The following is a 288,358-nucleotide window of genomic DNA, read 5'->3' on the forward strand; positions in this document are numbered from 1 at the left end:
TGGATGTTTTGGCAGTTCTTTTTAATGTTTTTGGTATCTATTTTAAACTTTTTTTCTTTGTTGTCTTGTGTTTCTGTGTCGTTGTTTTATATTTCAACGAAACATTGATTGTTAATGAGCGACTGTTGTGCACTGATACACATGCTGCATTAATTCCCCTGGTATCTCTTCTTATTGTTCGTAGGCCAGCGGATGGTAAGCAACACGATCACTGTACTGGTTTCTCAGGTGTCTTGGAAACTCAGGTCAAACCAACAGCAGTAACATAATCACCCTTCTATTCTACTTGCAGCTTGGACGTCAATCTTTCTCTCACAGCGATCATCTGTACAGCATCGTGTTACCCACTACGTTCCAGATTGAGAATCTGATGTCTCTCAAACGTAATGGAGTCAACCGTGCAGATAGGTTTGAAGATGCAAAAAATGGTATTATCAGAAGTAGGACTTACGTATTTCTTTTCATTTTGTTTTCAATATCCGTTAGAACCAGCTCGCATACCCCCACATTCACATGCTATGTTCAAGCCATATGTCCAATGAATAATGGAATATTTATTTAGGGGGGTGGAGGTTAGACATCATTCAGTCTGCATTATTCCCCTTTTCAGCTGCTCCCTCACACGCAGCCTGCACCATCTCCCAGTCGAAGCTTGCCACATGGCTCTGCCAGTCTCCAGCTGGGACCAGATGGAACGGGCCACTTGTGCCATCCACTGACACGAGAAATGGATGTTGTGTTAACTTAAGATCACAGACGGGTGTCATCACATAAGGTCCAATCGTTAAACCATGGTGAGCGAAAACGCAGTTATTAGCAGATATTTCTAAAATACATGTGCCAGTCTGTCTGAGTTTTATAATCTAAGTGAATGTTAAAGATAACATAACCGGAGTTATAATAGTAGTATTAGTGGCAACCCTAGTAGCAGTTCTAACAGTGCTAACAGTTCTAACAATACTAACAGTGCTAACAGTGTTTAAAGTGGTAACAGTACTAAAAGTGCTAACAGTGCTAACAATACTAACAGTGCTAACAGTACTAACAATACTAACAGTGCTAACAGTACTAACAATACTAACAGTACTAACAGTGCTAACAGAACTAACAGTGCTAACAGTGCTAACAGTGCTAACAGTGCTAACAGTACTAACAGTGCTAACAGTGCTAACAGTACTAACAGTGCTAACAGAACTAACAGTGCTAACAGTACTAACAGTGCTAACAGAACTAACAGTGCTAACAGTACTAACAGTGCTAACAGTACTAACAGTGCTAACAGTACTAACAGTACTAACAGTGCTAACAGTGCTAACAGTACTAACAGTGCTAACAGTGCTAACAGTACTAACAGTACTAACAGTGCTAACAGAACTAACAGTGCTAACAGTACTAACAGTGCTAACAGTACTAACAGTACTAACAGAACTAACAGTGCTAACAGTACTAACAGTGCTAACAATACTAACAGTACTAACAGTGCTAACAGTGCTAACAGAACTAACAATACTAACAGTGCTAACAGTGCTAACAGTACTAACAGTACTAACAGTACTAACAGTGCTAACAGTACTAACAGTGCTAACAGTACTAACAGTACTAACAGTGCTAACAGTACTAACAGTACTAACAGTGCTAACAGTACTAACAGAACTAACAGTGATAACAACACTAACGGTGCTAACAGTGCTAACAATGCTAACAGAACTAACAGTGCTAACAGTACTAACAGTGCTAACAGTGCTAACAGAACTAACAGTACTAACAGTGCTAACAATACTAACAGTACTAACAGTGATAACAATACTAACAGTACTAACAGTACTAACAGAACTAACAGTGCTAACAGTGCTAACAGTGCTAACAGTACTAACAGTACTAACAGTGCTAACAGAGCTAACAGTACTAACAGTGCTAACAGTACTAACAGAACTAACAGTGCTAACAGTGCTAACAGTACTAACAGTACTAACAGTGCTAACAGTACTAACAGTGCTAACAATACTAACAGTGCTAACAGTTAGAACAGTGCTAACAGTACTAACAGTACTAACAGTGCTAACAGTACTAACAGTGCTAACAATACTAACAGTGCTAACAGTTAGAACAGTGCTAACAGTGCTAACAATACTAACAGTGCTAACAGTACTAACAGTACTAACAGTGCTAACAATACTAACAGTGCTAACAGTTAGAACAGTGCTAACAGTACTAACAGAACTAACAGTACTAACAGTGCTAACAATACTAACAGTACTAACAGTACTAACAGTGCTAACAATACTAACAGTACTAACAGTGCTAACAGTACTAACAGAACTAACAGTGCTAACAGTGCTAACAGTACTAAAAGTACTAACAGTGCTAACAGTACTAACAGTGCTAACAATACTAACAGTGCTAACAGTACTAACATAACTAACAATACTAACAGTGCTAACAATACTAACAGAACTAACAGTACTAACAGTGCTAACAATACTAACAGTGCTAACAATACTAACAGTACTAACAGTGCTAACAGTACTAACAGTGCTAACAATACTAACAGTGCTAACAATACTAACAATACTAACAGTACTAACAGTGCTAACAATACTAACAGTACTAACAGTGCTAACAGTACTAACAGTGCTAACAATACTAACAGAACTAACAGTGCTAACAGTACTAACAGTACTAACAGTACTAACAGTACTAACAGTGCTAACAGTGCTAACAGAACTAACAGTGCTAACAGTGCTAACAGTACTAACAGTACTAACAGTGCTAACAATACTAACAGTACTAACAGTACTAACAGTGCTAACAGTGCTAACAGAACTAACAGTACTAACAGTGCTAACAATACTAACAGTACTAACAGTACTAACAGCGCTAACAGTGCTAACAGTACTAACAGTACTAACAGTGCTAACAATACTAACAGTACTAACAGTGCTAACAGTACTAACAGTACTAACAGTGCTAACAGTACTAACAGTACTAACAGTGCTAACAGTACTAACAGTGCTAACAGTACTAACAGAACTAACAGTGCTAACAGTACTAACAGTGCTAACAGTGCTAACAGAACTAACAGTACTAACAGTGCTAACAGTACTAACAGTACTAACAGTGCTAACAATACTAACAGTACTAACAGTGCTAACAGTACTAACAGAACTAACAGTGCTAACAGTGCTAACAGTGCTAACAGTACTAACAGTACTAACAGTGCTAACAGAGCTAACAGTACTAACAGTGCTAACAGTACTAACAGTACTAACAGTACTAACAGTGCTAACAGTACTAACAGAACTAACAGTGCTAACAGTGCTAACAGTACTAACAGTACTAACAGTGCTAACAGTACTAACAGTGCTAACAATACTAACAGTGCTAACAGTTAGAACAGTGCTAACAGTACTAACAGTACTAACAGTGCTAACAGTACTAACAGTGCTAACAATACTAACAGTGCTAACAGTTAGAACAGTGCTAACAGTACTAACAGAACTAACAGTACTAACAGTGCTAACAATACTAACAGTGCTAACAGTTAGAACAGTGCTAACAGTACTAACAGTACTAACAGTGCTAACAATACTAACAGAACTAACAGTGCTAACAGAGCTAACAATACTAACAGAACTAACAGTACTAACAGTGCTAACAGTACTAACAGTGCTAACAATACTAACAGTGCTAACAGTGCTAACAATACTAACAGTGCTAACAATACTAACAGTACTAACAGTGCTAACAATACTAACAGAACTAACAGTGCTAACAGAGCTAACAATACTAACAGTACTAACAGTACTAACAGTACTAACAGTGCTAACAGAACTAACAATACTAACAGTACTAACAGAGCTAACAATACTAACAGTACTAACAGAGCTAACAATACTAACAGTGCTAACAGAGCTAACAATACTAACAGTACTAACAGTACTAACAGTGCTAACAGAACTAACAGTACTAACAGTACTAACAGAACTAACAGTACTAACAGTACTAACAATACTAACAGTACTAACAGTACTAACAGTACTAACAGAACTAACAATACTAACAGTACTAACAGAGCTAACAATACTAACAGTACTAACAGAGCTAACAATACTAACAGTGCTAACAGAGCTAACAATACTAACAGTACTAACAGTACTAACAGTGCTAACAGAACTAACAATACTAACAGTACTAACAGTACTAACAGTGCTAACAGAACTAACAATACTAACAGTACTAACAGTGCTAACAGAGCTAACAGTACTAACAGTACTAACAGTGCTAACAGTACTAACAGTACTAACAGTACTAACAGTGCTAACAGTACTAACAGAACTAACAGTACTAACAGTGCTAACAGTACTAACAGTGCTAACAGTACTAACAGAACTAACAGTGCTAACAGAGCTAACAGTACTAACAGTGCTAACAGTACTAACAATACTAACAATACTAACAGTACTAACAGTACTAACAATACTAACAGTACTAACAGTGCTAACAGAGCTAACAGTACTAACAGTGCTAACAGTGCTAACAGAACTAACAATACTAACAGTGCTAACAGTACTAACAGTACTAACAGAACTAACAGTGCTAACAGTACTAACAGAACTAACAGTACTAACAGTGCTAACAGTACTAACAGTGCTAACAGTACTAACAGTACTAACAGTGCTAACAGAGCTAACAGTACTAACAGTGCTAACATAACTAACAATACTAACAGTACTAACAGTGCTAACAGTACTAACAGAACTAACAGTACTAACAGTGCTAACAGTACTAACAGTGCTAACAGTACTAACAGTACTAACAGTGCTAACAGAGCTAACAGTACTAACAGTGCTAACAGAACTAACAATACTAACAGTACTAACAGTGCTAACAGTACTAACAGAACTAACAGTACTAACAGTGCTAACAGTACTAACAGTACTAACAGTGCTAACAGTGCTAACAATACTAACAGTACTAACAGTGCTAACAGAGCTAACAGTACTAACAGTGCTAACAGTAATAACAGAACTAACAATACTAACAGTGCTAACAGAGCTAACAGTACTAACAGTGCTAACAGTACTAACAGAACTAACAATACTAACAGTGCTAACAATACTAACAGTACTAACAGTGCTAACAGAGCTAACAGTACTAACAGTGCTAACAGTACTAACAATACTAACAGTGCTAACAATACTAACAGTACTAACAGTGCTAACAGAACTAACAGAACTAACTGTACTAACAGTGCTAACAGTGCTAACAGTACTAACAGTGCTAACAATACTAACAGAGCTAACAGTACTAACAGTACTAACAGTGCTAACAATACTAACAGTGCTAACAGTACTAACAGTGCTAACAGTACTAACAATACTAACAGTGCTAACAATACTAACAGTACTAACAGTGCTAACAGTGCTAACAGAACTAACAGTACTAACAGTGCTAACAATACTAACAGTACTAACAGTGCTAACAGAACTAACAGAACTAACTGTACTAACAGTGCTAACAGTGCTAACAGTACTAACAGTGCTAACAGTGCTAACAATACTAACAGAGCTAACAGTACTAACAGTACTAACAGTGCTAACAATACTAACAGTGCTAACAGTACTAACAGTGCTAACAATACTAACAGAACTAACAGTGCTAACAGTACTAACAGTGCTAACAGAACTAACAGTGCTAACAGAACTAACAGTGCTAACAGTGCTAACAATACTAACAGAACTAACAGTGCTAACAGTACTAACAGAACTAACAGTGCTAACAGAACTAACAGTACTAACAGAACTAACAGTGCTAACAGTGCTAACAGTACTAACAGTGCTAACAGTGCTTCTACATCTAAAGCGCCGGTCAGGAAGGCGTCATCAGCTGTTGGGATCGAGCCAGCGGGCCACGCTCATGCACACTAACATGCACTAAAAGCATGCATGTACAGCCTGGATGAGTCAATAAAGCACAGAGATGTTTGAATGACATCTCTGCGCCTGTTCAACATTATAAATTATATACAGGCATTATATCTTTTTGCGTGAAGCACATCTTTGTTTGCTGCTATAAATGTCGCATTAGGCGTCTTTAAAACTGGATACATATGTGGTGCCTGATCTAGTCTGGTTAAAAAGGCATCTGGGGAACATGTGTCGCTGCCATATGCCAAGTGTCCATAAACCAACTGTGTTGAAACCGAAGCAGTTACGACGCAATGAAGCCATTATAAACTTGTCCGTTGTTCAGCTTTTAATTCATGCAACATCCTCTTGTTACTGTTTCTGAGACTAATGTCCTCCCAGGAGGTGAAGGCTGAAGCAACTAGGATAAATGGCTCCGGTCAGCAAACAATTTATGATGTGAAAGAAATTAAACCTGACCAAGTGTAACCCTGCAAAGCTGAGTACAGAGTATGTTTACACATGTGTGTGTGAGTGCTAGGATTAATTCCTAATGTGTGAAATCAGCGTGCAATAAACACAGCTCCTCTCCTCCGCCAACTCCGTTTTCCCAAAAAATGTAATCCTCCGTGGGATATTTCTGCTTCTTTTGAGTATTAAATTAATTAAACCAGCAAATGAAATGTAATGCAGCGATTTGATAGGTCCCCAGACCTGCTTGGCAACAACAGTCATGCTGTGAGAACTCCACTGTACCTGCCAGCTAGCAGCCCTAAGGCGGCGTGAATGATGGCCGGATGAGAGGATGCAGCCCTCTGGACCCCAGAGGAGCAATAGGCCCCTGGAAGAGCCGGCATCCCACAATGCACTTCTATGTGCACTGAAGTGAGAGTTGCAGCATGATGAGATTAGTCTGATTGGTCTTCTTGCACCATCAAGTGGTGAAACGCTGACATGAGAGAGAAGACACCCAGCTGATGAATTTTTATTTTTTTCACTGTCAATGAGACCGTTCACTTTGGATGTTGTCGTTTTTGATTCGCCTGACAGAAAATAATGTATTATTATTATTCATTTTGATTAATGGAATTTTATTATTCATATATATAATCATTTAAAAGAAAAAACATAGGCTACTTGAGAGGCTTGTGTGTCTCCAGGAAATTATGACGAATTAATGAATAAAGTTATTTTATCGTGGCTACAAGACAACACAACTTCATATGAGCCCCATTGAGACAGTTGTGTAAACATTTTTAACAATCCTACGACACAAAAAATGAAAATTAAAGGCCTCGCTGAAACTCTTTTATTTACCCCCCAACAGATTCGTCCTGCCGGTCCGGAGAATGAACCGACCACTTTACCGTCACGGTCCTGCTTTAAAAAAAATTTATTATTCCCGTGATTCCCGGCCTGGGGCACTTGTTTACTCCTGCAGCTCTGAGAGGTGGCTAGGCGCCGCAGCGAAGAATCAATGAAACCACTTCACGTTAAAAGTGTTGCAATCGAGGCGCGTAGAAAAACCAAATGGATTGCTAGAAGAGAGCGATTAAACGGATGAAACTTCTCAACACCAAGGGTACATCGCATGAATGCCAACTCCTCCACTGGATCAGCACACGTGAAGACTGTGGACTTGCTCCATGAAGGCCGAAGAAGTTTTACTACCACCGCCATGGGCCGCTAAGGTTTGATATGAGTTAGACATCATTCAATAAGAAGGAATAGGAGGAAATGACATCCTGGTCCTGAGGTTGTCACGATGAGAGGCAGGATGGATGGTCAGTCATGTGAACCGTCCCCCGAGAGCAGGATATGACATAAAACACGGCGATGTATGGCTTCTAAACTCCCCACATCAGCGATCAATTTGGCCTCACTTCCAAATAATCACTGCGGCAACCTCGTCGATCACCGGGGCATTTTTTCAATTTTTTTTAACAAATTCCCGGTGCCCCTTAAAAAAGGAGCTGAGCTTAAAGAAAAATGACGAATCTCCTCCTTCGCTCACATAAGGCGACGCCGGAGGGCGCGGGGGGCGTAATGAACTGACACATTGCTCCAGTGAACACGGCAGGAAGGATGAGCCGGACTGCCAAGCCAAATACCCCCTCCTCCTCCATCAGTTTAAAGGTGTAATGGATCCAGCAGGACCCTTAGATGTGCCACGCGCACAGGAGACAGTCAGTGAGAGACGAAGTGAGGGTCTCTATTTTATATTTTCTGGACACACTCATTGTTTTCTACGTTTTTATATCCACTGGGAAATTGATCTGCTGATGATGGTCACATGTCAGACGTTTCTTTAATGAATGAGGAACCTGTGTGCCGATTTCATCCGTGACAGTGAAGAGTTTAGGAGCTTTGCCTCGAGTGATGTGGCTGAAACCTCCGGAAAAATCTAAAAAGTGACAAAAAGTCTTGTGATGTGTGATTTTTTCTTTGCCAAACCTTTTTGTTTACATCTATATTTTGTTTATAGGATAGTTCCATTACTTTAAAAAAAACAAGACAGGTTCCAATATGAAGATTGCCCCTGCACATAATGAGCATTCCTTATTCATTTTGGAAAATACCACCCAAATTTGGTCGTTTCTTAATTTGAGGTTTCAGCCGAGATAAAATAAAATCAAGTAGGGAAACTTCCAAAGTTAGTCTTTAGTTTTTGTGAAGATGCAACGGGCCCCAATCAAAAAATACTGGCATGCGCCTCCCAAAAAGCAAATAAAAGGGCAGTAAATACAGAATTGAAGCAAGATACTGACACAAATAGACTCAAATAAATCTCTAATGTTTCTTCAGTTCAAAAAGTTTTCATCAGACGGCGTGACGAGTGGGCCGAGCGCACAGAGCCGAGGTCGGGACCATTAAAGATGGATGAGGGAAGAGGAGTAAGAAGGCGGAGGCAGTTGGGGGGGGGGGGGGCAAAGGTGTCGTCTGCTCAGGTGTCGCTGGCTGGCCGTGTGAAGCAAGAGCAGAGAACAGGAGATCAGATCCTCTGGTGGAAAGAGAGACATCAGCTCCGCAACCTGGACGAGACGACAGGTAAGATCTCTGTCCTGTGAGGCTCTGAGGGGGAATGGGGGGGAGGGGGGGCTCATTATAAAGAAATAAAATACTGTTATTTTTTTAACATGGTATAAAAAGCAACGTGAGACAATATGAGGTACTGCAGGTTCATGTCATTTTTTGTATAAAGTGCGATGCATTGTTAAATATGAAACTACCCATAAGCAATGAGCTCCACCTGGTCCAGCGACATCATTACAATGCTTATTTTAATGCTTATTGTAATGCTTTTTTTTATGCTTATTTTAATACTTATTGTATTACTTATTTTAATGCTTATTTTAATTCTTATTTTCCATGATAATAAATAACAGTATTTTTTTTAATGCTTATTTTAATGCTGTTTATTTTATTGATCGTACATTTTTATTTTTTCTGTCAGTGGAGTTCAGGTTATTTTTTCAGTGACTTGAACTTAAGTCGAGAATCCTGAAGCTGAACCACTGGCAATGGAAAAAAAGAGGAATAAATTCACCATGCATTTTTAAGATGATTAAAAAGCCTCAAACTGAAGGAAAACCTGATTACAGATCGATGTCTAACACATGCCGCTCTACGTAGTGGCAGGAACACTTCTCTTTACAGCCACTGAAGGGTGCAACACAGCTGTGTATGGCAACTGCAGTAAAAAGTACTGACCACACAAGCCTCGTTTTTCCTTTTGCTATTTACCATCTGAGGCTGAGGTGCACTCATGCGTGCACACACAGGCCGCTAATCTAAGGACATGGCTGCCTGCCTGCTGCCTCCTGTCCCAGAAGCGCTGAGCCCAGCAGATGACATGGCGGCGGATGAAGTGATTAGGTTACAGAAACTCTAAGTCACTGACAGGCTGTGAAGGGAACAAAGGAGGCTTGTTAGTTTACAATGTGTGTGTGTGGGGGGGGGGGGAGAGATCAATGTCATCTTAATTCAGTTTCCCAAAGGTGGATTTCAACACGAATCCCCGGTGGGAGTCGAACCATGCACATGAGACATAATCCCATTTCACCTGCCCCCTTCAGTCTAAATCCTCTATGATGCTCACCAGACTGAAGAATGAGCTCACACCGATGTGGCATGGTCACTGGTTGTATTACAAGAAGTAATAACACATTGGTAATAATATGAACCTGGTTTGCTCCACATTTTCCACAGGTATCGTCTCTTCGAAATGTAAAAGCTGTTGTTTAGCCGATAGCTTAGCATATAGACAAGCGGCTAGCCTGGCCTAAATAGTTACAACATGTAACTGACTTTTTTCACTCTTAAACCACAAGTTGTCGTTTTTTAACTCCTCATTGCGTAACAACTGGATTTTAGGTCTTGATAGGCATGTTTTTAAACTTTGGTCAAAGCCAAGCCTACAGTTTGTGCTATCACGCTTTATGCTAAGCTAAGCTAACCCTGACTCGTCATAAACCCAGAGATATAAAAGTGGTGTAAATCTTCCAATGGTATTTTTCGACGAGCGAGCGAATATGTGCTTTAAATAGTTATTTATCCACTTAAAACAACATTGTAGAAGCACACAGCGATAACACATGTATTTAGGCTAAATATGGTTATTCTCTCAGTCATTAGCACACAAGATAATGCAGATATGTACCCATTATTACCTTGTTATTACAAATTGTAATGTAAAGTGGTGCACATTTGGTTTTTTACTTTGGGATTCATTCATTCAGGTAACTCTGTATTAAACTAAACTCTACATTTCATGTAAAATATCCATATATTTTAAGGGATGCATGTTAAAATCAATGTTTTTGTTTCTGTATCATGAGGACTCAATGAGAAGAATCCGGAAAAACAGCCAGCCTCTCTTCTACCGGGGCGACCATGGAGGAGACAGGGATGCTCCTGTAAGTGTCGAGCATGTTCATGACGTCCGGCTGTCGGCTCCACAGCGTACATGATGTGACGTGTTCGTATTACAGATCCCAGGTCAGCCCGGTAGAGATGCTAAAATTATCCAATCCATCGCCAGCCTGATCCGAGCCAAGAGCCAACTGCTCCTCCTGGAGAACCCTGGGGAGACGTACAAGGTCAGCATCCAGCTTTTACATACTGTCTAATAATAAGAATAAGGTCAATATTTATAGAAGTGGTTATATATTATTGTTGTTAGATAACAGGGAATGGTATTTTAACTTTAATACAGGTTGAGAGCTCAAATTTAATTGAAAACATTTAATACTTTCTTTCTACATGTGACACTATATATTGCATTGTGACGAATAATACTCTCCAAGACTTAATATAATTTTAAGATAATGACTTTTTACGACTTTTATTTTGTATATACAGTTGGAACGGAAAGTATTCAGACCCCTTTAAATTGTTCACTCTTTGTTTCATTGCAGCCATTTGCTAAAATAAAAAAAAGTCATTTTATTTCTCGTTAATGTTCACTCAGCACCCCATCTTGACATAAAAAAACAGAAATGTAGACATTTTTGCAAATTTATTAAAAAAGAAAAACTGAAAAATCACATGGTCATAAGTATTCAGACCCTTTGTATGGAGTAGAAGCCTGTGGAGCTCGTACAGCCATGAGTCTTCTTGAGAATGATGCAACAAGTTTTTCACACCTGGATCTGGGGATCCTCTCCACTTCCGTCAGTTTGGATGGTGAACGTTGGTGGACGGACATTTTCAGGTCTCTCCAGAGATGCTCAATTGGGTTTAGGTCATGTCTCTGGCTGGTCTGGTCACATTTCACATTTCACATTTTAATTTTTTAATGTCAAAAATGAACTTTTTTGATTTTAGCAAATGAATGCTGCAATGAAACAAAGAGTGAACATTTGAAAGGGGTCTGAATACTTTCCGTACCCACTGTACATATTTAGAACTAATTTCCCCTTGGGGATTAATAAAAGTGTATATTCTATTCTATTAAGGAACAGAACAGGAATTATATTTTTCCTTCCAATCCAATCCCAGGCACCTGGCTGACTTATAACCAGATATAAAGAGGGTTATTCAGGTTTACATTCGTGTTGAATATGATGTCAGATTGATTCTCCCCTTTTTTATTATTGCATGCACACAACAAGCAGCTGGATGACACAACAGCCTGTCCTGCCAGAAGTGGAAGAGACAGTGTTTACCTCCCAGCCATCGCAACAAAGGCATCAAGTCTAAACTCAATGCGAGGCTCCCTGAGTCAGTCCTGTCCTTACCTGTACGACAAACGAAGAGGATCTTTCTCCTCTGTTGCCTCTCAGAGAACTGGAGGTCACCCTAAAAAACAGGTAATTTCACTTCCTGTCAAACTTCCTGCGCAAATACGTCGAAACTTCCTTCATCCACCGTCCCCTCTCTTCTTATCAGAGTAACCTAAAAGCACAAAAACAGGCGACGAAATCCAACGTCACCGTGACGATGACCTACCTTGGACAAGGTCGCCGGGGGTCGGGGTTGGGGTCAACTCGGGATGAGCTGAAAGTGCTCCAGCAAGTCAACGGAGGAGAGAATATCTGCGTCTTCAAAGGTGTGATGACTCCAGGAGGTGAGGCGCTACACGTAAAGCTGTTTTAACACACAAAGAGTATTTAACCTATAAAACGTAACTTTAGATCATCATGCCAGGGTGTAAAGTGGGAAAGGGCCAATGGCTCCTTCCCAACTCTACTTCTGGGCCCCTTGGTTGTAAAACTTCAGTTTTTGATCTCCACCGAAATCTCTAAAAAATTTAATCTTGCATGTTTTTTTTTCGACGCTACCGCGGAGATCTCTTCGATGGTGGCTCCTGCTACGTATCGTACACGGCACATGGCGTCACGACGACTCACCCAGGGTCTCACAAAGTGAAAAGCGTAAGTCAGGTTTCAACGGAACGATCACACAATGCTTCAAATGTGTCGTCTGACACCCGTTGCTTCGTGAACAAGTGAAAAATTAACAAAAATCCAATGTGAGCGCTCCAATGAAAACCAACGAGATACTGCCACCTAGCGTCTGTGTCGGGAGTGATGTATCTAACTAGGATTGTAACCTATTTAATGGATTGTAACCAATTAAATGAATTGTAACCAATTAAATGAATTGTAACCAATTAAATGGATTGTAACCAATTAAATCGGTCACTGGCTCCGCCCCCACTTGAGAAACAACAGGCGAAAGCGTTGCTAGCCTAAGAGCAGTGACAGCAGTCGTGTCCCAGGGGGCGCTCCTCGCCCTCAAAGCTGAGATATTCGTAGTGATGTGAAAGCGCTCGCTTATAGTAATTTGTTTGCAGTTATATTTAATTTGTGCATGTGCGGATATCGATAATGATTCGTCCCCATGTTGGAGTCATTATAGCTAAATGTGTCGGAAACCGCCAGGTGTTTTCACACATTGAATGAGTCCAGAATAATTAGGCCGCGTTTGAGTTAAAAAAGGAGAACGGAGAGCTCATTCGTGACCTGAGGGACAACCGTCACGTAATAAAGAAGAAGTCAACAGACGAGCCAAAACCTTTTCATCTTCTGCAGCCGGGACATAATACACACTGTGTAACCTCCAGGGGAGGAACTCACTGTGTCAGGCAGAAAGAAAGAAAGAGGTGATGGATTTCTGCTTGTAGCTGAGAGTGTGTGATCTGTTTAGTCATCTGGAGCCGTGCGAGTTAACAGAAACAAATACAAAGGACACCAGCCTGTGATTGAGCAAAGTTATTGTCTGTGTATTGACTTTATATTTATTGCATTGATTTTGTGTATTTTCTAAGAATTTATTACATTGATTTTGTGTATTTTCTAAGAATTTGTTGCATTGATTTTATGTATTTACCTATAATTTATTGCTTTGACTTCGTTTATTTACTTTTTATTTATTGCATTGATTTTTACCCTTCACACTGTCCTGTTCACTGCGTACTCACACCACAAACACAAGTGCATTGACCTTCATTGTATTGCGATGGAAAGGAAAAAGCTTTGAGATACATATCAAATCAATAAAACCAACATGACCACGAACATAAAGTGGGCAAAATGCAAGTTTTTTGTGATCTGGGTGAAGCGCCATAAAAAAACCTCTGTTTTATTTCCTCCTTTGATGTACCTTCCCTGGGCATTAATGAGTGTCTAAACATAGCGTACACATGACTAAACAGGATGGCAGAGCTACAAAACAGTCTTCCTCCTCAATTGGACTCAGATCTCAAGATTTTACAGCCTGTGACACATTTCTTCTGTTCCCCCCCCCCCTTGTGAGATACAGAAGACTTTCGACAACATCGGAGAGCTTTTTTAACTCAAAGACAAAACTCAACAGCTGAACAGTGGAACACAGATTGTTGATGCATGTCAAACGCTTACTTAAAGGCTGTGAAACATCACGGGAACAATGTGATGACTCTTTGGCAAATAGGTCCTTGCCGAACCTTTTAAACGAGTGTGTGCGTGTGAACCAGCGACACACTTGAACTCACTGGTCTCCACAGCGATTCCCAAGGGGTTTTGCGAGAGACTTTGAGGGTCGCAAGCCTCATTTTCACCGTGGGCCACATCAGCATCATGGCTGCCCTCTTAAAGGGCCAGTGTATCTGAAACGCTCTATAAACTACTCCCGAACATATTGTTAAATAACTCTCTTTGCATTTGATTCTTGTTTATTTGAGTGTAGAAATATTGTACATAAGAAAATGTCTCGATTATTATAACATGCATCCATTTAATTTGAAACCTTCGAAATAAAAGCACAGGATATTTCTTTTGAAATTTCTTTAAGAAAAGGTGATCATATGTCTTTCAAGCCGTCAGGGGCCACATAAAATGACGTGGCGGGCCGTATTCGGCCCGCGGGCCTTGTGTTTGACACCTGTGGCGTAGAGGGATTGAACCTTTCAACAGCCAGATCAAAGAGTGTGTTTGAGAGATAGACTGTGGCACACAACATGTCTGTAAATGAATGACGGCTTATTCAGAACCCCGCTTTGTTGATTTCTGTCCTATATCTGGTGAGATTGGCCCAAATCCATCAGACCTCGGGGGCCGATTTACGTTAATCTGTTGATCAGATTAAGGGCCCCTTTTGTTCAATGAAGAATTCACAACTTAACGGGTGCCACAAACGATACACACTTGTGTCAGAAAAGAAACTATGCAATGCCATGAGTTATTAAAAATGTTCTTTGGTGGTTTTGTCATATTTGCAATGATGATGCTGTTTGGGTATTACATCCAATGTAAATTCTCAGTCTACGGTCATTCATAAGTAATCGTCCTCCTTGTATCTCTCAGAGCAGTTCCAGTTCGTCTCTCAGAGACACCGAGGTTTTCCCTTCAGCGCCGCCTTGTACGTTAACGGCATCATGGCGGCCAGAATCAGTTCCTGCTGCGAGTACCGCTACGCTCCCGGCTTCCAGCAGGGCCGGAAGAGCTGCTTCCGATTGGCTTGGCTGGCCGGCGGGATCCCCTGTTACAGGTCAGAGGTCAAACAGGGGAACGAGTAGGGATGGGTATCGTTAGGGTTTTTTCCGAAACCGGTGCTAAACCGGTACTTTTAAAACGATACCGGTGCCTAAACCGATACTTAAAAAAAAAGAAAAAGCACAAAACGACGATTGACAATGACGACATTAAAAACTTCTTTGGCCATATTCCCTGTAAAAGCCGGTCTCATGGAGCACTGACAGAAAAGCGGTCTTTAGACTGTCGCGCTCAAAAGCTTAAAGATGGTTAGAATGGCTAATTTACTATTTGTTGGCCGACGTTTATGAATGAAAGACTTGCAATCAACGTCACGGTACTAATCTGAGTTAAGGCTGCTCTCCCTTATCATCGGTCTCCACGTTTTCAGGGGGACCGGTCTCCCCCATCGGGTTTTCGGTACCCAACCATAGGAATGAGTACCTGGCAAAAAAACGACGGGGTAAACCTTTGGCTCGGTGGATATGATGTGTGGTAGAGGGGGAAGTTGTTGCGTACTGCATGACATGAGTGACTGGTGTTGGTGTTGGGACATTTGAGTCACAACAAAAGGAAATGTTTTCATCTTTTTCCAGATGTACAAGCCTCAGAAACAAATACGGCTCCTGCCAGCAGCTGAACAACGGCACAACGGAAAACCTCCTCGTCCCTCTGGAGCGGAGGCCTGGCGACGGTACAAAGCCTGCGGATGAGTGTTTCTCGATTACATAAAGCTTATTCATCGACATTTTTTTGACTCGAGGCCCAGTCCTTGATTTCAATTGACTGCTTTAAATACCCAAAATACCCACAACAGCCTTTCATTTTGTGTCTTATGTCTCCCAACGCAGGCACCGTGGAGTCACGTCCATCATCCCCTCTGTTTGTCCCGGCCAAACCAGAGAAGAAGAAGAAGAAGTCGGTGAGGAGGACGAGAAGACGTATCAAGGAAGGCGGTGACGGATCTACGGACAGCGATGACCTCGTCGCAGAGGGTGGGATCGAAGAGGCGACCAAGAAGAAGCGACGCAGGGGTCCAGCGGATCGGAAAGGGAGCGGAGGCAAAGCGGCTGGAAATCAGAGGGACGGCGAGGGCTCGGAGGTCACGGGGAGGTCATCGGGGAGGGCAGAACGCGATGACAGTCCGTTGTCTGCCGGTCGAGAACATGGGAAAACCGGCGATGTCGAGGAGCGGCCACGGTCAAACAAGACGAGCAACGCTCCAGGTGAGCATTGTTCTTCTTGTTGTTTTGTTTTTAAAAACGTGTTCATAGAGGAGGATAAAAACCTTCCCCTCCTTCGCGTGAAGCTACCTCCAACCCATCTGCATGTGGTGTTTCCATTTAATATTCCCTTTTTGGAAGATTCATCGCAGGAAGAGAAAGCGCCGACTCGGCAGACCGGAGAGAAACAGAAGGCGCTCGCATCAAATGGGAAAAACCGAGACGGGGAAAGACTGAAGGACTTCTACGAAGAATGCGTCAGAGTGAGCGCGGCGTTGGAGCGCGGCCCGAACACACACAACTGGCTCAAGGCAAACAGTGAGTGAGGAGAGAATCCCCCCGGAGTGCATGGACATTTACATAACACACACACTTTGGCAAGAAGAAACCAAATTAAAAAGAAAAAGCGATGTCTGGGTGAAGGCAGATAGATGACGTGTGACAGGTTATGCAGACACACACACGCGTACACACTCACACACACACACACACACACACACACACACACACACACACACACACACCGTTTAAAGGCGCCTGAGTTGTTCTTGTGGCCCTTTCCACACCGAGTCCTGGAGAGGCGGCGGCTCCAGAGGAGACTGTCATCGTGCTCCAAAGCTCCGGGCTCAGATGTGGAGCCCAGTGCAGAGAGTGATGCGCTGCCGCGGCCCGACAAAGAGCCAGAGGAGGAGGAGGAAGAGGAGATCAACACGGCCAGCCAGAGGGCTGGCAACGAAGAGCCCGTTAGGGAACAAGACCTGCAAGCGCAGGTGTGTTGGTACAGAGCAGCAGCTCCTAGCATCCAACCAGTGGCACCTAAGGTGCCAGTAAAGTGTAAATATCTAAACAACTAGTCCTTCAAAGTGATACATTTCCGAGTCGTCGTGCAGTATGCTTTCCTTTTTGTGTGATAATGAATATTTAGCTTTCAGCCTTAATAACAATACGATAAGATCGGAGAAAGGGTGTTATCTCATTGTGATGCCACCTGCATTGGACTTGATTCACAAAGAGTCTGTTCTGATGTTGGAGGCCAGTAGCTGGGAGGACGAGGTCCAGGCGACTGTAACAAACGGTCACTGAGCTTCTCAGGGACATGGAGGCGCTGTGAAGAAAGCTTCCATTCCTCAAGGTCCAGCAAAGTGTCTCCCTGGACTCTCGGCTCATGTGTTTAGAAAAACCTCCAGCACCTGTCCTCATTTTTGTCTGACTGTGTAGAGAATATTAAAACTCCCGACATAATTTTTTTTTCATAGCCCCACAACCTTTGGCCATGAAAGGACCATCTGCAGCCCATGTGGGGATCCACTTTAAAATGCGAGGCCATTATTTATTTATTTGTGTGTAAAGATAACCTTTTGGAGATATGTCTTCACTCTTGGAAAAGCCAAGTTTCTCCCAGACAAATATATTGTATATATTATATACTGTATGTGCGTCCTTCCTCTTGGTTTCTGACTGTAGCTGGAGGCCATGGTGACGGTGCTGAGCGCGTCCGCCGAGGTGGAGCAGCTGGTTCTGAGGAACACGGACCTGACGGACGACCTGTTGCTGAGCCTGGCGTGCGCCCTGAAGAGCAGCCGGTCCGAGGTCACGCTGCTCAACCTCAACCTCAACCTCATTGGTCCATACGGCGCTCACATCCTGCTGGACGTCCTGAGGGCCAAGCCTCAGGTCAGAAGCCTACAGTAAGTCCACACAGGGGCTGCGCTGATCCACTACCCGGCACACGGAATAACAAGCAGATGCAGGAACATTCTTTTGCACACAAAAAAATGAAAAAAAATCTTCCAAAGTAACTTGTATGAAAAGAACATAATGAAACTGGAGAGACAGTGAGACAGACGCAGCTGATACGAGGCCAGCCTCGTCGTAGCAGAATAAAATCTTCGCCTTTCACTGTTGAATTACGCAATCTGTCTATTTTATGTGAACACGAAATGCCTCCAGTACCTTACCTCTCTGGGTTATTTTCTTTTCCCCTAAGACACACAGAGAATAAGCAATAACTTGTCTTTCTGAGGCATTTTAGAGACGTAGAGACTTGCAGTCAGACATGTGTGAGAGGAAGCGATCAACACTTTGGGAAATACGCTGCAGGAGAGGGGCGTAAGAAAATGAATACTAATGTTATATGTCCATTAAATATATAACTACTGGCTACTGACACATGGCACAAACTGTTTATACAGTTTTTGTGTGGATTAAACAAAGATTCCTTTTACAACAGATCAAACGTGTCGCCATGAGGAACGAGAGCGTTAGCTGAATAATGATGAATTTGCATGTATGAATTTCAACAATAATCCTGGAGGCATCATTTCAAAACACGTCAGCAGTTCAAATCCCGAGACCTTCACATTTCCGAGCCAATAACAGGGAAATATGTATGTAGATCGTCCATAAGACATCGTCTTTGTTCTCGTGAGACGCAACGATCTTGAAGCTGCAGAACACACGGATACAAATATTTTATTTGATTCTGTGGGAAAAAGGAAAGGATTTCGTAAAATGTTGATCTCGGCAGCAGTTCATGGAGGAATCAAAATAAATCTCCATGGTTAGCACTTTTTTTCTCCCTCCCCTCCCCCACTTCTCTTTCTTCAGCTTGTTTGGAAACAGACTGCATGACCATGGAGCGCTGACCCTGTTGAATGGGATCGCGGAGCTGCAGGAGCAGTCGGCGAGAGCTGCAGCTGCCATCCAGAGCGCCCTTCTGCACCCCCCCACCGGGGGGAGCTCTTTCAGGCCGTTTGCACTTTTAGAACTGGACATCGGGGGAAACGGCTTGAGCGGCAGCGGGGTCAAAGCGCTGGCGTCCTACATGAGGCACCACTCGTACCTTCGCTACTTGGGGCTGGCGCAGACCTCCGGCGCCGACCTGGCGGCGTGGAAGGAGCTTTTCGACAGCCTCAGAGGGAGCGGCTCGCTGACTCGGATCATCCTTGACGAGAGCAACCTGGGCGATCCGGGGGTCAGGCTGCTGGCCGACGCGCTGAGGGAGAACGCCAGTCTGCGGCAGGTGGACCTGGACGGGAACGGCGTCAGCGACGTGGGAGGGAACGACATCATGGGGGCGTTGCTCTGCCGGACGCGGTTCCCGCTGACGCACCTGAGCCTCCGGGAGAACGACATCAGCGCGGGACTCATGAGAAGGATACAGGAGGAGGTCCGACACAAATGAGTGGGAGGAGAATCGCAATGTAACAAACAAAGCGCTCACATGAGGGCTCATGAAATTCTTTGTTTACATTTTTGAGGTTTGAGAGGACAAAAAAAACAGGCAAACCCTGACTGATCTGACCTTCACACAAAATATGTCTTCCTTCCTTCCTTAGCGTGGGTAGCCCCGTTAACAAATGCTGCATCCTTGTTTAGCCCAGGCAGGTAGTGTCGGAGGCATGGGGTTTTTTTTCTTTCGTGGTGAGAGTTTTTCATCTTCACCGTGAGTTCTCTTCTTCTTCCCACCAGCATTACCGCTGCTGACTCCACACCTCCTACTTTGCTAAAAACTGACTCCAGCACCCTGATCTGTCATTTTATTGAAATGTTCGCTGCCTCCTGACAAAAAAAGAAGATGAAAGGAAAGAACCACCACGGTGATTCATTCCTCCCACGGCATTTACAGGTCTTTGCATTTCTCACCCACGACGTCCCCCCATCCACCGTCCTCCCAGAACATTTCAGTATCCATCACCCGCCGATCCCCCATTTTTCTCCACTCTTTCAAAATCTAAAAAGTTATGGACAGCTAAAGCCGTGCTCCGTCAACTACCCTCATTTTGTCATTATTGTTTCTTCATGTGCTAGACAGAGCTTCTATTCAGAACCAAAGCAATAGGGGAAAAACTAGGGCAAATTCATATTAATTCCGAGGCCGTCATCTCATTGTTCCATCAGCGCAGCCATTCTTAGAATAGCTGTACCTTCGTGATCAAAGCTTGTCAAAGTGGTAACTATCGTCTCCTCTTAGCGCTGCCGGTCGGTACCGAGCTGAAAACCAATCCCTCCGCGCGGATTCCTTCCCCAGTGGAACCCAGCGATAAAGACGCCATCCTGGGGGAAAAAGCCCCGGGAGGGGGGATGACAGGTAAATGAGACTCTGCCGCACCTCAAGATTACATCTGCGCCGACCGCATCGGTCTCAATGAGCTGTTGTTGTAGTGCCGTTCAAAAAAGATGTCAACACTACCAGTCAAAAGTTTTAGAACACCTCAATTCCTCTAAAGGAAAAACTGGATAAATGGGGTAATTTGTGGTTTAGGGCTGTCTTGTTTTCTAGAGGGTCATTTATTTGTGTCTGCATTCCCGCAGATGAGTCCAAAGTTTCCTTTCTTTTTTTGACTGATGAAGCTCTAAAATCTCAGCAGCCACTGAGCACGGCGCTAAAGCGGTACATCGTCACGCCCGGCTGAGCAGAGGCTCGGCGAACAAGAGGCGCACTGTAGCTCACCGACTCCTCCGATAAGGCCTCTCCGTTACCAGGAAAAAAAAACCTGATCAGTGACCCCATTGTCCGTCCGCTAACGTTATCTGTGTTTGGCCTGGAACAAAATCCTGCTGTGTTACCAGCCTCTTTCAACTGCTTCAAAAACACGGGGAGCTCAATCTGTTTGGAATTTACAGGTTTGGGTTGAGGGACAGTTTCCCCTTTTCGGGCTTGTGTAGGTCACTGTATCGCTGCGCACTGACTGCAGAAATAACCTTACTCAGCAGTTTTAAACTGATAAGAACTGTAGCGCCGTTAGCTGAACTGCACCGCCGTTAGCTTAACTGTTAGCTCTACCAATCTTTGTAAAACAAGGTATTTCTCCTTTTTTCTTTTCTTTTTTTAAACAGCTGTAAACACATACTCTGGTACACAGGGGTTTTGAGTTTCAGACAAAGGATGCTGTGGGAAACATGGAGAGAGAAAAGTCTCTCTTGACTGACTGGGGCAAAAATAACTAAATAAAAATGGGGTGAGCGATGGTTACTCACTCTCACGGGAAGTTGAGCAATTAAAACTTTAAAAAAAAAAAAATTCCTCACAGGGTCATGCAATTTATTTCAGTATATGAAGGGCCAGTGTCTGTTTGCAGGGCCACAAAGTGTCGATGTCTTTGTAATCGTCGAGCTGTGGATGAACTCAGGTTTAGGTCTGTCGGTTGGGCCGCCATTTAGCTTCCAATCATAATATCTCAACAACTGTCATAACTGTAATTTGTCAATATGAACATACACTTCGTTAGATAGTCAAGAAGTCAATTTTATGGAAACCATGAGCACCAAAGTTCAGTGCAAATCATTCACGTCATGATATGTGAATTGAAAAATAAATATCACCCAAAATGTCTTATTCATAGCTCCGCCTTTTTTCGTGTCACTTCTGGTTGCAAAAACAAGATGGCCGCAGGCAAAATGCCAAACAAATGGGCGAGTTGACAGTGATGACATCCAATCCTTAAATACAAGTTCATGCTCGCTACCTTTCAAGTGGTCATAACGTCCACACACGTTTCCAGACCTCCATTCATTATATTGCTTCAGTCCGTAAAATGTTTTTTTTATTCCTAAAAGTTGTGAATCGTAACATCAAGTCCATCGCTCCCAGTCTATGTACATCAAACTAAATATTTTACTATAGGATGGATTTGACCATCCGACAAGCCTCATTTAGATCATCTGTATATGTGCATACATGTATAATAAAAGCCTCGAAAATGAATTTCTGGGGACAAAGCAGCCTTTATTGAAAGAGTGTATAGATATGCTTGTATTTGAATGCATCCTACATGTACGTCGAGGCCTCCACACTGCACGACCTGCACCACCATCAACACCACCACCCAAGTGTGCTGGGCCTGACTGAGTCAGTGGGAGGGAACGGATGGGCACATGTGTGTGTGTATGTATGTGTGTGTGAGTCTGTGTGCGCTTTCCGCCAGGTGGTGTTTATATGTTTACAAAAGCCCCGGGGGTGCGGCGGACCTCTGTCGGAACAGCATACCCTCTGTTGGGACCATTTCCGTCTGCTCCGTATTAACTCACCGGCACATTCCCTCATTTGTTTTGTCTTGTCCGTCCAGAATCAGAGGTCTTTGAGGCCACTTGTTGTTAATTCAAGACTTATTTAGTTTCTTCTCACATGGAGACTTGAAACATTGCCTGGATAATCACCACCGCTCTGCCAGTTTATGGAAAGCTCGTCAGGTAAACAACGCTCAAAAAGGAGACCGTGTTGCGGTCTTGATTAGCAGCGGCCATTACGATCTTCTACCGTCTCCACGGAAACGGCGCCAAGGGAGCAGGAAGTTGACGTTGGCTCACAGTTTGGTGTCTCTGAGGAGGATGTGAGTGCGGAGAGGCCCGGGCCGAGGATGGGAGCGAAGGTTTTTTCTAGATTTGGGGGATGAGATCTCTTTGTGGAGTTTCACCAGAACAGATCCCCTTGTTTTTTTCCATGGGAGAGCAATTTATAGACTGTGAAGCTACAGTTACCTTATTAGCACAGTCACGGTTGGATTTTATTCTCTTAAGCCAACAGCAACACAGGATGCCAACCGCAAAAATGGGTCACAACATAAAATATGAAGGGACGATTAATGGTACGAAGAACAAGAACGTTTGGTTTCTATAAACATTGCTGTGTTATAGTTCTATCCATTTTGGCCCTGAAGATGATTAAAGTGGAACAATCTGAGAAGGGGACACCACTCATAGATTTACACGTATTAATTGTAAAACAATGAGTTAAAAGTTGTTTCATTTTAGGTCAAAAGGTTTAGGAGCCACGAATTTCGACTAGAACACATCCAATCAAACCCAATGCGGCAATATTAGAGGGAAACTGAATGAAATGGAGATAATGGCATTCAAGGCAAAAGGCATCGTCAGCGAGGAAGGTCCATGATGAAGAAACTATGAGATGGTCAAGAAGTCAACTGTATGGAAACCATGGGCACCAAAGTGGCACATGTCATGATAATATGTAGATTGGAAATTAAAGTCTCAACCAAAATGTCTTATTCATAGTTCCGCCTTTTCGTGTCACTTCTGGTATCAGGGGGAAACTGGATGAAATGGAAATAAAGGCAAAGGGCATCGTCAGCGAGGAAGGTCCATCATGAAGAAATTACGAGACTCACAGTTTGTGAGTAATTAAACCCGTCAAATCATAAACAACTGGATATGCCACGACCACTAACTACAGTGTGTGTGACACAGCGCTGCCATGACAATGAGTGGAAAGTTGTGGAACCGTTGAGCGTGCTGCCCGTTTGACATTTTGGCTGAAAGAGCAGCTTTTCAATGCGTATTATTCATCGGCGGTTTGATCCTCCGCTCAAACGTCACCGCGAACAATGGCGGCGGCGGCCTTTCTCGCGGGTTGAGGAATTGGCTCATCTGAATGTGACATTCAGGAAGAATAAAAAGATTCAAGCGCTTTTTCAAATGATCGTTATTACCACTTTGTGGAGGATTAGGAACAAATAAACCAGAGTGGTGGTTGACCACGTCGCTGCGATGTCGCGCGAAGACTTTTGATGTGTTGAGAATGACGATGTACAAAAGCACAACGTGTGTGAACTGCTTGCAGCTTTTAACCACAAATGCCTTCAGACAAAGAGAATAACAAAAAAAAAGGTTTGCTCGAGACGTAGCTTGACCCAAAACCCTCACGAAGCCTTGATGTGAACTGTACAGCTCAAGCATTCTTATAAATATATTTTAAAAATGCTGTTTTCTCAAAAAGCTATCCGTCTTCCAACTATAGAGGGAAAATCTGACTTGCTCACAGATATTGAAAATGATGTTTTCTATCTGTCTTTCTAAAAAATAATCTAAAAATTCAGTTGGAAGCTGGTCAGCGCTGTACTCATTGAGCTAAATGATTATGGCTTATATTGCTTACTTTTAATGGTTTTTATTACTAAATTTTAATAGTATGTATTACTTACTCTTAATGTGCTGTACTGTAGCATTGTGGGTATTTAGTGTTCATCTTACCATATATACTGTTGTAGTGTATCTTATCTTGTACTGTTTGTTATTGTTTTATGTTTTTTATGGTCTGTCGCTGGAGCTACAATCTGGTACAGTGCATCAAATGGTGGCATTTATTTTTTAACTTTACATGGTCCCTTTTAAATAATAATAAAAATCGTTCATTGATGGTGAATGTCTACACAACAAGTTGTCTATTCACACAACAGGCAAACACAGGGCAACCTTATCGTATGTTAGCCCAATATTCACCCAGATGTTTTTTCTCTATTCCTCTGGGAAATATCTGGCTTCTAAAATGCTGCGCTATGTTAATAACTAGTTCCTAACAAACCAAAACCATTACCCTAAAGAGGGGAGCATTCTGTGTCTTTCGAGCAACTACTGTGACGCATTACACATTGACATTTGGTTATTATTTATAGTATAAGCATATTTATTGAAGCAGCCTTCAAGAAAACATTTGTTGCAAATGTATTTCTTAATGTTTTTATACATGTTTTTTACCTGTTTTTTTACCTGCACTGACTTAATTTCGTTTTTACAATGATAACAAACGTCCGTAGCTTATTGTATGCATAACAGCAAATGTTTATTATTTATTGTTGGGAATAATAATAATAATAATAATGGATTCCATTTGTACGGCACTCTTCATCCAAGAATCTCAAAGTGCCAGTGAATACATTCTAAGCAGATTCAAATGTCTCTTTATAAAACACTCTAGCAACAAGTAGTCTATATTGTACTCAATTTGGAGCAGCAACTAATTATTTAGATTATTGATTATTTTTCTGAATATTTTCATAAAAGATTTATTAATAAAACAAAGAAATAGTTAGAAATTAGCCAAACTCTTGTCGTAAAGTTGAGATATTCAAGATGCTTGTTTTGTTCAAACTAAATGCCAAATGCATTTAGTTTTTAAATCATAGAAAATAAAGAAAAGATGCACATTTAACGATTTATTTATGTGAAAAGGTGACCCATTCACTTTCCAAAATTGTCACCATTCTTTCCGCTCTAATGTGTTTGTTTATGCGTTTGTCAATAGAAATCAATAACCGTTGTGTAGCAATGAAACCGGTTCAAAACATCTCCCTAATCCGAAGTTATAAAGTTCCACCCCGAGGCGACGCAGAGATCAAAAACAAGGGGGGATGATTTTATATAGCACTCTAATTTGGGCGCAGGATGAATAGCACTCTTCCCCTAACGTCCCGTTGTAATGTATGGAATGGGTAAACACCGGAGCTTATTGCATCCAGCTGTGCCTTCGACAGAGGTTGCTTCAGTCAGCTGGCCCCAATTCCCCGAGACACGGGGAGGAAAACAAAAGACTCAGTGTTTATGGGACGAGACCTCCCATCGCTAGACCACGACATGAAAGAATACGCGGGCAATTTTCCTTATTGGAGGCCTCCGTTATTAAAAATAGAAAAGAGAGGAAGAGAGAACCGATAAGATGATCCTTATCAGGTTGGAGTTTTTTTTACGAGGTGACCGTAAATCACTAAAACTTGGACCGCGCGCAACCGAATGTGTCTTGTAAAACAGTGTGACCGCTCTGTAATCTCAAAAGATGATTCATATGCACGCACGCCATCAGGGACAGTAGTTACAGTGACACCGTCTGTCGATGGGAAATTGGATGAATTTCCTGCAGACCTTCTAATATGCATTGTTATGTCGGGGGTGTACAGGCCCAGCTGACTTCAGTTACCCGCCACTGGGTCTGGAGTGTAAAGAGTCACAGCGCCGACCACACCTGTCACTGGTTAGAGACAGGGTCCGTGCAGGATGGCGGTCGTACATGTGATGAGTGGAAGAAAATGCAACTCGTAAAAAATAAACAATAATAAAAACAAATTTTAAAAACTTGCTCCCGGATGTTTAAAAAAAATAATTATGTTCTCTTTAATCTTTCCATTCACATTTGTACGGTTTCCAGGTTTTTGGCCTCGACGAGAGAGAGAGAAAGTCTCAGAGGAAAAGACGTTTATTTGGACACAAAGAGACTGAACTGTTGTCTGGGAGGATAAACGGTGAGAACAATCAAGGGGCGCGCTCGCTGTCAGCCGCAGCCTCTCAATACATACCGCACTATAATAAACATACTCCAATGGAACCGTAGCTCGAGAAGACTCAACAATGGCGATTCGTCCATTGGAAGTAAATCGAATACAGACACCGTGGACTTTATATACACCAGGGTTCATACAATGGATTTCCATAACTGTCTCCAGAAATACAAGAAACAACTATCGCGACTCTCTATTCTTTGCATTAATATATATTATTATATTTTTTCCATTGAATGGTATATTTGACACTGAACTAGTTCATCTTTATCTCAGTGATAGTTTCCAAATGTGCATAAAATATCACTACGACCCTGATCCATGTGAACTCTCAAAATGTAGTATTTTATACTAACAAAGAGAATTCCAAAGCATACAGCATACAACACATTTCCATGACTTTTCCAAAACTTTGGGGATTTCATTTTTTTTTTCAGGACTTTTCCAGGCCTGGAAATAAATATTTTTTAAATTCCAGGACTTTTCCAGCTTTTCCATGACCGTACGAACCCTGATACACACTCTGGACCTTTACCCTCTGGGAAGTGCCTGCCCTTGTTCCCCCAAACGGTTTCCCAGTGACGGCTTTCTCAGATGCTCCCGAGTATCCGACCATCTGGCCCGTCCGGCTAACCGGAGTAAGTCAAGCTGTGGTTTTTTTACGGGGATCCGGGAGACTCGCCTTAAAGCCCTAACATATCGCTTTTACATTTTGCCTTGTGAACTAATTCAACAAAAATGTGTTAATTCATGAGCTTTTGGGCCCGACTAGCTGTTTCCCCTCGTTCCCAGTGTGTGCTAAGCAGGGGCGTTTGTAGGATACAAAGAAAGGGGGGGCTAAGCCCCAAGGGGAGTTTTTTTGGGCCACGGATATCCATGGTTAGAGACATCATTTCAGGGTCGTAGTGATATTTTATGCACATTTGGAAACTATCACTGAGACAAAGATTAACTAGTTCAGTATCAAATATACCCTTCAATGGAAAAAATAATAATAATATATATTAATGTAAAGAATAGAGTCGGTTTCTAAAAAAATAGCAAACAGCTAGCTTAGGAGGGGCTGAAGCCCCCCTAAATAGGCCTAACGACGCCCCTGGTGCTAAGCTACGCTAACCAGCGTGCAGATGAGAGTGGTACCACTCTTCTCCTTCTTCTACTCATTCCTTTAAACTCATAAAGGGGTCTTTCCTGGTCTGCCTTAAGGAAACACATTTCAGGCCCCCGAGGGCCCACAGTTTGAGAACTGCTTCCTGTAGAAGCTGCCCCAATAATCGTTACCAAACCCCATGAAACTTAACACTCCGGATTGGGAGATCGTCCTCTCCGCACTCATCCACGGGGCTGGAACAAAAAAAAGAAAAAGAAAAAAGAAGGACATTGGCCCCTCTTGTCCTTGAGCTGAAAATCCGCAGTAACAAAAAGCTCACATCCGACGCGGCTCAGACAGGTAGACGGGAAGTGCTCTCTTCAAAAGGTGGCGAGCTCCCTTTCCTTCCTGGCCCCCGAGAGGGCGGACTGAGAGGGGGGGGGGGGTTCCAGTTGCATGCAGGCGGCTGAATCGGCGCTCTGTTGGGTCTCCCCTGGACACTGTCATGGCCTGTTTGCTGAAGGCGGGTCAACGAGGACTTTCTTTGGCAGAGGAATTTCACAGCAAACGACAACACACACACACTCACACACACACAAACACACACTCACACTCATTGGAACCTGGCGCAGCCCTGCAACCCAGATCTCTGGTGAGAACGGAAGTGAAGGCTGAAAAAGAAGCTAAAAAAGTTCAAGTCAATCGCTTTAACTTCTCTCTTGACGAAATGTGTTGGTCAACAGAAAAAAGTTAATCCGATAAAAACTTGGTACAAACACTAAATATTTTTGGCAACGGACCGTGACGTAAAAGTTCTACCACGACTGTCACGAGAAATTAAATTCATTTCAGAAAGAGAGTTGACTGCCGTGGTTGTTATTGTGACTTCCAGCTCACTAGAGGGGCATGAAGCTGTGTTTTGGGCCATCAGACGTATCGGCACACACACGGCAGCAGATGGAGAACAACAGATTGTAAATGTCAAAAACATGTTGCCATGACATAGTTTGTCCACAGGAGAGCACCAACTAATCTGACAATCTGAACTCACGGGCCACTTACTGACTTACTTACTTACTTGTTTACTTAATTGCTTACTTACTTAGTTGCTTGCTTAGTTACTTAGTTGCTTGCTTAGTTGCTTGCTTAGTTACTTAGTTACTTGCTTACTTACTTGCATACTTGCTTGCTTACTTAATTGCTTATTTGCTTACTTACTTTCTTGCTTACTTAATTGCTTACTTACCTGCTTATTAACTTGCTTGTTGTGGAAGCCCCTCCACAGCGTCACAGGGTTTCCCATCAGCAGAGTTGGCTCAGCTGGTGCTGGAGGTTTATTCAGCTTGTGATCACTTTTAGGTCGACTTCAAAGAGTGTGTGACAACTGAGTGAACCCGGAAAAAAACAAAAACTTCCAAATGTTAAAGAAAGAAGAAACAAAGAAAGCTGCTCCTGAAGGACAAGTGCACATTTATCTCCCCCCCCCCCCGCACACAGACACACACACACACACACACACACACCTACACACACACACACACACACACACACACACACACACACACACACACACACACACACACACACACACACACACACACACACACACACACACACACACACACACACACACACACAGAGACTCACCTTGAGCTGGAGGAGCTGCAGCTGCACGGCTCGGCTCCACATCTGTTTCCCTCGATGTCAGCTGAGGGCGACAGAGGGAGGTGTTCCCCTCTCCTCGGTCCTCAAGACTTTCCCTCCGTACACAATAAACTTTCATTTTGGGAAAGTCGACACACACTCACACGCACACACTCGCGCACGCACATCTTGTCCTGCAACGGTTCGCTGCGGAAAAGCTGCGCCAGACTTGACGCGCATTGTACTTCACGAAAACGCGCGAAGGGAAAACGGAACAAACATCGGAAGCGCACAGGTGGAGCGTCCTCTCTTCTTTTCTTTCCTCCCCCTCTTTTTTTTGTTCATGCAAGGAGCTAGGAGACTACACGAGGAGACGAGACAATGACAGAATACAGTCTTTTCACCGCCGCTTGTTCGCGCAGTGTGTGAGTTGTTGCCGTCGCTTCCGGTCGCGTTCACGCGCAGCACCTGGAATGGAACAACTTTATCTGCCTCGCGCGGACTGTTGTACAAACTCCCGGGGAAGCATGAAGTAAAACAACAACCCGCAATGGAGCCGGACAATGCGCCGTACTCCGAACTCAAAGGCACTGGAGTCGGGGGGTGAGTAGTCCCGCTTACATCTCAACACTTCTCATTTGGTTATTTCATGGTTTTAAACACGTTTAACAACGAGGTCGTGTGCTCTTGAACACCCCCCGCGCCCGAAGAACCGTACCGCTGGACAGTCGCGTTAAGATGCTATTTTATAGTTTTTACGGAGCAATAACGTGCAATAAAGTGTTCATATTCACATTCATATTCAGAGTAGGTTTTTTAAACTGTAATTTTAAATAAATGTGTTAGGGTACAGCTTATAGACACACACACACACACACACACACACACACACACACACACGCGCGCACTGTCTGCTGAGTCTGCTGTGCTGCTCTGGAAGCTCGTGTCTTTGTGCATCTTGTACTAGAAATGAGCTGCCAAGCGATCTGGGACTGATTTGAGGGAGATGTATGAGAGGAGGAGACAGTCATATCTCTCTCTCTCTCTCTCCCCCCCTCTCATCCCCTCCCAGCTGTGCATCTCATTCAGCTGGTTGGCCCATGCCTTCCCAATGGGAGGGGGAATAAAAGTCAGAATGTTGCATTATGTAACCGTGCACTGCTGGACATATGGGGAAACTTCCATCACAAAACTGCATCCGCCTTTAAAAAAAAAAGTGTCTGCTGAAGTCTGTGAGAGCATTGGATGGGTTGTAAAGAGAGTGAGAGAGACAGATAGGGGGAGAGAGAGAGGCTCCAGCAGATGGCTAGTGTGTCAGTGGTTGACCAGTGGTTGACCAGTGGCTTCCTGGGAAAACCACAAACGCAATAGATTTCCCCGTAAGTAGTTTGGTTATGAGCCCGTAAACCGTTTCCCGCTGATGATGAAGTTCACAATCGACATCTTTTTTTAGAGCTCTACTTTCTCCTCTCCGAATAAAATGCAATCAACGCTCCTCCTTCCTCGTGCAAACCAAAATGCCGGTGTGACATCCGTGTGTTTCATCGGCTCACACGAGATGATAAAAGTCACAGTCGGCCTAATTCCAGCTGAAAGGTGGCATGGTCTCTTCTACGGTTTGAGAAAGATCTGCAAGTATTTAGAAAGTGCGATACAATAGGAGGTGTCATCGACACGCGGCACTGACACAACTCTGTGACATTACTCTCTTTATCTTCCTCTTGCTCCCCTTGCTCACCTGCGCAGCTCGTCCGGAGGTCGGCCATTGAGATGAGGCGCCGCGTGTTGTCTGGAAACAGATGTTTTGAGATTATGGGGAACGAGTGTCGAGCATTCCAGTTTTTTTCAACTTCATCTTTTTCGTGTTTCTTTATTTGATCGGGACGTTATATGACAAAAAGGAGAGATAATGTATTGAGCAGGTTTTTAAGCAAATTGCTATATTTCGCCTTTAGTCAAAGAGCAGATGGGTGGAATAATAATTCTGCAACTTTTGAATTAATTGCTGCCTCAGATTATGCAGATGGATGAATGAATAAATACATGATAGCATAAAAGCTTCTGATCAGACTCAGTAAGAACATGACGGATAACATTTCAGGGCTTCACGGTGGGATAATCGTTTTTAAAGACCCAAATAATTCAAAACCTTGAAAGATTAATGAATTTGTAAAGAACATCTTGATTATCCGTCATAGTAATAGGCGAATGGAGTGCGGTGGTATGGACATGTGCTGAGGAGGGATGGTGATCATGTCCTGAGAAAAGAGTTGGAGTTTAAAGTAAATGAACCCAAGAAGCGTGGACGACCGAAGAAGACATGGAAGAGACAGGTGGAGGAGGAGATTCGGAAGGTTGGTTTGAGGAGGGATGATGCCCCAAATCGAGCGAGGTGGAGAGACGGGGTGAGAGAGATTGCTGCGAGAGTGAGGTGAAACTGGCCACCCCCATTTTTTTTGGGCAAACCCAGTTTAAAACTGGACGAAGAGAGAGTACATTGCAATCTCTAACCTTTTTTGTCTTCCTCTTTAGGAGAATTCTGATTCTTTGGACTATCCTCTGTTGCACCTGCTCTCTACGGCTAGCGCACGCACAAGGTAAGCGACTTCAGGACAACGACGCGACTCACACAAACACATCGTGGAGCCGGTAGCGTCACACACAAAGGCAAAGAAGGACATTTAAATCGGGATCTTGGTGTGGTTTCTCTTTCCGGTACGTCCCGTGTGGGTCTGTTAGGATAAACAATTATATGAATGAGTATAGTCCACCGATTGGAGAACGGAAGTGAAAACATCCACCGCGAGTCATCACATCTCGGTCATTATCGCAGGGTGACGTTTCCCATGAGCAGCTTGATCATCTGTGGGTGTCTCTGTTGGTGTCTCTGCTTCATCTGTCAAGGCCCCAACAAACACTCTCATTTAATATGTTCGCTCTTCCCCGGAAGACGTTTTTCAAGCGCCTCGTTGGAGACGGGCACTCGGTTTGTAACTGTAGACTGGCTTCCTGTTCGTGGAGATGTACTTCCTGTGGCAAAAAATTAGCTGGAGGGTACATCACATCACGCTCTGCTCCCCGTCGGATCACCGAAGGAGCTTAAAGTCGGGCATTCTTTGTGCATGAACGCAACGTGACATGTATTTCACGATGATGTCATTTCTTAATTGCTTTGGACATTTATTTAGCGAGATGTCATTGGACATTTGCCCGTGAGCTAGAAAACTAGCCTCGCACCTCTTTCTGATGTCTTGACTATACGATGGTGAAGGTTTCCAAGGTGGTCCAGGACCCATTTCTTCCATTTAAAGACCCTTGCGTGCATGTTTGTTTTATCTTGATATAGCTTCCAGTCAGAAATCTGCCAGATCTCATTAAATCAGCTCTCTCTCCAGTTCCTAGACGCCCTTTGATAACGTCAACCGCTGCGCTCCCTTCAAGGAGAAAACGGTTTCTGGCAATCTCCCCTCTACGCCAACGAATGAAATGTGTCGTTTAAACCTGCACCGCTCCTGAGATGAATACCACGCCGTCAACTCATTTCTCTAGAACACAGGTGTAAAACACAAGACCAAGTTCAGATCCGGCCTGCCACAGCATTTTATGTGGCCCCTGACAACTTGAAAGACATATGATCACCTTTTCTTAACCCATGTGTTGCCTTCGGGTCATTTTGACCCGATTCAATATTTAACCCTCCTGTCGCCTTCGGGTCAATTTGACCCGATTCAATGTTTAATGTCGGTGTTCTTTCGGGAGTCAACAAACAAACATAAAGTACCTCACACTTAAACTTGGAAAACAATATTAATTCTAATAATTTTCTGGAGATTTTAATAGCTGGGGTCATATTGACCTCAATGGTAAAATATGTGAGTAAATATAAAGGTAACAGGAGGGTTAAACATTGAATCGGGTCATATTGACCCGAAGGTGACAGGAGGGTGAAACATTGAATCGGGTCAAATTGACCCGAAGGCAACACAAGGGTTAAAGAAAAGTAAGAAAAATATCCTGTGCTTTTATTTTGAAGGTTTCAAATGAAATGGATTCATGTTATAATATGAGAGAACATTTCCTATGTACAATATTTCTACACTCAAATAAACAAAAATATAGTTATTTAACAATATATTGGGTCGTAGTTTATACGTTTATATGTTTCAGTGACAGCCCTTTGAGGGCAGCCATGATGCTGATGTGGCCCACGGTGAAAATGAGTTTGACACCCCTGCTCTAGAAGTATCGTGAGGATAAACACGCATGTGGAAAGTGACTCCGATCACAAGCCACAGATTGGTTTAGTTTGACCGGTGCTGCCCGCACACGCTGCCCTCTGCAGTCTTTTCTATCACACGGGCCGCCGCCGCCTCGGCATCGTGACCTCAGACGGCAGAAAGAAAAAACCTAACTGTCAATATGCACAGGAGTTGCCGTAGCTCCCGACACACGTCAGCCACAGAGAAGCATCCAGACTTCCAGTAACGGCTCACATGTCAGTGCTGAGAATGAAGTCTGAAAAAAAAAAAACACCACCGCCACCACCACCCGACACAATCTTTACCTCCTCAACCCAAACGATATGTCATAAGATAACGGCGTACGCGCCCAGGAATGTACTCAGTGATGTCATGAACTGTGATTTCCCATAGCAGGGGAGAGTGTAACTGAAACCAGCTGAGTTATGAGAAATGTGTAATATCTGCATTTTAGAGGATGCATTATTGCCGAGTCAGAGGTCAGCGATTCATTCCCCGTTCTTTCTCAAGAAAACACAGTATGACCGTAAAAAAAAAAAAAAAAGTCTTTCTACGCAGATATTTTTTGGGGGGGAGGGGGGATTCTATCGAGCTGTGTTAACTGTTCCAAACCGGTTGTGTAACCAGAGCGTAGAGCTTTTTCCTAAATTGTCAAATAAAGTGTTAAAGCTGCGGGAATGTTGAGTATGCGTTGAGGGCCCACCAACAGGGGGAAGCAGCATTAGCCCGTCCACATGCCAGCTTCGGGAGAGAGAAGTCGTGTTCTCCAGCTTTGCTTTGTCTCCGGCATGTGTTGAAATGCTCAGTTCTCCCTTGGTGTTTATTTTTTTCTTTCACCTCTTCGGGAGGTCATTAAAAAAAAGCCAAAAGGGCGGCCCCGGCATCTCCCCGCTACGATCCGGAGTGAGCCCTGAAAGTAGACGACACATCACACAGCCATAGAACAATGTTGGCAGTTTGGGGAATTCATCTAAAAGAGTTTCTCTGAGTCTCTTTGATGTTTCTTTTTCCATGTGTGGGTTTTTCAATCGAGCCCCCTCAAAAAACATGTCGAGGGTCTATATACTCGTTCCTCCTCCGGCGAGCCGTAATACCTCATTTAAGCAGTTTATTTCAGTCTCGCACACATTTGTTTTGTATTAGTCCGGAAGAGGACGGATAGTTGAGATCTATAAGTAACACTTTTATATGCGGATTGGCTGGGGATCTATCCCTCGTTCTTTTCCAGCCGTACTGAACCAAACAGAACGCTGTTGTTTGACATCACTGGCGTCTCGCACCAGTGCTGATAGCAATAGTTTGACAATGGGAATATTTCCTGTTTTATATGTTTGAAAAACCCCAAAATAGATTTGACTGAATGTTTTGCTTCGCATTAACTTAGTGTTATTGTTTTTCTGAGGTTCACTTTTAGGGATTTGGCACCAGGGGTTGCAAAGGTCATACATTTGGGGAGTTGTGAGTTACTTTAAAGCCAATACCAATACTCCTTTATTATCTGCTTCTCATGGCAGATACCAATAAGTCACGTTTTCTTTGCATATATTGTTATGGAGCCCAATCATCGCTCATCTTGACTTTAAATCAATGACAAATGATTTAGCTTCTTATTATCAGCTGATTATTCATTGGCTATAATTTTACTATCGGAATAAAACATAATAATATAAAATCGTTGGCCGATAATGTATCACACCTGACATAAAAATATGAAATTTCTTTGGTTCTCTGATTTTAGCTTCACTTCTTATGAAATACTAAACAGTGTCAAACCAGCATCACAGCCGGTTACCCTTCCCGTTGTGTGCCCTGTAACGGCCGGTCGCCCGTCGACAATGAGACACTTGTAGTTGAAAAGGCTCATAATGACGGCTCCCGGAAAAAAAATGTTTATTCATTGTAAAGAATACTCTTGAAAAACATCGGCTGCGGAAATTTGGATTTAATTAAAGCCTCACACGGAGCTGTGGATTCAATTAGGAGCAACACACAGTACACACAATACAGTAATGTGTGAAAAATCCTGTGAGATGCGAGTAGCAATTAAAACCTGCTGGAGATGCCGCGGCGTGTTTTTACGAGGCCCCTGTCAGAACCATCATCTTTAATCAACAGATCTCACCCGATACAGTGAGGTGGCCTCTCTGTCTCCGCACTAATGCGTGTCACCGTCCTCTCCTCGGGGGATCCGTTCATCCTCCGCTTCCATAAGACCGCTCTAATTAACGCTGATGTAACGATTGCATAATTTGCGGCCATCTCCATGACTGGATGTTGACGTGCGAACCGAAACGTAAATTCTATACTTATACTGCTGCGCTTTTATTAAGTGCACGTATAAAGTTATATGTGTGATGCAGTTAGCCTTTTCTTTGTTGCTTCTAGGTTTTTGACATTTATATGTTGCCATCATTTACTTTCATTAGCTCCTGTAAAGCCCTTTGTGGTCTGGGCCTTTATCAAAGTGGTAAATCACAGTCATTCGGGGGAAGCCGAGAACACGTTGCATGCAAACGACCGATACAAGTTCAGCATCTTCGGCTGCTTAAAGTCTACAATCCAAGAGTCACTGACTTCTCTCTCTCTCTCCTGTTTTTCCTAAAGATGTGGATGTTCTGCAGCAGCTCGGTCTCTCCGAGCGAAGATCGGGCGTGTCGTCATCTCAGGGCGCTCGAGCCATCCCCAACGGCATCATCCCCTTCATGTCAGGTGTCATCCTCACCTCGAGGGCCCGCATCCAGGCGCCTCTGCACACTGTCATCCCCGCGTCCTACAGCGCCACCAACCTCTCCCTGATCCTAAGCCTGTCGGTTCACCGGGTCAACGGCGCCTACCTTTTCTCGGTGCTGACGAAAAAACGCAAAGTGCAGCTCGGAGTGCAGTTCGTGGAGGGTCGGGTCGTGGTGCGCGTGGGCCAGAGGAGCTCCGTGCACTTCGACTACGACGTCCACGATGGCCAGTGGCACAGTCTGGCTTTGGACATCCAAGGCCGCCACGTGTCCTTGTACACTTCTTGTGGAAAGGGGATCGCGCGTGCAGATTTGCGTTTGAAAAAGGAGGAGGCTCTGGATGCGGAGGGCTTGTTCCTGCTGGGCAAAATGAACCACAACTCGGTGGCATTCGAAGGGGCCATCTGTCAGTTTGACATTTATCCCTCTGCTAAGGCAGCTCAAAACTATTGTGATTACATTAAGAAACAATGCAGAGAAGCCGACACGTATCGGCCCGTGTTTCCAGCCCTGCTACCTCTAACTTCCACGGACCCAAACATCACTGTGCCTCATGCAAGTCAACTGCCATTGGCGGAGGTATCCGAAAAGGCTCATCGTTCGTCAACGCCGGTCAAAGCGTCCGCGCCAAAACCCGGTGCCTTGTCCGTTTCTCCGCCGGTTCCCCGAGGGTCGGAAAGTCTTTTGGATTTTCCGAGTAAACATACCGGCGTGATGCCACCGAGCCCCGAACCCACTTCCCGTGGCGGTGACGTAAGGAACGCCAAGCGAGGAGATACCGATGCTCAAAAAACATCCGGCGAAAGGATGGATTTACCTGCTTCCTTCCGACCATCCGAGCTGCCGCCAGACCTCCACGCCACAGCCGCTTTCACGCAGAGGTCTTCCCCAAACCCCAATCTTCACCGGGAAGACCTTTCCACCACAGAAGCTCCAGAGACACCTGAGCCAAAAGCGACCAGTAAAGTCAAACCAACCTCCCTTACTCCAGCCACAGATGGCCTCCAAATATACCTCCTGGAACCGACCCAGTTCTCCCTGCTGGATGAAGAACCTGGATTAAAGGGTGAACCAGGACCGTCGGTGAGTCTGCAAGCACCCCTCAAACACAACACTCAGTTCCCCCTGAAACCCGTGCACCGGTATGTGCACGTCTATCAGACCTTTGGGCCACAATACGTGCTTCTTTGTGCGGGAATCTTTTTCTCCAGACTTTGGCGGTTTTGTGTTTATTTTCTGAATTAATATCTTTCGACCAATGTATTTGGATCACCGTGATGTACGAGTTTCACACAGCTTGTTATTAGAATTTTTTGAACGTGACTTTCTTTGATGTCCAGAACTGCTGCTGACGGGCCTCTTGGTTGAAGAGTTATCGGTGCTCATAGTCACCAACCACAGCATCCCTGAAATGTTTGCTTACTCTACGATAGTTTTCTTTCTTGTTCTTACTTGCATGTGGTGTTAAAGACTTCTCTAGCCCTTTCCCATTGTTGGCGAATAATGTGTGATTTCCTTTTTAGCAGCAGTGGTAGAAATACTCCGGGTCAGATCCGACCTTTAGCAGTTAGTGCTTGTCTGAGCGGAGGAGCTGGCGGCGAGGCGTTAGATTCTTCTGAGAAAAAGTGTGACTGCTCACAGAATGGATACTTTTAAAGTGGAGTCCAAAGTAGAATAAGGATATTAGGCTTACACCATGTAAAAGCAGCGCTTCATCCCCGTTATTTAAAGCTGTAGCATTTCCCCCATATCTACGCACCACACACGTTTTCGGTCGGAGTGACTTCACCATGTCAAATGTGTTATTCATCAGAAATATTTGACTCTAACTGACAGGCTTTTGTGTTCACCCTCATGGAGGATGACATTTTTAAAACACCTTGTCCTGGTGGCAGATCTGAGGCTTTGCAAATCTGTCAAAGAAACACGACACCTACAAGCCATGCGGGGTATAAAAAGCGAGAACTTAAAGAAAACCAAAACACCAATAAGGTTGAACGTCGTTAGCTCGTCTCGAAATTGCAGAGTAAGACGCTCTTTAATTCATAGCAAGTGTTGGTGGGTAATGTAGTCAACAAGTGTCGACTGCAGACTGTATCCATATTGACTGTGTGGTCCTGTCAGACACGGATCCTCTGTTGAACGCAGGATTGTTACCCACATTTTCCATTGTTAAAAGGACTGCTGCGTCTCGTTCTGGGTAATGTTTGGCCAGAAAAGAATGTTTTAAGTAAAGCCTTGCTGCTTTGGCAGCGAGGGAAACCGCAGCTCTGCATATGCCAGAAGTACTGAAACCGATCTGTCCCTGGTGTGCGGTAAAGGTTACCTTCCTGAGGGCTTTCACTAGTCTCGTAGTATAAAGTCTAAATAGTTGCTGAGTCAGCTGCAGATTATACATTATTTTCAGGCACTTCTTATAATATTGTCATCCGAATCCTTTTTTAGTAATGACTGGAAGACATTGTTGAGTATTTGAAGCCCTTCTTTCCGGGATTTGGGTCAACATTAGTGGGCCTCTTTAAGGAGGCATACGTCTCAACTGCTCTCAAGTGCACAAATGTTTTAGTTAAAGACAAAATGACTGCTCTGATGAGCGGAGGATCAAATTGGATTACCTTTAGTCTAATGAGGGGTTCTTTAAAGAAGACCTTATTGGGGTTCCCGTTAACTGTCAGCACACATATCAGGTGTTGCGGGTTTGCACAGATCTGATACAGTGCCCTTTTTTTTCGATGATTCCAGTACCTCAAGCAGTGAGGTACACCAGCTTTTAATTCGGGCTGTAAATCACAAGTTTAATCACAATATGTTTTTTATACTGTTTATCTTTGCAGACGATACGATATTTGCTGATACCACAAAGTCTGCCGTAATACGATTTCGATTTGATTCAATTCAGGAGGCTGGGATCGACTGCATATGCCAATTCATATCAACTCCCCAGAGTGACTGAAATATGATGTGAGACATTTATTATTACTGGGCTCTTAGAGACATTTAAAATGAAAAGCAATAAAAAAAATTAAAGAAAAAATATATAAAATTGTACTCTCATTGCTCATGTTCCAAAATAACGGAATCTTCTAGAGATAATGAAATATAACCATATTTTCACTTTGCTTCAATATATTGGACATACTGATAATCACGCACCTGTATTGGTTCGGCCCTGAGGTGTTGCAGCTGTATTGTGAGTTGTAAAAGTTGTATTGGTCCATCCTTTGCAGAGGTGCGACCCTAAAGGTCGTGCACCACTGGGATTCTTCACCATGTTGCTTTGTTCAGATAGATTTGTATCTTTTAAGCTGGTTTGTGATCGTGTAATTGTTATTTGGGACAAATTAATCTCAAGTTAAGACTCAAATCACACATTGTCATCGGAAAAAGAAAATCGCAATCATTTCTGTAAAGACGTGAGCTCCAGTGGCTCAAGCAGCTTATCATTTGTGTGTGTGTGGACAGCCTGGTGGTCACAGTCTAACAAGTCTAAAGGTTGCTGAAAGCATTTGGGCTTTTCAGAGTGCACGCTGGCTGAAGGAGGATATTTAGAGCTGTCGGTCCTGTCCAAGTCAGACAAAAGTGCTCAATACCGTACATCTGACATTATTAAAGTCGCCCAATTTCCTGCTGGGCCGTGTCCAGGCCCATTTCCTCGTTCTCTTTCTTTAACCATCTGGATCCATGGGAGAATAAGTAACAATCAAACATCTCTGAGCAAACTCCGGTTCCTCGGATCGACCCCTCGTTAGACTCGAACTTTCAGAGCTTTGCTAATACATGTATGAAATTGTTTTAAAGCTATCCGATGCCCCACAAATGGACGCGATTGGCCGATTAGCCGGAGCCAGTGGCGACCTCCCCGCCAGCGCAATGACTCAACAGTCATTATATGACATTGATTGCAAAGGGACGGGACCAATCGAGCTCCTACCAGGACATCTCACTGAGTGTTTTGCAACTCGCCGCTTTATTTACTGATTGAATATCTATTTCTCGACACTTAAAACCTCCCCTCCCCCGCCCCCCTTTGAAATGACACGGCAAAAGGCAGGGACGAGACTGGCTCCTCTCTCTCTCTCTCTCTCTCTCTCTTTCTCTTTGACATCGTTTATATGTTCTCTTTATTTTCTCTGTAGGGCCTTCAAGGACTTCCAGGGTTGCCAGGAAAGCCAGGAAAGAGGGGTCCAAGGGTGAGTTCCTCCAAACCAGCGGCACAACACATTTTTCCCATTTACCTTCCCCTTGTTTTTCCACCGCCGCTTTTCATTTCCCCTCCGCAATCTATCCCGAGCGTATTTCATTGATCTCGAGGACGCTTTTAAATCCCGTCCGATCCGCGCTAACACCGCGATAACACCGTTAGCCGGGCACTGATGGGGAAGCCTATGATCAAGCACTGTGTGACATCTTTGGATTACGGAGCCAGACATGGGTTTGCTTTGGCCGGCGGGTTCCATCAAGCTGCGCTTCTCCGCTGCCAAGGTCCATTTGTAAGACCTGTGGGTTGCCAATGGACAATTAATTGGACACATATGGTCGTCATCAAGGTTGACGCGAAAAAATACGGTAACTTTTGCAAGTAGAGATTTTAGAGTGAGCACTTTTTTTATAAATTAGGCACAGCTCCGACGTTAACATCTGCGAACGCCTCTTGTGTGTTACACTCTGTCCTCCACTGCCATATCGCTCGTTTTTTGGGGGGGAGAGAAAAAATGTCGGCCTACAACCGTGATGGAACCCAAAGGAGTGAGAGCAGATGCTATTTTAAGCCGGTGTTTTCAGAGTAAATATAAGAAGAGCGAACGGACCGGGAGATGATTTGTCCCCAGGGACAGTTTGTTATTTTAATTTCGGAGAGACCTTCAACGGATGGCCGCGTCTGTTATTCTCTGCCTCTTCACAGTACTTGCAGGAAAAATGCACTTTGGACCCCGATTGCAGCGAGACGATGGAGAGCTGCGTTGTTTCGGTTGCTCCTTTTGCAGACTCCTGAGTGCTGAGGAGTGTGCATAGGAGCTATACCTAGGGTCGGGTTCCGAAAACCGGTGCCAATATGGTGTTGTGTATGACTGTGTGAGCCCGTGCCGTGCACATCAGCGGTCAGATTAGTACCGTGACGTTGATTGCAAGTCTTGCATTCATAAAAGTAGGCCAACAACTAATAAATTAGCCATTATAACTATGTTTAGCTACGAGCTAGCGCTAGCTACGAACGCGACTGTCTGATATCCGTTTGTTGTCAGTGTGGCCATGATAACAGCTTTTGGAGGGAATATGGCTGAAGAGGTTTTTAATGTTGTCATTGTATTAAAGTATCGGTTCAGCCACCGGTATCGTTTTAAAAGTACCGGTTTAGCACCGGTATCGGAAAAAACCCAAATGATACCCATCCCCGGCTATACCTGCAGTTCCCCTGTGAGACTGTGCCTGGCAGTCAGGGGGGTGGGCTGCGGGAACACAATCTCTTTTTAAAACAACGAGAAAGAAAGAGGGCTCTGTCCCCAACTTATTAAAGGCATTTTAGACCCAGTCTGGAGCTCCAATGTGATCGTACACCAACCCCCCCCCCCCCCACCGATCAGAGCAAGAAGAGAGAAAAAAGAACAACGTTTTCTTTGATTGTTTTCTTGATCAGAAGTGTTCCTGGTTGGTTCCTGAAGATACAGAAAATACCTCACAGCGACACACGTGGAAGCTCCTGAGTGGACTCTGGTCTGGGCATTACGTGAATAAATGCGACTTACACTACGGTAGAGGATTTTATATTTCACACATACCATACTTCCATATTTAAGCCTCTTTTTGAGTGAATTACCCCATGATTTGCTTTAATTAAGGTGTATTCCTTCATGCAGTGGATGTTTCCTAACAAATGGCTATCGGCCAGTAGCTAGTAGCTCGAGATAAACACAATTCAATGTAGCATAAGCAAATCATTTGTATTGACTGGAGGCTGTTTAAAAACACATTACTGTTGTCTATTGTTAGTTTATTTTGGACGTGAATAAATTTAGGATTGCTCTCAAAATCCAGAGAGTGATGGATTATTTTTAGGGAAGTGAAGCAGAAGCATTGATCACAAATCATATATAGGTTGAATATATATATATATATATATATATATATATATATATATATATCACAAAATGTGTGAGAAGCGTGTCGGGCATTTACCACAAGGTGCTTTACCTCTCTGAGAGTGAGGTGACCCATCACCACCATCACCATCACCACCATTACCATCATTACCACCACCATTACCATCAACACCACCACCATCACCACCACCATCACCACCATTACCACCAACACCAACATCACCACTATTACCATCACCACCATCACCATTACCATCTCCACCAACAACACCATCACCACTATTACCATCACCACCGTCACCATTGCCATCACCACCATTACCACCATCACCATTACCATCACCACCACCACCAACACCATCACCACCATTACAAACACCACCATCACCACCACCATCACCACCAACACCATCACCACCATTACTATCACCATCACCACCATTACAATCACCACCATTACAATCACCACCATCACCATCATCATTACCATCAGCATTACCAGCACCATTACCACCATCACCATCACCACCATTACAATCACCACCATTACAATCACCACCATCACCATCATCATTACCATCACCATTACCATCACCATTACCACCATCACCACCACCACCATCACCACCATTACAATCACCACCATTACAATCACCACCATCACCATCATCATTACCATCACCATTACCATCACCACCATCACCATTACCACCACCACCATCACCACCATTACAATCACCACCATCACCACCATTACAATCACCACCATCATTACCATCACCACCATTACCACCATCACCATTACCATCACCACCATTACCACCATCACCATTACCATCACCACCACCATCACCACCATTACAATCACCAACATCACCACCATTATCACCATCACCAACACCACCATTACCATCACCACCATTACCACCATTACCATCACCACCACCATCACCACCATTACAATCACCAACATCACCACCATCAGCACCACCATCACCACCATTACTATCACTACCACCATCACCACCACCACCACCATCACCACCATTACCACCATCACCACCATTATCATCACCACCACCATCACCACCACCATCACCACCATTACTATCACCACCACCATCACCATCACCACCACCATCACCACCATTACCACCATCACCACCATTATCATCACCACCACCACCATCATCACCACCATCACCACCATTACCACCATCACCACCATCATTACTGTCACTACCACCATCATCACCACCACCTGCACCAACACCACCACCGACAGCAGCTCTCAGGCGTGCGAGCGTCCGCGTCCCGGCCATAAGCCCGGCAGAGCGCCGGAGGCCGCGTGGCCCCAGAAGGAGAGGCCTCGACAGCGGATCAAAGGGGGCTTTGTGCACAGGGACGGTCCCGCCAGCGAGCGGCGGCGCTGGCTGTTGAAAACATTTTCATAATAATGTCGAGAATGGTCGACATGTAATCAGGAGGCTGTGGCGGCTCAAGCAGATGGAAGCGCTGCGTTCGCCAATGGCTGCAGAAAACTCCACTGATTTATCACCCTTGTTGTAAAATGTAGATTATTCTGAAATGAATTGCACGTGTGGTAAAATAAGCACTCTTCTCCGGGGCTTGATTACGTTATTTATGTCTTTATTAGTTACGCTGACGACGGTTCAGCACTGTTTGTTTCTCGTGTGAGTTAAAGTGAAGTGGCACGAGGTTTACAGGAGGCGGCCGCTTCATTACCGCTCAATTGATCCTGAGCGCTGGCAGTAAAACGGTGAGCGTCTGTAAATCTTGTAGTCCTATTATCTGTTTTACCCGTATTACTAGAATGTAACGCACCAGACAAATATTTACTTTGGCTGCAGATGATTCATTTGATATTTACAACTGCAGCTACGGTGGTTAATTTTAAATAAGTGCATAAAATATAAAAGCATCGCCACCTTCAGAAAGGATCCAAGGAAAAAAGCCGATTTCTGCTCGGTATTCACTGATTCTATTTTATTGCCAGAAATACCAGAAACAGGCTGGTTGAAGCTTTTCAAAATACCGGTATTTGGTTAATTTAATCTTTCGGACTCAACAGTTATTGATTAATAAATATACGTGTTGCAGTTGCAAATCCAGACGAATAAGCACCTAGTTAGCACCAAGGGGTCCCGCCAAAATAAAAGAGCTCAGATCCTTTTTCCGCATCCGTTGTGTCGAATAGTCATCGGGCCGGAGGCGCTTCCCTGACCTGCGGTGCCTGGACGGCGTGAGCAGGTCCGCTCGGGGTTAACGGGCCCATAAAAACAGGAGCGCTGCATGTGTCATGTAAAAAGTAATCGGCTCACATCGTAAACCCGGTCACGACTCTGGCATACAGGTGCCCTTCATCTGCAGGCCTCAGGTGTGTGTGTCTGTGTGTGAGTGTGTGTTTGTGTGTGTGCGTGAGTGTGTGTTTGTGTGTGTGAGTGAGTGTGTGTTTGTGTGTGTGTGTGAGTGTGTGTTTGTGTCTGTGTGAGTGTGTTTGTGCGTGTTTGTGTGTGTGTGTGTGTGAGTGTGTGTATGTGAGTGTGTGTGTGTGTGCTGACTGTGTAAATGGTCCCCCGTTAGTAGCTCTTTTCATTAATTAAGCAAAGAGGATCCTCAATCTCCCCCACACACACACACACCAAGATGGACGGACGAAGTGACTCATTCACCTCACGCTGTGCTCGTCTCCGTCCGGAAGGCGCCGCCCACCCCTTCCTCCCTCCCTCCCGCCTCGTCATCGGCGCCGTGCCTCCTCACCTTTATGTACGGCAAAAAAATGCGATGTGCCACATTCTGTCCAGACATCCATCTCTTTTTCTCTTCATCTCCTCCTCCTCCTCCTCCTCCCCTTTTTCTTTTCCTATCTGCGGAGAAGGCTCCTCACTTGGATGCCTCTGGAAGTTGTGCCCCCCCCCCCTCCCCTTGCAGCTATGCTTGAATTTATGGTCCCCTCTTCGTCTCCTCGTTCTCCGCTCCCGTACGTCCTCCCACCCGACTTGCAGGAGACGGGACATTTCGATGAAGCGTTAAGCAACAGACGGGCTCAATGAATTACGCCTGAGCGCGTCGTGCATCACACACACACACACACACACACACGTGTGTGTGGCACAAAGCCGTTTGGGGAATGTGGCATGACGGATGAGACAGCCTTCACTTTTGCGGGACCCCAGAAACCAGTAGAAAAGTGTCGGGAGGAGGAAAAACACAGCCGTGTGTCATAACTTGGGACGGGCGAGGCAGACGGGAGAGGCAGACGGGCGAAGGCAGACGGGAGAGGCAGACGGGCGAAGGCAGACAGGAGAGGCAGACGGGCGAAGGCAGACAGGAGAGGCAGACGGGCGAAGACAGACGGGAGAGGCAGACAGGAGAGGCAGACGGGCGAAGGCAGATGGGAGAGGCAGACGGGAGAGGCGGCCCATCTCACAGAGCACCTATAGACATCGCAGAGGGACCTCGAGGCCCACCGGTCCCAAAACACAGACGGGACCTCACATGCAGGAGGCCTGTTCAGTGAACCCGATGATCATCTTCTCTCGGTGTCTTCCTCATGTGTGTGTGTGTGTGTGTGGGTGTGTTTTGCAGGGTCCCCCGGGCCCACATGGAAACCCTGGTCGTTCCGGACCTCCTGGAGTGAAGGTACAGATCAATTCGTTGATGTCAATGATAACTAACTGTATTTTGGAAGGAAAATATAACTAAGGCTCATCTTGTAATGTGTGTATTTATATTAGGGCTGTCAATCGATTAAAAAAAAGTAACTAATTAATCGCACATTTTGAAATTGCGATTAATTAATCGCGATTAATCGCGCTTAAAAGTGTTTTCCTTCTTTTTAAAGACAAAACTTCACACAGAGCTGTGTTTTCAAAGAGGCTCCTACATATACAGTGCCAGCGAGGTATTTAATATCGTGGATGATAAATTGTTTCTTCAGTGAAACATCAGATTAGTAAAAAATATATATATAGGCCTATTGAGACCCCATTGGTCCTGTCATCTTTAACACTGAACAGCAGAACCAGTGGCCTTGGTAACTGACTGACATTCAAATATGTCACGTTAACCCTCTGGAGGCTGGGCTCATTTTATACATTTTACAAAATAAATTAAATTCACCGTTTAAAGTCTTTTGCATGTGACACACCCCCACGTGTTCTACATCAAACATTCCAGAACAATCTCAGCTCTATTCAATGAGGCTCAGTTGTCCTCGCGCCGTGTTCTCTGGTTCTCTGACTGACAGGCTGCTAAATGAGCCTAACCTGTGAGGTGGGAGGTCCTTTGTGATTTACTGAGTGTTCATTGGTTGTTTTTTTTACCGAAATGTTGACAGACAAACGGATTGACCAATCACGTTGAAGGTTTCGTGTGACGAGTTCTTTCCGCGCCGCGTCACCCGACACGTCGCCCTCCGTTCCTCTGTGTATCAGAGGGGGAGACGGGAGGAAGGAGGAGCAGGAGGAAACCCGACTGATTCATCCACGAGTTAAACTGATTTCTGCTCCTTATTTTCGCGGAGAAATAATTGTTTTAAAAACGGAAACAGTGTCAAACCGTACTGCCGCGGTTTAATAAAAAAAATTTGCGTTAATTGCGTTAAAATATTTTAGTGCGTTAACGCGGCCAAATTAATCGCATAGATTAACGCGTTAACGCTGACAGCCCTAATTTATATATATATATATATGTGTATATATATTTGTATATATATATACACATATATGTATATATTTGTATATATATGTATATATATTCACATATATATGTATATATACATATATATACAAATTATTAATTGTAATATTGTTTTTCTTTAAAAAAAACTCATATACATATATATATATGTTTGTGTATATATATATATACCTATATATATATACACAAACTATACAATTAATATTGTTCTTCTTGAAAAAACACAAGTGTAACAACTCAACATCAGTGTCTCGTGACCCGCTGACTCGAGTCACCGACAGACCTCGTTGTGAACACGTTTCATATCGAAACTATTTTCTTTCCGCCAAACTCCAGCCACCCAGCCTGCATCTCCTCGAGAACACAGAGCGAGATGCAAAACGTTAATGGCGTCCTGCTCGGCTGAGCGGTATCACCGGCTAGCCCGGAGGAGTCAGTTGAGCTAACGGCGTGGAGAACCGCCTGGTGATCCGGTTGGCGGGTGTAGTTCAGAGAACTTGGTTGTCCCGGTGCTTTCTCATGGGGGAATGTTGAGTCTCTCTAAATCACTACATATTTGTGACTGTTTAAAAAAAAAACCTCTTTAGTAGAAACTAATGAGCTTTGAGGCTAAAAGCCACATTGGAATTGTTGAGTAAGGGAAAAAACCCGAATCACAGCATCGTTTTCTGAATGCCGCTCAAGGTTTATTTACATCGAGAAACAGAGCAGAGGAACATTTTCCGTTATTATACGCATGGCAATACCAGAGATTAAGTTATGTGGTCAGATAATTAACAGAATGGACCTTTTTAAGACCGCTGGTATCCATTAAGTCAACACAGTACTGGATCCTTAGAGGGGATCTAGGACCCTCTTGGAGATGCAAGAGATGATCATGTCAATAAATATAGGTAAAACATATATAGCAAAGTGTTTTATGGTCCATACTTACAGTTGTACATACTCTTTGGTCCATGTCTAACCAATGAAACAAGGGCATTTAAACACAAAATCACATTTAAAGAGGAAGTAATTATGTTTTTTTCTCTATTTCTCTCCAATATTTGCTTTTGATTTTTCTTAGTTTGCTTGTCTGGGATCAGATCCTGTTATCTAGCCTCTCAAAAAGCCCTTTGTTTCCCTTCAGGCGAGAACAGCAGCTTCAAGTCTCTCTGACACAGAGAGCTGCTTAGCCCCTAAATGTGTCCGTCTTACATCACAGTCTTTATCTTAAACTATGCTCCGTAAAAATGGAAAATTGCTCGTATTTTGAAGTGCTGTAATCCATTCCAATGCGGTTGAATTTATTTCAGCGTTCACCACGCAGTCTTTACACATTTAAAACCACACAATTGATACCATCTTTTGGCCTGATTTAGCATAGGAGAAACAAAATAATAACTCCTGTGTTGTACTTAAGTTTTAGTCTCACCAAATGTGATGCACGTAAACCATCTGGTTTGGCACAGTTCTCTTTTTTTTGTTGGAGAAAATAATGAACAAGCTGGATGAAAAACACGCCAGCTGAATTTAGTTTTTGAATTTATCATGTTATGTGGAGGTTATGATGAGAAATTGAGATGGGGATGATGATGAATGTGCTACGGCTGCGTGTGCCTATACGACTGCGTTACCTTGAATTATCTTCCAACCGTTGAAGAGTGAATCCTTAATGAATGGGAAGTAAATGGAGGCCAAGTTTATCCCCAGCAGTAGCAATCTGAGGTCAGATATCAGTTTCCAAGCTCTCACACGACTCGTTTATCAAGTTTTTTAGGCTGCGTGCTTCCCAAACGCGTACATTTTTGTCCAAAGAAGTATTCGGCATATTTTTTAATTCAAGTAAACACACGGTGAGTAATTGATATATACGAATGGTCATTCTAAATGAAGGCCTGAATGACGTCGAGTCAATGCAAGGTACAAGTGCTTATGAGGGTCTTCAGCTTTTGGGGAGGAATGACTTATTTTAGCTTCTTTTTTAGTTTAAACTATTTAGATCACAGGTGTCAAACACAAGGCCCGCGATCACCTTTTTTTAAAGAAATTGAAGAAAAATATCCCGTGCTTTTATTTTTGAAGGTTTTAGATTAAATGGATTCAAGTTGTAATATTAGAGACAATTTCTTATGTACAACATTTTTACACTCAAATAAACAAGAATCAAATCCAAAGAGAGTTCTTTAACAATATGTTCGAGGAGTTTATAAAGTGTTTCCGGCCCTTTAAGAGGGTGGCCATGATGCTGATTTGGCCCACGGTGAACATCAGTTTGACACCCCTGATTTAAATGATGGAGTCGAGATGAAAATCTTTCGCCGGTGAAAAGACAGAGTGTTCGGGGAACGCACGCTGCTCTTGGCTGGCGTCGCTCTCCTCCTGGCCCCTCAAAGACTTCTCGATGCCAAGTCGCCGCTGTCAAGAACATGTAGATTGACATGTAGACGGGAATTCCTGTCGTACCCTTTTTTTCCAACAACCCCAGTGAAGTACGGCATACTTCCTTTGAAGCACTGCATGTCTTTCCATTTTGCTTTTTGAAAAAACATTTGATCAGGAAAACATGGCCTCGGTATATTTGAAAAATCCGGCTCGCTTCAAAGTGATTCACGGCACACGGGGAGAAAAAAAAAGAAGAAGAAAGAATCGCCTTGCCGTGCCCAGATAATAATTTGCAAAATTGAGATGTGTCATAACCCCCCCCCCTGCACCGCTTTCCTTCGTATTACTTTCTACGATAAGCCCCTAAAACACGGGGGATGATCTATTTCTTACGTTTCTGGGGCAGCTCTCTCTCTCTCTCTCTCTCTCTCTCTCGCCCTCTCGCCGGTGCGATTGGACGTTTTGAGTGCTGAGCCAGAAAGCGCCGACGAGACTCCCCCTACTGCCCCGAAAAGGAAGAAGAATGTGCCTCGGTGTAAACCGAGTCCCCGCGGGGCATAAATGGACTGCACGTTTCTGTAAATACAAGCGCTCCACTCCCACCCCGATACGCCGAGCCTCCAGAGAACGCCGGCTGGCATGAGCCGAAAATATGCGGCGGACGTCGGTGCAGACTGGGATACGTCACGTTTACAGTTTTTTTCGATTGCTAAACGACAGCGGGCACAACTGGAGTCACATGTGCTAAACTAACTACAGTCTGCACAGCAGCAGTTCATGTGGACCAAACTCTAGTTTGTTTTTCATTGCTTGAACACAGTTTTCAAAACTCTAACACTCATCCCATGACTTTAACCACAACCTGCACAACACTGAGGATCTACAGCACTTTGTTCAAATGCTAACACACTGCTGTCAACACTGTGAACCACACATTCAAAACGGAATAGAGTTCAGCCTGGTGCCTTTCAAACACTGCGGATTGCAATTTCAGCTGAAAGGCTAAGCAGGTGTCTTGTTTTAGACTTGTTAGTGAACACACACACATATATATACATATATATATATATATATGTATATATATATATTACAGTCATGGACGGATTAAGAAACCACGGGCCCCTGGGCCTGGATGTGTCAAGGCCCCCCCCCCCCACAAAAAAACCCCACATCGCTAACAAAACAGTCCGTATGGAACTACGGATCGTATCATATCAATACAAAGTTAATAACAGAGACTTCACGCAAAGGCTCTGGCTTAGGGGCCCCCTGAGCTCAGGGGCCCCTGGTGCCGGTAGGCTCGTTCGGTAATCCATCCCTGAGTAGGACTATTGGGGCCCTGTTACTGACATGAATGACTTAAGCCTAGCATATACCGGCTACGGCGCATCGTGTCATATCATCATATTCATATCAATACAATGTTATTAACAGTGACGTCACGCGCGGAGGCTCAGGCCCGTTTGTTAATCCATCCCTGATTACAGTATATATAGGTAGAGCTCAGAAAGACTCATTTTGGAAATGGAACAAGGAAGACGGGTTCGTGGAGGGAGAAGGGTGGCAGGGAGAGGGGGATGCGTGGAGGAAGACAAAGAGCTGTTATTCCAGATGAAATAAAGGCTACACTTATAGACCATGTAATGTAATGTCGTGAACCAAGTGTTTGGTCACCACCCACATGACCAAATGTCTCTTTTGGAAGCCATGCGTGCCGGATGTGAGGACACGAGTCCAGAGGACTGCCAGGTGGATCAGGCCCTCCAGAAGGTTCTTCCCCAGGTGGCAAGAGAGAACATGAGATGTGATGTTGATGACAACATGTGGCCTGATGCGAGAGAGAGGCAGGATTAGCCCCTCAATTATTTGTTCGAATTACAGTATGTACTTTTAGTTTCTACCTTTTTTTCTCATTACTGTAATTCCGTAAATTACTACAGACTATTGAAGCAAACTGCTAATTTTCATTTACCTTAAAGAATTGTTATGTTCTAAAAAAAATTATAAATCATGTGAACGAATGTCACTCTTTTCTATGAAGAAAATATTACTTTGTTTGAAGTCACTGAAATTGTTCAAACTGTAAAGATGAAAAGTTAGTATTTTCTGTATTGGTGTTTGATGCTCGTGTTTTTACTCTCAGTGTGCTCTGAGTGACAGTGTGTGTTACCTCAGTGTGTTCTGAGTGACAGTGTGTGTTACCTCAGTGTGTTCTGAGTGACAGTGTGTGTTACCTCAGTGTGCTCTGAGTGACAGTGTGTGTTACCTCAGTGTGTTCTGAGTGACAGTGTGTGTTACCTCAGTGTGTTCTGAGTGACAGTGTGTTACCTCAGTGTGTTCTGAGTGACAGTGTGTGTTACCTCAGTGTGTGTTACCTCAGTGTGTGTTACCTCAGTGAGGGCTGTGCATGTTGTTTGGCTGCACTGAGCGTGTTTTGAGCCATGTGTTAAGAGTTGTGTTGCTTGGAATGAGTTTTGCAGGTGATGTGAACTGTTTAGCTCAGGTGACTGTTGGTAGTGCAGACTGTGGTTAGAGTTTTGCACATGTGACTCCAGTTGTGCCCACTGTCGTTTAGCAATCGAAAAAAACTGTAATAATAACGTGTCTTCAAATTACCTTGCCACCATTTTTGATTTGCCTTTTTCTTTAGTTTTTCTCTTTCTCATATTTCAGGACAAACTATTCTATGAAAATGTAAATCACCTTTTCCAACTGATTTCCAAACAATAGGGTTTATTTTGAAAAGTGACCGTACGCTTGTGAGAGTTAACCTACAACGGAAGTTTATTTTGAAAAGTGACCGTACGCTTGTGGGAGTTAACCTACAACGGAAGTTTATTTTGAAAAGTGACCGTTAGCTTGTGAGAGTTAAACTACGATGGAAGTTTATTTTGAAAAGTGACCATTTGCTTGTGAGAGTTAAACTACGATGGAAGTTTATTTTGAAAAGTGACCGTACGCTTGTGAGAGTTAAACTACGATGGAAGTTTATTTTGAAAAGTGACCGTACGCTTGTGAGAGTTAACCTACAACGGAAGTTTATTTTGAAAAGTGACCGTACGCTTGTGAGAGTTAAACTACGATGGAAGTTTATTTTGAAAAGTGACCGTACACTTGAAACAGACACGTCTAAAAAAACTGTGTTGATTCATACATACTTATATATATACTTTTTATTTGTTCCAGGGACGAAAAGGAGATTACGGACAGTCGCCTGGCCACGCCCCAAAAGGACTGGAAGTATGCAGATTGTCATCTTTCCTTTCATAGAAGGAGTTGATTAATGAAGTGACGTCGGTGCATTGAATGTGATCTGGTTCGTCACTTTCTTTAGGGAGAGTCTGGCGCCGCCGGCCCCCCTGGACTGAACGGCCATAACGGACAGAAGGTAAGCCCGTCTGATTGGTTCACAACTTCAAACTCTGTTTTTTTTCCGACAAATATCGAGGATCACTAAATCAAAGCGCCCGACACGCCCTCCCTGTGAAGAGGGATCTGTGAGACTGCAATGTTTAGAGGCTCCGGCCAAACATGGGCATTTGAGCTCTTGTTTGGAACGCCGCCGAACATAACGCAGGCTTCGAGGAGCACACCTGTGTTCGTGTTCGGGTCCCCTCCCCCCTCCCCGTGAGTCTAAAAAATACTGTCGGGGGTTTCAGTGTCCGGCCCGTTGCGTCATCGGCGATATCGCAGGCCTTTCCAAAACGATAAGGGCAGCCGAGGAGAGCTGACATTTTTTTCATCACTCCCTGGAGAACGGTTCTCCAAAAAAGTGGAACACACTTCTGATTGAGGTTTATTATTGGTTTACATTGTTGGACTTCTTCACATGGGTTGTCCTGACAGGGAGTGATGGTTAGCAGCTCTCTCTCTCTCTCTCTCTGTCTCTCTCTCTTCGTGGCCCCGCACATTTTATCCTTGGCCTTTTTCCAAAGCCTGTTATCCCCCTCACAGTAATTACACTTCTCAAGTGGGCCTGGTGGATTTCCGCGACTATGCGGCGTGTGCAGATCCTGTAGAGCTCTGCAACCGCCTGACTGTGTGTTTCCATCTTGTTTTGTTGTTTTTGCATCTGTTATGTTTTTCCATACATGTCGTTTATGGAGCATCGTCAAACATAATACCTGCTTTCATTTGACAATAAAGTTGCTGATATTCTACTTTTTAACAAAACCCACGAAAAGAACATAAGCAGCAAAGCGGTATTATGTCTCAACACTTCCCTACCGCTCTGTGTGGCATTCAGTCCTAAACCCAATGGTCCTAAACCCAATGGTCCCTACTGACAATGGAAACCATTAAAACCACTCTTGGATACTTTTTCTAGTTATTTTTATCAAAAAAATTTCAACCGGGCTACAATTATTTCCTAAAACATGAAGGCGCTGTAGTTTTTCGGAGAACATTTCTCAAACAGGAGTTGGGGACTATTTTCTGCGGCGGATTAACACACATTTGATGCTTCGCTGAGGATTCACAGTATCAGGTCAGTGGGATGAAGTACAGGGTCCTCGCTCGCCCATTATGAACCGATCTTTACTTTAATACAGAGAAATATTGAATATCTCGTCCCGTCGATGTCCTGGTAGAGTTGTGTTTCACACCACGTTGGTAGTTTCTAGTCGAGCAGAATGTTCTCTCGCTGTCTGCAGCGATGAGATGTAAAAAAAAAGAAATGTCAATGTCCTTGCAGGCAAACAGAATGTTTTCATTTTGGATAAAATGAGAGTGAAGATAATCTCTTCTGAGTTATCTCACAGGCAACATCTGTTTTAGAAGAACATGGCTTTCTTCCCTTTCAAAAAAAAGATTTATTATTTTTTTATTCCACTGCTCCTTTTTTTGCGGTTTTCTGTCAGGATTATTATACTCCGGAAAAGATGGAAAGAAACAGAAAAACTGTGCATCAGTACAGTGACAAGTCAAAGTAATGTCAGCAACACAACAAGATGAGAACAAAACTTTTGCGAGCAGCTTTCTCTCTTACACCACCGCACGAGTGAAAGGCTTCGGCGGGAGCACCAACAATCTGTTATGTAATTGAACAGCGCCGGCTGGGAACCGCCATCTGGATCCTCCAGTCAGTGTAGTAATCGGGGAGGACTCCGGCCAGAAGGAGGAAGACCTCTGCTCGCCACGTGTGTCACGAAACGTGGAGTCATGAAAAGAGAGAAAAAAGTCTGATATTTTACTCCTGCTGATTTGTGGTAATTGAGGATCTTTGCTCGCCCTAGTTGGGGTTCAGTGGTTGTAACAGATCCCCCTTTTTCATGTGCGGCCCATCAGTTCAGGTGGGTTCACTTTAAAGGCCCTCGGATGGATCCACCCACGGAAATGCTGACATAAAAGAAGAAGAAAACAACACAGCTAATAAAAGCAATCAGCTCGGTTCCTCTGAAAGCCACCAGACACCTTATTGCTTGCAGCTGTTCCTACCCCCCCCCCCCTTCTTTTTCTATCGTTTGTTCTGTCACTGGAAGCCAACAGAACTCCTTGCAGTGCACTTTCTTTTGTATTCAAATTGCACCGAAATTCTATCATCTGCCACGGATGAAGCTCGGGGGTTCAATCTGCCGCCCGCCGTCGTCCAACTAGCCGGTGGAACCGCGACCCGCCGCTGCTTTTTTAATGGACCCCGAGTTTTCTTTTTTTGAGCCTCGTGCTCTGGCGCGCTGCCACAGAAAGACTCGCTGTGGGAAATGTGTGTGGAGCTGTAATGGGGAGGTTTGTTTAGGAGTCAGTCAGCGGTCTGCACTGTAAAAGTAAGAAGATACTTGTGTGTGTGTTTGTGTGTGTCACAGTAATAAACTGTAGAGTATTACCATCTCTGGACCAGCGTGCTTGTTACACAGCCAGCTCTGATTAAGGAACGCTCGATGTTTATTGGCTGTGCAGCTCTCCAGATTTCTCCTCAACTGTGCATAATACTGTTTTTTCTGTGCCTTTTTTGAAATTGCTGAGTCGTGATTTATCCAAGTAGGCTCGCCAAATGTGAATATATACGTTTTGAGATATAATAAAAAGAAAAGAATCAATGGAAAAAAGAAGAAAAAATGTTTGGTGTCTGCCAGGGAAAGTCTGATAGTTCTAGTGTAAACGGAGGAGATGCCTCTTGGCTGCAGGGTTGAAGCTCATTAAACCCGGTTTGCTCTTCATGGAGAGGGAGAACTAATGGAGAGGAGGATCCCGACTGTGAAAGCTTTCCCCTTTTTTTAGTTGGAGTCCATATTTACAGCACACATATTTAAGCTGCTACACAGAGCTTCGGTTCCTCGCAGGAGACTCATCGACTTCCAAAAAAAAAAATGAAACCCTGTCGGTTAAATCCAACCTTTTAAAAAAAAAAGCACACGGCTGTCTGCCTGCAGATACTGTACGTCGACACGTATTCATCAATGAGGAGTTTGACGGCAGTGAAGCGCCTGATAGAATTACTGTGGCTGATGAAGCGGCATCTGGCTCCACTCTGTGTGACAAGGAAGTTTCACTTCACTTTTTTAATGGTTTGAAAAGTGTTTCTTTCTCTCTTTTCTTTGTCCAAACTTTTTTTTATTTAATATTTTTTTTTTTTTGCAGCTCTGAGCATTTGAAAAAAGATTAACTGGCGAGTGTTATCTCATTCTGTTCCACAGTTTGTCGTGGATACACAAGTGTGTGTGTGTCCTTCTGCCTGTTGGTTTAGGGAACAGTTCCCACATCACGAAGACATCACAGGCTCCGGGCTCAGATTGTGTTGATACATCTCCAGAAATGTCCCATTGGCATGTTTTTAATCTGCTTTTCTTAGTAAAGATGATGCACTGGAAACATATGACCCTTTCACTCAACCTGCCCGCCCCCATAGTTGTGGTGGACAGCCTCATTTTAAAGTCGGAAGTCTTTATGCTAAACTAAGCTAACCAGCTCCCGGCTGTCGCTTCATACGTAATGGACGGATATGAGAGCGGTGTACATCTTCACATCCGACTCTCACAAGAAAGTGGATGAATATATTTTTTCCAAAAGGGGGCATGCTATTCCTTTCAGGGAAAAATATGTTTGAGAGGCTAAGGGCCCAGATGTAAGAGTTTTGGCTCGAGGAAGAACCGCACTGCAGTGGGAATGAGGTTTAAGTGATTTCAGCACCCTGGCAAGTAAAGAACTTTAATATCGGTACAAAAAGATATTGAAATTCGCTGAAATTCTCACTTTGGATGAATATATATTCCAAAAGGGGGGAAAACTATTCCTATCAGGGAAATTTTAAGCGTAAAATGTATGTTTTAGAGGCTATGGCACATATTTTAGAGGCTAGAGGCCGAATCCCTCTGCAGTGGGAATGAGGCTTAGCATCCTGGCAAGTAAAGAACTTAATATCGGTAAAAAATCTATTGAAATTTGCCCGAATTCTCACTTTTAGTTCCATTCCCCTTCATCACCAGTGTCCACCAGGGCTGCATAAACCCTGGACAGGGAAGTCTCCTTCAAAGTGGAGCCCTGCTTTACATCAATACTACCTAATGTCTCACAGGACGTTTGCAGAGGGACATTTTAATCCTTGTGTATACACCCCGGCCGCGGGCTGGAGAGTGCTCGGCAGTGCATCACCCTCAAGAGGACCGTGCCGAGTCGGCACGGTCCTCTTGAGGGTGATTTGTGTGCTTAGATTGAAACTATTTTTACTTTTTATTTTTTACATCCATCAGCCTCTGGGCGCCATGTGGTCTGCCAGTGACGGGCCACCTCCCAGCTGGTGGCTAACGGCTTCACACTCGAGGGGATAGATGTGTTCTTCCCTTAGAGATGACTTCTTGCGGCTCTATCGGGCTCTATTGTCGGCCTGCATTGTGCCGAGATGAATGCATTTTATAGCAAGCTGGCACGCTCATCCCAGACCATGTGAAGGCGACCGCTAATTACCTTGTCGGGTCTCACCTCCCGTCCGATTGGTTCGCCGTTTTAATTAACGCAGGTTCGTTCCCGAATCGTTTTTTTTTCACGGCAAGATCGGCAACTGAAATGGCAACAAAGTGATTTGTTCAGGGTCAACCAGCCTGACGCCGCCCGGTGGTCAATCGGTGTAACAGCGACTAGAGATGTCTTGCGGACCCTTTATCAAGTGGCTCTTTTATAAGTCAAGTCCTCTTTAAGGCATCTTGGAAAATACAACATGATTTCTATTTTCTTTCGGCCCATCGAGTCGTTGACCGTCTTGAAGACGCGGTGACGGAAGGTGAACTTTTTAATCAACGACGTTGGATTCATTTTGATCCGTCTGACCAGACACAATCTATTCCTCCAACGCACACCTCTGTAGAGCGTTGCACTCTGTGGCGATGTGAGCAGATTTTAAACTAGATGAGATGCCACCGTATTTTTTCTCGGACTTATCAAAGTCTTTATTGTCAATTTTCCATTTGGGGAACATACAGAAGATCGAAAGTGTGTTTGTCTCTTGTCCAAAATAAAGTGAGTAATAATAATTGTAATAAAGTGCCAATGGCTATCAACAACAACAATGAACATTTAGACAACATATCATTTATTATCTAAGAACTATTAAAAAAACTATTTTCGGATGTACAAAGACTCTCACTCCTTGTTTCTTGTCAACAGGGACAAACCGGTCATCCTGGTCCTTCTGCTGTCCCGGGGGAACCTGTGAGTATACTGGTTCAGTTCTCTTGGTTCCTCAGACACAATCCCTCCAACCGGCTCTTTAAAGCGTCGCCATGTCGACTAAACCTCACTGCACACAGAAAATAATGGTCCTTAAATGGTTCTTTAAAAGGCTTTGTGGTTCTATGAAGAACCATCATACTGAAGAACCATTTTTCCATTTGAGGCACTTTTATAGGTACTTTGAAGAACTCTTCAAGCACATAGTTCTTTAAAGAACCCTGGTTTGAAAGGTAATTTGTGGAACCAGACATAGTGCCTTAAAGAACAATGTTTTAAGGTTCTTTGAGGCACCTTTATAGGTTATTTGAAGAACTCTTTAAGGAAATGGTTATTTATGGAACCCTGGTTTGAAAGGTTCTTTGAGACACCTTTATATGTTCTTTAAAGAACCATGTCCTTAAAGAGTTATTCAAAGAACCCTGGTTTGAAAGGTCCTTTGTGGAACCAAAATGGTTCTTCTATGGCTTTACCCTGGAGAACCATTTTTGAAGGTTCTTTGAGACACCTTTATAGGTTCTTTTGAGAACTATTTAAGGACATGGTTCTTCAAAGAACCCTGGTTTGAAAGGTCCTTTGTGGAACCAGAAATGGTGCCTTAAATACAGTGGCGTGGCGTGGACCTGGGGCCTGGGCCTTCAGTGAGGTCCTACACAGTCCCATCCGAATTAATCCACCTCTTATTACTATCATTATGATGCCATGGCTCTAGACACTATACAGTTAGACAGAGACGCAGGATAACCAGGCGTTGCGTCACCTTGAAATTGACATTTTTGTTCAGAGAATTGCAGGGGAAGAGTACAATACAGTAAACATAGTCGAGTGCAACAGAGTTATATTAATATTCTTCTTCTATCCATTTCTGGTCTACAAACTTTGAGCTTTAAGTCCAACTTTTTTTTACAGTGTGTTCACTAAACAGCGCATTGTCACCCAAAGCAGTTTCACCGTGATGATGAAGATGAAAGTTCCTGTTTACCCAAACACATGACACAATTAATGAGTCTTTTCAATATTTCCCTATTTTTCTTCACCTTTTCATTGTGCAGCTCCGTTGCCGCTTGTTCGTTGATCTGTAGATCCGCTCCGTGTCCCCAAAAGTTTTCAAAGCACCGATGCTTGTAAGTGCCGAGCCGGACTTTGGTGTCTCGTTGCTGCCTTGGTTAGACAACTCAAGTTTGCAAAGCCAGTGTGGCTCCAAACACCAAATCGATCACTTGCAAATAACAGGCATTCCCAGCAGTCCGGTGTGCAGAGCTTCTCGGAGCCTGTGAGCCATCGGTAGCGCTCGGAGTTGGAACTTTGAAAGTGGCGAACGAACCTCTTCCCTGCCTGTGACGGGCTTTGTAGCGTCGGCGTCGGTCTTAAAGTTTGTCTTGAGAATGCCGTTATAATTATATCCTCGACCAAATCGATATCTTCTCCTCCTTCCGCCATTGTGGGTTGAAAAAACAGCTTAGTAGTACGCGAATTAATTCGTTTATCAAATTCAGTTTCCTAGTTCTGAGGTTCTGCATATACCTGCCCATAGGCCCCGCCTCTCAATATTGGTAATCCAATCAAAAGACGTGCACGCACTACGCCTGCTAGCTGCTCCTGTGCCGGTTCCGGGGTAGAAGGCCTACAGGAGCCAACTCTAAAGCTGATTGGTTGACACTATATTTTCATTTCCATTCACTTTAAGCTACCAGCGCCCGCAATGTTGATTCTGAAGGCCTAAGGGCAGATTTTAGCCCCCTGGCAACACACGATGGCTCAATATGATTGGATAAAAGATCTAACATAAAGACCAGCCCTCCAAATCTCAACCTGGGGCTGGAAGCAGTGAAACCAAGAGGAAAGCTATGAAATGAAGAGTATAACTCTTAGGCTGTGTCTACTACCGCGCACTTGAGCACTTCGAGCACTGACTTTCAGTGTTCGAAGTGCGCCACTGAAAAATCCAGCAGAATTTAGTGCACTGAAAGTACCCGGATGGTGCACTGCAAACGGGCAAAAAATGTAGTGTAAAACGATGGACACTACTCGCACTAAGCGGCCGCCATCTTGGCTACGTACCGGAAGAGGAGGAGCCCTTTCGCCAGCTTTTCATTTTATTTCTAAAACAATGGCGGACAGCACAAGCGGTAGACCACGAAGCTACAGACCGTAAATGTAAGTATCAGCGGTTATTACACATTGTACTGGTATTACAATGTACTACTAACATGCCATTCTCAGATTAGTTAGCATACCTAGGTAGCATTAGATGCCATTGGATCTGCATGGCAGTTATGATAAACTAGCTGGGTAATCCACCACCCGGCCAGTCCGACGAAGGTGCACTTTTATCGGAAACTTTTCGCTTGACGAGCGGGGGCAGGTGGCGGGCTCCAGCGGCAAGTCCGACGACAGATAGCTATGTCAGTCATCGGACAGTGTTAAACAACGGCTGTTCTGTTAACCAATCGAAATAGCAATTTTAATAATGGATTAACAATGGATATGCTCAGTTTAATAACGGGTTAACATGACACCGCGAGCGTTTGCACACACGCCGCCCGATAATTAATACCGTTACGATAGCTATCTAAGCTTGTCCTTCTAGAAATAATTGTAGCTTTCAATCATCGTGTGTTGTTTTTTTAATGTCGTGTATGTATTAATTTAAATGTAATCGTGGTCTGGGACAGAGCACTGAATGGCTATCCTATTTCTGTTTCCTGCCCCAGAGACGTTTCCTGGAGGTGCTGCTGGTCCTCTGCTGCCCTCCCGACATCTGGCTCCAATGACCTCTGGCACCTCACATCCACCTCCAGGGCCTTTAAGAAGATGGACCGCCATTGCGTCTTCAGGATCCCGAAGGACCTCTCCACAACACACCTCGCCTTTGACAGGCAGCAGTTGTAGCTTGGAGGTGGTTGTGGACAGGCTGCCTGAAGGGGGTCATGAGGCAGATGGGTTGGGACAGGCAGGGGGAGCCACCATCCCCAAGGATACAGTATCCTGGTGGAGGGTATGACTGCTCATAGAAGATGGGGCTGTTATTCAGGACCCTGGCATCATGCACTGAGTCTGGGGCCTGTCGAAGGCCCTGGCCACCACCCGATAGGAGGTGGCGCTGGCAAGCCAAAAAATAAAAACTAGACAGGAGATCTCGGGGCCCCAACCGTGGTCAGTCAGTGCCCAGCACAGCCATGAGGGCGTTGAATGACTCTCGGTGAGCCTGAAGTCCACCCTCATGTCACTGTGGCCATCACAACACAACGCCAGCAGTGGCATTGCAACATTGATACGGCAGCGCCGCCTGGGACTGGGTGGCTGCTGTAGAGTGTGTGGGGAGGGGAGGGGAAGGGAAGATTATATTAATATGCGTCATTTTATCAATAAAATGTTGTCATTGAGGTTTTGTAGTCTTTTATTGCGTTTTCTGATTTATATTAGAATTGATGCATGTTTGTAACAATAATTAATATGCCTGTGTGTTCAATTGCTAATTGATTCCTGTATCAGGGTGAACTTCACTACAACAGAGATGTGTATAAAAGTACAGTCAGTCAAAGTAGGCCTATTACTGTGTGAATTCAAGCAGATGATGCCTATCATTTCAGTGGATAATTCTTTAAACTAATTGTAATCTAGGGACAAACATGTACAGATTTGTCATGTTTTATTTCCATATGGTGTGTATGTGGATTGCAAAGAAGAAGGCTACTTCTGACAAAGATAATTGAGAATTTAGCATACCTAGCGAGGAGAATTTAATTGCAACTACTACATGAAGCTATGCTGTGAAGGTAAGGCAAAATCACACAATTAAATTTACATATACCATCTCGACTTCAGCCAGAAGGCGGAGGCTCCTGCCGCGATTGTGGAGGTATCGCAGTTTCCACATGGGGTGGAGAAAGGTAAACAAGGGGCAACAAGAGGGCAAGAAGTGCATTCATTTGGTCACTTTAAGGGTTAGGGTATCGCAAGCAGATTTGCATACGTCACTCCCGGCTTAATTTAGCGGGTGCCGTGAACAGATTTGCGTCCGTCACTTCCGCCAAGTGGTGAACGGTTAAGTGTTCCATTTGAGACAGCACTTCATCAGCGACGCAGTGCACTGCAATGCAGTGCACTGAATTGCAGTGTACTGCATTGCAGTGTACTTCGTTAAGTGCGCGGTAGTAGACACAGCCTCACTCTGGGGAATAATTGAATACATATTTGTGGGAACATTTATTTCAAAAGAAAATTATATTCTGATGATTTTTAGGCCAGCAGAGAAGGCCTTGCTGGCCCTGACGGCCCACCACTGCTTCAATACCAATTGTTTGAATGTTCCTTGAGACACCTTTATAGGTTCTTTGAATAACACTTTAAGCACATGGTTCTTTAAAGAACCCTGGTTTGAATGGTTCTTTTGAGGAACCAGACATAGTGCCTTAAAGAACCATTTTTTGAAGGTTCTTTGAGGCACCTTTATAGGCTATTCAAGGAACTTTTTAAGGAAATGGTTCTTCAAGAGAACCCTTTTTGAAAGGTCCTTTGTGGAACCAGACATTATGCCTTAAAGAACCATTTTTTTAAGGTTCTTTGAGAAACCTTTATAGGTTCTTTGAGGACATGGTTATTTAAAGAACCCTGGTTTGAAAGGTCCTTTGTAGAACCAGAAATGGTTCTTCTATGGCATCTCTCTGAAGAACCCTTTTCGGTGCCAGATGGCTCCTCCATGTTTCCGTGTTGATGCTGTTTGTCCGTCTGCCCTGCGTCAGCTGCATGGTCGATGTCTGTTTACTCATCCGACAGACGAGCCCGGAGTCTTCAGAGACACCGCCATGTTCTTCGATTTATAGTTACAATGTCGGGAGGACGGATTAACACAGACACATCAGGCTGGGGGGGATTACGGCGAGAGAGGAGAGACGTTAGCTGTTGGGGAATCTTGGCGGGGAAAAAAGGGCCGGAGAGATTTTCTGGCAGAGGTACAAGTGGGCTCAATAGTTTGGACACCTCGAGGTCATTCCTCCTCCGCCTACTCCTCCTCCTCCTCCTCCTCCTCTCTCCTCTCCGAGTCTCCAGATCCTGTGTGCTATCTTTGAGAAGTATGTGCCGTGTCACAAGAAAAGAAAAGAAAAAACTTCCACCCGTCTCCTCCGGTGCTCTCTGGAGACGACGCACTCGTTTCCGTGGGAACTCAAACATTACCGGATTAATTAACATGCAGAACCGGCGCTGACGACCTGCGATGTATTCTTGGGGGTTCTGTGTTTTTGTTCGTGAATTTCATTGTGATAAGTTTCGTGCTTTAGTGAAGATAAGTGGCGACACCTTGTGACAGGAGGACATTACTCCTTGGTGACAGAAGACGACCCCAATTGATTCATTCATTTGCTAGAACATGAACTTTAGTTGGGGTTTTTTTGGAGAAAAAATAAAGCACATTTTCTCACCAAAACTCAAGATTCATAAATCATTTGAAAAAAAAACTAAAGTGTGAAAGTTATAAAAGGCCTTCACACACTCCCAGACTTTAACTTGATGGATGCAAACATGACTCCACACATGCCGGTGTCTAAATCTGGGTTTACGTGTCTATAGGTGTTTATAGGGAGAAGTAAGGAGGGAGCGACATTGGAAACAGTCCATGGGAACATCCCTTGTATATATATATACATATATGTATATATATATATGTGTATATACTAGGGCTGTCAGCGTTAACGCGTTAATCTATGCGATTAATTTGGCCACGTTAACGCACAAAAATATTTTAACGCAATTAACGCAACTTTGTTTACTTCCGGTGTTCGTTGAAGTTTTTACACTCAAACCGAGTGTCAAACCGCGGCAGTACGGTTTAACACTGTTTCCTTTTTTAAAACAATTATTTCTCCGCGAAAATAAGGAGCAGAAATCAGTTTAAACTCGTGGATGAATCAGTCGGGTTTCCTCCTGCTCCTCCTTCCTCCCGTCTCCCCCTCCGATACACAGAGGGGCGACGTGTCGGGTGACGCGGCACGGAAAGAACTTGTCACACGAAACCTTCAACGTGATTGGTCAATCCGTTTGTCTGTCAACATTTTGGGGAAAAAACAACCAATGAACACTCAGTAAATCACAAAGGACCTCCCACCACACAGGTAAGGCTCATTAGCAGCCTGTCAGTCAGAGAACCAGAGAACACGGCAATAGCACAACTGAGCCTCATTGAATCGAGCTGAGATTGTTCTGGAATGTTTGATGTAGAACACGTGGGTATGTGTCATATGCAAACGCCTTTAAAAGGTGAATTAACATTTTTTTGTAAAATTGAGAACATGCCCCCAGCCTCCAGAGGGTTAACGTGACACATTTGAATGTCAGTCAGTTACCAAGGCCACTGGTTCTGCTGTTCAGTGTTAAAGATGACAGGACCAATGGGGTCTCAAATATATATATATATTTTTACTAATCTGATGTTTCACCGAAGAAACAATTTATCATCCACAATATTAAATACCTCGCTGGCACTTTATAGGTAGGAGCCTCTTTGGAAACACAGCTCTGTGTGAAGTTTGGTCATTAAAAATAATGAATTTTTAACTTTTAATGGCGATTAATCGCGATTAATGAATTTCAAAATGTGCGATTAATTAGTTAATTTTTTTAAATCGATTGACAGCCATAGTATATACATATACACATATATACATATATATATATACATATATATACATGTACAGTATATACACATATATATATATGTATATCCATATTTACATATACACATTACAAGATGAGCCTTAGTTTTATTTTCCATCCAAAATGCAGTGAGTTAGCATTGGGGCTGGTTCAAAACGTCGACACAAAAGCAGCACAAAGGGGATGAGATTCTGGTTTGGTTTCAAACAAAAGTTTCTTTAATCGAGCAGAACCACCGTCTGCCGACGGGAGGAAACAAACACGATCTGACCACATCACGCAGGAAGACACAGCCTAAATACACCGGGAACGAGACACAGGTGGAAACAATGAGGGCGGGGCTTGATATTCACACAGGAGGAAACAATCAGGGACAAGACAGACAATCACAGCGAAGGAAGTGCAGGGAAACAGGAAACGAGGACTTCAATATAAGACAGGAAAACTCCAGATCTCCAGAAATCTTTATTTAAATGATCCGCCTCACACGATGATGTCATTATCATTGCGTAAGGCGGATCATTTAAATAAAAACTCCCCCCTGAGCTTAATAAATTAATTCCAGCGTTCAAAAGCAAAAATAATAAAATTTTAGGTTGTTTAATAATGACGTCACAATTAAAATAATCCAAACATACAGACGCAAATAATTCATAAATAAGACAAACACATCTCCACTCTGCTGTGTTTTTATTAATATTAGTTGTAGTTTAACACCATTAAATCAACTAAAAACATGATACGATCATTTTGATAGATATTTAAAGTAGATTTTTTATTAGCTAACAACTGTAAACTCCGTCACAAGTCTCTCCAGCTGTGAGAAGCCGACTGACGGCTGTTGACAGACGATCCAGATGTGAGCAGCTGTTCGGCTGTCCTCGCAAACCGACTTCAGAGGGAAGAACGTCTCGTTTCTCTAAATTAAAACACATGTCCTCGTTTCCTCTCTCCTCGCATGGTTTCGCAAGACGCTGGTGAGGCAAGCAAGGGATGCAAATAGGACACTTGGGACGAATCCCCATGTTTCCTTTGAGCCGCCTTTTTTCTTCCCGGACCTTTTTTTTAACTTTACGCACGTTTCTGATTGTATGATTTGTATAGATATACACACAAACATATATATAGTTATACATATATATATATATAGTTTTTACACAAGAAAAACAATATTAATTGTATAATTTGTATATATATATATGTATATACAAATATATATATACAAATATATATATTATACCTAGACTATATGTCTATATATATACACATATATATACATATAAATATATACACATATATGTATAAATACATATATCTACATATATTTATACATATATATATTTATATATATACACACATTACAAGATGAGCCTTAGTTTTATTTTCCTTCCAAAATGCAGTTAGTTATCATTCACATCAACGTATTGATTTTTATCTTCACTCCAGGAGGTCAAGAACGACCAGTTGTGTTTGTATGATACAAAATACATTAAGACCCCATTTTTTATTTTAAATGATGTATTTTCGTCCGCAGCCTTCTAAAGAACCCGACATTATTCGTTTATTCTGTGGCCATTTGAAAAACATTTTCCTATAGAATCATAATTTTTTTACTACCCCATTAATGATCTGGTTTTTCGGGTCGCCGGCGTGTGATGACCGTAACGATAGCCTGTAAATCTTCACTAATCCTGTTTCACTCTCCCCATAACATGCAGCATTAAACACTCCTCTCGGAGGGATGCGTTTGGTTCGATCTCACCTCGGGGGAAGGGACGAATCGTGAGTTATTATAGTGTATTATTATAATAGAAGATAAACACATGAAGGCAGCGCTGTGCTCACAGCAGGTTAACAGCATGGGGCTCGACCCCGTTAAGAAATATAGCTCTTATTGTTGCATTAATTAAGTATTTTTCAGTGGTAATGACCAACGCTGACCAAAAAGGTCTTTATTAAAGAGCGGAGAGAGGAAAATTATTCCTTTTTTTTTTTACTTCACATATAAATTGTTTGTTTTGACTTTCCTACTTTCCATTTTTTCTGTTTATTTATTTTTGCAATCATGAAAACCATGTGTGCGCCGAAGAAAATGATGCTTTTCCTACACAATATCTCTTCCCTCCCTCTATTCTTCACTGCTTTTTCGCTTCCTTCCCCCCCCCCCCCCCCTCTTTTGGTCACCTCTCCATCCTCTGGAGCTGATTTCTCCTCCGTCTCACTCTCCACAGGGTAAACGGGGAGATGATGGAAGCCCCGGGGCCAAAGGCTATCCTGGCAGGCAGGTGCAGTAAATCTAGTGTTGCGGTGCTGGTTGAAGCAGGGCCACACACACACACACACACACACACACAGACACACACACACACTGGGGAGACTGGGATGTCGTCTCTATTGAAAATTTAGCTTTTTGGCCTTTAAATAAATCAAATTTCAGCCTGTACCATTTTGTCACTGTCATAATGATAAATAAATATGGAATTATCGGGTCGGGGTGGACACACACGCACACACACACACACCAAATCCTAGTTTTCTTTTTCCGCTGCTATAAAAATAATGTGATTTAAAGATATTGGATGCCGGCGAAGCTTCTCAGCCATCGGCGATGTCGGTCCACCTCAAAAGAATCTAATCTGGTAAATCCATATAAAAAGTTATTCTTTTGTTTCGTTGAATGAAAGGCAAAGGGCACAAAGATGTTGCGAAGCACCTGTCACATGTTCAGCGACAGAGGCCCCGCCCCCCCGGGGTCTAGCAGGAAAATCATAAATCCAAAGTCATCACTTGGGAATTAAAAAAGTGGGAATAATGCATTATTATTAATATTAATCTGCATCCTCTGTCCTTCCAATGGGGTTTTATGAGGTACTTCAATCAAACTTTTATTTCAGACTCACAGTCCAGATAGTAAAAAACATTGAATATAATAAAACACATATAAAATGAGAAGTAAAATACATAGAACTATGAATGCTTTATAAATAGACAGCTGTACCAACGTCTCCACAGCTGGAACTGGCGTGTAGTACTAAACTTTATGTTGATTGATTTCATATATAAATGTATACGTAAGATTTCTTAATACAGCTTGTAAAACCCACAGTCGGTGTATTGTTAGACTTCATAATGAATCACTTCAGGCCTGATCCTCCTCAAATTGAACATCAATAAACCTCCCATCACTTTATACTTCAGATACACTGTATACACTTTCATTTTTATTTTATGTTTTACATTTTCATTTAAATTTTTATTATTACAATTTTAAATGTAATATGCCCGGCTATTTTATTTGGATTTTTTATTGTATTGTATATTTGTAAACATGTTTGAATATAGCTCACACTTAAATGGATATTGATTTATTTCTCTTCCTTGGAGGTGAGTCGATCTTTTAGGTGCTTAAAATATATTTTGCCAGCAGTACATTAGTCAGGAGTGTGCTTCTCCAAGTTGGGGGGGGGGGGGGGGGGGGCCGACCCTCAACTCCTGGAGGCGTAACACACTCCAGATGGGTCCCCAAATTAAGGGGCCTTAAGCGAAAGAAGATAGAAAAAGGGTAAGGAACAACAAAAAGCAGAACATAAAAAATTTAAAATAATTAGGAAAACTACAGCAAATAACACATTTGCACATCCCCAGTCTGACATGAGTACATCTTGGTGAAATCAAGTCAGCATCAGTACCAGTGTTTTTAATCTGGCAGGGCAAAGTCCAGCCCGGAGGTGTCCACCATTGTCATGGAGGGTGTGGGTCATCTTTTCCAGAGGGAGAACTTCCAAAATCCCCTCGTACCAATCATTCGTAGAAGGGGTATCTTTAGAAATCCAGAGTTTAAGAATAGTCTAAGGGGGAGCACTGTGGGTTTCTCTGCATTACAAATATGTTTTCTCTTAGCTTTAAGCTAAATAAAAACCCCATAAGGACAAGTGAGCAAGACAACTGCTTGCTCACTTGTCCTCTCCAGGAATGTTTATGACAGCGTAGAGGTCGAACGTGTTCGCCTCTCTTCTGCCGACTGTGTCACAGACCTCTGACCTCCTGCAGACGCTCTGTGTGTGATGGATTAGGCTCGAGCACCCCCCACCATGAGCACCCCCTACCATGAGCACCCCCCACCATGAGCACCCCCCACCATGAGCACCCCCTACCATGAGCACCCCCTACCATGAGCACCCCCCACCATGAGCACCCCCTACCATCTGTGGGCTGTGGATCAGCCGTCGAGGTGTTTCGCTGCAAGAAATAATCTTTAAAGTTGTAGGGGCGGAGAGATGTTCTGCACCGGTGGATTTTGCTGACAGTGTCGCTGAGAAATGAATGGATGTAATTAGTGGATGTTGCTGAAAGGCAGAATGAGAAGGAGTAACACCAATGTATAGAACACAGTCCCTCTCAATCATTACTTATGACCCACTAGAAGGTGTATCAGTGTATGACTCAGCCTCCTGTCTGTATTTCCGAGTGTTGATGGGGTATTTATGGGTGTCGACCTCGATAAAAACATAGCGACCAGTCTCCGGATCGTCAGCATGCATCCACGAAGAAGCTATGAAAAGATAAACATGCAAATATACTGAGCGAGCAACTCTCGTTCCAAAATGTATTTCCCCAAAGCAGCCGACAAATCCGACTCTAATTCCGCCTTTTTAAGTATTTCCACCACAAATGACCACAAAGAGGCTCGTTAGAATTTAACTAGCTGAACCATCAAGTAGTACGAGTGTTAGACCTGGTCGGATAGCCGAAATAGTGAAGATGTGTTCCTTTTTGTGCGCTTTTGACAGCGCCACTTGTTTGTAAATTAAGGGGCTTGTTTGTAACCAACACTTGTTTTTGTCATGTACCACATTCAGGGTTCACCCGGGCCTGTGGGCAAAATGGGGCCAAAAGGAGACACGGTAAGTAGTAGAAATTACTACCGTGGCATGTATTTGTGTCATTAAGCTCTGTTAAAGGCACTAAAAGTAAATAGTGTGTACCTCAAACTGTGAGGTGTTCAAAGCTCCCTCGGAGTGACTCTGTTTACTCGCATTTCATCTTCTCGCCATGCGGCCTCGCTCGCCGTCCGTCCAGGGCCACGAGGGAGAGAGAGAGCAGTAAAGCGTGTGAACTTTCGCTCTCTTAAACGAACTGTGAAATGCCTGCTAAAGGAATTACCTTAACCAGTGGGTACATTAAAAAAAGGCCCAGCGTCATAAAACGCCACTCTTCTGGCCTTGTTAACTCCACGATGATAACGACAGATGGTTTTGTTCGTGTGTGTGAAGTACTGTAGGAGCAATTAACTCTGGCTCTCTTGAAGCCCCCCCTTCCCTGTGCTTGCCCTTCTCTCTAATGCTATCCAAATATCATAAAAGTGTGTATATTGCTCCGCTGCTGAGCATAACCCGTAACGCATTCTCCTCCTCGCCACGCGGTGTTGTGATTTGTGGCGCCGCCCCCTTTTTCTTCCCGCTGAGCAGGTTTGGCCCGGGAGTTTCTTCAGAGATCCCTGATGTGAGGGTATGTGCCCTTGGACTACATCGTGGAAGCCGGCACCATGCAGTCCATGGGCATATACACTTGCCTCAAGGCTTGGCTCTTCAAGACCACTCATCCGCAGCAACTACAACAACAAGAGGCCGTACCAGAGCGAAGCACCACAGCCTTTGTCAAAGTTTCTTCTTCTTCTTCTTTTTTGTTGTTGTTGGATACGTGTTTGTGTTGTTGTTCACGGTGTCCCCCATCTCGGCTCAAGTCTCATTGTCCACTTTCTTTTTTTCCTTTTTTCGCCCCTCTTGGGCTTCTCTGGGCCTTCGTTCTCATCTTTTATTCACCTCTCCAGGGTCACATAGGCAATCTCGGGCGTTTCGGCCTTCCTGGTCCTGATGGCGAGAGAGTGAGTACCCGTGGCACCCTTACACTGTATTGGATGAAGACAACCTACATCTCAACCTCTCTGCTCTCTAAAATGTAGAGTGGGATTTAAATGCAGGACTCAAACTCCCATGAACCTCCAGGGCAGTTCTTAGCCACACGAGTCAAATGGCGCTATTAGCTAATACCCATGTTAGCCTTTAGTGCGCTAGTCAGTCTGGTTCTTTGATTCAGCTTCAAGGAAACCATGATCCAACCATGATACATTTAGCCCCAATGTTATCAAGTCAAAATGTCCCTACGGTGACTGAACAGGTTTCATATTGAATGTTAGCACGTTAGCATGCTAATGTAGCATTCGGGTCGAAGCACAGCGTATTGAGGCTGAAAAAGAGTGAAGCAAGAGTAACTTGAACCTGACGAGCTGAGTCTGAATGTTCCTAAATGGTGGCACCCTGCAGAAGATAAACTTATATGATGAAGTTGATAATGAAAACTCACCTCAAGATCCATTCAGGAGCCGGTCTGATCTTTGGATCAAATCAAGTTTGCCTAATTATCATGTAATTGCACATTTACATCTGAGTATGGCTGGGCGGCTCAAAACATCTATCCTGATATAGATAATTAACTTACACAGCACTATTAATCAATAATAAATAGGGTTTATGAAATTACCACATGGGAAAACCTATTTGTATTTACTCCTGTGTGAAATTAAATTGTCGACGCATAAAAAACTAACTCAATATTGTCTCATTTTATTCAGAACTTCCAGTGATGATATTTGCAAAGCAACCCGATTAGAGCAGCGGTATGATTTAACTGCTCTGGGTTTTCTCTCCAACTTCTTATCAATTCACATTGAGTCGTCGTAACCGCGCGACACGATATCTCGATATATGATTTCATTACCATATGATTCCATTGTAAGGCCGTAAATCGTCATGTTGAATTAACGCCCAGCCCTGCTTTTGATCCATTTTATCTTAAAAGTGGATTATTAAACGTTATTAATGGATGAATGAACATTTTAATTAATTCAAAGATTGTGATGTGATGTCAATGACAGCTACAGAACAGCTCCTGCTGTTGCCACGCTCAAGAATAAACAGTTATTTTCCTCACTAGTTGTACGGATCTCAGACTTCATGTTTCCTTTCGTTGAGCAACAAAGCCTCAAAGGGCTGAAGCTAAAGGCTTCTTGTCTTATCTAATGATTTCAATGTTTCTGCTCACTTGCATCTCTCCTTGTAGCTTCTTATCCATTGTCTCTCTCTCTCTCTCTCTCTCTGTCTCAACTGTGTTTTCTCTCCTGTTTTTTCAGGGAATTCCCGGCGTTCATGGGAAGAAGGGCAAGATGGGTAGGCCGGTAAAGTTTTCTCTCAACATACTTCTCACAGAACATTTGTGATGCGGCCTCATGAACCTCGTGAGGGTTGTTGGTCTGTGGTCTCTCACTGTCGTGCAGAGACACTTTAAAAGTCTATTACTCGGAAGAAAAGCTTGTGGCAACTCACACACTTTGCACATTGATGCTCGGGATGTACGGGCACTGCGAAGTGCGTAACTTTGTGTATCGGAAACGACGTCAGCGGATTGCATTGGTATTATCAGTCGGATCCTTTAAAAAAAATATATAGATATATATACCAGCAATTAATCTCTGACTGAAGGTGATTCGGAAACATCGTCTGTTATATAATGTGTTTATTACCGTGCTAGGAACGGACGTAATAATGTGAGTGGGTTGTGGGTTTGGCTCTTCGGAGAGTCTCTACCCCGCAGATCAGAATCAAGTCTCGCGTACATTTCCCATCCTTCCAGGCTTACATGGAAAAAAATACTGACGCTGCACATGCCACACTTGTGTAAATCAGTAGCGGTCAGCGGTTCAAATCATGAGCGAGTCGTTTCCCTTCCCTCTGTGGTGAAAAGTGAGGTTGGGTAATTTTTACGCAAGAGGTTATCGTATGTCCTGAGTCAGCGGTAATGGCGGTAGAACGATAATCTAATTAACGCCATCGTTTGTGCATGATTTCCATCGGACCGATCCCACAGTTAGAAGGGTCTCGCCAGCGTTCGATGGAAGTCGATGTCAAAACGAGAACAAAGACTCGCTCCCATGTGTTTCCGATCAAACCAAGTTTTTCGTTTTGTAGATTTCCGAAAGAGGCACAAATTTTTTCCACATTTCTCGTTCGGCCTCCACGTTGCACCGATTACGACTCGTTACTGCGTCCACGTTTACCTCGACCGTCAGCGCGCCAGACGACCGGTCCCACGGCGGCCGTCGCCCGAAGGTCTTCACACCCTCCGTTTGATCGATGAGCGTTCCCTCTGCTTTTTTCGTGACCCGTTTGTGCAACGCTGACCTCGGCACGTTGACAGACACGCGTTGGGCATCGCGCCTCTCGTTCTGGAATTACGAGCACACAAAAAAAGGGGGCTACAGTCAACAGTTTCTGTGCCAAGCAGCTTTATTCTGGTCGTTTAGGCGAGTCCCGGGGTTTTTTTTTGGTTCCGCGGGCCGGCGTGCACACAGCGCAGACACCCGGTCGCTCGTAAAAAACACTCAGCCGTGGAATTTCCTTCCGGTCTCCCAGGAGGGAAGCGGCCGGGAGCTCGTTTGAGGGGGTTTTGCCTGACTTAAAACCGTCTATACATCTATATCTTTCATCCCTGTTTTTTATATTTTATATTTATTTTTTATTCTCGTGTGTTTAGTTTATTGGTGCTGCTACTGTTACGACAAATTTCCCCTTGGGGATTAATAAAGTATATATCTATCTATCTATCTATCTTGTTTCCCCTTGTAAGTGCTGCGATAACTTCACCCACAAGCCACGTGGTGACGTCGAAATGAATTCAAGTGTCTTTCTTTGTGTTGAAGTCACTCCATTTTCCTCTCCGTGGTTTTTTCGTGACCGTCCTGTTTTCTTTCTGTGTGCTCAGGGGTTTTCCGGTGACTTTGGAGAGAGAGGACCTCCCGGCCCTGATGCGGACCCAGTAAGTCATATCATGTGGATGAATGCACCAATTTTACTCACTCTGCACTGGGGCAAGTCTTCATGGCAAATTACACCTGATGGAGATTCCACCAGAATTCACATGAGTGAACAGTCCCGAAAGGAAGGAAGGGAGGGAGGGAGGGAGGGAGCTTACTTTGCACATCGCCTTTTTTTTTTTTACAACAGGGACATTGCATCCCCTGCCCTCAGGAGCTCACCCATCATAATCCGGCTAGATATCTCTCCACGACAGCAGCGTCAGCGGTTCCTCCTCTTCTTCGCTCGTGATGGAGATGGGCTGACCTCTGGTTAGCCTCCTCCAGTCTCACTTCCTCTGCCTCCAGCGGGGAGCAGGGGACGTTCCATTTGGCTGAATCCCGTCACGCTTTCATTTTATAGAGGCGACAGGAAGGCCACACCGGAGGCCCGCGTGTCATCCGTCTCTCCGCTGGATGCCGGGGCTCAAGGAGGATTTGGGGGGGGGGGGGGGGGGGTAGGGGACAAGCTATTTTGGAAAAGCACCAACGAACAAACAAAATATAGAAAGTTTGATTTCATGTGTGTATCCTCCCACCTCCAGATCTGACATGGGGCCTGCATTGCATCTTTTTTTTATCCCTCTTTCATTTGTCCTCTCTCTTCTCCCCAGGGTGAGCTGGGGTCTCCTGGCCCACGTGGAGTCCCTGGTCTTATTGTAAGTGTTCTTGTGTCTTTTTCACTGTGATAAAAAAAAAAAATTAGGTTCCTCTACGACGTGTTGTGAGCACCGTGTTTTTAAGATGTTTTAAGTGTGTGTATGTGTGTGTTTTGAGCACTGTGTTTTTAAGACATTTTAAGTGTGTGTGTGTGTGTGTGTGTGTTGACGTGTGCAGGGAGACATGGGCTCCGCTGGCTCCATGGGCTCACCAGGAATACCAGGACTCAAGGTAAACGATGCGTTTTGTGGTTGTGTGTCTGTCTGTTTTTTCTTTGATATGGATCCAATATTAATAAGGTACATTTTGATTGGTTACCAGAGCGTCTCCAAGCGGTTGCTGATTCGTTCATTCCACTGAGGAAACGCCAGGACTGCATATTAATCACGCTCAATCAATAACCTTCTTTCATTCTTTCTCTTTAAAAAAAATGTTTTGCTTCCAAGGGAATACCTGGAAACCCGGGGGACCCAGGACTGAAAGGTGATAAGGTGATCTGCATACGTATTTTATCATTACTCCACTACAATATACAATAATGCCAAAAGGGGTCAAATCACACAACTTTATTTAGGAGAATCCTGAGAAAAATAACAGCTGATACTCATGTGGCGCTCGCTGACTGAATAATCACGTTGCTAACATTTTGATTTTTTCTTTTAATTCTTTTGTGTTTCCTCAGGGGGATGTTGGCTTCGCGGGGGAGCCAGGGGAGCGCGGATTCCAAGGGGACAAGGTCAGTGTATGTTTGTGTGTGCTCAGGTTGCCCATAAATAATAAGTTAGTGTCCTTCTCCTATCTAACTTGTGAGAGATCAAAAGTGGTTTAAGCATTGGTTGTCTTGTAAGACGGTCAGAAATGACAGCTGTCCTTCAGTCCAAGTGTTCCGTCCTTTATATGTTTACAGAAGCCCAGTAGAATAATATTTGTGTTTGAGCTACTCAAGCGGAGATGATAGGACAAGGCGCTCTCGAAGTGATCATATTTGGTCCCCTAAGATGAACCCAGGACATGACGCTCTTCATGGGTGTCTTGTCACCTTGAACCGGTCCTAGTTCTTCAGACACACAAAGGTTATATCAAAAGGGTTGCACCAGCTATTATATCATGAGAGTACAATGATTAGGACTTTTCCTCTGACAGCTTTCGGATGTGAACATCGCTGTGTTTGTCTGCTTTTTGTTTTTCTTGTTGACTTGTTTATTCTGAGCTGGTCTTTTTGTTGACCAGGGTTTGCGTGGCTCGCCCGGGCTGCCGGGTCCTTGTGGAAAAACTGGACCGCAGGTATTTTCTAACCCCGCATTAAAAAACTATTTTTGACACTTTTTGACACGGAAGTCACACAGAGATAACAATTATGATTTTTAAGCTATTTCTCTTCACGCTCAACCGCTTCGGTTGCCTGTTTGTTCTCAGTGGGGGATAAATACATTAGGGAGAGCGCTGTCTGTCCAACGGAGCACAAAGATGCTGCTTTTGACAGTGATTTCCTCTCATTTTCAAGGTTATATTAGAGTATTTTGGTTAATATGATACACATTGTTCCCTTCACAAACTATCTAGGGAATAAGGGCCATGCTAACGTTGTTTTCAGGATCTTATCTGGGGAATGACGTTTTAATCATCTGTCACATTTCTTAGGGCAAACCTGGTGAAAAGGGCCCTGATGGTTCACCTGGTCCTCCTGGCCTCGAGGTATATACTGGCTGGATGCTTTATATTTAATCTTATTTGCTTTATCCATTTTGAATTTGGGAGTCTTCTTGTTGCATCTCTTGTTACTACTTGACAACGTCTAAGAGTATATTCTCTATTCTCACTAATAATTGTTTGTGCACCCATTGGAAAGCGTAAATATTGTAAAAACATTGTGTATTTGTAATTGTTTGTTTTTAGGTTTGTTTTATGACGTCTGCCTCTCGGGACTATACAGATGAAAAATAGCATCTTGGCTATAACTCTCTTTTTTTATTAATGTGCACTGTCCCTTATTAACTAAACCAAAGAATAAGAAAAAAGAAGAAAAATATTGATGTTACTGTTGTTCTCTCAGGGTTTCCCGGGTGACATCGGCCCTCCGGGACAAAATGGCGCCGAAGGACCCAAGGTGAGCGGAGTGGCGTCAACGCTTCTCGATATATGTGAAACCGTCCGTGGGAGAAGAAAACAAAGTGAAAGTTCACTCTCAAGTGTTTTTCATCCACAGAGAAAGCAAGGGTTACGGGGCTTCCCGGGTCCAAGAGGAACACTTGGTCTTCAGGTGAGGTTTGAATCGAAGCATTTTGAGACTGAATAAAACATAGAAAGCTTATTTTCTTATTTGTTTTGTGACATTTCTTTCGCCAGGGTGACGAGGGAGCGGTCGGGCCCGCTGGACTCGCCGGACTCGAGGTGAGTGCTGATTGGATCAGCCCTCGCGGCTTGAGACCACTTAGAAAATACAATAACAGTTTATCTTTTAGGATCCACAAACAAAACCGTCTGTCTCTCTCTAAATTTAGCTTTGGATGGAAAACTGTGAGCTGGTTTGGACAGCGAGTCCTTTGGCTGACTGGCGCCGCCATTGTTGTAAAGCGGTTTTCTTTTGGACGCCGTAGACATTTATTATTGGTCGGACAATTGCGATGATCTTTTGTGTCATAACAAAAGAAATAAATAAAACAAGTAAAGCTTTGTCCGTCAGGTGATGGATTCATGTTCAGGTTTGGAGTAATATTTTCCTAAAACATCACAATAATTCTTTTGTTTTTGACGTCCACTCACCAGAGTTCAAATGTGTTATTAAAGTTCTTGAATTAAGAAACTCTATAAACTAATTTAAATACTCCTTTCTAGTTTTAATAGTCCTCTTTAGGCCATCATTCACAGATTCATATTTAATGAATAGCGTCTAAACATAGATGAAGCCAAACCAACCAAATGTAATATTTCATACCACACAAGATTGGCTTTGAGTGGTTCTGTGTGAATAGAATCCACAGTGACTCGTCTTTGTCTCTGGCGTTTGGTTTGGACTCGTCCCAGACTCAAAAACAAGGGAAGGCTTTTCCAATGAAGCTCTCTATTCTTCCAAATGCTCGATTCCAATCGGCCTTCTCCCAAAAGTTGAACCCACGAGTGTTCACGGAAAAACAATCACAAATGACCCGATGACTTCCGTGAGTAGCGAGGAGCCTTCTTAAAGCGACGCGCTCCGTTTTCTGAGTCGTTCAGTCCCTCAGAGCCGGAGGCATTTGTGGATGGTTTGCCTTTATTTAGAATATTTAGATTCTATTCATTGAGAATATAAATCTGCGAATGGTGGACTAGAGAGGACTATTAAAAACTAGAAAGGACTGTTCAAATTATTTAATTTATTACTTAATACTTAATTCAATGATGCATTTGAACTCTGGTGAGCCAATGAAATAAATTATTGTGAGGTTTTAGGAAAAAAAATACTCCTTTTCCTGAACATGAATCCAAACCTTTTCTTTCTTTTTTTTGATAATGGAGAGTTTATTGTCTATGCAGTACACGTCTCTGACATTGTTGTACTTTGTGCTCAGGGCAGGCCTGGGAGGCAGGGATTCCCTGGACTGACGGGCCCAGACGGACTCAAGGTCAGACCCGACATTCACACATCCGACATTCACACATCCACCATGAACGACACGTCATCCTGAGCCAGATGTGAATGTGTATTAATGAGATATTAATGCTCAGTCACAACAGGGGGAACGGACCCCTTTCCGAAATCACATTTCTACTGATTTTTGAAGTGTGAAAAAAAAAGAAGCCATGAATGAGTTTAAATGCTAATTGGTTGCTCTGCTGTAGGGCGAGAGCGGGACGGCCGGCGAGGTGGGAAATGTTGGCGAGAGGGTAAAGGCTTTTCTCTCTTTCTGATGATTTCTGTTTGATGCTTCACGCAGTGTTGCCCCGTTATGATAAATATATAACTTCAGTCGAGCTCAGAGGAATAAGAGACGTGCTTTCTTGCCCTCCAGGGACTGCCCGGCTTCGTCGGGCCCGTCGGAGAGACTGGCGTCCGCGGCGAAAAGGTGGGCACTATCTCGATTGGTCCCACTTGGACCCACATTGTTGACGTACAACTTCGATCGCTAATCTGTTGAATTTGCTCCATTTGGCTGAAGTCAGCTTTACGATTATTTTAGAATAGAATAGATTGTCTTTTTTTCTCTCTCTCTTTTTTTCCCTCTCTCTGTCTGATGTGATTTGTAACATTAAATATTTTTTGTACCGTTGGTCAGAATCTGCAACAGCAACGCCTCACTTAACCTTTTAAAAACGAGCCTATTTTTAAGTTTCTGCTCGAAATAACATACCCAAACTAAAATGATTTGAATAATGTTGGTGTTATAATAAAGGCAACCCATGTGAGCCTTTGTTCAGATGTGTAAATATTAGTATACAGGACTGTCTCAGAAAATTAGAATATTGTGATAAAGTTCTTTATTTTCTGTAATGCAATTAAAAAAAAAAAAAAAAATGCATTTTGGATTCATTCAAAATCAACAAAAATATTGCAAGCCTTTTATTCTTTTAATATTGCTGATTATGGCTTACAGCTTAAGAAAACTCTAAAATCCTATCTCATACAATTTTAATATTTCCTCAGACCAAGTAAAAAAAAGATTTATAACAGCTGAGTGTTTGTCAAGGCTCAGGAAACCCTTGCAGGTGTTTCGAGTTAATTAGACAATTCAAGTGATTTGTTTAATACCCTACTAGTATACTTTTTCATGATATTCTAATATTTAGAGATAGGATATTTGAGTTTTCTTAAGCTGTAAACCATAATCAGCAATAAATCAGAATAAAAGGCTTGCAATATTTCAGTTGATTTGTAATGAATCCAGAATGCATGACATTTTTGTTTTTTTAATTGCATTACAGAAAATAAAGAACTTCATCACAATATTCTAATTTTCTGAGACAGTCCTGTATATGTTACTGGTTACGAGTAAATAAAGATGAAACACAGCAAAAATAGGTCAAATTGTGCATTTTTTAAATGTTTGTAAATATTTTGTAGACTGGACGCTTCATAATTTAAATCTATCGATAGGTAATCAATGTTCACCCTAATTGTGGCTTTTGGCTCTCCAGGGGGATCGAGGCAAAACAGGTGGCCCCGGGCCGCCAGGTGAAACGGGGCCGATGGTAAGGAGTAAGTTTGGACCCCGTCTCTCGTACCAGGGGGAATTAAATTAGTCATAATTTAGGGATGGGGGTGGGGGGGGGGTTAGGAGAGACAGATTAAAGGTATTCCACAATAACCATCTACAGGGCGGATGATATAAGGCCACACAGTGTAGTCAGCTAATTTATGATTCTTTTGTTGATTCTCATCCAGTAGATATCATTTGAGTAATGTTGTTTCCATCAGGGTCACACTGGAAGACCTGGGCAGACGGGCCCACCTGGACTGCAAGGCACCCAAGTAAGTTACTGGTATCATTGCCAGAGCATCCTGCGCACATCTGGATCTTCTCTGATACTTTTGTTATGTAACTTCAAAAGTTTGGGGTCACTTAGAAAAAGAAGAAAACACTTTTAAAATGTCCTTATTTTTTTAAGTAAAGCACTGTTTTCTTCAATGAAGAAACACACTCTACATAGTTAATGTGGTAAATGACTATTCTCTGGTGTTTAATGAAGTCTCTACATAGGTGGCTAGAGGCCCATCTCCAGTGTTCTCATGGTACATTGTGTTATCGCCTTAGAAGACTAACGGAGGGTTATAAAACCCTTTTATGTGAGCGCAGCTGAAAACAGTTATGCTGGTGAGAGAAGCTGTAAAACTGGCCTTCCTTTCAGAGACAAGTTTGAAGAACAAAATTAATATTTCGAATATAAATCATTATTTCTAACCATGTCAATGTATTGACTATATTTTATATTCATTTTGCTTTTCATTTGATAAATAAAAGTGTGAGTTTTCATGGAAAACACAACATTGTCTGGGTGACCCCAAACTTGTGAACGCTTTTGTATGTTTTACACTAACAGGCTGTAAGTTACGTCACCAAAGTACTTATTATGTTTTGGGGAGGTGCAGCTTCGCCCGTCTGAAGCACAGGAGGCGGAGTCCCAGCCACTGATACTGCCCGTTTATGTGGATGATGTTTGTTGCACTGCATGATTTCTAGTTATTGAAGTATCCGTCTACGTCTACTGCAGCAAAGTGACACGTTCAATCACTGGAGTTCAGCAAGAATAAGATATTAAGCTTTTGTCGATTACTATTTTAACACAAATCCGATGTTGCATTCTCTGTAAAGTCACATAAAAAGCAGCCGTATCATTATATTATTATAATATTGTATTCAGAAACTGCTGAGTGCTGTAAGAATATGTTGGTATCTTAGTGTGTATAGTTTGCTCTTGTCTAATTTAAAGGATATTTTAATCATTCAGGGGCCTCCCGGTTCAGAGGGGTCCATCGGCATCAGAGGACCCGAAGGCAGGAGGGTGAGTTACTTGAATCTTATAATCATTTTATAACCATTAGCTGATGCATCCTATTGTCTGTTATGAATCAACGACCTACACCCCGACTCATTGAGACGTGAGCAGCTTCAATCCAGAGACCACGGAAATATTATATTATTACAGAAAAATAAGGAAATGTAATTCCGCCATACACAGAAAATTACATCTCTTTGAAGTGCAGAGGGAGGATTAAAAAATAAGAAGAAGAAGAACAAAATATCTGCTCATAGTCGCAAGGTGAACATGGATGTATGTCAGTAATGCACATACAATCCATCAGTCTAAGAGGCCTCTCCAAACTAAACATCCCAGAGTGTGTGTGTGTGTGTGTGTGTGTGTCTGCCAGCTCAGGATGATTCCAGCGGTTGCTGGCTTTTTCCATAATTGAGTTTTTATACTTTTGAGAAGAAGAAAAAAAGTGCCCATGGTTGCACAGCGGGATCATTGGACTGAATGAATAATTGATGGAACATGAATAAGTGGTATAAAGGCATTTCATCCTGATTAGTTTTACACGGCTCCCCTGATATCACAAGCAGTCACAAGTGTAGTAATATTTAATAACTATAATGGCTGAAAATGACATCGGGGGCTTTGGAAAATAGAATTAACGACAGCACGGATGAACTCCAGCCTCCTCATTGCAACGACTGAGGTCGTTCTCAGTTGACAAGAATGAGAGAAATAAAACAGTTACAACCTTTTCCTGGGCCCAAAAGTTCTGTAATATAAATTGTGATATTGCCTTCAGAAAAAAAATGAAAAAAAGATAATACTCTTTATTGTTATTGTCTCGCTTCGTTTTAAGAATACAGACGGAAGTAGTGACAGCGATTTGAAGGATGCGTCCAATCCTCTTACTTTACTTCTTGTTTTCAGTCAGAAATTGTCGGGTTTCCTCCTAAAATGCCTGCAGGTGCTGAAAAAAACTGATTATGGTGGCAGAAATAAATGGTAAATGTGTGCACTGTGAAACATCATACAGTCATTCTTGTTGACGTGACAGGAAGTTGAAATAAGACAGATTCCTCCCCACAGCTCCGTCTTGATTAGTGCTTATTAAATCTGCCTCGGGTCCGTTAGTTAAAGGCCACATGTTCCCGAGCCATTCGTCAATGACTCATTCAATTCCTCTCCGTAGGGCCCGAGGGGTCCTGACGGCCACGGGGGGGAGAAAGGGTCCGCTGGACTGCAGGTGAGCACGCGGTCAGAAAGACGGCGCTGTCAATGGTTGATTCAACATTTTCAGATTTCTGGCTTTTTATTGCTAAGTTTTTTTGGGAGAAATGTCCGGCCTTTGACTCTCTTCATTGCGCCACATCAAATCTATCCCACAACAAGCTAGCATGAACAAAATGGCCCTAATTATATATATATATATATATATATATAATTTATATAGATATAATTATTTATATATGTACATTTATATTTATATATAAATATATATATTTAATATAATTATTTATATATATATATATATAATATTTATGATTTTTATTCTGGAGAACTTTTACAAGCAGCTTTATTCAGCAGACTGTAATTAATAACTATTTTTAACATCTAAAGAATCTTTAGAGGACTTTGCGAGGAGGGGGGGGGGAGAGAGGGGTTCAGAGAGCTCGCTGTACTGAGCTGGATGTTTTTTTCTTTCTGCAGGGCCCGGATGGTCCGCCAGGAAAATTGGGCCTCCACGGGGACGCGGTAAGAAAAATGGTGCTGGCTTAACTTTCCCGCCCTCGTAACAGTAATAGCATCATCAGCGGTATTAGCACCGTCGTCCTCGTGTCCGACCTTTTGTGAAAGTCCTAGAGGAATTCTCGATATATATCATATATATATATATATGATATATATCAAGAAAAAGTACAAATTATATATATATATATATATATATATATATGTATATATATATTAGGGGTGGGCACGTTAACGCGTTAATCTTGCGTTAACGCATCAATTAATTAACACCGACAATTATTTTATCGCGCGTTAACGCAGGTTTTATTATTTATTTTATTATTGTAAAAGTGTGTTGCTCACAGGCTTTTATTTTGTAAAAGTCTGCTACTGATTGCTGCGGAACATGAAAAGAAACTAGTATTTACCCCTTACAAGTTTTGGAAATGGTATCTCCCTTACGTTCCACCTTCTTGCGTGAGCTGACAGAATAGAGAGCAGTCATTGGTCGACCGATCTCAGGGTTGCCAGATACACGATAATTATCCTCCAAATACAACCATTTTGTATGGAGGACTTAAAATGACTTAAGTATAAATAAATAAATGAATGAATGCATGAATAAATACACGAATAAATAAATAAATGCTTAAATAAATGTATAAATGAATAAATAAATGCTTAAATAAATGTATAAATAAATAAATAAATGTATAAATAAATAAATAAATACAGGAATGAATAAATATAAGTTATAAATCAACAAGACATCATTAAATAAATATATTTCTGCATTTCTGTATTTCTTCATTTATTTATTTATCTATTTATGTGTCCACACGTATTTCTTCATTTATTTATGTGTGACATTTACGTGTCCGTATATTCAAATGAGCTGGGGCGGTCCGAACCTCTGTCTAAAGCATGATTGGTCACAGGAGTGTGATGCACCTGGTGTTGTGCTCTACTACTGCCTGGCACATGACGCTGAAGTTGACTCGCTCAGCTCACCGTTAGCAGAAGTTAGCCTCGACAGCTTTTTGACTTCAGCCGTTTATCAATTCCAAGAACACTGAGTACAGACTCGTGTTCTTTTTGTCTGGTGGTCTTGGGTCTGGTTTTAGGTCCCAGACTCTCGGGGGCTGTCTTTTCTCTTTCTGGTCTTGTGCCACCACATCAACTGTTCTTGCGCATGAATTTACTCAAATTATTCACTGTAAAATAATTTACAGTGGAGTAGAATGTTGTGCGTGTTCACTGTTGTGTGGCGTAGGCTACGAATAAACGATAATAAATATACAACGTCTCGTAGCTTTCCTGACCCAGGGTCGCTACAATATGAAGTTATGAATCTTAACCCTCAGTCAAATTGACGTAACGTTATCTTTTAGTAAATAATAAACTCGTTGTGCTCTTTAGATCCTCAAAAACCTAATTATATCTCATGTTTAGCCGCTACGGAGAAGTCAGAGCCAGCGGAGCATTTCAAAAAGTCCTGCGAGATCAGGCTTCTCGGCGGCCACACAGCGCTGAGCGCCGAGCTCAGAGGTCCCGAGCAGGACCTCAAATCTCTGTCGCATATCCTTATTAGACTGAATCTCGATAAACCGACCACAGATTTGATGCTTAAACAACTAACTTCTCGGCTGAAAACATCCTTAAATTACATTCCGTGACTCAACAGTAGTATTTAGAATGTACAGACAAGAATGCATAATAAACGCTGTTCGTCTACAGATCCAAGTGCTAGGGATCGATTGCTTCTGTCTTGCTCCCTGAATTGACCAATCCTGTTCAACAATGAGGTTCGGACCGCCCAGCTCATTTGAATATACGGACACGTAAATGTCACACATTTGTGTGGACACATAAATAGAGATATAAATAAATGAAGAAATACAGAAATGTAAAAAATATTTTGTTAATGATGTCTGTTGAGTATAACATATATATAATTTGCTGTGTATTTATCTGTGTATATACATTTTTCTTGTATTTATTTATATTTTACACATATTTTTATTTTTTTTTTTTTATTTTTGTATTATTCATCATTTTATATTTATTTTATATATTTATAAGTCATTTTGAGTCCATTTTGAGTTTTTTTTTTGATGAGCCTTTCATACTTCATCTCCAATCCACGAACACCTTGCCGCCTCCACTAGTTCATTGTTGTTTGTTGTTGTTGTTATAAACCTCTACGCTCACGCGCGGGCGCCAGGCTCACACCACGCTGGCACAGCGCTGTGCGTGAGAGGGGGCCGAGAGGGGCTCCTAAAAAAACAAAAAAAAAATCCTCAATATAATTATAATTATAATTTCAGTCTAGAATATTAGGAAATATTAGAGGCATGTATATCACAAAACAGGCAGAACAAGAGAGATGTTTAATCTCAGCAGTTACTGTGCATTATATTGATGAGAAGTGGGCGCTGCATTCACATGCCCTGACTGTGATGAAAACAGAGGAGAGACATTCTGCTGAAACGTGCGCGGGACACTTTACTGAAGTTGCACAGCAGTGGAATGTGTCAAATAAAGTCACCACACTGAGCAGATAGAGCGCGAAATATGATCGCTGCTGCGAGACAACTGCCTTTGGATCACGTCCCCTGCTTCGCGCTCAGTCTCTAGCGCTCTGTCACAGTATCTCTGCATAACAGGCGTTTGACAATGTCCTGACAGATTTTATGGCACTTTAGTTCATATGGCAGTACATTTAAAATAAGTGTCAAGTTCTAGGAATTGACAAACTGCACTGAAAGTGTTTTCTGGTGTCTCACTCTAACAGGGACAACAAATGTTATGGCACTTTCATTCATATGGCAGAACATTTAAAATAGAAGTGCGCTATACACTACTTTTGAATTAATTATTGGATTTTGCGTATACAAATGCGATTAATCGTGATTAATCAGGGAAATCATGCGATTAATCGCGATTAAAAATTGTAATCGTTGCCCAGCCCTAATATAAAAGAAAAAGTACAAATTATATATATAATATAATAATGTAAACTCCTATACCAGCATCTTTTACAGGTGCCAGACCAAATGTGGTGGGGTCTAAAAAGTAGTGGGGTAGAAGTATATCTTAGACTAAATGGAAATACTCAAGTTAAGTATAAGTATTTTTAAGTACATGAATTTCTTAATCAATTAAAGACAATGAGCCAAACAGGCATGACTCGGTTATGATGTAACACCTGAAGGAGGAGAAAGGCAACTAAGCCATACTAGTAGTACTTGCACTCTATTTATTTGTCTTATTTGTCTTATTGTCCAATGTTATGCACAACCCGCCAAGACACATTCCTGATATATCCAACATATTTGTCACCAAATGGTTCTGATTCTGATCCTGATGCGTCCTCAACCCTCCATGAGTTTGACATGTCGCACTCATTTCCTGCAGGGGAGGCTCGGCGAGCCGGGTGACGCCGGGCCGACGGGGTTTCCGGTAAGTGATGTGGGGCTCACGGAGGTCCTCTCTTGGTGTGTTGTGGTAGCGTTGTGTCATGTGTGTGAACACCCATAGTGTCTGATTCTGATTCTGATTCTGATGATAAACCCCGGGACTCTCCTCAGGGCGTTCAAGGACCCTCTGGACCTCCGGGGGCCAAAGGAATTGCAGGAGAGCCTGTGAGTGTGATGGAGATGTGTCGACATACATATTATGAATTATTACTGTTTATGCGATTCATTTTTGAAAACTGTACTATGACTCTTTAATGGCATACAATGCTATGAAAGAAATGCAGAACATCCCCCTCTTTGTGTTTACGTTTAATGTATTTATCTGGTTGATGAACATGTTTTTTGTGGACAATAAGTCATGAATAAGTCATAGTACGGTTTGTTATGAAGACTTTACTTACTGTATTTTGCCATTTTGCTCTGATGTTTTTTTTCATGGTGTGCCGCTCTGACTTTTTTTTTCTTTTCTACGGCATACTAAACTATATATGAAATGCCATTTATTATCAGCCTTCGATTAGATTAGAAGAAGAAGATTAGAAAGGACTCTTAAACCTTTTTTCTCGGTGCCTCTGCAGGGACCAGCGGGGCCACCGGGGACGATGGGGCCACTGGGGGCGATGGGCCCTTGGGTGAGCCGCTGGAAGAAAGACACTGACTTTTATTTTTATTTTTATATCGATTGCACGTGAATAATAAAGGCTGTCCCTTTCTTCTTTTTTTATTTATGACAGGGGCCGCTGGGGAGGGCCGGAGAGAGAGGACTGCCTGGTGAACTGGGAGAGAAGGTGAAGATGAGGGAGGAGCTCCTTGTTTTTATTATATTTATATATTGTTAATGGTTTTGATCCCATGTTTATGTTTCTTATTATGCACCGTTCGCCAAGTTCCTTGTATGTTCAATGTACCTTTGCAATAACCACTTCCTGTTCTATGCAAATATGCATCAGGGCCTCGATCCAGACAGCGAGTGGATGCTCTCTGAGGGAAAAACAAGAAAGCACATGAATTTGATTTGGGGCAGAAATTATTCGCAGGCCTATTAGTTATTAAGGACGCACACAGAGAGGGTTGTGGGTCCTAAAAAAACATAATCAACCATGTTGTGCATTAAGAGATACAAAAACATCACCAATGTCATAACCATCGTGCTTCTCCTGCTCACAGGGGGACATCGGTCTACCCGGCAACAACGGGGAGCAGGGTTTGATTGGCCAGAGAGTAAGGAACACACTTCTTTTAATTTTTTTCCATAAAGGTCTACGGTCTGTGAAGTGGACTATTTTAATTTTAATTTTGTTGTTGCAACAAAGAGCAAAAACAAAGTGGTACATTTGTGCTTTAAAACAACAACAACAACAACACTATTCCAGTGTGTCCCATGTTGGACCATCTGTTCCGGCTCTCTGTGATCACCGTCCTCGTAACACGTAAAGAAATATATTGCAACCATTATATTCTTTTATGATTTTTTGCCTGTCAGGGTGAGCCAGGCATCGATGGGGAGGCGGGGCTAAGTGGACCCGATGGAGCCAAGGCAAGTTCCTACATAAAAGACAAGCTGTGACACATCATTTCATCTATTCATCCCTTGTGTAAAAACAAAAAAGAAGAAGAAAAAAGAGCTTTTTACTGGGAAAAGAAGGGAAAACCGTTGCTTCAAGGCTTCGGCCGGTTATCAAATTTCTGTCAATAACTTTAAACCAATTCCTCCGCCTGTGAACCCCGGGGACTCTCCGGTGTACCGTACGGCAGCTTATTGCAATTAGGGCGGGTCGACTATTGTCGGCGAGATATTGGCTTTTATTTGGGAGATGCATTGTTGTCGACGCCGAGTGAAAACAGATAGCCGGGCTATTTTAGTAACACTAAATGAAAAGATGGAAAGTACCTAAAAAGCCCGTCATCAGAGCCGCTGGAGGAGCAGCTGACAGACGAAGGTGGTGACATGTGAGCACAAAGAGGACTGAGGGTTAGAGGGGGGGTGGGGTGAGGGCTCGGGGGGGGGGGGGGGGACCTCTGAGGGGGCCTTTTGGCCACGGCACAGCTTCTAGGTGGCGGCCCGCGGAGGGATCTGCATGCAGCTCGTGCTGTTGGCTGTTAACTGGGAAATGGAAATCAGTGTCGTTGTCATGCTCCGTTGTTTTATTACTTTCGGGGGATTTAAAACAGAAACTCAGCGAATCGCTGAGAGGATACAGACGTTATGTTTCCTCCAGCCGGCCGCGGCTCACTCAATGCCTGATATTTAAAGAGAGTCTTGTCGTGTTGCATATCGACTGCTTCAGAGACTCATGTGTGTTCCTCAATACACCTTCCTTGGGTTGAGCAGAGAGAGAGACTATAGACTTTCTTTCAGTATAACTATTGATGTCTTCTTCTTCTTCTTCTTCGTCTTCTTCTTCTTCTTATTATTATTATTATTATTATTATTATTATTGAATTGTATATTTTTGCTTGATGCTTTGGCAGTATTTTTGTTGCAACATTCATGCCAATAAAGCCTATTGAATAGAATTGAGGGAGGAAGTAAGAGGGAGAGAGAAAAAGAGAGAGAGACAGAGAGAGAGAGGGGGGGGGGGAGGAGGGAGAGAGAGGGAGAGAGAAGGGGGAGGGAGAGAGAGGGGAAGAGACAGGGAAAGAGAGAGAGGGAGGGGGAGAGAGAGGGAGAGAGAGAAGGGAGAGGGAGGGGGAGAGAGAAGGGGGAGGGAGAGAGAGGGGAAGAGACAGGGAAAGAGAGAGAGGGGGAGAGAGAGAGGGAGAGAGGTAGAGAGGGAGGGAGGGAGAGATGTAGAGAGAGAGAGGGGGGGGGAGAGAGAGAGAGAGAGATTTTTGGATCCAGGACTTGAAACTCAGCCGCAGTTACAGAGAATTTAAAGTCAAAACTAAAAACTGGTCCCAGCAGACGTGGAGCTACAGGTTTGTCATCGGCTCATAAACTTCACGCTGTTCACTTGAATATTCAAGAGCTGGGACCAAAACTCTTTTATGACATATTTCCTCTTGTGCTCTTCCGGCTTCGCTCGATATTTATAGCCGTCTGCAAAAGCCGCCTCTATGATGGGGCCGGCCAACAGCTTCACAGGGCTCACCATCACATGATGTGGATCAAACATACGGCACCGAATACATCATTTTAACCAAATACAAAATGTTAAGTTTTAATAATTTTAGAAAATTCACTTCGGCCTGTTTGATTTTCAAAATACTAAATGGCCTAGCGCCACCCCCCCTTAAAACCTTTATCAAACATCGATCTATTAACTCCACTCTGTCCACCAGAGCTGTCACAAACAGGGACTGTGAGGTCCCATTTAGAAAAACCCTGTTTGGGCAAAATGTGCTGTCCTTCAAAGGATGCATGATGTGGAACAGCCTACCTCCTTCTATAAGGGAAAGCCCCAGCCTGGTCACCTTCAAAGGCCACCTGAAGGCATGGCTCAGACTTCATCAGCCCTGTGACCATTAGAGTTAATCCGCACGGTATCCAAATGTCTTGCATGCACCTTTTTATTAATCTTTTTTTCTTCTTTTGTATTACTGTACTGTCATGTGTGAAGTGATGTGTGCTTTCCATTTCACTCTGCTTGCATTCTTAAATTACATCAACCTGCCAAGGGACTACAGATGGAAACTAGCCTCCCGGCTATAATCTGTCATATTTACATGTACATTGTACTGTCAATCAATATGCACTGTCCCTTATTCTCTGAATAAATAAATAAATAAATAAAAATAAAATGCCCAATCCTTGAAAGTATTCATTAGTTGTGTCTCACTAATACTGTAAATCTGTCATGTTGTCGCTCTGTTTACAAACCAACAGCTGTAGAGCTCAGATAGTTGGTCAGTTGGTAAAGTGGAATAGGAAAAAAGCCTCGAAGCTTTTTCATTTGATCTATTTCATACATTTATTGGATATGAATATATTTGTATCCAGTGTGGCTGCAATCCCGGTGAGGGAGATTCAATTGTGTGTGTGTGTGTGTGTGTGTGTGTGTGTGTGTGTGTGTGTGTGTGTGTGAGTGTGTACCGAACTGTTTCACCTCATTCAATGCGCCGCGTCTCTTCTCAGGGGGACCAGGGGGACGCTGGCCAAGAAGCCACCGAAGGCGACCGGGGTGAAATGGGTCTGCGAGGGAAGGACGGGCCCTCTGGGCCTCCCGGATTGGTCGGTGTCAGGGTGAGGGTCTCTTCGTTTCCCCATGAAGAGGAAGCTCTTTTTGTCCAATTACCAAAAAACACCTGTTTGATTTGTTCTTCTTCTGCCAGGGTCAGGAAGGTAAACCTGGTATTCTTGGTGAAAGAGGAAAACCAGGAGAAAAGGTTTGTCCCTTTCTCTTTGGGTTCTCTGCTGTGTTGCTCAATACTCCATGAGCATGTCAAATAGACTTTTCCATGGACTCTTCTACAGGGGACCATGGGTCAACAAGGTCACCTGGGTGAACCCGGGCTGACCGGTGAGCATGGAGAGGCGGGGTTTATTGGACAGAAGGGAGCGAGAGGAACCATCGGTCCACTGGTGAGGCATCCACAGAGAGCTGCAAGGACCTGCTCGGGTGTTGATGGATGTGGGCAAAATTTATTTATATATATATATATATATATTTATACATATTTATATATATATATATATATATTTATATATATATGTATATTATATGTATAAATATATTTCAAAAAACTGTTATATACATATTAATATATATATATATATTTCTATATATATATAAGTAATTATTTCTATAAATATATACACTATATATATATATTTCTATATAAATATATTTATATTGAAATATATATTTACAAAATATTTATATATATAATTATATTTTAAAAAAAAATATATATATATATAACATACTGTATGTATTTGCACAGGGTGCTCCAGGGAGAATGGGCCAACAAGGAGACCCCGGCATATCAGGTTACGAGGTAAGAAGAGTGATGCAATAATTCGGGATGTTATAGTTTGCTTCTGCAGCTCCGAACCTTTGAAGTCTTGAATCTGCTTCATGAATGTTGAAAAAAAGGTGACAAATAGCATTATGAACCCTTTAAAATGAAGGCGGGTGTGATGTGTTGTATTGAAAGAAAACTGTGGTCTTACTTTATATGAATGTCATGTCTATAATACATTATACTGCCATTCATAAGACATTAGAATGCATCCATGTGACTTTATAAAACTTTTTATAAAACTCTTTATGACATGTTTTATAAAGCTATGCATGAAAGCTTATTACAATGTTTATAATGTATTTTAAGTGTAGGACATCATTTATGATGAGTTCAGCATTCATAATGCTTTACACCTCCATGCCAACGGTGTTAGAAAGAAAAAATATGATTCATGGATCACACAGGACAATTTGAATACCTTTTTTAAAAAACTTTTAATATCATTCCTGCATTTTTCTCAGAGAAATTCGAAGCACTTCTTTTCTCTCGTAACACCGATACTCTGAATACCTGTTTTGGTGGATTACATTTTTTTAAGTCCATCATCTTTCTTCAGCCAATGACCTAACTTTGATTTCTCATGATTCTGCGTAAACTAGGATTTAAAAAAAGAAGACATTGTGGATTTTTATGTCTTAAAGTTGACCAATAGGGGGCAGAAAGGAGACACCAAACCAACATGTGTTGTGTACTATGGGGGCCACACAGATCATACAAGGAAAATAAATTAAATAGCTAAAAAGTTGATTTCTAGCTAAATGTACCTCTCCTCTACCCAACCACACCAGAAAAAGGCATTTATTTTATTTATTTCATTTATTTTATTTATTTTATTTAATCTATTATTGTATTAAGCTTTTCATTAAAGTGGATCTTTTTAACAACAAGTATATTTTTTACTTCTTGTGCAAGAGAGATAAAACCAAATAAAATGGGGGAAGGTGGTGATCATCTGTGTGCGCACGTAATGTTTATTCTGGATGAGATTGGTGATGCGAAATCGATCATGTCAGAGCACAATCAAACCTTTGACACGTATAACCACGCCGGGACTCAGATTGCTATCTCCGTGGCAACAAAGGATGAGAGTGTTGATTGATGACATTGGTGCTCTATCAGTTCACAGAAATGTTTTTCTCTGTGTGTTTTCTCGACCTTACACAGCGTTATATTTCACACAGTAAATTGCGGAGTGATGGAGGTGAAAGGTCACAAAACATTTTTTTTCTTGTTGTCTAGGGTCACATGGGACCCCAGGGCCCCCTCGGACCACCTGGGCCAAAAGGTGAAAAGGTACACAACCACAGATATACTTACCGCCTCTAATAGCCGTCTGCACTTTGATTATGTCTCATGAGCTCTGCATGACTTCACAACATTCGGCTCGTTGTCTTTTAGTGGTCAGCTTTAAATAAAATAAAAAATGTCATTGGTGTGTCCCTAATTAGTGCTTTCCCTGTCTGTCTTTGTCCTTGCATTATTCCTAAAGTCATCCCTAATATGATCAATGATATGAACTTGGACATGCCCAATTAGCTCGGTGCCGTCAAAATGTATATAATTAGCCGAGCACCTGGTCCGCTCATGGTTTTAGGGATATTAGCGCCATAATCTGTGTATATTTGACAGGAGCAGCACAGAATGGAACACACACACCCACACTACAGTCTAGTGAGACGCTAATCAGCATATTTTTATTGTTTTAAGTCCCTGGGCAGGAGCCATCTGGATGCTAGTATTTGTTACTTTCTCTATGCCAATATCCACAAACTAAAGAATGTGCTTTGCTTTCTAATTAAATTATCACCGAGCCGTCACGCCGCAAACTGTACGACTGGCAATCGAGTGAGAGACAAGTGACCCCGGCACAAATAAATACACATCTGCATTGTTCATGCATCTGCATTGTTTATCAAAAGCACTCGCGCCGCTGCACTTTTTAAAATGGTTTCCTCCCTTTAAGTGTCAGCTGTGCTTGCCCCCCCCCCCCTGCGGCCATCACTAATTAATCTCATGCTTCTAGATGCCTGATGGGCCTCCAAGTTTATTTATTTCCCATGACACATATGCAACACACGTGACTATTAAAAAACCACGCGCACATCTGTGGGTTATTGTTTGATGAATCCTGTGTAAAAATATTTTTTTTAAAACCCCGAAACAGATGTTGGTGTCCGTTCCAGTGAGAATGGGATCATTATGAGTGTAATGCTGCATGTAGTGATTTGCCATTCATGTAAAGAGAGCGGGGCGATGTGTTTACTATTGTTGTTCTGTCTTTAAAAAAGAAACGCCTATTGATTTTTGCACAAATCACCAGGTTTTCATTGATCGTGGTTGTGCGTCTGTGCCCATGTATTTATGTATTTGTTGCTCAGGGGGAGCAGGGAGACGACAGCAAGGTGGACGGCCCGTCAGGTCCCCGAGGTGGCACAGTGAGTTTCTTAAATATCTTCCTGTTTTTGTTTTTTACTGCGAGTGGTGGTCTGGATTGTTTCATTAAATTGAGGTCAGCCTACAAAAGAGGACAAGGGCCAAGCTTAAAACAACCGTTTCTTTTGAGGCTCATCCACTACACCGTGTTTTTGATGAGCTCCGAAGTTCATTCACTGAGCAAATTAGGATGTCTCGGTGTTCCACCGAGCGACTGAGAAGGTCTTTAGTGAAACTTAGGATGCCTCGGTGTCAGGGGCGTGTCTAGGGGGTGGCCAGGGGTGGCACGTGCTACCCCTGGAATCTGATTGGCCACCCCAGGTGCCACCCCATATGCTAAACTATGATTGGCTATCTGCCCACGGAGGCGGGAACGTTTGAATTGTGTGACTACCGAACTTTCATTTTCAACCGACAAGAAGACATCAAGAAGACATCAAGAGATTGCGGCTACTCGCTCCTGAAAGATGTGAGTAGCTAGAATTATTGATAACAGTTACACATAATGAGTCAGTGGTTTAAAAAGTTTGAACTGTAATAAGCTAAAACGTTTTTTGATTTTCACGATATGTGGTGCAGGTCTGTCATCATCGCGACTGTCGACAGTGTCGACTGACTCAGCTTGCTGCCTAGCAAACCTGTCCAGGATTCTTAGCTCCTGAAAGATGTGAGTAGACTTATTGATACACATGTGTGAATGGTTTAAAAGCTAAAACGTTTTCCCATCTTATTTTATTATTTCCTGACTCAGCTTACTAGCAAACCTGTCGTCATCATTGTTTGGTTATTGTCAACGATGCTAACGCTAACGCTAATGCTAACGCTAATGCTAACGCTGATGCTAACGCTAGCTAACTTAACGTTACAGTATGTAAATCTGTCTTGTATCTCTTCTAACTTTGTAACATTAGACCTGAGTAAGTTTTGCATGTCACATTCATTCATGCATTCATAATTAGGCTAAATGTATTGTGCAAGATATAGTGACATGCATCATGACATGCGACTATTACAGTATGAAAAGAAATCAGAACATTCAGGGATTCTTCAAAAGAAAGAAATCCAAAACAACAGAGCAGGACAGAGCAGCAGAAGCCAGCAGTGCTAGTCAGTCTGAGGATGAGAGCCAGCTTGACTCTGCTAGGGATGTACAGCAGGAGCCTCCAGCTTCAGCTGTACACATGGGTATGTAAAATCCTGATAGTTCCAGATTTCTCTTTAGTAAGCACTTATTTGATTGCCTTGATAATATCAATGACATTGTGGTTAATTGCCAGACATTGAAACTAAAGTTGACACTAACTTCTCAATTAGTGTAGAAGTGCAATAGTCATTATTTCATTTTAGTCATCTGGGTTGCGTAACATACCACTTAGCCTACTTACAAAAAGGCTGATTTTATTATCATTCTGATGACAACGTATGTGTTTTTGTAGACTCAGACAAGGATACTGGTGATGAAGGCCCTTCATCTTCACTTGCACATCAGGGTATGTAATGTATGCATCTTTATAAAACTATCTGCTATGACTTGAGATGTTTCACTTTTGCTATACTTATAGTGGCTTATACTGAGATTCAGGGCAAAGCCCTATTTTTAACAATACAGGTGTGAAAAAGCTAAATATGACTAATTTGACATACAAATAAATTGATACAACTGTTAAAATCCCTATATTACTTCAGGTGTGTCAAGTCAGCCACTCTCTGACAATGACACTGACACTGAGAACCATCCAGCAGTACCTGCAGGCCATGCAGTGACACGTGGGGATGGTGATGCAGCAGCCCTTGTGGCCCCACCTGGACCTCATGGTATGCCTTAATATTTCATATGAAATATATTGTACTTAATTCAATTCTTTCATCTGTACTAATGCCCCAATGAGCACTTCTGTCCCAACAAGTACATGACACTGATCCAATTCTCATGCTTTTGTCACTTTCAGATATTTCACAGTCAAGAGCAGCAGGTCCCTCTCAGCCTCGTTTAAAGGTTTTTCCAAGAACCCTCCAAGGTGAGAAGAGGAGGGCGTTCAATCCAGTGTGGTTTAACCACAATTCCTGGCTTGAATACTCACAAAGCAAAGATTCAGCCTACTGTTACGCATGCAGACACTTCTCCCTGCCTGGCGCGTCAGAATCTGTTTTCTCCTCAGAATCAGGCTTTTCACACTGGAAAAAAGCAACGTACAAAGATGCTGGCTTTAAGTTGCATGAGAAATCTGAGTCTCACATTAATGCCATGTTTGCTTGGAATGAGCACAAGAGGCTATTGCTTACAGATTCTTCTATCTTAGATATGATTAACAAAGAGTACAAAAAGAAAGTTGAAGAGAATCGCAGTTACATTAAAACAGTTGCAGATGTACTGCTTTTGACAGCAACACAGAATATAGCACAAAGAGGTCACCGTGAATCGGAAGAATATGACAACAAAGGGAATTTCTTAGGAATTCTAGAAATGATCGCTAAACACAATCCTATGGTAGCCCAAAAAATGAAGGGACAACGCAATGCAAAATACACAAGCAATACCATACAGAATGAAATTCTGCAGTGCTTAGCAAGTATGGTGCGTGATGAGATTGTGAAGGAAGTGAAGGAGAGTGTGGTATTCTCTGTCATTGCTGATGAAACCAAAGATCTGAAAAGAAGGAGCAGCTGTCATTAGTAGTTAGGTATTACTACAACGGGGCTGTGCATGAAAGCTTTCTTGATTTCCAACATGCCCAACATCTAGATGCTAAGGGCTCAGCGAAATGATCATCCAGTGTTTAGAAAGATATGGCCTTCAGTACAAAGAAAATCTTGTTGGACAAGGTTATGATGGGGCCTCAGTGATGAGTGGCAAACACACAGGTGTGGCAGCCAGAATTAAGACAGAGGCTAAACATGCTTATGTCCACTGTAATGCGCACTGTCTGAACCTGGTCTTAGTTGACACTGTGAAGTCAGTTCCAGAGGCTGATTGCTTCTTCTCACTGCTTGAGAAGCTCTATGTGTACATGTCAGGATCTTATGTGCACCAGAAATGGCTGGATGTTCAAAAGGAGATGTATGGGGCCAGCCTAGGGAGTTACAACAACTTAGTGACACAAGATGGGCATGTAGAGCATTGGCTTGCAGGAACTTCATGGATAGGTTACCAGCTGTGTTGTGTGTCCTTCAAAATATAAGCGAAGAAAATCATAGAGACAGATCCACTGATGCTCGAGGTTTGCTTGCACAGATTGACCTCACATTCATATCCCTCCTTGCAACCTTCCGAAAACTGTTCGGAAACACAAAGCTGCTTTCTGACCTGCTACAGTCACCCTCAGTTGATTTAGCTATGGCAGTAGACATGGTGGAGTCACTTCACGATACACTTCAGGAGTACAGGACTGAGACATTTTGTGATCAACTGTGGCATGACATAGTAGAGACAGCCAAACAGTGTAATATAGCTGTTGAGAATAGTGAGAAGAAGAGATCACAAAAAGTTAGCTCCAAACTTGGTTGTGTCTTATGTGACATGTACTATAGGCCTGCGGAAGGGTAATGATGACAAAGATACATTCAGACAGAGACTACTCTACCCCATCCTTGACTCCATGATTGGTGAATTGGAAAGAAGGTTCTCAAAACCTAACTGTTTAATAATGAAGGGTTTACAGGCCCTAAACCCTAAAAGCAGTACATTCCTTCAAGACAACCAAGTATTTGGCTTGGGTGAAATGTATGGTTGTGATCAAGAAGATCTTACTCATGAGCTTCACCAGGCTAGGAGAATTTTGAAAAGGAAGGCTGAGAGTGGGGCAAGAGAGTTGGCAAGCATTCTAGACTTGACTGTGTTTTTAGAACCGTACCAAGAGGTGTTTCATGAGCTCTTCAGGCTGTGCAAAATAGCTGTAGCCCTTCCAGTCAGCAGTGCTGCCTGTGAGCGGAGCTTTTCTGCTCTAAAGCTAATTAAAAACCATTTGAGGACAACAATGGTAGATAGCAGGCTAAGCCATTTAGGTGTGCTAAGCATTGAGTCAAGAAGAGCTAAGGCATTGAACATGGATGACTTTATAAAACTGTTTGCAAGCCAACACAAGAACAGGAGAATTCAACTGTTTTAAATGTATCTGGGCTGTTTTTTTTGTTGGCACTTTACTTTATACTGTGACAGTTTTAATTGTATTTATTTTATTGGCACTTTACTTTATACTGTGACCGTTTTCAATATTGTTGGCATTATTACTTTATTTTAAGTTTGTTGGCACTTACTCTGAGAATGTGCATTTTCTTTTGTATATACAGTACTGTACAAGTTGTTAAAGAATAAAGTATGGAAGTTTTATATTACATTTGTATGGTGTCACTCTGTTGAGATTGGTAGGTCTGTTTATCTTTTAAATTAAACTTTAAACACAGGAATGTAAGACACTATAAAGTAATTAAAGTAGATATGGATAGTAGAGACAAAAATGGTAAATTAATGCTATTCCGTGCCCCCCGCCCCGATGTGCACTCGTACTTCATGCCACCCCTACATAAGTCAGTTCCCCACTTGGGCCACCCCAGTCAAAAAGGTCTGGACACGCCACTGCTCGGTGTTCCACCGAGCGACTGAGAAGGTCTTTAGTAAGACTAAAGGTGCATTCCACACCAAAAGCGATGCGATTTTTTCGCGCAACCAAATCCCATGAAACGTACAGACGCGTGTGGCTGCGATAAATGGGACCTTTTCCGGGCGCCGCGTTTCGGACGTAACAGTTATCTTCATCGGTGAAAGTGACCGAGCTGAGTGAGCCTACGGGTGATGTCATGAACCCAAACACGAGGGCGTTAGATGTTCAGATGTTTGTGAGATGTCCTCAACAAGTATAACGCAGAACTAGTGGTTAGTTATTCCGTGGTGGATGAAGGAAATGATAATGGTCTTTACGGAGACGAGACACGGCAAATGGTCGAGCGAGTAAACGCACGCGTTTTGGGCGACGCAACAAATCACGTCGCTTTTGGAGTGAATGCACCTTTAGGATGCCTCGGTGTTCCACCGAGCGACTGAGAAGGTCTTTAGTGAGTGTGGCAGCTGTCTCCAATTTGGCCTCGGCTGCTGGCTGGTTGTTAATGTTGGCAATCAGTCAGCAGCCGACGCCGGCCTGATAAAAGCTCTCAGTTCAGAGTGGAGAGGAAAAGGAAAGTGAGCAGAGGCGCAGCTGCTGTGTGTTGTGTGTTGGCAAATAAAATATGTTATCAAATGGAACCTCTTTGTTCGTGGCTGATCCTTGGAGCTTTTGGGGGAAACCCACGGGTAACGGCCCGGAAGCTGTTACAGTGAGACTTAGGATGCCTCGGTGTTCCGGCGAGCTACTGAGAAGGTCTTTCCTTCCAGCAGCAGTTCGTTTTTTTAATGAGCACCTTTAGGTTTATTTTATTATTATTTAATTTAATAAGAAGTATTTTTTTTGTTGCATCTTTCTGATGGTCACGTTTTAAGGGGCATCTTCTGGTTTTGTTTGTTCCTTGCGGTGTGTTTCCATTTGTTGTGTCTATTTTTTGTCTGTATGCAAATGAGTTTCCCCACTGGGGATTAATAAAGTTTTCTATCTATCTTATACATCTTACACATGATGAACCAAACAGGGTCCTCCTGGAAACAGAGGAGCGAGAGGAGAGCCGGGCGATAACGGACACATTGTGAGCGAAAAAAAGAAGAAAAGAAAACACCAATATAAACGGACAAGTTGTTATTGACGGTACATTGACGTGTTGAACGTGATGTGCTTCAGGGTGAAATAGGCATCGATGGAAAGAGAGGTGAAGCGGGCGCCTCAGGCCTTCCTGTAATTATCTTATTTATACTTCCTTAAAAACATACAACAAGATTTATAGACACTGTACAAACACAATCAGTGTAATACAGCTTCGATCATTTTTTAGGGACACCCCGGGCCAAAAGGACAACTGGGCCTGAGAGGATCCAAAGGTGATCAAGTAAGGACACAACATATAGTGGCATGGTTTTGTTATAAAAAATTTAAAAAACGCTTTATTGCAATATTAGTGGACGATATATACTGCCATGTAAGAACTCTTTATACTCCAGGGTCAGAAAGGAAAATCAGGGGCGAGCGGTGCACCTGGGACCAAAGGACCACCAGTGAGTTGGATTAATAATTATTCATAACTCACAGTGGAGGTAAAAATGTTGTTATTTACACCCGATGCAAAGCTTTGACTTGAGCATTTTTTACATTTGTCCTTCTAAGGGTCTGGAGGGTCCTCTCGGCCCGCGGGGGGTCGTGGGCAGGGAGGGACTCGAGGGCCAGTCCGGCATCGACGGACTGCCTGGTACCGATGGGACTAAAGGAGTCACGGTTAGGACAGTCAATTCAATTCAGTTTATTTGATATAGCCCAATATCACAAATTACGAATTTGCCTCAGAGGGCTTTACAATCTGTACACGTACGACATTTCTGTCCTTTGACCTCACATTGGATCAAGAAGTCAGTGGTTCACCTTTTCAATGAATGAAAAGAAAGAAGAAAACACAGTTCTAGCAATATTTGATCATACCTTAATTTTTCCTTGAATCCTTGACTTTTCTTCTGTGTCAAGGGCGAGCAAGGAGAAGATGGCGAAGTGGGTTTACCTGGGAAACTGGGCCAGCCGGCCACAGCTGGTGAGACGGGACTTCCTGGAAGTCAAGGCTCCTTTGGACCGAAGGTAGGAAGTGATGGGAGGACAGTTTGTACTTTTTTCTTTCCTTCATTTTAGTTGCTTGAGCTTATTGTGCAAAGTCTTGCTCGTATCCACAAGAACTTCATGTCTAAGCTCAAGTTTTTTTGTAGATCACAATGCAGTTAATTTATATTGCCAATATCAAGTGGATATTGCCAACTCTGCTGTAATCTGCCAGAGTTGACTTCTTTGGCGCCACTGTGCTGTTTTTATAACCGCCGACGCCATGAATCTAGACTTTATTTTTACAGCAATAATTGCAGAAAGGTGTCGCAAATATTAATGAGTTGGCACATTCGTAGTTCTCATGGCCAACGTCACATTAAAGTTACATATAATGCAGAACAGTGAGAAACACAAAGAGGCTTTATTTGTTAGCATTTTGTGTTTTTCCCCCCTCGCTTTGCACATGGTTAGGGACTAAAGTTGCATTATGATCTGGTCATACACTACCGTTCAAAAGTTTGGGGTCACCAGACAAATTCATGTTTTCCATGAATACTCAAATCTTTATTCATCAAATGAATTGCAAAATGAATAGAAAATATCGTCAAGACATTGACAAGGTTAGAAATGATGATTTTTATTTGAATATTCATTTTGTTCTTCAAACTTTAAGCTCAAAGGATAGCTTTATAGCTTCTCTCATCAGCATAACTGTTTTCAGCTGTGCTAACATTAAAAAGGGTTTTCTAACCCTCCGTTAGTTTTCTAAGGCGATAACACAATGTACCACTAGAACACTGGAGATGGGTTTCAATACACCTATGTCGAGATTTCATTTAAAACCAGACGTTTCCACCTAGAATAACATTAACAATGTATACAATGTATTTCTGATTAATTTAAAGTTTTCTTCATTGAAAAAAACGGTGTTATTCTTTGAAAAATAAGGACATTTCTTCATTTTTTTTCTTTTCCTAAGTGACCCCAAACTTTTGAACGGTAGTGTATGTTGGTGATCCACGTTGCGGACATGAATTGGATTTTGGTACAGTTGCTTATGAGATAAAAGGTAGTTTGGTTATGCTGCATCTTGTAATAATGAAACTTTCTCCACTTACTTCAAGGGGCAGCGCCCAGTGGTGCGTATTACTTGCATTAATAAGCATGGTGGGAAGCCAGTGAGGGATCATGAGCCGGTCACTGCACTACGGGTTATACTGGGTGGTCCGGTGTCTGTTTAGAGGTCACTTGGGGTCATGTGGGAGGAAGTCAACGTGTTTATGTGTGTTTTTTCTTCTTCTAGGGTGAGCGGGGTCTTCTGGGCCAAACTGGCACTTCGGGGGAAAAAGGCTCCGTTGGCGGGATGGGGTTGCCCGGAAAGCGAGGGCAGCACGGACCTGAAGGGCAACCGGTGCGACACCGGATTTGTGAAAACACCTTTTGGATTTCCTTTTCCTAAAGCAGGATTCATACACATGTTGACCAATGGATTTCCAGGACCTTTCTATGACCTTTCCATGACTTTAAACCAAATTTCAATGGCCAAATGTATACAGTGTATACACAAGTATATTCATGTATAAATGACACAAATTATTTTTTATACTTACATTTTTGTATTCATGTAGATACATAAACATTAAAAAATTAAAAAATGTCAGATATAAACATTACAAAAATTAAATAAAACAAGGCAAAATGATATATATATATATGCATACATACAATGATATATAATGATGATATACATATACATACATACATACACACACACACACACACACACACACACACACACCTACACACACACACATATACATCCAAAGGGGCGGCTGTAGCTTAGTCGGGTAAGGGGGTCATCCTGCAACCCCAAGGTCGTCGGTTCGATCCCCGCTGTCCCCATTAGTTGCAAGTCGAAGTGCCCATGAGCAAGGCACTGAACCCCCAGTTGCTCCCCGGGCGCATCACTGCAGCCCACTGCTCCTTAATGACTAAGGATGGGTTAAATGCAGAGAATACATGTCATTGCCTGTGTACTTGTACTCTGTGCAATGACAATAGATTTAATCCAATCCAAAGACAAAAACAACAAATGTATACATACATACACACACACACACACATACATATACATCCAAAGACAAACACACACAAAAACGCCACCCCTTTAATGATCTTTTACTTGTACATTTGTATACACCACCCTGCATCTATATTTGCATTTCTCTGAAAACACAAATCCGGCCCCCAGTAATGACTCTCTCATTTCTTGTCTACCAGGGGGATATCGGGGATCAAGGATTCCCAGGGCTGTTGGGTCTCTTTGGGCCGAAGGTATGTCACACCCATTGAGCTCCACTCTAAAACCAAAATGATGAACTCGAGGATCAATCAGTCATGTCGAGTTTTAATGTTCCAGATGGGGATCTGACACAAAAAACAATGTTCTGGGTTTATAACTCACATTTACTTTTCTAGTACTTTTTGTGAAGTTTGAGCTTCTTTTCTTAGAAAATTTACTGAAAGCTAGATTACATTACCTTGTCTTCAGTGAAAAATTGATATGAAGGCTGTTATGTATTTCTGTAACATGCCCCGGGATGACATCTGCTCCACCATAAGTCTGCTTTACTTACAGCGCCGGCGCCGCCGCTCTATAGATTATTACTGCCAGCTGAAGATAACAGAGCAGGCTTTTCCTGGAGTCTCGCTCTTTCATTTCAGGCCTCGGGGTGATTTGGGGATATTCTGCTACTGTGGGAGTTGAACGGGAGTGCGAAGCAGATGAGCTTCGCGTTCGTGTTCGCTGGAGTTTATTGTAATCGCTCTAACTCGGGAGCAATGAGTTGTGGCTAATTGGCGCCAAGTCGTCAGACAAAAAATGCAGCGCTCTGAAACAAAGCATCTTTTGGAGCGATGTCGAGAAAAATGGCCGTCGACGCAACAATATCGGTCATATTTTTGAGAAGAGATTAAAGTTGTTGACCCGAGCTTCTTATAAAAACTTTTCCGCGTGGAGTAATTACATTAATGAAAACGTAAGATACGTTTTAATTTTGTTACGGCGCCGTTGTGAGAAAAGCTCTTTCGCTGCAAGCCATTTGATTTTTACAGCTTTAGTGGAGTCGATTAAAAACTGGGGGCACGCGCATCGTTAAGCGGTGAGGAAGCTGTTTGCAGTGGTCTGTGAAAATGTTACATCCTTCAAAATGTACAGCACGAACAGAACAGTGCATTTATAGCATTAATACACCATGTACAACATCACATCATAACAGTTTCTAAAGAATTATGGGTTTGGGTTTAAAGCTAAAAAGTTTGTTAAATGACTTTTTGTCGTTTTTTTAACTGAATTAGCCGATAAATGAGCAAGTTAATCATTGATTAAGTCATTTACTTAATATTCCACTGTATGTCGTGTTGAATGCAGTATGCACACTATTGGTATATACTACTTTGGTATAACAATGTTATAACATTGTTACAACATTGTTACAACAATGTCACAACATTGTTATAACATTTGTATAACATTGTCACAACATCGATAACGTTATAACATTGCGCCTTGAACTTTGACCCTCTTGCTCATTGGGACTTCAGCCATTGAGCCATCATTGTCCTGTGCTCTCATGCAAAGGATTGTGGGTCTGAATAGCCAGAAAGGCATACTGGCTTGTGAGTGGATGCAGTAGAACGTCCTGTTTATTTTTTTGGCATAATGCATTTGACATTCCTTTATTTCAAATGAATAAGGACGTATAAATATCGTGTTAGTGTGTAAAAGTCTGTATGCTAAATCTCGAGCGTGCTTTTAATCAACACTGGAATATGCGGACAAGAAATTGAGAAGCGTTGCAATACATTTTGAAGTTTGTACAGAATAATAACTCCAGTAAAAGCTCAGAAAACAAACTATTAAAAGGAAAGTGAAGTTTATTTGTTAGATTTGGACCAAAGTCCATCAAAGTATTATATTTACTCTTTGTAAAATATTTTAAATAACTTTTAAATTCTGTATGCTAACTGTTAACATAGTACAGTGTAGCAATTGGTATTAGTGTATAATACACACTGCTGTAATTAGTCTGGAAATAGGAGTTCATTGTCTTTGAGACGTTGGAGGAACTCAACCTTTTTTCACTGATGCACCCCGTGGGAAATACAGCGGATTCTTGGTTTAAAAAAATATGTAATACACAGTGCTGGGCCATCAGTGTTTTCTGATTAAGAATAGAATATATCAAATTTAAGTTCATGAACTTACATTTATATTTAATTGAATATTTATTAAATAACTAAAGTCCAATTCATCTTTATTGTCAACATACAGAATATCGAAAGTATGTTTCTCTCTTGTCCAACATGAAGTGATTGTAGTAATAATAATAGTAATAAAGTAATAAAGTGAAAAACAGCCAACAACAACAAACATCTAAACAACCTATAATCTATAAATTTAGAACTATAAAAAAACATTTTTTAATGGATACTAATTTTAAATATACAGTGGGTAGGGAAAGTATTCAGACCCCTTTCAAATGTTCACTCTGTTTCATTGCAGCCATTTGCTAAAATCAAAAAAGTTCATTTTATTTCTCATTCATCTTTACTCAGTACCCCATCTTTACAGAAAAAACAGGAATGTAGAAATGTTTGCAAATGTATTAAAAAGAAAAACTGAAATATCACATTAAAGGGGTCTGAATACTTTCTGTATTTAGACAAATCTCACGTAGCCCCTGGAGTGCCTCCACGTACCCCCAGGGGTCCACGTGCCCCCATTTGAGAACCACTGCGTTAGAGGAGCAGTAGGTGAATGTGTCAATGTTACAAAATCCTGCTTCTTGTCAGTAGAGGTCATGAAAGGTCACTGAATATTCAATACGGATTTAACCTTTAAAACGCATCCATATCTTATCTGCCAGTTAAACACTATAAATACTATATGTGTCTTTCTAGGGGCCCCTGGGAGACGTCGGCCCCGCGGCGATACAGGGACCAAAAGGGCCGCGCGGTCTGCTGGTGAGGTTGAAGATTAATGGCGGTTCGGTATAACTGTGTACCGAACTCTCTCTCTCACAAAAAAGCTGCAAAATAAAACACACACACACACACACAGCGCTCCACCAGCTCCTCCATCATACGTGTCGCCGGTCACGAACCTGCCTCTCTCTTCCCAGGGTATGGAGGGAGCCGTGGGCCCCGCCGGCATCACCGGCCCCAGCGGTCATCCCGTACGTATCTCACACCTCATCCCCGTTTGTGTGACTTCTCTCTTCGTGGCAGTGACGCAGTGATCCTCTGTCTCCTTTCTCTCCATCAGGGACCCGAGGGGGACAAAGGAAGTCGGGGGGAGACGGTGCGTGGTGGATGTTTTTGATGAATCTTTTTTTTGTGGATACTTAGTATGGAGCCGGCACGCCGCTCGGCCTCGGGCACTTGTTTTGTTCTTTACACTCGCGGGGTGACACGCCGCTTCCGTGGAATTTCCTTGTCGGGGGTGATGAATGTTGGCTGGGTGTTCGTCTTAAGCTTTTCTCAGAGGTTTGTTGTTGCGCTCGTACGGAGGCGTGTTTACATTCTCACGTTCGTGTTGGAGCTCGCTGTCTGAAATCCAGATTTGCAGATTGTGGACTTATAGAGGATCAAGAGGGCAATTCATCCAACGGTTTTTACAGTTGGATGAATTGGCACGAAGACGGCGCCACATGTGCACGATAGGATCCTATTTCATGCGCCCTCGAGCTCTTTCTGTTATTGTGGGATTGTCCACTTGTGAATATTGATGACTTTTCCTCTTGTGTGTCTTCCAGGGGTTGCAAGGACCCAAGGTGAGTAATTATCCCCGCCGTGCGGCGACATCATTATTCTTCACACGGGCCGGTGGTCCCGCTCACCGCCAGATGAAATCAATCAACTACTTCATCATCTTCTTCCGCTGAAAGGCAGACTTCTGAATGTTGTCACAGCTGATGTGATGTTGCACTTCTTCTTTTTTTAGGGATTTCTCGGCCCCCGCGGACCTCCTGGACCACCGGTGAGTTTTTTTAGATTTCGCGTAAATGTAAAAATCTCCCGAAGCTCGGCTAACAGTTGGTTCCTCAGTCATTTAACAAATTTAAAAAATGATTTAACAAATAAAAATAAATCAAGATGGAAAGCACATTTAATTGACGTGTAGTCGTTCGAGAGCACAGAGCAGACTATAGTGTTAAATAATAATGCTAATGGTATTTTTTCGTCATAATTCAGATCTTTAAATTTGCATTGGAAAAAAGTTAAGGTACTCAGCTGTGTGTGCAGCATCTCATCTGCTGGAGAACCCCCCCCCCCCACCACCAGTCAAACAGGGAGCTCCTGATATGGGCAAATCTGCATATTCGATGAGAATGGCAGAATCCACCAGTAACAGTGGAGAATGAGATGCAATGAATGCTTCTAGAGAATTGCAAACACAATATATATACAATATATATGCGCTGCATTCACTACAGGTTTCTCTCTTTCCAGGGTCTTCCTACTTCCTCCCTCTTACTTGTAAGTATGTTTCTCTTTAATGTCATTAAAGTTCAAACTGAAAAGTAAAAAAGAACCATTATGTTTAGTAGGTCATACAAAACTAAGAATGTATAGTATTGTATGTCATAATGCATGTCATGAAAATGTATTACCACATGTCATCATATCCATCAATATCAATCATGTATAAAATATCTTAAAAAGTCATCGTACGGTTGGCATATGACATCATATGAATACTTTATTAAATGTCCTCTCATTAATGTCTCTTGTCTAAAAACTATCGACATTTGTCTTTTAAAGATTACAAAACTATTCACAAACCTTTAATGTGATAATTTCCGTCACATAAGCCATAAAAAGTCAAAAGTCTGTCTCGTAAAATGTCTTTTCGAAGTCCAAATAGAATGTCATAAAATGATTGGAAAGCTGTAATTTAGTGTTTCATAAAAAAATGTCACGTAACCTTCCCGGTACGTCATCACCGTTCCTAAAGAGTCTCGGTCACGCCGTTGTTGTCTCCTCCGGCAGAATAACGAGGCTCTTGGCGCCACCTTCCAAGTCCTCATGGACTCCCACGCCACCCTGAGGCCCGAGGTGAGTTCAGGGGTAGTCTAAAAAAATATATATATATAGAAATTACAATTTTACCACGGGCAATCTTTCCGTCCGAAGCACAACTCTCCAGGCATAGACCTGCTCATGCTGGACCAGGGCACGGACATCTTCAAGACCTTGCAGCATCTCAGCGCCCTGATCCAGAGCCTGAAGAACCCGCTGGGGACCCGGGACAACCCGGCTCGGATCTGCCGGGACCTCCAGAGCTGTGAGCAGAGGATGTACGACGGTGAGGACCACGCGTGAACTGATCGGTGTCCAATTATTATTGGTCCCTTAACAAGGAGGGTCCACGTATAAAATGTGTTGTAATTCCTACACCGTTCACCTGATGTGGATGTAAAGACCTTCAAATTAAAGCTGAAAGTCTGAACTTAAAGCACATCGTGATCGTTTCATTCAAAATCCATTGTGGTGGTGTACAGAGCCAAAATGATGAAGATTGTGTCAATGTCCAAATATTTATGGACCTGACTGTACATCCCATCGTGGTCTTGTTAAGTGAGGCCCTCCTCTTCCTCTTCTTCCTCCTCCTCCTCCTCTGACAGGCACTTACTGGATCGATCCAAACCTCGGCTGTGCCGCCGACACCATTGAGGTGATGTGCAACTTCACTGCCGGTGGACAGACGTGCCTGAAACCCATCTCAGTATCCCAGGTTCGGATCTCCTCCATAGTTGGTCATCGAAAGAAACCTCCGTGTAACGTAAACTCACAAACCCCTTAACACGAAGACGAGATGCCTTCAGCGGAGATTGTTACGCTTTTTCTTCCCTTAAACTATAAACCGTAGAAACAAGAAATCTTGGAATGAATCTTAAGGCTTCCCCGTTGGCAGGTAAACATCTAGGATGGGAATGTTTTGGAGTTTCTCTTAAGGTCTTAACATTTATCCAATTAAACATCACATCCTGAAGATCACAGACAGACTCCATGTCTGCGTCGACTGTAACCAAAATAATCAGGACAGACCTGTGATCCATATGTGAGGAACTCTAATTAATTACCACCAAAAATCTACTTTTGTCTCATACTCATAGAGCAAAACTCCAGTTATTGTTTGCATCAGGAACCCTTATAGGAATTGTGTCATTTAAAAAACGGCCTAATTTAAATTTGGGTAATCTGAGTCGCATTAACAACGTCTTGCTTTTTACAGTTGGAGACGGGAGTGGGTCGCATCCAGATGAACTTCATCCACCTGTTGAGCATCGAGGCCGTGCAGCACATCACCGTCCACTGCCTCAACACCCCCGTGTGGGCGGCGGGACCCTCCCTGCAGCCGTCGTCCAGGGCTCTGAGCTTTAAGGCCTGGACGGGGGAGGTGATCCAGGCCGGCGACCTCCTGGAGCCACGCATCCCCCAGGACGACTGCTGGGTAAGCCCACGCTTTAAAGAACAATGTAGTGTTGTTGAATAAGTACCCCGTTGCCACATCCCCCCCGTGACCCAACGCCACCTTCCCTTCCAGATCAAAGATGGCCGCTGGCACCAGACCCACTTCATCTTCCAGACCCAGGACCCCAACTTACTCCCCATCGTGGACGTGTCCAACCTGCCGACCAGAGAACGTGCCGGGCGCTTCCACCTCGAGGTCGGACCCGTGTGCTTCCTGTAGGACCCCCTGCGGAAGGGCCCCGGGACTACTCGGCGTGGAGGGGGACGGGGGGGACGACTGATGCTTCTGTGGTATCCAGAACAACAGACCCCGTGTGTGGGGGGCCGAGGGGGGCGGCACCGGAGAAAGAAGGCCCGTTGAAAAAAATGCAGAGAAAAGACTTCCCGCACTAAACAGCCTATGGAAAACAATAATATGCTTCTTCTTCTTTTTTATTATTATCAGAGACTCCTTTGTGTGACACAAGACCCGAATGCTTCTTTTTAGGAAGGCAGTAATATGAACGTCCCACCCTATGTTGTATCATATTTTCTTCACGGGCTGTGACCCAATTTAGCACAAAAAAAGAAAAGAAAAAGCAATCTGTACAGAAATATGGGACGGTGACATCTGCAAATGCAATAATTCCTATTTTAATGTTCAACTATTTATACATGTATATGTGCTGTATATTGTAATATAAAGTGCAATAGTTATTTTTCCACAGCCTTAAGGCATATATATATATATATATATATATATATTAGAAGCATCACATCACTCATTCAGGTATGCCTCAGACACACAGTCTCCAGGTAAGTGTTTTTTAACCCCCTCCCTCCCCCCCCCCCCCCCTGCGTCTTTATACCAGATAACTTCACACAATCACCTGCTGCGTGCTGCTTTCCGGGTGTCAATGCACGGGAAGCCCCTCCACAGTGTGAGCCGAGAACAGTGTGTCAAGTTGCTACCTCGTACCGCACCGCTCATCAAAAAGACGTGACACGGATGTGACGCAGAGACGTGACACGGAGGTGACGCCTGACACTCGGTTGATAAACTCTCGGCAAAGCTAGGTCTGTGCTTTGCTGGTCGAAAAAAGTAAAGAAAGAAAAAAAGGGGAAGATTGTAAAATATACACGCAGGCCACATTCATTAAATTATATTTTCAAGGTATTATTTGAACATTTTAAATATTCTTTCTTCTGTCTGACACTATATAAGTTAAGTTCTTGTTATCCGTCAAACTGTAAATGTAATTATTCAGCCTTTATTATCTACAGTGGATTCTATTTAAATTTGTATTTAAATTCTGGTTAGCTTTCCAGCTTCAAGTTATTCAGAGCGTTACGGATTCTACGCTCTGTGTTTGTTTTTGCTCCAATTAATCTGTCCGAGACGATCAGCTGTATTCTAGGACATTACCGTCTGTATTATTTGCTGTTCACGCATCCGTCAGAAAGGTGCGTCAGTGGCGATTGGTCCCGCCCACCTATAAACTCAGAGGATTTATTACAACGACGCGGTACAGGAGCTCAGTGTGTTTTACATGTTTAAGCTGCGTGAATGAAGTCTCACGACTCGGAACAGGTCATTCAATAAAAAAAGTCTGAAACCTTTGTTTATAAGCAGCTTTCATTTTATTTGTTTGTCAAAGAAAACTTAATAGCAAAATGAGAACAAATAATGATGCATTCAAACTGTGTTTTAGCCTCATATTCATTTCACACCCTATCAGCGAGCTAAAAACTAAAAAAGTCAAATTGACACAATCACCCTGATTACCTACAGCTGAGGCCAATTATGCCTCTTCCCAGCACCTGTTCCCTGAGCCACTCCCCCACACCCCTCCACAGCTGAGCCTAACTACGCCCCAGCCACCACAGGCCTATATTAGCAGACTGCTGACATCTTAATATGCACGATGTCACATCGGGCACATGACGTCGCGGCCCCCGTCGACGGGCAGGTTGACCCCGGTGATGAAGCTGGCCGCGTCGGACGCCAGGAAGGCGATGCACTGGGCCACTTCGTCCACCTGCCCTGGCCGACCGAGGGCGTGGGTCTGCTTACAGTCGGCAAGAAACTGGGTGGTGGAAAGAAAAGGATCAACAGATATAACGCAAAAGCTTAAACTATATGTCTGCTGTGCTCTGAGACACGAGGACGTGACAGGACCTCTGAGGGAACGCATGTGCTCGTATTGGACGTGAGGTGCTACCTGGGCGTACTGGTCCTCATCCAGTCCGGCTCTCTTGTGGACCTCTGTGACGATCACTCCGGGGCTGTGGAGGTGCAGCAGGAGCGGGGATACAAAACACTTTCATTCCCAACAGGAACGACTGATATCAACGCTTTCTAAATCGGCTAATTGGAGATATCCAAAATATGAAAGAGGTCAATTACTCGACACAACACATGATGTTTGATTTTTTTTTTTCAAACATTACCGGACACAGTTCACTCTGACTTGCTTTGGTGCCAGCTCTGAAAAGAAAAATGGAAACAAATGGAAAAATGTTTATTGATGGAGAACTTTGACAACGCTAAACATAGTAGAAGGAGAGAGAAAAATGTCTCACTCACCAAGTGCTGTACAACGTGTGAAGTGGTCAATGGCGGACTTCGACATGCAGTAGGCCAGCACACCGGGGAACTACAGAGAGGGAGCAGTGTTGGTTTAGTGCTGTGAGCATAGTGACATCATGCCTACTACCAACTATTCATACATTACTGTCATATTCATTCATAACGCTGTTCCTTCTACACATGACATCTATTGCTTCTGTCCATCCGGGAGAGGGATCCTCCTCTGTTGCATGTTGGGTCGGGGATGTCGTACGTGTACATATTGTAAAGCCCTCTGAGGCAAATTTGTAATTCGTGATATTGGGCTATTTCAAATAAACTGAAAATGACTTGACACACAGAGGTGCAGCGGGTGGAGAAGTGAATGTGTGGCCCTCGGATCACCCACCGCTCTCTGTGAATTGATGCTGGATACGTTGACAATGGACCCTTTGGTCTTGATCAGATGGGGCACACACAGGTGAGTCAGGTGGTACACGGTTCTGGGGTAATGAAACACACAAGTTAGGGGACATTCTCACTAAAATGAAGAATTATATACATGAATACTAAATAACCGGAGTTAAAACTATACCTGACGTTCGTGTTCATGATGAGGTCGTACTGAGCCAGGTCCGTGGTCTCGATGCTGCCCATGGCCAGAATACCAGCGTTGTTCACGAGGACATCCAGGCGGCCGAAGTGAGCCACAGTTTGCTCCACAGTCTTCCTCACCGTGTCCTCGTCGGTCAGGTCTCCAGGAACCAGCAAAGGCTAACACACAATTAGTATTTTCTAAACTTTCAGGCATTTTTTTAAAGAGTTTCAAAATCCTAATTACACACTTTGTTAATGGATCAGCTGTAAAATACACAAAAACAATGGTTTATCATCCAATTCGTGTCTCGTCTCTTGGTTACCTTGTTAAGCTCTGGACCTTTTCTTTGTCACTTACCCTCTCGATTTCTATTTTTAAAAATGGTAAATGAAGCTCAAGAGATTCATGTAATAAATAAAAAGGTTGTTAACTACGTCGAGGTCTCTGAAACTCACGCAAGCAAATGATACAAATGTCTTTCCACTCCTCTTTTGTTCCACAAAGGACTTGAGCGTCGGTTACCTCGGCGGCGGCGCCCCCGTCGGTGCACCGCTTCGCGACCTTCTTCAGGTTGTCCACGTCGCGGCCGCTCAGAGCCAACAGGGCGCCGAGGCGGGCGAACAGGACGCTCGTGCCCGCGCCGATGCCCGAGCTGGCCCCCGTGATTAGGGCCACTTTCCCCTTCAGGGAGGACACCTGAAACAGGTGTGAACACGGCCACGACACATTTACGACAAATGTAGTCAAGTCCGTTCAAGTAGTAAACAAAATCAATAATGCCGTAAACCGACACAACGGAACGCCAAACAAAGTACTTACTTTAAAAGCATCGTCTGAAGCCATCGTTATCGGTCGGGCTTTCAGGAAGTTCGTCTGAAGTTGCTTCGCCCAGCGAGCCAGCAGCCGTGTGTCAACGTCTGGTGATCCTTTCTGCACTTGGTGGTTTCTCAAAATGCGTTCTTGTCTGTACTTGTCTTCTCGTGCTCTCAGAAGACCAACCAGCTCAAAGCATTTGATCACGAGCAAGTTTGCCAAGTACAGACCTGTCCACTCGTATCCGTGGCACAGGCTTCAAGGTGTGACGAATCGCTCCTGTGGAAAGGCGCCTGGTGGAGGAGCTTCGCCCTGAGATGCTGAAGGAGCTGGACATTGTTGGGCTGTCTTGGCCGACACGCCTTTTCAATGTCGCATGGGGGTCGGGAACAGTGCCCATGGACCGGCAGACCGGGGTGGTGGTCCCCATTTTCAAAAAGGTAGACTGCCAGTCCAAAAAGTTTGATGTCAGGAGGCTCCGACCGCGGGTCAGACTTCAGATTCAAGACCAGCAGAGTGGATCCGTCCTGCTTGTGGAACCGTGGACCAGCTCTTTACCCTCTTAAGGCTACTGGAGGGGTCCTGGGAGTTCCCCCAACCAGTCTACATGTGCTTTGTGGACTTGGAGAAGGCTTTCCTGAGAAGCTCTGACACCAACACGGTGTGGGAGCTCAGCGGGTTTCATCTGTGCAGACATTCGATGCTGCATGAATGAACTCAAACAGGTAATTCAATAAAAGTCTGAGACCTTTGTTGATGCGCATCTTTCAATTTATTCATTATTTTCCATCAAAGGAAACTTAATCTCAAAGGGAGAAAATAAAAGATCAAAGTCAAACTCATCTTTATTGTAAATTTTCCATTTCTTGAACATACAGAAGATCCAAAGTATGTTTGTCTCGTGTCCGACATAAAGTGAGTAATAATAATAGTCATTTAAACTGCCTATTTGTGACAGTTTAACTGTGTTTTCAGCTTCCTAATATTATTTTTACACCTGGAACTATCGAATCCTGTCATCGACCTCATCTCGGGCACATGGCGTGGCGGCCCCCGTCGACGGGCAGGTTGACCCCGGTGATGAAGCTGGCCGCGTCGGACGCCAGGAAGGCGATGCTCTGGGCCACTTCGTCCACCTGCCCTGGCCGACCGAGGGCGTGGGTCTGCTTACACTTCTCAAGGAACTGGATGGCGAAGAGAATAAAGAAGATCAACAGACATAAACTGTTTCTTTGATATAATTCAAACGAGCTTAAACTATATGTCTGCTGTGCTCTGAGACACGAGGACGTGACGGGACCTCTGAGGGAACGCATGTGCTCGTATTGGACGTGAGGTGCTACCTGGGCGTACTGGTCCTCATCCAGTCCGGCTCTCTTGTGGACCTCTGTGACGATCACTCCGGGGCTGTGGAGGTGCAGCAGGAGCGGGGATACAAAACACTTTCATTCCCAACAGGAACGACTGATATCAACGCTTTCTAAATCGGCTAATTGGAGATATCCAAAATATGAAAGAGGTCAATTACTCAACACAATGTTTTTAATAAAACTTCTCACCAGACAGAGTTCACTCGGACTTGCTTTGGTGCCAGCTCTGAAATGAAAAAAAAATAAAAAGCTCCGATGTTATTTATGGAGAACTTTAACAAGGAGAGAAAAAATATGTCTCCCTCACCAAGTGCTGTACAACAGGTGAACTGATCGATGGCGGACTTTGACATGCAGTAGGCCAGCACACCGGGGAACTACAGCGAGGGAGCAGCGTTGGTTTAGTGCTGTGAGCGACACACAGAGGTGCAGCGGGTGGAGGTGTGAATGCGTGGCCCCCGGATCACCCACCGCTCTCTGTCCGTTGACACTGGATACGTTGACAATGGACCCTTTGGTCCTGATCAGGTGGGGCACACACAGCTGAGTCAGGTGGTACACGGTTCTGGGGAAATAACACAAAAGTGGGCGAATTAAAAACTCTTTAGTGAAATCTGTGGGTAAGCACAACTTTACAATTATACATATTCCATTGATCTTGCTACTCAAAACACTTTGTTTAAAAAAAAAAAAAATGTAATAATAGGGATTTTCTTCACTTTTTATTTAAAAAAAGTAAAGAAATACAATACATTACCAAATCATTTCCATAAACATCCATGAATCACTTCAGCCGACTTGCATTAGAACTGAAGAGCCCTCCGTCATATCCCGGCTACGACACACGCTGTATACTGTGGACTTCACGCCGACACGTCTTTGTGATGTTTAGGACGTCAGCTGTTTGAATCCCACCTGACGTTGACGTTCATGATGAGGTCGTACTGAGCCAGGTCCGTGGTCTCGATGCTGCCCATGGCCAGAATACCAGCGCTGTTCACGAGGACATCCAGGCGGCCGAAGTGAGCCACAGTTTGCGCCACAGTCTTCCTCACCGTGTCCTCGTCGGTCAGGTCTCCAGGAACCAGCAACGGCTAACACACACACACACACACACACACACACACACACACACACACACACACACACACACACACACACACACACACACACACACACACACACACACACACACACACACACACACACACACACACACACACACACACACACACACACACACACAGGAACTTGAAGACATGTCTTTTTAAAGTTTCAGAATCATACTTACGCACTACTAAACACATCACGTTGTAATGTTTGCCGGTGTCATCATTTTATATTGTCTACTTGTATTTGCACTTTTTATTTAAACACAAAATTAAGTTTCATTGATTTGTACCCGAATGTGCAGTAATGCATTGGGCTACACTATTTAAACAGAAGACCTCTCAAACTTAACATGTGAGGTATTGTAAATGTACGTATATATACATAATACATACACATATTAGTATTTACTATTGTTATTGTGTTTTATTTTTATTAATGCTCTCATGTGCTGCTGTGATCCTGAAATGTCCCCACTGTGGGACTAATAAAGGAACATCTAACCTCATCTTATCTGATAACTGAGGCCACGCAGAGGGAAAAGAGGTATTCTTCTTGTTTCTGAAACATTGGAGTGTTTGTAGGTTGTTTTTTTAACCACAAGTGACTTTTTACCTGCAGTGATTGTACCCGTGTCCTCGTATTGTATTTTATATATTGTAATTTGTGTTGCTTTATGGACTTGTGAGTCTGGAATAAAAGAAATATATAACACAAGCGGATCACCACGCAAAACTCCATTTATAAAAACATCAAAGAGTATAATAATAATAACTCCTCTCATATTAAGCCCCGAGTCCTCCAACTGGGGGACTTTTTAGCCATTGTGGTGAAACTGTCTAAAACATTCTAATAAACATGAACAAATATAATGACGTTCTACATCAAATTAAAGAACACAACAATCATTAAAATATTCTAACCAAAATCCCACTGACATCTGAACAAAAGCTCACATGTGTTGCCTTTATTATAACATTTATATTACTTTGGGTATGTTATTTTCAAAAGGTTAATAACTCCACTAGTGTCCGCGTGTTCGACATGACGTCATTAACCGCAGTATCACGGCGGTGCGCCCCACCGCGTGCGCGTCGGTTACCTCGGCGGCGGCGCCCCCGTCGGTGCACCGCTTCGCGACCTCCTTCAGGTTGTCCAGGTCGCGGCCGCTCAGAGCCAACAGGGCGCCGAGGCGGGCGAACAGGACGCTCGTGCCCGCGCCGATGCCCGAGCTGGCCCCCGTGATTAGGGCCACTTTCCCCTTCAGGGAGGACACCTGAAACAGGTGTGAACACGGCCACGACACATTTACATTAGACAATGCCGTAAACGGACACAACGGAGCGTCAAACAAAGTACTCACTTTAAAAGCATCGTCTGAGGCCATTGTTCTGTTGTGTTAATGTAGTTTGTATGAAGTTGCTTGGACCGGCGAGCCCACGAGACACGGTTCGTCCACTAGTGATGACGTCATGAGAGCTCACGGGTTTGACAGCGCTGCTTTTTTTTTTAGAGACCCCCCAAACTGGCCTTAACCCTTGTGTTGCCTTCGGGTCAATTTGACCCGATTCAATGTTTCACCCTCCTGTTACCTTTATATTTACTAACATATTTTACCCTTGAGGTCAATATGACCCCAGCTATTAAAATCACCAGAAAATTATTAGAATTAATATTGTTTTCCAAGTTTAAGTGTGAGGTACTTTATGTTTGTTTGTTGACTCCCGAAAGAACACCGACATTAAACATTGACCCGAAGGCGACAGGAGGGTTAAATATTGAATCGGGTCAAAATGACCCGAAGGCAACACAAGGGTTAAGCATCATGTCTTTTTAGAGTTGTAACATTTAACAATATTCATCATTAAATTGGAATACATTATTTACAAACGTTTTATTTAGTATTGACAATATATTTACATTGCAACATCATGAAACAATATGAAAAAAGACCAGATCGCAGTGCTCTACCGAGTCCGACGTGTGGTGCTTTTGGACAAAATAGAACACATTAAACTTTAATTAAAATGCAAATAATGTCATCAAACAATAAGCATAACAAGTTAGAACTGGGAAAGCGTACACATGAATTTAGCATTAATGTGCAAAGCCGTACTGAAAATGATGGAACAAAAATGTGATCGTTCATTTCAGAGTCCATGTGTTTATTGTCGTCATCTGTGGGTTTTCTATTTAATGTCCATCCTCTGACAAGTCATCTATTTTAACTTTGTAAAGGTACTCTACACTGAATCAAAAGGCTTATTGGAAATGCCAGAGTCCACGTCTGTGTCAAAGGACTGTTTGAAGAGGAGACGGTCTATCCGGCAAAGGGGTTGGCATGAATCGTCACATCCTTTATCCGGATTTCCGTCAGCGGCCGGAACGTCTTCTCATTGACAGGAAGTTTCTCCAGCTCATCCAGCGTCTCCAGGCCATCGATAATCCTATGTGCGGGTGAGAGAACGCCGTCAGCTGCTTCGATAAAATGTTTTCTAAATGCAACTGATCCCCGTATATGAATAGGTGTGAAACTTCTTTCGGTGAATAAACATGAATTAAAACGTGTAAACAATCACCACCTTGTCACCACCGTCAGCCTCATACATTTTCATTAAAACTATTACATTTTAAATAAAATGCGCATCTGTCCAGCCGTAGCCGTACCGTCAGTTTGCATTTTAACAAAATAAAAGTGCACTTCCTTTTAACCTATCAAAATAAAAGTCTGATTTAACGATAAAGAGGAAGTAGATTAAAACGTCTATACATTATTCAAACAATACAATATAAAAAGGCATACATCAAAACCAATGAGGCAGATACAAAAACAGGCAACCAACACAAAACAATAGACCTCTCATGGGGTTATTTACACTAAACATGCTGGAATTTTCCAGCTGTCTGTAAAGTCAACTAGTATTTTCCAACAAATCATAACAAATATGTTTCTGTATAAAAGGTTGCATACTTTCCAAACACTGTGTACTTCATGTCCAGATGAGGCTGTTTGGCATATGTGAAGAAGAACTGGGAGCCGTTTGTGTTGGGGCCATTGTTTGCCATCGAGACCACTCCTCTTACATTATGCTGAAACGAAAGAAAGCAAAAGAAGACAAAAGTTACAATGTTGAAGAGTGATAAACCTTGAGGACATTTGAGGTAAAAACATCTTGCTGACAGGCAAACCAGCGAGAATTAGTCGGTACTCACTTTTAGGTGCTCACTGAACTCGTCTTCATATTTGCGACCCCATATACTTGTTCCTCCTTTGCCGGTGCCTGATAGGTTCAATCAAAATAAAGGGAACAACGAACAGGTGAGGATGTGGATTCGGCCTTTTCAGTGTTGACATGCAGCAGATGCATCAAGCCCAGACCTGTAGGATCTCCGGTTTGAACCATGAAGCCTTTAATATTGCGGTGGAAGACGGAGCCAGCGTAGAACCCACTGGCACACAGAGCAAGGAAGTTCTGTGAAAAGTGAAATATTAATGTTAGGATATTTCATGACATTGTGAAAATAAAATAAAAAGGTGTAAATCCCGGATTAGGCCTTTGTAAATTACAGGAGCATTAGTATCCCAAAGAGTGTCTCTATTACATAATCAATTAAAACCAAACATGTTTAAATCATTCAAAAACAAGGAATAGAAAGAGATAATAATAATAATGAAATAAAATAAATAAAAAGAGACTGCAATGATTAAATGTACATGTATTACGTGCTGGACTAATTGTTGGTACTTTTACTTGAGTGTTTCTATTTTGATGACATGGAAGTAGACGCTAATCCCCATCTGGAACATTAGGGAGGCGAAAGTGTGAGCATCATTAACGACAACACAATAACATAACACACATTCTTCTGATAATATGGATAATTGTGCATAATTAGCACTTTCTGATCCCAAATCTTGGATGCAAGCAGCAGCGGCCGCGCGCAGTCACGTGACCTGAAGTTAGTTCACTTACCTCACATGTTTTAGGAGCCCGCTCACAAAACAATTCGATTTTAATTTCTCCTAGACCTGTATGTAGGGTGACAGCCTGAAACATTAAGGGAAGAAACAGAATCATTAACCCGAAAACGTTAACTGTATAGGAGGGCACAGGGACCGCCATCGTTAGTGTTTGCTAGCTAGCTTAGCCTGTTAGCTGCACAATATAAGCACGTTCTCCTTACAAAAACAAAGTTTTCTCGCGAACTACTAACATAACACGCCTTAAAACACCGTATTAGTTCATATCTACTTAAACGGTTCTATTATTTCTATATTAACAAATATCTGCTGGAAATGTCCGCTATCAAATTCACCATTTCAAACGTTGAGTCTTTGAACTAGTGCGTCGGTGAAACATGTCCGGCTCGGTGCATTGGCCAACGAAGAATGGTTCCGAGTCGAATTTACGGTGTTCTAAAAAACCCCACAGGTGGCGAAATTAAAGTGATATATTATACACCTTCACGCGGAGCTGTTTGAGTCTCTGAAGGGAGTTGACACTCGTGGTGATGCTAAGACGTATTAAGTTAACCCTGGACGAACATGGTGGGACCATATCAGCCGCCCCCCCCCCCTCCACACATTTGCTGTGATATGTTTACCGTTTTTCTTTGGTTTCTCTGCTTAAGTATAATAAAGGCATATAAGCATGTAACTGGGATAATTATGACTCTAGGTTTTGATACAGATACTTGTTAAACACAGGGCCTCAACAGCAGGATGCACCGTGAAGACTCATGCCACTAAATGTTGTGTTTTGGTGCATAATTACTGACACAGGACTGTAAATACAACATTAAAACACTTAGTCCACAAGAGAAATTAGGTCAACCAAGTTTATTTTATCTCTAGTGGATAGTGTGCAGGAAAAGATGGGACACATTTAAAAAAAGAATACTCAGTCATATACTTCATTTAAATACGGACACTCGTGATGTTCTTAAGGAAAACAAGCCGTAGTTGTCCATCATTTACAATTGGGAAACATTGAAATGAAGGATTTTGTACCCAAAACAATTTAAGGAGAAAAGAACAAAGATGGGACGTCACAAGATGAAAGTCTCACGCCAACAGACACACAGATGACACACTCTCCCTCACACACACACACACACACGTTGTACATGGTCATTGAGGAAAACGTATAATCAATGTTAAACCACTATGTTAAAAACACAAAACACATTTTGTTTTAAACCAGCAGTCGATATTAAATACACCAAACTAGAAAAAAAGTTTAGAAATGCATATAAAACTGTAATTTAAAAAAATGACAGGTGTATTCAAAATAAATAAATAGGCAATCAAGAAGTGAGTACTAGATGGTTTCCTGAGAAATGTTATATTGTAATAATACCAAGGGCTGTCAAAATGATACAATTATCATTAAAAAAAAGGAGAACCAAAAGATAAGCGATAACTAAGAGATCAAAAGCTAATCCATTTCATACCACTTTACTAGCAACCTGCACATTGCATTTTGACCGTGCTGACCATTTACTTGACGTGCTCACTGAATACTTAACATGTAAGGTTCTCTGCAGCCAGTCTCATAGCTGATTGTCTTAATCTGTGGTGTATTGCTGAGGTGTTCTGGCCGCCATTTAAAACACTCCACTTGGGACATAAAGGTAAATAATCCATCTTTCTAGGAGCAGTTGCACACAAAAAAACTACTTTAATACTGATTGAAAACCTGATATCGAACTTAATCTCACGGTCGGCAGCTTCCCATACCGAGTGCATACAAAACATGTTGTCGTTTTGATGAAATCTTATTATTTGCATTTAGAGAAATGTAACTTGTGGGACAGGTGTTGTCGTGCAAAAGCATCCTCTCAACTTCCAACGAATGCGACAAAAAAGAACGCCCGTGCACATCAGAAAAAGAAGAAAAAAAACGTCACAAACCACCTTTACGTCGTGGATATAAAGGCAATATTGCACAATGTAGCATAGTTACTGAAAAGAAAAAAAAAGAAGGTATACAGCGTAAAACTATTCCTACGCTTCTCCACCTGGACACTGTCCTGGCTTCTGCTGCCGTCTTACATTTCCTTTGCAGTTAGGTTTATTAAAAACATAAACCGACGACCTTATTTTCTGGGTAAACACGAGAGTCGGCGTTATGCGTTGTGCTGCGTCATAGCGGTGCATCGATCTAGACGTTTCTATTTTTAGCACGGTGTCGCTTACTGTGCCGAAAAGTCACTCAGGCAAGAAGTTTTACACGTTTCTCTGCAAAGTTACACACATTTAGAACCAGAGAACTAAACGGACAAATAGATGACGTGAACAGTACAAAGGCCCATTTACGGCTGCCATTAAAAATAAAAATAATGAATAAACTAAATAGTGATGAATAAAATAAAATTAAAAAACTTGTTGATAAAAAGACATTTCCACTGCCCCGCGCATGAACAGTCCACATCTAGTAAAAACTAAATTATAATGTATGACTTTTGTAATTTTTACGAGAAGAAAAAATAAATTTAAAAAATAAAATAAACGTCAACCGACATATAAAAAAAAAAATCACTTCAGTAATTAAACAAATAATCGAAACCCAACTGAAATTTCTGGATCACTTTGATGAAAAAAAGAGCGGTCTAAAAATTTACTGGATAATTAAATTGGTTATGCTGAAGCCCTTTTGCCCGGTAACCCTAACCCACTCTATGATGGAGGAATACATTTAGCACAGTCAACGTGACACGGAAACAACGTCATTTATAAGTCGAGATACCAGTGTATCTTTAATTGGCCCTAATTGATAATTGGTGTCAGCTGTGCTTGTGTGGAGTCCTCAGGAAGGTATGAATGAAACAAAAAAAGAAAAAACTGTCCAGTTACTCTCGTTATCGATTGGGCGTGAGGCGTCGCGTTTAAAGACAATTATCTGCATCCAGAACCAACTCCTCAGATTCCACAGCGAAAAAGAAATGAGACGCAACACAGGAGTGAATATTTACGTTAAGGCGACGGATCAGACAGCCATGGATCTTTATAATAAAAAATATTTAAAAGAAGCCTCTTAATCTCAATCTCTCTATGGTTATAATTTGCAATCATTACAATGTGTCCGTACATTAAATGTAATGTAGCTCTAGTTTCAGAAATGTTCGGCCGCATTACAACAATTTCGCTCCCGTAGAATTTATTTTTAACTTGGATTAAATGTCAAACGGCCCTCATCTCAATGACGCCAACACAGCATTTAATTAGCTAACGAATTAAGTTGGCAAGCACTGTTGAACATCCGACACTGAACACGGCACATTTGGACCGATGATTTAAAACAAGAAGAGCACTTCGAGCACACTGAGGACCATCGGGGCCCCCGGGGAGCCCAGGGCTCACATCGCAGAAAGGACCACAAACCAATCTCGTGTTTCAGGTTCGTTTATAAAAAACAACCTCGCTAATGAGGCGCCATGTCAATAACTCGGCGTCCTGTGTGGACCTCAACAGCATTTCACCCCCACTGGATTTGTTCAATTTGTTTTGTTCATCACATACACGACGACCGCGACACCGTTTTTCCGCTCAGTTCCCAGTAAAGAGCATCCCGGCTGTCAGGGTCGGGTGTCGGATAAGACGCTCCACTCACTCCGCTGTATGGGGGGAATATTTTGGGAAGAATAGTCCACTGGGTGGCATTCAGCACTCAATCAAACATACACACACATCCTTCCCCCAGAAAGAAGCTCCGCCCCCTCGACTAACTCCTCCGTCTCCACGGCACCACGAACATCCTCCAGTTCCTCGACCACGAGGCTCTCGGAGGACACGACCTTTCTTTGACACGACTCGTCGTTTGTCATCCCCGGTTCATTTGTTCACGGCCTTTTTCCGATAAATTTCAAACACCTGCACAAATGAAGTTAAATTAACTTGATTGTTGGTTCGTGATCATCATCATCATTATTATAAAAAACACATCAATATTTTATTTTGCGATCCGACATGTCAATTATTGTGACTGAGCATCTGCGTTATTTTTTTCTCCGTCATGATTTATGATTAACTACGTCGTGATCTGCTTGCTATCGCATTTGTAAAATAACGCTGGACACATTATTTAAATATATTCGTTATGTATTGATATTATTTTCCTGTCTTGAGCCAAGCTGGCTCACAGTTTTTCATCCTTAAACTTCTCTACTGAACGGAGAAAACAAACGCTGCTGATCACCATGGCGATGCTACATTATCGCAAAAAAGAAAAAAGAGAAAGAAGAAGCATAAAGACTGGGTTGTACTGGGGCGGCCCGAGGAGGTTGTTTTGCAAGAGAAAGGACGATCAATCGCACAGTCGAGGATTAAAAGAACAACCAGAAGCGATCGGTAATGTGGTTCTGCCCGACCGGCGCTGGTTCTGGATACCCGACCTTACTGGCAGTACACTGCAGCGGGGCCGCCGCCGGCTCCAACCAGCCCCGTGGGAGAGTATCGGCGTTCCTCCTCTGCCAGGGGAGGGCGGGGAGGAGGGGGAGGGGAGGGGGGGCTCCCGTTGGTCAGTATCGGTTTTCCACTCCGGGACCACGGAGCTCTTCACGCCTGTTCTTTGTCCGTTTTCCACACCTGTTCCTTGACCTCCGAGGGCAGCGTGTTGAAGAGGTCCTCCTCCACCACGAGGCCGGTCCTCTTCAGCTGCCGGCACTCGCCGAGCTCCACGGGCAGACACTCCAGCCGGTTGCCTCGCAGCTCGAGCTGCGTGAGCCCGGTGAGCTCCCCGAACCGCGACGGCAGAGACTGCAGGCAGTTGTTGCCCAAGTTCAGAGTGCGAAGCTTCTTGCACTGGAACAGCTCGTTGGGCAGGCTCTCGATCTGTGGTTCAAGAGGGGGAGAAACAGAGCGGCAGAGCGGCGTTACAATGGGAAACTTGGACATTAAAGTGTATGAAAAGGATTTTAACCCATAAGAACCCGGACCCATTTCTCCTTCAAGGGAAATTATGGGAAACATAAAACAGAATAAATAAACCACCTTTTCTGACGATTAAAAAAATAAAATAATGTAAAATATCGGAAACGTTACAAATATGTCACATTGGCTTTTTGGTATTAATAATTTAATTTATATAACATGATTCTTTTGTTTGTATTGGTTTTAATTTGCTTTGAATTGAACAATATAAAATATGTTAGCTAAATATATTAGCTGAGCAGATCATAATTTATGTTTTTTAGGTTTTTGTGAACTTAGGTATCCATCACAACGATATTTATCTGAATTGTTTTACATCGGTTTGTTCAATAAATGTGTTCACAGCAGGTTCAAGATAATAAAGGACATGTTATAATTCTTAAATAGGTGAATATTACTGTTAGCCACAAAAAGATCGCTCACAACCGGGAGTAGACATCTTGGAAATATTGTCATGGCAACACAAAATCACAAGTTCAAATCAAGGGTAAAACTTGTATAAGGAACTTTCCTGAATATTTAAAGGACGTTTGACACCGATGTCCCCGTGGGTCCTTATATTTAAGCATAAAAAAACAAAGAACATTGAAATGGTGTAAAACGTAACCCACAAGCTCACCCTGTTGGCTGTGACTGCCAGGTACTGGAGGTTCTGGAGGAAGCCAATGTCTTTGGGGATGTAGGTCAGGTTGTTGTGGCTCAGGTCCAGGAAGCGCAGCTTGCGGCAATAGAACAGCTGGCTGGGGATCTTCTCGATCTTGTTCCTGTTCAGGTAGAGCTTCTCCAGGTTGGTCAGGGTGCCGATCTGGATGGGAATATAGGCGATCTGGTTGTACCAGAGCTTAAGGCAGACCAGCCGGTGCAGGTGCTGGAAGCTGATGATCTCCTCGATGGTCTTCAGGTTGTTGTCCTTCAGGTCGATCTCCTGCAGGTTGTGCAGGCTGAAGATAGAGTGCGGTATGCGCTCCAGGTCGCAGCGGATGAGCTCCAGCTCCGTCAGGTTCACCATCTTCTTCAGGCTGTTGAGCACCATCAGCTTGGTGCCCTCGTTGTTGACGGAGAGCTTCTGGAGGTGCATGCCCACGTCGGTCACCACCTGAGGGAGCTTGGTCAGATTGCTCTTCAGGCGGAGCACTTTGAGCCTCTTGAGCTCCCGGAGGCCGTCGATGACGATGTAGCGGTTGTTCTCGGCGCTGAGGTTGCCCGTGAGGTGGAGCTCGCTCAGGTTCTTCAGGCTGTAGATCCACAGGGGAATCTCTTTGATGTCCGTGAACTTGATGTGCAGCGACTTCAGGTTCTCGCGCAGGAACGCCAGCGCGGGCGCTTCGATCTTGGCCGGCGTGTGGTACAGCCACATCTCCCGCAGGTTGACCAGCTGGGCGATGATGGGCGGGATGGTGATGTCGGGGATGAGCTCCAGCTTCAGGACCTCCAGCTCCATGAGGTCGAACACCGTGTCGGGAATGCCGCTGAGCATGAACAGGTGCAGCTCCAGCTTCTCCTGGGAGTTCTTGGTGATGCGCTGCCGCAGCTTGTCCAGCGTCCACTCGTTGTTGAGGTTGAGCTGCCGCAGCTTGTTCTCGCTCACCTCCGACAGGAACACGGCGAAGCGCTTGGAGTACAGCGGGTCGTACTGGTCGATCATGTGCATCATGAAGGCAAAGTCGTTCTTCACGTCGGGGATGTCGCTGTAGCTGCTCTCCTCCCGGATCGACTCGAAGGAGTACTTCTTCAGGGAGCGCCGCAGCATCCAGCAGAGGGTGTACATGCAGATCAGGCCGTACACCACCACCAGGCTGATGTAGAAGCAGGCCAGGATTTTAAACAGCGTCGCCAGCGGGTGAGCACAGCGGTACACGCTGTAGCCCGTCAGGCTCTCGATGTCCACCGAGCAGTCGACGCTGAATTTAATGTCGTGCACGTAGTAGCCGGTATAGCAGATGATCAGGATGAACTTGATGACTTTGATAATCGTCTGACGGATGTACAGTCTGTAGACGATGTCTCCTTCTTCAACGTGGATACGGAACTTCTTGACCTTTTCAAACAGGGCCTTGGCCTGCTCGCCCTCCTTCTTGTCCAACACCCCCGTCTCCGTCCGATCTACGATGCCCTGCTCGAAGCGGGTCTTCGTCCTCTGGAGCATCGGCACGCTCGCTTCGACGTCCTCGCTGATGACGGACGCCTTGTGGTCCATGGAGCCGTTCATCTTCATGGGTTTCGGGTCGCTCTCTTCCACCACCGTCTCCGACAGCGCCCGGGTCGTCCACGGCGAGTCGAAGCATTTCAGCAGGATGGACACAAAGTGCTCCAGTTTGGAGCTGGTGCGCGGGAACTTGAACCAAAAGTTGCTACACGCCAGGAAAATGAGGGTGTGGAGTAATACTAGGTACGGAAAATACTTGGCGAACCAGTGCAATCTGTTCTCGTAGCACACGGCGTCCACGTAGTTGTACTGGTGGCGGTCCAGGTCGTACTGGATCCCCTTGGGCTCCGCGAACAACGACGCCGACAGGGTGGCGTTGAAGTTCTTCTTGCAGGTGTTGTTGACCACCCACTTGCAAGGCAGGCAGATCATCTTGTCCTGGGTGACCTGCAGCGTGCCCCCGAACACGGAGATCATCAGCATGACGATGGAGATGTAGTCGGTGAACACGTCCCACCATGGCTTCAGGATGCGGTACGCCGGCTGGGTGTCCACAAAGTACCGCAGCTCAGTGATGGGGATCATGGTTTATCTGAGGGGGGGGGGGGTGAGTTTAGATGAGGACATATTCATGACGGAGCACAGTGATGTACTGAATTATAAAGCCTTGTTAAACATCAAAACTAAACAGATTTGGCTTTCTTTAAATAAAAAAAATAAAAACATTGCAGCCTTCCCCTGAACCACAACACAAAGCCCAAAAAACCAATACTATATTGCAAACGGAAAAAGGACGATCACTAGAAAATGTCATCGGACCGTCTGCCCACTTGCTGTGACAAAGAGCTGCCTGATTGACTTCACTGTGTGAGCTATCACGTTATTGATTTAACTTTTGTTAAACAGACTGATGATTAATCTTGTTTTCAAAGGGTGGGGGGAGAGGGGGATTTAGCATTTTAAACGTTGAGGCCAAATTGATCAAATCCAAGTCAATTCGTCTGCATTTTTATTTAATCCCTTTAAGACTTGATAAATGGGTTGTCACTATGAAGAGCAAGAAGAACAAATACCACACTGGCCGTTGCCTTGAATGTGTACGCAAGCTTTACAAACAGTACACGTGTAAATAAACAGAACAATCGTTTCAGATTAGCTTCATCAAGAAAAATCTTTGCGCCTGATTTTCATTGGGAGGGCCATCTAAACTTATCTAAGCTTAGTGATTAGAACTGCATACATTATTCCTGATACAGTCGTAAGCCTGAGGAAGTACACTGTCGCACAAAAACAACATAGATTACTGGCTAATATCCTTTTTGTGTCGGTCCCGGTGCGGATAACGATCCAGCATCTTTACAGCTGATACAGGCTTCTTTCTAAAAGAGACCTAAGATGGCAACATTCCCATAACAAGTTGTTGCCAACTTTTAAAAGAGGTGGAATAGAAAGCCTCCCGTCGGCAAGAAAACATAAAAGAAAAAATAAATGTTTTCTTTCCTATGTAGCCAATTATATGATATAAATGTTGTTGTGCAACGATGTCATACAATGACAAATAAAAACCTTGTAAACGTGTATTCTTGCATATAGATGAACCAATACTAACTAAGAAATAGAGGTTGGCCATGTAAGTATATCTCTGTGGGGTTATTATATCTTTTAACACATTTAAAGTTATGTTTCAGAAAATGTATTACATAATGATATTGATTGAAAAAAAGAAGCATGTACTGACATAAAGGATTTGTTCCGTATTGCGCAGCCCTAACAAGGAGAAAGTCTTTTATGCGTCTATCATAGTCAAAGTTTTTATCAATGTGCACTGTCCCTTATTAATAAACCATTATAAAAAAAAAAATACAACCCAACATCTACACCTGGAAAACAGTAGCAAGACCACCGTTAAATATTATTACTGCAAGTTGTTATGAAATCCAAACAAACACACTTGAAATAGTTCTACTTACAAATCGGAAACGTTAGGCACAATAACTCCACACACACGCAGTCCAGAGCGACCCCAGGACGACTCCTTTGCTGCTGCTGCACATTACTAAGATAAAGCTCTGCAAATCAACCTTTTAGCCTTGCGCAAGTGTGACACACCCAGCGTGCGAGCTGGAGAAGTCTCTCTTCTAAAGATGATGTTCCGTTTTGGCTCGTTTAACCCAAACAACATGACCGCCAGAGGAGCCACCTCGCTCCCTTGCTCTCTATTCTTAGCCATTTCCGTTAATAGGACCCAGAGTATTGTCTGTGGGGGCCTTGAGAAGCACCTCCCTCGACCTTCAGGACGAGATCCTGTTTACCTTGTAGACAACCGCTGTCTCCAACCAGTGTCTCTCTGGAATACTCCACCGTCACCTTTTGCACTCCGTGTCAACCCCAACACACACACACACACTCTGGACTTGGCATCCACCAGAGCTTCTCCTTTGTTAGGAAGCTGTAAAGACAAGGACTGAAGACGCCAAGTCTGATCCTCGATCAAATGAGCATATGTACAGTCCCCTGTTCCCCAGATCAGAGAAACCTCTGCATGAACTATTCAAGGGTTAATCACAGGTTTTTGTGGATTAATCATGATTAATCACATATTACCGATATTCTCGGTATATTTTGTGAGAACATAGAGATTTATGGCAAAAGACGGATATATACATTTATACATTCTTCTATACAATGGTGCTGCAACTCAGCAGTTATTTAGCAGTTTTCTTCCATATGGAACATTAATACATCTTCATCCTAAACAGAATGTTTAACCCTCCTGTTACCTTTCGGGTCAATTTGACCCCATTCAATGTTTAATGTCGGTGTTCTTTGGGGTCAATTTGACCCCAGGCTGTTTTTCACTGTGTCAAACATATAAGAAATATCAACTATTTTATTTATTTAAAGGGCTATTTAGGTAGTCAACAAACAAACATAAAGTACCTCACACTTAAACTTGGGAAGCAATATTAATTCTAATAATTTTCTGGAGGTTTTAATTGCTGGGGTCAAATTGACCCCGAGGGTAAAATATGTTAGTAAATGTAAAGGTAACAGGAGGGTTAAACAGAACATTTTTCTCTTGTTTGTCAACCATTAACTCCACCATGATACAATCTAAAGGCCTCTAGTCTTCCTCTAGCAGCTGCTGAGGCAAACTGACTGTGTGGGTTTTCTTCATGAACTGGGCCGTGATGAAAGGGACGGCGGGGACACCGCTGCAAAGCTGAAACCTCACTCGGTCCCGATGCGCGCGCACGGAGCTCGATAAGTGTTAACGCAACGCGAAGAGACAGAAATGACATGCTGCTGTGGAGATACGATCAACAACAGACGTTTAGTTTAATAAAAGAACAAAGACGTGCTATAGAGAACATGTCAGGGGGCGGGCCAATCTCTTTAATGTCATGCGATCTACCGACACTACGCCGCGATCGACTGGCAGGTCGCGATCGACGTGTTGAGACCCTGATCTACAGGAAGTAAAAGTCGTAACAAGGTTTCCGGAGGTGAACCTGCGGAAGGATCATTACCGATGAACAGACCGTCTGCATGAGAGCGGACAGAGTTCAGGTTGAAGTGGTGGATTGGAAGCTCATTTTGCAAGTCACTTTTTTTTCGTCCCGACGACCAACAACAGACGGATTGGAAGCTCATTCTGCGCATGCGTTAAATGCGTTAAAAAAACAAAACTAGTTAAACCTGTAATTGAATTAACTGAGTTAACGCGTTATTTTTCACAGCACTAAAAAAAAACAAAGCTTTATTTAAAGAACACACCGTGCTCAACACTGTCCAATAACAACTATCAACACACTGTAACTTTGGGCATGAGAGGTTCAGAGCAGCTTTAAGGAACATTGGGTTGGGTTTCAGAGGTTTGCAGGATAAAAGAGTTTCACCCTCACATGAAAGAGGTTCAGAGCAGAATAGAGTCAGAAAGAGAGCACATGTTACATTGGGTGACAGAGCAGACCCACTACTGTAAAGAAAAGTAGCCTCCTCTCTTTAAAGTTGGCAAACTTCTCAATAACTCTCTGGTTAAAGTCAATCATGTCTGTAACCAGCCTGTTTCATTATTCTGGAGGGAATGTGTCTGTTTTTCAGAACTTCTTTGTTGTGTTTTCATTGCCAGTTCGGTCTCCTTCTGCTGCTCTGCTCTGCAAACAGGGTTAGCTTCATGCTGTTAGCTAGTTAGCTTCATGCTCTTAGCTAGATAACTGCGGCAAGATTCGTGCTTTCCACTTGTCTGCAGCTCTTTAGATCCCTCACCCCGTTGTAGTCCAGAGAGTTTCAGTCCCAGGACTTTGGAACAACAGACAGGAGAAACTAAACAGCGCATTACTCACTGAGCTCCAGCTGACCAGCTCCGTTAGCAACCTGCTCGCGTAGCTCCGTGGAGCTCTCTGGCTGAGGGAACGATACGTCTCTGATTGGCCGAATAGTCCAGTCACGTGAAATAAGAAACAATGTTATTGGCCAGGGCGCAAATGTTTGCGCCCCAAGATTCACGTTTCATCCGCCAATGAGAAGCCGTCCTTGCCGAAACGACCGTGAAATATTTGCTCGCTGCCGCACACACGTTGGGCCGGAGCCCCGAAAATGGGGAGGGGCTTCTCTACGTGATGATGAGTGGCGATATATTATTTATGTCACATTTAACTTAAGTGGTTGTTGACAGGCTTACAGTCTCCCACACACATTTAGCACATCAACACGGTATATTTACTATTTAAATGATTTGGTATATAATATTAATTTTTTTTTTTTTTTCATCTCAAAATTTTAAGAGGGGCGGCACCGCCACTGGTATGAAGGGCATATGGTGTTTCAGCACAACAAGTACACTCACCGGTTTGGAGGCGTTATCTGGGTTCCAGTGCTTGATGAAGACCCCGGTGGACAAGCCACTCTGTGTGTAACCAAAACCCTTCATCGACCATCGCCTTCGTCATCGCCATGGGGGGGGGGGGGGAAGAGAGAGAGGATGAACAGGAGACACAAACAAGACAGTGGGAGGTGTTAATGAGGTTCCAGATGTTTTCCTAACACACAGTAGGAGACATTCTTTAACACAAACAAGCATACATGCGTATAAAGGCACAATTAAAGTTAGAATTCAACACACACTATTATAAATGTTAAACAAAACTACGTGGTTTGTAAGTGTCTAATACATCGTGCCAGACACGAGTGTGTAGTCGGATACACGTCAGGCTACCAACCTGCTGGTCACGTTAGCATGGGGCGGCTTTGTCATCTGGGCTCGGTCGGTTAGCTGAGCCAGCACTTCTCAACCCAAAAGTTAAAGCGGAGTATTTATATTTCTATAAATCTCATGAAATGGTTGCGAGAATATTCTATTTGAAGAAGCGCCCCTGATATATGACAAGTCGTTCATCAGCAACGCCCACGACAAGTTAAAAACACATTAGCAAACTGAGCTAGGCTGCTGTTAGCTCGCAAGCTAACCTGGCGACTTACTGCCCAGCGGCTCGCTCTCTCTCTCTCTCTCTCCTTCTCTCTCCCAGTGTCATCGGCAGTTTACGTCCTTTCAAATGTTGTCGTTAACGTGACAGTGACACATTGCTAACATGTTTTAAAGATGCCACGACGTTTATACTCACCACGTGTGGTGTGCTGCGATCAAATCCAACGCTGCGTTTATATAAATAGTTGCTGAAGAACTGCGCCGGCTGTTGCTACTTGCTAGCAGCTCCGCATGCTAGCTAATGTTTTTATTTTTCCCAGCAGCCCTCAGGTGCAGTTCCCTCGCTTCGCCGCCGTGACGTCGGTGGCGCTGTGGGCGAGACGAAGAAGAAGAACGCACTTCCTTGTTTTCTTTTTTTTCTGGACGAGATGTTCACGTTTTGACAGTGAGGGAAATAGGGGGTATTGTGTGTTTTAATTGGCTGCATTAAAGCAACACGTATTCTTATTTGTAATTTATTATTTTTAATAGAAAATGTTGCCGTTGAACACTTTTCGGTTGTTGTGCTCACCCCGGGCTCTACTGCACCGCAGCTGGCTTTCGACGACCCGACAGTGTGTTTATAAAACGGTCACACGTTGTACGTCCACCGGCGTCATCCCCAAGAAGGAGACATGGCACGGCAACAAGGACCCGAAGGCCCTGGGGAAAGAAATAAGGCGTATTTACTCGACTAATCCAACCAGTTCCAACAGGAGTTACTGTGCGGGTCAAGTCCAACAGACCTGCTGGAGTTGCAAACAGCCTCACGATGCAACTCCTGCATTCTTCTGCACGTCATGCAAAATGATCCAGCCCCCGGAAGAAGACGCATCCTACTTCAAAATCATGGATTGGTAAGCATCATGTCCTGTTTATACCCCCCCCACACACACACACACACACACACACACACACACACACACACACACACACACACACACACACACACACACACACACACACACACACCTACACACACACACACACACACACTCCTTCATCTGTCAATTGCTGTTTTATTTTCATCAAGTCAGTCTGTGAGCAAAACATGTCGCGTCACCACATGTTGCCTCTTTTCAGTGACGTCACGTTCACGCTGGACACACACAAGCTGCAGAAAAGATACTTGCACCTCCAGCGGTCTCTGCATCCGGACAACTTCAGCCAGAAATCTGGGGTAGGCAGGGGGGGGGGCGGGGGGGTCATGGTTCATGGGTCAGCTGATGATGCCCTATCTTCTTGTGCACGAGAGACACGGGGCAATGGAGTTTGACCTTTTGCCCCCATTAGGCCACATGACTCGTGCATTGTGTACATTGGTCGGGTTGAAGTTGAAGATGGGATGCTTTTATTAGATGTTGACAAATGTAGGTCATTGTGAGGCAGCTTTCCCTATATACTTAGAAGATGAGAGCATTGTTTTAAGAAACAAGAGGGGGAAAGAAATATCGGAGAAATACCAGGTGGTCCTCTGTGAAAGGTCTGAAATATATAAAACAAATCGAAATTCTATTAAAACAAGTAGAAGAATGGAAAAGTATGTTTGTGGCTAAAACGGCCATCAATTGGCTGAAGTTGGCATTTCCAAAATCTAATAAATAATAAATAATAAATAAAAAAGATATTAATATTATATTAATAGAAGCACCGGGTGACTGATGAAGAGGACTGAATCAAGGTTAAATAGAAAGATAAAAAAGGGCTTTGTGCTGCGGTAGCAAGCTGGCTTCAATAAGTGGCTGTCCTCACTGATTATGAAGATATTTTATGGCAACGGGAAACAAAACAATTTTCTTCCCCTGTGGTTCTTTGCACAGGGGACTCTGTTGGCCTGAGGGCATGGATTTCTCCAGCATCACTTTTTAATAATACAAAAATCAATCCATTTTGTGTCACTGCATCCAACACAGGTTCCTCTTCCTGATGTCATGTTTTATACATATATATATATATATATGTATATATATATATTGTGTATGTGTGTGTATATATATATATATATATATATATATGTGTATGTATGTATGTATATATATGTTTAAAAAAGTCATTGTAAATTAACAGTCTGATCTCCGTTTCAATTACAAAGAATAAAGTGTGATCAACGATATAATAAGCACTACAAAGCACAAGCAGGACACTGAGGATTTAGGACAAATTATATTTGCAAAGAAGTTGAATGCTTCTCAGAAATGTGAAAGTCTTTACAAGTAAAGTCAAAAAAGTTGAATGCTTCTCAGAAATGTGAAAGTCTTTACAAGTAAAGTCAAAGGGAAGTTAGAGAAAGTCAATCAGAAAAAAGCACATTGTGAGACGTGGACGTCTCTCTACTCATTTCATAACTACTGCTTGAGTGGACCTTTGGTATTAATTGCTTAATTCCCTTGAACAGTTTTTAGCATATTTGGTCACACAGAAAGAAATACATGATTATATATGTGGCAGACATAATAACTTTTTTTTTTGTTAAAGATTAATCTCCAAATGATATTCTTAAAGTTGCTACGTTTTGAATGTATAGCATATCTATTGCCTCCATGGCTGCTGCTGATCATTTTGTGTGATAAAAGGCCTGAAAATAATGAGCAAAGCCCTATATATATCACCCGTTTTACATGGTCAACAGTCCAAAACTCAAACGTATCCAATTTACTGTCATGACAAAGAAAAATATCCCACATTGATATATATATATATATATATTTTTAGAAGGCAGCTGTCAGCTGAACTGTAATTTAAAAAAGGGCCACTCCACTGATTTCCACTTAAAAGATCAGTTACAGCTTAAACTTGTCAAATGGGATCAAATTACCGCGACTGTGCCTCAGTGATGTCATCAGGGTTACGTCATCAGGGTTGTGAGACTACAGATTTCTATCAGAAAGCCTGCGTTACGAACTAAGAAGTGTCGTAGTGACAGGTGACGAGGTGTGGTGTGTTATGATGTGACTCGATAATTTGAATGTACTGATGCAAAAGCATGTTGGTTAAAAATCGCACGCGTTTACATTTTTAAAATTCATTTTAAATCATTGAATATGGATTACAAGTAAAAGCAAACCTAACAGACCACTCTCTGTGCAGAAGGAACAGGACTATTCAGAAAGCCACTCGGCTCTGGTGAACAAAGCGTACCGCACGCTGCTGAAGCCTTTGAGTCGTGGTCTTTACATGGTATGTCTTAGAATCTCTTTACTTTTTACTTCCAATGAATACGTTCATCTTCATAACTGCGAGCTCTCGGCGGTCTGATCGGCGTCCGTCGTAGAAACACGATGAACTCCCCCGTCCTTTGTTTTCAGCTGGAGCTGGAAGGGGTGCGTACAGAGGAGGGCACCGACTCCGAGGCCGACTCGGGGTTCCTGATGGAGCTGATGGAAATCAATGAAGCCCTCGATGAAGCGCAGACCCCTGAGGACGCCAATAAGATCGGCCGAGACACAAAAGGTAAATAAATACGCCGGTTCGATTTATCGGGTGAAAGTCTGGCAGATGGACTTGAGCCGAGTGTCGGTCATGAACTAAAACAGGCGTGGGAGAGACCATGTATATATTTATATTAATATACATGTATATATATATATATATTTATATATACTGTATATATATATATGATAATTGACGCTGACACTTCAGATATGTAGCGATTCCATATTTTAGAAGCGGTATCATAAACAACTGGGCTGAGACACTTTATTTTAAGGGGTTTAAAGTTGTAATCTTTAAGATTTCAGCAATTGTTGTTTGGCACTCCAGCGAGCACTCCTCGAACAAAAAACCCCATAACATTGCTGAATTTCGCTTTAACGATGCAATCAATAAACAGATATTGAGGTGCACTGAGTTCTATCTTTTTCTGCTGCCGCCAGTCTGCTGCTAAAATACAGCAAATTAAAAGTAAATGATTTCTATCCACAAAAGGCACCAAGAACAAAAGAAAAATGGCTAAATGTAAAAAAAAAAAAAATACCGCAGACGTTTGCAATGTGTTTATCGAATAAGCTGACATCGCGATGAGGATAAATTAAAAAAAAACAATATCTTGCAAGCGTGGGCAAAATGAATCCAGGCCAGCACTCACGATGCAAAACCATCATATAGGGAAGATGCATAGAGAACCACTGAATGGTGAATGCAAGTATCCACAGTATCAACTCTGGGATATGATAGCCTAACGTTGATATGCAACCACCTTTTGTGTTTTCTATGAAAACTCACACTTGTATTTATCAAATGAATTGCAAAATGAATAGAAAATATAGTCAAGACATTGACAAGGTTAGAAATAATGATTTTTATTTGAAATATTAACGTTGTTCTTTAAACTTGTATCTCAAAGGAAGGCCAGTTTTATAGCTTCTTTTACCAGCATAACTGTTTTCAGCTGCGCTCACATAAAAAGTTTTGTAATGGGTTTTCAACCCCTCTGTTAGTCTTCTAAGGCGATAACACAATGTACCATGAGAACACTGGAGATGGGCCTCTGTACACATATGTAGAGATCTCATTAAAAACCAGAGAATAGTCATTTACCACATAACAATGTATAGAGTGTATTTCTGATTAATTTAATGTTATCTTCATTGAAATAAACACTGCTTTTCTTTAAAAAAAATAACATTTCAAAAATAAAATTATTTTTCTAAGTGAACCCAAACTTTTGAACGGTAGTGTGTGTATATACATATATATATATATTTACACATATATATATATATATATATTTGTATGTTTGTGTAGCTCTCCGAGGCGCGTGTGCTTTGGAGCGTCTATAAAAAGCGCTGTACTGTACGTGCCATGTCTCGTTAACTGAAGCTCGTCTCCTCCCGTTGCAGGAAAACTGGCCGTCCTGGCGGAGGCGATAGACGCCGCCCTTCTTGGAGGTATTACTTTATATTACAACGTTTGTCTAGTTCCTCCCACTCATTGCTTTTTGTTTGTTTTTTTGAAATCTCTGCCGAAGCTTTGCTGTAAATCGCTGAGTGAGTCGGGGATTGAACTACCTTGTGTACTCTTTTCTTTCTTCTTTTTTCATCAGGAGAACTCCAAGCCGCCAAAGCCCTGCTCGGCCAGATGAAATACTATGCCAACATCGAGGAGAAAGTAAAGGAAAAACTTTCAGAGTTCATGTAATCCCCCCCCCCCTCCCCCCGCCCCACACCCTATATATTGTCACATTATTTAATAGTTTTAGTTAAATAAATAAAAAAGTTTTGTACAGAAGCACACATTATGTACATTTGGGATTATGTAAATCTATTGTTCAAGTTGAATAATAAAACTTCTTGTAATGCATCTTACACAACCGAATGAATGCTGATTTGTTCTTAATCTGCCAGTTTCTTTTCTTAAAAAACAAAACTGTACAGATATGAGGGTGTAATTGAATGCATGCAGCATCTCCCTTGAATTCCACCAATTTCACGAGCCTAATCACATCCACTTGTACCTAATGCGTCTTTAAAAATGACAGAGATCTATAATTGCAGCAGATTAAATGCGCTGCTCTGAGTGTTTACATGATTATCCTACCTATCAGTCCGGCACACACACGCAGTTCCTCAGGGTGTCTAGGTGGCGACATAACACCTCGACACTCTGTGCAGTACATGTTGTATAAACTGCATGAGACCAGAAGGAAGTCCTTTTTATTGGAGGAGACAACCTATTGAATTATTCACAGTGGCTTTCGCATCAACGCTATGATCTCGGCAGACCTCGCTGAACGGCGATGACTCGACGAGCCCCGAAAGATCTGCGATCTGCGTAAAGTTCCAGCTCATGAATTGACGTCCATTGACCCCGCACACACCCTAAATAACACCAGAATATAAGGTGCACCAGAATTGAAATGAATCCTGCTTCTCCCTCATCGCATGTGTTACGTTTCAACGGCACTCGATTCATAATCTGTAATTGCTTTGCAAATTGGGAGGCTTCCCGTCACATCGAGGCTTTTTGATCCGAGGAAAACTGCCCCGGCAACGGAAAAACAGTGGGGGTGGTCCCTTTTTGAATGTGATGGCAGAAAGCGAACCATCGGATCACGTATCATATGATGAATGTTACTGGAGACACGCTCGCGTGACAACCTAATGAGTGGTTTTATTCTGCCGCACCCCCCCCCCCCCCCACTGCAGCGTCCCACTGTAGCGCGTCCTGACTGTTGTTTATTAGCTCTGGAACAACAGTGTCATTTGTCGGAGGCGGTTTCTTTCCCTCTTTTAACCATGGCGGAGAGGCAGTTTCCTTAATACACACTGATGGACATTGAATTAAACGGGCCCCGCCGCGAAGGAGACTAATGGGCCCGTTTATTATTCATGTTGTAATCGGGAAGGCATCGACGGCACTTTTTTTTAATTTTTATTAATGAGGAAATGTGATCGCCCGACACCGAGGCCTCTGCTGTCTCCCAGAAGTCTTTCAAATGGAGTTTGAAAGAAACAAAAAGGGGGGAGGGGGGCAACAACCAAACTACAGCTTGGCTGTGAAATTGAATCGGATGGCCAAGATAAACTAGTGGACACATGAAATCACCGCCCGCTGGTCATGGCGCGCTGGACATGGCGCACTGGGTCGAGTCAAACGTGTTAAAGGACGACACGACCCAGTTCATGGAATACTATGATTGCAACAATTTTACATTTTAAAGAAATTAGATATTACATATTTTATCGCGAGTTAAAAAAATAAAATAAACGTGTGTGTGTGGCACCTTTACGTCTACAATTAATATGAAGCTGCTGCTGGTTATATGTTAGCTTAGCCTTCAGATTAGCTCACTAGCATCTTTACATCACTTCTCATTGGTTTAATCCGTATGATAGCCAGAGTTATATAATATATATATATATATATATATATATATATATATGTGCTTTTATATTTTCTTAGCTGCTGTACTGTGCTTTCTTATAACCTTTGCACAGAACCAAGCTAGCTGTGTACCCTTGTTTCCAGTCATAATGCTAAGCTAAGCTAACCAGTGGAGTGGTGTCGATGTTCCTGTACAACCCTTGGCGAGAGAGCAAATAAGTGAGTTTCCCTAAATGTCAAACCGTTCCTTTTTAAAACTGGAAGAAATAATGAGGCTGTCTAACATGTGTTTATACCCAAATATATTTCCTTTCATCAATTTGCAATTGCGTAATAAAGTGAGGATTATTTTTGAAAGAAAGACAAAAGAAATGTAGACTTATTTATCCCTGTGGGGAAACTCTTCTCTGCATTTGACCCATTATTAAGGAGCAGTGTGCTGCAGTAAAGCGCCCGGGGAGCAACTAGAGGTCTCCGTGTCTTGCTCAAGGGCACTTCAACATGCAACTAATGGGGCGAGCGGGTATCGAACCGGCTACCTTGTGGTTACGAGACGACCGCTGAGCAACAGCCGACCCTTAAAAAGATATTTGGATTACTTTGCTTTTCGGTTTTCATAGCGTCGCTGAACCGTCGTATCCGGGGACGCTGTTCCCAAACGGAGTCTCATTTCATGGCTGCGTGCTCCCGGTGACGAGTGATTCCCCGGCACAAGTTGCTGTAACTCGGAAAAAGCGCTGGAGAGGTAATTACACCTGCATGGATTATGGCGCCTAAATAGAAGCCTCCAACAACGTGAGCGGCGGTGCGCGCCCTAATTGCGGTATTAATCATCACCGCGTGGCCTTACCCTATGTGTTGTGGTGACCCGTGTCTTCATCATAATGTTCTCTTAATCGCATTGAGACTGAACTGTTGGTGTAACTCCTGACAGACAACCCTAATGGCGAAGGATTCCTTATTATAGACCGTTTGACTTACGATGATGAATAAAAACACGACTGATCCGTTGGGGTAACCTTCATCGGTGGATACCGACGGCAGCTAGCTGAAAAAACCCAGGGAGGAATGACTCCGTCTTCATGATCCTCGCTCCTCCGCGTGACTCGGAGTGACTCACAGATACCTCGAGCCTGCTGTGTGTGTGCTTGTGTCTCACCGGGTAGTAATGCCATTATAATCTCACACTTTTAGGCTTCCTTCCCGGGCCCTTAATCCATGTTGTTGGTTTAGTTTTTTTATGTTTGTCCACTGAACCGCTTTCTGCGTCCTGAACGGCGGCCTGTACCTTGAAACACGATACTCTACACCAGTGGTTCTCAACCTTTTCTGAGTGATGTTCCCCCTGTGAAATGTTTTTTCAGCCGAGTACCCCCCGACCAGTGCAAAGCATTTGGGGTTGAAAAAAAAGATGTAATATGCAGCATTTTGCATACAATATAAAATTCATACAATTCAGTTTATGAACTAATACTTTCGACCGGCGACGCCCCTCACCCAGAAATTTTTCACACGTCCATTTGGACCTGCTTTACAAAATAGCCTCTCAGAGCCCTTAGCTCCGCCACTTCATAATTAATAATAATAATAACAATTGACGAGTTTGAATTCTAAGTATATAATTCTATGAACTTATATGTACACTACTGTTCAAAATGTCTTTATTTTTCAAAGAAAAGCACTGTTTTTTCAATAAAGATTACATTAATCAGAAATACACTCTCAACATTGTTAATGTGGTAAATGACTATTCTAGGTGGAAACGTCTGGTTTCTAATGAAATATCTCCATAGGTGTATAGAGGCCCATTTCCATCAACTATCACTCCAGTGTTCTAATGGTACATTGTGTTTGCTAATCGCCTTAGAAGACTAATATCTGATTAGAAAACCCTTGTGCAATTATGTTAGCACAGCTGAAAACAGTTATGCTGGTGATATAAGCTATACAACTGGCCTTCCTTTGAGCTTGAAGTTTGAAGAACAAAATGTATACTTCAAATATTAATCATTATTTCTAACCTTGTCAATGTCTTGACTAATTCATTTGATAAATAAAAGTGAGTTTTCATGGAAGACACGAAATTGTCTGGATGACCCCAAACTTTTGAACGGTAGTGTATATATCATGAATATATAAGTAATAATATATAAGTATATGAACTTATACTTATATTTTATTGAATATTTATTAAATAACAATTTTCAATGGCTTTTTTTTAATGGATGCTCATTTTAACAAATCTCACGTACCCCCTTAGAGGGCCTTCACGTACACCCAAGGGTACACATACCCCCATTTGAGAACCACTGCTCTACTCAAACATATGCTCTCTTCATTCCCTTTTTGAGTGTGCATATTTTGTATTTTATTTGTATTTATTTTATAGCCTCGTTGGACCTTTCAGACATCGATTGGTGCAGACGGAGGGATGTGACGGGACTCGCAAAGGATCAAGCGCATGCGTCGCAAAATATGCAATTTACACCGTCTGCTGCCAGGAGACAACCACGCAACACCGCGGCGTCTCTGCTAATGTGATGTTACACACTGGAAAATAAAAAAATAGACGTTGGCATCATAAGATACCACTTTTATTTTCAACATGCAGGTTTATGAGGGGGGGGGGGGTCAATTCATTAAGCGTTGACACGATATTTGCTTTGTTTTATCCTAATTACGAGTCAAATCGGAACACACTCCGAACGTCTTTCTTCTCGGCTGCTGAGCTCGTTGGGAGAGAATTCCCGGAGGTGATCCTCACTGCAGCAGTTGCAGCTGCTCCTCCGAAGCTTTTGATATGGGCTATGCGGAGAGAGATTTCTGGTGGGAATCACGTCTCTTCGCCAGAGTGTGAGGCAAAAAGGCCAGCTCGTTTAAAAAATAAAATATATATATATATATATAAACGTCTGTGTGTTTGCACACAACAGAAATCCGAGAGACGGCGTATCTTCAAATAAGCAGTTGTCAGTTAATCCCCGTGTCAATAGTCTGTTCCTGAACCTCTCGTCACACGTTACCGCTCCAAAGAATGTCGTGAATTTGATCCGCTACGCTGACGCAGTCAAACACATTTATCCTGTTGTGTGGCAGTCACGTCTGGCAGCCCCACGTCATGTTGTTATATATATGTGTGTGTGTGTATATTCCAGGATCAATGGAAAGGTTGCAGGTCTTTATGTTATCTCTTGACAGACTGCAGGTTCCCCCCACCCCGTAAGAGCGTTTATCACATCTGAGGCCCAGTTAGGCCCAGGCTCGGACAGCCATAACCAGTCCGAGCCTGGTTATGGCTGTGCAAAGGTATTGTGTATGTTATTCGGTGGCATACATTGCTCATAATTGTCTCCTATTTACATATTTTTGGGGGGTCCATTTTTGCCCCACTGACTGAAATCTAGGGGCATTTAAAAAGAAATTGGGGGCACTTTTTGAAACTTGTGAAATAACATTTAACCTTTTGTTCAAAAATTCAAATATATACTTATTTATGCTTACAGTATATGAGCAATTGTCATAAAAATGTAAATAATGAGACTATTCGGCAGTAGTCTACAGATTCAAAGTGTTTTCTGAGACAATCAGAAAACATAAATCAGGCAATCATATTCAACGTTATTATAATAATAATAATAATCATTTATTTTATATAGTGCTTCGCTTATTCTTATTGATAATTCTTCTGTACCTACCTAATACAGGAACTACAGATAGGACAGACAAAACAAAATACAATAAAACACTATTAAATTATTGAAATTCTGGGGCATTTTTTCTCGTGATATCAGGGGAAAAATTTAATTTCTTTGGGGCTGTTTTTGCCCTTTGCCCTTGTGTGTTTCTGACGCTGCCTGAACTTGTAAGTGTGGCAGAGTGTTCAAAAGAGATGTAGTATTCCAGTGCTTGCACAGGAAAGACTCGGCGTATGTTTACAGCTGCGGTTCTTTCCCCGAGAGGTGTGGCAATATGCAAAGGTAGGAGACCCAGTGAATGCAAATTCAAATATTATTTTTTTGCATATACAAAGTCAAATAGCACTCAAAAGCATAATATCGTAAATTAAAAAATGTTCACAACAGGTTGTGGGGAGTTCAAGCTCCGTGGAATAAGAAGAAGGGTCCAGTTTAAATTAAACATCTAAGGAGCAGAAGGTTGCGAGTGGATCTGCAAGTTAAGAGGGGTTTCTTTTTCTTCCGGGGGCGCTCGGCTGTCCCCGTGAAACACCGGGAGACGGCGCTTCAAAGGGCTCCTTTGTGCTTCTTGAGTTTGGAAAGCCTTTGAAGGGGAAGAACCAGCGGTTTTTAAACAAGGTGTACGCGTGTGGAAGCAGATCAGTCGCTCACATTCAGCTCCGTTGAGTGTCAACCACTTGGCTCTGGTGCCTCCTCTCCTTATCTCCTTCTCTGAGCTGAGGAGACTCTCACAGCCATTTCATTGTCCCAAGGTTCCCACCGGGCCTGGTTCCACATCTCATCTGAATAACGTTCGCTGCGTTGAATCCCTTTGACAAAAGGCAAAACACAAACTATGAGCACCATTTAATTTTTTTACGATTGCTTTTAAACGTGACAAAGAAAAAGCCCACGACAACATAACTTTAGTGACTGAAAACACAATGAATATAACAGAGTGTATGAATAGTTGGTAGTAGGCATTAGACCACGATCCAGACCTCCGTGATCCATCAGGCAGATGAAGGTAGAGAGGAGGAGTGGGCAGAGCGTCAACAGGGCCACGGTATAGTTGGTAGTAGGCAAATTCCACCATCCAGACCTCCGTGATCCATCAGGCAGATGAAGGTAGAGAGGAGGAGTGGGCGGGGCATCAGCAGGGCCACGGCATCAGACCCAGCCAGGTCCAATGGACCCTGTGAGACGTGAAGTCACAAAGACTCCGGAGAGGAAGCAGAGTTAATAATGTGCAATGGAGAGATGAAAATTCATCCATAAGTAGAGACTAATGGCTCCTACAATAACTACAAAGCCTATTTTATGGTTAGCACACAGCAGCATCACCCCATCACATTATTACCCTAATAGCTAATAAACAGCTGGAGCTAACGTCAGTTAAATCGATGCACGTTGTAAAGATTATACCTTTGTGTGGGGAATAACCGACATCGTGATTCTGCCTTCGCCACCGAGCGCAAACTGTGGTTAAGACAGAAGAATCTGAGAACCTCTTTTTACGTCACGTCGCCCGAACATCGAGGATTATTTCGTGGTTTTTATGTTTTTTTTCCTTAGGAAATATTTCGTGGTTTTTTTCTTCTTCTTCTTTTTTCTCTTTTAGAAATATGTGCTCCATTGTTTTTCATCTTTTTGTTGACATATAGAAACAGATAACAAACCCAGCTCCCACTGGTACACCCACCTAGTGTACAGGAAAATAAATACATACAAAAAATCTATATTAAGTGGTCTGCTCATTTTGGGGGTTTTCGACGCGCAATGTCACCAACTTGCTCGTTTCGGCTGATAGTGGCGACGGCAAGAGGAAATTACAACGCTGGGAAACAAAAACAACGACACAGACACTTTGAAATGTGCACATAGTTGTAAAGTAATCTGTCAATTTACTTTACGCAAACCAGAACTTGAGAGGATTTGGTGTCCGATCCAAAATGGCCTCCCCAACGTGGATGGCCGATAACGTGGTTTCCACGGTGACTCGTCGGATCTCTCTCTCCGTCACATCTTTGTGACATCTGAATTAAAAGCGTGAGAGACGCCGTCTGCAAACGTCCGAACGTCTCAGGGATTGTGAGCGGTATCGCGGGGGAGGGGGCGCTCAGCGAGCTCGCTGCTCGCCACCGCATGCTAATATGCAATCTCAAACGTAGGAGAGATGCATCCCCCGGCCGTGCCCTCGGCTCCACTGCAGGTGGGCCACACAGGGATTCATTTCTGAAGACCCGGACCAGATGATTGCATCGTGGCGGCGAGGACGAACCAATACGGAGCTCTCAAAACTCAATTCTGTGATCGGGATTTATTAGGATGCGGGAATTCAGCCAAATCCACCAACACCTGTGGCAGTCTTTTGACTCCACTCTCAATATTCGGGAAGAGGAGAACTCATTTAGTAAAAGGCCTAAAAGAAGAAAACAAAAAAGAAGAAGCCCCTCCAACCCTCCCCTCCCCCTCCGGTGCTGCTGATATCTCACATAACGATGACTTGTTTCTCTCAGGTTCAACAAACAAGCTAACCTTTTCTCTTCTTCTTTCTACCGCAGCTGTTTCCATGACAACGCCGGCCTCCTGCTGCAACTTTAAAAGCGCGATAAACACAAGAGACGGAAAGAAAAAGAAGGAAAAAGGGGGGGGGGATTTGATTCATCTGGCTCCTCGCCACGGGATTGATATAAAGACTGATACGAGGGGCGGGGGGGGAGCTAACAGGCAAAGATCAAAAAAAGATTATCATGGGGTTTTTCATGCGGCGCTCGCAAACATGCAGCAGTTCCAATAATTAAGACTGGATTTCACAAACTGCCGTCTTGTATTGAGTTTGGATTACAACGTGGCGCTGTGGTCACATCTGTGCTAATACGCGGAGTTGATCTCCTTCTATATAAAAAACCCAAACAGCTGACCTGCCGTTTCATATCATGAGAACACGGCTGCGTTATTGCCGGCAGCTCTGGGCGCTCAGTGTGTGTTTGTATATAAAGCGAACCGGGGGCTTCCTCTTCCTCGCTCTCCTTATTACATCGGACAGGACCAGGGGCCACCAACTCAATCCCCTCTGCAGCTCAAAGAGTGAGGCCTTTGAGAAAGTGCTGTGTCACCGACCCAAGAATACGTTACCCACCTCCAACATACAAAGTAATGGGGATCGGACCCCCCCCCCCCCCTCTGGACCCGTGGCCCCGATTTTAGGATCCACCCTCCTCAGTTTGAGACTCTTTTGCCCCTCCTTCTCGGGGCTGTCGGGTGCCGTCAGCCAGAAGACATTTATCTTTGAAACCCGGGTCAGTAATTTAGCAATAACGGTTCCTTTGATTAATTCACTTGCTTGAGTCTCTGCCAGGGGAGCATGAGGTCAGAGACGGACTGATCCTCGGTGATTAGGCAAGTGTAAAAAAAAAAAAAAGGCAATACATGTCGCGCGGCACACACCACTAAGTGCAATGATATTTTTTGACTCCATCGTTTGAGTGAGGACATGTATTCCAAGGTGCTAGCATCAGTGTGTGTGTGTGTGTGTGTGTGTGTGTGTGTGGCTGGCGCCTGTATCCACAGTGTCGTCTCCTGACTTCAGGCTCGTTACGGAGAAGCACTGAAGACTTGTTTGCCGACGCCGGCTCGCCGCATCCTCGGGAACAGCTTTGTGCTGCTTAAGCAAAACTTTTGACACATCTCGAGCTAACACAGTTCAATTCCAGCAAGCACCCCCCCCCACACACACACACACAAGACGATATCACGATATTTTTTGTCAAACCAAAAACACTTATTCAGCAGGTGTCGGTTGGCACATCGTCACCAGCCTCTTGATTTGTTTTTTTGTGGGACAAACTTGATGTTTACTTCAAGGCCTCTGTAAGGGTGGGGGGGGGGGGGGGGGGGGCTCACCTAAGAGGTAAACAACACCTCCGGGGATTTCCTGTTATTTTTCTTTTCGACGGCTTTCGAAGGCAGTCATACTACCCCGGGGTTTTTTGGGGTTTGCACACCACACCTTTTTCCATCGAGCTAAAGGGAAATTAATGACTTGTTATCTTCCTCCACAGTTGAATCTATTAGCAGGGAAACGCTGGAATCTTAACATTTCTAAAAATCACTGTGTTGTTTTTTAAATTCAGCCGCACGTCAAGATGACAAATTGCCAACACTACTGCTTTTTAATTGGTATTCCGGATTACGTTTTCTTTTTATTTATTTTTCGGACACAATTACTGTCTAAAATAATGCGGCCGATTTAAAAAAAAAGAAACAAATTAATTCTTTTTTCAAACAAACCTCTTGAATAATGTAACACGCTCAATGTCGGAAACTGTCCGATTTAATTGGTCTCAAAGAGCAGCGCGGTGGGCTCGTCCTTCACGGGGGATGAACCAGACCACGCCGGCCTCCGTGCGGGCGATCGGGCTTTGGGTCCAATGTGCGAATCTTAGTAGCGTCTTTTGACAGTGCCGGCCATGGGAAATATGATTTTTTCTTTTTTTTCCACCAACAAATCTCATCTGGCTTATCAGTATGGATCTGTTTCCTCCATCTCTCGCTCTCGCTGCAGTCCTCCCTTCACCGCAGCATCTCGGGGGCGGGAAGAAGAAAAATGCTCGCTCGTTTCTTTTATCTTACCTTTGCATTCGCTTGCCCGCCCGTTTAGACAGATATCACCCTTTCACGTATCCATCAACTCGGGGGGGGGGGGCGCCCCTAGCGTTCCTCCGCCTGACAAATACCTGCCAGCTGACAGGGGGGGGGGGAATATCTACGGAACTCTTGAAGCCGTGTGCGTGGGTGTTCTATTCCACTTGATATTTAATTCATCTGCGGACGTCCCGTGGCACAGTAGCCATGGGAACCAGGCCTCGCCGTGACCCGCCCCCTCCATCCTCCCGTGATAATAATACCGTATTAAAGGGACATTCTGTAATTTAATGTAATGGAATAGCTGTAATTAGATTTGGTTACTATGACAGCCATTATACTTATCTTCACAGCTCGGCCTGAAATCTCTGAAATGTTCCACTTTCTAAAAGCGGTTCGTCCCCTGGCGGAGCAAACGCATGTGCAGATATATCCTTCACACATTGTGTAACCACACTTGATAAATATATAACGGAATGACAGAAAAGGTGTTTTTTTGGGACAATAATTATATATAAATAATATATAAATATATAAATTAGATATAAATATATCTTATATTTATATGTATTTATGCATATATAAATATATATATATACAAATATATATGTATAAATATATATATACTGTATATATATAGATAAATATATATAAAATATATATAAATAGATATATACAAATATATATGTATACATATATAGAAATATTATATATATATACATATATGTATAGATAAATATATATATATAAATATAAGAGAGTTCTGAATTGCTGCCACCTGCTTGTGTTGCTCCATCTCTGGCATGTGTCCCCTTGGCTGATTCCAGCTGCCTGCAGGAGGAATTAAGGAGGAGATTTGCAGAGCCCGGGCAGATGTAACAGCTGAGTTGACATTAGCCTGCTTGGGACAACATGCGGCTCAGATAGAGAGAGAAAAAACACTGTGCACTGGTAACTGGGAGGCGTAAGGATGTTTCCTGCATCATTATGTTCCTGGACAAGCTTTCCGAGTCGCTGGCCAAAATATATTTCCTGCACATTTCCCATGCGTATTAATTTTTTTTAAAAAAGGATGGAAATAGAGAGGTGGTTTGTCCAGGTGTGAAAATGAACTAGACTGGCAAAATGTCGCTTACAGGGTTGACTTCAGGGAATAAAAATGTATAAAAACAAACAAACAGCCACTACTTCACGGCACTTAACAGGGATTTCAATAAATTGAATCTTTGGTTTCTTGGAGGACACAAAGTAAACAAGATATGTTGGGATGCCTCATCAAAAGATGGAGGCACACAATATGTCACCCAGCTAAAAAATAGGCTACAAAATGCACTATTTAATACCCTATATTTGCTCCTCAAGTGGTTCGGTCACTCCGTCTTCATCCAATTCAAGCAACAGGAGACATGTCATAAAATGACCCGATATTCCAGAAGTTATTGCTAATTGCACCTACGAGTCGTCCAATTTTGCAGCATATAATCAGAGCGTCTGAACACGCTAATGAAAATCATCTCCTAACTGTTCCGTTCTCTCTTTTTTTCCAACCTCTGAAAAAAATCGACCTGTTTTTCAAAATGTTTGCAACCACGCAAGCGCAAGTTGTGGCACACCAGTTCCGCCAATATATCTGAATAGAAAAATACAATATTTATCAAGGTTAAGGGGGCCGTGTGCCTCTATGTGAGAATACAAGAGAATTAAATGTGTTCCAGTCTATGGACTGAAAGAATTTGCTCTTTCAGCTCTTCTGGGACTGTCAACACAATGACCCAAGCTCCCACCTACGCTCTATTAAGATTTAAATCATCAAACATATCTTTATTAATTTCCTCCCAATGGACTTTCATACGTATATGGAAAGCACACACACTCTGGATTCTCTCTTTGCAAACGGGCAGAGGCCTTCAGTTTTATTGCACAATTAGACGCGTTCAATTATCACATAATTGCCTTCATTTAGGATGTGCACCGTGTAACAACACAAGAGATGCACACATTCCTAATGGTCTGACTAATCGCCGGCCAGCAGATTTTATAAATCCCCCTCTTCTGGTGGTTATTTTAATTTAAAAAAGGAGTGGAGTCACAGAAGGTTCGGCGGCTCCGTTGCATTTCAACATGTGCCCGCACAGAGAGATTGATGATGTCTCTGCGGCAGCATTGGTGACTCTTGTTCCATCTGTGCAAGCAAAAAGTGTTACCGGCACAGTTGCGTGTTGACGGAGGTTTGATTGGACTTTGTTGTATTTAGGCAGAACTACTATTGGATTGGGTTTATTTAAAAAAAAAAAGTCATGGTAGGATATTAAAACAAATCCAAACACCTTTATTTTTTAGTAATAATTAAGCAATGCAACTACTATGTGGTTATGTTTAGACAACACTAGTTCAATCAGGAGAGACGGGTATTTAGAGTTTAACAATCATTTATTACAATAGCATATTGCAATAGTGCAAAGTCTTTTTGGCGATTGGAATCCATCCTGAAGTAGGATAAACCAGGGGTAGAGATGCTGACATCTGCTCAGGCAGAATCCCCCCATGGAGCCCAGACACTGGTGGTGGTGTCAAAGAAGCGTTGCCGTAATGCCAATAGGAGGAGCCTGGGGCGGAGGAGGGTCGCAATGACGCGACCTGAACTGACAGCAGCAGAGAACACAACTTTAAAGTGTTACTAACAATGCTGTGAAAGGAGTACACAACTGGGCTGCCTCTGAATGGTTGGTTCATTCATCGGGCCCGCCCCCAATCAGCTAATGGAGTAATCGCTGCAAGACTGAGACTGCTTGTGAATGAACCAGCTGTACCCAATGTCTTCCTGTCTGAACTTTCGCTGAGCTACATTACTTCACATGTTTAGACAACACGAGTACTTCACATTGTGACGGGTTTCTGGCCGTCACCCGTGGGTTTCCCCCCCAAGCACCAAGGATAGCCAGACAGCCGCGAGGTTCCGTTGGATAACATCCTTTTATTTAACACAACACCGAGCAGACCGCAACACTGTGCCTCTGCTCACTTCCCTGCTCCACTCTCAACTGGGAGCTTTTACGAGGGCGGCCTCGGCTGCTGACTGATTGCCAATCACCAGCAGCCGAGGCCAAATTAGAGACAGCTGCCACACTCCCCACCACCCGATTTAGGCCGGGGCTCCATCCGGTCTAACCTACTACCCCTACCCCCCATGAGCGCTTGGGTGGAGGAGGGTGCTCTGGGGGACCGGGCTCAGGACGTGGGGGCTCTGGGGGATCGGGCTCTGGAGGAGGGGGCTCTGGGGTCGACCGGGACGGGGGGACAGGGAGCTGAAGCCTGCCGGGACGGGGAACGGGGAGCTGGGACAGGCCGGGATGGAGACGGAGCCGGGGTAGCTGGCGCCGCTGCCGGGGCCCGGGGTCGGCCTTCCACCGACGGGTCCCAGGGAACAGGGGTCGTCGGCAGCGCCGCCGGATCCTGGGGCTCGGAGGTCGGCAGCTCCGACGGCTCCTGGGGCTCTGCAGCTCCGACGGGTCCTGGATGGGCAGACACACCTCCAAATCCCTCACCCTGAACACAGGATCCCCCCAGGGTTGCGTCCTCAGCCCCCTACTGTACTCCCTGTACACACATGACTGTGTGGCCAGGTTCAGCTCCAACACCATCATCAAGTTTGCGGATGACACAGTGGTGGTGGGCCTGATCTCCGACAACGACGAGAAGGCCTACCTGGAGGAAGTTGCTGATCTGTCACTCTGGTGCCAGGACAACAGCCTCATCATGAATGTCACCAAAACTAAGGAGCTGATTGTGGACTTTAGGAGGGTACAACAACAGAGGACGTACTCACCACTGGGGATTAACGGGACTACTGTGGAGAGGGTGAGCGGGTATAAATACCTGGGAGTCCACATCACCGAGGATCTGACATGGTCAACAAACACAGACACTCTGGTGAGAAAGGCAAGGCAGCGCCTCTACCACCTCAGGCAGCTGAGGAAATTTAAAGTTTCCCAGAGGATCCTTCAGTCCTTCTACTCTGGAGCTGTAGAGAGCGTCCTGACAGGAAGCATCACAGCCTGGTTTGGCAACTGCTCCGCTCAGGACAGGAAGGCTCTGCAGAGAGTAGTGCGTTCGGCTGAGCGCACTATTGGAACTACACTCCCCACCCTGCAGGACTTGTACACCAGGAGGTGCAGAACCAGAGCCGGCAGGATCATGAAGGATCCTCACCACCCCAACAACAGACTGTTTCAGCTGCTGCGGTCAGGCAGGCGCCTCCGTAGTCACGCTGCAAGAACAGAGAGACTGAGACGGAGTTTCTTTCCTCAGGCCATCAGGATTGTGAACTCCGACCTCACCAGGACCCCCACATAGACCCACACAACTGCCCCTCTTAGGCACACACACACACACACACACACTTACTGTAAATATTGTGTTGTTTTTTATTTGTAAATAGTGTGTACTTGTTGCCCTTGCACATTCCTGCTGAGCATTGCCACTTTCATTTCACTGCACACCCTGTGTGTGTATGTGACAAATAAAACATCTTGAATCTTGAATCTTGAATCTTGACCTCGGGGTTCGGCAGCTCCGACGGGTACTGGGGATCTGGGTTCGGCAGCTCCGACGGGTCATGGACCTCGGGGTTCGGTAGCTCCTGGGGCTCGGAGGTCTGCAGCTCCGACGGGTCCTGGGGAACGGGGTTCAGCCGCAGCGCCGGCGGGTCCAGGAGGGCCTTGAGGAACAGGCGGTTCTCCTCTGCCTGTGCCCGCCGCATCTCCTCTATCCGGGCCAGAATCCGCCCCAAGCTGTCCAACACCTCCTCCGGCTGGTCTCATCCCTTCCAGGCGTTTGGTTCCAGGGGGCCCCACGTTGGGCTCCAGTGTGACGGGTTTCCCCCCCAAGCACCAAGTATAGCCAGACAGCCGCGAGGTTCCGTTGGATAACATCCTTTTATTTAACAAAACACACAACACCGAGCGGACCGCAACAGTGTGCCTCTGCTCACTTCCCTGCTCCACTCTCAACTGGGAGCTTTTATGAGGGCGGCCTCGGCTGCTGACTGATTGCCAATCACCAGCAGCCGAGGCCAAATTAGAGACAGCTGCCACACACATGTTTAGACAACACTAGTACTTCACATGTTTAGACAACACTAGTACTTCACATGTTTAGACAACACTAGTACTTCACATGTTTAGGCAACACTAGTACTTTACATGTTTGGACAACACTAGCAGGGTTTTTCTTGCATAGAGAAAATTTGGGCGCGCGCCTAAGCCGTTTTCCCGAACGCCTATGACAAATCCCGAGCGCCTAAGGGCTCGAACACACCAGACGCGACTCTCAAAAACGCGTCGCCCGCAAAACCATTGATTCCCTATGGTACGGCGCGACTTTCAGACGCGCCTTTTAAATGCCACGCGGCGCGGTTTTCTTGCGTTTTTGAGGCGCGGTTAAAAGTTAAAATGTTCTCAACTTTAGATGCGAGGCGCGGAGGCGCACAGCTCATCAACGTCACACTCGGCCAATGCAGCCATCAAGCAGGAGGCCGGCTTTCCTTCCTGTTTTCCCGAGGAGAACCTCATATTATATATTATATTAGCGGTATTTAATTATGAAGATCTTTATAATTCTAAATCTAAACACGACTTAAACTGACTCCTGCTCGGTCGGAAGTGCAACTGAAAGCCTCGCCATCGAAACACAACTCATGGAATAGATGGTGGTGTTCGCCGTACTCTTTCTTTTCTTTTTTGAAATATCTTGAACCCGAAATTAACGGTTGGTTGCGCACGCAGGTCCCTTCAACAGGTGTTTTGCCCGGCACATTTTTGCCAAGGCGTTTTTGGTGCGGCTGCGTTTTTTAGAGTCGCGTCTGGTGTGATTGTACCTTAAAGCAAAAAAAAGTCCGCGATGGAAAAAAACAAAAAAAATAAAACTGTTCATCACGTGCATGTCAGCGAATATGTTCTCAATAGTATGTTTCAAGTAGGCTACAGCCGAACCCTCATTCTGTTTTGATCAAAAGTAATCGAGTTGATAAGCGTGTCTTCTTGTCTGATCAATATGCAACTGTGAGGTGCGCAAATGGACAGAGCGATACAGACCGTGAAATAATTTTTTTTTGGGAGCACCGAAGACCCATTTTAACCCAGGAAAAACCCTGCACTAGTACTTTACATGTTTCGGCAACACTAGTACTTCACAGGTTAAAGCAACACTAGTACTTTACATGTTTAGACAACACTAGTACTTCACATCAGTGGCGGCTGGTGATTTTTTTTTTTTTGGGGGGGGGGCGCAGTTGGGTGACGCGGTTTAAATAGCACTCAACAATGAGAAGAAAAGAGGTTTTGAGTAGAATATTGTGAAAAACAAAGCTTTATTTCAAGAACACAGCGTGCTCAACACTGTCCAATAACAACTATCAACACACTGTAACTTTGGGCATGAGAGGTTCAGAGCAGCTTTAAGGAACATTGGGTTGGGTTTCAGAGGTTTACAAAATAAAAGAGTTTCACCCTCACATGAAAGAGGTTCAGAGCAGAATAGAGTCAGAAAGAGATCACATGTTACATTGGGTGTTTGACAGAGTAGACCCACTACTGTAAAGAAAAGTAGCCTCCTCTCTTTAAAGTTGGCAAACTTCTCAATAACTCTCTGGTTAAAGTCAATCATGTCTGTAACCAGCCTGTTTCCATTATTCTTGAGGGAATGTGTCTGTTTTTCAGAACTTCTTCGTTGTGTTTTCGATGCCAGTTCGGTCTCCTTCTGCTGCTCTGCTCTGCAAACAGGGTTAGCTTCATGCAGTTAGCGAGTTAGCTCCATGCTGTTAGCTAGATGATGCAAGATTCGTGCTTCTTACACTTGTCTGCAGCTCTTTAGATCCCTCACCCCGTTGTAGTCCAGAGAGTTTCAGTCCCAGGACTTTGGAATGACAGACAGGGGAAACTAAACAGCGCATTACTGACTGAGCTCCAGCTAACCAGCTCCGTTAGCAACCTGCTCTGTAGCTCCGTGGAGCTCTCTGGGCTGAGGGAACGATACCGGTCTCTGATTGCCGAATAGTCCAGTCACGTGAAATAAGAAACAATGTCATTGGCCAGGGCGCACATTTTTGTGCCCCAAGATTCACGTTTCATCCGCCAATGAGAAGCCGTCCTTGCCGAAACGACCGTGAAATGTTTGCTCGCTGCTGCGCACACACGTTGGGCCGGAGCCCCGAAAATGGGGCGGGGCTTCTCTCTGTGAGGATGAGTGGCGATATATTATTTATGTCACATTTAACTTAAGTGGTTGTTGACAGGGGCTTACGGTCTCCCACACACATTTAGCGCGTCAACACGGTATATTTACTATTTAAATGATTTGGTATATAATGTTTTTTGACAGGATATATTATATTTTTTTCTTCTTTTTTTTTATCTCAAAATTTTAAGAGGGGCGGCGCCCTAGTGCCCCCTATGGACGCACCGCCACTGCTTCACATGTTTAGACAACACTAGTACTTCACAAGTTTAGACAACACTAGTACTTCACATGTTAAAGCAACACTAGTACTTTACATGTTTAGACAACACTAGTTGTAAGAGCCAAATGTTGTGTGTAGGTGCATATATGTTATGTATACACTGGGTGGCGCTGTTGCTGTTATTTGTCCGCCTACATTAATCACCAGGTAATTGGCGACAGCAGGTGTTTTGACCCCGGAACGGGGAAATAGGTTTTGACCGCATCACAGTGAGCTGGTGAACTGTTTGTACCGGACTTCACTAAATTAAAACCCTAGCAACAACATTGAGAGTCTCGGAGGCAAGTTATTGGAAACGAACAGCAAGCAGCAGAACCACAGAGCGCGTCAACCATCTAGCCGGAGGAACCAAGATGCCTCAGTAGCCCGGGTGAAGGACAGGGCTCCTTTAACATTAGTCAAAACCTAGGTTCCACCACAGATGGAACTTGGTTTACAAACTTTCGGCACGTCTGGGACGTAACGGAGGCGAGGAGGAGAATCGAGAACCAGGAGGAGCTGCGGGAGCCGTTTGGATGTGTGGCGGGGTTGGAGGACGGAGCTACGCCGCTGCGCAACACCAGCTGTGCAGCATCAGCAGGACGGAGCTACGCCGCTACGCAGCATCAGCGGTGGACCAATCGCACAACCGGATCCACACGGCGCCCAATGCGAGGAGGTATGAGTAGCGCTACACTGTTTATGGCCATTTAAATCGTGAGCACACGTGACTGGACAAAACCCAATGCATTGGTTGCCGAAGAGGTCGGACACAAACAATAGACTTTGCTTTTGACTTTGTTGTGATGGACTATTGACATTTTATCATGGAGAAGCGTGACGCGGCGCTGGACAATACTGTTGACACTCATGTGCAAGCTGATACTAAACTCGGTGTGCCTGGCGGTCTTGAAACGCAAAAACGGGTTGTTAAGCTCACTGCTAAGGCGCTTGCTGATAAAATAGAAACGTTGCAAAGTGATAGAAAAGCGAAGTTAAATAGAGCAAGTGTCAAGAGAAAATCAATTCAATGTTTTATATCTCAGGGTGATAAAACACAGGTACTATGTGTTCTTGAAGAGTTGATTGAGGCGTGTGATGAAGCAAAATGCATGCATACACTTTTGTTGGGTATACTGCCGTGTGATGAAGGGGAAAAACATGAAACATGGTTTAAAGCAAAAATGATGTTTAACGATGAATGTATTGCTGATGCAGTGTTGTGGGTTTCATCATATGAAGGTAATGTGTATGAAAAAGTGGAGGATGGTGTTAATCTAGTGACAGTGTTTCTAATATGGGTAGTAAACACTCAAGTCAAAGGAGTAATAGAAGTGGGAAATCAAGTACCACCTCCTCTGTAAGGGTACAAGTGGAGGCAAAGAGAGCTGCATTGATCGCTCGCGCGGCAGCTTTAAAGGAAAGCCATGTACTGGAAGAGCAGGAGCAACAGCTGAGGAGGAAAAGTCATGTACTGGAAGAGCAGGAGCAACAGCTGAGGAGGAGAAGGCAACAGCATGACTTGGACACTGAAATAGCTGCTTCCGCTGCTATGTTGACAGTATTACAGGCCTCTAATCTGAAAGGTTCTTCTCGGACACCCTCCGATGGCATGGCTTCATATTTCGAAAAGGAAAAAAGGAAACGAGAATTTGTTAACAGCTTAAACCCTATGGCAAAGGAGTACAAGCCGGAAGCAGAATCTAAGAAGCAAGACGACATGACACAATGGAATATACCACTGTTACAGGATGTGCGACCAAAGCAAACACAACAAATGTTTGAAACAATTTCACAACAGCGATACAGTCCTAACGAACAACAGCAGGACAACAGTAGGTTGGGAGCGCATCGCGTTCAGCATCAACTAACATCCGCTCAGGACGAAGAAAGGTATTCTACCAACCCTCAAATCCGCACAAATCCTTCTGAAGACATGCTTGCCATCATGGACAGGCAAATTGAAATAACTGCCTCTGGTGCAACAGCAGCGTTCATCATCTCTGCCGCCAAGAGACATTCCTACATTCGAAGGGGACCCTCTACAGTACAAAAGCTTTGTTAAAGCCTTTGAACAAGGAGTGGAGGAAAAGGCACCAAAGGCGGATTGTTTGTATTATTTGGAACAATTTACAAGAGGACAGCCGCGAGAGCTGGTGCGTAGCTGCCAACATATGGCTCCAGAGCGTGGCTATGAAGTGGCAAAGGGTCTTCTCCAGGAACACTTTGGTAATCAGTATAAGATTGCAGCAGCATACATGGACAAGGCTTTGTCCTGGCAAGCAATAAAATCTGAAGATGGTAAAGCACTTCAAGCCTATGCTTTGTTTTTACGTGGTTGCTGCAATGTTATGGAGGAGCTCCAGTACATGCAGGAACTGGATATGCCTGTAAACATGAGAGCCATTATGTGGAAGTTACCATTCAAGATGAGGGAGCAATGGAGAACCAAAGCTCATGGGATAATGGAAGCGACCAGCCAGAGAGCTCACTTCATGGATCTGGTCACATTCATTGAGCGTCATATCAAAATTCTTTTTGACCCTTTGTTTGGTGACATACAGGGCGCATCAACTGGTGTTACTGGGACACGGTTTAAATCCCAGCCCAGCAACATAGGAAGGAGAAATGTTGTTGCGACGACAGTAACATCTAGGGACTGGCCTGAGGGAGCTAGGAAACCAACATCAGAACCACACTGTAAACCCGAATAAGTTAGTAGAACTCAAAAAATTTGAGGCAATATATTGCCTCAAATGTTTTGAGTGAATGAACTTTTTTATTTGATTTTGCAGAACTTAAAAAGTTTGATGACTTGCTACTTGTACCTTTTGATTACAGCTTAAATTAAAGTGTTAATTTAGCTCAACTCAATTATTTTCAGTTATTAGTACTTAAAATGTTCAAGTTTTCAAACCACTGGAATAAGTTCACAGAACTTTAAAAAATAAAGTACACAACCACACCATTTCATGTTAACCAAACTCAATGTTTTCGAGTTCACATTAGTCAAATGTTTTGAATTTGTTTACTTAAAAAGATAAGACTCTAAACTTAATTTTTTTGTGGCAATTTATTGCCTCAATTACATTGAGTTTAACAAACTCAAAATTTAAGTCATGAACATCTATCTATTGAACAGTATTTTCTTGCACTCACATTTAGCACACTGCAATATTAAAATAAATAATTTGAAAATATACTTTAATAAATTGTAGAGCTTAAACTTAGAGCTGGTGACATAAAACAATACCAACATTTTTTTTACAGCGAAAAAACACTGCTCTTGGCTTCCTGAGTATATAGTGCAGCATTTTGGATTAAATACAACAGAACTGTTTCAGAACATTTTCAGGAAAAAAAGAAAACTTCCATCTTTATAGTGGCTGATCATTTTAATTATTTGAATGAATATGGGCACAACAAATAAAACATTTCAACTTTGCAGCCAAAGTTAAACTTCCAAAATAAATTGTATCTTTACGTTTAAAAGATAATGATGATCTTTACCGCTATAGTGGGTTAAATATTGTTGATAAATTGACATTAACAGGAAACACGTACATGAGGCATAAAAGAATTTAAAAAAAAAGTATCTGCACAAAGATAACAACCCGAGAACCATGACCTCTGCCTTTTTCCCCTCCATAATACACAACACAATAACATACATGAACAGATCACATGATGGCGCTGCATTGCAAAGCTGCAAGACGTGATCATAGACCTTTTAACTTGAACATGTTGAACCTTTTATAATGGTATACCGCTGCAGCCTTCCGTTTCTAGGTCATCAAAACATTCTTGAGGGTCTGCAACTTCGGTGACAGTTTGCCACTTTCTAGGCCAAGTAAGATCTTTTGAATGAACTCAAAAGTCTTGGTAAGTGCTTTGGGGTAGCTGAGGTGTAGTGCATACATGAATCCAAAGACTACCAGGAAGGCATCACCAAGTCTGGGGAGACTAACCATGACATCACTTTCAATAATCACAGAGATTTTCACATTATTGTCACTGGTGACAGTAAGGAGGCCCACTGCAACCCCATCAAGCTCTGGCTCATCAGACTCGTCCTGAATGAATGAAAAAGAGATACCAATCACAAACTAACACATGGAACAGCACAGATGACATAATGTATATTTCCTTAACCAAGTCCCAATGAAAACCAAGGCCTCTTTTACAAGGGAGACCTGTGTCTCATTGTAAGAGGGGAACAACATAAGATCCATGTTCTGCACACACAAATCAACCAAATTACCAGAGAATCCAAGTGGTGAGAGACTGAAACCAAGCTAAAGGACATTTACAGGAACATGTTTTACTGAACATCTTCTCACTTGCCAATACAGTTCCTTTGTAGTGAGGCGAAAACAGACTATACCCGAAAAGTGTATGGGTAGACTAAACAAAGGTAAGTCCTAAAAGATATTAGTATTTTGATGAACTGTTTACATCATGCACACGTAGAATCTGTTAGTGACTTAAGAAGACTCACTGTGCAGGTTCTGAAGAATCCAGATACATCCTCGCACAGATAGACAGGGAGGCCGTGGAGAACAGTCGTACGTTTGGTGTGTATGTCCTGGTTTTCCTATTCAGATAAAAACACATTTGTACATTTAAAATAATCCATTCAGAACATATGGCCACAAATAACCTGTTCACATCTTTAATGCAATCAAACAAATGTCAAACACAGAGTGGACTAATTGCAAAATTCACAAAGCTCATTTGAGTCATTGAACCTGTTCGAAGTTCCACCGGTTCAACCTATGAAGTGTGTAATAATCTATTTACCTGTTCATCGTGGATTTTTAAAATTTCAGCCAGAGCATCTGCTGTCTTTCCAGTTCTTGATGCCTTCTGCCTAAATAAAGTCATTAGTCGTGGAAGATGGCGGTCAAGCTCAGCATAGAATCGGTTGGGCAGGTTCTGATTGGTTATCCTCTGGAACTCTGCATACAACTACATTGAAATAACAGCAACAAATAAAAAAACATTCAATTTGAAGAATCTAGCACATTTATTAAGCCGACAATAGCGGGCAAATGAATAAGAATCAAAATTTTCACTTAAAGAGAGATGATCCATATTACCTCAGAAGATCTGATTCAAGTGGTCTACTATTTCCTGAATAGCTGTGTTCGAGACATGAAGGATAGCCTGCATCTTTAGACATAAAGAAGCTAAATTTGTTTTAAGTTGATTTCTTAGACTGCCAGTGTCACACTGATCACCGTTCCCCACTTCTCTGCTCTGGTCTGGGCATTCTTCATGCGAATCACTAGTTTCCTCAGAAATACTGGCTTGAAGAATATGGGGATCCTCACTGACAATATCAGTTTGAAAGTCAGATGCAAGACCTGCTTGGTGTTCTCTACTTTTATGAGAATTGAACGAGGAGTACACATTTGTGATATAGCTACAATCCTTATATGGGCATGTCACCGTTTCATGATTTTTCAAATGCTTTCTGAGATGACTGAAAACGGCTGAATTAGAAAAGGGTTGCTGAAATGTGCATAAGGGGCATTTGAATAACACAGGCCCTGACTCTGCTCTGTACAACTGCTAGGTTGTGCTGTATGATATCTTGATAAATGAGTACTCAATGAATTAAGTGTCTGAAACGTGCAAATGCAATCGGTGTAGAGGCATGGAAGAGGGCTGATTCTGGAAAAGTGGCTGTGCTGCAGCCTACAGTGTTTAAATAACTGCATTCTGGAGGTGCAAGAAGCTGCGCACAACTTACACTTCCAGATCATTTTGGAACCAGCAACCTAAAAGGCAAAGAAAAAAATGACAAAGTTTAGACCAACATCTAAAACTTTTAAAACAGATTTACTATTACTTACTAATTAATATAACAAGTTAATTACTATTAGCTTACCAAAACATGATCATGGACTACAGCTAACACTGCTTTAAAATTGCATGTGTTCCATTTTTGTATGCGATTTAAAACTAAAAGTAAATATTTGATTTGAAAGAACACTGACTAAAAAAGGACCAGTAACTGTTTCCCTATTCATCAGAGAAGAGAAGAAAAGGAAAGACTGAGTTTTGAATGCTATTACAAACAATTTTTTGGCACAATTTTTCTCATTCTAAAAATATATAATGTGTGGTTCTTAACCTTTAAATGAGTCCAAAAATATTTTACTGGTTGGCCACCTTTTTAGGAAGGCTTTTTTTTTTTTGTGGAGAGAGGTTGATGCAAATGCTATGCCATAGTACAATTACTGTCAATTATTTCATTTTATTTCTTCAAACAAGATTTTTCTGTGTTGTTCTTTGATATTTCTTACTTAAGGACTCTTCCCACAACACGTTGTGATTCCCATGCAACAGCCTGTGAGGTCCTGACACCCAGGTTAGGAACCGCTGGTATAATGCACTGACAAACATAGTTGACAATACATAATTTGTTGGTGGCATATCTAAACATTTCATTTATGCAGCTTACATGCAAGTCTCAATAACACCACCGTAAAACACTATCTATCTAGGATTTGCCATACAGGGTCTAACAATAACGTGTTTTTTATTTGACGTGCACAAAAACAAAAGAAATGCCAGAGATGCGAGTGACGTGAATAGTCAAGCATAAACACCGGGCGCTGCCCGTGAACCAACAGAGAAGCACGGGAGATCACTGTCAAGTTACGTTAGCTAGCGTACGTCATAGCCGCGATGTTCTCAGTCGAACAAGGTAGTTTAGTGGAACACCTCGTGCTCCTCCGCTGGTACGTCGTTACGTTAGCTTGCGCGAACCGACGTGCGTTAGCTATAGTACCTTAGTACACGAGGAGCGTACGTTAGCCAACGTTAGCCGCCACTTGTGTCTCTGAGCTCAAACCAGCCACTGCTGAAGTTGAGAGACAGACTCCGGGAGAGGATTGGAGTCTCGGCGAGTGAAGCAGACGTAGCTAGCTCGTAATGTCTCTCGCAAAGTCTAGGAAATTAGTTTAAGTTTTAGTTTTTCGAGGTTTGGCAACTGGCTGATTGTAACATAATGTAACTAAACACATTACACATATTAACGTATATATAAAAACACTTAAGATCTCACTCACCTTGAAAACAGTCCGAGTCGACGATGACACCACAGCCTCGTGCGAAAGGGTTCAGGACGAAAGTAAAGTAACGACTCCCGCGAAATCCCCATAATGCACTTTGATAACGGCCAAAACACGTGATGACTCCAAGTTGATTTACACTACAAGTTGAATGTGAATTTTCAGCGTTACGTTTTATTTGTCGTTGATATGTTACTAGTTATTTTGTATTATCATGACAACTTCAATAGTCTTTTATGATACTGACTAAAAAACAACTAAAAGCACATTTTACTGTGTATTTTACACTTTTATTGTATTTTAGCATGTGATTTAGGTTTATTTTAAAATCATCCATATTTAAAACAATAGAAATAACAGGACTTTATCATTTGCAGCATATAATTACTAAATTCTATTACGTTGGGCGTACGTTATGTTTTACAAAATAGTTCCATTTAATCAAAATATATTAGTTAAAATTACTCAAAAAGAAGAACATGTTCCACCAACTTGACATATTTAAGTTAGTAGAACTTTCTCTAAAACTTTGAGTATACACTACTTAATCTATTTGATTAATTTGGACGTTCGGGTTTACAGTGCAGGGAAAACTGAGGAATCTGGGTGCCTATGTTGCACTAAAAATCACTCATTAGAGGAGTGCAAACTGTTCAATGGAAGGGAACACAAGGAGAAACTTCACTTTCTGAGGGAACAGAGAGTTTGCTTTGCGTGCTTATGTATTGGGCACATGAGCCGAGATTGCGAAAGGCGCTTGTCTTGCAAAGTTTGTGGTAAAACTCATCCCACTGTGCTTCATATCAAAAGAAGAATACCAGGGCTTGCACAGTTAAAAGAATCATCTAGCGAACAGCCAACTTCACTGAAAACGTGTGGGCATACAGGGGCCGGTAAGGACCGTTGTGTTCTATCAATCCTCCCCGTCAAGGTGAAATCTGCAAAAGGAAATCGCATTATTAAAACGTATGCCTTCCTGGACCCTGGGAGTTCAGCCACATTCTGCTCCGAACATCTAATGCAGAAGCTGAATATTACAGGCAAAAGAACCAATTTCTTGCTGCAGACAATGGGACAGGAAACTGTAGTACCAGCTCACACTGTGTGGTTTGGAGGTATCTGGTCTGGACAGTGACGACTTTTATATTTTACCAGACGTGTTGACACAAAAGAAAATGCCAGTCACTGCTGATAACATGGTGACACCTGAAGACCTCGCTAACTGGTCGTATTTGTCAAAAGTTCACATCCCAGACCTAAAGGCAAGCGTGGACCTGTTGATTGGAACTGACGCTCCCAAGATATTGGAACCTTGGGAGGTCATCAACAGCCGTGGGAATGGCCCATCTGCTATCAGGACCGTGCTAGGATGGGCTGTTAATGGTCCACTGAATGGAAACAGTGGTGCTATAGGGGCAGATATTTCCTCTGCTACAGTGAACAGGATCTCTGTGTGCAAACTGGAAGAAATGCTGGCTTATCAGTACAATCATGACTTTAATGAAAAGACAGAGGAGAAGGACATGTCCAGAGAAGACCTCAAGTTTCTGGAAACCATGGAGCGCTCTGCAGTACTTCAGGATGGGAAATATTGTTTGAAGTTGCCTTTCAGGAAACAAGAGGTCTATCTGCCCAATAACTTCGCTGTGGCTGGATATGTCGGTTCCAAAGACAATCCAGCCGACGACGCGTCAAGGGGAATGAAGGCCTCAGACTTTGCGAAGGGTAGCAGGTGGCTTGAAGGTCCTGGATTTCTCTGGAAGCATGAAGAGGACTGGCCTAAGACTGTGTTGGAAGTCTTAGTGGACTCAGACGACCAAGAGGTGAGAAAAGAGGCAACAGTAAATTTCATCGGTGTATTGGACGTGCCTAGTCCTACTGACCAACTTATTGCCTACTTTTCCAACTGGAGGAGGCTCAAAACAGCAGTTGCCTGGTTCCTCCGATTAAAGACCATGTTGTTGACACAGACTCGCCAGAGAAAGCAATTGGAGGTATCTGTGGTTCATCATTTGGAGGACACCAGTCAGAATAGGTCAAAGCGGGTTGCTAAACGACAGAGGATCACAGCTGAGTCAAATAGGATGATCTTGACACTGGATGATCTAATAGGAGCAGAAATTGCCATCAGATACTGTCAGGGACAAAGTCACAGTGAGGAAATTTCTGACCTGTCATCCAGGAAAGCAACCGTGAGCCAGCAGAGTCCTGTTTATAAGCTGGATCCAATTTTGGAAGATGGGCTATTAAGAGTTGGAGGAAGGTTGGGCAGAGGAGCAATGCCTGAGGAAGCCAAACATCCACTCATCCTCTGCAAAGATCCACACGTATCTATGCTCATCCTCAAGAATATTCACCACAATCTTGGCCATGGTGGACGAGCTTATACGCTTTCCTCAGTGAGGAAGAGGTTTTGGATTACAAACGCCAATTCAGCTGTCAGAAAGGTAATTGCCGAATGCAGCTTTTGTCGACGCTACAATGGAAGAGCAATTGAACAGAAGATGGCAGATCTTCCTAGAGAGAGTCCTTCCTGATCTACCACCATTCACTAACACAGGGGTAGATTACTTTGGACCAATCAAAAAGTTTGCTGACAAAAGGGGACTTGTACGTTCTGTGAGATTGCAGACAAAGGCCAACATTATCGTAAGCAACTGTCTTTGCTGCAGGGTGTAAATTAGGGCCCAGTATTTGGCTACTTTTTGTTTTGTATTTTATTTGAATTGTTATGTCTACCTGCATGAACAATTAGGGGCCGGTGTGTAAGAGCCAAATGTTGTGTGTAGGTGCATGTATGTTATGTATACACTGGGTGGCGCTGTTGCTGTTATTTGTCCGCCTACATTAATCACCAGGTAATTGGCGACAGCAGGTGTTTTGACCCCGGAACGGGGAAATAGGTTTTGACCGCATCACGGTGAGCTGGTGAACTGTTTGTACCGGACTTCACTAAATTAAAACCCTAGCAACAACATTGAGAGTCTCGGAGGCAAGTTATTGGAAACGAACAGCAAGCAGCAGAACCACAGAGCGCGTCAACCATCTAGCCGGAGGAACCAAGATGCCTCAGTAGCCCGGGTGAAGGACAGGGCTCCTTTAACACTAGTACTTCACATATTTAGGCAACACTAGTACTTTACATGTTTAGGCAACACTAGTACTTTACATGTTTAGACAACACTCGTACTTCACAAGTTTAGGCAACACTCGTACTTCACATGTTCACGGTTAAAGTTCTCTGACAAATTTCGACAGACTTATTAGCGAAATGTCAAAAGCAAAACGTTTCCACCCCAAAAAGTGTGATGTTGTTGTTGGGAACATCATCATTCATGCAAAGACAAGCCTGGGAATAGAAAAACAAGTCACATTTTCCCATTATAGGTATACAGCAGGTAATTAAAGCACTAGAGATCCCACAGAAACATCATGCGGGGATGTAAAGCAGCCTAATGGAAATGACATTAATAACTAATACAAATAGGGCTTTGTCATTGTCAGCGACAGGATGAAGAATGAACTCCATAACTTGTTCAGTATCTGGACTTTGGAGGGGATTATGAGGCAGAAAAGGAGTTTTCAAAGCGTAACCCTATCATTGCTTGGCAGATATATGATGGTCGTTTTGTGCTGAGAGGCCAGTAAAAAACATGGTTATTGCCCCATTAAAGGGACAGTTGGGGGTCTCTTATGAGCCGCCCTGTCTTGACCTTGAAGTCTTTTCTGTCCTCCTCAATGTTGCTTTGTTTACTCACAAGCAAACAATTTCCGCACATTAATAGGCGTACATCGCAAGTTATTTTTAATTGGACCGCAAGGACGTTGGTGATTGATCAGATTTGAGAAAATGCTGATCCCTCCCAAAAATTATCCTTTTAAGTACGAATAAATTACAAAAAAATCGACAAAAATGCAACTTGCCGAGACGTTCAGGGCTGACGCGGACACAAAAACATCAGAGCCATCGTCGTCAGGCGAGAACCGAGGAGGCCGAGCATCCACGTTCCCTCCGTCGGCCTCTCTCTCTCTCTCTCTCTCTCTCTCTCCGTTCCCCCCGTCGTCGCGGTTTCATTCCACATTATTTTCCGGTGCGACCTCGCGGCATCGACCGATTACCGCCGTCTCGCGCTGGTGTCCGCGGCCCGCGGTCGCTGACCTCGTTTTCATCGTCCGGTGGATTAATCTGCCGGCAGGTCACGCCTCGGCCATTCCTCCTTTTTCCCGCTCCAGCTACACGCAGCGTTAACGATGCGTCGGCCCGTCGCCATCGTCCCCCGAGGCTTCATCGCTGATGATTCGCATGAGTGAGCCGTTACGAAATTGGATGTTTTCGTGACCCTGTGAAGGAGGAAGAGCGAGTGGGTTGAAAGTGCAGGCTTTCTGAAAGGCCTAATAGCCCACGTGGCACCGCCGTGTGTGTGCGAGGGAGACACTATTGACGGATCCATCTTCTTAATTGTTTCTCGGCTTCTTTCAAACTTATTAAAAAGTTCACGTCTTGTGATGCAATCCATTTAACGCGAATGAGACAAAAGCTGTTTGCATTAACTTTTCGTGGACGAAGGCTCCGACAAGAGACTCAAGTCTCCATCTCTTGTTTAGACACCCCCTGTTAGGCATTCAGCCTGTTAAGAGCTCTGTAGAAACACTTAGTCCTTGAGAGGACGGATCTGTTGTTTACAAAACGCCAGGGCTGTTACGGATGCTGCAGGTTTCTCTTCACCCCCTCTGACTCAGAAAAGCTTTAGGAGGAAGGTCCACCGAGCTCAGAGCGCCGCTCTCTGATCTCCTTTAAACGCTTAAAAAATGGGCATCTTTAACTTAACGTGTTTAATCCCCGACAGCTTTTTTTCCTGTTTGTTTGACTCCACCAGCGTTTCACTACACCTCTCTCTCTCTCTCTCTCTGGCAGCCACAACACGGCTAATGCATTCAGTCAGGGCCTCGTCTCTGGGCTGGTATCCCTCCCACGGAGAGCTGCGCGGGGCCAACGAGTTTATACAAGTCCACATGGGAGATGTCGGTGGGCGGGGGAGGGAGGAGAGGGGAGGGGGGGATACTCCTTCTCCTCTGTGTCTTCTCTTTTCCCTGCTCTGTAAAAAGGCGTGACCGGGGACCCCCCCATCTCCCTCCAGTAAAGCCCTGTCGCATGGAAGAAGATTGCGTGGGATTTCAGGGCCCGTTAACGGGCGAGAGTGCAGGCGTGTAGATAGAGCGCCCACTGTGGTCACACTGGGGAAGGGGGGGGGGGCACCCCTCGAGAGGCAGAATTGCATATCTAGTCTTTTTGCCACGCAAACCTGACATGCACCAACAGACGAAGAAATGGACAGATGGGCAGCAGGGGGGTGAGAGAGGTGGATGGACTAAAAGGAGAACATATTGAGGAGGAGGCAGCAGCAGTAGCGCTGAGTGTGTGTGTCACACAGAAGGAGAGGGAGTGCTTTAGAAAGAAAGAGATCGAAATACTTTATGTGGGAAGATGGAAGCGGCGGATGAAGAAGTGAGAGGGAATCTGAAGAGAGAGCGAGAGAGAGAGTGAAGGGCCCGAATCAATATTTATACTGTGAGGCCGGACGAGTCCAAAAGAGTAATTAAATTGCCGTGTCATATTTCATTCCATTGCTGGGCCGAGCTCGCATGCAAATGATCCCCAAAAAACTTTTTTTTCCCAGCGGATTTTCTTTTTCTTCTGTGACAGTGAAAAGGACGGAAAAAAATAAGACACAACTTAATCATGAGCTCGTTGGTCTTGGCTCACATAACAGTCTCACTCTTCCTCACACATAACAGTCTCACTCTTCCTCACACATAACTGGTACACGGGGAGTCGGACGGATGCACCTGGAGGGTGACTGGCTTCTGTAAATCCTGTCGCCGTTGTTTACAGTGAGTATTAGTTTCCTATCACGGCGCTCTGCACTCCTGACAAATGAAAATCTACGACAAAACGCAGCTGTGCAGCCAATTAAAAGTTTCCTTTCTCAACCTCTCTCAGTTTGGCTCTTCCTCTTTTTTTCTTCCAGTTTCAAAAAGAGGAGTGTCCAAAGCACAGCATCATTGATTTTTGTTTCTTCTTTTAGAACTCAAACAAATTGCCCCCCCCCCCCCCCGCCGTTCCTTTTTTAAAAACTATCTAGTCGATCAATCTGAGAAAAATGACCCTCAACCTGCGAGGGGGGGGGGGGAGTCACTAAATGGCGATGGGATGGAAAGCCTCTGGAGTGGCGCCATGTTCAGAGCACAGGTCCTGCCAACGGCTTCCAGAGTGCTGCCAACGCCGACGTTAACGTCTATATCACGGTGGAGAGGGCGGCTGCTCATGTCGAGTGTGTGTTTTCGTGCCAGAGACCCAGAGGGGAAAAAGGTCGGCTTGGATGTTGCTTAAAGATCGTGGAATCGATGTGTTTGTGTGTGTAGAACATAACGATGTGGACGGCGGTGGCAGATAGGAACCTGTTTGTATTCCACTACGAGTACAAGTGGTCTCTATAGAGCGTATTCACTCACGTGACCACAACAACCCTTGGCGGCCATGTTGGGGTCCATGCACGGCATTGTTTTGCTTTTTTTAATGTCGTTCTTCTTTAGAAATGACCATTATATCCTGAAGGAGACACAATTTCAGTTCAAAACGGTGTGCCTTGTGATTATTGTACTGTGCCTCATTGTTGGATGTGGGACTAATGATTCAGAATATGGGTTTATCAGCTCAACAAGACAGGCTATTACTTCAACTTGTCATGCATCTACTTCGGCTTCACTCGGCGTATGAGCGTTAGGACTATTCTGTTGATACATCGGGTTGTGGGCACGTTTCCATTGACACTCTCGTCAATAATCTCTTTTTGCTTTTTCGCCGAGCGAAAATCAATGTCTTTCACTTGCGCAAAAGGAACTGTGGATGGAAATTTGGGAGGAAGCCATAAACATGGCAACTCCGTCGGTCGATGTCTGCCTTTACTCTGTGATTCATTTCAAGGTAAAATAAAACACTGGCTCCATGGGAACAGCACTCAGCACGGCCAGCCAAACAGTCACTGCTGGTCCTGAATGAGCGCTGGAAGCGGCTTCATCAGACACTCGTCCTGGAGGCGGAGCTGTGCGACTACGGATCATAGTATGAACCCAGACACGGGGCGCTTGATGTGGTATTTCTACAACAAGTATAACGCAGAAATAGTTGTTAATGTCCCATGGTCGATAGCGGAAATGAAAACTGTTTTACAGGAATGTGACCGGGCTATGTGCTGGTAACTAGGGGTAACTAGCGAATTAACCACAAAGTGTTGAGCGAGTAAAATCAGGTAAAAAAGCGTTGCAAATATTCAATTCCAAACGCTGAAATCTGTCTTTGGTAATGCAGAAGGACATGAGGTTGTTGGGCTCTCGCATAATCAAACAGCGGACATGATAGTTCAACTTCCGACATTTAATAAGTGGACCCCAAGATGGCGCGATTGAGATGCTGACGTCACGTGAATACGCTCTATAGATCCAACTTGTCATCGCATCAACAGCGACGTGGCGTCTCCATGTTGGAGTCGATTCCATCATCTATATTTTGTTGTGTTCTTTTATTGAATATAAAAATCATATATGCCGTAACTGTAACTGTTTATTGCCAAAACCTAACAAAGTAGTTCTGTAGCGTTTAAGTAAAAAAAAAGTAACCACCTCGATTTGGGAGTGCAGTTCAGTCGAATGGGAACGCCATTTTGGGGGAGAAAGAGTTTCTATTTTTTTAACCGTCGTAGGGGCTAAAAAAGAAAGTAAAAAGAACGCGATCCTGTATCATCTTGCAACGAAACAACATTTGAAGTTTCAGAGAAAATAGAATGAGTCACTAATCCCTGGAAGTGAGACACGGTGAGTAGGAAACCCCGCGCGGTCAGCATCAACCAATGGCGGTTGAAGCTGGTGACATCATGCCGAAGAATCCATGTAACAATGGCTGAGGAGGATGTTCACTCTGCTGGTCCCCCCAAAAAAATATATTGGAGAAATTAAATAAATATATATATATATATATATCTAAAATATATTTAAAAAAAATTCCAATATATATATATATTTTTTTTAAATGTATTTCTTATGTATGATGTATATATTGTTTTTTGATATATATAATATATATATAAATAAAATAATTGTAATATATATATGTTTTTTTTCCAATGTATATATATATATATTTCGATATCTACGTATATGTATATAAAAAAATATACATACAAAATATATATAAATAATATATATTTTTTTTAGGAGTGACATTAAAATAGTCCTTCCTGTGGGGGGAACATATGGGGACACTGGGACCAGTGGAGGCTCTGCTGGGCACTTTGTGACTGCAATAGACTTTCATGCCGAGAGGAGATATTCATGCATTAACTTGAGTGACGTCAGTTTATCAATCGTGATCGATTTGATCGCCGATCACAGGGAAAACCACACGGACGAGTCCTTTCTGGCTTTGAAACACCGTGACATTCATACACTCTGTCATATTCATTGAATGTATTTTAACTCTAAATCTGTCCTTCTGTACACATTACATCTATTGCATCTGTCCATCCTGGTGAGGGATCCTCCTCTGTTGCTCTCCTGAAGGTTTCTTCCCTTTTTTCCCCCTGAAGGGTTATTTGGGAGTTTTTCCTGATCCGATGTGAGGTTTTGGGGCAGGGATGTCTATGTGTACAGATTGTAAAGCACTCCGAGACAAATTTGTAATTTGTGAAATTGGGCTATACAAATAAACTGAATTGAATTGACTCCAAACAAACCTCATGAAATCATCATCATCCTACTATTAGCATGTATTATGCACATCTCTGCAAACCAACTCTAGATGGCACTGGAGACCCAGTGGACTCTTTCCCTGTGTGTGTAGGTGTGTGTGTATGTGTGTGTGCGTGAGAACACAAGCTGCATCAGTGTGTATGCCTCCCGGATTCAATTATTCATCATTTCTAGTGCAAATATGGTTTGGCTTTTCTACGTCTCTTCCTTTTTTTTGCCTCCCACTTTTGTTTATTATTTATTACGCCGAGGCTCACGGTGTTTGGGTGGAATGGAAAAGTTGGGTAGCAATAATGTCACTGCGTGGGTGTCATAATTATGTTCTGCCACAAACACACACACAAGGGGGAAAAAAAGAAAAGGGAAAGGTATTGCGGTACCCGGTCCTGCCCGGCGTTGGCACACTGCATCATTTGACCAATAACATTTTTTTTTTCTTTCTAAAACTGTGTCTGTCTGTGGCCTGGACGGGATTCATGTCAATGAATCCTGAGACTTGTTCCCACATAGTCCACCATGGAGTCAACTCGTTGTGCTTTCATCATTCATGCGACCCATACTGAAGGATTTTTTCTTTCATAATCACATATTGACTTTGGAAAGAGACTCTTTATCTATGTTAAAATGACGAGTCACTCAGAGCTCGTATTAAATGCATTTATCGATTACCGCGGCTCACCATGGATCTTCAGCAATTTATGATACTTTTAAAACAAAAGATAAAAAAAATTTTTGTGGTGAGGGTCGGGTTGTGTTGATGTTGAGGACAGGAACACACCACCGGACGGCTCTGACTGAAAGAAACAGCGGTAGACTTTTATTTTAAATCTATCAAGCGTTTTATTCAGAAATCAGGATACAAGTAGACATCATGCATGGACCCCCCTCAGCCCGATACCTATTGTATTCAGACCAGAGAGAGGCACTTTAGCAGAGGGCGCGACGGTTTAAATAGTCATCAAGAACAGTTCTGATTGGTCCAGCGAAGAGAGGGCGGTGTCTTCTCATTGGTTCTTCGTCTCTCTGCCTCCATCGCTGTCGCTCATTCATTGGTTCTTCTTGGCCCGCCAATGAATGCATATGTTGTGAAAGAGTGTGAGAAAGGAAAGATATAATTCACTTGTTGCTTTCTTTGAAGCTTCTTCTACTGAGCTCGGGAGTTTTCTAAGATAATCTTATGTCTTCCGAGGTGGGATGCGCCTCGTCTAGAAGGTCGTTTATCAAAAGGCCTCTTCACGTGTGTGTGTGTGTGTGTTGGTCAGAGAGGCCTGTGGTTGAATCCGGATAATAATTGCCAAAGCTGGACCGTTCCTTATCTTATCTGCGCTCAGTAAATGTCTGTGACTCTCCTGTTCATGTGAGCATGAGTGTTGCTTTGTTCTATTCAAATCTAGTGTGAGCGTGGTGCATAAAGTTTCTTTCGTGTGTCACTGTTATCTTCTTTGATCAGTCAGGCGCCGGAATGCCCTGCTGAAGCTTCTAACCTTCCACAATGATTTTTCCACTTTACACATAACATTTATACACACCAAACCAGGCTATGCTAAGCTGTAATATATATTATTTACAGTTGCAATACTGAAAATACTAAATACACTCATTTCTATTAATATTTAATTTTTGTAATCTTCATTTCCTTTATTATTTAAATTCTTAACATGAACATGCCCTGCTATTTTATTGTATCGTATATATTGTAAACATGCTTCGCTGCGGCCACAAAGACATTTCCCCCCGGTGATGAATAAAGTATATTCAATCTAATCTAATTATGAGAACACTTGCAAAGAGCTCACTGCGTTGCCTAAAAAAAAAAAAAAGCGCAGGAGTGACAATCTATCAAACCGAGGAGGTATTTGTCCTTCTTCAGCCGCGTAGAGATTTCTTGATCCAAAGTCACTCGTGAAGCCATTAGAACACTTTTTATTCTCGACTTTTATGTCGTTCCCTTTCCAAAAAGACACGGAAATCCCATCCCATCTTTTTTTTTTGGGTGAAATTCTTAAAACTGGTCGATTTTAGAAGACAATGTATTTTTTGGTCCTTGTCTGATTTGTATTTATTCGTTGTTGGTTTTTGTTGGTGTAACTTGTAAAAAACTTAAAGTAAAATGATTGAAAGAAAGAACACAATCCCTCCGCTCAGACGAGCTAGGTTTTTCAGATCGATGCATAACATTTCCTCAACATGGCCGTTGATGGGAAAATTGGGCATATTGGTTACTATTTCATACCCTGTTGCATTTGAAAACACCAGTTAAATGAAGAAATACAAATATTCCCATTTCTAGCTATTCTCCTCTTTGTTTATTTGAAATATAATACCACAATTAGCATTTTTGTAGTTATGGACGTGCCTCTATATGGATGGTAATGCTAGTTGGTCCAGACTGAAATCAAAAATGTGTGATTACATTGATATTCTATACCATCTAATGCACCCCAGAGGATACATCTTACCGACTTCCAGAATTCTCTGACTTTTCGTGCCACCGTGAGTTAAAACATTTTTGGTTTTGACTGACATCTCAACAGGGGGTCTGGCGGGGAGTTGTTTGGTGCAGGTAGTCAGGGTTCTTTAAAAAAGTTACTTGCCGAGTGCAACACCTTTTGTATCGCGCGTTGCCGTACTCTTATATTGGTAGATGTGGCACCGTTACAAATACACTACCTCTTATATTGGTATATGTGGCACCGATACACATGCACTACCTCTTATATTGGTAGATGTGGCACCGATAAATATGCACTACCTCTTATATTGGTAGATGTGACACCGTTACACATGCACTACCTCTTATATTGGTAGATGTGACACCGTTACACATGCACTACCTCTTATATTGGTAGATGTGACACCGTTACACATGCACTACCTCTTATATTGGTAGATGTGACACCGTTACACATGCACTACCTCTTATATTGGTCGATGTGACACCGTTACACATGCACTACCTCTTATATTGGTATATGTGGCACCGATACACATGCACTACCTCTTATATTGGTCGATGTGGCACCGATACACGTGCACTAACTCTTATATTGGTAGATGTGGCACTGATACACGTGTACTACCTCTTATATTGGCAGTGTTACCAACTCTCACGGTTTCGCCGTGTGACACAGGCTTTTGCATGTTTTCTCACGCTCTCACGCCACACAACCAATTTCTCACGGCAAAAGAAATTCTGATTTGGGCCGAGGCGCGTTGGTTCCTTTCCAAACTCTGCGACGATAGATGGCGCTAAGGAGCGCATCTATAAACCTATTCGCTGCATACACATCCTATTTACCCCAAAGAGTCCCATAGTTAGCAACAGAAGATTTTCAAACAGACACAACGAGCAGAGACTACGGTGTGTTAATGCAGGGCTCTCAAGTGTCACGCATTGAGCGGGACACTCACGCATTTCGGTCTTACGTCACGCACTCCCGCCACACATCGTATTTCTCACGCTGAAAAAACTCTCGGCTATTTAATGTTTTAATGTGCCGCAGCGCAAACATGAGCTGGCCCGCTGCCCTCACCGTGGAGGAATCAAGCGCTCCCCTGGAGTTCTGCTGTGAGGTGCCACTTATCAGCCAATCAAAAAAAAGAAATGGGCTACACAATAGCCAATCAGAAAAAACGTATCTGTTGTATCTGGGTAAGATTTAATCCAGCAACCAATGAAAATAAAGCATCCTGGATAGATATGTCACTCTTGCCTGTCTTCAAAACTTGAGAGCCCTGTTAATGACATGTGGTTCAATTAAGTTCTCACTCTCTTAAACTTTAAATTTTGAAATAATTTGTTGTGCTTGTGCGTGTGATTTTGTGTGGTGATGTAAACTCAGCTGTCATAACAAGCAGCAGGAGAGCACCTTGTTAACCTCTTGGTAGACTGCATGCTCAAAACATCATCGCATTGTTTGTTAAGGCTGCCCACAGAGCATTTATCTTTTTATTTGCAGGCCTAGGAAAAGGACCCTCTCAAAATTTTTCCAAACAGCACTTTAAGATGTAAGATGTATTATAAAGAATTTAACATAAAGACAGGACATTTGTGCAATAGAATTAGGCATGTTTTTGTAAATGAGAGTAGAGTTATTAAAACACATATAAATTCTTTAAGGTAGCAAAGATGCCTTGTAAAAGACCTTTGCCAGGCCAGAATGCAGGGTACAACGTGGGTACAACGCCACATTAATTCACATTTCCTGATATTATAGCCACCAACGTGTGTGGCTGCGTGCGCGGCAACATTTTGGTCACCCCCGACAAAATCTCACTCCAAGGTTTTTTGAAAAGTTGGCAGCTCTGTATTGGTAGATGTGGCACCGATACACATGCACTAACTCTTATATTGGTAGATGTGGTACCGTTACACGTGCACTAACTATTGTATTCGTAGATGTGGCCCTGTTACACGTGCACTACCAATGGGTCTCGTGTGATAAATCCCACCGCTCGGAGAAACATGTTTTAGTGCTCTTGAAGAACTCTTCAGGGTCGCATGAAACACCTTTTTTTGGTGGTGATTCGGTCCTCGGGTCACTCAAAAACTGAGTTTTCCACTTCCACTGTCCAAACCTTCACACGTTGCAGCCAGACAAGTACAAACCTCGGCCAAGATAAGGTGTCGAAGGTGCTAATCTGCCAACTCAAGGCGAAGCAAAGCACGCCATTTGCCTGCTTTCTGTTTTTCTTTTTATGCATCCCTCTGGCAACTCTCAGGCAGGCCGAGACATGAACCCCCCCCGAGGCCGCGGGAAAAAGGAGGGAAGGCGGAGAAGATGGCCAAGGAAATGTAAGTCCTCACTGTGTGTTTTTTTTGGTCATGGTTGGCATCTCTATGGAGGCTGGAGATAAGATGGGAGCCAAGATTTCTTTTTTTTACTGATTGAGACTTAAAGAGGGAGGGAGAGATAGAGGCGAAGAGAAAAAGGGGAATGAGACGGACCATTTATATATATATATAAATATATATAAATAAATGGTCAATCGTAACTTGTTAAAGGTGTAATGTTGTATTTTTAAATAAAATCCCCCCCCCCCCCAAAATATATAGATAATATATATATATATATTTTTTCATTAAAAAATATAACATTGGGCCTTATTCACTTGCAGTTGATTATCAAACAGAAACCAAATAAATGGACTAGCGACTCCTGCCTATCGTGGTATACCGAATAAATTAGGAGAGTTGAGGGAAGGGTTGCATTGCTGAGTCGTCGTCTCTGAGGAGCTCCCAGAAAAGAGCATTTCAATGAACATCGGATACCCGATCTTCCTGTGGAAGCTCCCAGTAAGTCTCGCCTGGTACGGGACCTTACTTTGAATCATCAAAAAAAAAATATATATATATATAATTATGCATTTACTTAAATTTCTTGCCCTGGAAATCTCAGCCTAGTTTTATAATAATAATACAGTGCAAGTGTGAGAGCTTTATAAAAAAAAGGAGGAGAAATCACTGTATTGAGGTTTGAAATGTGTCATCACGTTGCCCTGGGAGAGTTCAGTCCATATTAGTGAACAGTGACGGCTGTCTGCCATAGAGAGAAACAAGAGAAAAGAGTTTGTTCCTCCCCGTTATCATAGTTAATGGAGCAGCTCCGGGCTGTACATCGATGTGACAATGCAGATTAGAGTTTCAGCTCCTTCAGGTTTTGAAGCTTCGGAGAAAAGTTTTTTTCTAGAACCCTTACGTGAACTTTCCAGGGCCAAAAACGAATTAAAAAAACACACACGACCTCAAAATGAGTCTTCTTTCCACTTAAGATGGCTCCTGCATGGGAGTGAAATATACAAAAATAACAGCGCTGCTGGTTGTTAAGGGAAATAAAAATACCCCAGACAATATTTTGAAATTCCTCTGACACTCATCAGAGCACCTCGTGACTGCTGACATCCTTTACTGACACTGACTTGTGTTGACAGGAAATGTCATTTTCTCCCATCTAGTACAGGTATCTCTAGTGTGCCTGTATAAGCCACAGCGGGAACACTGCAGGGACCCAAATGTGTGGTGGCTAATATAGGTCTGTATGGTGGATAAGATAGGTCTGTATGGTGGATAAGATAGGTCGGTGTAGCAGCTTCCGCGCCACTACCCGTGGGTTTCCCCCACCCGAACCAAGGACCAGCCAGGCACCACGAGGTTTCGTTGACAGACATCTTTTATTTGTCAGCACACACACCGAGCAGACCGCAACACTGTGCCTCTGCTCACTCCTCCCGCTCCACTCTCCACTGGGAGCTTTTATGAGCGCGGCCTCGGCTGCTGACTGATTGCCAATCACCAGCAGCCGAGGCCAAATTAGAGACAGCTGCCACACACATATTTAGACAACACTAGTACTTCACATGTTTACGCTCATCCGTCTTCATGATTAATTTTCTAAAATTGTAATTCTGCAGATGGGGGGTCATTTTGCGTCTCACTGATAAAAGCCATCAAAGGCAATGAAGATCAAAACAATCCGTTAATGCGATCGAGTGCACTTATTGAAATCGACTGCAGCTTGTTTATTAATCTAGTTTGTCAACAACAAATGACCTTTATGTCCCCCAGCTTGGGTGTTTCAAATTAAATAGCTGAATCTATCTTTTGCATGTGATCATTGTACCTCTCCTCTCCTCACATGTTTATATAAATATATATAAATGCTAATAAGAGTGGAAGAATCACATGATTTCTGTCTTCAGCAGAAATGTCACTGGACCATTGTTCATTTAGTGCGTCGTTCATTATGAACTGCTTTGTAGCAGGCGTTGTGCTGTTGTGTTATCGGCATGTCAGCGTGAACAAACACAGATTGATGGTTGTATGTAGCGCGATGGAGCTCCACTCGCAAGACTCCACGTTGGGCTTGTCGGCTCATCCGTATTGCGTTTTTATCTTGGAAAATTAGGGCATGTAATGTAGTCCCAGTCATATCTGATGGCATATACATGATATCAGTGTAACACACCCCCCGCGATTAGAAGTATCATCATTTCATCATAATAGATTTAATAGATTTAATTGATCATTGGCCACAATTACATACGGACACCGACAATTATCGGAAGGGCAAAGCAATCGTCTAATTAAGCCGTTAACGTAATCCTCCACGCTGACGGCTTCCTATAATTATAATAATCCTGTGCTTGTGAGTGAAGTGCATATCTCGAGAGACAGCTGCAGGCATTGGAGCGTGTTTTGGTAAAAAACAGAAAAGGGAACAAAAGATGGGTTTCTTATCCTGCCGCTATCAAATCTTAACCCCAAAAAATAGTTCCGGCGATGACTCTGCAGAAGCACTGAAGCTTTAAACTCCTGTTTCTTTTCCCAACGGAGCTGATATGACACACTTCCTCACGCTTGTCCTCAAACGCTGCGTTGCTGCCGCGTTTCGCAACATCTGGAGCGTGAACCGTGAGACTCGCAAAACATCTGGCCAAAGCAAGCGCAGTGGTCATGAACACCTGCTCAGCAGCAGCAGTGCAACAATAAGCACCTCTGTGAAGTGGACGATGCTATAGATGAAGTCGTGTTGATTACCCAAGCTAGCAGGTATGACATTTGATTTATTTATTTGTATCTTTAAGCTACTCAAATAATTTGTTTCTGAACTCAACGGATCAAATTAACACTCTTACTGGAGTTTGAACCAGCTGAGACCAGAAGCTCCTCGAGCTCTGCTGCACAACTGAGTTATTATACATTTTTTTTAACCTCTTTTAGATGATTTTGTTTTTTATGACCGACAGGCTCGACTCTTATCAACCCCATTTCCTGCAGGCAGCACCTACCCAATAATGTCCTTCAGCGGTCCTCTATCAAACGGCAGGAAAAAGTAGTGACTAAAGTTGAATAAAGTCAAACATCTAGCAGCTGCACAGCCAGATAATAGAGACCGTCACGTTCCCCTTTTTAAATATACGTAGGGGGGAGGGGAGAGAGGGGGAGGGGGGCGATAACGCGACACCCAGAGAGTCGGCGTGGAGGTGAAAATGAAAGCGATTAAATTTAAAGCTGATCTCCATGGTTTGCAAATGTTACACGGTTCTCAAAATGTGGGGGACAAAGTGGTCGTGGCCAACAAATAGAATACAAATAGACTAATCACTACCTCTGAAAATAAAAGTGCTAACATGTTTAAGAAAGAAAAACAACACAGAGATGGCAGCATCCAATAATTGTATTGCCTCTCGGTCAAAGGTATGGAAGCCCGTTATCGCCTCTATGAGAAAAAATGAGGATCCCGTAAGTCATAATTATGAGATAATAAATTGAAATTATTAGATAGTATCTCATAATTATGAGATATTTAGTCATAATGACTTACAGGATCTTCATTTTGTGCTCACAGTGCCGGTAATGGGCTTCCATGCTAACGTGATGTAAAAGTGTAAAAAGGTACCCCAACTCACGATCACAAATACCTGTCTCTCATATTTAAAGGGATACATTGCTTACAGGCCCAGTGCATTCTGGGTGTTGTAAGTTTGAGTACAAACAGCCCTTTTCTTTGTTTTATCTGGACTTGCTGCACGACTTTCAAACATGCCTTTCTCACTGGATAGTTTTAGGAAAATCTTTGCAGCGAAATACTTCTCAAGTCGGCTCAAACGGGGCATCAACAGCCCAGACAGGCTAAGAGAACAAAAGAGGGAGAGAGAGAGAGAGAGAGCTCTGAAGGCGTGATCCTTTTACTGAGAGTCCCGACGGATGATTGGCCAGTTTGAAGTCTGAGAAAACCCATTCAGCAGCATGACGGACTGCACAGGTGGAAACTAGTCATTTTGTTAGCACCTGGAGAGAAAACCGGGCGAGGGATGGAGCGAAGAGAAGCACACACACACATACTCACGCACGCACACACACACACACACACACAACAGGCACTTTGCCCCCGGCCGGGCACCAAAAACATGGCTCCATATAATTATATACACGGGTAAAACTGTGGACAGAAACTCCAGGTCCGCCTGCTGTTTCCTAGCTCGAGATTTATCTTTTACACTGAATGATATACCTTTTTTAGAATAAGTGCAGAATGAAACCGCCAGTAACAGATGTGTTGGCCACTTGGGAGCAGGGGAAACAAAGTGGAAACACAACATCCTGCAGAAACACCGCAGCATTAGCATTCATTAAAAGATATGTGTGTGTGAACACGATGAACTGGAACAGCCGACTCCAGTTAGCTCTGGTTTTGGTCTCCACCAACTCCTGAGTTTTCATCAGCAGTGAAATTATATGATATGATATATGATATGATATGATATGATATATGATATATACCTTTATTCGTCCCACAGTGGGGAAATTTAAAAAATCACAGCAGCGGTGCACATCAGAGCATTAATAAAAATAATTATAAAACACAAAACTAAATACTAAAAACTAAATACTAATACTAATACTAAATATACAGGGGGAAAACAAAGTAAAGTGCTGAGTTTGCCAGGATCTCCAGCGATCTGCTGCAGTGTGTTGTGCAGCCTGACAGCAGCAGGAAGGAAGGACTTGTGGTTCCTCTCCCTCAGACACCGGGGACGAATCAGCCGGTGGCTGAAGGAGCTGAAGGAGCTGTGCAGATTATTGATAACAAGATATATAAAATAACAATCAATATATATAAATATATATATATATATATATAACAATATATATATAACAATATATATAAAATAACAATCAGCTATAAAACAATACAAAAGGGGCAGAGTTGACTGATGATCCTCTGTGGGTTCACGTACAGCTTATCAATGGGATCCATCGTAAAAAAATATATAATAATATGGATTCATAGCAGCTAAAGGTCGTGAAAACTACCATAGAGTTCAATAAGCGTCACACTATTACAGTACGACCTCCTGTTGGTCATATGGGAGGTGTGTTTCCATCAGTTTAATATAATAAAAGTATGCTTCTGCCATCCTTGTATTATACCTTAAGAACAATGTGACTGATGCTAAATGAATGTCCTCGTGAAGAAGCACCATTTGAATCAGGACACCACCTTGAGGCCTGTCCTTACTTAAAAGATCCAATGCTACTGTGTGTGTGTGTGTGTTTTGGATTGTTGATTGCTTGAATATAAATGGGATGTGCCCGTTTACCTAAATCAAGGCCACATGCTTTTGGGCCCGGAGTAAAGTGCTCCGAGCCCAGTGGAGCGTCGAACTCTATCTGCCACTCGGGGTCAGGAAATAAAGCCCAGGCACTTTTTTACTGCCCTACATGAAATACTCGGGGTGACCTTGAGAGAGTCGGTTGCCGTAAACTGACTTCACAACCTGATTCTGAAAGATTTGGTTATTTTCATGTGCGCTATGTTCTCCCGTGAATGGAGTAAATGGTCCATTTGGCCTCATTTCCTTTGACTCATGTATGTTTTAACAGCTCTGTTTTCGTACGTTTAGACGACGACCCGCAATGACCCTCTCGGTTCAGCCTCAGTGCATTTCTAAAGGATGCGTCTGTGATGTTTACTTTTTTTTTTTGTGGGAAAAAATGCCGGTATTATTCGGGTTTTAGGAAGTGTTGCACCCTTAACATGAACTGTTCAGAAATACGTCATTCTTCTGTTTTGCAATTTTTCTTTAACAAGTTCCCGGTTAAGGCGAGCGTACGTTGTATTGTCTCCAGCCTGCTTACAGCACCTGCCCTTCACACACACCTCTCTTAAAGAGACAGCGCCCCTCTCTTAAAGAGACAGCACCCCTCTTTTAAAGAGACAGCGCCCCTCTCTTAAAGAGAGAGCACCCCTCTGTTAAAGAGACAGCGCCCCTCTCTTAAAGAGACAGCGCCCCTCTATTAAAGAGAGAGCGCCCCTCTCTTAAAGAGACAGCTTTCCATACCAAAAGGACAACAAGCACTTTCCTCCCTTCACAGTTAGTATGTGCACAGGTGATCAACGCTCTCAAATATAGGAACAAAACATGAATGAACTGAAACACACATTTAAAGTAAATTATAAGAAATGGAGACGGTTGTATTAAATCAGCAAGGCATATGACATAACATATTTCAGGTTGCTACAGAGCAATCTTTGGACATGTGGAATATGTGTCTACATTTTTTAAACTCTAGTTTGCGACACAACGCCTCTTGCATTTTGACAGACACACACACACATTATGAAGGACTTGAAGGTTTTGGGTCATGTGCAAATATGTGGTTAAAGGAGGGAGGCTTTGTTTCAGATTTCACATGGCTTAGTAGGAATATTTCTGAATATTTTGTGCAAGGTATCATCAATGTTGATCTCAGTAAGAAGTATTCCCCGTGTATCAAGAGTACAGTTCATTCCTTTGCGATACAGAGCTCCATTGTTGTCTAAAATCCCTCTAATTGCTTATCAATAAGCCACGTTGCTGCACTGCTTAACTTGTTCTTTCATTAAGAGGAACACAGAATAGTTTATTCTGAGTCCTACTCCCAAACTCTGACTTGCGGCGCACACGTGGATACATCCTGAAGAAAGCATCCAACGAAATATCAATGTGCTGCTGGGGGAGTATTGTTTGATAAAAACTACAATGCAATGCCGTTTCAGGAAAATGACATTTTAGCCTCTTCTAAAAAGTAAAATGTAAATCAGCCTGAGCTTCTGCTCGGTGCAGAGGTTACACAAATCAAAAAGGTATTGAGAGGTGGCTCACACATTGTTGGTTGAGGTCTATTCATGTAAAAACACATCCGTATCCTTTGAGGCTGTAACTGCTAAATAAGCGTCCTCAATCCTGACCTCATTGCTTTATTAACAATTTGTTTTGCACCACATTATAAGGTTTCTAATGAGCACATTGAACACTCGCCAGCAATTATTAAAGAGAAGAAAAACAACCAGGAAACATCTCATTTTAAGAATAAAACATCAACGGTGATTTATAATGTTGCCTTTAAATTGAATGAATCTGGAGATGGGTGCGAAAAATGAAAAATCTCTCCATCAAACTACCATTTTACTCTCGGATGAGAGAAAAAAATGATGCTATTTTGTTTTGTTTATTCTTCTCATGCCTCTTTTGCAAAAAAAAATATTTTTAAATAAACGGTGCCACAAATATTACAAGCTGCTCGGAAGTTGTTTGCATATCTCAGCACATTTCAGCTTTTGGCATGGCTAAATATTATAATAAAGACGAACAGGGAAGAGAAATATGGATCAGTCTGTATTCACTCTCTCTCTTTTCTTTTTTTTTTTTTTTTACAGCTGACAGATTGTCTGCCTATGGAACCGAATACCTCCGAGAACGATAACCTGCATATTTTATCTGAGCTTGCATCAGTTGAAGTTATATTTCCCACCGAATGTCACAATCAATGTCACAAACAACTAGTATTGCAGTAGTAAATATGTCTGGCGGTATTATATTATATAAGTACATATTTTGCATTGGTTCTTACAGTTTTTCTCGATTGATTACTCACAAAAACTGGAACTTATAACACAATGACCACAACCTGTAACTCATGTGCCAACTCCCTAAACCAATTCTGCTAAACTATAAGCACAAGTATCTGCTCTAGACACAGATTTCGATTGTGAGCCACACTTTCTTCAAAACACTAAACACCATCCTCTCTACTTTGCACACTTCATCAATGCCACACCTCCCTGTGTTTAAACAGAACACACTGCTATTCAATTGGCAAAACTTCCATTTCCGTGGCTGTTGTGCAATTTGGAATCAAGGCTTTAGCAATATAAGGGCCACAGGTGACCTCCTGATTTGAAGAAGAATGGATGAAAACATGGAAGGTAGAGGAGACTAGAGAGGCAGAGGAGTAAGGGTAAGAGGACGAAGATGAGGACGAGGAGGAGGAGGAAGAGGTGGAAGAGGAGGAGGAAGAGGTGGAAGAGGAGGAAGATGTTGATGAGGTCCTGTGGCCAGACAGGAACCGACGACAGGACGAAGACAATTTTTTTTCGTCCTTTTTTATTTACACTTTTCTTTCTTTTTTTGTTGACTGTTGTGGTCTATTTTCTATTGTTTATTCTGTGAAACAATTATAAAAAATAAAGAAACATTTTTGTTGTATATGTGTGTGTTGTTTTATATTTTGAGTTAAAACATTATACATTTACAATATTTTACAACAGGAGAAAGCGTACAGTACCACTGGACATGAAAAGGCATAATGCTCCTGATAAGGCCTTCATACTGTTATTTTCCCATTTCATCGTAGTGTTTTCCATTGAGTACATCAGTGTTCAATCGATGCTTAGAATGTCGACTCATATAATGGGCTGTGTTTGTCATTTGAAAACAAAATCCCCTTTTGCAGGAGATATAAAGGGTTTTGCATTTTGTGTGAGTGGTTTTGGGATTTGTGTTTAGAGTTTTGAGAAAACGAGGCATGCTTTCAAAAAATGTGTTGAAGCAATCGAGAAAAACTGTAAAACACTTCTGGATGTGTGTCAATGGAGAAATGGCGAGACTCATTGATAGAAGTAGACATTTTAGTGTTGGGCGCTGTGACAACACTTACACAGCCAATTAGAGCTCAAAAGGCAGGATTCAGAAATGAGCTCCTCATTAAAACTAATAATATGATAATAATTACAGTTTTTCTCGATTGATTACACACAAAAACTGGAACTTATAACCCAAAGACCACAACCTGTAACTCATGTGCCAACTCCCTAAACCAAGTCTGCTAAACTATAAGCACAATTATCTGCTTTAGACACAGATTTCAATTGTTAGCCACACTTTCTTCAAAACACTAAACACCATCTTCTCTACTTTGCACACGTCATCAATGCCAAAACCTCCTTGTGTTCAGACAGAACACACTGCTATTCAATTGGCAAAACTTCCATTTCCACGGCTGTTGTGCAATTTGGAATCAAGGCTTTAGCAATATAAGGGCCACAGGTGACCTCCTGATTTGAAGAAGAATGGATGAAAACATGGAAGGTAGAGGAGACTCGAGAGGCAGAGGAGTAAGGGTAAGAGGACGAGGATGAGGATGAGGATGAGGAAGAGGAGGAAGAGGTGGAAGAGGAGGAGGAAGAGGTGGAAGAGGAGGAGGATGTTGATGAGGTCCTGTGGCCAGACAGGAACCGACGACAGGACGAAGACACATTTTTTCGTCCTTTTTTATTTACACTTTTCTTTCTTTTTTTGTTGACTGTTGTGGTCTATTTTCTATTGTTTATTCTGTGAAACAATTATAAAAAAGAAAGAAAAAATGTTGTTGTATATTTGTGTGTTGTTTTATATTTTGAGTTACAGTTTTTCTCGATTGCTTAAACACATTTTTTGAAAGCATGCCTCGTTTTCTCAAAACTCTAAACACAAATCCCAAAACCACTCACACAAAATGCAAAACCCTTTATATTTCCTGCAAAATGAAACTTTGCTTTCAAAACAGTGTTATGTCACCTCAAAAGGGTATTTTGTTTTCAAATGACAAACACAGCCCATTATATGAGTAGACATTCTAAGCATCGATTGAACACTGATGTGCTCAATGGAAAACACTACGATGAAATGGGAAAACACCAGTATGAGGGCCTCATCAGGAGCATTATGCCTTTTCATGTCCAGTGGTACTGTACGCTTTCTCCTGTTGTAAAATATTGTAAATGTATAGTGTTTTAACTCAAAATATAAAACAACACACAAATATACAACAAAAATGTTTCTTTCTTTTTTATAATTGTTTCACAGAATAAACAATAGAAAATAGACCACAACAGTCAACAAAAAAAGAAAGAAAAGTGTAAATAAAAAAGGACGAAAAAATGTGTCTTCGTCCTGTCGTCGGTTCCTGTCTGGCCACAGGACCTCATCAACATCCTCCTCCTCTTCCAACTCTTCCTCCTCCTCTTCCACCTCTTCCTCCTCTTCCTCGTCCTCATACCCTTACTCCTCTGCCTCTCTGGTCTCCTCTACCTTCCATGTTTTCATCCATTCTTCTTCAAATCAGGAGGTCACCTGTGGCCCTTATATTGCTAAAGCCTTGATTCCAAATTGCACAACAGCCGTGGAAATGGAAGTTTTGCCAATTGAATAGCAGTGTGTTCTGTTTAAACACAGGGAGGTTTTGGTATTGATGAAGTGTGCAAAGTAGAGAAGATGGTGTTTAGTGTTTTGAAGACAGTGTGGCTAACAATTGAAATCTGTGTCTAAAGCAGATACTTGTGCTTATAGTTTAGCAGAATTGGTTTAGGGAGTTGGCACATGAGTTACAGGTTGTGGTCATTGTGTTATAAGTTCCAGTTTGTGTGTGTAATCAATCGAGAAAAACTGTAAAATATATACTTTATTGATAATGCCCAATATGATATACAGGTGATCAAATAACAAGTATTTTCATTTTGTGTGTGTATGTTTCAATCAGATTACAATTGTAAAGAGGAAAACAGGAAAAATAAATAAATAAAAAGAAGGAAAGGCAAAAAATAACAAATTATAATAGTAATGAATAATGAAACACCAACCCACTCATGGACCGACCCCACCCACACACCCACCCATCCACGGACGGACCCCAACCACAGACCCACCCCACCCACCCACAGACCCACCTCACCCACAGTCCCACCCCATCCACGGACCCACCCCAACCACAGACCCGTATCACCCACCCACCCACAGTCCCACCCCACCCGACCCACAGATCCACCCCACCCATGACCTTCATATTATTTCAAAGTTTGCGAAGTACAATATTGTAAAACTAAAATGAAGTATTTAGCTTTAGTTACAGTTAGTCAGACAGATAAGGACAGAGGGCCAGATACATGCATACAAATTAACATATGTGTCTCATTCAGTCGGCAACACTGGCAGATTAAAAAGATATGAAATGAAAGGTTGCCATTTCAGTTTTTTGCGCCTTGACAGTTTTCCACGAAATTCCCTAAAAATAACTTGTGGACCAGCATTTACACTCTTGGTCCAACAACATAGATGGGACCCATACAATGTAACGTTGACCCAAAAACAAACAAGTTGGCTGGGTCTCCGTCAGGCGACCAGCTTGGCTCCGTGAGCAGGAGAGTCCTCATTGTGCACTGGGCTCGCTCTGATGAGTGTTTGCTCCTTGGCCCTGAAAGCATTCCTGCATTTGCATAATAGTGGCTTACATTATTCATGAGGAATTTATTTTATAAAAAATAAAAGCAGGCTTTTAAACTTGTTTTGTATTCACCACCAAATCAACGATGGAGAGTAATTCATGAAAAAATTATCTCCATGTCAGAAGAGCTGTTTGTTTTTTTCTCCGATAATGGGAAAAAAACACTTTTCCATCTTCCCGTATATTGTCTCCTCTCAAAAACAAATCCACCAATACAGAATATATATTTGAATATCCCTGTCTTCTCCCCCTTAATGTGATTTTGCCTAATGGATTCACAATCAGTCACCCGCATCACGGATGTAAAACAATACCACCAATATTGCAATTAATTGTGCACGACAAGAAGGTGTCATATAACTCCCTCGCACATAACAAATCCTAATTTAATTCTGAGCAGGTATCCATCTCCTAGTGACGGGTAGCCGTCTAATTTATTAAGAAACCCGACACACTGATCACAGGACAGTAATGAGTGATAGCACTCGAGACAAAGCAACTAAAATACCGCCTTGAATGGTCTTAAATAGGGATGGGTATCGTTTGGGTTTTTTCCGATACCGGTGCTAAACCGGTACTTTTAAAACGATACCGGTGCCTAAACGGTGCCTGAACCGATACTTAAAAAAAAAAACGCACAATGAGGACATTAAAAACCTCTTTGGCCATATTCCCTGTAGAAGCCGTTATCATGGAGCACTGACACACAACGGATATCAGACTGTTAACATACACAATATATGTTCTCCATGATATGATATGTGTGTGTGTATATATATACAGGACTGTCTCAGAAAATTAGAGAATTCTGTGAGAGTTCCTTTATTTCTAATAATACCCAAAAAAACAAAAATATTCATTACATTCTGGATTCATTACAAATCAGCTGATTCTTATCTCTTTATATTTATTTTTTTAATATTGCTATTTATAGCTTTAAAAAAAAAGCTCTAAAATCAAGGCTCATAAAATTTTAAAATTTCCTCAGACCAAAAATTAAAAAAGATTTATGACAGTTGGTCAGATCAAAAGGCTCAAAGAGCCCTTGCAGGTGTTTAAAGGTTAATTAGTATTACCAGTTATTTGTTTTCTACCCTACTTAATATTTAGAGATAGGATATTTAGAATTATATTTAGAGAGTTTTCTATTGCAAGCCAAAAAAGTAGCAATTAACTTGTCAGCAATATTAAAAAGAATAAAAACTTTTATTCGGTGGTTATAATTTTTTCAATATACTATGTTGTATATTGTCATGTGCAGCCTTTAGCTCAGGGGGGTAAGGGGGTCGTCCTGCAACCCCAAGGTTGTCGGTTCGATCCCGGCTCTCCCCATTAGTTGCAAGTTGAAGTGTCCTTGAGCAAGGCACTGAACCCCCAGTTGCTTCCCGGGCGCTTCACCGCAGCCCACTGCTCCTTAATAACTAAGGATGGGTTAAATGCAGAGAACTAATTTCCCCTTGGGGATTAATAAAGTATATATCTTATCTTATCTTTATAGGGTTAATCCTGTCACTGTTTTGATGGGCAAAGAGAACAACCAATCAGAGGTACTGAAGATGACACGTGACACATAAAGTTTTGCTTCTGACAGCGAGAGGTCCACTGAAACAAAGTGACGCCCCACGGTCTTTATTCCTCCGTCATTATATTCCCGGTAACACCGGGTATACAGCCGGGATCGCTGGACACCAACACATCTGCTGACAGACTGTCACGCTCGTAGCTAGCGCTAGCTACGAGCTAGCTTAAACATGGTTATAATGGCTAATTTGTTATTTCTTGGGCTACTTTTATGAATGCAAGACTTGCAATAAACGTTACGGTACTAATCTGAGTTAAGGCTGCTCGTCATCATCGGTCTCCCCGTCGCGCCCAGCCTGACGCTGGTGTGCTCGACACGGGCTCACGCAGTCACACACGGAGCAGCCTCCGCTGTCAAAGTTATATGATCGGCTATCGTAACCTGCTGACAGGGCGGAGTCACCAGAGAAGTTCACAACAATAGTTTTTTTCAATTTCAATCGGCTCAGGCACCGGAAGGAAGCACCGGAATGTGCGTTGCGTTTCGGTCCGGGTAATACCGGTTGTATTGGTACCCAACCCTAGTCTTAAACAGTGGTGTATAGTAACGAAGTAGAAGTACTTCGTTACTTTACTTAAGTAGTTTTTTTGGGTATATGTACTTTATTTTACTTCTTATATTTCTGTTTACTTTTACTTTTACTTCACTACATTTTGCAATGAAAACTTGAACTTTTACTCCGATAGATTTCCCCTGAAACAGTATCGTTACTCGTTACTTAGGGAAAAAATAATCATGAGAAACATCGGGGCCTGTTGTGGAACACACCGCAGCGCACCTGAACGCAGCACATCGGGGACTTTTGTAACACCGCAGCGCACCTGGACGCAGCACGAACACCAGGTTGGGGATCAGTGGTCCTTGCCGCGTGTTTTCTCTTCCCAGTGATGCCCAGGATGCTAGCGAGCGGCTACAGATACGACTCATTTCATGTGGAGCAGCAATGGAAGCTACTCGAACAACCACGGGGACCAAGATCAACGTCCGTGGCCATATTTGGGCTAACTCTTTTCTTTTGTCGGAGTGAAAGTTTCTTCCTACCGGATGAAGTGCCTCTTATGCCGACCGAAAGCTACGGAGATATGGCCTTCAACAACTCACCAACCTCAGGAAACACATTGAGGTGAATTAAGATTAATCCCATGAGCCGCAACGTTAATGTTTAGACATCATAAACCTGTTAAGATATCTAGCAGTGTTGCCCTCTGGATTGTAGTAAGTTATATCTTTGGCAGGAGGGGGGGAGACAGGTGTCTGATTGTCCTCCGCATGTTGTATGTTAGGCTAACGTTCGCTAGCTATCGTCAATTAATGAGACAATTTGCGTGAGTGCAGCAGACAGATCTCTAGCGAGTTAATGAGCTGAAGAAGTGTTGACAGTTGTGAGAATTTGTTGATTTGAGTCGTCTTAGCTATAATATAATGCTAATCATTACAGCATTATTATTATTATCATTATTAATATTATAAGAGTGACGGTCCAGTAATGGCGACGATATTGATTTGGGACTGTTGTTGTGTTTAACTACAGAGATACAAGTACATATTCACAAATCAACTCTGGATGCACGGACAGTGCATGAAACTAAATGTATAAACTTCAAATTAAAACAAACTATTTTGTACAAAACTTTAGGTTGGGGTCATGACATGTTAGGAAGTGTTATTAATTCTATCATGTCTATAATACTCTCACTTTATTTCAGGAATGGACTACATCAAAAAGCACATGGAAGAACCCTCCCTGCAGCTATGTGATGCCACCAGGTCCAGTTCATCTGATGAAGAGGACTTCTTCGTCATCTCAAGCGCATGAAGCAGCAAACAGCTGGATGGAGACGTGACCTGTTCAGCAGATCGTTGACTTGCTGAAATGCTTCCCAACTGTGTGCTGCTGTCTGTGAAGCGAGACACACTCTACCTGCATCAGGGCCTGTGAAGCTAGACACACTCTACCTGCACCAGGGCCTGTGAAGCTAGACACACTCTACCTGCATCAGGGCCTGTGAAGCTAGACACACTCTACCTGCATCAGGGCCTGTGAAGCTAGACACACTCTACCTGCATCAGGGCCTGTGAAGCTAGACACACTCTACCTGCACCATCAGGGCCTGTGAAGCTAGACACACTCTACCTGCATCAGGGCCTGTGAAGCTAGACACACTCTACCTGCATCAGGGTCTGTGAAGCTAGACACACTCTACCTGCATCAGGGCCTGTGAAGCTAGACACACTCTACCTGCACCATCAGGGCCTGTGAAGCTAGACACACTCTACCTGCATCAGGGCCTGTGAAGCTAGACACACTCTACCTGCACCAGGGCCTGTGAAGCTAGACACACTCTACCTGCACCAGGGCCTGTGAAGCTAGACACACTCTACCTGCACCAGGGCCTGTGAAGCTAGACACACTCTACCTGCACCATCAGGGCCTGTGAAGCTAGACACACTCTACCTGCATCAGGGCCTGTGAAGCTAGACACACTCTACCTGCACCAGGGCCTGTGAAGCTAGACACACTCTACCTGCATCAGGGTCTGTGAAGCTAGACACACTCTACCTGCACCATCAGGGCCTGTGAAGCTAGACACACTCTACCTGCACCATGTGAACGGCTCTTCAGCATCGCAGGACTCGTCTTCAGCCCCAGAAGAGCGACACTGAAATCTGTCCATTTTGAAAATCAACTTCTTTTGAAGATGAACAATACATTTTTCACTTTAAAGTGATGATTCTGGTTGTTACTTTTGGTTCTGCTTTTTTCTGTGTTAATCGTGTTTTTATATTTTAGTAATTTCATAGTATTCATATATTGCTAAGTTCATCCGAGCTCATACTCCTTGTTCATGGCGGCCACAGCACCCAAACAAATAAACTTCATAATTCTCAAAATTCTGACCCTTTGTTTTTTTTATTAACAGCATTTACTTTTACTTTCAATACTTAAGTACATTTAATATCAGAAAATTACTTTTGATACTTAAGTACAAAAAAATCAGATACTTTAATACTTTTACTCAAGTAGTATTCTCATAGGTGACTTTTACTTTTACTTGAGTAATTTTTCAGTCAAGTATCTTTACTTTTACTCAAGTATGACGTTTGGGTACTTTATACACCACTGGTCTTAAAGGAGCTAAAGTGACACTCCTGTATCACTCCCTGCATCGCGGCCTGGTCTAACATCTTCAAAAGGACAGAGGGAGGCGGGCTGAGCGCTGACCGATGGCGTCCGCCGGCTGCTTGTAAATACACACACGCCATCGTCCTCCAGAAGAGAGACGTTAACCCAACAGTGTATTTTATATCGGGGGGGGAGGGGCACCTTTAAAAATAAAAATAAATCTCTATCTCGTCTTTGGTAAATGAATTCCCAAAAATGGCACACTGCCCGGTCATTTGTCGGCGCGCATTCGTTATCGCTGAGAACCCTGCAACCCCCCCACCCCCCCTTTTAAACAAATGTACATTTGTGGGAGAAAAAAAAGTAAATCGCTGAGCAAGACGCAGCGTAACCTTTTGAAAATATCACGCATGGCCATCGGAGATCATCCCCCTCTCCCCCACAACACATGGAACTCTATCTCTGAGGCTGAGCCCTACAGAGGAAACTCATCTCCTTACTTTAAGGCTGAGCCCGGCCACCCTACGGAGGAAACTCATTTTGGCCGCTTGTATCGGCGACCTCGTTCTTTCGGTCATTTTTTCGTGACTCGGAGTATGACAGCATCGGCATGCAGGTGTCAGGAGACTCGAGGGTGCCGCCGCCACCGTCGTCATGACAGCAGCACATTAACCACGAAACGTAGGCCGACGCGACAGCGGAACATTTATAATGCGCGGGATGGAAGTTGAAAAATTTCATTTAGAGGCCCTGGATAAGAAGAGACATAGAGAAGAAGATGAAGGAACGACAACTCGATTAATTTCCATACGAGATGTTGAGTACAGTTAGCGACGGGCTGACGGGGAGCTGAGCAGCCTGTAATTGTTTGTTGGTTTACAGAAGGGTGTAATAAACTGAAACATGCTCACAGGGGGCAAATCAAACCAGAAGGACACGTCTCACCAACATCCGAGACTTCTACGAGAAGACGACGAACAAACGGAAAGAAGTATTCCCTCTTTTCCTTTTCGGCTAAATATATATACAGACACAACGTATACAGATTCAGCTCCATGAATACATTTAATTCAGAGGTATATATTCACCAGACCCTGTTTGTAGCTATGCTACGCTGTTATTGGCCGGTTCATTTTTGAGGGGCGGGACTTCCGCGAAGGGTAAATTGGATGGAAGAATCATCAAATATAATTGGTGCACTTTGAGAATGAACTTCGATGATCCCGTCAAGTTTCTGGTAGCATGGATGCTTCTTATATTCTAACATTTCATAAACTTACATAATTAATTGACTAATCAAAAAAAAACATAGTTTTATCTGTAATTAATCGTGGGTTGCATATGGGCAAGGGAGCAATAAAAGAGAAATAAATGACAGCAAGAAGCACATAAAGGCTCCCGAGCCATCGAGCTAAACTAACATTTCCTTCCCCCACAGTGGAGTGAGCTGACTGGTCTCCCCAGGATTGAGTTAAGTTAAAAGTATTCGTCTCAGTTAAAAGCTGCATGTCCGAGACTGTAAAATCATGTCGAATAAAAGTCTCATTAGTCACGGATCTTACATTTATTAGTGCCATTCTGTTGGTGATCCATCATGGAGGGTGGCAATACGCTGGAGATTCTTCAACCCCGGCTAGATTTAAGTGCAGAAAGTATCACAAATATATATATATATATATATACATACACACAGCGGTATATCATCAACACAAGGGAGATAAAGCAGCTCGAGCCCCGTGGAGGAACACTTCAGGGAGTGAGGGAAGGTGGAACTAATCTTCTGGTCCGGGGCACAGTCCAAGTGGACATCATTTACAGGCGGTCACAGATGACACACAGGCCCGGTGGAGAGCGGAGTGTGTGAGGCTGCTTGGCAGATAACAGTCGGGGGGCGCCGCTCTTTAAAGCTCCGGGGCTGGAGCGCCATGTGTTTTTTAAATTTTCTCGGCCGGTTGCATCACACCGAGTCCTGAGAGAGGGGGCGAGACGGCGGCGTGCTAGATCAAACGCCAAGGTCTGCCTTCGTACGTCAAGTATGGAAGATGCAACATCTTGTATAAGCGGCAATCCTCCCCCCCAAACCCCTCCCCCGCCCATCTCCTCGATGGCATCATATAACGAGAATTCCGCCTTTTCGAATATGCACAAGAGGCTGAAAGATGGACGGGACCACACGGACACAGATTCAGTTAGACGCCATTAAATCTCATCAAGCCGACGCCGTTTGCTCATTGGGAGATGGTTGTATTTGTCAAAGGCAATAACCCCCCCCACACCCTTTTATCGTCTGGATTCCACCAAATGGCAAAATCTAAATTGACAGCAGACCAGAGGTGATGAATAATTCAGCGACATCTTGATAGGCGTTTATCAGTTTCCTTCTTTTCTTCCAGAAGCCCTTGTTAAAAAGTCTCCTCGGGTTGAACTCTATCACCTTATCGGCGTTAAGTGTTGAGCTTCATGAAGTTGTGGGAACAGAGCGGGAACAGACCGGGCCGGCTGGTGCTTGTCCTAAACCCGATCAGCTACAAAATGAGAGTAAACAAACTGATTGAAAAAGCCCAAATGAGACGGGGGCTGCTCCTCACAACAGGTCGTAAACAGAATCCAATGGGACGAACTGAGAGGCTGAAAACTGTTCTGAGGTCTGCTTGGGTCGAGGTTTTTTCTAAAAGTGACTTTTTCTCACTAAATCAAATCTCTTGTGGCTCTGTGAAGCAGTGATTCCTAAGCCGGGTATCAGGACCTGTACAGGTGCCTCTACAGGTGCCAGAGTCGTGGATAAATGGTGGAACTATCCAGCTTCTGGCATTTAAAAGAGCAAATAATACCAAAATGACCCTTTGACAGTTTAAATATGCTAAACTTGTTATAATATTTTCTTCTGCATAATTAACGGTGTTAATAATATAAAATGTAAAAAATCTCTGCATCTGACAACATTTTTAAGTACTCTTGAAATAAATGTGCCTATTTATGACTTTTATGTCGCCTCGTCTCCGTTTCGCGTTGCAGGCGTTTGAGTGGGGCTGTAACAACACACACACACACACATAAATACTGCAAATGTTGACGGTGCAAAAACAGCCTTGTGGTGCAATCTGCACAACAATAATAGTATAGGGTTAATGACCTGTGTGACGGTTTAAATTTTTTTTTTACACTAACACTAAACGGCCCGACTGGCTCATTAAAATGAAGATTCTTACACAGATGAGGTCACCCGCGCCTCCCACCGTGGAGGCTAAAGCACGTGGTGGTGGTGGGGGGTGTTCTCCAAGTCTCCTCTGGCACGACGAGAATACAGTATCTGCGTCTATCCACGCGTGTTTTTAACCTCTGGACCCCGGAGAGGAGCGCTCCATTCCTAACAAGCCCCCTCCGAGCCGTCTGCTCTGGCACTCACAGGAAGTGCCAACACCAATCAGGAAGCGAGCGCCACGCCGGACGGGCTCGTGTCCCGCTGCGCCCTGTCGATTCAGGCCAGGGTGTGAGAATGTGATACCGAGACACGGTTGCCACGGCAACGCATCCTCGACGAGCTTCGTGGGCACGTGTGCGCGTCTTCCTCTTCTTTATCGTGGCCGTGTGAATAAAGATGATGAAGATGTCGTGTCGAGGCCTCCCCATGATCCGAGACACGTCTGCTAATTAGGAGCATCTTTATCTTTTTTTTATAAGACTTAATATATTTAAATGCATTTACAGTGAGATCTGATCAGGCGATTAAACTGAGGCCTGGCTCAAGTTTAAGTCGGGGACTGTTATTGATTTCATTTTAAGTTCCAACAAGGACCAGGCGTCGGGATACTCGGGCATTTTCATTAAGTCGTTTTTTAAGCAGAGTGGAAATGGAGAAGAAAATGTTTTGCACCCGACCCACATCATGGAGCAGCTGAGCGTTTAAGAACTGTCCCTTGGCCCCCCCCCCACACACACACACCAAATATCTTCCTGCATTGCCTCATAATTAAGAAGCACTGATTGCCATTTTATTGACTCCCTTCCAGTGCTCCATATATTGGCAGTGAGTGAGGGTAGCAGAATGTGTGTGTGTGTGAGAGTTTGTGTCTGCGTGTGTGTGTGTGTGTTTGGGGAAAGTCTGAGTATAAAACGGCCATCGTGGCTCGCTGGAGAGTCGAGGTGTCATTCTCAACCCATTATCAGTCTGGATTCCTCTCTCACACACATACACACGCACACACACCTACACTTACACCTACACACACACACATCTACACACACACAAATACACACACACAGACACAGATACCCACACCCACACACACACTCACACCTACACACAGACAGACACACACACACGGTGAGACCAGTTTGGCCACATGCCATCTCTCCAGGAAACATATTAAGATCAAAGTGTTCATAATAATAAGGTTCATTATTAAAAAGTGATTATTTACCTTCATGTGACACGTGTGATAAAAAAACCTAGAAACTGGGAAATCTAACTCGCCAACTAGAGCACCCGTGGGTGCTGAGTCCGTGCACCTTCCAGATGCAACTCGCCTCTGTGCCTGATAACTGCTGTCAGGCTGGCGACGTCATCCTGTGAGGGAGCGGCTCCCTGACCAGAGAGATGGGGGCTTTGTTCTTCGTTAACATCTGGTCAATTCAGAGTGATTTGAACTATTTGTAGCAATAAGGTTCAAGGGTCAAGGTTTTTTATTTGCCATTTGGGCCTAGAGACCAACAGTCCAGACACATTGGAATTGTGTTGCAGGGCTCTCCGAGTCAACAGAGGTACAAACACACTGTAATAATAAGAACAAATATAAAAACACACTGTACATAAGGTGGTAGAATATACAGTATTAAATTCAGTTTAAAAAAAACAGGTTATCAACATAAAAAAGGAGAGGGCAGAGGTTAATATATAAAGAGGCTAGTGCTGAGTGCTGTAACTAGCTTGTGAAAAGAAAAGAGGGGAGAGGGGAGAGTTATATTGGAATATTGCACAATAACTACAACATTTGGGGCGCCTTGACCTCTGACCTCCAGATACTTGAATGAACATGGGTCTTATGGGAGTCCGTGACAGACATGCACTAACAGTTTGCAGGTTTTGGGCAAACAATGTGTTATTTCATACTATAAAAATGGAGCCTAATTGAATTTATATTTGAAATAAACACTCTTGTGGTTGCATGAATTTTGATATGACTGGAATGCTGAGACAATTAGCCCAATTGTATCCAAATGTGCTCATGTTGGTTGAGATAATAACAGTTTTGGGGAGCTTTACAACCACAAACCAGAGACCACGGGCAATCTGAGGGTGTCTAGCTTTTGTTGTTGTTGATAAGATTAAATAATCCTTTATTAGACCCACAGTGGGCAAATTTCAGGATAATATTGATATTAATGGGTTTATGAGCAGTTTCCAGAACATGTCATTGTGACAAGTGTGTCGCTGTCACTAGTAGGTTCCCCCCCTAAAGCACCAATAAGTCACCAGCAGCCAGAGGGATATTCGGTAATAGTTTTTATTCCGACCGCAGACTGTGTCTCTGCTCTGCACGCTCTCCCCTCTCCAGTCCATCCAGCTCCTTTTGAAGTCACCGCCTCGCAGATACACAAACACAGATTGTCATCAGCTGGTCTGATTGTCCCCAGACCAGCTGATGACAATCAGACACCGTTCCCTGAACCACACCCCCGCTCCACCCACTCTGCAGCCGAGCCTTAACACCCCCCGCTGCCACATACCTCCACCGCCCGACTTAGGCCGGGCCAACATCCGGCCTAACCTACTCCCCCTCCCCCCCGTGAGAGCGGGAGAGGAAGTCGGCCACGACCATCTGTGTCCCCGGCCTATGGATCACCTTGAAATTAAAAGGCTGCAAAGCCAGATACCACCGAGTGATTCGGGCGTTGGTATCTTTCATGCGGTGGAGCCATTGGAGCGGGCGTGGTCCGACCAGAGGGTGAATGAGCGTCCCAGGAGGTAGTAGCGCAGGGAGTCGACCGCCCACCGGATGGCGAGGCACTCCTTCTCCACCGTGCTGTACCTGCCTCCCTCTCCGACAGCTTGCGGCTGATGTACAGCACGGGCGGTCAAACCCCTACCTGCTGGGACAAACGGCCCCAGCCCTCTGTTCGACGCATCAGTCTGCAGAGTAAAAGGAGAGAGAAGTTAGGTGTGTGAAGGAGTGGTTCCCCACAGAGAGCTTGCTTTACCTCCTCAAACACCAACTGGCACCGCTCCGTCCACTGGACCGGATCTGAGGCACCTTTCCGGGTCAGGTCAGTCATGGGGCTGGTCAGCTCCAAAGTTCGGGATGAACCGCCTGTAATAGCCCGCCAGCCCCAAAACTGCCTCACCTCTTTTTAGTCTTGGGCCGGGGTCAGGCTGCGATGGCGGCGGTCTTGTCCACCTGAGGGCGCACCTGCCCGGCGCCCAAGTGGTACCCCAGATACCGTACCTCCCTCCGTCCAACTGCACACTTCCCGGGTTGGCCGTAAGCCCGCCTGCCTCAGGGACTCCAGCACCGCCGACCCGCTGCACATGCTCCGCCCAGGTGGTGCTGTGTATGATCACATCATCCAGGTAGGCGGCAGCATATGCAGCCTGCGGACGCAGCACCCGTCCATGAGGCGTTGAAAGGTGGCCGGGGCCCCGAACAATCCAAAGGGAAGCGTGGTGAATTGGTATAACCCAAACGGAGTGGAGAAGGCCGTTTTTTCCTTAGACTCTGGCGACAGAGGAATCTGCCAGTAGCCCTTGGTTAAATCCAGTGTCGTAAAGAAACACGCAGTGCCCAGTCGGTCCAGGAGTTCGTCGACCCGGGGCATTGGGTAAGCATCGAACCGTGACACCTCGTTCACCCTGCGATAGTCCACGCAGAACCGAATAGACCCATCCTTCTTGACCACAAGAACAATGGGACTACACCAGACACTGTGGGACTCTTCTATTACCCCCATCTCCAGCATTGCAGCAAATTCCCGCTGAACCACCTTTCTCTTGTGTTCAGGTAACCTGTAGGGTCGTAACCGCACTGTCACGCCCGGAGGAGTCTCAATCTCGTGCTCTATGAGGTTTGTGCGTCCTGGAAGGAGAGAGAACACATCAGCAAACTGCTTTTGCAACCGGGCAATGTCTGTTTTCTGGGTCCCGGAGAGACGGTCTTCACACAGGAGCGAGGCCGGATTGGTGGATTTTGGGACCTCAGGCCCCAGCTCCTCTCTCTCAGATACCGAGGACACCAGAGAAACCGACTCCGCCTCCCTCCATGCTTTTAGGAGGTTGAGGTGGTAAATCTGTGTAGCTCCGCCCCTATCAGAACGCACCACCTCATAGTCGACATCCCCCACTCGCCGTGTGACCACAAAGGGCCCTTGCCACTTGGCGAGGAGTTTAGAGCTGGAAGAAGGAAGCAATACAAGTACCTTCTCTCCCGGTGTGAATTGTCTCAGCCTGGCACCTCTGTTGTACAGCCGCTGCTGACGCTCCTGGGCCTGGAGCAAATTCTCACGTGACAGCTGACCCAGTGTGTGGAGCTTTGCTCGCAGGTCCAGGACGTGTTGGATTTCGTTTTTACTGGTGCTCGGCCTCCTCCCAGTTTTCTTTAATGAGGTCGAGCACCCCCCGTGGAGTCCTGCCGAACAAAAGTTCAAAGGGAGAAAATCCCGTGGAGGCCTGGGGAACCTCCCGTACTGCAAACAACAGAGCGTCAAGCCATTTATCCCAATTACGTTCATCGTCATTAATAAATTTACGGATCATGGACTTCAAAGTCTTATTCAGACGCTCCACCAGACCGTCGGTCTGTGGGTGGTACACACTGGTCCGAATAGACTTGATGCCCAGTAACCCGTAAAGTTCTCTCAGTGTTCTTGACATGAACTGGGTGCCCTGGTCCGTCAGAATCTCTTTCGGGATTCCGACTCGGGAGATGACCTGAAACAGCGCCTGCGCGACACTCTTTGCAGAAATGTTGCGCAAGGGCACCGCCTCCGGGTATCGTGTTGCGTAATCCACGAAGACTAACACAAAGCGATATCCGCGTGCACTCCGGTGAAATGGCCCGATGACTCCATAGCGATTCGCTCAAATGGAACCTCCATTAATGGCAGAGGGCGCAAAGGTGCCCTCGGAATGGCCGGAGGGTTTACCAATTGACACTCCGGGCAGGACGCACACCAACGGCGCACATCCGCCCGGATGCCCGGCCAATAAAATCGGGTCATTATTCGGTCCAGAGTTTTATCATATCCCATGTGACCAGCCATCGGGTTATAGTGAGCCGCCTGGAAAACCATTTCCCGGCGGCTCTTCGGCACCAGCAACTGGGTGCTTTCCTGCCCTGTGTGAGTGTCACGGCTCACTCTGTACAGTCTGTCCCTGATCAATGTGAAGTGCGGATATGTCTGCGCTGCGTCAGGGTGCACCAGTTGACCATCAATTCGTATCACTTGGTCAAAGGCTGAGCGTAGAGTATCGTCCCGAGACTGCTCGAGTGGAAAATCTTCCATGGAGTGAAACTCAGGAACCGGAGGAGTCTCCCTAGGAGGCTCCGCCGGTTCCCCCTCCCCGTCTGCAGTGTCGGACAACCTCGCGTCACCGCTGAGCACGGCGCACACACCGCATGACCCTGTCTGCCGTGGACGCACCCCCGCAGCCTTCCCCATTAACTTATCAAAGCCCGGCCAATCGGTTCCCAAGATTAAGGGGTGCGTAAGGGGGGAGCTAACCGCGACCTTCACGTTATGCTTTTTACCCCCATGTCTAATTTCCGCTGACACTATGGGATACTCGTGAATGTCCCCATGCACACACCTTATCTTCACCCACAATGCTTCCACCAATGCCCCTGGTCGAACCAGGCTCTGGTGGATCATAGACTGTGTACAGCCGGAATCCACCATTGCCTGATGTATACCCCCCTGGATTCTTACCGCACGCTGCACGCCGCTCCCGGACCTGGGGAGGGTGTTGGAGAGCCGGCAACCCGGATCACCTGGCCCACCTCCATCAGCGGACAATCCCGCCGGACGTGTCCGGGCCGCCCGCACCTCCAACACTCCTGCCCTGGCGTTTGAGGGACTACCTGTGGGTTGGGAAGGGTGCCGGTGTTTGCTGGGGCCGGTGTGGGTGGCGTCCGGAGCTGCGTCGGCCTAGCTGGAGCCCGTGTGCCGTCGCTGTCCACCTGACTGCTGGGATAAACCGCCAGGTGGTCCTCTGCTAGAGTGACGGCAGCCTCCAGCGATGTCGGGCGGTGGCAGCAGACCCACGTCGACGTTTCGGCCGGCAGGCCCCCAACAAACTGCTCCAGTATCACCCGTTCTGTCACTGCCTGCGCCTCTCCTGTGCTCCCGGGCTGCAGCCACCTCGTCGCGGCGTCCCTCAGCCGTTGCGCGTAGGCAAACGGCCGGTCGTCGGGCCCCATCCTGGCCTCGCGAAACCTGCGCTGGTGATCCCCCGGAGTCAGACCCAGCCGATCCATCACCGCCTTTCGCACGTCCTCATAACTGTGGCGTGCTGCTGGGGGAAGCCCCAGGGCCGCAGTCTGCGCCTCCCCGGTGAGTAGGGGCAGGAGGCGAATCGCCCACTCCCCCGCTGGCCAGCCGCACGCCTCCGCCACCAACTCAAAAGTCTCGAGGAACGACTGCGCGTCGTCCCCCGCCGTCATTTTTTGGAGCGCCACCCCCCCCAAGGGGAAAGGTGTGGCCACCGCCGTCTGGGCGGCGAGCAGTTCCAGGGCGCGAGTCTGCTCCTCTGCCTGGGCCAGGAGCTTCCCCAGTGTCTGCCGGCCTGCCTCCGCCTGGTCCTGCAGCATTGCCGCCATCCGCTCCAGCATCTGCCCCAGCTGAATCCATGGCTGGGTTGGCTGATCTGGGTGCTGCTGGCTGCTCTCCATGTGCTTTGTTTTTCCACAAAAAAAAAAAAAGAAGGGCTCCACGTTTGGCTCCAGTGTGACAAGTGTGTCGCTGTCACTAGTAGGTTCCCCCCCTAAAGCACCAATAAGTCACCAGCAGCCAGAGGGATATTCGGTAATAGTTTTTATTCCGACCGCAGACTGTGTCTCTGCTCTGCACGCTCTCCCCTCTCCAGTCCATCCAGCTCCTTTTGAAGTCACCGCCTCGCAGATACACAAACACAGATTGTCATCAGCTGGTCTGATTGTCCCCAGACCAGCTGATGACAATCAGACACCGTTCCCTGAACCACACCCCCGCTCCACCCACTCTGCAGCCGAGCCTTAACACCCCCGCTGCCACAGTCATCTAATAATAATAATAAGTGTTAAATACCAAACCACTGCATGGTTATTCATGTGATGTTCCTCGAGGTCTTGGTGTCCCAATGTGGTATTTCAGGAGGGAAATTGGACACTCTTTATCCATTTATGATTGGAAAAAAATGGTTAAATGTTGCATAAAATCTGTGTAACATCAAGCCAAGAATGGCTGTAACAGTTTATAAGACACAATTGAGCATCATAGGGCCATCATCTACCTCAAAAACAGCATGTTTATCTCATGTGCTGCTGATCTCCCATCTTCCTATAGAGATCCCCGGCTCCATTTAACAAAAAGCCAAGCGTTGGTCCATGTGAGTCTCTGAGGGTTCCAATACCCAGCGGTGAGGACGTGTTTCATGGGAAACATCCCACAGGCACAAATCATGATGATGGTGTGTCTCCTCCAGGTAATACAGACACAGGAGAAGAAGAGGCAACAAGTCTACAAAATGTTAAATTTTATTGACTCAAAATCCAAGAAACACAGAGACACTGTTTGCCAAGTAAAAAAAAAACTATATTTAAAAATTCAATTAAAAAGTGTAGAAATAGATAAAGTAGACTGTTGGAGCTATTTATTTGATATTAGTATTAAGTTATTTTATTGATAAGTAGTATAGTTTAATCTTTCAGGTTGTTTTGATATATTAGAATTTTTGTTGTTGATAAATTTAATATAATTTGAATTCATTGTTGTTGTTTCGAGATATTTAGTCTTCTGATTGTTCATTTGTTCACTGATTGGGTAACACTGTGGCCACCTGTGGTTTTATGTAGGAGCAAGCAGGTGCAGGACCAGCATGCACCTGGCTCGGCCTATGTATTTTTAAAAGCGCAGGAGAGGCAGCGTTAGGAGTTCCTTGTTATTTAGTTTGTTTATTTAAATAAATTATCAGAAACCCACACGGTGCATCACTGACCATCTGATTCAGTTTTGTTTTAAATTTTTTGGACAAATGACCACGACAGAGACGTGTGAATAAACACTTATATACACACATATCACACATCTTCTCTCATGGTTATCGACATGTTTTCCAGTTTAGTGCGTTGCCCTTTAACGGGACTGACTCCTGGGAAAGTGAGTTTAAAAAATAAAGAAACCAAATTTAAAAAAGTGATTTAATTACTAATGTGCTGCTCACCATATGCTATACACCATTATTGACGGGTTGACAGATTGTTTTCAGCTTGATGAATGAATCACGGCGTTCTGAAGACAAAGTTCTTCTTCCATCTTCGAGCATCGTTTTCTAGGAACGTGTGAAATTCTGATGTACAGCCCGTTAGCCGGCTGCCGGCTTTCAAGTGACATCTTAACGCTCGACACACATCAGTAAACCTCGTGCCTCTCTCGTCGCATCTATTCAACTCTCTCTGTTTTCCTCTGAGAAGAAGCAGGAGGTGTTTACCCGGCCTAACTACCCCGTGACACGTTGTGTTCCTCCCTGCTCGGCGCATTACTTTAATCTGGGTGTGTGAGGGGGTGGGCAGAGGGGGCGGGCGGGGCGGCGCCGCTCTGATCGGGCGCAATTTACGGTAATTACCCTCCACTGTTTTACTTTCATTATCGCATCTCCTGCGCCGGTGTTTGCCGGTGAGCGTTGTGTGCCGATCGGTGCAGTTGGCTTATTCAAATTAATGTGCAGCCGAGGCAGAAGACGGTCTGCTGGAAATTAACTGCCTGAAGTGTGTGGTCTCAGCTAATCGGGGTAATGCGCCGACGGTCAGCCCTCCTTCGGGGGTCTTTTTTTCGAAAGATCACACTTTGGCTGTCTACAGGTCTGAGGAGCGGATTTAATGAGATGCATATGAACATGTGATGTGGAGGTGACCAGTGCTGGAAGAAGTAGTCATAGCAGAATAAAGAATTTTAAAAAAGCCATTTAAAAAAAGTTATTTGTTCATTTCACTTCAAAGTAGACATTTTTAAGGACACTTTACTTAATGATGCTGGTCACAAATAATGACTTGACCCGAACCCCACATGCCGTATAGGGAAAGTCAGAAAATACAAAACATAGCAATCAGCAGCCAAAGAGATGATTTTAATCCGCCGACTATCAAGACAAGTTTGGGAAACATCGTGACCTGCGTCAGGGTAAACGCGTGCCTTGGAATGGGATTCACATTGAAGGGTTTGCTACACTCACACTGAAAGCGACGCAATTTTTCCGCGTGACGAGATCCCACGCAAAGTCAACGTACAGATGCGTGTGGCTGCGATAGATGCAACATTTTTCACGGCGCCGCGTTTTCAAAGGCGCGTTTTGAGTGAAGCGACTTGAGCGATGCGATTTCGATGCCTTCTTTTATCCTTCATCGGCCGCGACTCCAACCTCTGCAACACTCCATGTACAATCTACTTGACCTGCATCTCGGAAAAAGGGGAAGAGGAAAGGAATTTCTTTTTTTTGTTTGACTTTTTGGGGAGCCGTTTTATTTACAGTTGTAAACATGGTCGTGGCATCGTAGGACAATTGGTGGATTTTTTATTTATTTTTGGAAATAGGTTTAATTTTTTACCTTTTTTTTTATCCCACCAGGGAAGAGGATACACAAATGTCAATTACAGATTTAAATTTAAAATCTCATTCCCGACCCAAACGTAGGGTTACCGGCTATGGAGCTGATACGTTCAGGTCCAGGGCTCGGAGCTGGAGACAAAGTCGCCTCTTGCATCTTGTTTGAAGAGCAAATAAATAAACACTGAACAGACTCGTCTCGTTTATCTCCTTTTTTTTCAATTTCGTGGCACATTTTCGTCTCGGCGTGGAGGCGAAAGCTCGGCTGCCGCTTACGCCGGCTCGATGCCGACGCTCTCTGACGGGCGGGAAAAAAAAGAAACCATGTGAGGTATTAATTTCCCTTTCCCGGCATTACGCTACCGCCTAATCCAGTATCGGCAAATTAGACGGCTAATGATTCATATTGGCCGTAATTGAAAATCAGTACTTTCCCCTGCCTCGTTCTTGAAATCCAATTAGCGGAGTCTCCGTTGGAGCGACTTGAACAAGTATACGTTGTGTGTGTGTGTGTGTGTGTGTGTGTATGTGTGTGTGTGTGGGGTCGGTTTCTTTACGACATGTGCGGGGAACGATCCGAGAAAAGAGAGGCGACGGCATACGCACGCTCAAAGAAGTACAAGCCTAACTTTTCTTTGGAGATAATAGGGGGTGAAAATGAGCCTTGAGAGTTACCGGCAGATGGGGGGGCATAATGAGGGAGGAGGAGGAAGAGGAGGAAGAGGAGGACACAAAGTCTAAAGGAGCTGAGGAAGGAACAAAGGGAATAAAGCGAGAACAAACACCGGGGGGAGCGACTGCAGCACCGGCGTCTCCCGAGGGAGCCGGAGAGGCGGCCAGGAAGACAGATGGGCGGCCGCGGGGGTGACCCTGCAGCCGCACCTCCTCCTCGCGGGCGGACATCGAGCGTGGGCTCGGTTCCCCGCCACGCCGGTTGTGACTGGAATCGACTGACTGAACTTTATCCCCGAATATCTGGACAAAGGGCGGACGCTCGAGCTGGTCGAGCGATGACATGACATAGAGAGAGAGCATAAACCCACAGCGTTACAGCTCGGTACCTCGTTAGGGGAGGCCCGTCACACACCTGCTCTGGGTACAGGAGTAGTATCAGACGCTGCTAAAAATACACACTCAGAGGAGTGTGTGTGTGTGTGTGTGTGTGTGTGTGTGGTGACGGAGGACGAGTGTGGCGCCCGGCCCGATGCCATCGGGTCACGTTCAGGACAGACTGTCGCTGGCTGCTGCTGCGACGTTCAGTTTGGGACGTCATTGTGAGTGTTTTGGGGAAGAGCCCGGCAGTTGCTTCACTGCGGCGGTACTTCTACCCTCACTCCCTTCCTCCCTCCCTCCCTCCCTCCCTTGTTCCCTCGCTCTCTCGGGCCGCGTTACGTAACGCACGGGGGGATCAAGAGCCGCGGCGTCCGACTCGACAACAAAGGCGACGTTGAGTCAAAGAAAGAGAGACAGAGACAGAGAGAGGGGGGGAGAGAGAGACAGAGAGAGACAGAGACATAGAGAGGGGGGGAGAGAGAGACAGAGAGACAGACACAGAGAGACAGAGAGACACAGAGAGACAGAGAGAGAGAGACAGAGACAGAGAGAGGGGGGGAGAGAGAGACAGAGAGAGAGGCACAGAGAGAGAGACAGAGACATAGAGAGGGGGGGAGAGAGAGACAGAGAGAGAGAGAGAGAGAGAGAGACAGAGACATAGAGAGGGGGGGGAGAGAGACAGAGAGAGAGAGAGAGGCACAGAGACACACAGAGAGAGAAAGAGAGAGAGAGAGAGAGTGAAGATGAGAGAGATTTCTTTTTTGATTTTTGAAAAACTTTATTTCAAACTTTGCACCACAAAAAAACAAATTACAATCAACACAAATCACTTTAAGTGCAGTCAGATGTCGGCCTCCTGAGAGTCACTGCAGCCCTCATGATGACCCGTGCGGTGTGAGGCGGTGGAGCCCTCCACGCCTTCTGCCTCTTTCTTCTCATCTGGTCGGCGGCCATCTTTAAATGTTTACGGACAGCGGGCCAAGGCGAAACTCACGTCGAGATAGTTTCATCCAACTTATCAATAAATAAAATATATTATAATTATTGTTCAATGAAAAAGACAGCTTCTCAAACTTCATTTTTATATATATAAATATATATATGTAAATATATATTTTTATAAATATATAAATATAAATATATATATATTTATATATTCCTTTTTTAAATATATATATATATATATATATCATTGTACATTTAATTTGGTTTTACATTGATGGGTCGACACAATTGGAGGGCCAATTTTCACCATTTCCTGATATTTGACAAGCTGAGATTAATTGAGCAATTGGGAGCGTAATGGATGGATCCATCATGTATTTAAATAATCAGTTATTCCACGCCTCGCACTTATAGAAAATGACCTTGCAACGGGTCACATTAAGTATGACGATTATAACCGAAAAAGCAGTGCGTTCCAGATGTGAATCCACGTGTGCAAAGAGCAATAAAACCAACTTTTTTTCGACATCCTCAGTGACCCAAGACAACCAAAAGGAGCACGAAGCCCTTGTGTTGTCGTTGCTCGCCGTGGGTGGAGGAACCGCCAATGAGCCGGCGCCGTGGCAACGAGAGGCAAACAACGTGTGACGCGGCGAAAGACGTCGGCTTCACCCGAGACGTTCTTCGTGGGAAGAAAACGTCGTATTCCAGTTGGATGTGAGACGCAGAGCTACGGTGCAGACGGTGACACGAATGCACTGAAGAGGTGAATCCGAAAAATTGTTTGTTATTGATTTGTCTTATTATTCTTATTATTAAAGGCGGTTGGTCTCAAGAGACGCAGACGGTTTTGTGAAAGCTGTTAAAATCCTTGTGAATATGGAGAATGATGCAGGAAGAGTGTAGAGAGATGATGTGAGAGTATCTGTGGGCTGGTTGGGGGCTCAGTGGGGAGAGGGGTCATCCTAGGGTTGGTAGTTTGATCCCCTGGATCTCGTTGGAGTGTCCTTGAGCGTGAACCTGACCCCCGAGGTGCTCCTAAATGAAGTTCAGGAATAAACTTGCTTCTCATAGACGGGTCGGCTTAAAGAACCACCGAGGAAGATCCGAGAAAAACCTACACCTGAACCCACAATGCACTGCAGCCCAAATCCACCGAGATAACAGAACTCTTGAAGGTCGGCGGTAAAGCTGTCGAGGCGTTGGCAAGTTGCAGATTAGACTTTGAGAGGAAAAAAGAAGCGTGTTTAAAGAAGCGTTTTGAATGCAGTCCTCAAGTGTGTGTGCGTGTGTGTGTGTGTGTGTGTGAGTATGTGTGTGTGTGTGTGTGTTCACGGTTTCCCTCCCCCAGCCCGGGGCATCAGCCTCGGGGGTGATGGAGGCAGTTTTTGGTCAGACTCATTATGGTCGTGCCTCGTGAAGTAGCTCCTCCACTGATGTCCGCCACCGGCCCCGCGGCGACCCATTTTTGATCAGTTACCTGTCGGCGTCGCTCCCATAGCAACCGGTAGCTCAGTCTGCATCGTTAATGTCTCGCAGCCGTCCGCTGCGCTGTAAGCAAAAAGTAATCAAAGTCACGAGGAGGGGGATCGATACCTTTTAGTCGCCCGTTAATCAGCAGGGAGTTAGTGTGACGGACAGGGCAACAAGGCAAACCACCATCATAGCCCCCCCCCCCCACCCCCCGGTTGCCACATGTCATCGTTCAGGCTGCAATGGATGCGCTTCATTTTGCCAGCCCATAATAATACCTGCCCCCAGCCCGACTCCCCAGAGGAACGACCCGCCGTGTTAAAGCTGTCCATCATCTCGGCCGGTCACATCTCTTGCCTTTTCTTTTTTTTTTAAATTGGGGGAGTTTAAAAGGTTGCCCGATGTCTCGAATATTGACGGCCCGCCACTGGTACAGATTGTTAAACCCTCTGAGAGAAATTTGTAATTTGTGAAAATGGGCGATACAAATGGACTGGATTGAATATGTATGTTGCGTGGGGATGAATGTTCCTTCGTATTTCAGAGATGTAGAAGCCGGTTGGAGCCCGTGACGTTATTTTAATCCGGTGAATAACATACTGGACTTTTATTGTGTAGGTACATTTTACTAGTCTGACGTTGTGACGTTTGACCTCCATTTAGATAACGGACTGTTAGCCAACACGAAGGTGTTGCAGGACTGAATCACAAAGAATTAACTTCTGAGGACAGGTGATTGGCTGCTGACGACTAATACTTCTTTGTGCTGGGAGAAATCTCTGTTTCGTCTTGACCTGGTTAGACAAACACTCGCTTGCGTTAGCTTGTACCTGTGGAGCCTGGATCACCACGAACCCACGACCGTGAGCTTTGATTGTTGGTTAAACTTTTGTTAAGCTTCTTGCCATTAAATATTGTTAAACTTGATCCACTGCATCCGGAGCCTGATTTCCATCATCTGCAAAGTGCCCCGTATCAGAACCTTTATAGTATTACATCGGCATCGGCATCGTTATCGGCCATCGCCATCGCCACCGCCATCGCCATCGCCATCTCCACCGCCATTGCCACCGCCACCGCCATGCTGCATCTCCGTCCCGGTGACAGACAGTCGATGCAAACAAGCGAGGACATGGAAAGCGTCCGAGCCGTCTGAGGGATGGAGAGCATTCATCACGCCGCTGTGCAGACTCTAAAGCAGCGCGTGGTGATGACGGCCAGGAGCAGCTGACTCCTCGACACTCATGCCGACCACCAACTGTTCATCCACTCTGTCAGACTCATTGAATGTGTTGTAACTCTGTCGTATTCATTCTGGTCACATGACATCATCTGTTCTTCTGTCCATCCTGGAGAGGGATCCTCCTCTGTTGCTCTCCTGAAGGTTTCTTCCCTTTTTATCCCTGTGAAAGGGTTTTTTCTATTTTTTGGGAGTTTTTCCTGATCTGATGTGAGGTCAAAGGTCAGGGATGTCTATTTGTATAGATTGTAAAGCCCTCTGAGGAAATTCGTAATTTGTAATTATTGGCTATACAAATAAACTGAATTAAATTGAATTGATGCTCATGAAGAAGTGAGAGCCGGCCTCATGTGAGTGAAGAGCAACGAGAGGGGGAAATAAAAATGTCCTAAAAACTGTTGTGCAGGAAGCATTTCCTCTAATTTTCTGAACAGATTAATTTTGATTCCAAGTCTCGAGCCGCTCTCTCTCGCTGTGCTCAGTCTGTCGTGATGATGCGTGATGAGAGCTCCTGTTTGAGTTTTATTCCTTCCACTTATTTCCGCGTTGCCCTTTTTGTTGTCATGTTTTTATTTTCTCTCCGCTACTTTATGCCCGAGGAGTAATGGATAACATCTGATCCTCGTCTAGAACTCTCACACATGCCCTAAAAACGTCATCGCGCCGCTGCACCACATCTCCCTGAGAGCCGGGGTCCTTTCCCACGCTGCACGAGTGAGAGCCTCATCTTCACTCTCTCTCTCTCTCTCTCATCTTCACTCTCTCTCTCTCTCTCTCATCTTCACTCTCTCTCTCTCATCTTCTCTCTCTCTCTCATCTTCACTCTCTCTCTCATCTTCACTCTCTCTCTCATCTTCACTCTCTCTCTCTCATCTTCACTCTCTCTCTCTCTCATCTTCACTCTCTCTCATCTTCACTCTCTCTCTCTCTCTCATCTTCACTCTCATCTTCACTCTCTCATCTTCACTCTCATCTTCACTCTCTCTCTCTCATCTTCACTCTCTCTCTCTCATCTTCACTCTCATCTTCACTCTCTCTCTCTCATCTTCACTCTCTCTCTCTCATCTTCACTCTCTCTCTCTCATCTTCACTCTCTCTCTCTCTCTCTCATCTTCACTCTCTCTCTCTCTCATCTTCTCTCTCTCTCATCTTCACTCTCATCTTCACTCTCTCTCTCTCATCTTCACTCTCTCTCTCTCTCATCTTCACTCTCATCTTCACTCTCTCTCTCTCATCTTCACTCTCTCTCTCATCTTCACTCTCTCTCTCTCATCTTCACTCTCATCTTCACTCTCTCTCTCTCATCTTCACTCTCTCTCTCATCTTCACTCTCTCATCTTCTCTCTCTCTCATCTTCACTCTCTCTCTCTCTCATCTTCACTCTCATCTTCACTCTCTCTCATCTTCACTCTCTCTCTCTCTCATCTTCACTCTCTCTCTCTCTCTCATCTTCACTCTCTCTCTCTCTCATCTTCACTCTCTCTCTCTCTCATCTTCACTCTCTCTCATCTCTCTCTCTCTCATCTCTCTCTCATCTTCACTCTCATCTTCACTCTCTCTCTCTCTCTCATCTTCATCTCTCATCTTCACTCTCTCTCTCATCTTCACTCTCTCATCTTCACTCTCTCTCTCTCTCATCTTCACTCTCTCTCTCTCTCATCTTCACTCTCTCTCATCTTCACTCTCTCTCTCATCTTCACGCTCTCTCTCTCATCTTCACTCTCTCTCTCTCTCTCGCTCTCATCTTCACTCTCTCTCTCATCTTCACTCTCTCTCTCTCTCTCATCTTCACTCTCTCTCTCTCTCTCTCATCTTCTCTCTCTCTCTCTCTCATCTTCACTCTCTCTCTCTCTCATCTTCACTCTCTCTCTCTCTCTCTCTCTCTCATCTCTCTCTCTCTCTCATCTTCACTCTCATCTTCACTCTCTCTCTCTCTCGCTCTCATCTTCACTCTCTCTCTCTCTCATCTTCACTCTCTCTCTCTCTCTCATCTTCACTCTTTCTCTCTCATCTTCACTCTCATCTTCACTCTCTCTCTCTCTCTCTCTCTCAGCGTGAGAGGACTCTCTGGAGCAGAGGCGGTCTGTTTGTTTAATGGTCTCTTCGTCGTTAAAAAGTGACTCTTAAAAAGGTATGTTTGTTGTGAGTGTCTGTGGATTTCACCCGAATGTCTGTGTGAGTGTGTGGGTTCACGGAGGTTTTGTTTGTGTGTCTGTGTGCGCGTTAGCGCTGCCGGCTAGCAGGGAGCTAGCGGGGAGCTAGCGTCATGGAGCTTCCTCACGCGGGCGCACGGGATTAGGGTGGCCCCGAGTTTCCCTTGCTCGGAGGAAGAGGCGGGGCTGGCAGTGGGCGACGACTGCGTGAGGTCCGCTGCTCCTTATGAACGGACCGGTGGTTCTGTTCCTGGACAGTGTGGACAAAGTGAACGCGGTGGTGGTGTCGGGGGTGGTCATCAGAGGGATGCAGGTTCCCAGAGGGGGGGGGAGGGGGAGCAGGCAGGAACTGGGGGCTCCCAGCAGGATGAGGCGAGAGAGCAAGGAGAGACGGGGGGTGCCCAGCAGGTTGTGGAGGAGGAAGAGGAGGGGGGCACTGGTCCAGTCCAGCAAGGTGAGGAGGGAGAGACGGTCGCAGGCCAGCAGGGTGAGGGTGAGGAGGTAGAGGAGAGGAGAGAGGGGGTGGTACAGACCAACAGGTTGAGGAGGAAAGGGGAGAAGGGGGCGGGGCTGGTACAGTCCAGCTGGTTGAGGAAGAAAAAGAAGAAGAGGTAGAAAAGGTGGAGTCAGAGGAAGAGAAGGGGGCAGGTGCCAGGGAGGTAGTGCTGTCGGACAGCGAGGTGGACATGGAGGGGGAGGAGGAGAGCCTCAGAGTCCCCCGGCTAAAGAGGAAGTGTAGGGAGGACGGAGAAAACCCGCAGGCGAAGAAGGTGACGGCGGGCAGACGGAGGTCGAGGAGGAGAGGGGCGGAGCCAGAGTCCAGCTCGGAGGAGGACTCCACCCCTCTTCCTCACGACAGTGTGGAGGAGTTGAAAGACTTCCTCCGAAAGACAAAGCAGATGTGGCATGTCCAGGTGAAGGACTACTTCTGCCAGGACAAGTTCTTCCTTTCTGCCACCTTCCTCACGATGAAGGACGAGAGAGGAACCTTCACGCAGCAGGCTAAAGAAAATCCTCGGCGTTTCTCAATTCAAAGAACACGAGTACAGACTTGTGTTCTTTTGGAGTCTGGTCTTGGGAGTCCAGACTCCGGAGGACGGGACAACGGGAGGACGGTCTTTCTCGGATTGGAACAGCAGCTGACTTGATGATGTCACCACATCAGCTGTTCTTGCTCCTGAGTTTACTCTAATTATTCACTGTAAATTATTTTTTACAGTCAAATAAACAAAACATCCTAAAATTCCATTCCGTGACTCAACAACAGTAAAAAAGTCATCTGTCAGTTGTTTATTTTCTCCTCCGCTATTGTTTCCGGTTGCTGGTGAAATGCATTCTGGGATATCTGCTGGCCAGAGTACGCACAAGTCTCCTCTGATGCATCCTCCGGAAAGTGGGAGGATCAAGTCACATCCGGGCATTTCGACCGTGCTCTGCGAGAAGCGGACTTTGAATTGGAACATGTACTCGGGCTGCGACTGATGAGAGGCGAGGTCGACTGAGAGCAGAAACACTTCCTGGCCTCATTGGAGCAGCTTTGTTTTTGTTATTAAAGAACTTGAGCATCATCAACAATTTTCTTTTTCAGGAGTGGTGCTGCATGGCTACAGAGACGTCGATGTTGAAAAAAGCGCATTTGCAAATGGAGTCACGGCAGGGGGGTCTCAAAAACACACAAACACAAATGTGGATTGATCCACAAATAAATGCAAAAAATCCACGTAGCAAAAGTGCGTGTGCATTGGAATATATTTGTGAATCGTTCTGCGTGTATTTGTGAATCTGTGTTTTTGCATATGTGCGTCTCTCTGCGTGCATTTGTAATTGTTGACCCTGACCTGACCCCGTAGGTCGGTGAGTTGTACCTTTTTACACTTCTACATCACGTTAGCATGGAAGCCCATTACCGCCACTATGAGAACAAAATTATGAAATATTAAGTCATAATTATGACTTAATATTTCATCACAATAAAAAATAAAAACATACTATCTAATAATTATTACTTATTATCTCATAATTATGACTGACTGGATGCTTATTTTTTCTCACAGTGGCGGTAACGGGCTTCCATCCCTTTGACCTCGAGACGATACAATTATTGGATTTTTTCCACCTTTTCAATATTTTGCTAGAAGCAGTTGATTTTACACCAGTCAATACGTTTATTGTTTGATTTACATGAGAACAATAAAATACGTGTAAGGATTGTGATCTGTTCCCACAGCCTCGGTTATATCCCTCTTTTTTATCCTGGCTTTCAATACATGACAAAATGGGGAAACAGTGAGAGGAGAGAGCCGTGAGTTCACATCCTGCTTCCTGTTATCTGCTTTGAAATGGAGAGCCGCCATTGGCTCGTATCGGGGGCGGTACCTTCACACCTGAGGGCTCATTGGCTGAACACGTCACTACGGGAGACACCTTCACCCTGTAGTCACTGCATCCATTCTGAGAGGCCACGAAGGCCTTGTGGGTTTAACCCCGCCCCCCTTGAGGTTGGCCTCCGATCTTTAAATCCCTTGTTTAGCTAAAGTGAGGCAACGAGGGATGAGGAGACGAGGAGTGATGGAGCGACAGAGGGAGGCCGGAAAGAAAGAAAGAAGGATGGTTAAATGAGACAAAGGGAAGAACAGTAGTGAGAAAAAGAGATGTCAACTAAAGGAGAGGGAAGGGGAAGAAGCAGGAACCCATTTGGGATGAGACCACTGCCTCCTCTCCTTCTTCTCTCCTTCTCCTCCTCCTCTCCTTCTTCTCTACTTCTCCTCTCCTTCTTCTCTCCTCCTCCACTCCTTCTTCTCTACTTCTCCTCTCCTTCTCTCCTTCTCCTCCTCTCCTTCTTCTCTCCTTCTCCTCCTCCTCTCCTTCTCTACTTCTCCTCTCCTTCTTCTCTCCTCCTCCTCTCCTTCTTCTCTACTTCTCATCTCTTTCTCATTCTCCTCTCATTCTCCTCTCTTTCTCCTTCTCCTCTTCTTCTCCCCTTCTCCTCTCCTTCTCTGCTCCTTATTCTCCTCCTTCTTCTCTCCATCTCTCCTCCTTGCTTGAACTCATCATTCATTCACAAAGCCTCCTCCCTCCTCCCTCCTGCTCTCTCTGTCATGGGCGGAAGGAGAAGCTTCGGTCCCTTGTGGATCCCCGTCATACCTTGTGAAGACACCCCCCCCCCCCCCCCTGTAATGCATGTCGTTGTTTGTTGTGGCACAGAGGTAAGTCACCTGGATTCACACCTGCGCTCCAGCGTTGTGGAGAGACGGCGACGCGGCGACGAGGATTTGGGGTTTTCGGTCTTGAGCAAACAAACAAACAGGCGGCGCGATGAGACTCAGCTTTTCTTCTGGCTTGGTTTTTTTTCGACGGATGAACATTACAGAATTCCGTCTGCGGCTTTGGCCGACGAGAACGAACACGCACCGTCACACACCGTCACACCTCTCTGCATCCACCTTTTCTCTTTCATGTTGTTTCATGGGCTTTTTGTTGCCGCGGCGATACCTGCAACATCATTTCTGTTGCTACATGGAAATCGATGCTATCGACGGGCGCCGTCGTATATATACAGACACCGGTGTGATGGAGCAGACTGGGGGGAGGGGGGGGGGGCAATGAGGCCGATCAATAAGCTCCTAATGAGGGCTCAGAGCAGGATGGCCGTGTGAGGGGAACCAACGTGTCGTGGGAGAGAGAGAGAGAGAGAGAGGGAAAGGTGGGGTGGGGGGGAGAATATACGAGTCAATGTGTGATATATGATGGAGGGGAAAAATAATAGCAAATGCACAAGCAAGATGACACACACACACACACACACACACCCTCATGGGCTTTGCGGGATAGAGTTACCTGGCGAGTCGTTGCCGCTATCGACCCGGACAGAGGAGTCAACGGCCGTCTCCTGAATGGCTTTAAGTTGTATTAATGCGCCTCCACGTGATGAAGGAACTCGTCCCAGACATCTATGAACATATTTAAGGGCTCCTTGTCGCCCCGCAGTCTTTGAGAAATACTATTTCACGAACTCTGTCGAATGAATAGTCCTAAACATGTGTGCGACCGTCACAAACAACATTCAATTCACCAGTATCTTGAGGGATTATGCGATGGTGAATGGCAGGAAGTAGTCTGACCTTTACGGAGCATGGCGGAAACGTGTTCTGTCACTGACCTTCAGGTGTTGTTTTGTTGTGGGGGGGGGGGGGGGTTCTTTTATCACAACCAGGAGGATTATGATACCTGTCTGTGTGTGTGTGTGTGTGTGTGTGTGTGTGTACAGCAAATCTTGCGTACAGCTAAAACCGTCATTGGTTGCTCCTAAATGAATCTATTTTAAAACGGTAGCCACAATCTTCACGACGCTTGAACTCAGTGTCTGAGCCTGTTGGAGGGCAAGTGTAATGTTCGGGTCAATATCGGTTGATGGTGTCTGAGGCGTGTGGAGTCTGCGTTACATTGAAGAAATAATTAAAAAGATAATAACAACAAACACAAGTGTAGGGTCAGGGTTAGGTTGGGTGAGGAGGAGGACCAAGAGGGGCACTGGCACAAGGGGGACCCATGGCATTGGAATAAAAGCGGCTTAAAATAGATTTCCAGACAAAAAAATAAAAGAAAGAATACGTAATAATGTAATGTGTCAGTCTCTGGCTAATTGTATTTCAGGCACTAATGAGAATGTCGTTTCGTTAAGCATCCGGACACTGACGAGTAAAGTTAAGTCGACGTGTTCGTGATGTCACACGAAGCTCCCCAGAGATATGTAGACTGTTTTAATACACTATGTGTCCCTAAGAATACCTCCGTTTGATTCTCAAAGCAACATTTCAGGTGTCAGTGCATTGTAAACCCAGCTGCCTCTCATAAAACATATAGACAAGTTGGCTTTACATAAGCTAATGAGCAAACTTTTAAATATAGTATTAAAGAGCGAACGCACACACGTGATCGCCTTTAGTTCTGAACGTCTCTGTCCATGTGTCAAATATATAATTCATTGGGTAAGGATGCTTGGGTTTCTCTGGGTGTTGTCAGCAGCGGTGTGCAGGAGTATGCTAATGAGGGTCATGATGACACCTCGTGTACCTGTACAGGCCACCTGCGCATCTCTGGGGGGAAAGTTACAGATGAATCACCTGCTGATCCATCCTGAGAGTCTCATGGTCACGAAGAGGATTCATACACTCACGACAGCTCCACTGGGCAGCACTGACTTTATATTGAACATAGAAGTATATATATACATATATACACATACATACACACACATATACAGGACTGTCTCAGAAAATTAGAATATTGTGATAAAGTTCTTTATTTTCTGTAATGCAATTAAATAAACAAAAATGTCATGCATTCTGGATTCATTACAAATCAACTGAAATATTGCAAGCCTTTTATTCTTTTAATATTGCTGATTATGGCTTACAGCTTAAGAAAACTCAAATATCCTATCTCTAAATATTAGAATATCATGAAAAAGTATACTAGTAGGGTATTAAACAAATCATTTGAATCGTCTAATTAACTCGAAACACCTGGAAACATATTTTCAAATGTTTGATTTTGTTTTGCTGTTATAAATCTTTTTTTTAACTTGGTCTGAGGAAATATTCAAATTTTATGAGATAGGATTTTAGAGTTTTCTTAAACTGTAAGCCATAATCAGCAATATTAAAAGAATAAAAGGCTTGCAATATTTCAGTTGATTTGTAATGAATCCAGAATGCATGACATTTGTTTTTTTAATTGCATTACAGAAAATAAAGAACTTTATCACAATATTCTAATTTTCTGAGACAGTCCTGTATATACCCATATATATAATTATATATACAAACATACATACATATACACACATATATATATTTATATACACATACATACATACACTCATATATATAATTATATATATACACATATTTATATATATAGATATTCATACTCACATATATGTATATATATACACACACACATATATAGATATATATACATATATACACACACATGTAGATATATGTATACACATATATATATACACACACATATATATATATATACATACACATATATATAAACACATAAAGAGCTGTTGCTAATCCCCCAAATATGCCGTTTGTTTCAGCAGTATGACATCATCTTTTAAAAATGCACTCTTGTGAAAATGGCCACAGAATAAACAGTGAGATTATTCGTCGTCGGCCTAGTCAATACAGACATGATGTGATTGTGGAAACTACTTTATTGTAATGTGATGAATTGTAAGACACACATGGCGTACCTGCACTGCAGTCTGTTCACTTGCTGATAATCGTTATTTAATTAGGTTTATTTACCATTCTTGGGAATGTTAGTGTTTAATTTGATATTACCTGGAAATAAAAGTCTCCACTTCCCTCAAAAAGTCTCCACTTCCCTCAGTGTCTGTTTGCTGGTCGGTTCCTACGGTAACGCTGTAGGTCGTCATGTTAATCTACAAAACCACACTCAAAGAAATGACTCATTCGATGAACTCAATTAAATTGTTGGCAGGTTTTCCATCCAATAATTATATGCAACTCCAACTCAAATTTAGCACATCAGTGCAATAAAATGTAATTAAGTTAGTCCAACTCATTTGTATCAAATACATCTAAAATAAAATAACGATATTCATTAAATTAATTTGTGTTTGTCCAACTCAAAATATAAATTAACTAACTAACAAAATATGCAAACTCCACACAGAAGGAAAGCCCCAACTGGGAATTGAACCCACAGACCTCTGGCTTTGAGGCGACAGTGCTAGCCACTACACCACCATACAGCCCTGAAAGTGTCTTCACCTCATGTAAACAACTGATTCTCAGCTGGCGCATGCGCAAAGGGTAGTCCCCAATGAAACACATTTATTTTGAGTTGATATGCGCACCATCTAACCTAAATAAATCTAATAAATGAAAGTATTCATACATTTTGTGTTACACCCATTAAATATAAATATCTATTTTTGTAATTGATTTATTAAAATGTATCAAACAATATTTAAATGTGTCACCTCGAAGAAGGGCTTGAATCGTTTTTTTGAGTGCAGTGAACACTGTTGTCTGTTGTCTCTTCCAGTTGACGAACATCTTTTGTGTTTTTATCACTTTCATTTCCAGCGATTAAGCGTTATTGCACTCATTTCCTCCTCTTGCTTCAGGAACTCCCTCCTCCTCACCCTCTCTCTCCCCAAGAGGCTTCAGGAACACATATTTATCTTGAGCAGGATCTCGTCTCAAGTGTTAGAGGAAATTCTTAGAAAACAACGTTCTTCTAAGAATCTTCTTAGAATCTTGTCACGTGAGAAACAGTTTTTTACCTGCTTGTTGGAGATAAACACAACCGTTTTAAAGCTTTATGTACCTCCAAACGAGTTCACATGAAGCGTCTGCAGTCATAACGGAGAAGATGAATTAGAGGTTACATAATGGAGCCTCTTCCTGTTCACGTCTTCCACCAGTCGTGGAAGTGTTTCACCTCCTTATCTTCAGCTACGCATTGTAATAAAGCGGTGGAGTGGAAAGCCTTCGCGGCTAGTTGGGAAAAAAATTTAAATAAAGAATCGATACTTCTACCTTGAGGAGCTGTGTAGTAAGACACCATCTGTCATTTCAGTTCAAATTCATTCATTAAGTATTCGTCCTGCCATGACCAGCGATGTATCAAGGCACGGAAAATTAGAACCTCGTTGAACCAACCATCGCGGTTCTGTTATGCCTCGACCTTCAGACGGACTGACTCTGTTACTCCAACGAAATATACTCAAATAAATGAACTCAGAGGTCGGATACTAGAAGGGCATCTTCGTTATTGTAGATAAGCAATTTCCATAAAAGGTTCAAAAGTGACACTATCATCCTAGAGTCGTGTGTTTTGTCTTTTTTTTAACATTAATTATTAATATTTTTTTGCAGCATAGTATAGTAATAACGAGAATAGAAATAAAGATACAATCCCATTATATTCTGGATTAATTCAAGTGAATTACCCCGGGGTCAATCCAGTAAACAATGTTCCAAACCCACTCGTTTTGAGCCCAGTGGGTGTGACGTTAAATCACAGTTTTATTACCGTGATTTCCTGCATGCTCATGGCTGTGATGGTGCTAATGGTGGGAGGAACGCCGTCTCCGTGTGGTTGATGTTACCTGCGAGGCCCCCGTAATGCTTTCCCGCTGTGGAACCGCTCGAGCTGTGTGTGTCACGGCGTGCCACATTTCAAAAGGACAACCAATTTTTCGTTTTTCCATGAACGTGGCGTGCATAAGGTGAATTCATTTGAGAACACCTGCAGTGCATCTTATGATTGAAAAAATAGAAAAAGCAGCGCTGCCCGTACGGATGTATTGTACTCTATAGGCGTGAAAGAGTCATTCCCATAATAGTGACAATAATACTTCTAATTCTTCCACCGCTGTTGGACCAGAATTAGAAAATGATAAATATCTTTAATTTATAGAAGCTTAACAATAAATTCATTCTTTTAACCCTTGTGTTGCCTTAGGGTCATTTTGACCCAAATCAATATTACACCCTCCCCCCGCCTTAGGAATAATTTGACCCCATTCAATGTTTAATGTCGGTGTTCTTTCGGTAGTCAACAAACAAACATAAAGTGCCTCACACTTAAACTTGGAAAACAATATTAATTCTAATAATTTTCTGGAGGTTTTAATTGCTGGCGTCAAATTGAACCCAAAGGGTAAAATATGTTAGTAAATATAAAGGTAACAGGAGGGTGAAACATTGAATCGGGTCAAAATGACCCAAAGGCGGGGGGAGGGTGTAATATTGATTCGGGTCAAAATGACCCTAAGGCAACACAAGGGTTAAATAACACGTGTGTACAGAAAACATTAAGAGGGCCCTCTTTAGGGCCGACTGTACTCCTCTCTAAAAGCAAAATTAAAAAAGATTCAGGTGGAATTTGAAGATGCTTTCACAATCTTGCTTGCTTCCCAGATAGACAAGTGCAAGTGACTCGGAATTCTTTTTTTAACCAGGAAATTAAAAATCTCCTTTACAAGAGTGTACTGGCCAAGACAGCAGCAGTAGCACATTACACAACGTTTCAGACAATACAACATAAAAACAGCAACAGACAACATATAACATTTTTAAAAAGAAAGCTTTTTTTTAGATCACTGGATAAATAAAACCAAAACTAAGACTCAAGACATCATAACCCAGTTCACACAGGTGCACACACCTCGGTCAAATAAACCATCTACAACCAGATGAACCTCCAACTCTATATATATATATTATACAGGAGCAACAAACCGTAAACCTCTTTTTCCCATTTCTAGATGTACGTTAGGGACGGAAGGGGAGGAATTTTATATATTAATTTAAATGTCGATTAAATGACTTAGAAAATTATAAAAGCTGAGCCAACAGAGTGATACGAGGTATTTTGATTGTTTCTGAAAACATTGGAAGTATTTGTATGTTTTTTAACCACAAGTGACTTTTTTTAACTGCAGAAATAATTCCTGTGTCCTCATATTCTATGTTATATATTGTTGTTGTTGTGGTTGTTCTTTTATTGACTCATGAGTGGAATAAAAGAAATACACATATGAATAAGCTACCTTTTCACTTTTTGAACTCATATTTCAGAGCAACAGAGAGACAAAAATAGACATTTTATTCTCATCTCTCCTACTGCACAAATCTAGAGGAAGGACATACAAAGAAAAGGTACAGAACAACAACAACTCATCTCATGTTCCAACGTCCTCAATTCTGGCAAATCAGTGAGTTTGTGATGGGGAAGTTTTATTTTGTCAAAGTATTCTGGTACAGTGATGAGGAATAAGAGGATTTCACTGTTGTCGGATACGCTTATCAGATATTTTGATTGGATGGCAAGTAAGCAAAATAAGATTAAATGAGGGACGACATGCAAAAAGGAAGGAAAAAATCGTGTAATGAGGAATTAATAACCATGTGATAAGGTGGCTGATGGTTTGATCGAGTGTTGCCGAACACATTATCACGATAATTATATCCAATATGTTGCACCGTTATTCTTTGTTTCTCTTGTCTGGTCATGTTGTCGACTATGAGGTTGTTTTTACAAAAGCTGAAATTATTTGAATGTGTCATCCTGGTAATGTTTCCGAGGGCAGTGGCAGAGACTCAGGAGCAGAGGAACACACGGGAGTCGAGGTGAAAAATCACAGCAGCGGTGCACATCAGAGCATCAATGAAAAATAAATATAAAACACAAAACAGAATACTAAAAACTAAATACTAAATATACAGGGGGGAAAATAAAGTAAAGTGCTGAATAAAATAAAGTGCCGAGTTTGCCAGGATCTCCAGCGATCTACTGCAGTGTGTTGTGCAGCCTGACAGCAGCAGGAAGGAAGGACTTGTGGTTCCTCTCCCTCAGACACCGGGGAGGAATCAGCCGGTGGCTGAAGGAGCTGTGTGTTCCGTTGGAAGAGAGCACTGTCTCTTTAAGAAGGGGGCGTGTGTAAAGCGGGTGCGGGAAGCCGGCTGAAGAACAGTATACGCTTGCTTTAACCGATAATTTGCATAATAAATGTTGCTAAAAAGAAGAACAAAGGTTTGCATGCATATATGCGTATCAACATGCAAAAAAACCCGGTCTGATATCTTTAGTTAAATACAGGTTATACCGTTTAATAACAGGCATGCAAGTATTTTGTGGATTGAGAGAGGTCCTAAGAGTTTTCTGTTTAACTGATCCCTCCGTTTGAGTTATTAGACCACAGAGCATTGATTTCCCCTCAGAGTGCAGCGTTTAGTGCCGAGAGGAAGAAAAGGTTGAGTCATCGACATTATTAACTAATGTGCCATGCGCACAGGAACCGACTGATGAATTTCGACCTGACAGGTCAGTTTAAGCTATTTGAATAGAAGTGGAATGCACAAGCAATATATTCGGGGGGGAAATATATATATATCGGAACATATCGTGACCCAAATTCTAACCGCTTAGCATCCTGAAACGGAGCCAAAATAATTCACAGAGTGCAATGAATGTGAAGTGGTTTCTCTCGGGCATTGCCGTGACAAGTCACAGAAGAGCACAAATACATGCTGGCACTGGGACACCAGGCGGTATTCATGGGGATTCTGACGTTGATAAATTTCCTTAAATATTCACATTCAAGTTTAGCAGCTGATGCGTTCAAAGTAACGCGCACACGAAGAAAAACTTTATTTCAACCGGCATAGACATACATGCAAGTATACATTACCTCTTGTATTAAACTCACCCTGGTGAAGTCACTGCATAAATATTTTGGTATGAAATAAAAAAAGTGTGGTTGATTTTACCGTTGAAAATATGTTGTGTATTTGTCACGACTCAAAAAGCAGGACCCAAATGCACAAACTAATATTTGATTCCAAAAATCACAGACCAGACCAGACAGGAACGACAAAAACGCGGACCAAACAGTACGAAGCCACACTGGGAATGAGACGAACAGGGTTTACATACACAGGCAGGCGGAGGTGATTGGACAACGGGGAACGAGACACAGGTGAACACAATGAGGGCGGGGCCAGCAATCACACAGAAGGAAACAATCAGGACCAGGGCAGACAATCACAGGGAGACAGACGACACAAACTCCAGATCATGACAGTATTTCATTCAATCAATCATTGTAATACAATATATTATTATTGTAAATAATATACAAAACAGAAAGACTGAAAAGGTATAGGTAGAAGCACGAAATTCATATATATTCCTATCATCAATTATTATAATCAAATAAATCAGAAAATGTATATAAAATAACAAATAATAATAATGAAAATAAAAAATTATATATATATATATACACTACCGTTCAAAAGTTTGGGGTCACTTCGAAATGTCTTTATTTTTCAAAGAAAAGCACTGTTTTTTCAATAAAGATAACATTAATCAAAAATACACACGATACATTGTTAATGTGGTAAATGACTATTCTAGGTGGAAACGTCTGGTTTCGAATGAAATATCTCCAGAGGTGTATAGAGGCCCATTTCCATCAACTATCACTCCAGTGTTCTAATGGTACATTGTGTTTGCTAATCGCCTTAGAAGACTAATATCTGATTAGAAAACCCTCGTGCAATTATGTTAGCACAGCTGAAAACAGTTATGCTGGTGATATAAGCTATACAACTGGCCTTCCTTTGAGCTTGAAGTTTGAAGAACAAAATTAATACTTCAAATATTAATCATTATTTCTAACCTTGTCAATGTCTTGACTATATTTTCTATTCAATTTTCAATTCATTTGATAAATAAAAGTGAGTTTTCATGGAAGATACAAAATTGTCTGGATGACCCCAAACTTTTGAACGGTAGTGTATATATATATCCACATACATCTTCCATATATAAAATATGCAAATATTTATTTCTCAGTGTCAACCTAACATAACAATTTGTTTGCGATTCAAATGCCAACAAAATGTTGTATCCATGTGGCTTAGAAACAGCAACGCCTGTTTGGCACAATATTTCCCGAATTCAAAGTAAGTGCGAGACCCCACTCCACTCACTTCTAGCTCTGTTGTTTCAATTTAAATGTAAATGAACTCCAATCAACATCCTTTTTGAAGGCTTTTTTTTTTTTAAGAATACGTTGGTGTTTACAAAGACAACAGAATGACATGATCCCGCGACGTGTAAGAGAGACAACCAATTCAAATTATAAATCAAAGATAGGCTGAATGTGATGATGACCTAATCGTTTTATATATGTATTGGCAACAAACGGTGCACGAATCGCCTCAGCTCATTGGCTCTTTGAGGTATAAGAACTGAAGTGAGATGCAAATAGAACAAGAGCATTAATCACTACGGTTGTTTCTTGCGTGTCAGAATGTAAATGACTGGTAATTCCACTCTCCTGCTCTGCATACTTTGTATTGACTTATGCTAAGCGGCATGCCAATGCCGCGCTACGTTTTCTTCCTCGAGCTGCTGGGTGGTGGTGATAAAGAAGCTCCGCTGTGGTGCTTGTGTTGGTTTTCCGGTCTGTTGACTTACCAGAATGCCGTTCTGTTAGCTAACCTCAAGTAAATGGCAAGTGTTCTCCTGTGCCCTCTCTCGCCGGGAATAATCCGCTATTATTCATGTGCAGAGAAGAACAAAGGAAACAGTCCATGCAACTGCTCTCAAAGGCGTCTGTCATCATGTCCTGTTTTATTGAAGAGGGTAATTCATCTAAATGTTGTTCATCTAGCGTTGCTGAAACATGTTAAACATTTCAAAGCCCCATTTCGTCCACCAAGTAGAAACTGAATGAATCAAGGCTGATCTGCTCAATACATGTATGGGTCCTAATGAGATAAGGGCAAGAGAGGCAGGAGGCATCGCGAAAAGAGGCCGGACCAATGAGGCCAGGCCCTTGAGGCACAGAGAAGGAGGCAGGGCCACGGGCTATAGATGAAGGAAGCAGGGGCAAAGAGGCAGGACCGGCTTCAGACACAGCCAGGCCCAATGGACCCTATCAGGCGAGAAGGCACAAAGAGAAGGAGCAGAGTTATTAATGTGGAATGAAGAGATGTACATTCATCAATAAGGACAGAGAGCAGAGGAGATAGGTGCTCAGTATCCTAAAACGTTCATAAATATAGAGAGAAAAGAGGAGAGAGGTGCTCAGTGTATCCTAAAACATCCATAAGGAGAGAGAAGAGGAAAGAGGTGCTCAGTGTATCCTAAAACATCCATAAGGAGAGAGAAGAGGAAAGAGGTGCTCAGTGTATCCTAAAACATCCATAAGTAGAGAGAGAAAAGGAGAGAGGTGCTCAGTGTATCCTAAAACATCCATAAGGAGAGAGAAGAGGAAAGAGGTGCTCAGTGTATCCTAAAACATCCTTAAGGAGAGAGAAGAGGAAAGAGGTGCTCAGTGTATCCTAAAACATCCATAAGTAGAGAGAAAAGGAGAGAGGTGCTCAGTGTATCCTAAAACATCCATAAGGAGAGAGAAGAGGAAAGAGGTGCTCAGTGTATCCTAAAACATCCATAAGGAGAGAGAAGAGGAAAGAGGTGCTCAGTGTATCCTAAAACATCCTTAAGGAGAGAGAAGAGGAAAGAGGTGCTCAGTGTATCCTAAAACATCCATAAGGAGAGAGAGAAAAGGAGAGAGGTGCTCAGTGTATCCTAAAACATCCATAAGGAGAGAGAAGAGGAAAGAGGTGCTCAGTGTATCCTAAAACATCCTTAAGGAGAGAGAAGAGGAAAGAGGTGCTCAGTGTATCCTAAAACGTCCTTAAGGAGAGAGAAGAGGAAAGAGGTGCTCAGTGTATCCTAAAACATCCATAAGGAGAGAGAAGAGGAAAGAGGTGCTCAGTGTATCCTAAAACATCCTTAAGGAGAGAGAAGAGGAAAGAGGTGCTCAGTGTATCCTAAAACATCCTTAAGGAGAGAGAAGAGGAAAGAGGTGCTCAGTGTATCCTAAACGTCCCCCAGCAGCCTATACGCCTATAGCAGCATCTCTAAGGGCTGGACCAGGTGAACCTGATTCAGCCCTCACTATAAGACCAGGGGTCCCCAAACTTTTTCCTGAGAGGGCCACATAACGTTTCCCTTGTCGGCTGGAGGGCCAGCCGGGAGAGTGTGCTCACCTGTCTGCGCGCATCATGTCTGAGCGATGCGCGCACCGCTCGCTGTGAACGCTGCGTGTGCAGACAGCATTTAACGGAGCAGCGCGTGCGCTCTGATCGCTCTTTTAATGAAGTATCGATTCTAAAAATATGCTAAATCACATCGTGTTTAACGTACGGGTACTTTGTTAGTATCGCTACACCGTGCAGCGTGACAGCAGCAGATGTAGCGGACTAACATTCAAGCTAACCTAACTTCCCAAACGCTGTGGACATCTGAACGCTGATTGGCCGAGACGCGACACGTCCCATCAAAGATGTTCTATTGCGAAGAGCACCACTCCACCTTTTCTCCGCGTCTCACTGTAATCTCAACGGCAGCGGGCCAAGTGAAAAAAATAATACATCGGAACGCGTCTCTCATATTGTTCAGGGGGCCGGTCCAAATGTGGAGGCGGGCCGGATGCGGCCCGCAGGCCGTAGTTTGGGGACCACTGTATAAGACTATCAAAGAGGAAATCTTAAATTCACTCTACATGAGGTGACTGTGTCTGCCTCCAGAACTGAAGGTGAAGCTGGTTCAGTAAAAGAAGAGCTTGATAACTGAAGGCTCTGCCTCCCATCCTACATTATAGGACTCTTGGAACCACAAGTAGCCCCGCATTTAGTGAGCGCAGCTCTCTAGTGGGGCAATATGGTACTACAAGCTCTCTATTAAATTCAATTCAATTCATTTCAGTTCATTTGTATAGCCCATTTTCACTCTCAGAGTGCTTTATAATCTGTACATATAGACATCTCTGTCCCAGAACCTCACATCGGATCAGGAGGGGTAATATGGTACGACAAGCTATATCAATGTTCCAAATATCGTATTGACAACCTGTACCACAACGTATTGTGATTGCCTAAATATGATTAATCATTAATGTCTTCTTCATTTTTTCCCCTGTCAAGGAAAGATATCTTCGAGCCAAGCATAATCTGATGGTCGAGGTTTGTCATCTTGTTGTTTGTCTTTTTCCGTTGTCCTCTTGAAGAATGATTAATTGGCCCACAAATCATTTGGATTCAACCAGTGGCTGCTGCTGTCCATTCCCGGCACTCAGAGAAGTGACTGCTGATTGAGGATAGAAACTGACCCCTGATTACCTGATTAGCTTCGCTGAGAAAAGCAATCTTCTCATTACTTCTAAGTTGTCAGCGACATCAGAGTGCCTTTTCAGACTCTTTTCTTTTCAAAAAAGGGAATGATTCTGGCTTGTTGGGTAATGCCGGTGTGTACTCCAACACGGCTAGATTAACATTAAAGTCTGTAAAATATCTTCTTGACGAATATGTTAATTTCAGAGTACGCACGTATCCTCCCCTCGTCATTACAGAGTATTCAAACCTTTATTTCCGTCTTCACCCGTCCCATATGCAAACCATCATTGTGTGTACTTGGTACATATATATTTACCCACGAAAACGTACACCTCCCGTGGTTGGGTTTCACTCCCGACAGAAATCTCTGCACGGATGTGAATAAATTTGGGATCAGCTGCGTCATTGTTTTTTTCTTCTTCGGAGCAGCTTAGGTGCAGCTTTATTGTTCTCCGCTGGAGCTTTTAAGAGTTTCTGTGAAAGCATCAGCGGCATCAAGTTGTGAGCTTTTTACTTGCCATTGAACTCTGAATCTACTGCTGCTCTCATCAGGGGTCCAGAGGTAAAAAGAGGCCAGGGGAACAGCTTTCATTTTCATGTTTGAACCAGGAGACTTGTGAACAACCCCCCCCCCCCCCATAGCACAACATTGCATTTTCATTAATAACAGCGCATTTCATTCAAGACATTCAAAGCAAACTATTTAATAACAAACACACGATTATGTTTAGAGATTAGCATGATTTTTCAGCCCCTAAAGTAATACGTTTAAATTACTTTTGAACGAGCGTGAAGACGTCCCATGACTGTTTTTGGATAATCTTACAAATAGAGTAGAAGTCTGAGTGAGATAAATGCATGAACCGTTTACTGAGAGTCAGTTTTAAGATATGAATGCTCTTCAAAAAAAGTTTTCATTGATAAAGAATTATGCTTTTCTGGTGAGAGAAAATGTGATTTTCAAAATATTGCCACTGTTTCTGAATGTCAATACTGTATCTGTAAGGCTGATGTCTGCTTTACTGTCATTTTTATCAACTTAAAAACTTGAAAAAATCACTTCCCATCCAAAATATGTCCATTGACCCCTTGAGAACTTTAACGAGCTGAAACGGCAAAGCGGTTTTGTTGGAATAGAATATTTTATAAGATACACTCCATCATCCCTTTGTTAGACATTTGTTGGCTTGCCGCTCCGATTAGCCGAGGTATTTGCCGCAGTTGCTCCGTCACGTCTGATGAGGAATTGTGACTTTAATCTTTGTGTCATTACAGGGAACTATAACTCAGGAGGTCATCAGTTGCGTCAGTGTCGTCATGAGTCACCCATTAAAAGGTGATACGTTACATTAGCTTACCACAAAAAAAATCCTGACAGTCGCAAAACGAGACATTTATTTTCTCCTCAGAAAGTCTTTTGTCATTTAAAGTTATTTCCATTTAATATTCTGAATGCTGAGCAGCCACGACCAAATACATTTCCTCATCGAGCGACGTCACTGAGGCCTTTTAAGCACCAAGCTTTTTTTAGTCTGATCCGAAAATTGCATACCCAAAGCTACAAGGTCTTCGCAGACATCTTCAGGCTGTTGTCCCAGGCTGTTGTTCCTGAGAGCTTCAAGATGTCCACCATTGTGCCTGTCCCCAAACACCCCAAGGTAACCTGCCTGAATGACTGGAGACCCGTAGCCCTCACCTCGATTGTCAGTAAATGCTTCGAGAGGTTGGTCAAGGACTTCATTTGTTCCATGTTGCCTGCCACGCTGGACCCATGGCAATTTGCATATCGTCAAAACAGATCCACCGACGACGCAATTGCCATGGCACTTCACACCCGCCTTTCCCACCTGGAGGAGGAACTGCTGTGTGCGAATGCTGGTTGTGGAGTCAGCTCAGCTGTTCCCTATTTACCCCGCCAAGCTCGAGAGGCTCAGAGGTGGTCTCTAGTCTAGCTCTACCATGTGCAGCTGATACTGACCTCTGCGCGGCCCGCCAGGTGGTGCTGATGGGTACCACCACCAGTCTGACCGCTCACAACACGGGAGCCCCTCAGGATGGCGTGTTGAGCCCTCTCTCTCTACTCCCTGTACACCCACGACTGCACGGCCATGCACAGCTCCAACGCCATCATCAAGTTTGCTGACGACACAACAGTGTTGGGGCTGATCACCGACGACGACGAGACAGCCTACAGGGAGGAGGTTGGATCACTGGTACAGTGGTGCCAGGAGAACAGCCTCAACCAAGAAGACCAAGGAGCTGATCGTGGACTACAGGAAGCGGAGAGGAGAGCACACCCCATCTCCATAGACGGAGTTGCAGAGAGGTCAGCAGCTTCAAGTTCTCGGCACATCCCCGAGGACCTCACATGGACCACGCACCCCACTCACGTGGTGAAAAGAGCCCAACAACGCCTGTATTTCCTTAGGCGACTGAGGAAATTCAACATGGCCCGCATCCTCAGAACATTCTACACCAGTACCATCGAGAGTGTTCTGACAGGTTGCATCACCGTCTGATGCAGGAACTGCACCGCCCTGGAGCGTAGGGCACTACAGAGGGTGGTGCGGTCGGCACAGTACATCGTTGGAGGTGAGCTTCCTCCATCCTGGACATATACACCAAGCGTGCGTGGGCCAGGGCACGGATGATGAAAGACAATAACCACCCGCCACAAACTGTTCACCCTTCTACCGTCAGGCAGGGCGATACCGCAGTATCAAGTGCGCTGACAAAACTGGAGGACAGCTTAGTCAGGCCATCAGGCTGCTGAACAAGGACTGAGACCCTCATTAACACTACACACCAGAACATATTCTGTGAATATCTATATGGTGTATATTTTATTACATTGTTTATATATATATTGTATGTATATATATATATATAGATAGTCTCAAAAAGTGTATATTTTATTACATTGTTTTATATATATATATTGTCATGATGTATATTCTATTACATTGTTTTATATATATATTGTTAATACTTTCTTCTTTTTTGTGTGTGGATATTGTATAGTTTATTCTCATTCTTATTCTTTTTTTTAGTCTGCTACTGCTGTCGGGTGTTTTGCACATAAGAATTTCACGAACCGATTATACTTGTATAAAAGGGGATGTGACAATAAAAACTTGAAACTTGAAACTTGAAGACTGTATCTCTGCAACCACTAGGGCTATTTTAATCATTTTGACATTTTTACCTTTTTACCTTTTTTTTTTTTTTCCAGATGTGTACATATAAGTATATAAGTTACTGGGTAAGAGTAAATGAAGATGGCACACAGAAAAAATAGAAACATTTCAGGTCCGAATTGAAAAAAAGCAATTCCAGGATGATTATATGTTTGGAATGAGGCAGTTAAAAGGTTTAAAACTGTCTCAAATCATATTCAAATATGTTAGCATTCTCACTGCAAAGTTTGACTTTGAAAAAGTGAAGCAGAACAAAGTTAGAGTTGTTTTAATATCGAGAATTTAGGCGAGGTCTCCAGATCGGCCATTTTGGCAAATTTTGGATTTGAATTTTCTCATGTAACAAACCATATATTTTCACTTCTATGTTACTCAGGATGTTAAATATATCCAAATACAGCATTTTACAACTTTTTAATAAAAAATAAATAATAATTAGAGAGTTGTGTGTCGGCTTTTTCCCCCTGCACCTCCTGGGAATAAAAAAGAAAAAGAAAAAAAGAGCTGTCCACCCACATCTTCACAACTGTCCCCGAGCTGGTGAGGGTGAGGTGGAAAAGAGAACAACAGTCAGAGGTTAGCTAACTAAAAGGTCAACATGAGTTTGTTGGGTGCCCGGAGGCGTTTACTGGATTAAAGATGTGTCATAACAGTGGGAAAAAGAGCCATTGAAGTAGCAAGATATCTTTAGATTTGGCTGTGGTGAGCTCCAGCTACGCACATGTGTAATGACACGGTGGGATCATTGTGTGCTTTGTTGTTTTAATAAGTCACAGACATTTGGAATATTAAAGCAAACCCTATGATCTGTGTATTTTTTATTTTTTTGTGAGACATTGTTCGATATTTAACAGAAATAACTCTTCATTCTGTGCACTCGGTTAAATGCCCTTAAAGGGAACAGTTTCCAGAGCGAGAGAGAGGGCAAATGAATCAGACACAGTTTTCCATTCCTTTTTTGAAAAAGAAGCCAAAGGTGATATTGCTTGCATCGTTTACTATTCATTCCTTGACATGAAAGGTATATTTCATATATAAAAAAGGTAGTCGAGATGAATCAAAGTTGTTGATAGGGTCAGGAGGGAAAAAAATATAATACATTCCTTTCAATTCATTTTTATGTCGGAATGCAACGATAACCTTAAAATAGGGTCAACGCCACATCAAACATCGGCTGTAGAGTGTGCCTTGTTTAAAATTGGGGTTTTACTTTTTGCCCCGTTTCAACTTGCCATGCCACAGTCGAGGTGGGAAACAACATGTACGCTCACATATGTCATGTTTTAAGCTAACCGCACAGGATTACACTCTGTTGCTTTTGTTGGACTTCTTTCGAGTACACGAAGTTCCCAACCAAAGCTTAACTCCCACCTGACTCGAAGCCTAATCAGGCCGGGTAATTGAAAACACCTGTGTCAGTGCACGGGGCCTTTGAAGGACACGTTTAACTGCTGGGCAGCATTCTGGCCAAACAGCATTTGGACTAATGTAAAGCATTTAAGACGGATGTATTAAGAAGATGTATTGGATACATGAATGTTTCCAAAGAATTGGATGGAAATGTTATGATTGTACAATTTAAATGAAAAAAGTGTTTTTTCTATATCTCTTGTAAACTGGGTTGGAGCCGGTCATTGATGCCACTGAGAGATAGAAAAAGAACATTACATATTGTTAGAGCCAACACTTTGACTCTATTCTCAAGAGTCCTACAAAGTAGTCGTATAAGTTATACTGGGTACAGTTAGAAAGTCACATTTAAAGAACACTGGTGAACAGCATTACCTGAGGTCATTATACAATAAGCAAACAATAAAAAGCAATCAAAGCCAAATCGAAACATGCATTCACCCTACCACAGCCCATGTACCCGCATGAACATTGCCGCTGGTGGTGTAGAGAGTTCTCCAGGTCCACTTCAGGGCCTTCAGTGTGGCCTGGCTGCTGTTCTGGCCTTGTCTCTCCACCATTGGCGGATGGCTCCAACAATCACTCCGGTCCATTCTTCCAGACCCCTGGTGAATTTTTCTGCACGGATAACTTAAAGCGCCTAAGAACATGTCTCTAGAATATGAAACTTTCATGACTTAAGTAACAATAAAAGTTGATGTTCAGAAAAAGAAAGAAAAAACATTCTGGAGGATTTCACAAACCAGGAGCATGACCAATAAAGGGCTCAATAATGCAAAATACTTGCCTTTGAATAAATACATGTCTTTATAGGCTTTTATTGTGAAGGGTAAGATCGGAAAGGGTGGATCTGGTATACGCTGCATTTGTCAAGTTGAAAGGAGTAATTTAGTTCCGACCACGGAGTCTCCAAGTTAATAATTTCCTCTAACGCGGAAAAATTGCACTTTTTCTCCATGGAACATTTGCATTCTGTGTCCAACAGTTTGATGGTGTAAATGAGCAAATGAAGCGCATGAGAAGAAAATGCTCTTTGTGTGTAACTAACAGGCCTTCAGGCTTGGTGTCCATTTATAAAAAAAAGTCATTTTTCAATCTTTTCCCATGAGGAAGCACTCTAACCAAGCAGCTGATTCTAGTTGTAAACCTTGGCACCTTTTTAAGAACACCAATGCTTTTCTGCAACAAGAAAAATGCTATTTGGAAACCCAAAACACAGCTAATCTAATTCATACAGGTGGTATTTTAAAATCATACCCGTCTGCGCCCTGGTACCGACACGTCCGTTCCCAACCTTCCTTGCAATTCTCAGAGGGGAGGTAGTTGCATTGAGAAAATGACCTCCTCCTTGGGGAGCTATTCAATCCCTCCCAGGGTCCATCCCACAATAAACTAGGCAGTCCAGTCCGAGAGAAAACTAATGTGCGATTCCGCCTATTTGACGTGGAGGCCAGGGAAAGAAAATTATCCCTTTGGATGCTGCTTCCCGGGTTATGGGTGCTCCAATGAGTAGATTAACTTCACAAGGACAAAATGAAACTTTTTGCTGACCAATTTATGTGATTGGTGGCATGCCAAATGGTGTGATAGAGGAAAGATGGGTTTTGGGGCACACTCATCTCTTCAAATGAGACTTGCGAATTCAATGTAATCGAGGACATGCATAGGAATAACTGACTACCACTTTGGGAGGCCATGTACACAGCTAACTCGACATAGTGTTTTCATTAGATGTAATGTCTGAAAAACACCACTGATTGGCTGTGTGTGCTCTTGCATGGCGGCCCTGTCATTAATTATGGATACACTTGGTGGTGAGGCCACCTCATGTCCAACTGACAAGAATGAGCTAATGACAACTGAGGTCAAAATATCAAGCGCCACTCTACCACATTGTTATTCTGGTCACCAACTCAAGGCCAGCCTCACAGGCTTAAGGCTGGGCTAATAGATGTATGGAGCAGTGTCATATTTATCCAGCTACTGTTGTTGGGTGGGAGATATTTATGCAGGGATTTGTAACATTAGAAGCATGTAGGTTATTTGCTACTTTCTTTGATTATTTTCCTCAGTTGGTTTGCATTGGCAGGAAACGAAAAAGAGTTAATTGACTGACCAGGATTCTGATGAGAGTTCGTAAATATGAACATATAACACACGTTCTCCACTCACTCCACTGGCTCCCTGTCTCATTCCGGATTGACTACGAAGTCCTACTCCTCACCCATAATACATTATTTATATTTGCCATCTGGCGGTGAGTCCTCTTGCAAAATGTCAGCTTGTATTAAGGTCTATGAGAAAAAGACCGTACTTCTCAATAAACATTATGGACATTGGTTTATGGTGACAATCTCTAGTTTCAAGTCCTCTTCAATACATCATGATGTTCAGTCTTGTAAATGTTGGTCCTATATAGAGTAAAATAGATACCTTGTGATTGACAGGTCGCTTGAACAGAGTTGTCTGGGCAGGGAGTTGTCTATGTTTTGTTTAGCAACTTTAACCCTTTCTCAATATTTTCAGTTCATCAATTGTACAAAATGTCTTAAAGAGCATTTAATAGTTCTTAACTGAACCCTCTCACTTCAGGTTCCAAATAACAAGATAACGAAAAAGGTATCGTCAAGGTGACTACATTCATTTCTTATAAACCGTCTATGCACCAGACTAGTAGGGTGGCGGTGGCCACTTTCGACGAGTTTCCTGTCGCTCCGACTAACGGGAAGATCCAGGAAAGGAACTGTGGTTGTGTCTTCAATCCTTTTTGTTATTGATCGCCTGATGTCAGATGGGTGTTGATGATACTACCTGATATGGTTTTGTCTCACTTTGGGTCTGTGTTACGCACCAAGGAAAGACGTGATTGGGTAAGAGACATGTGTATTGGACGAAGGAGAGACGTCATTGGGTAAGACAAATATGTATTGTACCAAGGAGAGACGTGATTGGGGAAGAGACGTACGTTTTGCACCAAGAAGAGACGTGATTGGGTAAGAGCCATGTGTATTGCACCAAGGAGAGACGTGATTGGGTAAGAGATGTATGTTTTGCACCAAGGAGAGACGTGATTGGGTAAGACAAATATGTATTGCACCAAGGAGAGACGTGATTGGGTAAGAGACGTATATTTTGCACCAAGAAGAGACGTGATTGGGGAAGAGAAATGTGTATTGCACCAAGGAGAGACGTGATTGGTGGATTGGGTTTGTGTTCATCTTATTATGCATGAATCTGAAAGCGAGTGTCATGTGTTCAGGTCATTCTTCAGGTGCAGTCGTACGTGTCCACCCACGCGTCTCCTACCTTTCCGTGGTTTTATAATGCGATGCTCCGATACCGACCCTGTGACAGACATCTCTTCAACACCACCTTCTGCACGTCGGCGAGGATGGATACGGTGTGCCAATCATTCATTCGGGCTTGAGGTTTATTGCTGACCTATGGCTTACAGGATGCCACCTAGCATATCGTCACCATGGTTCCATGAACACAGACAGGGCCCTTCAGCCTGCTGCCCTACCAGTCTCACAGGTGTGCAGGAATTCATGCATGAGGAATACAAATAGTCACGATCTTACAGTATATGAAGCCAGTTGCCATCTCATTGGCTAGAATTGTGAGGGAACTATATATCTATATTTTTTTGACAACCACATTTTCAGGCCGTTGTGTGTGGATTAGCTCATCATTAACGAGCATTAGCACTACACCATGCGAGGAAAGCTTGCCGAATGTATATACATGCTGCTTTATGTTGAATAAAGACAGTTTTGCACCTTAAAAGTGATGTGGCGGTTCACTTATACAGTGGGATTGAGCATCTATCTTTATCTTCTTAACCTGTTCTCCCTGCTGAATCAGTTCGACATGCATATTTTAGACCCTTCTGTCTGCCTCTTTCGGAAATTGCTTATTATTTTTTCCAAAGATTTGATCATATTTCTTCAGCGAGTGGGCGCAGACGTAGCTCTGACAGCTTGATGGAGTAGAAGCTGGGATCAGGCTCCGCAGAGTGTCAATAGTGTTTCATTCAGATGCATTTACAACTGTTTTATTAGTAGATAATTACCATGAATCCAAATATATACTTATGAAAGACACAGTCACCTCAGCAAATGCATACACCTTTACCAACTATGTAAGCTTGTTGTTGTTCCACAGGCCGAGCCCTTCAGACAGAGAGAGAGAGAGAGAGAGAATCCACCTCAGTGACTTTGGGACAAGCTTGCTTCTCCTTAAGGGGTGGTGAACATGGCTGAGAGCTGCCAGCGTGCATGCACAAAGACAGTCTGATCCCACATGAGCAGAAGAGACCAAAATGAGAAGGGAAAAGCAGAGTGGTGAATGGTGACAGAGGCTGTAGTACAGAAGCATGTCAGAGTTGAAAGGTCACATGAGCGGTGCAGGTCTCGTTATGTCATTGGAACGGATGCGTTTTTAAATTATGCAAATCATCCCTTTTTCCCCCCCTTTCTACAAATTGTATCAAAAGCAGGCGGGAATTCATCCCTTTGGTTGTTGTTTAATCGTCAGTAAATTAACTGTGAAAGCTTAATGAGTGTCGACTTCCCACACCTCCATCCATACGAGGGACTTTTGAGTACTTTTTACATCTTTTTTGGGGGGGGGGGGGGGTTATCTCATTGTAATTTTAATATATATTTTCTTTCTTTAAATTTATTTCTTTTTTTTTAGAAGACAAAAGAGCCTAAAGGATGACGAAACAGTGCGGACGACAAAACAGTGCAGGACAAAACAGAATATAATCAGAGTATTGGAAGAAAAAAAAAATGCATGTGTGCAAGCTTATTTTTATATCTTCAATCACAGTTGTTGCTTTGAATTGAATTTGTTCTTATTCGTCTTCTCTTATTTTATTTTTGTGTTCTTCCTGAAAGTAAAATGATAAAAATGTCCCCTGGGTCCCGTGAGTTGTTTCTTCGCCACAGGCTGATGGGAATACAAAAATCCCAGCAACACCACTGGCTGTGCCACAGTTGAACGTTGAAGGTTACAAGAATTTGAGTCATGACATTTTCAGGGACGTTGAAGGACTGGGCAGCCAATTAAATGAAAATAGTTCATGAACAGATTTGCAACTATTCAGATTTTTGTTTGACTTTCTAGACACCGAAATACCTTCAGTCGCTCAATTTGCATTAAAAGCTTTAAATGTATTTGTTTTTCTTTGAGCTTCGGGCACCAATACAATGCGTTTCTTGCAGCTGTTAGTTGATCCTAATGACATGTATCAAGATATGAATCCAATATTATAACTCATAGGAGCAATAGGTTTGGACATTATTGTGATCTAAGGGGACCTGGATTCATCTCTCGGGTCATACTGGAGACATCCAGGTAGAAGAATGTTGTGCACCGACAGATATGCTAGAGAGGTTCATGTCATTTATGTTCGCTTTCTCTCATTCCAGGCTTCCTGATTGTTTTCACCTGTCATCACACCTGTCTCCTATGCTCATCAGTGTCAGCCCCGCCCCTGATTGGTCCCACCTGTGTCTTGTTACCATGTGCTTAAATTCCCCTGTCTCCCAGTGTTCCTTGTCAGTTCGTCTGGTCTTTTGCCATGATCAGGTCGGGTTATGTTATGCTCTTGAAAAGTTTTTGATCTCTCACTACGTGAGCCCTTTCATTCTGTTCTCTGCAGAACCGATAATTAGAGTACTTACAAATACTCTATCTCTGTCTCCGGTCGTGCAATTGGGTCCTACTTCCTAAGTGTCTGAGGTCGTAACAGAACGAACTGACCACATTATGGACCCAGCCGACCCAAGAACGCTCACGCCGCTCTGTCGGTACAGGGCGTGACGATTTTTCATCACGAGGAAAACTGGACAAAGTCAGCCGGAAATACAAGAGCTGAGAGGACGCCAGGCCGGGTTCAGGAAGAATTATCTACACAGATGCAACAACTGGTTGCCCAAATAAATAATTTTTCACTCATCAACAGACTGCTCCTCCGGTGACGTCATCCACAGCTGAGAATTTGCCTGTCAATACTCCAGCTGACGACCCAGGTCAGGCTGTTTCCTTCCCATTACGGCTGGCTCTTCCGGAGAGATTTTCCGGAGACTCTTCGAATTGCAGAGCCTTTCTGGTACAGTGTGATCTGCATTTTCAACACAACCCAGCAGCTTTTATCTGAGCATGGTAAAGTGGCGTTTATTGTGTCTCATTTAACGGGACGAGCTGCAGCCTGGGCTACTGCAGAATGGTCTAGAGACACCGAACTATGTTACTCATTGGCCGATTTCATAGAGACTATGAGGCGCATTTTTGACCACTCATCGCCTGCTACGGAGGCCAGCAGAAGACTGTTTCAAATACGCCAGCTCAACCGTCAGGTGGTTGATTATGCCATCGAGTTTCGTACAGCAGCATCGACAGCGGATGGAATGTTCCGGCTCTTCGTGACGCCTTCATGACAGGACTTTCGAACCGATAAAGGACCAGCTGGCTCCACTGGAGACACCCGGGATCTGGAATCCTCATCGCTGTGGCCATCCGGATCGATAACCGTCTTCGAAAGAGAGAGGAGCGTCGACGCAACCGAGATGTTATTCCCAGCTTCCAGAATTCGCCTCGGAGGGTCGCGCCAGCGGAGGATTTCCAGCTCATGTTACCGGACCATCAGAGGACTACACTTGAATGACTCCGTGAACCCATGCAGCTTGGAAGAACCAGGCTTTCTCTGGAGGAGAGGCAGCGCCGTCACGGAGGGTTGCTGTTTCTACTGCGGCCAGCCGGGTCATCAACTCGCCGTGCCCGGGAAAAGATCGTGCTCACCAGTCAAAAGGAGGCGCTGGTGAGCAAGTTTCCGCAGACTTCCTCCTCGACCTGTTACTCAGGTAGACATTTGTATTAACAATCAGACCATTGACCAGGGTGTGTTAATAGACTCAGGGCTGACGAAAGCCTTATAGACTGGGGCCTAGTCAAACAGCTAAAGATAAAAACTGTCCCGCTTATCTCATCCTGTTAGTGCCAGTGCCTTAGACGGCCGCTTGTTGTTCACAGTTACCCATTGCACTGAGCCCATACGGATTACTATAAATAAGGACCATACCGAGAGCATGCAATTTCATATTTTGAGTCGAATCAGTACCCGATTATTTTGGGGTTTCCTTGGCTGAAGATCCACAATCCTCACATAGACTGGCCTTCAGGAAAGTTAAGGAATGGGGAGAGGATTGTAAGGGCAGGTGTAAACTTCGCAACCTGTTAATGCACCAACAGACTCTAGTAGGATCATTATAGATCACCCTGACTATCCTGATCTACAGAAGGTACCTTCCTGTTACCATGATTTAAAAGAAGCTTATCACATGTCTAAAGCCTTGTCGCTACCTCCTCACCGAGATTTTGACTGTCCCATTGGTCTCGTTCCCGGAGCCCCCATTCCCAAGGGGAGACTTTACTCGATTTCGAGACCTGAGAGAACAGCAATGGATGAATACATCTCCTCTTCACTCAAATCAGGGATTATCCGTCCTTCATCGTCTCCAGCCGGAGCGGGATTTTTTTTTGTGGAAAAGAAAGACGGGTCTCTGAGACCTTGCATAGACTACAGTCCACTAAATGACATTACGGTGAAGAACCGCTATCCTCTGCCACTCATGTCATCTGCTTTTGAACTGCTTCAAACGGCCAAGATATTCACCAAGTTGGATTTAAGAAATGCATATCACTTGGTTAGAATAAAACAAGGGGATGAGTGGAAGACTGGATTCAACACTCAGAATGGTCACTATGAGTACTTGGTAATGCCTTTTGGACTGTGCAATGCACCGCTGTTTTCAAGCTTTTGTGAATGAGGTTTTGGGAATTCTTGAATATAACAGTGGTTGTGCATCTGGATGACATACTGATCTTCGTCCCAGACGCTAAATCTCACGTTAACCATGTCCGCCAAGTTTTGCAGAAACTACTGGATAATCAGCTATATGTCAAGGCAGAGAAGTGCGAGTTCCACACAGAAGAGGTGTCTTTCTTAGGATACATAGTCTCACCTAATCATATCCAAATGGATCCTGCGAAAGTCAGTGCAGTATCCCAGTGGCCCACACCAGACTCCAGGAAAAAGGTTCAGCAGTTCCTAGGATTTGCTAACTTCTATAGGAAGTTTATTAGGAATTTCAGTTCTGTTGCTGCTCCTCTGCATGTTCTGACTTCTCCTAAGGTTCCTTCAAGTGGACCCCAGGCGGATCTTGCTTTCAAACTTCTCAGAGATAGATTCACATCAGCTCCCATACTCACCATTCCAGATCCCCAGCGCCAGTTTATGGTCGAGGTGGATGCTTCCAATGAGGAATTGGAGGAGTACTGTCTCAACGTTCTGCAGAAGACAACAAGATGCATCCATGTGCTTACCTGTCGCGAAGTTGACAACGGCAGAGCGGAATTATGACGTGGAAACAAGGAATTGTTAGCTGTAAAAGCTGCCCTCGAGGAATGGAGACACTGGCTAGAGGGTGCAGAGCAACCGTTTTAGTCTGGACAGATCACAAGAATCTAGAATATATAAGAAAGGCTAAGCGCCTCAACTCCCGTCAGGCCAGGTGGACACTTTTCTTTAGTAGATTCAACTTCACACTCTCTTTTCGTCCCGGTCTCAGAATCAAAGCCCGATGCTTTGTCTCGTCTTTACGATCCCGAACCACTTCGGGTAGAGCCCAAGACCATCCTTCCACTTAACCGGGTGATCGGAGCCTTTTCCTGGCAAGTGGAGTCAGACGTTAAAGAGGCAAATGTCATGAATCCAGCGCCTAGCGAGTGTCCCAACAATCTGCTGTTTGTTCCTGAGGCTCTTCACCCAAGGTCATCCACTGGGCTCACTCATCTGTGCTTTCGTGCCATCCGGGAGTAGCAAGAACAATGTTCAGGATTCAACAACGTTTCTGGTGGCCATCCATGAAGAAAAATGTGGCCGGTATGTAGCGGCTTGTCCGGTGTGTGCGTGTAATAAGACCTCATCTCAAGTTAAGATGGGCTTGCTCCAGCCGCTGCCGATTCCCCATCGTCCTTGGTCACACATTTCGATGGATTTTGTGACAGGATTTCCTCATCCAGAGGCAAGACTACGGTTCTAACAGTGGTTGATCGATTTTCAAAGATGGCTCACTTCATCCCATTGACCAAGCTTCCCTCTGCCAAAGTCACCGCAGAGGTCATGATGAATCACGTGTTCAGGATCCATGGATTCCCTAATGACATTGTTTCTGACAGGGGTCCACAATTCATTTCCGCCTTCTGGAAAGAGTTGTCGACTCATAGGTGCCACCGTCAGCCTGTCATCAGGATATCACCCTCAGTCAAATGGACAGTCGGAGCGTCTGAACCAAGAACTAGAGACTACGCTACGTTGTCTCGTCTCCCGAACCAGACCACCTGGAGTGACCACCTCACATGGGTCGAGGTTGCCCACAATACCCTTCCTACGGCGGCCACAGGTCTCTCTCCATTCCATTGTGTCAATGGTTTCCAGCCTCCACTTTTCCCTAACAACGAGGAAGAGGTGAGGGTTCCATCGGCACATGCCATGATCAGGCGTTGTCGCAGAGTTTGGGCTGGTGCTCGCCAGTCTCTTCTCCGGGTTCAGCTCGGAGGAAGGCTTGTGCGGACGAGCATCGCAGGGACGCTCCCACCTACAGTCCAGGCCAAAAGGTCTGGCTCTCTACCATAGACTTACCACCCATGTCGCCTCAAAGAAACTGGCTCCGAGATTTGTGGGTCCGTTTCAGTGTCCAGAGTCATCAACCCGGCTGCACGCTTGCAACTCCCAGGACCTTGAGAGTGCACCCAACGTTTCACGTTAGTAAGATCAAGCCGGTGTGAGAGCACTTGTTCCCGCCCTCCAAGGCCCTCAGGACCAGTGTTTTGAAGCGGATGCGAGCAGCCACCGTAACCAGTGGAGAGAGCGGAGGAGCGGAGTGGTGTGGGTGAATTTCGGGAGGCTGAAGACCAGTCGAGCTGCTGCATTCTGGCTGAGCTGCAGGGTCGGATGGCCTTAGCAGGCAGGTAGACCAGCCAGGAGGAGTTGCAGTAGTCGAGGCGTGAAATGACCAGAGCCTGGATCAGAACCTGCGCCGCCTTCTGAGTAAGAAGAGGACGTATTCTCCTGATGTTGTGCAGCATGTACCTACAGGAACGCTGCCGCAGAGCGATGTTGGCCGTCAGTGAGAGTTGACTGTCGAGTGTCACCCCGAGGTTCCTGGCAGTCCGGGTAGGGGCCAACACAGAGCTGTTGAAGGTGATAGTCAGGTCGTGGGTGGGGAGCCTTTCCTGGAAGGAATAGTAGCTCAGTCTTGTCAGGGTTGATCTTCAGGTGGTGAGCAGACATCCACTGAGAGATGTCAGTCAGACAGGCAGAGATTCGTGCCGCCACCCGTGTTTCGGACGGTGGAAACGAGAAGATCAGTTGGGTGTCATCAGCATAGCTATGGTAGGAGAAGCCATGCGAACGAATGACAGAGCGAGAGAATTTGTGTACAGAGAGAAGAGGAGGGACCCAGGACGGAGCCTTGAGGAACCCCAGTAGTGAGAGGACAAGGATCAGACACAGATCCTCTCCAAGTTACCCGGTAGGTGCGGTCTTTAAGGTAGGAAGAGAACAGAGCGAGTGCAGTGCCTGAGATCCCCAGGTCCTGAAGAGAAGAGATCAGGATCTGGTGGTTCACGGTGTCAAATGCTGCAGAAAGGTCGAGAAGGATAAGGACAGAGAGAGAGGCTGCTCTAGCAGTGTGAAGCTGCTCAGAGACAGCAAGGAGGGCAGTCTCTGTCGAGTGGCCGGCCTTGAATCCAGACTGGTGAGGTCAAGAAGGTTGTTACTGTGGAGATAGGAGGACACTTGGCTCAAGATAGCTCGCTCCAGAGTTTTGGAGAAAAGGAAGAAGAGACCGGTCTGTAGTTGCTGACTTCAGACGGGTCGAGCGTGGGTTTCTTCAGGAGAGGGTTGACTCTCGCCTCCTTCAGAGAGTTAGAAACAGCCAGTTGAGAGGAGCTGTTAATAAGATGGGTGAGGAAGGTCAGAAGGTCAGGAGCAATAGCCTGGAGAATGGGAGACGGACGGGGTCAAGGGCGCAGGTGGTCGGTCGGGCGGAGGTCACCAAGCTAAGAACTTGATTGGGAGACAAGGGGTGAAAAGAGGAAAGAGGGGATGAAGAAGTTAGTGTTGGTGAGGTGATAGAAGATGGATTTGTAAAGGAGGAGCGTATGTCGTCTATCTTGTTTGTAAAGTAGTCGACAAAGTGGCTCGCAAAAGGGTGGAAGGAGGAGGGGACAGGGGGATCAAGGAGGTTGGAAAAGATAGAGAAGAGTTTTTGGGGTTAGAGAAGGAAGACTGAATTTTGGTCAGGTAGAACGAGCTTTTGGCTGCAGAGATAGAGGAAGAGAAGGAGGAGAGAGAGATTGATAGAAGAGCAAGTCTTCCGCTTGATTCGATTCGCCATTTTCTTTCCGCCGCAGAGGTGGCTCTCTCGGCGCACCGAGTCCGACAACCACGGAGCCGGAGAGGATTTCCGAACCGGTCGTGTCTTAAAAGGACAAAGAGAATCAAGAGATGAAGACAGGGAAGAGGAGTGTGTCTGCGGCAGAGTTAGGATGCATGAGTGAGAAGCAGTCAGTTGAGGGGAGAGCAGATAGGACAGAGGAGGCCAGAGAGGAGGGGCAGAGGGTGCGAATGTTGCGGCGTACAGGTGCAGAGTCTGTAGATATGGGTGGGTTGTCAGTACCAGAGAGCGAGAGAGTAAGAGATGAAGAAGTGGTCAGAGACATGGAGAGGAGTCACAGTGAGGTTAGAGGTAGAGCAGTTTCTGGTGAAAATGTAGTCAAGGTGGTTGCCGGCTTTGTGAGTAGGAGGGGAGGGACTGAGTGAGAGGTTAAAGGAAGACAGTAAGAGTATGAGATCACATGACTTCTCTGTCTGGATGTTAAAGTCACCCAGAAGGATGAGCGGGGGGCCGTGTTCCGCGAAGTTCGATAGGAGGACGTCTAGCTCGTCCAAGAAATCTCCCAAAGAACCAGGGGGACGGTAAAGAACAACAATGTGAAGTTGAACCGGATGAGTAACGGTCACCGCATGAAACTCAAAAGTCAGTGGGATAAAGAGTGGAAGCGGGTAGGGACAGAAACACCATTTGGGTGAGATGAGTAAACCTGTACCTCCACCCCGACCAGAGGGTCTGGGTGTGTGGCTAAAGGAGAAGGCAGAGGAGAGAGCAGCCGGGGTAGATGTGTTGTCTGCTGTGATCCAGGTCTCAGTGAGAGCCAGGAAGTCAAGCGACTGCTCCACAGCAAAGCCTATCTCTCTCCCCCAGGCGCTGCAGCAGAGGACACACACACACACACACACACACACACACTGCTCTCGCTCGCCCAGGGCTCTGCTGTCACAAGCCTTTCCCAGGCTCGGCTTCCCGAGCCCGACGGCTGTGCGTCTCCTGCGCCGCCGTCTCCCCATGAAATGAAATGGAGCCAATATACCCGGCGTGTTCCTCTCTCTCTCTTTCCCGCTCTTCATCCACCCCCTCATCCTCCTCTTGATCTTCCATACAGCCAGACACAGATGCATTAGCATTTTTTTTACGGGAATGAATCGTGGAACGATCAGAGACAAAAAACAACAAACCTCTCCTTTTTTTTAAATTTAGTGTCTCGCTGTGTGCTCACAACACTCCTCGTTTTGGAGGAGTTCACTCAAACTTGAGGCTGTTTACTTCGAGTCACTTGAAGCTGAAAACAAGTCGAGTTATTAGTTATCGCTACAGCTTTAGAGGCCATTAGAGGAGACAACAACAGGAAACAAAGATGTCCCGGCGGTTCCTCGGTGATCGAAGAACGCAATCTAAAAATTAACCACTTTGAGTCAAGATGGGGTTCAATTTAGTACTTTGAGTGATATGTCTACTTGTAATTTTATAGTGTGTTTCTCAAATAACAAATACGAACAAAGTGATTTTTTTGTTATGTTTTGGACCAGGTGGCCATCTTTGTTTGTAGTGCGATGCGGAAGTGTCTCACACTTGCATTCTTTCTGCCGGGCCACCATTGTAAAATGATACATGGCAAATGGACTTGTACTTGCGTGGCACTTTTTTAGTCTTCCGACCTCTGGACGCACTTTATCGCTGCGTATCATCGTTCACCTATTCACCCGCTGACGGGCCGTCATCATTCAAGGTGCCACCTGCCCATCAGGACTCTAACCAACCGTTCACACAGCGCTGGAGCACTTTGGGGTTAAGTGTCTTGCCCATGGACACGCCGACGTGGACGAGCGGAGCCGAGGATGGAACGGCCGATCCTCTGATTGAAGGACGGCCCCGCTCTACCACGGAGCCCATTGTAAAGACGTCTATGAGAAAATGACCCTACTTCTCACTGGATTCATTACCTCAGGAGAGATTGTGAAGCCAAGTTTATGGTTTCCATTGCTAGTTTAAAGTCTCTGGGTGAGATGTACTCCAAACTTTTGCTGCCAGTGATATATGTAGTATTTTTGATGGGCAAATACCAAAATATATATATCACTGGCAGCAAAGCATTAGAAATTGGGCATATGATCAGATATAGTGCCCACATTTTTAATGCCGTAATTTCACTAATTTTACTATGTCCTCCACAAACAACACACATGTAATCACTTAGCACAACTATTCAAGCATAACATGTGTGAGTTTCATCAATTTACCGTGGTTAGTTTAGTTGTTTGAATCGAAATTGTAGAGTCGAGCTGCAAAATCGTCTTTTCCGGGATTCGGAAAAAGGATCAAATCAAACTCGCACCTGCTCTCTGCTGATTGGTCAAATGCCACAAAGACAGGGGCTGTGACGTGGGGTGATCTGTGCTGATTGGCTGGGTGAAGAACAAATGATTATTGAACTCATTGAGGCGCTGCAAGGATGGCGTTATTACAGCGTGCACAAGTTACCATATATGGTTCATTGCCCGATAAAGGGTTAAGAAAGGAAGTTTAACCTTATTATTAAAGATTTTTTTATTTTTGCAGACTTGATAGAGTTGCAACGCTATTGCCAATATTGGTAAAACCCCATGGATTCAATGCAATAATAATGTTTCTCAACATCCAGTCCCAAAAGTTGGAACCTTCTTGCTTTCTACCATATGTGTGCATTATACCTGGCATGGTTATCGTTGGGTGAAGATGTAAACACTGATTGTGGGTCTGTGATGGGAACTTTATTGCATGTCCATCTTCACATCTACTCTCAATCTCTCCACTCGATACTCACGACTTCCTGGATGCAAATGGAGAGGTTCACAATCATCCAATACGGATGCAGGTACTAACATACTGAGCGTTGGGTATCAAGAAATTAAACCATTCCAAATGGGGGACAATCAATTGTTTAAGAAACACGCTTGTGTGTGCAGCTGTACATTACTTTCTGAAAGTGAATTAACTTCCTGCATTGCTGATTTCATATGCAGCAACAGGAGACTCATGACCCAGTAGATTGCCAGTAGTCTATTTCCCAAGGTAATTTTTGTTTCCATAACCTTCAACTCAAAACGTGATCTTTTCCTAAACGATCCGTGCGTGAATACAATCGAACCGTAACCGCAGAATAATGGCTTCATGATGAAGCTGGATTTCATTTCCAACAGTGTGATTTGTCACACACACCAAGATAAAGTAATGGCGTGTAATCGCCGTACAAAAATAACTTTGAGAGGTGAACGTAACACTGATGCCGTGTCACCACCTCGGCATCCGTCAGACCCGTCGCTTCGAACTGGAGTTGGAACAAGTCTGAAGTGGCAAACATTGAACTTTGTTATGACAGGACCGAGATTATTTGATAGAACCATTTCCCTTTTCTTTCCAAACGGTGTTTAGCATCTTCACGTCGATGACAACAGCTTCCTCCCTCTCAAACTCTTTCGTTGTTCCCAATATCTCAACACTTTTTTTCCTCCCCAGACTTTTCAGGTGTCACGTTGTGTTGACTGTCGGGATGTTTTATTCGCCTTGTGCCCCCGTGCAGGGCAATAAAAAGCAATTGCATTATGCATCGCCGAGGAGGGAAATCAATAAATCATAAGCGATCACGCGGTGCAGTACGATGCATCCCCCCCCCCCCCCCCCCCACACACACACCTCAGCAGCGTGTGATTCATATGTTGTTGTGTTTTTTTTGCCTGCATTATCTCAATTATTACCAGTGCTCGTTCCAACCTGACCCCTAACAACGAGGTCACGGGCGAATGCGAGCGTAATATCGCGCCGATGGCTCCCGAGGGGATTTATGATCATAAACGCCGCGCAGCTACACAAACCCATCAAATCAATACTGATCATTTAGTGGAACACATATGTGAAAGGTGGAAAGGTAATTTTCGCCTCCATTTGGCTGCTGACGACTAACAGCCTTGAGTGCGGCCAGAACACTTAGGGCGCGTCCATTAAAGTCATCTGTTCTCATAAAGAGTCGTGGTGAAAATATGAAGCCAACTTTCTTTTTCTTTCCTTTTTTTTATCCCTTTTATCCAGTAGGCTCGAGGGTTGGTGTGTGTGTGTGTCTCTGCGTGTGTGTCTGCACAGATTTCCTCGCGTCTTTTTTAAAAGGATGTGGGTGTATATGAGAAAGCCATTACCGCGTTACAGCTCTGACAATGTGACAGCTTTTCCAGCGCAGGAAAAGCCACTGTTTGCTGCAAACTTTCTTTTTTGGGGGGGTATCCAGATCAATACCCTTTAAGGCAGTGGTCACCAACCTTTTTGAGCCCAAGATCCCTGACCTCCGCCTTCATGACCGGCAAGATCTATCTATAATACCTAGAAAACGACTGTCCAGACTGGACTTATGACTTGAGGCTTTTTATTTGGCCTAATTCCAATTGAATGAAATCAAAACACTTTGGTCCAGCTTTCAAATTGATGAGACCAGGAACACAGAATTTAAGTGCAATATAAAAAGTAAGATATTTGTTCACCGCACACAATATGAACAAGAAAAAACACATTTGCAATGAGCAGCTGGATGAACTACCAATATAAATGTTGTATTTATTTACATTACAACACGACACTGACAACATGATCAGTCAGTGCAACTCATGTAAGTTCAGCTCTCATCACAATGCCATCAAGTCATGTGACTCCAATCAGTGTGATGCATATGACTGAACTCTGTCTGTGAGCTTGTAGTTAGTTCATAAGCACAGACAGACAGTCTGAGGCAGTCTGTGAGCTGTCTGTCAGTAATCCAGCTCCTTGTCTTTGATTTGGTGATTTTCTCAACTTCACCGACGAGTTTTTCGGGGCAAATGTGGTATTCATGAAAGTTTTCTCATCTGGGATTGGTTCTGAAGTCAGCCCGTTGGTGAATGCGTTCACATCAGCTCTACAGACATCCTCAGATTAAAATAATAATAATAATAATAAATATGAGAATCACCATTTGTGACTCCTGTATCTGTGCTTTTTCAAATAATAGAATAAATACAATTGTAATCACTTTCAAGTAAACCAGATTGCTCCATCAGACAAGAAAAAAAGCTCAATGTTGAGCTTTTGTTTTAAAGGACAACAGCAGAAAAGCCGATCTCACGGAGGTAAGACCTGGCAAGTCGCCAAGAATCTCGGCAGTTGCCCATGCGCAGGCGTAATTTGTTAATGCCGTAACGTAAACATTTACACTAAGGTACAGGCATCTCAACATTTATTTATTGATGACGTAGTTGTATGTCCTTGTACTTTGAACTTGTGTAATATGTAAAGTTATGAATAAAGGTATTTCTGCATTTCCCCTGCGCCTCACTTGTGGTACGCTCCCCTCTTTCGGGGAGCACAGCTGAGAACACGGCTGTCAGAGAACCCGTTTTCAGGCGTTCATTAAAATCAGACGGAGATCTTTTCTGACGTTGATCTTCTAGTCAGGAAGAAAACGTTTCAGAAGACACTTCAGAAAATGTTCGAGAACGAGGAACAATGTGTTTCTGATTTTATTTTCATTTTATTTTGGAGATCGACAGGGAACGTCTCCGAGATCGACCGGTCGCTTGCGATCGACGGGTTGGCGACCACTGCTTCAAGGTGTAACAGCATATGCCCCGACTAAGTGATGGAGCATGTGTGTGTGTGTGTGTGTGTACAACAGACCGTATAAGTGTATCCCCGAGGCCCATCTCTCTGGAGCTAATTACAACACAACCATTAGAAGCAAGGCATGCTGGTCTCAGCTGGAATTGGGTCTTAATTGGACCGCCTTAATTGGTTTATTGCACTTGGAGCTAGAATGGAAGACAATAGAACTCTCGCTGTGGCAAAGTGGGAGCTAGTGAGCGGCTGTGGAGATCCACCTCCGCCTGACAGACTCATTATTATTCATGATTGTTATGGAGTTTGGTTGCGTGTGACTTGACATCCGTTCACGGACGGTTTTCAAACACATATGCGCATCGAGACGGAGACTCAGATTAATATAAAGGTGCAAAGAGACGAAGCTGTAATGTGTTGAATGGAGTCTAATAGCGGGGGGGGGGTGTGTTCCCACCCGACTGGGTTCACACTTACGTTAACTGGGTCATTTATATAATTCCGGCAGCAAGTGAATGTTAACATGGTATTAGAGACCCAGCGGCTCGTCCTCCGGTGACATTTTGACCTTTTCATTATCTATTACAATTAGGTTCCTGACTAAATAACCTACATCACCTCCTCTCTCTCTCTCTCTTTCTCTCTCTTTCGCTCTCTCTCCGATGCCCCGTTTTTTCTTCCTCCTGCCTCTTTACTTTCTCGGCTTTTAATATCACTCAAAGCACACATAGAAGACGGACCGGTCTACGATGACGTGCAGAAGCTCTCGCGCACAAAGAGATTCATCTTCATCGCTGTGGACTTGAAGAGGTCACGATCACTTCATTGGACTTAGGAGATACACACACATGTAAACACAAAGTATTTGTATATATATGTGTATGTGTGTATATATATGTGTGTGTATATGTGTGTATATATATATGTGTGTTATGTGTATATATATATATATGTGTGTGTATATGTGTATATATATATGTGTGTGTATGTATACAGGACTGTCTCAGAAAATTAGAATATTGTGATAAAGTTCTTTATTTTCTGTAATGCAATTAAAAAAACAAAAATGTCATGCATTCTGGATTCATTACAAATCAACTGAAATATTGCAAGCCTTTTATTCTTTTAATATTGCTGATTATGGCTTACAGCTTAAGAAAACTCTAAAATCCTATCTCATAAAATTTTAATATTTCCTCAGACCAAGTAAAAAAAAAGATTTATAACAGCTGAGTGTTTGTCAAGGCTCAGGAAACCCTTGCAGGTGTTTCGAGTTAATTAGACAATTCAAGTGATTTGTTTAATACCCTACTAGTATACTTTTTCATGATATTCTAATATTTAGAGATAGGATATTTGAGTTTTCTTAAGCTGTAAGCCATAATCAGCAATATTAAAAGAATAAAAGGCTTGCAATATTTCAGTTGATTTGTAATGAATCCAGAATGCATGACATTTTGTTTTTAATTGCATTACAGAAAATAAAGAACTTCATCACAATATTCTAATTTTCTGAGACAGTCCTGTATATATATATATATATATATATATATGTGTGTGTGCGCATTTGTGTATCTATGTATGTGTGTGTATATATTGTTACCACCTGGCTCACGTCTGGTAACAAAAAGGGAGGCCGCATATTGATCTTCCAAACGAAACTAATTTTTTGTAGCAACACAACCAAACACTCCAAGAAGCACATGACGAGGCTGGTGCAGCCGGCCCTGCTGAGTGAGAGCGTCACGTAGAGTGAGGGTGCGAGGGAGAGGGCGGCACTCCCCTTGGTGCCACCTTTTATGCCCTCTGGTAGCTCCTCCCACCAGGAAGCCCTTTTAGAATAGGTACCCAGCTGCAGTGGGGGAGGGTCATCACAATATATACATATATATATGTGTGTGTATATGTGTATATATTAGGGCTGTGAAACGATTAAAATTTTTAATCGGGTTAATCACAGGTTTCTGTGGATTAATCATGATTAATCACATATTACCGATATTCTCGGTATATTTTGTGAGAACATAGAGATTTATGACAAATACGGATATTTACATTTATACATTCTTCTATACAATGGTGCTGCAACTCAGCAGTTATTTAGCAGTTTTCTTCCATATGGAACATTAATACATCTTCATCCTAAACAGAATGTTTAACCCTCCTGTTACCTTTCGGGTCAATTTGACCCCATTCAATGTTTAATGTCGGTGTTCTTTGGGGTCAATTTGACCCCAGGCTGTTTTTCACTGTGTCAAACATATAAGAAATATCAACTTTTTTATTTATTTAAAGGGCTATTTAGGTAGTCAACAAACAAACATAAAGTACCTCACACTTAAACTTGGGAAGCAATATTAATTCTAATAATTTTCTGGAGGTTTTAATTGCTGGGGTCAAATTGACCCCGATGGTAAAATATGTTAGTAAATGTAAAGGTAACAGGAGAGTCAAACAGAACATTTTTCTCTTGTTTGTCAACCATTAACTCCACCATGATACAATCTAAAGGCCTCTAGTCTTCCAATAGCAGCTGCTGAGGCAAACTGACTGTGTGGTTCCTTCATGAACTGGGCCGTGATGAAAGGGACGGCGGGGACACCGCTGCAAAGCTGAAACCTCACCGGCCCGGACACGGACAGATTGACAAGTGACTTTTTTTTTGCTCGGTCCCGATGCGCGCGCACGAAGCTCTGCGGCGCGCGAGACGGAGATCGATAAGTGTTAACGCAATGCGAAGAGACAGAAATGACATGCTGCTGTGGAGATACGATCAACAACAGACGTTTAGTTTAATAAAAGAACAAAGACGTGCTATAGAGAACATGTCAGGGGGCGGGCCAATCTCTTTAATGTCATGCGATCTACCGACACTACGCCGCGATCGACTGGCAGGTCGCGATCGACGTGTTGAGACCCCTGATCTACAGGAAGTAAAAGTCGTAACAAGGTTTCCGGAGGTGAACCTGCGGAAGGATCATTACCGATGAACAGACCGTCTGCATGAGAGCGGACAGAGTTCAGATTGAAGTGGTGTATTGGAAGCTCATTTTGCAAGTGACTTTTTTTTCGTCCTGACGACCAACAACAGACGGATTGGAAGCTCATTCTGCGCATGCGTTAAATCCGTAAAAAAAAAAAAAAACTAGTTAAACCTGTAATTGAATTAACTGAGTTAACGCGTTATTTTTCACAGCACTAGTATATATGTGTGTGTATATATATATATATATATATACTGTATGTATATATATGTATGTATATATATATGTGTGTGTATATGTGTATATATGTGTGTGTATATGTATATATTATCTATACATATACAGGACTGGCTCAGAAAATTAGAATATTGTGATGAAGTTCTTTATTTGCAATGCAATAAAAAAACAATGTCATGCATTCTGATTCATTACAATCAACTGAAATGCAAGCCTTTATTCTGATTTATTGCTGATTATGGCTTTAAGAAAACTCAAATATCCTATCTCTAAATATTAGAATATCATGAAAAAGTAGTAGGGTATTAAACAAATCACTTGAATTGTCTAATTAACTCAAACACCTGCAAGGGTTTCCTGAGCCTTGACAAACACTCAGCTGTTATAAATCTTTTTTTTTACTTGGTCTGAGGAAATATTAAAATTTTATGAGATAGGACTTTAGAGTTTTCTTAAGCTGTAATCGTAATAATATTAAGAATAAAGGATATTTCAGTTGATTTGTAATGAATCCAGAATGCATGACATTTTTGTTTTAATTGCATTACAGAAAATAAAGAACTTCATCACAATATTCTAATTTTCTGAGACAGTCCTGTATATATACATATATATATATGTATATATATAGACTTTATATTGACACATATCCCGTCAGCTGTAACTCCACCAAGTCTCCGGCCGTGTGCAGGACTCACATAAAACCCATCAGTGAGATTAAATACACAATCAGGTGCAGGATGCACTGATGATGAAGCTTCATGATGACCTCTGTTGTTCCTATTTTCTTTTTTGGGACCTGAATGCATCTCCCTTGTTGTTGTGCCATCCCACAGGCGGCTCCGTATTGATGAACCCGTCGGCGTGTCCGCGATCCTGAAGTGACGGACAGATTTGTAATTGCAACATTTTCCAGGTGGGCATTTTCTTTTAGGTCATGTGTCTGTTGGAGATTGACGTGTCGCCTGAAGGTAATTTCCACAAACTAATTCTTCGGTTGTTTACTTTTTATTCATTGGTTCATTACTTTTCCTTCGATGTGTAGCATTTAGCTAGAGCCAAGACACACACACACACACACCGACACACACACACACACACACACACACACACAGTGTAATGTAATGAGGTCAGGCATTGACTGGAAGAGATGCGGAAATAAACATCAAAAGTTGAAAATTGTTCTGTCAAAAACAAAAGATTGGGATTTCATTTTGGGAATGAAAACATGTGTATGTTCCTTTAAGAAGGAACACCTGGAGATGCAGGAAGAAGGCCAACAAGGATTTTCATGGACCCCCGAACAACCCGGCCAGAACTGCTCCCCCTGCTGGCCGCTAGCCGACGGTGCCACCGGGCTCCGGGACCTCTTCTCCTCCACACGTATGACTTTAGAAATCTTGAGCTCCTCGAGAGCATTATGCAATGGCCATTTTTTCTATGGAAGCCCAGAGCAGACAATGGAGAGGGCTTTTCGACGTTTTTTGCTTTTTACGTTACCCTTTAAGAGACATTTATTGAAGTTAAAATCTTTCAGATAATTACTATCAGACAAAAGAGTATTTTACTTCTTACATTATTTGCTGTCTAGTCGTAACATGAAACATTTCTTGCTTTTTGACAAATTTCTTTTGTTTAAATTGTTTTTAAATCTTGTTTTCTTTTGCAGCTTTTTAATGGTTTTATGTAAAGCACTTTTTAATTGCCTTGTTGTTGAAATGTGATTTTACAAAAAATCATGCCATGCCTAAATTGCTGCAAGACATATTTTTGGCATTATTACCGACAGGATTTTCCCTCGTACCGTCTCCACACATGTATGTGGCATATTGTCACGTGATGGTGGTGCAACCTGTTCTTCTAAACTCAGAGATACTAATGTCTCCGGACACACGGGCCCCGGTAGAGCAGAATCCAATGCAGCCACTCAATGCGTGGCCTTAAGGACACAACTCAGCATCCCAACAAGAACAGTCCATTTGTACAACCCGCGGCTCGGTGTAACAACTTTTCGTCGGCTCCCTGGAGGTCGTCAGAAGTCACCGAGAATGGAAGAAAGCAGACAAAGCCGAAAGTGAGCGTACCAGAAAAGTAAATTACAACAGTTAATCACAATAGATCTCCTGAGCGGCGCCGTGCAACAGAGATTGATGAAGTGTTCCCCTGCGGAATTTGAAGCTTTTTTTTTCCTCAGCACCTGAAATCCAAAAAGGCCTCCACCAGAAAGCCCCAATGTCCAGGTACTGTTTGAGGTTACACTGCTTTCTAAATCGTTTCATCCATTTCAGAGACACACACACACACACACACACACACACACACTCACCTCCTCAGTCTGTTATTTAGTTTCCCGGCTTTGAAGATGTTCGACAGAGCCGCTGCTCCACCCGGTGCTGCTGCTGCTTCCTATAGAACATCGGCATCTCCGTCCCCAGGTATCTTTAAACATTATAATGAGTACGCCGTGTCTGCACACATACGTATCACAGAGAAGCGTTACGCAATTTATAATACGCTGGCGTATAAACTGTGTATAGTTTCCTCATGGGGGGGGGGGAGATAAAGGAGGGGGAGGGGCTCGGCCTGATCGGTGACATATTCACGAGCTGCGACAGCGGCACTGGTGTTGTTTTCACCTTGTGAGTCTCTGTATGTGTGTGTGTGTGTGTGTGTGTCTGTGAGTCATCGTGGTGGAAATGCTGTCGTGAAGACACCTACTGCAGCGAGAAGTACAGCGGAGGTGGTTTTTGAATACGTTGCCAGGGGTTTATGTTTGTGTCTCGGGTGGATTAGAGACCAGGGGCCTCACATGGGCCCCGGAGGCCGAGGGCTCAGAGATGTCACCGTTAGTAACGTACCGGAAGGGAGTGATTCCTGTCAATATCAAAGCCCGGCAAAGCCGACAGCATTTTGTTGGATACTTTTAAAACCTACCTTCCTCTCATTGGTTTCTCCGATCTTGATAACCCCAGCTTTCATGCTTCAAATGGCTTCAGTATGCAAGAGTCGAACATTGGTATCCAAAAAAACCGAGAAGAAAAGGATTGGCAGATGTCAAAGACGGGGGGCGGGATCACGGAAATGTCACGGAAACAGAATTGTGAAGCAAAGTGAAGTACCGGGATGTTTTATAAAAAAGAAAAAAGAAATCTGTCAATGTAATTTAACCCAGGACATTGCGGGATTTTGGAATTTTAAAAAACAGTTTCGACGTGGAATAACATGGTGACTCCTACGCGGTATGTGTGGAAGTGCTCGCGAGATAAAAAGATGTATTTTAAATCCACTTGTAAACAACTCCTAGGAATACACCGTGCCTTTGCAGGAGTTATAACAAAAGAAATGAAAAAAAACATGAAACCAGTGTCGCTTCACTTTTAATGGAATTGCATTTCCTTTTAGCTTCTAGGGGGCAATTCCCGCTGTATTTTAGTACATCTGAGGAAATAGAAGACAAGGTCAACGCATCAGCTTGTGAATAGAGCGTTGCGTTGTTTTGCTCCGAGATGCCGGCCATGGCTAACCCGCGGCTCCTTTTCTCTTCTTGATGTTTCAAATGCATGTCAAGGGTAACTGGCTTCGATGAATACGCCGAACAATTGAGAGACAGCATGCAGCGTACAGTTTTCCATCCATGAATACAATTTTTCCGAAACAGATAAAAGGGCATTGGTGCCGTTGAGGTTCTTTGATGTGTTAATAGCTCACGCTCTAGCCTTGCGTTGGCCGCTCTACCAAATAGTGGCACATTTCAGTTTTACATCGATAAGTGAACAAAATATGTGGCTAAGAATTTAAGCCAGACCTGCAAAAAAGTGTATTTAAAACAAAGTGTTGGATGCTGACAGTAACACAACAAAATTCATAACTTTACCATCAATAAGTAAGATTCCCAACACAAATTGTGGCAAAAAGAATAAAAAAAGAAGCTATTTGATACTTGTATCCACATTGTTGTTGTTACTTTCAACTAAACACTGAATCATTACCTGGAAACACGGATGGTGAATATAAGTGTGATAACGAGGCTTGGATGATGATGATGATCCTATTTATTTCAGATCTCAATTTGTATTTGTAAACGATGAACCGGCGATGGCCGCCAACGTTAATCACGGAGTTCCACAAGGTTCTGTGCTTGGACCCATTTTATTTACCTTATATATGCTTCCTTTGGGCAATATTATCCGGAAACACTCCATAAACTTTTATTGTTATGCAGATGATACTCAACTATATCTATCGATCAAACCAGAGGAGACTAACCAGCTCACTAAAATGCAAGCATGTCTAAAAGACATAAAAACATGGATGACCTGCAATTTCCTGATGTTAAACTCAGACAAAACTGAAGTAATTTTACTCGGCCCTGAGCACCTCAGAGATCAATTATCTGGTAATGTAATTTCTGTAGACGGCATTGCCCTGGCATCCAACACCACTGTAAAGAATCTCAGTTATTTTTGATAGGGACTTCCCACGTGAAGCAAATCTCAAGGACTGCATTGTTTCATCTACGTAATATTTCAAAAATCAGACACATCTTGTCTCAAAAAGAATATTCTCCATTTACACTAAGTAAAATACCCTCTTATCCAGACTGCGATGGAGCCAAACAACATGTGGACGAAAGAAAAATCGGGACGTTAAGAATCAGCAACGGTGTTATTGCTCACAAGTTCAGCATTTTTTCTAAAATTACTAGGGCTGTGAAACGATAAACATTTTTAATCAGGTTAATCACAGGTTTCTGTGGATTAATCATGATTAATCCCATATATACATTTATACACAGGGGTGCACATCGGAGCTCTGCCGCGCGCGAGCCGAGAAGAGTTGTTGACGGGGGGGGGGGGGGGCAAGTGACTTTTTTTAGTCCCGATGTGCGCGCACACGCCGGCATCCGAGCTCTGCGGCGCGCGAGACGGAGATCGGAGTCGTGTTAACGCGACAATAGAGACAGAATGACATGCTGCTGGTTAGAGACGACCAACAACAGACGGACTGGAAGCTCATTCTGCGCATGCGTTAAATGCGTAAAAAAACTAAAACTAATTAATCCTGTAGTTTAATTAACTGAGTTAACGCGTTATTTTTCACAGCACTAAAAATTACACATCACCGGTCATAGCTCCGCTTTAAGTTGAATGATTTTCAAGAGGTAGTGCTTGTTTGGAACTCTCAGGGATAATAACATCTAACTGCAGAATAAAGCCTTATTTCAGATCATTAAACCAGATGCTGATTACGCCATTAAACAATGACATATTGTTCATATTCACGGCATTGACGCTGTGTAATACTCAATAAAGTCGATGGCGTAACTTTAACACAAGGTCGCTATTCATGTTCCGTTGTTGGTTAACCATGAACGCAGCTGCTCCCTAACTTTAAAGTGCTTAGCATTGGAACCGTGACCTCTAAACCCGTTTTACTGTGGATAATACAACAATGAAAGCTTTTTAACTCACACATGGTCATGTCCTGTTCACTCTTCTTATATTCAGGTTTTTTTTTTACAAGAAAATATTCCAAGGAAACTGAATCGGCATGTTTTTACAGTGTGGGAGGTGAAGTGCTCTTTTATAATGAGAAGTGTGACCGGCGGCTCCCCCGAGGGATCATTAGAGGCTCTCGCTGCCCGGCGGAGGACACGCTCCCCGCTGGATAACAGAAATCCCTGCTCAACCTCAAAGGGATAACACCGGCTCTCCATAAGAGTAGCCGTCTCGCCACAAATCACGGCAGGTATCTTAACTTATCATTTCAGCATCGCAGGAACCAGAGCGACAATTAGCCGCTTAGGATGAAGCCGGCGCCGTTATTGACGATCACTGGCGTCGCGTGAACACCCCCTTATGTCAAGCGCCAATCCATCATCAACATCTGGTTTTCATCTTGACCGTCTCACTTTGAAGTTTGAATCCATCCATCATGTTTTTAAAGATCTTCGTGTGACAGCAGCAATATGTTGTCGGGGGTGACAGCTGCCTTAAATGGCCTGGTTTTTTAATCCTCCCCTTAGGATTCAGCATTTTGTTTATAATGCGATCAGATAAAATATGAAATACTGTACAGATTTGTTATTTGCATTTGCAATGTCGTCTGGTTGTTTTTACGAGGTCCTGTGCAGAGGCATACATCAGTGGAACGCTCCATATGAGCATGAAGCTTGAAGCCTGCTTCTCCATGGTAACGTGATTTATTTGACGTTTGGGTCCCGAGATCTCATCACACCAGCAATAACCAGATGATAATAATAATAATAATAATAAAATAGATATCTTTATTTATATTGCACCTTTAAAAACAAAGTTTACAAAGTGCTCTACAGAGAATCAATGCAAAACAAATAGAAGGGTAAGATACAAATATAAAGTTAAAATAAATAAATGAATAAATGAAATAAATAAATAAATACAAAAATCAAACAAACTAAATTAGGGGAACCAAAGAACCGCATAAAAGGATGACATCAATTAAAAGCAGTTCTATAAAAATGGGTTTTAAGAAGTGATTTTTCAATTAATCTGTTGAGGACCCCTATGGGACTCAAGGGTTAATTGTGAGGATGCTTTTTTAATGAGCATCAGAATTACTAATTTATAATGCTCATTAAGAAAATTACCCGGCAACAAGGCAAGGCCTTTAGTAAATAGCGTGAAGGAGCAGAGCTATTGATTTAAGTCTCCTCCCTTATTGTGGCGAACGCCGCAGTACGCAAGGAGAATGGCGACGAGGAAATTAAACACACTTGGGATTCATGACAGAACTCGCCCAGCTTCCTCGTTTGGGTGAGAGATTATACTCTATTTGATTTGATGTTCTGCAAAGCTTAGTCACAGAGACGAGGAATGCATTTACAAGCTTCTTCAGAGGAGGATGGACGCTAAACGACTCGATGAAAACGTTCATATGCCGTTAAATGTACTGAAAGTATTATGACAAATAAATCATGATTTACCAGTTTCTCCAAGAGCCAGAGCCTAGTCCCTTAGAGCCAGACCTTAGTCCCTCAGAGCCAGACCTTAGTCTCTCAGACCCTAGTCTCTCAGAGCCAGACCCTAGTCTCTGAGAGCCAGAACCTAGTCTCTCATAGCCAGACCCTAGTCTCTCAGACCCTAGTCTCTCAGAGCCAGACCCTAGTCTCTCAGACCCTAGTCTCTCAGAGCCAGACCCTAGTCTCTCAGACCCTAGTCTCTCAGAGCCAGAACCTAGTCTCTCATAGCCAGACCCTAGTCTCTCAGAGCCAGACCCTAGTCTCTCAGAGCCAGACCCTAGTCTCTCAGAGCTAGACCCTAGTCTCTCAGACCCTAGTCTCTCAGAGCAAGACCCTAGTCTCTCAGAGCTAGACCCTAGTCTCTCAGACCCAGACCCTAGTTTCTCAGAGCCAGACCCGTCTCTCAGAGCTAAACCCTAGTCTCTCAGACCCTAGTCCAGGCCTATTCAACTAGCGGCCCGCGGGCCGGATGCGGCCCGTTTGAGTTTAACTATGGCCCGCAAGACTGCCTGCAAATCAGTATAGCTTGGTAAGAAAAAATAAAACTGACGGACACGCCTCTTTCATACATTGAGACATCTAACCCAGAGCCATTGAGTTTCACTGTTGCCTCAACCAAACCTGTATGGTTACATCTTTATCTTACGCACCCGTGTTGGTTGCCGTTGTTACACCCCTACTGGTTTTCAAACCTACTGGTTTCCCTGCGCGTGCGTTGTGTTCTCTTCACATCTGCAGCGGGGCTCTGTCTCGCTCACCAGATTCGTCACACATTCACAAACATATTGCTGGAGATCTTTAAGCCACCGTTCATATCCATTTGGGCGATTACGATTGTATAAGTGAGCAGTGCATCACAGCCACGTATGAAGAAATACATTTTCGAAAAAATAAAAATAAAAAGATCGCCCGACCTGGTTTCGATCCCTTTCACGCAAAAGGAGTCTGCACTCAAAGACACGCAGTCTGTGCGCTGCGCCACCAGATATTAGTTTCATCCCAAGTCATTTATATATTAGTGGCTGTAGCTCAGTGGGGTAAGAGGGCCGTCCTTCAACCGCAAGGTTGTGGGTTCGATCCTCGCTTATTTGCAAGTTGAAGTGTCCTTGAGCAAGGCACTGAACCCCCAGTTGCTTCCCGGGCGCTTCACTGCAGCCCACTGCTCCTTAATAACTAAGGATGGGTAAAATGCAGAGAACTAATTTCCCCTTGGGGATTAGTAAAAGTGTATATTATTATATTGATCCATTAAGTCACATTTCTTATGTTTTCATGGGAACAGTTTGGTTGAAGGGATCTGAAACAACTACCTTGAGCGGATATTTACACTTTGAAACATGTTTATAGTGATGCTTGTTCGCAACACCTTTGCCACACAATACCGACGCATTTTCGTGTGTGACTGTTTACCTGTCGAAATATACATTACTGTTTTTAATTTTTAGCCATTATTTGATCAATATTCTGTGCGGCCCTCACACCCCCCGTGATTTTCTTATTCGGCCCACTTGCTCCTGAAGTTGAATAGCCCTGCCCTAGTCTCTCAGAGCTAAACCCTAGTCTCTCAGAGCCAGACCCTAGTTTCTCAGAGCCAAACCCTAGTCTCTCAGAGCCAGAACCTAGTCTCCCAGAGCCAGACCCTAGTCTCTCAGAGCCAGACCCTAGTCTCTCAGAGCCAGACCCTAGTCTCTCAGAGCCAGACCCTAGTCTCTCAGAGCCAAACCCTAGTCTCTCAGAGCCAGAACCTAGTCTCTCAGAGCCAGACCCTAGTCTCTCAGAGCCAGACCCTAGTCTCTCAGAGCCAGACCCTAGTCTCTCAGAGCCAGACCCTAGTCTCTCAGAGCCAGAACCTAGTCTCTCAGAGCCAGACCCTAGTCTCTCAGAGCTAGACCCTAGTCTCTCAGAGCCAGACCCTTGTCTCTCAGACCCTAATTTCTCAGAGCCTCAATGCCGAACCCTTTCTCTAAGAGTCTGACCCTAGTCTCTCAGAGCTAGAACCATTTCCATATAAGGCATACTCTTAAACGCACAACACTTTCAAGATGAATTTTACCGTTTAGACTCGACACTAGGCATGTTTTTTCAAACACGAGATGTCAAATGTTTACCTAAAAATCTATGCCTCTTCAAAGGGAACACAACACCCTTTTTTATGCAGCCTTTAAACTCTGTACATTTTAATTAAAGTGCCAACTTCATGTCTTTAAAAAACAGTTTACAAATAAAAGCTCTCAAACTTGGTTCGGGGAAACTTTGCTGGGTGAATTTAGGACTCGACGGCAAGGGGATTGCAATGTCGAACCGTATCGGCCGAGCGATGCATTATCCTGTTGCTTCCCCTCAAAGCTGCAAGTTTGAAATACATAAATGTCACACACCTTATCCTGTGAATGGATTACTGTGGAGGGAAAGGATGTTTCCAGACACCAATGACACTTAATCGTTTCTCCGCACACCCACAAAAAAAATAGCCGCCATCAAAAAGCTGCATTGTGGAACACGGACAGAAACATGTCTTCATTTGTGAAACAATCTTTACTTTTATATACATTATATCTCGGTGGTTAAACTCCGGCAGGCGTCCGATACGAGAGGCGATGACGGGAGAGTTCAAGGGAAGTGTAACTGTCTTTTTGTACCTCTGCGGTTTTCTTGCAAAGCCAAATTGCTGACAGTTTAAACCACTTACTAAACATCCTATAACTGCTCACCCAAGGCTGTTTCAGTACGTCCCGCCATTAGCACAAAATGCTTTAGAATAAGGGAATCAACTGTGGTGTATAAGTGCTTCAGCCTGTCATGATTATCTTTTGTGTGGACGGGGAAAAGAGGGAAAGAAAGGCTCCTCGGAGTAATTTAAGACCGTGTCCCGGAAGTGCGAGATTGGATATATGATGTCCATTACACCGACTCAGACCCCCTTTTATGTGACGCTCGTACTGCCGGGCGAGACGCCACTTCATCAACCCGCAGCGTGGCAGGTGGGTGGGGTGGGGGGGCAAAAATGTACAAGCACCGACCAGAATATGCGACCGGCTGTTTCATTAGGCCGATGCATTCCACCACGGCCCTGAAGTGTCGCTACGCAGACGCTCCGACCCGTATCTCTGCCTCACTTCCCGAGGTCTGACACATCCATTACCCTCCCTGCTTCTGCCATCATGGCGTTCTCCACCGCGAGGAGATGTTTGCGTGCTTGGATTAGCTGTTAACTTATTTATGCGCAGGGTTTAATTTTTTCGCATCCGGCTTCACGTGTAATAATCTGTTCATCCGCTAACCTTTGGTGGCTGGATTTCTTCCTTCTTGGTCCATTCTAACTAATCTCTTAACCTGATGCTTATAAACTCGTATCTCTCTCCTATCTGACTGCTGGTGAGACGCCACAGGAGACTCACCCACTGGACCTCAGTAATCAAACACCCACAGAACACAGAGAGTTTGGATCAGAGTTCACTTCACGTAGATTTATTTGTAACCAACAGTTTCACAAATAAACCTGAGCGGGGTCCGGTTTTAAAGACAACAACCTCCCTCCACATCTGTCTTTCCCAACTACCGAACAAACATATTGACATAATATTATAACATCACACTCACTGCATGTGGCGCCTCCGCAACCCTCCCTCCTTACATAGTATTACTTGCCCCTCAGTTTAACCCCTGTCCCAGTTCCATCCAGTTCCTTTAAGGAATGTGGAGGTTCTTGTTGGCGTCCCTCCCCCCGTCACTCGGTTATCGTTATTTGGTCTGCTACTTACTTAAAAACGAGAACGACTGGCTGGTATCGGTTCGCTTGAAGATCATTTTTGATTAATTACACTCTCGAATAGCCATTTTACCACAATATGTATCGGCCAATGGGTGGGGTTGTTTTTTTTCTTTCTTAATCTTCCTGCGGATTGTCTCGCGCTGTTTTCTCACCAATTATGTAAGCATTACAATGCATAATGCATTCTTTAGGTGTCAGTTGGATCCCCACAGAGAGATGGATGCATCGGTTTATAGGCCGGTCGTATTCACCAGGGGAGTCCCGGCGTTGGCTCGGACCAACGGAGCGACGGAGCGACGGCACGGCAAAATCGAGCCGTTGAATAAAAAAGAAGCCCCGTTCATAAATCTAACTGACGCGCGGCATTACTGCAGATTATGATATTTCTTGCATAAACATCCTCAGAGGAAGAGTGATACGCAGAGAAAATCCATAATGGTGGATTTAGGCTGATAAGAAGTGTGTGATTTATTTCAAAGACACCGAGCTCGTGACATGGTTTTGCTCTTCGGAGTCATTAACCAGCCAGAAGCCGGGTCCCCCAAGTCAACACCATCATCTCTTCATATGGTATTGTGCAGCCGGTTGGTTGTGTGTGTGCGTTTGCATGAGATATGGGGCTTAGTGTAACTGTTGCATTGTAACAGGCATACTATAATAATACCAGAGGCCCATTATGCAAGGCTTGTTTGTTGTAGGTCTTCTGGATGTCTCTCGGGTTATTGCACCGCGGCTCTCTGGGAGAAAGAATTTTTTTTGTTGATAACATTAAAATTCAAATTTACATCTCTCAGAAAAGATTCCTCTATTACTTCGACGGCCTCGGTCTGAACAATACAGCGTCGACGGCTTTAGTGCTAGTGGGTGGAATTTATACATTTTATTCATTGCACTTACACTTGCACAAATGGTTTAACAACAATGCAGAAATGCACTTTTAGGAGACGTGGTGGCTGCACAGCCGAGTGTAAACACGGGCCGCGTCGATTTGAACATGAACCGAGTTAAAGAGCGTCGCGCAGCGCGTTACAGATCGTTCTGTATTTTCATCAGTCTATATTTTAGCAGTTTACCAGGCAGCCCTTAGTTTAAATTCATATAATTACATTTATTTTGTCTACTTGACACTTGAGATACATCCAAAACCCCATCTATACGTTTTGGAAGGTTATGATAACTGGGCTGTTGGCTGTTATTAAAAAAGGTTAATGTGCTAATACCCGTTAATATCGCGTGCCTAGTTTTCCCCGTTGCTAGTTGGCCTGTTACAGAGCGGCCATCTTGAAAAGCACAGGTGTTACTAATAACTTTGGCTCCACTCTTTTTTCAAGAGTCCCGGTTGAAGCCGCCGCGCCGTCGTGCACGGCACACCGGGACCTGGAAAGTGAAGCGTCATTAATTTCATTATTCACACACCCGTTGCTCTTCCTGTAAAGAGGCTCGTTTTAGAGCCCGCTATTCTCTTCCTGCACAACATCTTGCACCAAATGTGACGCAATGTGGGTAACGTGCAGACTGCAGGGCCCCAAAGAGGCCCAGAAGGATCTAAAGAGGTCCAGAAGGATCTAAAGAGGCCCAGAAGGATCCAAAGAGGCCCAGAAGGATCTAAAGAGGCCTAGAAGGATCTAAAGAGGCTCAGAAGGATCCAAAGAGGCCCAGAAGGATCTAAAGAGGCTCAGAAGGATCCAAAGAGGCCCAGAAGGATCTAAAGAGGCTCAGAAGGATCCAAAGAGGCCCAGAAGGATCCAAAGAGGCCCAGAAGGATCTAAAGAGGCCCAGAAGGATCTACAATGGTCCTGCAGCCGGTGATGAAATGGCTCAGTGGAGAGAGCGGATGATATTTACGTCTATTGATACATTCTAGACTGTATATAAGAAATCTGGGAGGATGTACACACACACACAGAGTGTTTCTGACAGTTTAAGTTTGATTTAATTGTCTTTTTACGTGCTTTTAAATTTGACGTTATTCTTTCTCCGGGATGGATCGGCCAAAACTGAACATGGTGGAAGCTAAAAATGCTCATGAAGTGACACTTTGGGGAGTCTTTGGCACTCGTTGACCTATTAAAACACACACACACACACACACACACACACACACACACACACACACACACACACACACGTTAAATGGAATCCTATAGTTGAATGTGATGAAATGGCTCAGTGGCGACAGCGGCAGATGATATTCCCGTCTATTTATAAATGGTGTTGCTTGTCCACTTCTGTCTCTTCGCCCCCCCGTCAGCTGTTGGCGTGGTCTACAGGGTGGAGACACTCACACGATTGGTGCACTGTCACTTTAAATTGATTTAAATGGGGTGGGGGAGGTGCTTTCAGTGTCATTTCTGGTGAATGTTGAATATCCGTAGCCTTGATTTTTCAACATCGCACAATGTGCAATTATTCACCCGGCAGTCATATATTTCACATTTCAGAAAAAAAATACCGTCATTATTTTCCATTTCTGGCGCCTCAAAAAAGAAAAGAATAAAGAAAAGGACCAGAGAGCATGTGGAGGAGTCTCTATGAAATGTTTCTGTGGCCTGACATTCACAGTGAATGGACTGAATGGAGAGAGCATTTCATCTTAAAGATAAAAGGGACAGAAAGATGTGTTATTTTATTTATTTGCACATTAATGCCCAGTCAGCATCCGTTGTGATTGATATTGATAAATCGATTATCAGCAGTAATCTTTGATACATCGCGATGAGGACATGCATGACCTCATCGATACGGCGACATTCAGCCCAGCATGAGTGTTTATTGTGATTAGCTGTCCTTTAAGGTCTGTTGAGCTTGTTTCTCTTCTTTTTCCCTCCCCTCTAATCCCTGTTTTATTATTGTGGGAGGAGCCTAAACACTCCTTATGCGCAGAGTTAAGATGGACCAATAGTAGCTGTATTGCTTGCTCGATTGTAAGTAAACAATATATGAACTGAGAATACATCTTTTGTTAGTTTTGCTTATGAAACTAGAATTTTTGGCTGCAAACAAATATATATTTGCTTTCAAAACAAACCTTTGCTCTAAAAAACAACAACATTGCTCTGAAAACATTGTTTTTGTTCCAGCTGAGATGCGGTGACTGAGAGGAAGAGAAAGAGGAGGAGAGCGGTGAGCACTGAGAGTAACGAACATCCACAGCCTCAGAGCGGCTCGGTGGAATAAAATGTGTGTTTATAGAAAAACACATTTGAGATGGAGGCTTGTTTTTTTGTTTTTTCAGGTTTATGTTCCAGGGACACTGTTCACACAGATACTGGGATGACAACTATAAAGCTTTTTGAAATTATAATAATGTAGTCTGTTTAAAAAAAAAGAGCATAAAGAAAAATAAGTAATTTGCAATGGTTGACAGGTGGATCGTAATCTAACCGTGAGGCCGGTGAAGAGCTTTCAGGAGATTACTGGACTTATTTTACGTCTTCTTCAGTGCTGCATGTTGTTTATTTAGTAAAGTATGATCCAATTTAGAGTTACTATATATCCTAAATAAAGGTACGCTTTAGGGCTTTTACACTTTTTTCAAAGTACCTTTACTTTAATTTAACATCAAGCTATATGGGTTTTCTGCACAGCTTGAATATGAGTTCCTCAAAGTGCTTCTACATATACCTTTTAGTTTGTGATTCATAAACAATGAAGGTCAAACTAAGCGTTACTAACTTTTTAAAGTCTATCATACAAGCATATCGTGCATTGCCGTTTTCTGGACAGCCCATGCTTCATTTTTTGCCCCATCAAACTCAACAACTTTTTGATTTACTAATCAAAATGGGCGAGATAAGGGAAGGGCTGGCTCCCCGTTGTGTATCGGATGACATTCACCGACCTTCTGTAACCTATTCATCATTTGCCTCGCTCACCAGCTCCATCTTTCCCTCACCTATCTCTCTCTACCAACGCATTCATTCTCCCTCCTACATCACCCGGCTCAGTCTTTCACTAAATCAGCCGTTTGCTGCAGGCCCCGAGTGGCCAGCTGTCCCCATTACGTACACTGTGAGCTTCTAATTGGCACAAAGGAGACGGCTGAAGCTGATCATACCTCTCCATGACGTGTTATTAATTTCGCACTTATTGCTTCCTTTTTTATTGATGAATATGTCCACATACACTCATACATACTGTCTTTGGCACATGAAAAGGAAAATATATGCTGACTTGATGATGTAACCTTAAATATGTACTTATGTTAGACTGGTGATGTGTGAATGTATTATTTGCTGGTTTTTCTAAAATATGTATATATTTTTTTGTCTGTTCTTTGTTGCTCTTTAACCTTTTATTTCTCCTTTCCCTTTGTATTGTATCCTTAAAGTCCTGTCTTGTTCATTTGTAAAATCAAAATAAATAAAAGAAAAGGAAAATATTCTTTCAAAGAATGTGTTCTTGTTAATCAAAATGAGTTATCAAAATGAACTCGCATATAAGTTGAAGTGAATTTAAATTTAATTAAATGGTGATGAATTCAAAATTAGGAGCATTGCTATCGCAAAAACATTCAAAAACACTATTTTCTTGCTTCTCTTGCGTCGTCATGCTTCGTGGAAGCCAAGAGATACGCTCAGAGTATCACATTTACACCGTTTAACAATATTAACCAATGTGTTGGGATTGTGTTTGCATTGAATCAGACAAATCTAATTTGATGTGAAATGCAATGCAGATGCCGTTTCTATAAACTCAGATGAATGGAGTCGATTACAAAATATGGCGATGTACAACAATTGAGTCAAATGATGGTTATCAGACACAATGAGCAGCTGATTCACAGTAATGCGTTTACTCATGTGTTCATTCATCTGTCTGATAGGTGTCTACAGTCCGTTAAATTTAATTTAATTTCATCATCATTTTGATAGAAACAGTCTGTGTGTGTATGGGAGGGGCGGAGGGAGGGGGGGGATTTATATTTAACTCGTCTTCCTCCTGACCTTCCTCTTAAAATAAAGCACTCTCAATGTGTCCCGTACACTTCATCTCTTCAGGTCAGGTTGTAACGTGGCCCCAAAAGTCCCCGAGTGTCGATAAAAAGGTATCTTTCATCGCTGTAAAATCCAATATGTGTGTGTGTCAAGAGGCCGGCCGGAAAAATAAGTCCTGACATCGGGGGGAAAGTGGAGAATAAGCCGAGCTGTCGGCGTCTCTGTTAGGGATCGGCGGTGTGCAGGAACCCTGCGGTGCACAAGCTCTCCAGGGGATGTTTATACATTTAACATGTATGCAAGTAAAAAAAAAAAAAGGTGAGAATACTGGATCCGTTTGATGGTCCAAAGGCCGTACATGTGTCCTTTCCTCACCTCCAAAGCTCTTTCAAGCCCACATTTCTTTTCACGGATGATCCGATGGGGATCGGCATTGTGTCGACCGTCGATGTTATTCCCAATTTATAAAAAGGAGCACGTTCTGAAACGGGCTGCAACCTTTAAGCACTTATAAAAGATGCATGGCGCTCGGCTTGAGGCCGAGCTGCAGGTGAGCGGCGACCCCAACAACACACAAACACCGCGGTCGCTCTCCATTGCACAATAATGACGTTGCGGTAACGTAGATGAAAGCCGAGCCGGGTGTTCATAGGTTTGCGATTTTGTAAAATACAGTCAATTTTATTATCCCCACACACCTGCACATTATGCACATAAATGGGGCCAGAAATTGACTCATCAATTATTACATTCAGCATTGATTCTCTGTTGACTGCAGGTTGAGAATAACACATTGTCATGTTGATTGAATGAGACTTGAAATGGAGTATAAGGGGAGGAGCTAAAGAAAAATATGATCTGAAAATTCACACATTTACCTGATGCCGATAAAACGATGTTAAAAAGTGTTGAAGCGGCATCACATTTTTATATGTATATATATTTATATATATATATATATAAATATATATATATTAAAAAAGATATATAAATATATATATATATATAAATGACATCTAAGATGATTCCTTTTGAACAATCTCTTTTACCTCAAAATGACTTATTGATTGGACCGAGACAAGAACACACACACGAGTCAATATTTAATCAAAGAGCCAGCCTCTACCTTTGTGATGAGGAGGAGAAATATGTCTTCATTATTATTGCACACTTTGGTTTGGGCTGTGTTTCATCACACTTACAGTCAACGACAAAAGTGGAAACTTATGTTATTATACCTCCTCTGAATTAAAGATCGGGTTCGGAGGGCCCGGATAGCTCCTTCAATCCCGTCTCCACCGGCTCTGTCGTTTACCGTTTCCTCGTGGGAGGACGATGATTCAACACGCCAGAGCAGCAATCCAAGAACTTGGACATGGACCTCCTCTTATGACTATTGCAACAACAAGAATATCTTGATTGTAGCCTTCAGCGATGAAACTGACAGTTTGTGAAATGTCTGTTTGGTTATTTTTGGGCAGGAGACGTTTTTCCCATGATTCTAAGCCGGCGATTTAAAAGACAGGATAACGTAAGACCGGCGATGGAGCCAATGACACTCTTTTGATGCTACATGCATATCGGCCCGTGGCTTTTGTTGAGCCAAGCACGATTCACCTGTTCAATAGGAAGGAGGGCGATTACACACGCGGCCCGAAGCGACAGAAGAGGCACACCGAGATGTACGGCAACGCACACTTTACCTCCCCCGACCTGCCCACGGATGTGCTCACGCTTCACGAGAGCTCGGTGGAGGAAGTTTAGAGTGAATTAGCAGCTCCCCGGAGCCGAGAAGGACCTGAGGAGAATCCACGGGTCATCGGCTCAAACTTTTACCATTCGAGGAAAAGACACAACAAACAAACAAACAGAACAAAGGGATGAACTCTCCAGCTGAGATGGTACCTATTGATTTGACTGAGGAACATTGTTTTTGTAATTTGTAACCCGGTTTCTGGAAACTGGAGAGACATTGCATGTTTAGTGATTTTCAAATGGATAATGTATCTAGAAATTAAAGTAATATCTTTTCTCTTATAGCCGAATGCCGATAATCCCATTATACTCCAGAGAAGAGACACAACTTCACTGCAGGTTAGACCAGGCCGCTCACACCGGGCACATCAGAAGTCTGATGTGTGGAGTCCCCCGCGCACTCTTACGAAACCCCCGTGGTATACCTTGATGTCGTGAATATGGAACTTTCCACAGCCAGAATACATGGTGCTAAAGAAAGTACCATCGTATCCTGGTCCACGGCTTTAAGCAACATTCAACAATATATATATATATATATATATATATAATTGTATATCATAATATAATACATTCCTTGATATAATATCTGGAGATGTATGACAACAGTGGGAGGGGGGTACATTTACAGTATTTATGTGTGTGTATGTATGAGGTTATGCAGGTATGTATATATATAAATATCTGTTCAGGTTTTTCTATGTCCACCCTTATATACTGTATATATATATATATATATATATATATTCTTTTCTATTTAATTTGTATTTGTTATTTTTATGTTTTTGTCTGAGTACCTTTGTATACATCTTTCCCTTTGCATGAGCATATCTCGAAAACCAATAAAAGATTTGATCACAAAAAAAAGAAGTCGGATGTGTGCATATTGTAAATCCCTCTGAGGCCAATTAGTCATTTATTTCTCAATTTAATTCAACTGAAAGGTTGAACTTTGAAGGTCTACTTGGCCAAAGGTCACCGTCTCACCCCACGAAGCTTGTTTATTGGCTGTAACTCACGTCAAAAAAGAAGCTACATATGACAATTTAAAATCGGAGACAAAATGATGAAGCGATGACGTTTTGGACGGGCATGGATGGGAACTGGTAGTGCGGCTGGCAGCGGGCTCATCTGGTTCTGCACGTGGTCCACATGAGTCATTGAGCTCTTGGCACCGGCTAGGGGGGCACATGGTTGTGTGAGCAGGAGGAGGGTCTCAAGACCATCAAGGAAGACACTGTTTTAGTTTCCCTCTTCCATTCCAGGTATTTACTCACATTCATATATGTACACACACATTCTTTCCATCTCTTGCTTCTCTCCATCTGCCCCCCCCCCCCTTCCCTCTTCATCTAACCTCCCCCTGCACACTTTTTTTCTTCTTCCAAGTATCACTTATCTTAACCGCCTTGATTGAATTACAGATTATTCAAAATCCACACCTACGTCGCACACAAACATCTGTACAAACTATATTTAAACTTCTTGTTATAACATCTGCGCCACCAGGGGGGGTGAGGGGGGGGGGAAGAGAGGGAAACAAGGTAAAAGTAAAAGTAAGCCATATCTGGGCCCGCAGCAGCATTTGAAAAACAAAAACAAGAAAGGAGCCCTGTTTTCGTACGGAGTGCCGTCTCGACGAAAAACACATCGATGTAAAAAAAAATCGATGTTCAGAGATGGGTCTTCTTCTTCTTTTTCTTCTTCTCTTTTTTGTGGTCATGACTCGTCTCAAACTCACCAATCGTGTTTGTTTTTTACAGATAAAGGCTGGCATTGATTCAAATGAGATGGACAGTGTTCCGCTGAGACACGATGAAGATGAGATGCAGTCTGGAGTTGATCAGCTGCTGCCGTGCATGACGGAGAACACGTGAAACTGCCCTTCCTCTTCTTTTACTTACGGGTTTAAATACGCAATTTATTAAGTAAAAAAAGGTAGAAAAAGGTCCCCACAAAGAGTTGACTTGTTTAAATATTACTGTCGTGGCCATTTGTCCAAATAATTAAAATAAAACTATAAATCAAACCGTGTTTTTTTTTGAGTTGACGCAGCCAAAAGAAGGTAACGTCCATCTCCGTATGTCATTATTCTTCTAATTTATTTAATAAACAAACTAAATGTTGACACTGCCTCTCGTGTGCTGGTAAAAAACCATAGGCCACCCCGGTGCATGCTGGTCCTGAAGCTGCCCACACCTACAGATAACCACAGGTGCCCAGTGTTACCCAATCAGTGAACCAATCCTAAAACTAAATATATTTAAACAACAATCACAATGAACTAAACTAAACTAAAACTATGATAAGAAAAAAGCTAACATATTAAAATATATAACCTAATTAAGCAATGATTAAACAATATTTCTTTACAATAAAACTAAATACAAATGTCAAAATAAACAGCTCCAACACTTACATTGGTGTTAAACCAACCCATCTGTCTGTCAGCTGGTAGCTACCACCACATTGGTGGTTATTAGTTAATGCATTATTACTTTTGAATCCCTCATGGAGAGTCTGAACCTTCTGGCAGGAGGTAAAGAAAACTGCCGACTTGCCTTTTGTCTGCTAACCGTTCTGTTGGCCTTGGGAAAAATAGTCTAAGAAGGAAAAACATCTCAAGCTCTAATACGAGCTTTTCCCAAAGCTTTTTTTTTCTTTTGACAAGTCAAGGATGATAAACACAGCGATGCAAAGCAAAGTAATTGCACATAAAAAAAACAGGAGTAAGATTATACAAAATGATCCAACGTGGAAGCCAAAGAATACGACAGAGTAACAGGAGTAACATGGCTGGCATGCTTTATGTAGATCGTACTCTCAGGCCGTATGTTTGCCGAGACAACCCCCCGGTGGGGAATTGATGTCGTAATTAGAACAACAAAAACATTCGAGGCAGCCGCACGATGGAGAACATATTCCATTTTAGCTTAGAGATCCCGGGGTTGAGGGCATAATTCTTGACGTTGTATGTTTTTTTGCCGTGTGATTTGTATGTAGCTGCACTCCCGATCCGAAGACCACGGAATTAAAGGCCGCTTCCATCGGAGCGGCTTCCAGGCGCCGCCGCTCTTTTGTGCGTCTCATGGATGCTAATGAGATGGTAATCTGAACCAGGGTCAGTTGTGCTAAACGCCACTCACACAGACATCCATCACGTGCCCTGAGTAACTGGCGGTGCCACGTTAAAAAAAACAACTCGTATTCCTTTTATCCTAAATTGAATTCCCCCGACCGTTTCGTAGTCCATCGGATGACGCCGTGGTTAGAGGGCAGTGTTCATACATTTTGAATTCACTCCCAGTGGCAGAAGTGATGGCTGTGATCCGGAAGAAGGCGAAGCTGCCCGTAGTCACGGAGATGAGTCCTCTCTATTCACGATGATGAACTTCCCCCGCCACCCAGAACAAATACCCAAGGATACAACAGGGAGGTATCCACCACTGCTGTCACACAAGATGGATCCCTTCTCCTCGGCGGGGCAGACGCTGGTAATTACACGGCGGAGCGGCATCCATCCCCTTACAAACGAAGCAGCCACAATGCAGCTGGCAGTTCAATTAGGGAGAGTTTCTGTTTATTAGCTGCACGTTTGGGCTCTTCATTATCATCGGCATGGGGGGGTAGCCACGGCAACGCCCTGTTGTCCTCACGCGGGGTTTGATTGATCCCCTAAAAGGGCCGCAAAGAGGAGAGAAAGGAAGAGCATGTATTGTTAACCCTCAGTGGTCACATGTCCAAATGGTTGAAATGCTACAAACCATTCACCCACTCTGTCATACTCATTGAATGTATTTATGTAACTCTGTAATGATTCATTCTGGTCACATGACATCTATTGCATCTGTCCATCCGGCAGAGGGATCCTCCTCTGTTGCTCTCCTGAAGGTTTCTTCCCTTTTTTTCCCCCTGAAAGTGTTTTTTCTATATTTTGGGAGTTTTTCCTGATGTGAGGTCAAAGGTCAGGGATGTCAGATGTGTACAGATTGTAAAGCCCTAATATTCTATTACTTTACAAAATAAACTGAATAGAAATTGGAATTGAAAATGTCTGCGTTCACGTCGTGCAGGTATTTCCTGTCTGAGAAGCGTGTTTCATTTTTAGCAGCGTATTATTTTCTACCCGTTGCGAAATGTCTCAGGGCGGATATTTGGAAAAGAAAAAAAAGAGTTTCTTCAAATGTCGTCTCATCGCCTTCAAACAGTCAGACGCATAACGTCTTTTAGCCGTGAAGCCATCGTTCCATCTTTAGTGAAAGAAGCAGCAACTTGATTTGTTTTCACTTTTACATTTCTCTTCCGTGACTCGGGTTGTGTAACGTTACCACGGTAACGTGCCGTGTGATGCAGCGGCCATGTTGGACAGATTACGGACACACACACGTCCTGCAGTTCGTGTTTAAAAAAAAACTAATCTCGTTCTACCCTTTTTTCTTTCTGTGAAACATAAAGTACAGACGAGAAGCCGCCCGGTGCTCATAACATGACACGGCGGGTTTTCGGAGTGTTGTGAGTCACAAGCTGCCACATGCTGAGTCATCCCTTTTGAGCCTCTCTGAGCCGTTCACACACTCCGAGTCTTAAACTGCACTCGGCAGGTTTTTTGGTGAACAACTTTCCCTAAATACTGGGGATTAGAGTTCAGTGCACACAGATGTGCCAACAGACAGTGGCCATGGATTTGGCAAAAGATGTGCGCCGCATGATGTTCTCTGGGCTGCAAACACATGGAACACCATTTTCTTTTTGGAAAGCATCATTTCGCGAAAGCTTGATGGATCCGATAAGTGTGCGATCACGAATACATCCAGAGCAATCTGTGGTGATCCCCACTGAGGGTCACACGCCCAAAATAAGTTGGCATCGTGGAACCCCAACAACAACCAAAAAGATCAATGAATCAGAAAAGGGTTTAAAAAATAGCATTTCGATGTGTTTTTTGGGGACCGGAGGTTCAAATGGACTCGAGTGAGCGATCGCACGGCGAGCTCGTCGGGAGTTTCGGAGATGGCGACACAGTCGAGTGTTTTCTTGTTCCGACGAGTTCCCGAGCCGCTGTTTTCAGAGCCGAGATGTCCAAAAGCAAAACAGCATCAAGCGTCCGCCTCCAGCTGGAGAACTGAGACTCAGACATCAAGGTCCTCAGATCCCGTTCCTCCCGACTCCAAAGAGAATCTCAAATGGAGAGAGGATTGGTTTGTCAAGAGTTGCGACGGAAAGAAAAGGGACTCCAAAAGAAATCCACACAGAGACTTTTTTTGGACACACACAGCCACCCAAAGGGAATCCGTCCGCCCGCCCGCCGGCGAGCCGCCACCGCCGCCGCCGTCTCTCTTTTTCATGCTACATTTTGCCGAAAATTCTCGAGAGGCAGCAGAGAAATGAAAAAGAGAAAAGGAGAAACATGATCCCGAAAAACATGCCAGCGTGCCGAGCCCATCCCCGTCTCCACGGGTTAATCTGGTAATCTGGTAATCAAGGGTCCATTTCTCTGGACACACACACACACACACACACACACTGCAGTCGGTTTTCCCCCATGAGAGGTCAGACATGTTTTATCTGGCGTATGTACTCTGCGTCCATTAATCTCAACCTACAGCGGAGGAGGAGGAGGAGGAGGTATCCTTCACATCGGCTGTGTGACTTTGCTGGTGATTGATTGCATGTCTGCTTACTGATATTCTGCAGGACAGGTTTGGTGAACCTCTCCCCCACCCCCCCCGCCTCTTGGATGTTCACCATTGACTTGCCGCGGAGAGGGAGGGATTATATTGTATTTCAACCTTCGACAAAGTCGAGCTGCATCATGGTGAACCGCCCCGTGTGGATTAGCACACACCGGTCCATTGTTCCGTGCATGTATCCCGCGGTGGGTTCCGGTACCGGCTGGGGGTTTCCAGATATACACTAAAGCGCGATGGCATCGCCGGAGTACGAGAATTTGGAGGGTAAATGAAGATGTTGTGATTTTGTCGCAGCAATTAAAAAGAGGACCGCCGGGAGTCTGATCTCCAGAACATGCGGCCCGGGAGACGCCGCCGGCAGCTGGTGAGGAGCGGATGTCACAGAAGAATACCTTTTTTTTCCTTCTTTTTTCGAGGGGGTGGGGTTTATGGATGGTACGTTAAGTTATTTGTATTGTCAACACACTTGGTGATTCACAAATCAAAGTCAACCCCCCCCCCCTCCCACACACACACACACACACTGGAAGACATCAACGTTTTCTGAGCCAGATTTTTTTTTTTCAGAGCAGAAGCGCTGAATTGTTCTCTTAAAATGATAAATCACCTGGTATATTAACTTGAGGGGTGAAATTAAAAAAAATCCTCTTAGTACTTACCCATAAACAGGGGTGCACATAACTGGTACGCAGGTACGCATGCGCGAAAATTATCAACAATGCATAATGCCACTTGTGTTACTTCGCGCCTTGACCGATCTGATATTGATCGTCTCTAACCAGCAGCATGTCATTCTGTCTCTACGTGTCGCGTTAACACTTCTCGGCTCTCCGACTCGCGCGCCGCAGAGTTCCGATGCCGGCCTGCGCACACAGGTGAGCACACTCTCACTAGCACATTTATTTACTCGTGTGAACTGTCCATTACATTGTTGTGGTTGTTTACATAAAGAAGCACTTAGCACTAGCATTAGCACTTTAAGAGGCTAAAAACAATGGTTCAGATCAATTTTGGTTAAAGTGTGCAGCATCATCCTTCAACTCCAAGGAGGAACAACACTAATTTGTTGTAGCATCTTTTTTAAACCCCTGAAAGGTATTTCTTAATAGCATTAAGTATAAATGCACAAATCAAAGTAAAAAAAAGTCTAATTTATCCCCCCCCCCAAATAAATCAATGTATCGGCTTTAGCAGGACTGTGTGTGTATGTGTGTCCTTTTACAATGCAAAGAGAAAGAAACAAAAGAAAGAACATTACATGAACAATGCAGCTACAATTCAAAGAAGAGAATGAAGCAGTGAATTAGCTCCGTCGTCCATTTCAGTTCAAATAACAGCGATAGGAGATTGTCATTTACTTTTTGTTGACTTTAAAACCAACTTTTCCATAAACAACTAATTTTAAGTTGCTTCCTTTTTCCATTCAATCAAAAAAAAGTTTAAAAAAAAAATCTAAACCTGGCAGGCTCTCACTGACTCATTGGTATTCATGTGAAATCTAACAGGATTGTCAATCTGCTCTGGAGTCGTACAATTTACACAGTCGCAGATATATCACCTTCGTTTTTAGACAGCCGCGCCTTTCTTCTTCCTCTCTCTGAAATCCCCCTTTTCATCCACGCTTCCTCTGCAGTAGGGGGCAGGAGAGACGAAGCCGTCGGCTCACTCACACACACACACACACACACACACACAACACACAACAGCTCCCTCCCCGATATCCAGCCCTTCGCCCGAGAGATTACCGATACACGCAAAACGACGGTGGGTGGAAAGCCTCGGCACGCTGCATTCGAGCTCCCTCCTCCCTCCCTCCCTCCCTCTCCCTCCTCACACTTACAGACTCTCTCCTTGTGCTGTTCTTCTTTCCCCTTTACATCGCTCCCTCTTGAGTTCCTACACAGGCCCTGCAGCAGTGATCACACGAAGAAGGGATGGCGGAGTTGGGCTGGTGTGGTGGTTCTGGTAGTAATGGTTGTAGTGGTGGTGGTGCTAGTAGTGCTGGTGGTGGTGATGGTGTTCGTGGTGGTGGTGGATTTGGTGGAATTGGGGGTAGGGATGGTGGTGGTAGTGGTGGTGGTGCTAGTAGCTGCTGCTGTAAAGATGCTTCTACACTTCATCTTTAAAGTTTTAAAGTTTTCCACTGCACACCTTCATTTATTTATTTTATCATTTTTTAACAAAGGTTAAATATTATTTCACAAGTTTTAAAAAAGTGCCTCCAATTTCTTTTTAAATGCCCCGAGATTTCAGTCGGTGGGGGCAAAAATTGCCCCCCAAAAAAAAATTACATTTCCAACCCTGACCAGACTGTAGTTCGGGGTTCAGCACATGCATGCAAACACCCTGTGCACTTGTACGTGCCCACACACACACACACACACACACACACACACCGGCACCAGAGCCCATCTACCCATTATGCGCACGGCGGGGAAAAGCGATCCGGCGTAAGTGCATCGATGTGCCTCGTTCAGCCTGATGAAGACCCGGTGATGACATCTCACAGCTGGGCGAGCCGCTGCTATAAGCGAGGTGCTCACTGGGTCAGGAGCGGGGTGGGGTGGGGGACGACAACAACAACAACAGCCATCATGGTCTGATTGAGGCGAACATCTCGAGGCCGTTGAAGAGCTCCAGTGGGCTCTTACAGACGCGTTTCTTTTAAAGATAAACGCGGTATTTCTCTGAGATGATTGCAGCTCTCTGCGTAGCGAGTGCATTATTAACCCCTCGCGGGATGGTCGTCTCGGTATGACTGGATTCAAGGGGTACGCGAGCGTGAGATTAGAAATACTAACGGGGGAAACCCACTTGAAGGTGTCTGGAGGCGATGCCCGAGTAAATCTGGATGATGTTTCTTCTTTTTTATTCATATATATAATATATATATATTATATGTACTAATGCCACCGGGGGAGGCAGCTACATCTTAATGCCTCCATATTCTCAGGGGAAATGTGCAATGAACACGTCTGGCATCGCACCGTAGGAAGTTATTCTGCCCTTTTGAAATACTTATATAGAGTTTAAACCCACGGCGAAGGAAGATGTAAATACCCGAGCAGGACCTGGTTGGCTGTCACGCTGCCCTTGGATGAAGAATATCCGTCTGGCAGGCGGCGGCGGCTCCCGGGTGAACCTGGCATTTGATGCAATTTGTCTGGTCCCAGGGCTGAACACACAATAAAGACGGGGCCGGGTTCCTGCATCACCGTGTCAGATATGTATTCTTTCGTCTTCCTGTTGACTCCCTCGTTCAAAGAATACTTGCTTCGGATTGTAAGGCTCGTTAACCTTTTAAGAACCAAGCTTTTTTTTAGGCTTCTGCTCCGAAAATTGCATCCCCAAACTAAAAGGTCTGTATCGCTGCCACCACTAGGGCTATTTTCATCATTTTCTACATACAAAAAAATTTATTTTCTTTTGTTCAGATGTGTACATATGAGTCTTTATGTTACTTGGTAAGAGTAAATGAAGATGGCACACATAAAAAAAATGTCAGGTCTGAATTGAAAAAAGGCACTTTCAGGATGATTATATGTTTGGAATGAGGCAGTCGAAAGGTTTAAAACTCTCTCAAATCCGATTAAAATAGAATAACATTCTCTGTGCAAAGTTTGACTTTGAAAAAGTGAAGCAGAACAAAGTTAGAGAGGTTTTAGTTCAGAGAATTTAGGCGAGGTCTCCAAAACGGCCATTTTGGATTCGAATTTTTCTCGAGTAACAAACCGTATATTTCACTTCTATGTTACTCACGGTGTTCAACATATCCAAATACAGGAGTCTCAAGTACGCTGGTGGACCGAGCTTTGTGCTGTGTAAAGGAAGTGTCCTGTAAAAATGCGGCCAGGCACTCGGGGACTCTTTCCATCTTCAAAATGAGCTCCGTCTGCAGGGTATGCTCAATTTCACCAGCTGTTTCCTGCAGGTGGAAACATTCTTCTTTATGTAGCGTGTGAAGGACAATAGATGGTTGTTTTGTCTTCCTCTCTTTCTCTCCGTCACCTCTTAGGAATGCACCAGTCCACCGTCTGGGAAAGGAGACAGAACCCATCAACGTTTATAACACATTAATAATCATGACCCTATATCACACTATCTTTTCTTGGTCAGGTCTCCTAATCGTTTGAGCTCTGGTCTTTTTAATAACTACTTAAAGACATTTAAGTGTTTCTCTAAGAGAGATTAGAAAGGAAACATGCAAAACAGCGTGTCCAGAACAAAGCCTGTATACCTTTTCATGACGATCCATTGGATAGAGCACTCCTTATGCCTCCTATACATTATAACACGCTACACATCAACTTGCTGTGGGTGCAAATCCATCTTCAAAAACCTTATTTGAATGATCTAATCAAGCTTTCATATCTTTTTTCCCCCTCATTTCTCTCCTTTTTACAGAGCTTCCCGGTGACATTATTCCCCCGTGATCAAAGGCGCTCCGTCAGCAGCAGAGACAGCTGACACCAGGTCAGCGCGAATCAGAGTATGAAGCTAGCGATATTACATAACACATGTCCCAGTAGACATCACTCGCCCCCAAAGTTCCTGCACGCCAATTAGATTAAAGCTGTATATTACTTGTGGAAGGAGCGCATGGGAGGGAATCAATACCGAGTCTCCAAGCGAGGAACTCTGAAACAACAGCCGGTGTCAGTTTGAGACTTATGTCACGAGGGCCCGGTGCAGTGTGTGATGGTGGTGGGGGGGGGGGGGGGGGCAGCGTCCATACAGGCCGTCCTGTCTCAGCCAATGTTTTTTTTTTTTTTTAAAGAAGCAATTATAGCAGGACGGTGGGGGAGCGTTATCATTTGTGAGACCCTTTTGGTTTTCAAGAGGGCAATAAGAGTTGTTGCAAGACTGGATAGTCTGATATCTTTTTTTTAAGACACACCCCCTTTCCCCATTTAAAATTACATTTAACGAAGAAAAAACTCAACCTGAACATCATAATAAACATTTTGGCTTTGGCCTCTTTTTGCATTTACTGTCAGCTGACAGGAAGTCAACTTTGACCTACGCTGCTGCCTTTGAAACTGAACGTCAATGAAATGGTCTACACTGTAGAACTCATTTTCACCGTGGGCCGCATCATGGCCGCCTCTTAAAGGGCCGGTGTAACTGAAGCAGTGTATAAACTACTCCCGAACATATTGTTAAATAACTCTCTTTGCATTTGATTGTTTATTCATATATTATTCTCCACAAGAACATTTCACTAATATTATAATACAAATCTATTTAATTTGTAACCTTAAAAAGATCAGGGGCCGCATAAAATGACATGGTGGGCCGCATTCGGCCCGCAGGCCTTGTGTTTGACATCTGTGGTCTACAGTAAGATTTCTCGCTTTCTGCTGAGATTTAGTTGAGAAGATTTTCTGTATACTAAATATGAACAACCGAAACGCAATTATTAGCTTATTTTACGCAAAATGAGCGCAAACGCCAAGATCAACTGATCTGTCTTTGTCTCAAAGGCAACACAATCGTGTTTTGGGGGGATTATTTGTATTTATTTCTATCTTTGGACAGAGCCAAGCTAGTTTCCCCCTTGTTTACAAGCGTCATGTTAAGCTAACCAGCTTATTTTAGCACACAGACGTGAGAGTGGCATCTCAATTTGATTAAAAAGCAGCTGGTTATGGTGTTGATGTGTTGTTGAGATGTTGCTTGATGATGCACTTTTTAAAAAAAAGGTCTGTGGACATGTGTGATTTAGCATAAAAGGGAAACTGGAGAGGAATGGAGCCATTAAACTCGATAATGGGCTCTGAACACAACTGGCACATCATTTAAACGGCCAATTGTGTGGATACATGGGCTCTATCCGAGAGGTAAACAATGTAAATATCTGATTAATAAAGACTTAATAGTATGCCAGATTAATAACACAAAACCCACGCAATCACTCACCCTTCCTTTTTTCTGCGCTCTTTGGCGCATGCGACACGTAATCAACCACAAGGTCAACGGAGAGCTCGGGTCGGGACTCGGCAGCCGGCGTAGTAGTTCTTTCATACACAGATTAATCAGGCAGCGGCGACACTGCTTTATGGGTGTGTCTGCGCTCGAGGAGTGGCGGTGTAACACATCTGCAGTCCTCAACAAAAAAAAGGTTGACTGCAGCAGTTTAACGGAATCTTTTCGCCGCGGCCCATAAATTATCCTGATGAGCCCGAAAGGGTGGCTCTCTCGGAGTCCTGATCACATGTATTATGCACAATGAAAAGGGGCCGGGGCCATCATTAATAAAAACAGAGAGCCATGCAGAAAGAAAATTTGAACATGATTAGATCTTATGATTTCCAAAAAAAAGGATAAATCAAAATCAGTCGCAAAAGCTGAGGCTGATGTGTGACAGCAGGGGGGGGGGGGGGGGGTAATTAGATGTAATCAGGGTTTTTGCGGGTGGGGGTAAGGAGGAAAAAAAAAGGTGCTATTAGTCATTCAGGCCAAAGACGAAAAGCATGCTTATTTGATGGGTAGCGCAACACTTTGTCTGTGTAATGTATAATAAATAAGGCAGACGCTTACAAGTCATGTTAAAGATAAGAACAGGAAATGCACGGGTCAGTGGGCAGACATGAGGTTGATGAGTGGAGGATGTTATGGAGACAGTGGCGGTAAATGGCTCAACGGGATTGACAGATGGTGATGGAAGTGAGAATACAGGATGCTGCGTTTCATATCGGGGTCGGCATTGAAACGGTTAAATTATCAATAAACCCCAGTTTAATAGGAGGAAATCATATATTTCCCTCCCCCTGTTTTTCCCCCAAAACTCATTACAAGTGAGGCCTTCTGGCATTCCTTCTACTTGAGAGTGACAAATCTCAATTGTACAAGTGAAGAGGCGTTTGGAGCACTCAATCGGGTGAAATAAACTCCCTCGCTTTCCTGACTGAATCCTCTTTTATTGGATTTCGCCGACAGAACAAAAACAAATTCGAGCAAAAGAAAGATACGAGTCGGGAGTCCTGTGCCCGGGCTCAGTGCGCTGCAGCTAAATGACGGATTGAGGGTTATGCATGCAACAAACAACAAGAAAAAGAAGAAGAGATGGGGCGATGGCACGGGGTCTTCCTCCTCAGGGCCTCCAGGCTGTGCACGATAAACAGATGCACATATTCACAGACGTCCGTGAACCGCACTCAGCCGTTTTAATTACCAAGTATTGACCGCCATATTTTCTTTTCCTTTTGAAGAGTTCTATTGGGTTGAATTTGAGTTGTTTTTGTTTACTTCTACATTCAGTGTCCAGGTAAACTCGCACACAGATTTTGCCTCGAATTTATATTCACATTTGTAGAAAAATGACAATATAGACATTTAACCCTTTGGGGTCATTTTCTAAATGTTACACAATTTCTTAAATTCACCTTTTAAAAATGCATTTGCATATGACACGTACTCATGTGTTTAACATCAAACAATCTCATCGCTCTATATATTGAGGCACACTTGTCCTTAGGCACAAGAGTAAAGAGATAATATGGCCCTAAAGCTAAAAATATGTGATATCTCTTTAATCATGTGGATGAACTGTTTTGGTGTTTGAAATGTGTTTACCAAAGGTCCTAGGTCCATAATAGCAGTGAAATATATGAATACAATGGTAGATACATGTAAATTAATGTCTAAAACCACATTTTTAAATATGTTTTATACTAGAGATCTGTTTGTTGGACCGAATTTATGATTGACTGACAAGATTGGTGAAGCGTTGCATGGTTGTTTTGATTTATTTTGCTTCCTTATTTATAATTATTTTCGTGCTTTAACATTTATATTTGTGTGTTTCCTTATGGCCCTCCTTGGTTTATTTGTACTTATTTTTAGACTTTATTATTATTATGCATTCTTCCTTTTGAAGGCTGTGTTTCTGTAAAAATACCTAAATAAAATATCAAGTATAAAAAAAGATTTTTTTTTAGTAGAAATTATGTGGTCTGTCACAACATTGTGTGGCTGCCAAATAAAATTAAAAAAATCTCTGCCGTTTTAAATGCACTGCCCTGATCATCCGTCTGGAAGCTTTGGTCGCCATCGATTGGCCGAGCCGGCGCACCGCGTCGACTTATAATAAAACCTTTCAACTGCCTCATTACAAACATATAATCATCCAGGAAGTGCTTTTTTCAATTCGGACCTGAATTTTTACATTTATTCCGCGTGCCATCTTCATTTCCTCTTACCCAGTAAGATATAGACTGATATGTTTACATCTGAACAAAAGCATTTTTTTTTTAAAGGGTAAAAATGCAAACATGATTAAAGTAGCCCTAGTGGTAGCAGAGATACAGCCTTTTGAGTTTGGGTAAGCAATTTTCGGAGCAGAAGCCTAAAAATAGCTTAGTGCTAAAAAGGTTAACAAAGATCTTTTTATTCTTCATCTCGGATGCATCCTCCAGACATTAGACTTCCTCTATTAAAAAATAATTACCATGCAATGACTCAACGGCACCAGTGGAGAAACAAAAGGCTCGTCGGCCGGTACAATGGATGAAGAGACGAAGAGAAGAACGGCTTAATGAACCTTTAAGGATGATTGGGGCCTGTCAGTACCCCCCCCCCCCCCCCCAGTGATTGTTTCTGTCTGGCGGATCTCAGAGGCTCTAAACTCTGGCGTTGTTGAAAAATCCATATGCAAAGAGGAACATCGAGAGTGTCCATGTCTGGCGTCTGAGATCTATTTCCGTAACGTGCTTCAATGGGATGACACGTGATTTGCAGCCATCCCGTCTTTTTCGTCTTTTTTCCCGTGGCACACTCAAACAAATGTTCCCAATTATCACGCCAGAAGCAAGACGAGGGTTGTGCGTTTCAAAACAGACACTTTTGACATTAGATATTTACGGGACATGTGAGAGACACATGGAAAAAAGGTTTTGTGCAGACAAGATGAGAAATGAAAAAAGGGGGATTTATTTTATTGTCATTTGAATGTAAACCGTCAATCCAATGAGGACATCTAAGACATATAAAGAGGTGAGAGAGACAGCTGACAAGGTACAAAGAAAAATATCACAGACATGTACTTTAAAAAAACATATTTTGAATTATTATTATTAAACCTTTATTTAAACAGGTGAAATCTCTTTTTCGAGGCGACCTGGACAAGACAGGCAACAACATAAGAAACACGTAGTGCAAACAAAAAAATACAGAACAAGATAAGTTTAAAGTAACTAAAAGTTAAGAGACAAGTGACCTAAGAGAGTTAATTTGTTGTTGTGTATTTTATTCAGTCGATCGTTGCAATACAATATTATTCTATATCGCAGGTGTCAAAAAAATGGCCCGCTGCATCATTTTATGTGGCCCCTGACGGCTTGAAAGACATGTGATCACGTTTTCTTCAAGAAATTGAAGACATATTTCCCATGCTTTTATTTTGAAGGTTTCAAATTAAATAGATTTATGTTGTAATATTAGAGACATTTTATTATGTACAATATATCTACACTCAAATAAACAATAATCAAATGCAAAGAGTTATTTAACAATATGTTCAAGAAGCTTCTATAGTGTTTCCGGCCCTTTAAGAGGACGGCCATGATGCTGATGTGGCCCACGGTGAAAATGAGTTTGACACCCCTGTTCTATATAATATACAAAACCGAAAAGCAGAAAAGGTATAGGGAGAAGCAAAAATGCCTATATATTCCTATGCTAAATTATTATAATCAAATAAGTCAGAAAATGTATATGAAATAAAGAAAAATAATGAAGAAAATATATAATATATAATTTTTTTTATTTTCTGGAAGATGTATGAACACATACATCTTCCATATACTGTACATACGTTTTAATCACACTTATTAATTTAAGAAACATTCAAATTGTTGGGAGCCTGCCTCCATTTCTTTAATATATATTCTTTTAAAAGACTGACATATGAATAATGTTTGATTCTTTTGAATTGGCACATGCTGCATATTTTCTTTGGTCCACACCTCACTTTGTGTTGTAGAATATTAATGGGTAGAAACGTTTCTTTAAGGTATAGGAATTATTTATTCTACATTGTGAGCGGTGCCGAGGCTTTTGAGGGCGGCAGTTTACATCACGCGGCGGCGGAGTCATTGTTATCAAGTCCTTGTATTTATTATTACTTTCAACATTTAGAGATGTTTGGTTCTCTTCTGTTCTCAAAATATGTTATAAATTCAATTCAATTTATTTTGTACAGCCCAATATCACAAATTACATATTTTCCTCAGAGGGCTTCAGAGTCTGTACACATACAACATCCCTGGCCCAGGACCTCACATCGGATCAGGAAAAACTCCCCAAAAAATAGAAAAAAACTTCCACATCTCATAAATAGGCTGTACATTTCATAAAGGCCTCAATTTGTTATCCAAGAAATTCACAAACTAACCCCTCTGCCAGGATACGAGGAGATGCACTTTATTTATTTGTCCATCATGCACCTCTGGAAATGCCCGTGGTCATATTCTGGAAGAAATTGTACTAAAATATCCATGAGGTGGATAGTCATGGTCGGACCGGCCTTTCAAGATCAGCCGGGGATGGAGCATCAATAATATATGATGAGTCAACAGCGTTGCATATTTGATGGGGAGGTCGGAGACAGGCTACACTACTAAGGTGATTACCATCTGTAACCCTTCCTCCCCTCTTTAACTCGACCTTGGACATAAATATGAGTTTTTCTTGGCAGGGCGCAACACTGACCGGAAGATTTGGGAGTTTTGGAAAGAGTCTTATCAACCACTGAGCTGAAATCTTAAAATGTTTGCTTCAGTGATTTTTCTTTTTTGAGAGGAACACAGCCTCCTGTAACAATGTGTTAACAACTAGTTGAGAGAATACGACACGCAGCGTTAGATGGATATGGTACCAATAGTTAGATGGATATGATACCAATAGTTAGATGATATGATACCAATAGATATGGATATGATACCAATAGTTAGATGGATATGGTACCAATAGTTAGACGGATATGATACCAATAGTTAGATGGATATGGTACTAATAGTTAGACGGATATGATATCAATAGTTAGATGGATATGATACCAATAGATCTATAGTTAGATGGATGATATCAATAGTTAGATGGATATGATACCAATAGTTAGATGGATATGATACCAATAGTTAGATGGATATGATACCAATAGTTAGACGGATATGATACCAATAGTTAGATGGATATGATATCAATAGTTAGATGGATATGATACCAATAGATCTATAGTTAGATGGATGATATCAATAGTTAGATGGATATGATACCAATAGATCTATAGTTAGATGGATGATACCAATAGTTAGATGGATGATACCAATAGATATGGATATGATACCAATAGTTAGATGGATATGATACCAATAGTTAGATGGATATTATATGAATCATTAGATTGTGAAGCATCAGGCATTTACATTATTGAGGTTCTCTCAAAAAGGAATAAGATGGAATGTTAGCTACCAAAATATTGAGATACAATGACATCAAAGTGATGATCATAGTATGTGAAGCTAAGTAGAGAAATAGTCTTTCTTGGTTTGCCCACATGAGACATGCCACTATTGGCTACATTTGAACAAATCCCAATGTAAATCCATCTAAACTTTCATAGAGTCTAACTTATGATCTGAACACTGATGAAACACTGCATTCTTTAAAAAGGTAGATTGGGAGCAAGGATGGCGAAGATGCTCGGAGGGGGAGTGGCTTCTATCTCTGCTCAGGTAGACATTACTCCAATACACAATAATACATATAGCAACTTTTGATTTTACAGTTTTACCAATATTTATTCCTCATTGAAGACAAAAAAAATTCCCCAGTTCTGATCTCAAACTAATCTTAGATAATTGAATTAATCTGATAAATTGATAAATCTTTTAAATAATAATAAATATGCTTTACTGGCTTGGGATCGGCTCGAGCGTATGGAACTGTTGCCCTAAGCGATCAATAAGAAACACCATTAAAGATCTCACAGCTTACATTGGCTGTTGGCTGGAAGTGAGGCAAGAAGTGAGGTAGGAAGTGAGGCAGGAAGTGAGAAAGGAAGTGAGGAGAAGAAGAAGAAGAAGAAGCTTGATGTTGCGTCGGTGGATTATTTCGCGCTCTCCTCGTATCAACGTTTTGTTCCCGGTGAAATAGACTTCCATCGGAGTCATTAAAGTCATTTCATGAAGAATGTGAGCCGAGAGTCAAACTCTGCAGGAAACCACATCGACCGGGCGCCGAGTACAAATCCCACATCATTATATGGACCCGCAGATTGATGCTAATCAAGGTTTTTTGTGTGTTGGTGGGTGTTTTTCCTCCACAGCCCCCCCCCCCCCCCCCCACAGTAAACTGGCAACAGACTGCACCCGGGAGGACGGAATTAAGTGGCGTGGCTGGCGGCCGCCGCTAACACCTTAAACGCATTTCTTGTTTCATAGCGGCTCAACGGGGCCACAGCTACCCATTAAACAGAACTCCTATAAACACGGCCCCGTGTTTGAATGTTTATGGCGACAAGGAGATTGAGAAAATGGAGATAGGAGGGAGCTCGGCAGACGCCCTCAGCTGGAATGGCTTTTGCCAAATATTAATTTTTTTTACGGATGAACGCTCATCCATATACCAAGTGATGCGATTTCACTGTTGATTACCTCGGCTGATCGACGTGATTAGTTTAGCGTTGGGTAAATAGAGGAAGGCCGCCCGACGGAATGATGAACACATGCACCGTGTCAAGACAAACAATACAGGGGGGGGGGATTATGACGGTAAAGAATCACGGGGATGAACAAAAGAGGCTAATATGGATAATCCTGATGAGCTCCAGAACAACTGACCCATGCAAGGTCAGCGAGTGACGTTAATTGAAGCTAATCTCAAGTTGGGGTTTTTCGGTGTATCGTTTCGACCTTCGCGGACGAGGGTCATTTGGAGCGTGTCATTTCGCAGGATTAACGTGATACCGATCTCATGCCTTTTTAAAAAATCTGCCGGTAATTTAAAACCCCCCAACATTGATTACACGTGCCTGAATGGGACGTCTGCAGCGTATCGGATGCGTGATATCGGCGAGGCACTTGATCAACGCAACTCAAACTGACTTTCTGGGGGAAGCATTGCTTTCCTATGCCGGCCCTAAAAGGCCTTTATTTTATATTTTGTTGTACTTGTCAGAGTCTCAGGGGCCCCTGACAGGGCAACTCTTCAGCAGCGAGGCTGGGGGCCAGGAAGCCCGGAAGGTGATGCATAAAGCATCAGATTGCACATGAGCACCAATCCAAACAGCGTGTCACGGGAAGATATTTACTCCTCGATTAAGACATTATTCACACGCCGACTACGCCCTTGGTGGATGAGGAGCCGACTCGGTCTGAGAGAAGAGGAGTCCCGTTCACCTCATCTGTCCCGAGGAGGAGGAAGAGGAGGATATAGTGGTGAAGTGGAGAGAGGGTGGGTATGGGGGAGAGCAAGGAAAGAAAAGGAAGTGCAATGAGCGAATAGATTAAACACCTGGAGGAGAGGAGAAAAGACCAATCAGAGGTCTGGAAACAGATTATTTCTGCCATATTTAATGCTTTACTAATCAACATTTCCATATTAACAACGAATCGAATGACTGTAATGCGAAAAAAGGAGTCATATGTAGTGACACACACACACAGATAAAAACACTTAGTGTCGTCTTTAACTAACTCTAGCATTCCTCTTCTGCTGGAGCTCTCATGAAACTGGTTCTCAGCCACAGAAGGCAAAATAACTCACTGTGTTACCTGACTGGCTCCCAGCAGCAGACACAGCGAGCAACCATGTAGTTGGTGGGAATAGCGGTACATTTGTTTTCTCTTATTCAGTTCATTTTATATCGCCCAATATCATACATTCCCGGGTTTTGAAAAACG

At 43.4% G+C, this 288,358-nt stretch overlaps 6 protein-coding genes and 5 long non-coding RNA genes across 16 annotated transcripts; 4 read left to right on the forward strand and 7 right to left on the reverse strand.

The window, feature by feature from the left end:
* Positions 1–9,019: 9,019 nt before the first annotated feature.
* On the reverse strand, positions 9,020–12,680 carry LOC130197116 (uncharacterized). Its single transcript, XR_008832381.1, has 3 exons — positions 12,357–12,680; positions 12,146–12,206; positions 9,020–10,988 (listed from the first exon to the last, which is right to left on the reverse strand). It is a non-coding gene; the product is annotated as an uncharacterized LOC130197116 (long non-coding RNA).
* Positions 12,681–29,400: 16,720 nt separating this feature from the next.
* col27a1b (collagen, type XXVII, alpha 1b) lies at positions 29,401–110,292 on the forward strand. 3 transcript variants are annotated; one of them, XM_056419624.1, is made up of 61 exons: positions 29,401–29,988; positions 31,918–31,982; positions 36,249–37,456; positions 40,510–40,563; positions 46,081–46,134; positions 52,744–52,797; positions 52,892–52,945; positions 58,153–58,197; positions 67,101–67,154; positions 69,729–69,773; positions 70,700–70,753; positions 72,059–72,103; positions 73,687–73,740; positions 74,392–74,436; positions 74,615–74,668; positions 74,884–74,928; positions 75,120–75,173; positions 75,668–75,721; positions 76,079–76,132; positions 76,491–76,544; positions 76,644–76,697; positions 76,784–76,828; positions 77,986–78,039; positions 78,257–78,301; positions 78,427–78,480; positions 79,550–79,603; positions 79,830–79,883; positions 80,861–80,914; positions 82,077–82,130; positions 82,595–82,639; positions 86,033–86,077; positions 86,206–86,259; positions 86,673–86,726; positions 86,829–86,882; positions 87,262–87,315; positions 87,578–87,631; positions 90,170–90,277; positions 90,367–90,420; positions 90,509–90,616; positions 90,979–91,032; positions 92,299–92,352; positions 93,438–93,494; positions 99,109–99,162; positions 99,255–99,308; positions 99,406–99,459; positions 99,572–99,625; positions 99,735–99,842; positions 100,086–100,193; positions 101,458–101,565; positions 102,435–102,488; positions 105,117–105,179; positions 105,338–105,391; positions 105,481–105,516; positions 105,971–105,988; positions 106,159–106,194; positions 106,668–106,694; positions 107,208–107,273; positions 107,352–107,523; positions 107,843–107,952; positions 108,454–108,672; positions 108,766–110,292. In XM_056419624.1, exons 1-61 carry the CDS (start codon positions 29,936–29,938, stop codon positions 108,910–108,912), a joined length of 5,004 nt encoding a protein of 1,667 aa, XP_056275599.1. In that variant the 5' UTR covers positions 29,401–29,935; the 3' UTR covers positions 108,913–110,292. The 3 variants fall into 3 exon arrangements, 2 of the variants coding, with proteins under 2 accessions (XP_056275599.1, XP_056275600.1); XM_056419625.1 differs by lacking the exon at positions 101,458–101,565 and having other exon boundaries at positions 102,434–102,488; positions 105,338–105,516; XR_008832378.1 differs by lacking the exons at positions 101,458–101,565; positions 107,843–107,952; positions 108,454–108,672; positions 108,766–110,292 and having other exon boundaries at positions 102,434–102,488; positions 107,352–107,376.
* LOC130197115 (uncharacterized) lies at positions 60,085–62,037 on the forward strand. Its single transcript, XR_008832380.1, has 2 exons — positions 60,085–60,372; positions 60,930–62,037. It is a non-coding gene; the product is annotated as an uncharacterized LOC130197115 (long non-coding RNA).
* LOC130197117 (uncharacterized) lies at positions 61,314–62,195 on the reverse strand. The gene is made up of 2 exons (XR_008832382.1): positions 62,030–62,195; positions 61,314–61,521 (listed from the first exon to the last, which is right to left on the reverse strand). It is a non-coding gene; the product is annotated as an uncharacterized LOC130197117 (long non-coding RNA).
* LOC130197114 (uncharacterized) lies at positions 93,505–96,140 on the forward strand. Its single transcript, XR_008832379.1, has 3 exons — positions 93,505–94,677; positions 94,929–95,307; positions 95,442–96,140. It is a non-coding gene; the product is annotated as an uncharacterized LOC130197114 (long non-coding RNA).
* Positions 110,290–112,740, reverse strand: LOC130197113 (3-oxoacyl-[acyl-carrier-protein] reductase FabG-like). The gene is made up of 8 exons (XM_056419633.1): positions 112,658–112,740; positions 112,361–112,534; positions 111,836–112,014; positions 111,650–111,743; positions 111,259–111,328; positions 111,123–111,159; positions 110,894–110,957; positions 110,290–110,758 (listed from the first exon to the last, which is right to left on the reverse strand). Exons 1-8 carry the CDS (start codon positions 112,679–112,681, stop codon positions 110,600–110,602), a joined length of 801 nt encoding a protein of 266 aa, XP_056275608.1. The 5' UTR covers positions 112,682–112,740; the 3' UTR covers positions 110,290–110,599.
* Positions 112,741–113,478: 738 nt separating this feature from the next.
* LOC130196237 (3-oxoacyl-[acyl-carrier-protein] reductase FabG-like) lies at positions 113,479–116,575 on the reverse strand. Its single transcript, XM_056418187.1, has 8 exons — positions 116,495–116,575; positions 116,234–116,407; positions 114,937–115,115; positions 114,493–114,586; positions 114,329–114,398; positions 114,211–114,247; positions 113,995–114,058; positions 113,479–113,835 (listed from the first exon to the last, which is right to left on the reverse strand). Exons 1-8 carry the CDS (start codon positions 116,516–116,518, stop codon positions 113,677–113,679), a joined length of 801 nt encoding a protein of 266 aa, XP_056274162.1. The 5' UTR covers positions 116,519–116,575; the 3' UTR covers positions 113,479–113,676.
* A 431-nt stretch (positions 116,576–117,006) lies between these two features.
* On the reverse strand, positions 117,007–119,515 carry ppil3 (peptidylprolyl isomerase (cyclophilin)-like 3). Its single transcript, XM_056418188.1, has 6 exons — positions 119,449–119,515; positions 119,106–119,180; positions 118,511–118,604; positions 118,345–118,412; positions 118,103–118,221; positions 117,007–117,578 (listed from the first exon to the last, which is right to left on the reverse strand). Exons 1-6 carry the CDS (start codon positions 119,449–119,451, stop codon positions 117,452–117,454), a joined length of 486 nt encoding a protein of 161 aa, XP_056274163.1. The 5' UTR covers positions 119,452–119,515; the 3' UTR covers positions 117,007–117,451.
* A 441-nt stretch (positions 119,516–119,956) lies between these two features.
* lrrc8ab (leucine rich repeat containing 8 VRAC subunit Ab) lies at positions 119,957–131,917 on the reverse strand. 3 transcript variants are annotated; one of them, XM_056418184.1, is made up of 5 exons: positions 131,834–131,917; positions 131,059–131,152; positions 130,556–130,635; positions 124,683–126,801; positions 119,957–123,964 (listed from the first exon to the last, which is right to left on the reverse strand). In XM_056418184.1, exons 4-5 carry the CDS (start codon positions 126,792–126,794, stop codon positions 123,689–123,691), a joined length of 2,388 nt encoding a protein of 795 aa, XP_056274159.1. In that variant the 5' UTR covers positions 126,795–126,801; positions 130,556–130,635; positions 131,059–131,152; positions 131,834–131,917; the 3' UTR covers positions 119,957–123,688. The 3 variants fall into 3 exon arrangements, with proteins under 3 accessions (XP_056274159.1, XP_056274157.1, XP_056274158.1); XM_056418182.1 differs by lacking the exon at positions 130,556–130,635; XM_056418183.1 differs by lacking the exons at positions 130,556–130,635; positions 131,834–131,917 and adding an exon at positions 131,432–131,522.
* A 151-nt stretch (positions 131,918–132,068) lies between these two features.
* On the forward strand, positions 132,069–136,978 carry hscb (HscB mitochondrial iron-sulfur cluster cochaperone). Of its 2 annotated transcripts, XM_056418185.1 has the most exons (6): positions 132,073–132,533; positions 132,760–132,856; positions 134,764–134,853; positions 134,982–135,126; positions 136,515–136,562; positions 136,718–136,978. In XM_056418185.1, exons 1-6 carry the CDS (start codon positions 132,172–132,174, stop codon positions 136,810–136,812), a joined length of 837 nt encoding a protein of 278 aa, XP_056274160.1. In that variant the 5' UTR covers positions 132,073–132,171; the 3' UTR covers positions 136,813–136,978. The 2 variants fall into 2 exon arrangements, with proteins under 2 accessions (XP_056274161.1, XP_056274160.1); XM_056418186.1 differs by lacking the exon at positions 134,764–134,853 and having other exon boundaries at positions 132,069–132,533.
* Positions 136,979–158,321: 21,343 nt separating this feature from the next.
* LOC130197059 (uncharacterized) lies at positions 158,322–159,354 on the reverse strand. The gene is made up of 3 exons (XR_008832369.1): positions 159,115–159,354; positions 158,813–158,908; positions 158,322–158,387 (listed from the first exon to the last, which is right to left on the reverse strand). It is a non-coding gene; the product is annotated as an uncharacterized LOC130197059 (long non-coding RNA).
* Positions 159,355–288,358: the final 129,004 nt, after the last annotated feature.

The sequence above is a fragment of the Pseudoliparis swirei genome, chromosome 7, assembly GCF_029220125.1.
Source record: "Pseudoliparis swirei isolate HS2019 ecotype Mariana Trench chromosome 7, NWPU_hadal_v1, whole genome shotgun sequence".
Taxonomy (NCBI): Eukaryota; Metazoa; Chordata; class Actinopteri; order Perciformes; family Liparidae; genus Pseudoliparis; species Pseudoliparis swirei.

Excerpts from the sequence above, each read along its gene's own strand:
- LOC130196237 (XM_056418187.1), bottom strand. The coding sequence starts at position 116,518 with ATGGCCTCAGACGATGCTTTTAAA. Across the intron at positions 115,116-116,233 it reads ACGGGGGCGCCGCCGCCGAG|CCGTTGCTGGTTCCTGGAGA; the intron begins GTAACCGACGCG and ends TGTGTGTGTTAG. Across the intron at positions 114,587-114,936 it reads ATCATGAACGTCAACGTCAG|AACCGTGTACCACCTGACTC; the intron begins GTGGGATTCAAA and ends TTATTTCCCCAG.
- ppil3 (XM_056418188.1), bottom strand. Across the intron at positions 118,605-119,105 it reads GGGCTCCTAAAACATGTGAG|AACTTCCTTGCTCTGTGTGC; the intron begins GTAAGTGAACTA and ends CACTTTTCACAG. Across the intron at positions 118,222-118,344 it reads AGTTCAGTGAGCACCTAAAA|CATAATGTAAGAGGAGTGGT; the intron begins GTGAGTACCGAC and ends CTTTCGTTTCAG.
- col27a1b (XM_056419624.1), top strand. The coding sequence starts at position 29,936 with ATGGAGCCGGACAATGCGCCGTACTCCGAACTCAAAGGCACTGGAGTC. Across the intron at positions 86,260-86,672 it reads AAGGAATTGCAGGAGAGCCT|GGACCAGCGGGGCCACCGGG; the intron begins GTGAGTGTGATG and ends GTGCCTCTGCAG. Across the intron at positions 99,309-99,405 it reads CGGGCGCCTCAGGCCTTCCT|GGACACCCCGGGCCAAAAGG; the intron begins GTAATTATCTTA and ends ATCATTTTTTAG.
- hscb (XM_056418185.1), top strand. The coding sequence starts at position 132,172 with ATGTTGCCGTTGAACACTTTTCGGTTGTTGTGCTCACCCCGGGCTCTA. Across the intron at positions 132,534-132,759 it reads TACTTCAAAATCATGGATTG|TGACGTCACGTTCACGCTGG; the intron begins GTAAGCATCATG and ends GCCTCTTTTCAG. Across the intron at positions 134,854-134,981 it reads TGAGTCGTGGTCTTTACATG|CTGGAGCTGGAAGGGGTGCG; the intron begins GTATGTCTTAGA and ends CTTTGTTTTCAG.
- LOC130197113 (XM_056419633.1), bottom strand. The coding sequence starts at position 112,681 with ATGGCTTCAGACGATGCTTTTAAA. Across the intron at positions 111,329-111,649 it reads GCATCAATTCACAGAGAGCG|TTCCCCGGTGTGCTGGCCTA; the intron begins GTGGGTGATCCG and ends CCCTCTCTGTAG. Across the intron at positions 110,759-110,893 it reads ATGAGGACCAGTACGCCCAG|TTTCTTGCCGACTGTAAGCA; the intron begins GTAGCACCTCAC and ends TCCACCACCCAG.
- lrrc8ab (XM_056418182.1), bottom strand. The coding sequence starts at position 126,794 with ATGATCCCCATCACTGAGCTGCGGTACTTTGTGGACACCCAGCCGGCG. Across the intron at positions 123,965-124,682 it reads TGGCAGTCACAGCCAACAGG|ATCGAGAGCCTGCCCAACGA; the intron begins GTGAGCTTGTGG and ends CTTGAACCACAG.